The sequence below is a fragment of the Boleophthalmus pectinirostris genome, unplaced genomic scaffold, assembly GCF_026225935.1.
Source record: "Boleophthalmus pectinirostris isolate CB_2022bp ecotype Guang Dong unplaced genomic scaffold, ASM2622593v1 HiC_scaffold_7, whole genome shotgun sequence".
Taxonomy (NCBI): domain Eukaryota; kingdom Metazoa; phylum Chordata; class Actinopteri; order Gobiiformes; family Gobiidae; genus Boleophthalmus; species Boleophthalmus pectinirostris.
Window position 1 is genome coordinate 21,147,746 of NW_026571473.1, and position 230,000 is coordinate 21,377,745.

General features: G+C 38.8%; 20 protein-coding genes across 40 annotated transcripts; 13 read left to right on the top strand and 7 right to left on the bottom strand.

Annotated features, from left to right (window-relative positions):
• Positions 1 to 979: 979 nt before the first annotated feature.
• On the top strand, positions 980 to 15,106 carry tjp3 (tight junction protein 3). Of its 2 annotated transcripts, none has more exons than XM_055164467.1 (30): positions 980 to 1,206; positions 3,162 to 3,218; positions 4,761 to 4,885; positions 4,972 to 5,074; positions 5,151 to 5,439; positions 5,513 to 5,616; positions 5,755 to 5,944; positions 6,056 to 6,128; positions 6,319 to 6,422; positions 6,502 to 6,586; positions 6,679 to 6,858; positions 7,042 to 7,145; positions 7,721 to 7,805; positions 8,362 to 8,438; positions 8,716 to 8,812; positions 9,433 to 9,515; positions 9,609 to 9,681; positions 9,877 to 9,950; positions 10,041 to 10,104; positions 10,187 to 10,343; positions 10,829 to 10,937; positions 11,020 to 11,239; positions 11,605 to 11,813; positions 12,018 to 12,113; positions 12,216 to 12,295; positions 12,435 to 12,645; positions 12,838 to 12,938; positions 13,254 to 13,826; positions 14,475 to 14,533; positions 14,616 to 15,106. In XM_055164467.1, the coding sequence occupies exons 1-30, from the start codon at positions 1,180 to 1,182 to the stop codon at positions 14,749 to 14,751; spliced, it is 3,945 nt and encodes a 1,314-aa protein (XP_055020442.1). In that variant the 5' UTR covers positions 980 to 1,179; the 3' UTR covers positions 14,752 to 15,106. The 2 variants fall into 2 exon arrangements, with proteins under 2 accessions (XP_055020442.1, XP_055020443.1); XM_055164468.1 differs by having other exon boundaries at positions 8,716 to 8,806.
• Positions 15,107 to 15,475: 369 nt separating this feature from the next.
• Positions 15,476 to 26,547, top strand: arhgap45b (Rho GTPase activating protein 45b). Of its 2 annotated transcripts, none has more exons than XM_020940095.2 (24): positions 15,476 to 15,921; positions 17,115 to 17,349; positions 17,632 to 17,814; positions 19,364 to 19,504; positions 19,896 to 19,980; positions 20,929 to 21,001; positions 21,077 to 21,143; positions 21,308 to 21,439; positions 21,573 to 21,634; positions 21,791 to 21,901; positions 21,997 to 22,077; positions 22,315 to 22,482; positions 22,679 to 22,816; positions 22,998 to 23,191; positions 23,270 to 23,373; positions 23,462 to 23,545; positions 23,621 to 23,722; positions 23,854 to 24,017; positions 24,092 to 24,280; positions 24,390 to 24,527; positions 24,810 to 25,066; positions 25,333 to 25,564; positions 25,642 to 25,744; positions 25,875 to 26,547. In XM_020940095.2, exons 1-24 carry the CDS (start codon positions 15,643 to 15,645, stop codon positions 26,300 to 26,302), a joined length of 3,750 nt encoding a protein of 1,249 aa, XP_020795754.2. In that variant the 5' UTR covers positions 15,476 to 15,642; the 3' UTR covers positions 26,303 to 26,547. The 2 variants fall into 2 exon arrangements, with proteins under 2 accessions (XP_020795754.2, XP_020795753.1); XM_020940094.2 differs by lacking the exon at positions 15,476 to 15,921 and adding an exon at positions 15,955 to 16,351.
• Positions 26,548 to 26,781: 234 nt separating this feature from the next.
• On the bottom strand, positions 26,782 to 28,348 carry polr2eb (RNA polymerase II, I and III subunit E, b). 2 transcript variants are annotated; one of them, XM_020940117.2, is made up of 8 exons: positions 28,176 to 28,348; positions 27,819 to 27,993; positions 27,617 to 27,732; positions 27,468 to 27,548; positions 27,306 to 27,364; positions 27,152 to 27,230; positions 26,966 to 27,036; positions 26,782 to 26,889 (listed from the first exon to the last, which is right to left on the bottom strand). In XM_020940117.2, exons 1-7 carry the CDS (start codon positions 28,230 to 28,232, stop codon positions 26,971 to 26,973), a joined length of 633 nt encoding a protein of 210 aa, XP_020795776.1. In that variant the 5' UTR covers positions 28,233 to 28,348; the 3' UTR covers positions 26,782 to 26,889; positions 26,966 to 26,970. The 2 variants fall into 2 exon arrangements, with proteins under 2 accessions (XP_020795776.1, XP_055020477.1); XM_055164502.1 differs by having other exon boundaries at positions 26,966 to 27,032; positions 27,148 to 27,230.
• A 23-nt stretch (positions 28,349 to 28,371) lies between these two features.
• Positions 28,372 to 31,239, top strand: gpx4a (glutathione peroxidase 4a). 3 transcript variants are annotated; one of them, XM_020940038.2, is made up of 7 exons: positions 28,372 to 28,518; positions 29,702 to 29,796; positions 29,879 to 30,023; positions 30,253 to 30,404; positions 30,484 to 30,508; positions 30,718 to 30,777; positions 30,916 to 31,239. In XM_020940038.2, exons 1-7 carry the CDS (start codon positions 28,453 to 28,455, stop codon positions 30,946 to 30,948), a joined length of 576 nt encoding a protein of 191 aa, XP_020795697.1. In that variant the 5' UTR covers positions 28,372 to 28,452; the 3' UTR covers positions 30,949 to 31,239. The 3 variants fall into 3 exon arrangements, with proteins under 3 accessions (XP_020795697.1, XP_020795695.1, XP_020795696.1); XM_020940036.2 differs by having other exon boundaries at positions 28,403 to 28,545; XM_020940037.2 differs by lacking the exon at positions 28,372 to 28,518 and adding an exon at positions 29,307 to 29,529.
• A 301-nt stretch (positions 31,240 to 31,540) lies between these two features.
• pip5k1ca (phosphatidylinositol-4-phosphate 5-kinase, type I, gamma a) lies at positions 31,541 to 74,330 on the top strand. Of its 6 annotated transcripts, none has more exons than XR_008633531.1 (18): positions 31,541 to 31,926; positions 47,530 to 47,558; positions 47,766 to 47,852; positions 47,979 to 48,109; positions 48,743 to 48,860; positions 50,438 to 50,590; positions 53,800 to 54,099; positions 55,409 to 55,611; positions 56,998 to 57,081; positions 57,189 to 57,237; positions 58,622 to 58,706; positions 62,895 to 63,065; positions 63,363 to 63,516; positions 64,021 to 64,053; positions 64,262 to 64,381; positions 66,930 to 67,158; positions 67,741 to 71,562; positions 72,203 to 74,330. XR_008633531.1 is itself a non-coding variant. In XM_055164481.1 (18 exons), exons 1-18 carry the CDS (start codon positions 31,794 to 31,796, stop codon positions 72,203 to 72,205), a joined length of 2,166 nt encoding a protein of 721 aa, XP_055020456.1. In that variant the 5' UTR covers positions 31,541 to 31,793; the 3' UTR covers positions 72,206 to 74,330. The 6 variants fall into 6 exon arrangements, 5 of the variants coding, with proteins under 5 accessions (XP_055020456.1, XP_055020454.1, XP_055020458.1 ...); XM_055164481.1 differs by having other exon boundaries at positions 71,479 to 71,562; XM_055164479.1 differs by having other exon boundaries at positions 71,479 to 74,330.
• A 982-nt stretch (positions 74,331 to 75,312) lies between these two features.
• Positions 75,313 to 77,707, top strand: LOC110174014 (ras-related protein Rab-11B-like). The gene is made up of 5 exons (XM_020940046.2): positions 75,313 to 75,467; positions 76,050 to 76,245; positions 76,322 to 76,515; positions 76,587 to 76,667; positions 76,748 to 77,707. The coding sequence occupies exons 1-5, from the start codon at positions 75,428 to 75,430 to the stop codon at positions 76,891 to 76,893; spliced, it is 657 nt and encodes a 218-aa protein (XP_020795705.1). The 5' UTR covers positions 75,313 to 75,427; the 3' UTR covers positions 76,894 to 77,707.
• A 160-nt stretch (positions 77,708 to 77,867) lies between these two features.
• LOC110174015 (ras-related protein Rab-11B-like) lies at positions 77,868 to 80,223 on the bottom strand. The gene is made up of 5 exons (XM_020940047.2): positions 80,066 to 80,223; positions 79,122 to 79,317; positions 78,855 to 79,048; positions 78,691 to 78,771; positions 77,868 to 78,560 (listed from the first exon to the last, which is right to left on the bottom strand). Exons 1-5 carry the CDS (start codon positions 80,103 to 80,105, stop codon positions 78,415 to 78,417), a joined length of 657 nt encoding a protein of 218 aa, XP_020795706.1. The 5' UTR covers positions 80,106 to 80,223; the 3' UTR covers positions 77,868 to 78,414.
• A 1,075-nt stretch (positions 80,224 to 81,298) lies between these two features.
• On the top strand, positions 81,299 to 88,389 carry LOC110174013 (signal-transducing adaptor protein 1-like). 2 transcript variants are annotated; one of them, XM_020940043.2, is made up of 13 exons: positions 81,299 to 81,447; positions 83,202 to 83,273; positions 83,417 to 83,536; positions 83,607 to 83,663; positions 84,177 to 84,337; positions 84,919 to 85,047; positions 85,484 to 85,553; positions 86,085 to 86,187; positions 86,419 to 86,505; positions 87,069 to 87,137; positions 87,252 to 87,302; positions 87,470 to 87,631; positions 87,895 to 88,388. In XM_020940043.2, exons 1-13 carry the CDS (start codon positions 81,361 to 81,363, stop codon positions 87,945 to 87,947), a joined length of 1,221 nt encoding a protein of 406 aa, XP_020795702.1. In that variant the 5' UTR covers positions 81,299 to 81,360; the 3' UTR covers positions 87,948 to 88,388. The 2 variants fall into 2 exon arrangements, with proteins under 2 accessions (XP_020795702.1, XP_020795703.1); XM_020940044.2 differs by lacking the exon at positions 83,202 to 83,273 and having other exon boundaries at positions 87,895 to 88,389.
• Positions 88,390 to 88,655: 266 nt separating this feature from the next.
• Positions 88,656 to 98,218, bottom strand: fsd1 (fibronectin type III and SPRY domain containing 1). Its single transcript, XM_020940141.2, has 13 exons — positions 98,051 to 98,218; positions 97,220 to 97,315; positions 97,007 to 97,138; positions 96,360 to 96,461; positions 95,788 to 95,810; positions 94,580 to 94,701; positions 93,631 to 93,840; positions 93,265 to 93,363; positions 93,036 to 93,180; positions 92,480 to 92,562; positions 91,959 to 92,210; positions 91,796 to 91,884; positions 88,656 to 91,109 (listed from the first exon to the last, which is right to left on the bottom strand). The coding sequence occupies exons 1-13, from the start codon at positions 98,063 to 98,065 to the stop codon at positions 90,999 to 91,001; spliced, it is 1,479 nt and encodes a 492-aa protein (XP_020795800.1). The 5' UTR covers positions 98,066 to 98,218; the 3' UTR covers positions 88,656 to 90,998.
• A 1,799-nt stretch (positions 98,219 to 100,017) lies between these two features.
• Positions 100,018 to 104,619, top strand: LOC110174092 (uncharacterized). Of its 2 annotated transcripts, XM_020940144.2 has the most exons (5): positions 100,018 to 100,067; positions 100,403 to 100,735; positions 100,849 to 100,896; positions 101,117 to 101,245; positions 104,224 to 104,619. In XM_020940144.2, exons 1-5 carry the CDS (start codon positions 100,043 to 100,045, stop codon positions 104,403 to 104,405), a joined length of 717 nt encoding a protein of 238 aa, XP_020795803.1. In that variant the 5' UTR covers positions 100,018 to 100,042; the 3' UTR covers positions 104,406 to 104,619. The 2 variants fall into 2 exon arrangements, with proteins under 2 accessions (XP_020795803.1, XP_020795804.1); XM_020940145.2 differs by lacking the exon at positions 100,849 to 100,896.
• A 371-nt stretch (positions 104,620 to 104,990) lies between these two features.
• Positions 104,991 to 123,463, top strand: si:ch211-129c21.1 (uncharacterized protein LOC563087 homolog). The gene is made up of 14 exons (XM_055164478.1): positions 104,991 to 105,130; positions 115,228 to 115,625; positions 116,326 to 116,468; positions 116,965 to 117,027; positions 117,877 to 117,975; positions 118,620 to 118,719; positions 119,011 to 119,121; positions 119,375 to 119,526; positions 119,603 to 119,775; positions 119,851 to 120,007; positions 120,511 to 120,733; positions 120,961 to 121,076; positions 121,446 to 121,665; positions 122,093 to 123,463. The coding sequence occupies exons 2-14, from the start codon at positions 115,517 to 115,519 to the stop codon at positions 122,812 to 122,814; spliced, it is 2,388 nt and encodes a 795-aa protein (XP_055020453.1). The 5' UTR covers positions 104,991 to 105,130; positions 115,228 to 115,516; the 3' UTR covers positions 122,815 to 123,463.
• Positions 123,464 to 124,262: 799 nt separating this feature from the next.
• Positions 124,263 to 127,860, bottom strand: scamp4 (secretory carrier membrane protein 4). Its single transcript, XM_020940085.2, has 7 exons — positions 127,766 to 127,860; positions 127,256 to 127,285; positions 127,030 to 127,158; positions 126,781 to 126,937; positions 126,550 to 126,651; positions 126,040 to 126,157; positions 124,263 to 125,510 (listed from the first exon to the last, which is right to left on the bottom strand). Exons 2-7 carry the CDS (start codon positions 127,260 to 127,262, stop codon positions 125,322 to 125,324), a joined length of 702 nt encoding a protein of 233 aa, XP_020795744.1. The 5' UTR covers positions 127,263 to 127,285; positions 127,766 to 127,860; the 3' UTR covers positions 124,263 to 125,321.
• Positions 127,861 to 128,596: 736 nt separating this feature from the next.
• On the top strand, positions 128,597 to 135,076 carry chaf1a (chromatin assembly factor 1, subunit A (p150)). The gene is made up of 16 exons (XM_020940118.2): positions 128,597 to 128,968; positions 129,920 to 129,967; positions 130,136 to 130,743; positions 130,824 to 130,883; positions 130,990 to 131,234; positions 131,311 to 131,392; positions 131,466 to 131,534; positions 131,604 to 131,821; positions 131,923 to 132,091; positions 132,184 to 132,264; positions 132,411 to 132,512; positions 132,581 to 132,830; positions 132,925 to 133,078; positions 133,151 to 133,466; positions 133,774 to 133,861; positions 134,347 to 135,076. The coding sequence occupies exons 1-16, from the start codon at positions 128,905 to 128,907 to the stop codon at positions 134,433 to 134,435; spliced, it is 2,643 nt and encodes an 880-aa protein (XP_020795777.1). The 5' UTR covers positions 128,597 to 128,904; the 3' UTR covers positions 134,436 to 135,076.
• Positions 135,077 to 135,083: 7 nt separating this feature from the next.
• On the bottom strand, positions 135,084 to 139,071 carry ubxn6 (UBX domain protein 6). Its single transcript, XM_020940100.2, has 11 exons — positions 138,886 to 139,071; positions 138,094 to 138,245; positions 137,940 to 138,004; positions 137,747 to 137,869; positions 137,575 to 137,672; positions 137,425 to 137,500; positions 137,258 to 137,342; positions 136,952 to 137,168; positions 136,695 to 136,825; positions 136,473 to 136,621; positions 135,084 to 136,146 (listed from the first exon to the last, which is right to left on the bottom strand). Exons 1-11 carry the CDS (start codon positions 138,966 to 138,968, stop codon positions 136,021 to 136,023), a joined length of 1,305 nt encoding a protein of 434 aa, XP_020795759.2. The 5' UTR covers positions 138,969 to 139,071; the 3' UTR covers positions 135,084 to 136,020.
• Positions 139,072 to 139,437: 366 nt separating this feature from the next.
• Positions 139,438 to 148,770, top strand: uap1 (UDP-N-acetylglucosamine pyrophosphorylase 1). Of its 2 annotated transcripts, XM_055164484.1 has the most exons (11): positions 139,438 to 139,576; positions 140,091 to 140,402; positions 141,175 to 141,379; positions 141,723 to 141,898; positions 141,969 to 142,141; positions 144,638 to 144,831; positions 145,263 to 145,403; positions 146,145 to 146,333; positions 146,863 to 146,904; positions 147,608 to 147,674; positions 148,250 to 148,770. In XM_055164484.1, the coding sequence occupies exons 2-11, from the start codon at positions 140,120 to 140,122 to the stop codon at positions 148,340 to 148,342; spliced, it is 1,563 nt and encodes a 520-aa protein (XP_055020459.1). In that variant the 5' UTR covers positions 139,438 to 139,576; positions 140,091 to 140,119; the 3' UTR covers positions 148,343 to 148,770. The 2 variants fall into 2 exon arrangements, with proteins under 2 accessions (XP_055020459.1, XP_055020460.1); XM_055164485.1 differs by lacking the exon at positions 146,863 to 146,904.
• A 3,238-nt stretch (positions 148,771 to 152,008) lies between these two features.
• On the top strand, positions 152,009 to 181,163 carry ddr2a (discoidin domain receptor tyrosine kinase 2a). Of its 3 annotated transcripts, none has more exons than XM_055164471.1 (17): positions 152,009 to 152,112; positions 164,981 to 165,082; positions 170,593 to 170,695; positions 171,957 to 172,188; positions 172,601 to 172,748; positions 174,718 to 174,820; positions 175,765 to 175,948; positions 176,324 to 176,564; positions 176,742 to 176,807; positions 176,958 to 177,094; positions 177,537 to 177,756; positions 178,032 to 178,264; positions 178,622 to 178,749; positions 178,827 to 179,024; positions 179,359 to 179,593; positions 179,930 to 180,079; positions 180,488 to 181,163. In XM_055164471.1, exons 2-17 carry the CDS (start codon positions 165,007 to 165,009, stop codon positions 180,641 to 180,643), a joined length of 2,610 nt encoding a protein of 869 aa, XP_055020446.1. In that variant the 5' UTR covers positions 152,009 to 152,112; positions 164,981 to 165,006; the 3' UTR covers positions 180,644 to 181,163. The 3 variants fall into 3 exon arrangements, with proteins under 3 accessions (XP_055020446.1, XP_055020447.1, XP_055020448.1); XM_055164472.1 differs by having other exon boundaries at positions 177,588 to 177,756; XM_055164473.1 differs by lacking the exons at positions 152,009 to 152,112; positions 164,981 to 165,082; positions 170,593 to 170,695 and having other exon boundaries at positions 172,051 to 172,188; positions 172,317 to 172,748.
• Positions 181,164 to 181,366: 203 nt separating this feature from the next.
• Positions 181,367 to 185,216, top strand: hsd17b7 (hydroxysteroid (17-beta) dehydrogenase 7). The gene is made up of 9 exons (XM_020940072.2): positions 181,367 to 182,398; positions 183,104 to 183,301; positions 183,401 to 183,493; positions 183,695 to 183,809; positions 184,192 to 184,386; positions 184,455 to 184,568; positions 184,646 to 184,702; positions 184,871 to 184,969; positions 185,041 to 185,216. Exons 1-9 carry the CDS (start codon positions 182,364 to 182,366, stop codon positions 185,167 to 185,169), a joined length of 1,035 nt encoding a protein of 344 aa, XP_020795731.1. The 5' UTR covers positions 181,367 to 182,363; the 3' UTR covers positions 185,170 to 185,216.
• Positions 185,217 to 187,074: 1,858 nt separating this feature from the next.
• Positions 187,075 to 191,243, top strand: serbp1a (SERPINE1 mRNA binding protein 1a). Of its 4 annotated transcripts, none has more exons than XM_020940033.2 (9): positions 187,075 to 187,452; positions 188,555 to 188,738; positions 188,856 to 188,996; positions 189,093 to 189,161; positions 189,236 to 189,310; positions 189,399 to 189,570; positions 189,669 to 189,710; positions 189,790 to 189,963; positions 190,084 to 191,243. In XM_020940033.2, the coding sequence occupies exons 1-9, from the start codon at positions 187,194 to 187,196 to the stop codon at positions 190,138 to 190,140; spliced, it is 1,173 nt and encodes a 390-aa protein (XP_020795692.1). In that variant the 5' UTR covers positions 187,075 to 187,193; the 3' UTR covers positions 190,141 to 191,243. The 4 variants fall into 4 exon arrangements, with proteins under 4 accessions (XP_020795692.1, XP_020795689.1, XP_020795690.1 ...); XM_020940030.2 differs by having other exon boundaries at positions 187,076 to 187,452; positions 189,090 to 189,161; XM_020940031.2 differs by having other exon boundaries at positions 187,076 to 187,452; positions 189,090 to 189,161; positions 189,402 to 189,570.
• A 410-nt stretch (positions 191,244 to 191,653) lies between these two features.
• il12rb2 (interleukin 12 receptor, beta 2a) lies at positions 191,654 to 201,192 on the bottom strand. Its single transcript, XM_020940081.2, has 16 exons — positions 201,036 to 201,192; positions 200,737 to 200,852; positions 199,633 to 199,917; positions 198,864 to 198,984; positions 198,315 to 198,505; positions 197,937 to 198,082; positions 197,031 to 197,166; positions 196,183 to 196,247; positions 195,407 to 195,617; positions 195,161 to 195,337; positions 194,579 to 194,680; positions 194,347 to 194,487; positions 193,710 to 193,841; positions 193,525 to 193,621; positions 193,338 to 193,422; positions 191,654 to 192,735 (listed from the first exon to the last, which is right to left on the bottom strand). The coding sequence occupies exons 2-16, from the start codon at positions 200,801 to 200,803 to the stop codon at positions 192,328 to 192,330; spliced, it is 2,364 nt and encodes a 787-aa protein (XP_020795740.1). The 5' UTR covers positions 200,804 to 200,852; positions 201,036 to 201,192; the 3' UTR covers positions 191,654 to 192,327.
• Positions 201,193 to 202,574: 1,382 nt separating this feature from the next.
• On the bottom strand, positions 202,575 to 216,897 carry il23r (interleukin 23 receptor). Of its 3 annotated transcripts, none has more exons than XM_055164476.1 (20): positions 216,804 to 216,897; positions 215,362 to 216,485; positions 214,483 to 214,580; positions 214,310 to 214,363; positions 214,144 to 214,247; positions 213,325 to 213,457; positions 212,749 to 212,939; positions 212,279 to 212,405; positions 212,019 to 212,185; positions 211,469 to 211,602; positions 211,009 to 211,201; positions 210,661 to 210,743; positions 210,383 to 210,578; positions 207,915 to 208,097; positions 207,345 to 207,443; positions 207,111 to 207,266; positions 205,109 to 205,249; positions 204,487 to 204,574; positions 204,017 to 204,107; positions 202,575 to 203,680 (listed from the first exon to the last, which is right to left on the bottom strand). In XM_055164476.1, the coding sequence occupies exons 5-20, from the start codon at positions 214,193 to 214,195 to the stop codon at positions 203,150 to 203,152; spliced, it is 2,565 nt and encodes an 854-aa protein (XP_055020451.1). In that variant the 5' UTR covers positions 214,196 to 214,247; positions 214,310 to 214,363; positions 214,483 to 214,580; positions 215,362 to 216,485; positions 216,804 to 216,897; the 3' UTR covers positions 202,575 to 203,149. The 3 variants fall into 3 exon arrangements, with proteins under 3 accessions (XP_055020451.1, XP_055020450.1, XP_055020452.1); XM_055164475.1 differs by having other exon boundaries at positions 214,310 to 214,411; XM_055164477.1 differs by lacking the exons at positions 215,362 to 216,485; positions 216,804 to 216,897 and having other exon boundaries at positions 214,310 to 214,411; positions 214,483 to 214,888.
• Positions 216,898 to 230,000: the final 13,103 nt, after the last annotated feature.

The following is a 230,000-nucleotide window of genomic DNA, read 5'->3' on the forward strand; positions in this document are numbered from 1 at the left end:
AACTCATGAAGCATTTTGGCTCAGTCCCACCAGATACTCGACCACCTCTGCTTGTGGTACCTGTAAGTGGATCATTTACTGTAATGTCTAAATTTACTTTTTCTATATTATTATATTATTATAATCCATCATTTTATATAGCCAAATAAAGCCAAAAGTCAAAGTTTCAGGTCAATAAATTGAACAGGAGAAAGATACTATAATCACTATTCTACTTAAATTTGAAAGCAGATTTTACCTTAAATGTAGATGGCAAGTACGGAAGAGTCACACATAAATTTCCAGTGTGGTTTGCATGGCTGTCTTGCTGCGCCTTGTTTTGTTTTGCATACACGTAATTTGGCAAGAGAGTCCAGTAGGCTCTGTATCATTTTGTCATTTTGTGACATAGATTTAATCTTTTTACTTAAACAATAACGATGTGTGTTAGAGTATAAATTTATGGCACTTATTCTATTGGTCTCTTCATGCATTCCACACACTTAGATCATTACCAGCATAGTGAACTATTAACTTTCATTGATCTAGTGTCCATTAGTTAAAAAAATAATTTAATTGATTCGATTTAATCTTTTGAACAGTATGACAATTAAAAACACTGTATGTACAATTGAACCAAACCATACTTGCCTACATACATACCATACTAATCATTGCTTCCTGAAAACAAACAACCCATTTCAGTCACCATCTTGAAATTCCCATGATGCCTCAGTGCCTCCTTTATCAGCCTGCATACCTCTGGGTAATTACCACTCACATTTAAGGACCCGGGTGTTTGTGTCCTTATAACCTCCTATTTTAAGTGAAGGCCGGGGCAGGTCCACCTTAACTGCTGTGTTCATTAAAGTAGCACTGAAGCACAGAGTGGGCAAAGGCTGAAGTGGGCGGAGTTCGTCAGGTGAAATTATCCCCCTGGACTCATAGTTTTTCCTCTCCGCTGGGTTGCTAACACTACAGGCTCAGATTACACCTAATCTTTTACCGAAGATATTGGGTTTCTCCTGGGTGGATATCACATATGCACAGATGAGATGAGAGGAAGGCCCAGTGTTGGATTACTGTGATTGTTTGGGTTTTTTAGATATTTTATGGATTACTATTATTCTCACAAGGCGTTGGTTCAGTAAGGACAGAGGCCACAGGTGTTTTTGTGCTTGGAGATCCCAGAGGAGGAGGATGGAAGTGAGGTTCAAAGATCATGTGGTGAGTGCACCTGTTGTAGAAAAATGTGGGAAAATATAATATCATATTGTATTGTCAAAAGTCTCACAATAATATCATGAGGTGTCATAATATATCAAAATTTAAGTTCCTCTGCTTAAATGCATTGTTTCATAGTAGTACTAGGTAATAAACATCGGAAACTACATATCCCATGATTCATTTCAGAGCAGACAACATAATGAAATATGTTTTTTACTAGAATTCTTTAGATTATGATGGTAATAATTCACACCAAATTCTTGTCAGAGTTTTTTTTTTTTTTTTAAAGCATCCTATCTAAAATTATATCAGCCTTTCCAAAATATTGCAATAAATATCGTACTGTATCAAAAGATTTGGATATTGTTACATCCCTTGTATCAATTATTATCAATCATAAGGGTTATATTGTAAGACTACATTTATTTGTCTCTCTATGTGAGATTTCAAGGATGCAACACAAAGTACAAGAACAGCAGTGTAATTAAAAACTTTCAAAATAAATATACAAAATAGAAGAGGTCAAAAAAGTCCCATTGAGAATCTTCTTGAATCTAAGACAAACTGTAAAATACTATCAGCTCTTTTTTTGTAGAAATATTAGTGAATATAATGAAGTCTTTAAAATAAATTTCCTTTTAAGTAGATCTTGTGCCTGCCTGTAGGTGTAATTTTATGTAAGATTAACTACTTAGAAAGGCAATTGCCTAAGCTAAGCCTAAACTAATGTTTTTACAGTTATCAGTTACAGTTGATGTTTTAACATAAATCTCAGTGTTGTCTCCATATTATTTCGGTCAAAACATGAGCCCTGCAGCTGAAGTCTTGCTTTTATTTGAATAAGCAGGTCAGTCTGTGTTTCCTCTGGTTCATCATTAACTCGGACTCCTTCTGTTCACAAATGTTATAGGTGCTGTAATAAAGTAACTTGATAAAGCAAAACAGTAAATGTATAAATAATATATCAGGCTAAATAAGTATCAGTCTAGTATTTTTGCTAGATTTGGTTCAGTCCCAAATTTGACATTATATGCACTTAAAATTTACTTAAAAACTTAACATAAAATGTTTACACTTACTACACTATTACCTGGACCTGTCCTGCAGCATGTAACAAAGTCCTCCCAGCTAGTATTTTGTCAAATACCTTATACAGTGTGTGTGGGTGTGACAACAAGTTTGAATGTTGGCGGTGACTTCATTTCTGCCTACAGTAATCCATGAGCTAGCACAGACATTACGTGGCCTAAATATTCCAGTTTCTAGTTTAGATAAGCAAAGATTCTTCATCAGCGATTGGCCCAGCGGCTCCACCTGCTTAGACTATGAATTCCTCTTCACTACACTGTCAGCCTGCATTTCTGACATACATTTTAAATACATAGTTGGCTAAGAAGAGGCTACAGTTATAGTTTTGTAGAAATTTGAACAGTTTTACATTTGGCTGTATTGAAGTATGTTTTTCAGTGCACACTGTAATTTGCCAGGCATTATCAGATTATTACTTGTATAAATAAGTCAGACTTTCTTGTCTCTGTGTGTCATTTAATTATTTATTATATTAGTTTTCTTAACCTTTTTTTCTTATTTATGTAACAATAATCCTCCAAACCTATTTTGCCTCATTTGAACAAAGATAAAGTCTTTGCTTATTTTACATTTCTACTTTACCCAGTTGTCTCTGAGGGGCCCTCTCTGTGTGTGACTGTGACTTCCCTCAGGTGCAGTTTTATTATTGCTACCACAGGGATATGGGCCCCTCCCCCAAACATGTAGCCCCTCCCCCCACACCGGTCAGGCAGGACAGGTGAGAGCATGTACTACAGGTTAGGAGTACACATATTTTAAACCTTGCATTAAGAGCCACCATCCTCCTTGTAAGCAGATGTATGCACTATAGTAGTCCGCTTTTTCATTATTTGTGGGATTTTACTAATTTGACTTTCTCTTTTCAGAAACCAGGCATGGAGGAGCTGACGATATGGGAACAACATACAATAACATTATCCAAGGTAAGTCTACACTCAAATATTTCATTGATTTTGCAGTAGGTGTTGCACAGGTGATGGGCTAGACTCGGCATAGACCCGTGCTTAGTCCTGACAAACGATCCTAAGACAAGACCTCTTTCAGTTTTGGTCCAGCTGGTTTGATTTTAGTTTTGATCATTTAGTCCAGCTTTAGTTTGCAAATGAATGTTGATTTTGTAAATAATAATCAGGTTTGGTTGGTAAGTTGCTCTTTCTTTAGTGTTGCACATTTTAGATAACAAAGCTAGACGCTTGCCAAATATACAAATGCCATATTATAAATATACAAATGGAAAATTAATTAAAGCCTCCCACTTAATTTGGCAGTTTCATTCATGTACAAATGCTATTTAATGATTGATTAATTTCATTCCTGATCTGAGGCATAGCTTGATACAATACAGGATTGTTTATTGTTCTCTGGGGCTATTGTCAAAGTCTTGGTGCTTGTTTGGTTCAGGACTTCTCTGTTTCAGTGCAGTTTGTGGGAGGAATGTGCAGGGACACACCCTTCACCTCTCTGCTGTCCTGCCACATACTCTTCTCTATGGAATGTGCTCTATCTATGTCACTGTCACCAATACACTAGTACTGCCAATACTGCTTACTACAGGGATGTAAGATTATAAACATATTAAAATTATACAATTTGGATCAGCAGATAGAAATAATCTGTTCATTACTCATGTGTTCCTATCCAGCATTGCATTATTTGTTTTATTTACTTATATATATATTTTTTTTCCATTAAAGTTTATTGGAGACAAAAGGAACAATATATATCATACATTGACACAGCATTTCAATTATAGTCCTTTCTCCTTTTTTTTAAAGTAAATAAAGTCATTGTATTTACATTAGAGAATTTATCAAGCTTGAACAAAAGGAAAAAAGCTTGATAATATTAAAACTAATTATAACAAAACAAAAAAATAAAATAAAATAAAACCATAACAATAATAATAAACAAAATAATATATCTCTGCATATACATGTACATACACCCAGACACATAAACAAACACATACATATATACATATACATACACACACACACATACATATATATATGTATATATACTTACACATACATGCATACACACATGCACACATATACACATACACGGTCAAAAATAAAAATACAATGGCTTCATAGAGTCATACTCAATTAAAGTCGGATCTAAATGGGGCAACAAACATTCTCCAAGTTTTCCAGTAATTGTCAAATTTGTCAAAGTCAAGTCTCATATTAAATATCAGTTTTTCCATTACATAAATGGTGTGAACAACATTTATCCAATCTTCAATGCTCGGAACTTTATCACTAAGCTATTTACTTATATTTCATTTGTATGGGAAATACTTGATGCTTTATTTCTTAATTGTACACATAAAATCAAATTATGACCTTTATACATTATCACATCTCTATTTCATAACTGTTTATCTCCCTGACTGTTTCTGTTTGGTTCCTTCATTGTTAATTTGATCATATTTTGAATAGTCTTATTGTTACTTGTACTAGGATCCCAAAGTGGGATTTGGTTTCGCCCTGTCAGGAGGGAAGGACAAGCCTCACCCGGACAGCGGCGAAACAGCAGTGGTGATCTCAGATGTGCTGCCAAACGGACCAGCCATGGGACGACTCTTGTAAGTGTTTGCATCTCACAAACAGATGATGGATGAAGATAAAAGTCTGCACATCACTTAAACATATACCCTTGTGTACTTTCCAGCACCAAGGATCAGGTGGTCATGGTCAATGGAGTGTCAATGGAGAACGTCCACTCCAACTACACAATTCAAATTCTCAAGACGTGTGGAAAGACAGCAAACATTGTGAGTACAGACAAACCTATGAGACTACAGCCAGACATTAAATTATGATACATGACATACTTTTCTCCTCCCCCAGACGGTAAAGCGCCCTAGAAAGATCCAGATCCCCGCCACTACCACCAGACCAAGCAGATCTGCATCTCACTCCAACCTGCTGGATAACGACACCGCCCGGAGGCCACGCAGGTACTCTGATGGCAGCGACAACCGCGAGTACGACCGGCAGCGGTCTAGAGCACGCAGCTCCTCCCCTGACCGCAACGGACACACACTACCCCTCATGTCCTCTGGATACAAGAGACTGCCCCATGGAGTCACAGAGAAGCCCATCAGGACAACTCTGGTCAAGAAGAGGATTACAGACGGTGAGGAAATGAACTCAAAGTAAGATGGTGATTTAACCATTTTGTCGAATATAATGTTATGTTGCATCTTTAGAGTATGGACTGAAGTTGGGAAGTCAGATTTTCATCAAGCACATGACAGAAACTGGACTAGCTGCAAAGGAGGGCACTCTGCAGGAGGGAGACCTTATTCTCAAAGTAAATATCGATACTGTTAAAGAGAAAATTGCCATATAACAATGGTCTGAAATATTTAAGTTTATGCAAAGTAGTGCTTGTGTGTGCTTCTTTTAATGGCACGTTTACCACAATGTGTCTGTTTTTATTATTTTTCAGATTAATGGCATGGTGACAGAAAACCTATCGTTACTGGAGACAAAGCACCTGGTGGAGAAGAGCAGAGGTAAACTCACCATGACTGTGCTCAGAGACGACCGCAAGTTCCTGGTCAGTATCCCGGAGGTGGTGGACAGCGCCCCCAACAGCGAAGACGAGCGTAAGCGGGAGAGCAGCTCTGAACTTGAGGGTAAAGGCTGTAATTAAATTATGTACCTAGAATGTGCCTTTTTAGGTACAGAGTTTTTCATATTGCCTATTGAACAAATTTAAGATTGTAATACTCTGTTTTATTTGTCAGACATTTCAGACCTGGATGATGACATACCCACACACAGAACACGTCAGCCCGCGAGAGAGAAACGCACTCGCAGGTAACACTCCTCTTACTGTCTCAGCATTCATTAAAATCAAACCTGAATCACCAGTATCACAGAGGTTTCATTTTCAAGATATGGACATTCCTTTGGCCTTACATTGCAAATGAAGGACACCACAATACTATTGACTGACTTTTTAGGATAAAGCAAAAAATAATTGATTCGATTTTATGCCTTGTCTCAGGATTCGAGCTGAACAACCAGTAGCACTGGCTCGCTCTCGGGACGCCTCACCAGTGCGCTCCACTTTACCCCGACCCCCACTGAAAACCTATGCCCCTCGCAGACGTAAGACTGAAATAATTTTAACAGTTACGCACAATGTTAAAACATGACTGCTATACTTATAATCATTTTTTTTGTCCAGCTCCATCTGAATCTGAGTCAGACCGTAGTGCATCTCCACCGCCAAGAAGACATACCCCAGATTTGAGGGACTCCAATAAATACAAGTAAGAATACACAGCAACAATTTTTATTTTTTATATAGGCATTCACTTTTCTGTTTAATTAATTCTAATGTAATTGTTTTTGTGATTCCCAGGAGCTTATCTGGGTTGTCGACATTGCCCAACCCTAAATCCTCTCCTCTGGCCCCCTCCTGGAGCGTAGACCGCCCCTCCTCCACCTCATCTCGACCCCGTAAACCTGTGTCTGAGTCCGACTCGGACCGCAGCCCCTCCCCTCCTCCCACCAGACTGAGCTCCACACTGGATAAATACAAGTAATCTCACCATGTCAAACTAGTGCAAATTTACACGTAAATGCAATAGTAATTATACCGCCTTGGTTTTCCCCTTTCCTCTGCATCTTCTCACAAATGTATTTTCTATGACTCCTCTGTTCTCTGTTCTTCTTTAGTTACTTTTGTCCTGTTGCCGATTGTCTTCTTTTCTTTTTCTTCCAGACCTCTTCCAGATCTGACCTACGCAGGAATGAAATCATCACCCATCCCTGTCCGAAATGAGACCTATCGGAGGGTCAACTCCCCTGTCAGAGCCCCTCCCCCAGGTTGGTGTTCTCTAAAAACAGCACTGTTCAAATATATCCTGGATTCATTGTCACTGTATTTGCATAGTTTGTTTTAGCTGCTGAACAGGTTAGTAATGTTTAATCAAGTTAGTGTTTTTGTCCAAAAATGTTAGGATAAAATTAGAAAAGAATTACATTTAGCTGTCTGATTTCAGTGAGTAATCATTCTGAAAAAGGAAACTGAAACTGTTGTATTACACAAACTACTACAGCAAGGCCACACACCTAACATGATATTTCTGTAACTGATAATGTGAACCATCTTAATACATATTTTTTGTACTCAAGCTATTTTTTAGATTGTATTGTAAAAGCAGCTCTCAAAGTGACAAAAGGAGACTGCTATATGCTGTTTGTATGTAGTATATATAAATAAAGATCGCTCTGTTCTTAAGTCGTGCATATTAACAGCCTGCAGAAAGGTTTATGAGAGTTACAAGTTAGGTTGTTTTAAATATAGGCTCCTCCTTTCATGGCTTAAAAATCAAGTAATCCAGCTTTAACAGGGAATTTTTATTGTAGATACTAACAGATCTGCTTTGTTTTTCTCGCAGACTCTGGGTCGGACTCTGAAGAAAGCGTCGGCCGTCCTCAAAGGCAGAGCACCACGTACAGCCAGGACTCATACAGCAGATACAGGTACACATGACCGGCCCCACCCCTCCCCAAAACACACCGCATCCTCTGGACTGGAGAGCTTTAGACACAAGTTTAATTTAACATTTTAAGTTTTTCATGTGTATTTTGTGATTTTTATTTTTATTTTTTTATATATTTTTGTTTGATTAATTTGCATCCATTTTGTTTTGCTTGTATTCCGTTTGCGATTATGTTTGCATTTGTTGAGCACTGAATAAAATGACTTCAAATAAACCCTGTCATGTATTTGTGCTGATCAAACTTGTGAATTAGATATTCTAAACCTAAACAGTATTCATAATTGAAAGAAATCTGCATGTGTGATACAGCATGTTTATATATACAATCCATATTACCTTTTATCATGGAGGAAAACTAATCCTAATGACATTTGATCAGTCACAAAGCGGTAACAGCGTAAGAGAGAGCATCCCTGGATGTACTCAGGTGAATATTTATCAATAATCATTATTTTCAGTCACAGGTGACCCGCTTAAACCTGACTCAGATCTGTGTCTTCTCTCCCTCACTCCCACCTCCCGCTCTTCTCTTGCAGAGTGCTGCCCGATGTCTCTGTGGACCCCCCCATTTGGAGCAAAACCGGAGCCACAGCCAGCAACGCACCACCCAATGGTACAAAACAATACAAACTGAACAAGTTATTGTCCTGTGTTTTCAAGTTTCATAGACTGTATACTGTTGATTTATTCCAACATACACAGGACAATTAAATGGGAAATTGCTAAATCTAAATTAGTTCACTTGCTTCAGTCACACATATAAACACACTTAATATAATCAGAATAAAAAATAAATGTGTTTTTATTTGATGCAAAAGAGATAAAGATTTAAATCTTTTAAAAGAATCATGTACATTTTAATTAATAGTGTATTCTATGTTTTATTGCAGCCCCTGAGACGGAGTCAGAGGCAAGTTATGCGTCAGTGCCACGAAAAGAGTCGACCAACAGTGACGTCTCCAACACCAACGCCAACAACCGGTACAGGTGAAACCTTTTTTTCAGTTTGAACACACACACAGACACACACACAGAGTCATGCACTGTGATGAATATTCACTGTTGAGTCTTCAGTTTAATCACCTATTTACCTTCACAATAAAAATTTTACAACTTCCTGTAACACACTACACTGCTGCTATTTAAAAACTTGGTAATTAAAGTTTAACCTGAATTTGGTGGATTATAGAAGCAGTGACCGTTTGATCATTTACTTGTGTATTAATATGTATTTTATTAAATACATTTATAAGAGGTATGATTCATTCACAAGTAAATGGTTTAGTTTAGCACTTTAGCACAGATTGTGTATTTACAGGAAATCTGGTCGTTTTTTTGATATTTGTAAACCAACCTACGTGAATTTACTGTGTTATATGAAACCACTTTGATCATTTTGAAGAAAGCAACCCTCCAGGGCACCTACCTGCACCAGTGTAAATTGACACTGACAAGATTTCTGTGTAACTGCTCTAACACAAACACAGGTGCGAGGTTACTGGTACCAAGTGGTGCATGTGACTGGAAATACAGCAGTAATTGGATCCTTTAGGCTCCACATTACACCTGTCAAATTAGATTATAACAAAGTGTTTTGCTTCTTCCAGAGTCCTTCCTGAGTCCAGTGTAGTCCCTGTGAAACAGGAGGCACCTCAGCGTGCCCGATCTCCCACTAGACCGCCCCCTGATGGTCAGTTTGATCATTACAAATGTACAAGTCAAGTTCTTATCTCTATCTGTATATAGTTGTAAAAATACTTTTTTATTATTATTTTAAATTCAGATTCATCAGAGTCAGACCAGCTTTTCCATCTTCGTCGTTCAGGCAGTTCTGAGCGAGAGGACAGCCACCCCAGGTAAAACTAAATACAAATATTTGTGTAAATAATTTCACTGTTCTATTCCTCAACTGCTTTGTCATTTACAGTAGCACTTTTTATAATTTTATCTTTATTTGTTCACAATTGCCCCTTTTAATCTCCAATTATCATTATTAATTAAAGGAAAATCAGTGTTCCTGCTCATACACGTGTTTTATTAATTTATCACAGTGCTCCTCGCGCTAATAACCGAATGGGCACTGGGACCTCTGGAATTTCAGTGAAGAGCAACCCGCCAATCTACTGTAAGTTCCTGTCAGCTTGTTTTTACACATAAATAATGTGTATTTATTAGAAAATGCAGTCACATAAATGTATATTTCTACTTTCCACAGCCAAGCCTGCAGAGGAGCCTATCTACTTGCTACCTCCAGATTCTTATCCAGCCACGACACCAGGGTAAGCAAAAAACATGAATTATCTCCATACAGCTATTATTATAAGCTGCTAACATGTGTATTTGTGATTCTCTGTTGTTCAGGTACAGCTCGGATGTCCGCACAGTGTCCTTCATCAAAGAGGGCAGTGTTGGGCTGAGGCTGGTCGGAGGAAACGATGTGGGAATTTTTGTGGGTGGAGTTCAACCGAACAGCCCCGCTTACGAACAGGGCATGAAGGAGGGCGACCAGATAATGCAGGTGACAGAATGATACCAATATTTCTCTATAATAACGCTCTGACTAATGACTCAAGAAGGGAACAAAACACAGTCTTATTGGGATTTTTATTTATTGGTAGGGATATTAAGGAAGTAAGCATCTTGTCATCGTTGTTTATGTGATGTAAGTTTAAAATAGTTTAAAGTTTAAGATATGACAAGAGACTACTGGCCTTGTAAAAATAAATAAATAAATACGGATGACATGATTACTTAAATTTTTATTTGATTCTTAGTTGAGTAAGTGTGTTCCTTGTTGACACATTTTCATGACTAAACAGCTGTTATATGAGTGGAGTGTAGACAGGCATGTGTGTGTGAACCAAATAGATAAACAACTATTGTTAATAGTGTTGTATTTGGTTGTATTTGTTAAACTGTATACACTGGTCTGAATGTTATGCCTGATCTCTATATACAGATAAATGATTGTATGCCTTGAATTATTGTTGTGTATACTTTTAGGTGAATAAAGTTGATTTTGGGCATTTCACACGGGAAGAAGCGGCAAACTTCCTTCTCAATATTAAGAGTGGGGAACGTGTGGAGATTGGCACACAGAATAAAATGGACCGTAAGTTTAAAAAAAATAAAAATCTTAATTGAATCATTGTATTTCTATCATTAGACTAAAACATATTAATTTCTATTTACAGTTTATAAGAAGATTATTAAATCTAATTTGGGAGACAACTTCTACGTGCGTACACATTACGACCATGAAGCAGAGGGTCCCATCGGCCTGAGCTTCACCAGAGGAGAAGTGTTCAGGATCGTGGACACAATGTACAAGGGGAAGCTGGGCAACTGGATGGCCATTCGAATGGGCAACGACCTGCACGAGCTGGACAAAGGTACCATCCCCAACCAGGCCAGGTAAGAAATGACTATATTCGTAAGTAACTTAAATAATGACTATCTTTGTTTGCATAAAATAATTACATAAAAATATTCAGGTGTAGTTTAGTAAGCAAGTAATTAAGTAAGTCTGGTTACAAGGATAATACCAAGAATAAATAAAGTCCACCTTGCCAAAAAAAAAAAAAAAAACATTTTTAAAACTAAAAATACATTAAAATGAAATATCCATCGGATTTTTTTTATTTTATTTACTTTTTAATTTACTTTCCTTACATTGTGACAAATAAAGGTTATTTTATTTTCCTCAGGTATATGTATTAATTTATTTTTAGGTATCAAAACAAGCATACAAAAAATTCAAATTATATTACATCTTGCAGGGCTGAGAAGTTGGCCGCCATGGAGCAGGCACAGCGGGCTATTGGAGTCAGAACCAAGACTGACTCTGGACCGAGAGCAGAGTTCTGGAAAATCCGAGGTCTCCGTGGAAACAAAAAGAACGACAAGATGAGGCGGACGCGGGACGACCTGCTGCAGCTCACCATACAGGGCAAATTCCCCGCCTATGAGAGGGTTCTGCTCAGAGAAGGTTTGTGTAGGATTTTATTCAGGTTTCCTGAGGTCCTAAAAGGATGAGGCAGTAAAAGTGTTTTTGTTTTTTTTATTACCAGTAAAAGTGGAAATCTTGGTATTTACAAAGACTCAATTTAATTTCACATAAATCTGTCTTGTGTAATATGTCAATGTTAATTAAATTAGTGCAACCTGGTAAAACTTGTAATTTTTTGTACAGCCAATTTCAAACGGCCAATCGTCATTCTGGGTCCTCTCAATGACATTGCGATGGAGAAGTTGGCTCGGGAAATGCCTGATGAGTATGAAGTGGCAGGTTAGTGCTCTGTCTCCTTAAATCATTACAAATGCAAAGACATAGTATGCCAACCAGGTTTTGTATCTGTGTAAAATGTATCTTTATAATGTATAATCACAGAGATGGTGCCTCGCAGTGGATCTGGAGACAGTTCCTCAACAGTCATTAAACTGGACACTGTGAGGAGGATAGCAGAGAAGGTCAGTATATTAAAGAGGTGTAAGTGACAGAAATGTTCTTGATCCTTTTGCAGTGATTCTGTTAATCATCCAATAAAAAAAACAAAAAACTGAATTTAACTATACTGTATATCAAATGCTCCATTTCACTTGTGTTTAGGACAAGCACCCCCTGCTGGATATCACTCCTACTGCAATAGAGAGACTTAATTACATCCAGTATCATCCAATGGTGTTGTTCTTGGACCCTCATAGCAGAAAAGACGTGAAAGCCATGAGGCATAGGTACAGCCCCAACTCCAACAAGAGCTCCAGACGCCTTTATGCCCAGGCGCTCAAACTTAGGAAGCACTGCAGCCATTTATTCTCTGGTAATTAACATCTGGTTTATAAATGTTCTGTGTTTACTGACATTATTATTATTATTAGTCTGTAGGCATAATTAGATTAGTTTTATTTAGGTATGGCTCTGTACCTGGATGCTTTTGTCACTTTTTCATCTCCTTTAAAAAAAACAAAAAAAAAACAAAAACAAAACAAAACTGTACTCTTTTTGTCTCTAGCTCGTATTGACCTGCAGCCTCACAATCATGTCTGGTATGAGGCTCTGAAAGATAAAATTCGTCATCAACAGTCTAAACCCGTCTGGGTTTCTGAAGTTACGGTAAGAACCATAAGCATTAAATATTCTAATCTATTGTGGTTTAGAATTCAGGACACTGAAGAGTAAAGCGGCTTGGTTTGTTGATGTGGTATAAAGTGGAAACCATAAAATTAAAAAAATTGTTCCAAAGACAACTGAGTAATCATTTTGAGTAGATAAAAATCTCAAATAAATTATGTTATGGATGAATACAAAATGTACAACCAAAAATTTATAAAAAATAGATCATGCTAACCTAATGCCTGAAATTAAATTTCTTGTTTCATTTTAATAAGTGTGGCCTGCCCTAAACTTTTTATCACTCTGTCTTTGCAGTTGGAGGCTGGAGGGGAGCAGGACCTGGATGCCCTGGACCAAACCACATCAGACTATCTGAGTGCAGCCAGTGACCTGGAGGACACAGACGGAGAAGCATTCACTGACGACGCCTACACTGACAACGAGGACCTGGAAGAGGCATACCCCATCCAGGATACGTCCCGAGCTCCACGCGCCTCCAGGGTGGCTGGCTCTGCTTTAGCCCGCTCCTCTGAGCCTGCCTACAGGGACCCTGATCAGCACTCAGACATCGACTCCCAGAGAGATTCTAGAGAAATCCCACCCCTAATGCATGTTCCTGAACCTAGAACCTACAGACAGGAGCAGTATAGTCCCCCACGAAGTCCTGCTGAAGAAGAAACAGTTCACCGCAGTTTTACAGACTCTGACTTCAGTGCTTTGGATGTAATTCAACCCACCACCCCCTCTGATGGACCCCCTGACTTTGTGGCCCCAGATCCCACCCTGAGGTACTCTGTGAATGAGCAGTCAGCAGATGAGGAAGATGACGAAGACAGGGAGGATGCACAGCTTGCAAGTCTGTCTGCAATTGAGGAGAAACTGGAGCAGGTATTTTAATTAAACAATTGAATCTACTTAACAAAGTAAATTACAAGGCTGCAACCATATAGAAGATGGGCAAGACAAAACAAATATGAATGTCAGAAAAAAAATATTAGAATATACATGCACCACAAAATTGACTCTTTAAGTGAGCTTTAAGTCATGTTAGAGTGTTGTTACCACCTCAAAAACATATCTGGTGTTGCGTTATGTTTCATTTGCAAACTTTTGAGTAATCCTGGTCATCCAGCTGTAGTTTTCAAGTTAATAGCTCCCTTTTTATCTTTTGTTCTGTAAAGATTGGTAATTCTAGGGCTGAAATTATCCAAATGATTCTAGTAAAGGTGTATGGATCTTAAAAACACAGTGGAGCACTTCCTTCTTGTATTACCACATGTCATCACAAGGTAGAACAACAAAACAAAACTCCAGGTTTTGATGAGGAAACAGCATTATTACTTAGATCAGAAAATAGCATAATATGGGCCCTTTAATGGTACATGCATAGTGGGATTTATTTTAGATGACTTCTGATGTTTTTGATGAACTGTGTATAAATATATAATGGGTTGTTGAAACTGGCAAATTGAAAGCATGCCTCTCTTTTAATATTTTGTATAGTAAAAAACAATCTCTGTTTCTGCCTCGTTCAAGGCTCGTCAGGCCGAACCACAAGCACAACCGGAGGACAAGAAAGCCCCAACATTCATAGTGTAAGTGAAAGAAAACTGCTGTATAAACTACAACTTCTACCTGAGTATATTTGAGACAAAATATTTACTGTTTCTCCCACAGACTGGCTCACCATCACCAGGCGGTTCAGTTCAGACGCACACAGATCAGAGGCAGTGATAGCTCAGATGACGACGATGATGTGGATGATGATGATGAGACTGACGACATTGAATGGGGCCCAGCCACTGAACTATAGAAACTTTTACAAAAACAAGAAAAAATGACAATTAAAATTATTTCACTCCCTGAACTACTGGATGTTACCAGATAAACAGATGGAGCTCATGCAACATTTTGAGGTTTAGTTTTTTAATGGACAATCTAATATAAATAAATGTAAATCTATAACAGCATTGCAGCATCTTCCAATAAGGTTTCTCATGGGTTCTATTTGCTACTATGGCCCACTTCATTTAACTACAGCCTGTATTAGATAAGTTTGCTCAGTGATGGTCACTTACACAAAAAGTACTTACATATTTGTACAACATTTTAATATTGTGAGAAGATGTATTAAATAAACGTTTCTGTGCTCCTTTTTATATTAAATACCTGAATTGTTTCAATATGTACCATTGCCGTTTTACATGTTAATTATTCCTTAAATGTTTACATCAATAAGAATAATTTCTGAGAGAAGGAATCTGAAAAAGTTTTCTATAATTTGCATAAAGGCATTAAAATTGGTTATTATTCATATACTTTTGTGTTTTATGGCAACATATGCTCCCCTATTTTAGAAATGCACTGATGCACATTTCTAATTTTGGTGCAGAGGATTTTAGTTGCGGTCTACTTTCCTGAGAAGCTGCTGAACTTTGAAGAGCAGGTGCTGTGGCGGAGGAATATCGCTGCCACACGTGTGACAGGGCCCCCTGATTACTGTGACTCGGGTGTTTTGCTGGTCTGCCATAGGACACAGCAACCCCCCCTTAAAGATCAATAAATCTTTTGTCAGGGTTTCTCCGCATTAATCAAAACCAAAACTTTCCCCATGCGACTCTCCGCGCCCTGTTGATCAATCAGCTCTGAGCGGATGCCGGCAGACGGTTTGTGGTGAGCTCTGTCACTGAGCCTGCGCGGCTCAATGTGCGCCGACAGGAGGAAGACAGACGCACGGTTGTCTTGGCTGAAGGTCGGTCCTGGTGGCACCGAGGTCCCGCAGGGCACACACGGTACACAGGCGCACAAGTGGCGACTCGGGGGGTGGGTGGGGGGGCTGTACGTGAAACTCAAAGAAGTCGGTATGGACGGCAAAGGCACGCTGAAGATGTTCACAAGAAAAAAGCGTGAACTCATGAAGACGCCATCCATCACGAAGAGGAGCAGAGCAGGAAGCCCCGGGCCACAGAGCAGCGCCCCATCCGTGAGTACAGCATCACTTCTGTTTTCTGCAGCTCTACGCACTGCCCCTGTCAGATGACCACCTCATGGACACTTGACACGAGCGCATATTGCAGCAGTCTGTGGCAGAGCATTTTCAGTTTGGGTTCTTTGGCAATAGTAAGCTATAGAGTTACTTCCAGTGGTTTTCTGTCAACCAGATTATCTGCACAATCATTAAAGGAAGTATATGGGTGGCACTGAGAAAGACGCAGTCGACGTCTGTTTGCCTTTGAACTGAAGAGTACTTGGGTGTATTATGGGGGCAAAGTAGATCTGAAGGAGTTATGTTGAAGCGAGGGGGCAAAAGCTACAACCCTTACTCTACTGGACAGAGAGTTAAGAAAAGTGAACCTAAAGGCAAAGAAAAATTGGACATACTGCCTAACAAGCACGGCGCATGGCTCAAACAGGTATGTCCACCTCTACTCTTCTCTGTGTTTACTGTAACCAGAAAAGGCCCCTATGTTTGAAATAGACCCTGGTTCGTCAACATTAAAGCAGGCACTATCAAGTGAACAAAATGAGACTATATAGGTATTTATGTATTAATAATTAGGCCTCATTAGTCATTGGCAACATCTGTAATTAACAAAAATCTGTAAATATAACTGAAAGTGCTCTGAAATATTTATAGTATTTTGTGCTTTTTGACACGGGGTTTGGTTCACCCCACCCTTCAGCTGCATGGAGTCAGGAAGTGTTACACAACGAAATACAGGATCTTGTGACAGATCTCCTGTGTTTACCAACATCATCAATGTCTGTGTTTTAGTTCGTCTTACATCAATTTGTATCACTGTGCCAAATCCAACCCCAAAAGATCACAAATGAGTGAATTGTTTGAGAGGTTTGCATCTTGACAGGCATGTGCACGCCAGTATTTGCTATCCAGGAAGGTATTGATCTCCATAGGATATTGACTGGATATTAGGGCGATCAATTAATGACATAGCTTGTCATGTGTAGGTCATCTTTTCATATTTTGTTTAGAGTTTTTGGACTTTTGTATAGTACATTTGAATTTACTGTAAGAAAAAATGGCAATATTGGTGTCATAATTGAAAAAGCTGTGCATCTCTAGGCATGATATAAATAAATGCTATTTGCTATAAGTTTAACAATAGTGACACCAGAAGGAAAAGATTACTTGATTTATTCTTATGTCCTTTCCAGCTATCCATTCTTCAGGAGCAACCTCGTAAAGATGCCGGAGATGCTGCTCTCTCTTCTTCACCCAATGTTCCCCCCTCCACTCTCAGCCCAAACACTGCAGGCCTGTTGGACCCCTCCATGTCCTGTCCCGGGACCCCCAGTGTCCAGCACAGTAAGATGCAGGGGATGAACTGTCCCTCTCCTGTGGGCACACTGCGGAGGCCTACTTCACTCAGTAGGCATGCTAGTGCAGCAGGTTAGCATCAACAATGGGCTAATATCTATTATTATCTGTTATTAAAATCTAATAATATAACATAATGAACGTGAATTTCAAATGCAAGAACTAGATGTACATATATCATTCATTAGCTGCTATTGGAATATGCTTTAAACAATATGTGCATACAAAATATATTTGTATAGCACATATGTAAATGTTGAAACAAATAATGAAAAAATGTTAAAGCCATTTCCCTTATGTATACAGAAACCCTAATTCCACTGTAATATACTATCAAAATACTATGACTTTCAGGTTTTCCCCTACAGTCATGGGTGTTCACTCGGGGGCAGGCGAGGGGTGCTCTGACCCCCACTGCGCAGGTGGACAGTCCTGAGAGCACAGCCCTGGAGGTGGAGGACATCCCGGCTCTGCTCCGGGATGTGGCACGCTTCGCTGATGCGGTGGATAAACTCAAGGATGTGGTAATGGTCGAAGGTAAAGAAATGTCCAGTAATAAATTTATTTTAAAAAATTTAGTGCTTACTCATTGATATGGACTCCATGCTGTTTCTCTTCATAAATGTGAGTCAGTAGATCAGTAGAATAAATTATCACAATCACAAGTCAAATAAGCAGATTGTTTTATTTACCAGTAATTTGACATGCATATTTACTTTTCCTCTGTAGAAATGAAATTGTGGATGGCCCCTTTAGGCCATGACAATGACAAACCATTAGAAACAATAACAAACTCTTCAAAACACTTTCCAATGGGTGCATTTTAAGATTTGTAGTGAAGCAAAAGTTGTTACAGGACACAAGAGAAAGACAGGAAGACATGAGCCTGACTTGAACTCTGATCTCACTTCATCAAATGTGCTTCAATGGGTGAGTCATAGAAGCGCCATCTTGAGTACTTCACTGCATGAACTGTAGTCAACAAAGTTTGCTTTGAAGTTGATGGATGTGTAGAGCAGCATTGCTTGTATTGCTTTGTAGTCTCATTAGTGACTGCATGACACTATTTTTACAGTTATAAATTCCTCTACAAAATACTGCATGTTTGCCAGTTATCAGAACAATAGTGTTTAGCCTCCCTCTTCCCTGTTTGGTTTGACAAGGGCATCTGACACGCGCCTGTCTGTATGTGGGTAATAATAAGAGTCTGCAAAAGTCTTAGAGTGTTTCCGGAGCACCCACACGTGCCGTCTTTTGAAAAAAGAGAAGGCGATATCTGTCTATTAAAGTATAAAAGTGAAGCTGGAAATATTGGGGGGAAAAAACAACAGTGCTAAATTTGAAACTAATCAGGAAAAATGCTTTTAAAAATATTTTTCTGTACCTAATCTGTCTACTGCCTGTATGAGAGCTAAACAGGAAACCGTGATGGATAGCCTTTGACAGAGTGGCTTTGTCCACACTTCCTCCTCCTCTCAGTCTGTCTTAATCAATCTGACGTAACAATGTTTTCCTTTATAATAATGTACTATTTTATGATGACTGTTTCTGCTACTGTTTTTATGATAATATATTTAAAATTATCAAACCTTTTTATATGTTAGACCCACTGACATGTCTCCTAACCACTGATTTGTGTAAAAATGCTGTTGTAGACATGTATGCCAGTTTAAATGCACCATTTCAAATAAATCCATGTTTTCGACCTTAAAAATAGCCACATCCTCCTGTCGCTGTGGTCAGGTCAGTCTGGCCTTTTGAGTTCATGCTGTGTGGACACTTCTGTGATGGAGACAGATTTAAATAAAGAGGGGCGAGCTGACCCCTGTCACATTAGCACTGGTTCTAATTCACATCATGAGGTGGTTCAGTCATGCACCACATCTCTCTAGCTTTTCTAAACACAAGTGTAATGGTGTATCAGAGAAAGCACTTGTTTTTCCACAGTAGTAGTTATTCATTGAAATTAAATGTTTAACTCAAAAAATGTGGTTAATTCCATAAATAGCCTGTAGTGTAGCCTTCAGGTACTTCATTTTGTTTCATAGTAATGGTTGAATATCTTCCCCTGTGTCCATGTACACAGGTAAGGAGAGCCAGCGTCCTGTAGCCCACGAGTGTTTGGGAGAGGTCCTCCGGGTGCTGCGGCAGGTCATTAACACATACCCTCTGCTCAACACTGTGGAGATCCTCACCGCCGCCGGCAAGCTTATATCCAAAGTCAAAGGTCTGTCTAATGTACTATTCTGTTTCTACAAAGCAAGTTTTGTGTTACGTGATCTACATTAAACGCTATTAATGCTGTCTCAATAAATTAGAAATGAACTGCACTGAACCGTGATCTTTCAACGGCAGTTCAAAAAGGGAAACAAAAATACACAGCAAGGCCTATTGAGTCAGTGGCAAATCTGTGCAGGAGATATTATTAAATTACTATTATTACTCAAACTACATATGATATTTACTCTGGACTCGTGTCTAATATAAAACATGTATTGATTTATCTAAACGGGGTGTGTGAGAACTGTTGAATTTTCCCCCTTTGTGTATTTTAGTACATCAGTGAGATTAACAGTCTACTGAATTAAGCTAAATTCAAGCATGGGTCTAATTGTTAGGTTTCCACTATGAGGCACCCAATGAAGCAGACAAAATGGAGTTTGAGAAAGCCATCGAGACCATTGCAGTTGCCTTTAGCAGCAAGTGAGTATAACATTTATTTTCCTTAATATATCTTCAATAGTGTTTTCACCCATATTTTGAAATTCTAATCTGCTGAAAAGGTTACTGATGACCAAATTCATGTTAGGTGCTTTACAACCACAAAAATCAGGTAGTCGGTGCATACAGAGGCCCGTTGTTGGGAACAGCAGAGAGAAGTACAGTGACGATGGTGACACATTTGCATGAGGCAGAGCTGAAAACAGGAAGTGGGTTTCGATCTACACATTGTGACACAAAACCAAAACTGCAACACACTGGAAGCTTTACTAAACTAAATCTAAAAAAGCTTTGGCTAACATAATCAGTTTTTTTTTTTACTATTATAAGCATGGTGACAACCTTAACACTTGTGGTCACTTTGACATTTGTGGTCTTTGCTTATCTCATTGTGTGCCCTGTCTTATTTCTTTGGTAGTAACTAATCTATAAAATGTATGTAAAAATCCCCAACTTAACTGGTACATTGCTGTTTGTAAACATACGTATAACATGTGCCATTTTGGGTGAAGACTTCAGTCAAAGAGTTTAGAGGAAGTGAGTTGGCTGAGACGGTTGAAATCTGCCTGACATGTCTGTTTCCTCATAGTCTCTACTACTCACTTCAGTACATTTACATAATATATTTACATTCATAGCAACATTTATACTTTTTTTTTTTTGAAGATGGGTATGTTCATTATTTACAGGTTTTAGTCTTTTGTCTGTTTTTGTTACATTTGGTTGTTGTATTTTACTTTTTGAAATGTAATACCTCTTTCAGTTTCAGTAGAATGTAAAAAAAATGGAGACGAATGGGGTACACACTTAATCACTACAACATTAAAGAAGACTTAATTGTGTATTTTCTCGGTTATATTTTAATTTTATTTGCTATTATGTCTGTGATTCTCTTAATACTCTTGTTAAACACTAGCATGTCTTTTCCAGTGTGTCTGAACTGCTCATGGGAGAGGTAGACAGCAGCACCCTGCTCTCACTACTGCCCACAGAGAAGAGCAGGGTGAGACTTTCAAAGCAACTCTATGTCCATGTCTAATTAAACAAAAAATATAATTATGATTTTTGTTCTTTTTAGTCAATGGAAAACCTATATGCTGCTGCCGGCGAAGCTGGTCAGTTCAGGGGGGATCTACAAGACATGGGTATGTACACCATTATGCTTGTTACAGACTTTATACACCTAAAATGTACATTTGTTACATGTGTATAGCAGTTTTATTTTCATTAGAAGCACAAAATACTACAATGACATTTGATAAACTGAAAACAAATGTGCATGTGCATTGGATGATTTGAATGCATGTAGGCCGGGTGGAGGAGGTAGATGTGATCCTCCAGCGCAGTGAGGGAGGGGTGGACTCCGCTCTGCTCTATGCCAAAACCATCTCCAAATACATGAAGGATCTGATCAGCTACGTAGAGAAGAGGACCTCGCTTGGTAAGTCAGTGCACACAAAAAAGTTCAGTGTGACTCAATCAAGGCAATTTTTGTATGCCGTAAATTTTGAGTGGAACAAAATAATCCATTTCTTTTAGTCAGCGCTAACTGTTGTTTAACTTTGTTTTCCCAGAGATGGAGTTTGCAAAAGGTCTCCAGAAATTATACCAGTCCTGCAAACACAGCATCACACATGTAAATATTATTTTTATACTTTTTTATAACATATCACACACAGTGAGCCAGCATTAGCGTTATGAGATGAATGCCTTTTCCTACTCTTCACCCCCATTTCACATTGCTTACTGTCCTGTCCCAATAAATCAAATGCATTTTTTCTTCTCCCTGCAGCCACACATGCCTCTGTTCTCCATCTACTCTTTGGCATTGGAGCAGGACCAGGAGCAGAGTGTGGGACTGCAGCAGGCCAACACCACTCTGCATAGCCAGACCTTCATACAGGTGTTTTACCAAATATTGTTTTATGTTATGTTTATTTTGTTAGTGTCCATGTTTTAATATTTGACTAAAGGTATATCTGTTTGTTGTCCACACAGCCCTTGATGCAGCGTAAACAAGAACATGAGAAAAAAAGAAAGGATATCAAGGAGCAGTGGATTCGAGCTAAAAGAAAATTGGTATAAGTCATGTATAGTATTACCTTTTTATCTTTATCCACTTCTTACATCAGAAAATCTGACATTTTTCCTCCACTGTGATCTTGAAGATTATCATATAGGATTACACCGAAAAATTTTTAAAACTATGTTTAAGGGGACATTTAAAAGTTGTTATTGCTTAAATAAGCCCAAACTAAATTAAAGTGCTTCCACTGTTGTTTCATGTTAGGTCTGATTGTGGTATTTTGTGAATAGTTGGAGTGTGAGGTGAACTTAAGGAAGGCAAAGCAGTCCTATGCGGCTCGCTGTGAAGAGTACGAAAAGGCCAAAGCAGCAGCCAGTCGAGCCGAAGAGGAGGGAGCAGGGTCTACCGCCAAAACTGTGGAGAAGAAGAAACGCTTGGAGGAGGAGGCTCGCAACAAGGTCCTTATCAGCTCCAGACACCAGCCATAGTTTGTGGTTGTTTTGATAAATATTTCTAGCAAATTTAATTTGTACTGCTTTGGATTGAGTTGATGGGGCAGACATTGTAGAGTCATCTGAGGGTTAAAGGAAATGTAATGTCTCACATCAGTTGTGAGATGTGCGCTGTAGTTAAAGTTTTATTGCATGTGTTCAGACTGATGAAGCAGAGGCCACGTACCGGACATGTATCGCAGACGCCACAACACAAAGACTGGAACTGGAGCACACCAAAGTCACTGTCCTCCGACAACTGCAGGATGTCATCAAGCAGAGTGACCAGACACTGCGATCGGTCAGAAACACACAGAGCATTACAGTTACCAACTAATTTGATTATTAAACATAATGTTCATGGTTTGGTCTTTTAGACTTCTACAGTTGGTCGGAATATTTTAACCCAATATTAGTTGGTCATGTTTATGTAATGTGAGTGATACAAGAAGTTGAAACGCTTCTAATGTTTTATTTTTCAGGCAACAATCTCGTACTACCAGTTGATGCACATGCAGACAGTGGCTTTGCCAGTGCACTACCAGACTCTGTGTGAGAGCAGTAAACTGTACGACCCGGGACAGCAGTATGCTGCTCACGTCAAAGACTTGCAGCTGCCCGAGCAGCCCCCCGTCCATTACACCTTTGAGACCTACTCCCCCAGCTCCTCCTCACAGTAATATACCTTTAAAACTGTAGGCTTGTCATTTAGTATCTTTTGTGAAATTATTGACACTGTCTTGTTGTATGGCAGCCATGGCCATAGGCCGAGAAATGATAGTTTCAACACGGAGCCTCCAAGTCACTCTGAGAGTCCAGCTACTCAACAGGACAAGGAGACTGAGGCACAGAGAAAGAGTCAGTTCACTAATCTTTAATAGTTCATTATTTGGCTTGATAATGAATAGTTCATTACTCAAGGGCTTGACTTTACACTTTGCTTTAGGACAAGGACACAAATCCTGGGGCTCGACAGTGAGTGACGACAGTGTTGGAGGAGAAGGTCTGGACTCTCCAACAGCTAGCACAGGTTAGCTCAGTCTTTTGTTCTTAAAAAAAAAAAGTGTATAACAAAATAATAATTTAGGATTATTGTATTGTAAAGGTGACATCAGTAAAATCCCCCGAACATCCTCTACTTGCACGGTCTCGTCTAATGAAGATGTGGATGAAAAAGATGGAAATGTTGCTTCATTTGAATCTCCAAGTGAGTTTTTTTTATTTTTTTATTCTTATTTAATTATACTATCTATAGTGTGATAAATACACTATTAATATTATATGTAACGACTAATTAAGGTTTAATTTAATTCCGGATTTTTTTCTGTTTTTTGTCAGATATCAATGGTATGGATCCTGATGTGGTTGTGTCTACCAGACCCTTTCGTAACATTGGTTTATCTAAAGCTGCTCAGACACACAGACTCAGAAAACTCAGGACTCCATCCAAGTGCCGTGAATGTGACAGTTATGTGTATTTCCAGGGGGCCGAGTGTGAGGAGGTTAGTCCATGGAAAGACTGGTTGAATTTTGGTTATAAATATTTATTAAATCACTTTTATATCACTGCTCCCAGTGTTTCTTGGCCTGTCACAAACGCTGTCTGGAGACTCTGGCAATTCAATGTGGCCATAAGAAGCTGCAGGGCCGTCTGCAACTGTTCGGGAGGGAGTTCTCTCAGGTGGCTAGCTGTGCCAGTGACGGCATCCCCTTCATTATCACGAAATGTATCTCAGAGATCGAGAGAAGGGCACTTAAAATGAAGGTGAGTGGACAAGCATATTCTACATCCTGGTATTTAGAATATCTACTCAATGTGTGGTTACTTTATAAACACAACTTTTTCTTTATAAACACAACTTTTATATTTACAGGGCATCTACAGAGTCAATGGAGTCAAGACTCGTGTGGAGAAGCTTTGTCAGGCATTTGAGAACGGCAAAGAGCTGGTGGAGCTGTCCCAGTGCTCTCCTCATGACATCAGCAATGTGTTGAAACTTTACCTTAGGCAGGTGTGTGCTATTAGTGATATTTACTTAACAATTTAACCACATGAAACAGTGTATTGTACATAGATGACTTAGCCAACTTTTACCCATTAAGGACTTTGGCAAATTGGCAATTATTTTGTAATTTTGTATTTTCACTTAGTTTTAAGTATTCATTTAATATACAATCAGTGCCTTTCCTCCTCATCAATATTATATAGGGGGCTGTCATCTTGTTTCCTAACTAACCCAGGGGGCAATTTTGAAGAAATTAGATTAGCCTGATGTGTGCTCTTATGTACCCAGTTGCCAGAGCCCATCATGCCATTCCACCTATATAACCACCTGATGGGGCTGGCAAAGGAGAGCCTGCACAGTGACGAAGCCACAGAGGGGGAAGAGTCTTGTGGTCCCACTGTTGGAAAAGGTCCCGAGCTGGTCGACCTTGGCCCAGATACTGATCCTGAGATCTTAAACCTCATTGAAAAACTGAAAGAACTTCTGAAGGAGCTGCCCAAGGCCAACATCGCGACACTGCGCTACATCATACGACACCTCAGACGGTAAGTACTACATATTATACATTTGTTTATCTCCTCGTGATCCCATTAAAGTAAGTAGGTAGTAATAAGTAAGTTAGTAGATAGGTAATGGGTAGAATCTTTATTTGTCAGAGGGCAATGGTGCATAATACTCTAAACACACACAAATGTTAAGATTCCAATTTATTCATAACATTCATTAGTTTGGCGGAAGAAAGTCAGAGGATGCAGTAAAAATTGGTGTCAGAAGACAACAATACTCTATTTATTATTTGAATTCCATTCAGGATTGCAGAGCTGGAGGAGGATAATAAGATGAGTCCTAGTAACTTGGGTATAGTTTTTGGACCGTCCTTGATGCGCCCACGTCCCACCGGAGCCACAATCTCTCTGTCCTCTTTGGTGGACTATCCACACCAGGCCCGCATTGTGGAGGCCCTCATCGTATTCTATTCAACCATTTTTCAGTCAAAATTGTCAAACAAAAGTGGGCGTTCTGCATCCGTGTCAGTTCAACCAGTAAGTATATTTTGTAATCACACTTGATTGACAAATTGCATTCATGTGCAAAATTGTTTATCATTTTGCTTATTTAGAGCGCCATAATAGATGAGAAGTCTATGAGCTCCCCTGATGAAGAGGACAAGGTGGGAGAGGAGAAAGAGATAGAAGACAAAATTAAAACAGAGGAGGGGTGCAGTAAGTTTATTTGCTTATATTTTACTCTGTACTGATTTCAGTCTGAGTTGACAGGCAACTATTTAGTTTTGATGTTCAGGATGAATAGTTTGTTCCATTTGACACCATCTGACATTTTCTGATTTTCAAGGTAGTTCTTTGGGATCGCTAGGCTCCAATGAGCAGCTCTCGGACTCTGAACTGGAGGAGGAGACTCAGGTGACTCTGAGCCGGACTCTGGTCAAACAGGAGAGTGAGGCCAGTCTGGACGAGGACCAGCTCAGCTATCGGGACAGTTTAGACATGTCCAGTGTCTCTGCCTTTCACACAGATGCTGAACCAGAAGAAGACAGTCCTAAATGTGAAGAGGCACCAACTCCGCCCAACTGTTGTCCCCCTGAAGAAGATACTCCAACTGAGGAGGAAGTTGGTGCGTCTTTGGCCAATCTCAACCTGAATCAAAACAACAACTACCCCTGCTCCCCCGTTCTAAACCTGCCAGGGCTACCTCTGGCACCCCTTGGCGGGAAGAAGTTACCCCTTACAAGGAACAGGGACAGTGAACCTGAGTTTGTCTGAAATTATGAAGAAAATTGTGTGAATGAGCTAAAGGATTTTTTAGAGACTAATGAGTTTTTATATTTTATACATGTGTATCTGTTAGACTGTAAGATCTATGCATTCATGCTGTTGACTTCACATTTGAATGATGGGGAAATGTTTTAATCCACAAAGTTTAATTTTGCAGTACTTAAAATTTAATATTTTTCTAATGCTGAAATGACTTGTTCTTGTTCATTCATTTTAATAAAACCCAAATTATACCCAGTGTTTTTCTTGAAATGGAACAGGGGTTGTCCTATTTTATATTCACCACAAAATGTGTAACCATCCCTCTGTCTATTCAAATAAAGCCAACAGTGCTTCAATGTGCAATTGACATGGCTCCCAGGGAGTAACAGTACCTTTTTCCTTCTAAGTGTTTATATTTTGTCATGTACTATTGGTTTAGTATGTATTCTAATTGTATGCTTTGTTTAGATGCATAAGATGATTGGTGAAGTGTTTATTACTAGTTTTTATTTATAAAATTCTTAAAAAAAAAAGTTTATAAACAAGACAAAATTACTGTTTCAGACACATCACTTTGACGTCCTCTGATCCTCCTAGATGATGGATAATAAAGTTAAAAACAAAAGGAAAATAGATTTGACAACATTCCTGTAATGACTAGTGACATACCTCCTTCACTGTACCAATCTATATGTGATGTACCTTCCAGCCGTCTCACTGGGTCGGATAATCTTTACTACCTGAAATTCAATTACAAAAATCAACGATGTTACACTTTTGACCACGCAGAAAGTGCAGAATTACAATTATGGTTAACGACGGCTACACAATTTGAATTAGGCAAATATTACTTGCCTGTCCTCTTTTTAAACCAAAGTAACGTGCAACAGGGTCCCCAGCCTGAATCCTAGGTAACTGACTTTCCTTTAATTTACTGAAGAAAAAAAATAAGGAAAAACAAACATGGATGTGACTACTTCTGTCCAAAATGATTTTTCATAAAGGATACTATCTCGCTAGGAGTTCAGTCACTTCCTCTTTTGTCATTACAATGTGTTCTGGAACAAGCTGAAACAAATGAAATGTATTACATTTATAAAAGGAATTTCAAATTCAGTATACATGTCATTATTTCTACACAGGTAAGTTTGTACATTGGTGTGTTGCTCACCTCATGCTCTGTGATGTTAATAAGCAGTTCTTGTTGTAAAAACTGCTCAAGTATATATTTAGGGGCCATGTCCACTAAAGACTGATGAAAGAAATGTATGATTACAATGGACAAACGATATTTATAGATCATAGAAGTAAGTCACATACCTGCTTTGCTGATGGTGTCATACCCATCTGAACGACTATAATGGCGCGTGTGATGTTTTCTTCCTGCATCCTCTGGCAATACATCTTTATGGTTTTGATTCCAACTTTAGGTTCCTCTGAAAGTGAATTGGAACAGCATGTTAGATGTATTCTCATTTCTGTATTCCCGATCCCCTCACTGGGTACATCGAGTTTAACCTACCAGGAAAGAACACAAACATTTGGTCTGTGGGGTCGTCGTTGTGCGCCACCAGCACCGTGAGATCTGTCCTCCTCGGGCGACCCTCGCTGGGCTTGTCTCCAAACTGACTCTTGAATTCATCCAAGGTTTGGTCCAACTCGTCTTGTGTCACCAGGTACCCTCTGTCGTGACAGAGCTACACAGAAACAAGGACGAGAAGCGGCGCATGTTACTAAAATTGTAGTTGGCGGAATACATTATGATCTGAACTTAGATGCGTAATAAATCCACAATTCTAAGTACATCACTGAGTAAAATGCTAAGCTAAAATAACAAAGCGAAGCGACATATTACAAAAAAAACTTGTTTGTATATCACCTGCATGATAGTTTTACGAATCTTCCACAGTCTGTAGGTCTCCTCTTCGTCATCCATATTTCCACAAATGTATTATTTATATAATATAGAGTAAATCTTTTATTTTTAGCCTTTGCTCGAACAGAGAGCGACACACGCCGTAGCCAGTGAGTAGTCGCGTAGTGATCACGTCACAATGAAGGTGGGGTTTGTGTTTCACAACAAACCGGAGGTGTGGCTCGTGCGGCTGCAATGCTTTATCTAGATTAGGTCAAAAGGTGGCCTCTTTCTTATAAAAATGAGGCCTTTTTGTGTTATTTTAGCATTTGGCGTGGTGACGGTATGTGGAGCGCTACTGGCCATGGTACTGTACTTTGTATTAACCGCAACGGTAATGTAGAAAAGTACAATTTGTTAATTCGTGCAGCATGTGTTTAGCATGATGTTGTTTTTTTTTTATGTAACTCGTCGCAGTTGCTTTTGAAATCGTATAACCTATGAGGGTTTGAGAGAGCACTGTGTTTGTAAGAAGCAAATGGTACAGAAGTCTGTGCATGAGACTCAGTGCTTGTCATGACAACTGGTGGATGGATGTGCCTTATTTGTTTCCCTGTTGTGACCTCACTGCCAATATTTGCTTATCATCTGAAGGCAGGGACATGATAAGTGCTTAAATAACCGAATGCATGTGAAGAACCTTTTTAATGCTAATTGTCAGTTTAAATAAACGATGCCATATATGACTTATGTGACTTATGTGACTTAAATGTATCGTTGTCATAAATAAGAAGTGGTTAGTCGACATTCCTGGATAAATAGCGGTTAAATAAACTTAATTCAAATTCAAATGAATGTAAAAAAAATAATTTTAAACTGACATTCTTTGACATACGTCTGTGTTATGAGTTGTTGAAAAAATAGAATGTCAAAGCCTATTGTCCAAACACAGCACAAGTGTGGGATTTATTCATCTGTCACGGACTTAAATATATGAATATGTTCGCAACAGCAGAATTCAGATTTACATCTGAGCTCATTGTTTATTGCCTGTGTAACAGTAATCTCTTTTATATAAAGGGATTATGTATTTCTTAAGACTTGTCCTTTGCCCTGGACACAGACTGATCCTATTCTCGTTTGCTCAACAGTAAGAGGTGTTGTGGTGGACTGTGGACTAAGTACATTTGTAGGACTGCCTCTCAGTATTAGAGGCTGAGCTGCTTCAATAACCGCCCCAGTCCTGTACCGGATCAGAACTGGTCAGTTTGTTAGTACGGGAGTTGTGGTTGCTTGCTGCCTTCAGGGGACCTTACTGAAGGCCAGCATGCGTCTACTAGGGTCTGCTGTCCTTTTCTCTGTTTTGCTGCAGACAATGGTAAGAGATTTGAATAGCTTTATTCCTCAGTTGTTGGAAACTGATTTGGTTAAATGCATGTGTGTAATTTAAAGGTTGAAAAAACTGTAGGTAAAACTAATTTGTGTCGAGCTTTGTTTGCCTTTTGAAGTGATTCATTGAATATTTATATTTTTATTGTTTTTTTTTTTAGTCTGTACCAGCAGAGGAATGGCAGACTGCCACATCAATTTACAACTTCACAGCCACAGATATTGATGGAAACTTGGTGTCTCTGGAAAAATATAGGTAAACTTTGACCACACTAACCAAATATTAAATGTCCTCTACTATCTACCTTCTTATCAGATTTGTGTGTTTGTTTTGTCAGGGGTAATGTTGTCATCATCACTAACGTTGCCTCTAAATGAGGAAAAACTCCAGTGAACTACTCTCAGTTTGCGGATTTGTACGCCCGCTATGCTGAGAGGGGTTTGCGCATTCTTGCCTTCCCCTCCAACCAGTTTGGAAACCAGGTACACAGTCCCTCACATTATTAATTGTTTTTGGAGACCATCAGTCATAGAAAGAACTGTTAGCCTCTATTGTTGACTTAAAATTTTTATCTGGTTTGTTAAAGGAATATCACATCAATCACATTTTGAAGTATTTTATGTAATGATGATGCAGGTGCCCTTAACTAGACAATGAAAATGTGAGTGGCTTGTATCCTCTAATGCTGTTTTCTCTGTGATTTGTCCACAGGAGCCAGGCACTGAGGCCCAGATCAAGCAGTTTGCTCAATCGTACAACGCTCAGTTTGACATGTTCAGTAAAATTGATGTAAATGGAGACAGTGCTCACCCTCTGTGGAAGTGGCTCAAGAGCCAACCCAATGGAAGAGGGTTCATGGGAAAGTAAGTTTATGTCAATTCAGCACTTGAATAAATAAAAAGTAATATAAAACTGATTATTCTTATGTTTTTAATCTTACAGTAGCATCAAGTGGAACTTTACAAAGGTAATTGTTTTTGTTCTATGATTGTTAAATTATCATAAAATTGCTATTTATAACACTATAAAATATGACAAGAGTGCCTTTTTAATATGTATTATGAAGTAATATATTACATAACATAACTACATAACTATTATAAGGGGCTATGATTATGGTTATGTAAGTATGTGGACAAAAAAAGTCTTTAAGTACTGTGTGTTTTTTCTTTTCAGTTTTTGATCAATAGAGAGGGCCAGGTGGTAAAGAGATATGGGCCCCTGGATGATCCTAGTGTAAGTATAATTTATGTTTGAAGAAACCATAATTCTAAAGATTGTTACAGTATTAAAATGAACTACTAACAATCATACACTGCCATTGAATGAACATTACATTGAACTAATAATAATGTATTTGTTGTTTATTTTCAGGTGGTGGAAAGGGATCTTCCCCAGTACCTGTAATCTCTGCGTGAATGGATGGCCAACCAATAATGCATTTACTAACTCGCTTATAATTTCTCCTGGTATTGTATTTTTTGTGTTTCTGTGTCTCAGAGAATCAGTCAATATAACATGTGCCTGGCCCAGATAAATGAAGGGATGTTCAAAAATCTAGTTTTCTGGACTGAACAGACCTGATGAAAATTGCGTACAAAACTACTGGGAAGAGCACAATGTTGTCTGAATCTGAGTCTCTGTCAGGCAAAGAAGTACCATACTAAATTTCCAAATAAAAAGCACCAACAAGTTAAATGTGTGTATTATTTAATTTGTTTCTAATGTTGCATGATTTTGTTAGGAATGCATCATTTAATCACATCCATTTGGCCAGTATGCAGTGCAGTTTATAGAATAATAGAATAATATGTCAAATTGGTTCTTTTAGCATTTTTTAATTGTAAATGTGGTTACATATGAAGTATATTTTTTTTTCCATGGGTGTGAAGAGGAAAACCTGCTGCGAAAAAAAAATCATATTAATGAGGCTCTATGCTGCAGTTCTTATTTGTGTCCGCCAGCGGGGTCCACAGAGCGCAGTCCCGGTGTAGTAGTAGTGGTTGGTGATGGTAAATCTGTGGGTAGTACAGTAGCAGCAGTCAGCGCAGTGGAGCTGACAGCAGAGCAGAGAAGACTCGGGACTACCGCACACATGAAGGGACTCTCGTGGATAACTCGCCTATATTTACCCGTCTGACCGGTGCTCCAGAGCCGAGGAGACACGCTCTTCTCCTCGCCATCGGGTTGATCCAACACTACCGTGGGGTCCTTCCTTCGCGGGGCTTGGCTTTTTTCCTGCGGGAGACTGAATGGAGGCAGCAGCCGAGGGAGCGGTCGGGCTGTCGGAGGCCGGGGAAGGGAGTCCTCTGTCCGGGGCCGCAGCATCTGAGGATGGGGACGCGGTGATGGGAGTCGGCTATGGGATGGACCCGGGTGATATGGGTACGTGTTGTTTTTTTTCACCAACTCATCCTATGCGTGACAGATGCTGTTTTATCACGCATGTATCCATTGCACTTGTGATGCTGTGACCAGAAAGTCCCGACTCATCTCTGCTGTTAGCTAGCTACCAGCTAACTAACCTTGGCTGGATGAAAACAGGTAAACAGAAGCTCTGCAGAGACATTATTGTGTAAATTAGCAGTAAACTGTTGGCTACTGTATGTGTAGGATGAGTGATCTGTGTTGTCTTGACTTAATTAAATGAAGGTAATAATGATCTGCTGAAAAGGGGAATCAGGTGTACATTTAGGGTCACCTGGACAAATGTGTCATTTACAGACTGCATGTAGGGGTCACCTTAATGCTAACAATTGAACAAGGCAGTTTCATTATAAAATTGTAATGCTTTATGACTGTTGTATTATTGAACTGGAAGCCTGGACCACATATGTGGAGTAGCCTAGTAGGCAGTTTTTTGACAGCTACTATGATGCTCAGTACATTATTATGCAATAGTATTTTGGGGGGTTATCTGAAATAAGAAAGAGATTCATTAGGTTATGGTTTAAGGTATAATGAACATGCCTAGCTTTCATTATCAAAATATACAGTCAAAAGGAGGAATAATTATTTCCAAACCATAAAAATGGTTTTACACGTTGTTATAATATAATAACTTATTACACTGACTCCATTGTCCCATCCTGTAAATAACATGTTCAGTTTATTCAGTCCTTTGTCCCAGTCACTGATACTGTGTGTGTTTGGGGATTTCTCTCTCTCCTCACATGGTGAAAATTGCTGACTATAGCGAGTTCTGGACCTCCACATTGAGCAGACCTGTGAATCGAAGGTTGTTCACTATGTAGGATTCCTTCTGAAACTCAATGGTAACATGCTGTGGTGGAGGGGAGCCGTTGGCTGCAGATGTCATTTTTTGTATTTTCTGGCTTGCTGCTTGCTGGCGCGTGTCTAGTGCACCCGAGGTAATTTCACAAGTGCGTGCCTGCTCAACTCACCAATCAAACGCAATGGAAAAAAAGGTTTGAAAGACAGAGGGAGCATGTATTGGAGTAGGTTTGCTTTTCCAATTCTGGTTTCAGTACTCTACTGCCATCTTGTTAAATCACCTTAGCTTTGGGCTAAGTTGCTTTTAGAAATTGCAGAGCTGAGCAGACACATTTCAATTATAGCTTATCATCTGTGCAGTCCTGCTCTAATAGGCTCTGCAGTGAGTGCTTAAAGGAAAAAACCTATAACAGTTTTAGAAGAAGGCCATTAAAAGTCCTATTAGAGAAATCTGGTTCACCACAACACTCACACTATTTTTTAACATGGTGCATGTACCTTTATTTGAACCATTACCGTCTGATATATAGGCCTACATAGCACCTTATTCCTGTTCCTTCATTCTAAGTGAACATTATTTAGGAAGGAAGGACTTTGGAATGATGTTGCGTTTACTTTTAACGAAATTAGCAGTCTGTATTTTTAACATTGCAAACTATATGAGGAGCCTACAGCTCTTGCAGCATCTAGTAATTATGTTTGTCTTTCTGTCAACTATTTTTATAATAGCAATATCATTTTTGTGTTTTGCTATTGAGCGGATCTTCAATATCACTCAAAAACTTGTGCTTCCTCTCTAAAGATGAAGTATTGGTTTCTCAGCTTTCACAGCATGGGGGCTTCTTGACGTCACTCATTATGTTGCATCATATCCCTAAATTGCATCATTCACCCCACTGTAAATGAGAGAATATTCGTGTGTGTTTGAGTCACAGCTGGCTCCAAAACGCACACGCTGAGTTTTCACTTTCAATTAGTGTTACACTGCTATACACAAGCAGGTGATGAGTGATATATATAATACAACAATACTTGTATGTCTTAGGGCCGTTATTATCAACTAATTGTTATTACTAATTAAGATTCTGAACATTTATATGCATTTATATGTGTGACCAGACAATTCAGTTTGTCTTGATATGACATGATATTTACTATTACTTATCTGTATATGAATTTTTTGGGCAATATCTTAATAATTCTGAGAACATTAGCAATTGCCATGCTGTGCCCCATTTTAGTCAATTAATTACATGGGGGATGTTTTTAGTCCCCCAAGAATTTCTTTTGTCACATACAGCCCATTCTGTGAGCTTTAATTACTCATAACTTTTTAAAATCTTGTCGTAACCAGACTAGGCCAGATACATCAGCAGGGTTAAGCCCAAACATGAATAAACCACTTTAGAGCTAGCTAGACAGTATACAAAGTTGTAACTGCTCAAGTCTTCTTAATGATGTGGTCACACAACAGAGACAAACTGCAAATGATACTAAAACACATTTTAAAATTCATTATTCTTTTCAGATTTGGATATTGACATTGTTGCTATCATACATTCATCTTGATGCATGTTGCTGTTCATGTTCACTTTGTCTCTGTTTAGTCTTACTTTGACTCAAAATAGCCTTAAGTGGTCCCTATTATTTTGTCTATTTCCTCTGTACCTCTTCCTCTCTTTCTTCGACGTGTCTCCAGGTCCACTCATTTGTCACCATTTATTTCGCTCTTTGTGTAGGTGCTGCTGCCGCTGGGCCACATTTGCTGACTGTGGTACAAAGGCTGTTTACCTCCAGTATAACTCACCGTATTTGCCTCCTGCGTCTAGTTTTTCCACGATGCTTTTGTGGCTGCCTCTCCTCTGGGTGTCTTCTTACCTTGCCCCGCTCCACAGATCTTGAATAGGAGATGAAAAAGGGCCAGGACCGCCCGATGTCATAGTATTGAGCGTGACGCAGAGGCTTACGTCCTACACAGCTGGTTCTTTCTACTTCTTCTTTCTGTTCAAGCAGTTTTCATAAAATGGTTATGAAAAGTACGCCATTAATTTAACTTAAAACATATCAAATGTATACTTTTTAATTTATGCTATTATTAGCTGTAAAACCTGATTATTTTTTTGCATCATCAGGATAACTAATTACTATCCAAATCAAATGAATATGCAAATTCTGGTGATTTGCTGTGACAGTAGTAGATTTTATATTTGTTGTATTTGTAAGTATTAAACTACTAGTTGTAACTTATATTTCTACTATACTAGTAATACTCCTTATCAGTCCCTTTTTGATATTCATCAAGATTAAAATGAACAGTTAGTGTAGTGACTTGGCACTAAAAATCCTAAAACTCACTCTATCTCTGTCTCTCTCTCACAGTGTCCCCGGCGCCCCTCAGAGAACAAAATAACCTGCTGTTTTCAATTAAATGTTTCACACAGGCGGCTGCGGATGCAATTATTACCCCATAAGAACTGCCTGCAGCATGAGCACTGTCTGTCTGACGAAGACAATGACCCTGATTTTTAGGAACATTTAAACAGTATATATATATATATATATATATATATATATATATATATATATATATATATATATAATTTGTAAAATTTTAAGAGGGAGAATTATCTTTTATCGAGAGAAGCTTTAGGGCACCATGTAAAATCCAGAAATGGCACATGGTCAGGGAGTGTAAAACGTGTTGCGATTGTTTAAGAAAATCCTATTATTGTTTATTATACTTCTTTCAAGTTTCATATTGCTTTGTGCTCAGGCTGTATTAGAACTTTGCCACAATTGTGTTGGAGCACTTAAACCCAATGTGCTCTTATTGGATACGTCTTTGGATAGTCTTTGTATGGTTATATAAATGCGTTTCCTCTTATGCACAGAGGAGACTGCCAAATTCAGCAGAATATCATGCCAAGAAACATCTCCTTATAAGAACAAAGCTGCACCCTACATTTAAGGGAATACATTAATCTCAAAAATAGCACAGTGAAAAAATATACAATGTAACAATTCCAGAAGTTAATTTTGAAGAAGGTGTAGACAATAAGCTTAAAATGCAAGGTAAAATAAAAGTATTTGTCTCTACAACATTGTAAAAGTGTGTCGAAAGGGAGAAAAGCCTGTTTTTTATGTTTCATGGTTATTACCTATAATAATATTTTATAAAAATGCAGTGTACAGTGCTTCAACAATTTTTAGTTGATCATTTGTTAAGGCTGCCAGTCAAATTATTTAATAAACTACCAACTTTCATTTGAGCTATTTTTGTTATACAGTATACATTATGTTTACCCTTAGTTGTTCATTTTCAGATAAATATTTGATTCTCTGCTAAGAGAACAGATCTCCTTTGTTTTCACCTTGAGATGAAGTTTCAGTTTCACACTCTCAGTGTTATACCAGCAGCTGCAGACTCTGGCTGTTAAATTCTACTTCACAAAGGCCCCTCCATCTTCCTGTGTTATTCTCTGCCCCTGTTGTTTCTGTGAGAGGACTGTATTTGAAAACCATGAGCTGAGCAGCTCCATACAAGAGACAGTAGAAGGAGAAGGATTTATGAGTGCACCTCCAGAGTGACCATCCATATGCAGGGTGGGTCTGTGGGTGTGTGGTGTATCAGACCAGGATAATGGAACAGTTTGGAGGAAAAAGCATTAACACACACATTAGATTTAATTAAAGCAGTAAACATGGGGCATTTTGCTGTATGGTTACAATACATTGCCTGCCTCCTGGTATGGATGGCCTAGGTCAGTGGCTTTCAAACTGTGGTATGCAGGATCCTTCTGCTGCAGTTCAAAATTTTGAGATTGTACACTTTCTCTCAAATTAGGTTTTAGAGGCAAAATATTTTAAGAACTTTAAAAAAAACTTTAAAAAAAAAACAACAAAAAAAACTCAAGTTTGGCTGTGAAAGTTGTTTACTTGTGTTCAGTTTCTTTTAAATGTTCTTGTATTGCTTAACTGACATCAGCATATGTTATGCTGCTTTTTAGATGTCCTCTTTCATCCAAAATGGCTTTACTTTTGCATGTCTAAAAATCTGCTCACACGTCTAGGCTTAGTTCTGATCCAGCAGCTCTGACGGTGGTGAAAAGCATATATTGCATAAGAGTGTCAGGAGTTGTGTGTTTATGATGATTTAGCCTGGAGTGGACTTAGCTGTTTTTAGCACTGCCCCCAGACCAGAGTACAGTGTCTAGGAGCAGAAAGACCTTCCTCTGGGACTATGAGAAACACCACGGCTGACACAGCATTTCATTCTACAGACTATCAATAGCCTGCTTCTTATGTGTAGTGAAGAGAAAACAAGGCAGTTCAAATTTATGATAAAAATCAGTTCACTGTCTATATTAAATGTCCATTACCCTTCTTCCCATTTCCGGGAAGACTATGCCTACACATGTTTTGTGTGTAAAGATCTTTTGCAGGCTTTCAAATGCAACTTATAAAAGATAGAATATTTTGTTGTTTCAGAGAAATGAAATCATGCAGGTATGCAGCTTTTACAATCTGTGATTTTGATTCAATTGCATTTTATCTCTTTAGTCTAGCTGTTCTTATTGTAACTGCACATGGATGATTTATGCATTTTTAAGTGATCCTGCCTATTTTATCACTAAAGACCTGGCACCACTTTCAGCCTTTCTGTCTGCAGTGTTTTAGTGTTAAGCAATTTGTCCAGTAAAACTGTAATACCAAACTGTCAATCAGTCTACTAAATTCTAACCATGTTATTTACAACTGTGGCTTCACGAACAATCTCTTGATGAAGCAAAACAGAGTTTCTGTTACGCACAACACACTAGACTAGAGAAAGGCACAACAGAAACGTGCTGCTCGTGTCTCTCCTTCCACCTGCCCTTGGTGCCATTTTATCCTAATCCATGGCAAAGTCGGGCATCACAGGAGACAGGATGAGATTAGAGAGAGTAGAGTAACAGTGACTGTGATAGATTACCATGACTGTCCAAGTGACCCAAACACATCCAACATTATTTTTATGTTGAAGCGGTGTTTTCCCCATACTTGGCAATGGTAAAGTAAGTAAATTATATACATAAGCAAGGATCCACCTTAAAATGTGAGATGTACATTAGTTACACGAATTGAACTGGGATCACGGATCAGACAACATACAAACCACCAATAGTTCTCCTTTTAGATTAATGCATATGTTACTTTTACTGACAGTGATTAGACAGCTAACTGTAATGTGAGTCTGCATAATTAGTTTCCACTGAATCACAGTGAAAAAGAGACTGAATTTGGGGCAGCCTATGTACAGTAAGTTCCAACACTGCTACAAGCCACTGTCATGGTGTTACCCAAATGGCCCTTAGGAACTTTTCAAATCAGAGTCAATCAGAGGTGATCATAATATAAATTTGTACTTATTTTCAAATATTAGCTATTTCTGGACAAAGTTTTAATTATAAACAACTATTTTTAGACTCATATTATCATCTGGAGCTGATGTTGCGGTCCGCTGCTTTTCTAAATATGTCCAGACATTTACATGCATGAAGACACAGTTCTAAAAAGGATATTTTTATAACCAGCTGGAGGCAGTGTTTAAGTCCTTTCCTGGCCTGTTGGCATTGGTTATAATGGATGACTTGTGTCATTGAAAAGATGTCCTTTTTAGCCTTTGCTCTTGGAGCTTTTTCTCTCAAATACAGTGCAGTTGTTGTGCAATATGGACTCAGTCTTATTTAAGAAATAATGTGGAATGACTAAAGCTGAGACGGTTATATTTAGCCCAAAGTCCACTGTATTCCCTTGAATTTGCATTACATTTAGACCAATGTTTGCCGTTTACACTGGCAGCAACTCTGTTTACCGTCAGCGCAAAGGTTGAGGTCATTATTTGGTCCTGTAATTGTAAGGAATGCCAAAAGCCTCTTTGAAAAGCTTAGCATTAGGAAGTTGATGACGCCTTAATTGTGAGTGTCAGTGTCTAAAAGCTCTGCCAGCTGGGCATGAGACTTACAAACTGCAGCAGACGTGATATACTGTGATAGACTTTACTGTGAAGGCTCCCAACAGGGTACATTTAAGAGGTTAAATGGTAACATTATGTCCTGAATGCCCCCATAACCACTGATTTAAGAGCTCTGTACCTCGATGTGCCCTGGAGTTATTTAAACTCTTTAACTGTACTATATAGCCTTGGCATACCAAGGATATCCAAAGATGACTAGTCATATATTGGCAGCCCTCATGTCAGGCATGCAAAGTAAACATGGAAAGAATATGCCTCTGTTGACTACAAAACACAAAATTAGTATATAAAGGATATCCTGTTTGCCATTTCGAGAAGACTACATATGACTTGATGTTACGGCTCGCGGCCTGTCTCCGGCTCCGCATCGCCTGGTGCTCCCCGTTTGTATTACCGCTTGTATCTTCCGTATTTGCATGTCCTGTGTGGTGCCTGCTATCTGACTGGTGGGCCATGGTTCCAATGTTGTGGGCAGGCTCCGACACCCCTTGTGCTGTGGTTGGAGGATTGACGTCCCGTTCCTCCGATCCCTTCCTTCCACATCCTTCCACATCCTTCCACATCAATCCCCTCGACCAATAAAAGCTGTGCGCCTGTCCCTCCTGGCGGCTGGATGGCAGTTTCAGTTCGCCCCTCACATCTGTAGACGTTCGCCCTTTGATATTGTAAAATGTGTTTGTTACTATAATTTTTAGTTTTGCCAGTTTGGCTCGGCCCTTGGGCAGTGTTTTTTGTTACTGTTAACTACCTTAGTTTATGAGTGGTTTAGTAACTTTGGGGAATTCCGAATTATCAAATGTGAAACGTTTATTTTTTTTGTTATTGTACTTACCTACACCACTTTATAAAACCTGTTTACATTACATCATATCTGGTTTGTGTTACTTTCCTCTGTCCCTAGCACTGGGTTGTAACACTTGACTCTTGACAACTCACACAATGTGTTGATTACTGCCACAAAAACACAACAAAATGATCTTGAAATGATTGATCTGCCCTATGGATTTTAGTTGTGTTTTGGTCGTGTCAGGTGAACTTTGGCACAATACCCAAATGTCAGTGGCCATGAAAAATTACCACTTGGTCGATATTTGTGAAAGCCATTATTTAGCCTCTGTCAGGATAACAAACAATCATTTTAGAGACGGCCTCTTACTTAGCTTGTCCTCAGGGAATCCTGATATCGATCTCATTTAGTGTAACACGGCTAACGCTGCTGCGCTTTCCTCTGACAGACATTAACATCACATAGTCAATTTATGTGTTGGCTAGTTCATTTATGGAAAAAATGCATACATAAATTCATTTCTACTTTACTTTTTTGTTAAAGGATTAATTATGTTGTATGTAATTATATAACATTGTTCATTGCATCTTTCTGTTAAATAAATTTTAACGCTGTCTCCTCGCTAATCAGCTTGTTCCACATTATTGAGAAGTTCTTCCATATATAGGTGTAGGTTATAAAATTTGCTTTGAGGACCAGTTAATTTTCATCTTCAGTTTTGTTTAGATTTTTGGTTGTATTTTGAGAAATACATTTGATGTGTTATAGTTTAGTGAATGTTTTTTCAGTTTCATTTTTGTTTGTTCATATATATATTTCCTGATGATGTTACCTCCATATTGTATACATTTGGGCTACAATATAAAACTACTGGATTTTTAATATTGTCCAACCATTCTCTATAAAATAGCTGCCATAAGTCTCATGTATTTCCACCATCCAGCACGGTGACTCTTAATTTGTTAGGCTTTTAGCGCTGGTGTGTGCGTGTGGTCCATTAAAACACATAGCAGCCTGTCGTAGGAACACTCATAAGGAGATATTTATTTGTACAGGTCTATTTATTGTTCCACTCCCCAGGCAACACTGAGGATTGTGATGCTCTGACTGCTGCCTCTTTCTGTTAACACAGAGGGTGTCCTTAGAGAGGTAAACAGGACTTGTAAATGGTCATGTTAACTATACAGAAGCCTATTTTGTGTTGGCATGACTATGTTTTGCTCTGATTGTATTATGTTCAAAAGTAAAGCTGTTTTTTTTTTTACAGTGGGAAGCAGACTACAGCACCTGCAAAATTAGGCCTCCAAGTATAGTATGTTTTTAGTTTAGCATTAGAGGCCAAACCACCAAACCAATTTAAGTAAATATTAACATTTTTAGAAACTGCAGGTTTATACTACTTATGTCTAAACATATTGACACATATTGGAAAATCCTGTCTCTGTAATATAGTATAGAGTTCACCAGGGGAAAAAAATGTCCTGCATGATGTTTCCACCGGGTTTTCATTGTTTTGTATATTTTGCAATTCTGTGTATGTGACGGAACATTAGGGGAGTGTATTCTGGTCAGCTGACAACATGCTTTCTGTCTGATAGAGCTTTTTAAAATGATTTTGTACGTTTGATTACTACCATTAATGCATTTATTCTAAAACAGTGCAAATAGAACTTAAAAAAGGACCATTGTCTACTTGGGTATCTATTGCACATACCCTGTATCGTGCCAGTCACATCCATAAATTGCTTACAATAAAATGGCATTATGGTATTTCAAAATGCCTTTTGTTGAAGGGGTCTTGTCTGTGTCAGCTTGAGTACACTACATCAATTCCATCGATTATTCTCGCTTGTAGTGTCTATACTGTATCATGTTATTGCACTGGAGGATTGTAATGTGAGACGGAAACCTCAAATATACAGTAATGTAACCTGATTAAAGCTCATGAAATAAATAGTAACAAATTATAATTGTCATGAAGGGTTTCCTAATAATGTCATAGCTAAAGTAGGGATATTACAATAACTGAAATAACATAATATTGAATCTTCAAAAGTCTATATAGATTGTTATTGTGGGCTGTCACAATCTAATCATGAACTCATTTTGATGCAGCAGCTAAAAGGCAGAGAAAACTACATAGACTATGATCATTTGCTTTGTTTTAATGCAGATAGCGCAAAGAAATAACTGTTGATAAGCACTTAGTTATTTGGATTATGGCAGTAGTGATTCACACCAAAGTAATTTGAAGGCATTTTAAATGGAAAAAAGTAGCATTTTTACAATTCTTTTAAAATCTCCAAAATTTGTTAGGAATATTATACCATGAGATACACATCTTGATAGCATTGGACCGGGACATTTGGATACTGTTACATCCCTAAGCTAAAGAAGAAATAGAGGTAGGGCTGTGCAATTAATCAAATTGGTAATTATAATTTCAATTATGATTACTGGCCATTGAGAATGATATGTGAGATAGTTCTAACCTGGAGCAAAAGCACTTTTCTAATCCACAGTGGCTTTCAAAAGTGTCACAAATATAAAATACTTTAGCCCAGTATTTTCTATTAGGTTAATTTAGGTAAGTAATTGTTTGAAATGATTGTGGTTTCAACAGAGAGAGATCAAAATAAATCATTGTAATTATGATTATGGCCTAGATAAATGTTTATAGTTAGGGGATTGTGCAGGCATCTATCTAGTTCTTTGTCTATAGCTTTGTATGTGCGTCAATTGTCATGGTGGTTGGTTGGTGTGTCTGACATAAGGAGGCCAAGTTGAAGCAGACTTTTTGCCTGGATCTCCACAGTTTTTCTCACACTTGTTTTTTTCTTTGAACACAATCTTTCATCACTTGAATACCTTTAGTGCACAGAACAAGTTTAGACGTGCAAAAAGGAAGAGATGTGTCTGTACAAATGTCACAGTGTACACAAATGAGAGACATGAGCAATCACACAGTTTTAATTGTGCATCATACAATATTGCCTCGTCTTTAATTATCTGAATTCCTGTACTATTTCTGTTTGTTTGATTTACAGATGGGAGAGTGCTACGGGATTGCTTTGGCTCGTCTTGGAGAAAATGTGTGCGACAGAGGGAGAGAGATGGGGTGAATAAGGAGGGGGTTACTGCTCTGCTCAGTCACATGGAGAGGCACGAGCGGCAGGCAGAGCGAAAGAAAGGGAGAGAGAAAGAAAGAGGGAGAGAGGTGAAGGAGAGAGGGATAGAAAGGAAAGGAGAGAGAGACAGGAGTGAGAGGGTATCTATTCAGCTCTGAACACATATGAACCGGTGGGATGTGCTGGACCACCTCTGAGCTGTACAGTCCTAGGTTAGCATTACTCAGTGAGCTACCTTACAATTTGACATTGTTCAGTGGTTTCCAAGGACACACTGGAGCATGTTAAATATGAACCTGCTTTTTTGGTAACTGGGACATTTTTAGACTAAGCAACAAAACCCCTCATTCAGAACAAATTCTCACTGGCAAAAAAAAATATTTGCTTTAAGCTTGTTTGTTTGAATGTGTAGTTTGTTTTTCTTTAGTTTTCTGTGTGGCATTGTACATGAATAAATAAAATGCTGAAGTAGATACTCTTTGACAATACATGTGCTTAGCCACAGTAAAACCAACCCAAACAAGTTACACAACAGTGCGGTTGGCTCCCTTTATCTTTGACTTTCTCTCACTATTTAAACTAAAGAGATTGAGCAAGCAAGTCTGCCAGTGTATCAATAAGTCTGCCAACTGCACACTGTTGGGATAGAGACAGGTATATTTATGGGAGATTATATATGTGTGAAACAAAGTCTGTAAAAAGCATTTCATTAAAAAGTATGTTTATTCTTGGAGGGTCCACCACCTGCTTGTCTCCATGGGGATGATATTGCATTGTCTGGAATGTTCCACAGTATGGCATTAAACTTCTAAATCTTCATGGAGTCAAGTTCAACAAAACCAGGCCAAGCTATAAGTCAGAGCTGAGCCCTCTCACAGTAAGAAAGGATGTTTTTCAGTGTATTTTCAAGCAATAAAAGCAACTGCAATTGATCAACACAAGATAAATATAAAACGTTCATGTCATACTGTGGAACATTCCAGCCACAGCAAAAATATCTCCATGGAGACAATCAGACCCTCCACCAGAAAAGCATACATAGGGCACCAGTTTTTCCCTTAAACATCCTATATTATGCAAAACTGACTCTTGTGAGCTTTAAGTCATGTTGAAATGTTGTTACTTGTGTTTTGTTTCATTCACACGTTTTGAGTAATTCTTTATTATTAGTCTGTCTACATCTCCAAAGCTCAAAATGCTCTGTCCCACCTTGTGATGTCATGAAGCTGTAGTTTTCAAGTTGGCAGCTACATTTTACCTTTAGTTCAGTAGAGATAGGTAATTCCAGGGCTGAAATGTATTACCACATGACATCACAAGGTGGAACAGAGCATTTCTGTGGAGAGAAGAGGTCCTAAATATGTTTGAATATGTTTGTGGTGAGGAAACAACATTAAAACATAGATCACAAAATAGCGTAATATGGGCTCTTTAATAAATTCATCATACAATTGAGACATATGTTTCTTAGTATTTACAAATCTGCCACATCCTCTGAGTCACTGGAATATTCTGTGTTTGAAAGTGCTGCTGCTGTCACGTATCTGTACGAAATACCACCATCTGGACGGATGGATGGTTGGTGTTTTTGCTCCTGGTGATAACACAGTGAATTCATCAGACCGCTCTTGTGTCACTCTCATCCTCCTTTCATCCTCCTCTTCTCCTTTCATTCCTCCGCTGCCCTCACTACCCTCCTTTCATTATTATGCTGAGTGTTATACCTCTGTAATTACGTGTCTATTTCAGGCCTTTTGGTGCAAACAGTTCTCCGATTGCTCTACTCAACAAACTGCATCCTGTTATTACGACATAGATTGTGGGATTGTTAGTTAGTGATGTTAGTTGGCAATTCTTATATGAAGTCTTAGGAAAATTTGGCTTTAATCACAGCTCAATCCAGTGTATTAAGACGCTCTATCACAAACCCACAGCTAGAATCAAGGTGAACGGCAGCCTAACGGATAGGATTGAGCTCCAGAGAGGGACTAGGCAGGGCTGTGTTCTTTCACCGATTCTGTTTGCTCTATACGCTGAGCCCCTAGCACAGGCAGTAAGGCAAAATTCAAACTTGGAGGGTGTTACATTCGCAGGGCAACAGCATCTTATTGGACTTTTCGCAGATGATGTTATTATTTTCCTGCGAAATCCTGAATACTGCCTTCCTAATTTAATGCATCTATTCCGTACATTCGAATACCTATCAGGTTATAAAATAAATATATCTAAGACACAAATTCTAACATTCAATTATTCACCTTCCCAAAACCTTAAAAACCAATATAAATTAAAGTGGGACTCAGAAACTATGAAATATTTGGGTATAACTTTGACAAAGTCGCTTTCCGATATGTCTCAGACTAACTACAGTAAAATAGAAGGAGACATTAGAAAAGATTTAGAGCGCGATGGTCTACTCTGCCTACGAATTTTTACTCTAGAATACAAATTATAAAAATGAATGTCCTCCCTAGACTGTTGTATTTGTTTCAATCCCTCCCACTTCCTGTACCTCAAAACAAATTCAAAACATGGGATAAAATGATCTCAAGGTTTATTTGGAATGGGAAAAAGGCAAGAATAAAGTTCACAACTTTGCAACTTCCTAAACAGAAAGGGGGGATGGCTCTGCCCAATCTAAGGGAGTACTTTCTTGGAGCTCAACTCAGACCTCTAGCATGCTGGTGCAGGCCAGACTATGAAGCACGGTGGAAAGACATTGAAAAAGAAGTTGAGGGTTATAAAATACAAATACTTATATCTGATAAACAATTATCATCATTCCTTAAGGGCAAGATGAACCAAATTGTGAAGTTTACACTAGAAACGTGGTACACTGTAGTAGAAAAATATAAACTGAGAGAAAAATCCTTTCTACTGAGATGGTTTAGGTATGATCAAAAATTTAAACCAGGGCAACTTGACCAATCATTCAAACAATGGGAATTAAAAGGGATAAATGCAGTCTGTACTCTTTTGAAAAATGGAAAGCTAATGAGCTTTCAACAACTAAAGGAGAAATTTGATTTAGAACATAAAGACTTTTATAGATATTTGCAAGTGAGAGATTACTATATAAAACAAAGTAAACCTGACTTATGGGAGGACACACTAGGTGTAATTGGGGTAGTAAAAGATTCATATGAACAAAAAAAATATAAAAGCAATTTCAGCTTTCTACAACTCTCTGGGGGAAAGTAGAGAAGAAACAACTCTTTACCTAAAACAGAAATGGGAAACAGAGTTGTCAATTAATATAACAGATGCAGAATGGTTTCAGATGTGTAAAATACACCATAGTACTACTAATTCACTGTTGTGGAGGGAATATTGTTGGAAGAATTTGACACGTTTTTTCATTACACCTAAAATCAAAAGTAGACAGACTTCTACCCCGCAGGAGTGCTGGAGGTTATGTGGAGAAAGGGACGCTGATCACGCACATGTGTTTTGGAATTGCCTGAAAATTCGGGTATATTGGGACCAATTGAACTTAACCTTAACGACTATTCTGGGATATGGAATTCCGAACACATGTCTGGTGATGTATCTGGGAAATATATCTGATGCAGTAAGGAACGAGGACATGTATTTGGCAAAAAATTATTTTAGCTGCATCTAAAAAGGCAATTACAAAGAATTGGTTACAACCAGATCCACCTGCACAACAAGACTGGATCAGGATCGTGGAGAATATTTCAATGATGGAAAGAATAACATATAATCTGAAACTTAAAGGGTACAAATACAATGAGCAATGGGAAAAATGGAATGTTTTCATCAATGACATCAAAAAAACAATATAGTGCATACAAATGTCAATACCAAATACATGTTTAAATAAGAACCTGTAACTCCAGATTGTTGTTACATTGTTTGTTTATTGTTTTTTTTTTTGTTTTTTTTTTATTTTATACTGTTTTTTTGTGGTTTGAAATGTTACTTAAAACCAATAAAAACAAAGTTATAAAAAAAAAAGATTGTGGGATTCTGAACACTAGTGGTAGCATTACATTTTGAAAACATTTGTGCATAGTAGTATTTCTTCACGATAATATCTGGCTTTGTTGTTTCAAAAGTGTTTTTATGTGTAGCAGATTATTGTTAAATGGCTGAAGGCTACAAAATCCAAAGATTACTGGCTCTAAACACCTCTAAACACTGTGGTAAAACTGCTTGTTCTTTAACAATGCTCCAACCACACTTTAGTGCCATGTTACAAAGAGTGAAGATTTATTAAGTGTTTAACTGCAGTAATTTCGTCATGTTTGTTGCTCTGAAAATGGTGCACAGGGCCATGAGCTATGTATTCTCTACATGATGCATAGTTATTTGTAAGTGATACGTAAGAATATTTTTACCATCATACACGAGAGATGCAAAGTGGAATTGTCTATTATAGGACTTGTATTACTTTAACCGGTTACATTTCAGTCTTCTCGCAAATGATTATGCGCTTTGTTTTGTTTAAATATCAACTTTGAACAGAAACCAACCGTACATACCTGTATTACATAAATCGCAATTTTTCGGAAAAATCAGAATCCAGTATTTTTTCCTTAATTGTTCAGACGATCATACACTTTCTTCTTCTGGTTGTTCTGATATGAGACAATACAAGGCACTGATGCTATGTGTCTGCAGCTCTCCTGGCCCTCTTCAGTCACACATTTGTGTTTGACAGTGTTATTGCATCTTGTTGGATGCCTCTGTCCGTCCTGTGGGATTCGTCTTTGTGTCAGAGCCGTGTGCTAATGGAGCAGAGTGATGGACCTGTCTAAAGGACAAACTAAGACATCTTTTTTCTCTCTTTTCTCTTACAGAAGCAGCCAAGAAAGCCTTCATCACAGAGGTAAGCCCCCATGATTTTTCATAAAGACACTGTTCACTTTTCAGGTTGTTAATATTAGCTCAAAGAGGGTTAAATTGCTCAAATGAACTTTTCATGGTAACATGTTAAAATATATATAGTGTAATGACAGTCACAATTACTTGTATAAGAAAAAAAAAGAAAAACTGGTCAAAATCAGTCTAACAAAACCTTTTCTATCTTCCTCAGATGCCCTCGTCGTCAGGGCAACCAGGCCAGGGCAAGAAGATCGGCCACAGAGGAGTCGATGCATCAGGAGAGACAACTTACAAGAAGGTGAGTTATATAAGGCCAGTAAGTTATCTGAATGTGCAGTATCGACTTTTTTATGTGCTGCTTTATTTCTCACTTATGGTCTTTTCACTCATTACATCCTCATGGGTCCTTTACCCCCTCGTCCAGACCACATCATCAGCTTTGAAAGGTGCTATCCAGCTGGGCATCGGTTACACAGTGGGCAACCTGAGCTCCAAACCAGAGAGAGATGTTTTAATGCAAGACTTCTACGTTGTGGAGAGCATTTTCTTTCCCAGGTGACACTTTTACTCACTTTCAGTTAGTTAATCAAATTAAGATGGGTCAAATGCAGAAAATATGTTTACCTACAGGGACAGTAAAGTATACCTTACCTTATCTTACACATCATTTATCTCCTTGAGGAAACAAATGGAGCAGTTCAATTGACAGCAACAGGTAACAAAGAAAAGACAAATATCTTTATTGCTTTGCCTGGAACGTTCCACAGTATGGCATTGAACTTATGGATTTATTAAATTGTTTATTTTACTAAAAAAACACACCTTGAAAAACATGCTTTCTTACTTTGAGCAAACTCGCCTCAAGATAGATCTGACCTGTAAATTTGCCTGGTGTCTGCACCTGCTTGTCAATAGATGTGTTAAATGCCATTCAGCTGAACATTCCAGGCAAAGCAATAATTGCTCCATGGATTCAAGCAGGTGGCAGAATCCAACCAGAAAATTTACATAGTGCACCTTTAAAAAGGCATGTTTTTAAATGTAAAGTCCAGTGCTTGGTTTATGTGCAGTGTAGTGCAGCTGTATAGTGCATCCTCATTGTTAACTACTGTATATAGGCCACTATTTTCTCATTTGTAATTCAGAAGTCTAATGCATTTAATAATGTCTACTGATGTTTCTTTACAGTGAAGGGAGCAACCTGACTCCAGCTCATCATTTCCCAGATTTCCGTTTCAAAACGTACGCTCCTGTGGCCTTCCGTTACTTCAGAGAGCTCTTTGGCATCAGGCCAGATGACTACCTGGTAAGTCTGCTCACACATAAATACAGTCAATAAGATAAAAACACTATTAAAAGGCATTTTGGATAGACGAAGTGTAGAAGTATATTGGATGCTTTTGCTGTGCTTTTCAATTTTTCGCAGTCAATGTAATAAGAGTCTGGCAGAAAAATGAATTTGTACTAAATTGAAGTTGAGTGTTATCAAGGTATTACAACAAATAATCAATCAAACAATATTTATAGAAAAAAGATAATTCATTATTCAATCTGGTTGCTTTATTATTAATACTTTGCCTTAGGAACGATATAGACCTCAAAAGACCTCAAATATTACAAAATGCTTGCAATATTAGCAGCCAAATCCACAGCACTCCTTTCCCTAATCTTTTTTTACTGCTGTACATCAAGGAAGCAATTTTAAGGTAATTTATGAAACGAGAGCCCATAAAGTCAGAGAGGCTCTTAAGGCTGTATGACTTGTCTCTCTCTATCAGCACTGAGGAGCTGATTCTCTGCACAGATCAGGGCTAGCACCAAACACGCAATCATTACTCAGTGTTTTTGCATATTCACTTGGTCTATAATGGAACTGGCAGCATTTGCCTCTCTACAGTATTTTATTAAACTTTTTAGCTACTATTTGCGCAATTTTTATTTATTTTTTTAAATATCTAAAGTCCATAAATAATATCATAAGTGGTGTTTTGGCTCAAAGGAGAAATCAGTCAGTAATGTTGTTTTGATGTAGCAATATTGGATTTGATTTTTATTTTCCTATTACTTGTATTTTTGTGCCACCGGGTTACTTTAGGCTACACTTTGATTGTAAAAATCTTTGTCAGATCTAGCATTTTCCTTTCTACCCCCTATTAAAAACAGTATGTTGTAAATGTCAAACAGGATACAGAGATGTTTGAAAATAGAGCCATTAGCTGAAGGTGGACTGAGGCCTTCACCTTCTGACAGACACTTGTTATTTTATAAGGCACTGAAACAGTCTTAATGAGCTGTTAAAATCACACAAAGAACATCTAATGGTTTATTAAAATAATGGTAATATAAAGAATTTAACAAAATGTATTTACTATCGAGAATTACTATTACCGCAGTTCTCCCTGACCTTTAACTGCAAACAAACAGCTTTATAATTATATTTGCACTGATAGACAAACAGGCTAGGTAATTATTCAAGACAATATTCCATGTCTCTATACCATCAACAAAATACAGTAATTATAATTTTAAAAGATATTAGAAAGAGCAGCTGATGGGGGGGGGGGCACACAATATGGTGTATGTCTATGTTTATCACACAGTATTGGACATAAATTAATAATGAGAAGAACAGGAGGGGACTGGCACACCCAGACCGTGGAGCTGGGGTCAGGTTGAGTTCATAATTTTGGACAGAAATGTAGAGAGGACTTAGCTAACAACTTACTGTGCCAGATTTTCAAAACTGCAGTCGCACACTCATTATATGTGCACAAACTGGATAAAGGCTATAATGACAGTGTAAGTGCTTTTATGCTAGATGATTGGTGTATTGTGAATGCTACAATGACTGGCCTCTGACTTTCTCTGTTGTGTCTCCCACAGTATTCTTTATGTAACGAGCCCTTGATCGAGCTGTCCAACCCAGGAGCCAGCGGATCAGTTTTCTACCTTACAAAAGACGATGAGTTTATCATAAAAACTGTGATGCACAAAGAGGCTGAGTTTTTACAGAAGCTGCTGCCTGGATATTATATGGTAAGCAAACCTGAATTCTTTTTGTAAACAATCTGTTCTGTGACAGCTCATATCTTAGGTGAATCATTAGGAAATCTGTATTCAAGTTGCATTTGAGATGTGCAAAGATGGCTGACAACAGAAAATCAAACCAGTGTCTACGTAAATGAATTAGTTTTCTGTTTCATAAAGCTCTTTCAGGCTTGTTTGTTATTGATTTGTAGGCGTTTCTAAGCAGATCACGTCACAGCTTACATTAACATGCATCTCCATCTGTGTCTCTTGTACTTGACATGAGATCACACTTTATAATGTATGCAAGTGAACAACCTCTTCCATAGGAGCAGCATTTAACGGATTGCTTCAGCTTCATGTTTTTTCTGTATAATTCTAGTCCAGAGAGTTAGCTTATAATACAATTACTCACTTACAATAAATATACAAACAAATTAGATGAAAAGAACCTGCTTTAAACCATAATTTCTATATTCTCTAAGGTCATCATTCTTAGTAAAAACGTTAAGTATTATTCATCGTTGGCTATTTTGTGTATAATAGTTTGGAAAAAATTTATCGATTTATCAACTTCAAATGCATAATATAAGATATGGTACAATGTGTTGGGTACTACCGTAACTACAAATGTTTTGTTGGAAAATCTATAATACAGTATACCTTTTTCTGTCCATTTTCCAAACAAGATGTGAGAACGTTTGTAGATATTGTATTTTGTCCTGTTGTTATTACATTTATACTGATGCTGTGAAAATGCTCACTTGTAACATAAACGAATCTAACTTGTGTATCTTTAGCTCATGGTGAGACTCGATCAATCTTTGTGTTGTTGTTATGATGTGCCCTTGTTCTTATGAAGGATCGTAAGAGTACTATCTCCACCTGAGGCCATGTGCTTTCATAGCTGACCGGATGTACTGCACTTAAGCCCAGCAGAGCGTAGCCATCTTTGTACAGTCTGAAGGCCTATTCACCCACTCCATCTATGTCCACATCTCTTCACTCTCATCTTAACTTAATTTCATACTTTTTATCCCGGTGTTTATTTAAGTGCCAAAAAACGCATCCAAGGATCACCACAAGAACTGATTTAATAATTTAAGGACACTTTCACTCAGATTTTCCATTGTTTTGGCTGTGCTTTGAGGCTTTTCTCTGGTAATTGGTGCGAGACTGGAGCTGTAATGAGAGGAAAAGTATTCAGCTTCATGCAGGACAGCTGTAGCCGTAGGCCAGGACCAGATTTAGGAAATGAGCAAGACATTACATTATACAGACTGCATTGTTTCAAATACGGACAAATATTGGAATATATACACTTTTAATTAAGTGTACTACAAACAGACAAGCTGGCATAAGTAAGATAATTGGAATGCATAATGTTATCCGGTTTATACATTTAAAACCTGTTCCAGAAACAAGTTGATAATAATGAGAAATACAAGTAATAAACTTAGATTTAGACAAACTTTATTGATCCACAAGGGAAATTATTTGGATGCAGTAGCTCACACACCACAATATATTATAATAACAAAAATAATACAATCAGCTAATAATAATAATAATATACATTCTTTAAACTGAAGAGATAATTTGAATTTATCAGTTTAGTTTTATATTTATTTGTCTTGTTAGGACACAAGAATTGAACAACACATCTACCTGTTTTCTGAACTTAGACCTCATCTCTCCATCACCACAGATGTAGCAATAGAACATGTAATGAATAAATTAAGTACTGTATAATAAAAATCAGTTGAAAAGCTTGTGCCTGGAGACAGCGTTCAGCAGTAGTTGGTGCGGTCCACATGTCTGCTCCAGCTGACTGAGCAGAGGAGCCTGGCTCAGGGCAGCTCTGTGATGTAACCCATTATCTGCTCTATTATCTGACTCTTCCTCCTGCGTCTCCGTCTCATCACTCTATTCTGACACTCCCTACACGCCACCACCGTCATTTTCTTTATAGTTTATTCGACCTCATCATGTGCTAATCCTCCTTCACTGCTCTTTCTCATTGCTCATGTTTCTGTGCCCTCTCACGTGTCTGCTGTGGCTTGTCACTGGGCTGGCCTCTTCACATTGACATAAGGCTGAGGGCAGAAGATGCCCTTTCTCTGTCTCTCAACCTCTCCTCTCTCTGTGGTCTCTCTTTTCTCTCTGTCCATCTCTTCTACGCTTTCTTCCCTTTCTCTTGCCCTATCTCTCTTCTTTTTCCCCCACCTCTCACTCTCTTCCTCACCCATCACCCTTCTATTTTTCTCTGTCTATGCCTTCCTCTTCTTTCTCTATCTCTCCCTCACCCATCTTTTCTCCCTCTCTCCCTCCCTCTCTTTTTCTCCTTCTCTCTCTCTCTCACTCTCCCTCTCTCCCTCCCTCTCTTTCCCTCCCTCCCTGTTTCCCTCCGTCTCTCTTTCTCCCTCTCTCTCTTTCCCCTTTGCTCATTCTCCCTCCCTCTCTTGCTCTCTCTCTCTTCATCTCTCCCTCCCTCTTTCATTCTTCCTCTTACTCTCCCTCTTTCACTCTCTTTCTCTCTCCCTCCCTCTCTTTTCATTCGAAGGTCGTTTGCCCAGAGCCTCTCAGGGCCTGATCCTTTTATCCACACTCCCACATCCTTCATGACTGTTCCCTTTCTGTTCTTTTTGTAGATACATTTTCATGCTGCCCTGTGAAAGTATGGCCATGTTTGTTTGTTTTTCTCTAATGCTTGTGTTGTGTTGCGTTGAGTAAGCATTCAAACAAATTAAGTTGGACTATTTGGTTACCTTGTTTTGGTTAAAAAAAAAAACAGACGCATTTTAATTTCTACATACTTTTCTTTGTAGATGTGAATGAAGCAACTAGGAGAGTGGATTAAAAATTGTGTAGCCAATTTACAGCAGTTGTGATGCTGCAAGAAAATTACAAGACAATATAAAATATAAATTAAATATAAGATCAACTGTGTATCAACTGTGTTTTCCATAATTATTGTTTTTCAGAATTATTTTCATTAGTACAGTGTGGAACAAACTGACACAGGGTTAAAAATTAATGCAACCATAGATTTTGTCACAAACGAGCCAACGATTTCTGACAAAAATCAAATGCAGACCCAAAGACCTTGTCAGTGTTAATGTCTTAATCAATGCCTGAATACTTTTAAGCTTTTCCTGCAATAAGTCTGTTAATTAGTGGTAATCTTTTGGTCAATTATTTCTTTTTGGCTTTTTCAGAACTTGAATCAAAACCCTCGCACTTTGTTGCCCAAGTTTTTTGGCCTCTACTGCGTCCAGTCGGGTGGGAAGAACATTCGAGTGGTGGTCATGAACAACGTGCTGCCGCGGGTGGTCCGTATGCACCTCAAGTACGACCTGAAGGGCTCTACATACAAGAGGCGGGCATCCAAGAAGGAGAGAGAGAAGGCCAAACCCACTTTCAAAGACCTGGACTTTATGCAGGACATCCCAGATGGACTTATATTGGATCAGGATACTTACAATGCAATGGTGAAGACACTACAGCGGGACTGCTTGGTAAGTACTATGACAGCAGACCTAAATGTGTATTCTGTGGTAATGTTTAGAGAAGATGTTTGTGTGTGTCTGGAAGAGCATGCTATGACAGCATGCTATGAGGTGCCTGAAATTTGACAATTTTGTTTTATAATATAGGGTTTTGTTCAGACAGATATAAATCTTACCTTTCCACATGCAGGCATGGCAACATAGTAACATAGGAGTTATTGCTTTTGCCTCACAGCAAGAAGGTCCCAGGTTTGACTCTTCTACTGATGGGGCTGTTTTGTCTGGAGCTTTCATAAGTTTCTTCAAAAAACATGTACATGAGTTGATTCTACATTGAGCAGGATCAGGACTATCAGTCAGATAAATAAAAGTTAAAACGGTCAAAGAAAAAAAAAAACTCTGACTCCATTTTGGTAGATTGTTTATTTGCCAACTCAGTTATTGAAATCACCCTTGTTGCTGTGCTCTAATAGCTGCCTCCTTACACTAGCTGGTCTCTTAGTTAAATGTGTTTCTTTTTGTCAAGATAGAGACAGGTCAAATGTAGGGTTAGTGAAGGTGGTGTATCCATTAAATGCACAGATCAAGATTCTCCGGAGGGAAATGGCTCCTGTGAAAGAGGCACGCAATCATGGTTGTAGAGAGCAATGTGTTGGATTAGAAGGTTGAGTCAATCAATATGTTAAGGAAAAGGAGTAGACACTTAAACAAGGAAGGAGCAGACCAGTAGTAAAGATGCCAGGGTCTATAATCAAAATAGGAGGATGCTGGTTAAACTAAACAAAGGAAGGGAAAGCAGAAAAACACATTGTTTTATGAGAGTGTTTGGCATACGGCAAAACCTTCATTATAAATTAGGGGCTTGGAGTTTTACAAGGTGTCTGGTCTGGTCTGCAGGGCCTTTCTTGTCTTATAAATCACCATCTTCAGTTTACATTTGCTGAGACTGTGAGGTTCAGTGGCCCGGTATAACAATCTAACCAGATCCACACAAATGATGTGTTGTTAGAAGATGTATTGTTAGAAGATGATATTATGAGGATTTGACAAAAAACTAAGGAAGAAAGTTATGTGAACGCATTGCAGGTAATTGGCCTGTTCAAACTGTCATTCGCTTAAAAAGATCAATGACGGTTCTGGAAAATGTTGGACTGTTTGACTGCTTAATCTTATTCAAGTTATATAGTCTTAAATGCTTATTAGCCACATATAAGAAGCAAATGCCATGAGAAGTGTTTGGTTGTCTCATACTGTAACTTTTTACATTATGCCTGTCATGTCACTCATATTTATCTTAACATGACGTGTCTGTGCTCAGGTGCTGGAGAGCTTTAAGATCATGGACTACAGTCTGCTGCTGGGTGTTCACAACATGGACCAGGCAGAGAGGGAGAGGCAGATGGAGGGTTCCCAGGGAGACGAAAAGCGGCCCGTGGCCCAGCAGAAGGCCCTGTACTCCACCGCCATGGAGTCCATCCAGGGGGGAGCAGCGTGTGGCGGGTCTATAGACACTGATGACACGTGAGTACACACACTATGTTCCTTTGTCCTTGGACAGTTAGTACTTTTAGTGCAATGTAGTACTTAATCATAGGGGTTAGCAAATAATATATATATAGATTTTTTGCCTTTGTCATAGTTTATATCAGGATTCATATTCACTTTGTAGTTAAAAAGTTAGTTAAAGGTTCACTATGTAACTTTTTGGTTGGGGGTCTGTCACCTACTTGTTTCTATGGATATGTCACTGCTCTGCTTGGGATGTTCCACAATATGACATTAAACAGCTCTGTCTTTTCATTTATTCAATTTACATATGGTTTTATTACTGTGAACGGGGCCTCTCCACAGATCTTACTTATAACTTGGTCTGGTTTGGTCTCCATGATAATAGAAAGGTTTTAATACCATACTAAGAGTTTTCATTTATCATTGATTAGTTTAAATCTACTTGCCACTCAGGGCATGATGGTGACTAACCTTTTAGAGAAGAAAGTGAAGAACATAGAGCCCCATCCAACAGAACATCTCTGAATAATATTATTAAGATCGCTCAGATCGACTACAGATTACTTTTATATTCATCTCAATGCAAGTCAATCTGGCCTTGTACTCTTGAAGGAAAGTCTTCATTTTGACACATTAATTATCCACATACACTGCAGAGCAAATTATGTTATACTTAATGCAGCTTCCCTTTAGCACCTGCTGCAAAATCATTTCTAATCTCATAACCATCACTGTGTACTGAAACTGAATACCGCACTTCAATGGATGTTACACGTGTGATCTAGTTATTTTCTTTACATTCCCAGCACATATTGCTCTCTATTATGTAGCAGTTTATGCTTGTTTAATCCATACTATGTTTGCATTTTCTTGAAGGCAGTAGCAGTAGCTCATTTGCTTCTAATCTCACTGGCATCAAAATGCTGCTCAGGGGCTTTGACCTCTGACTGCACTGTTGGCCTTATTATCCTCTGGGATCAAGTCCAGTCGAAGATAATCTAAACCACTTTACAAACCACTGGATTGGAGAAAAATCTCCAGTTTGACACTGGGTCACAGGAAGATAAGGCTTGATGTTGCCTTTTAAACCTCTTATAGACTTGCCTCCTTGAGAGTATCTTTAGCCAGCACTTAGACAGTTTCGCTTTCCAGGACGGGTCAGGACATTGTGCCTGAAGCCACATGGAATAAATTAATGTGTTTCAAAATTGCAAAACTGAGTAAAGATTTCAGTTGCTTTAGAATAAATTTGTTATAGCCAAGCAGACTCAGCCTTAGCTCCTCCTTATTGAAACAAAAGAAAAAATCTATATTAAATATTGATTCTGCTTATGCAGAATTTTACTGGAAAGGAAATGCTACAGAGTGCTTTACATGGTGATATACTTGTGATTTCAGGATGGGTGGTATCCCAGCTGTAAATGGCAAAGGGGAGCGTCTTCTTCTGTACATCGGGATTATCGACATCCTACAGTCCTATAGGTAATCGACTTCTGTGATAATGGAGACTGAGATACATGTTTACCACATCACATTGATTTCTTTTGACCGACTGCTGCATTCATTTGTTCTCCTTCTCCTGTGTGCAGACTAATCAAGAAACTGGAGCACACGTGGAAGGCCTTGGTTCATGACGGAGTAAGTTTCCTTTTTCACATAACGCCTGCGTTTCAGTATAGTATAATTTATCTTCTCATCTTATTACTATATTATTAGACATGAGAATTGGGCTTACTCTAGTCAGAGCCAGGCTGTAAAGCACCTAATACAAAGTTACCTTGTTCCTTATCATTATTCCTAACAGGGAACCAGATCTGTTTTATTCAAGGCAAGTTATCATTTATAATTACTGCTAATTGCTATGAAAAAGGAAGACAATAATTCAAGTAAATGAAGTAAATAATCACTAACAAAGATAATCACCATTATATCACTAAATTTACAAAATCGAAAGTGCAATGGACAAAGTACAATTCTGTAACAGTGTTCACAAAGTTTATTTAATAGAAGAAATCATAATTTAATAATTTGCATAATTACTAGTACCACTAGTGAAAATATCATATATCCTCAAATACCCAGAAAACTCTATTATTGTGGGCCAAGCTAAAATTGTACAAATAACACCAAACTTAGTAGCTAATTTAACGCTCAAATTGTTATTATCTAAAAAATCTAATTCACTCCATGTTTTTCATTCAGTGGTAGTTACTGTACTGTACTATGACTGTCTTGAGATTGATTTTGTCTGATGAACCCCCCTCCCCCCCTCCTTCATTACTCATCCTCCTCTCTGTTACCGCTGAACACATGTACAGTAGACTTGTGTAGGAGCAGTCCCCCTAACAACTGTATGTGCGTCATTCTCCTGGTCCCCTATATGTGACATATGGTGCAAATGCATTTAAAGATGTGAATAATTAGGATTTCCATAGCGATGATGCAAAAGGCTAACTATAGCGATTTGCGGAGGAGTTGTTTTTTCTCTTTGGCAAATACCAAGTGTCATCTGTCAGTCTCGTGTCAGTGTTATCGCGGCTCACAGTCACATCATAAATAATGAAAGCTGTGTCTCCGGCCTCTGCTGACTCTGGGCTCCTGTGCTTTCTGTTTTGTCTGGCGGTGGAGTGAACATTTATTTAATTCAAGCTAAAAATATTGTAATTATGTTTGTGTTTTTAGTAATTATAGCCAAGTATGGTAGTTGTGAATAAAAATTACAACCAGTGTTTTTCATTATTCAGTAATTCAGTCAAAATTCTTGTTTCATAAACAACTTGTTCAGCATAAAATTTAGTTTTTTGTGTATTAATTTGCAAAATTGCTAAATGTTATGTTTTCTAACAGGTCTATATATAGTGATTTGGTTGGCTGGTTCTCTATCTTAACTTATAGCAGCATTCTTTTGCACTCTATCATTTTGTTTATAAACTCTAAAATACTGTTCAGACGATGTAATCCAGTCTGCTTTGATCATTTTTCTCATGCACTATTTCTCTCTGATTAATCTGTCTCTCTGCAGGACACCGTGTCCGTGCATCGGCCCGGTTTCTATGCCGACAGGTTTTACAAGTTCATGAGCAACACCGTCTTCAAGAAGAGCTCCTGTGAGTTTGGTCCTAACACTGCCATACATAGTCACACGGGTCGAATCAGAGAGAGAGAGACATACACACAGGCACAGACATGCACACAAACACACACACACAGGCGTCAAATGCCAGGCTTTTGTCTTTTTTACTGCCAAACCGTGACAGAGGGATTAGATACAGGAGCATGCTGCCTTATTAGGAGCTGTTTCATGTCATGGATCATGTGGGAGAAAGCCTAAGTTTGATCCTGATGTTTTCTTTTTGAGTAAACCTCAATTATCTGTGCTTTTTAGAAACAGGATAGTTTATTGATCCTCTAAGGACATTTTTCAGTTGATACTGAATACAAATCTTACCATAAAAAATGTAAAACACAACCAACCTCCCACACAACCTCCCTGGCATGCTATTGTCCATTTCCGATAGCTGTCGAGGCCCACAGATTCTCCATCAGAAAAATTACAGAGTGCACCTATAAATGTGTTTTTTTAGAAGTCTTTGTGCTCCTGCTGGCCAATGTGAAAAATGCCCCATGTCCGTAATATAATTTTTTGCTCGTAGTCAAGCTTTTTGCTTGTAGTCATGCATAGAATTGAATTCCCAAATTTGGTGTAAATCCGATAATGTTGACGTTTCATTTCTATAGTAGGGGGCGCTATAATGAACACTTTATATATGTTTTATAGTATAATATATTCAGGCCGAGATCTTGCTCCCCTGCTGGCCAACTGTGAAAAATGTCCCATATCTGTAATATATAATATAATATTTTTTTTGCTTGTAGTCATGTTTTTTGCTTGTAGTCATGCATAGAATTTAATCCCTAAATTTGGTACAAATCTGATAATGTTGACGTTTTATATCTATGGTAGGGAGTGCTATAGTGTTCAGTTCTATTAGACTTCATAATCTGTGATGATCTAATTCAACTACAATGCAATTGTGATTTGAATTTAAACTCTCTAGACAGGGGTCTCAGACTCGCGGCCCGCGGAAGGATTTTTTGCGGCCCTCCACTTGATTCAAAGAATAATGTCAGTGCGGCCCGTGGTAGATGTACGCACAATCCCACCCCCTACCGCGGGCCGCACTGACAGATGAAGCTGCAATCGGTGCCATGCAGATTCACAACAGATTATTAACGCAGTTTACGTCCCAAAACTCAATTTACAGCAGTTGTGAAGGAACGAGTCTAAGTGGATCTGTTAATACAAGTACACGTGCACATAAGGCATCACCGAAGAACCAAAACAACCACACGTGGTGGTACATGTGTGCGCACTTCACTTTACGCTCCCACAACCACAGCATCAGAGCGCAGAGGAGGCGCTGACGCAATTCCCCTGTTCAGAAGTATGGGACCTTTATTGGAGGGGCTAATAAGAAATAAAAAGACATTGACAGTCTGTTTACCTGTTCAACACTCAGTGCGTAACTTGCTGGCAACTCGATGACCAAGCTCCACCTGTGCGTCGCCGAAATCCACGCGCACTCAGCGGCAAACACAGCTGTCCCATCAATATGCAAGCACCACAAAACTGCACTGATCTATTCCAGAGGCTTGGCGACATGTTAGCAAAAAGTACGAGGCAAAAACAAGCGTCTTCCATCCATGTTTGACATACGAGAAGCAGATACACTCCAGTGTGGTCCGCTTTCACACCGGCAAACGAACCAAACTGGTCCGATTAACGAGCCTCTGTTTAGAACAGCGATACCTCCAGTAACTAATACTGATGTTCCCTGTTAATACCGCGGGCGTCCTCATCTCAAATTATCACCACGAACTCATAAAACAGCAACGTAGAACTTTCTACAAACTCACCGCATCAGTTCTGAGTTCGGGTAACAGCAGCAGCCAACAGCGTTCAGCGTAGCGCGCAGCTCCTCAGGACGGCGCTGGAGTCTGGTCCTTGGTCTTCTGTCGTCCTACAAGCGCGTTGGTCAGATGGTCCGGAGGCTCTGTCCTCCATGTGCTGGTTCCAGACGGTGGCGAACAAGACCAGTGCGCAATGACTGGGTCTGAGCGGGTACGTTCCACCGTCTGCGCGCTGAGGGGAAAGTGAGAATGTTCTGTGCACTATACCTACAGGTCTGTGCTGCTCCTGTCCTTCGTGCTCAAGAACCGCAGCTGGTTCCGAGGTGGTGCAAAGCATCCGGACAGAACGTGAATCCAGTTTAGTTGGTGTCCGCATTTGGTTCTTCCCGGGAAAAGCGCTTTTCACTCCCCGCTCCACGTCATCTGAGCCCGGACAGAACCGGAGCTGCTCCCGCTGGTTCGGGACTCCGGTTTGGATCTAGTCCGACTGTATTTCTCACACTAGGCTAAAAGCAGGACATTTTTAAAGGTGAATCAATTGAATGGGCGATTGCCTATTGCCATAAAATTATTTGATTAATTAAAGCCTAAAATAACAAATGCTGGTTCCTACATGATCACGGGGAACACCGGGACCTCTGTGCAGGTCCTGAACAGAAGTACACACCCCCATTTTTGACTCACTCTGGAGCCACACGTTCGCACGTTCTTGCTCTGATCTTCGTGTATTACATTCTCTGTATTGGCCATTGTTGGTAAAATATTTCGAAAATGAATCGCGGCTGCGTCTGGACAACAATCTGTTACTGCGCTGGAGTCGTACAGCGCGTCATTACAGGCAGGAGACGCGTTTCTCCCATGATGCATCTAGAATAGTTCGTTTAGACCTGCTGTCTGTGGTTTGGACCCGGGTTCGCGTTCACACCAGAAGAACCGCACCAAAGTTGGTCATTTGGTGCGGATTCAAGCGAACCGAGACCACCTCTTTTTTGAAGTCTCGGCCCACTTGAGTTGGTCCTGGTCAGAGTCCGATTGACGCTTTCACACCAACGCAAACGAACCGAACTAACCACTTCTGGTTCGAATGGATCGTTTGGTGTGCACCAAATACTGTCGGTGTGAAAGCACCTAATACAGGTCAAGGCTCACTGATGAGCATCTTCAATCTATCCTGAGGATCTCATATGCTTCCTCCTGCAAGCCAAATATCTCTCAGCTGTACAAGATGAAGCGTAGCCAGGTTTCAACCAGCAAGGAGTAGGTAAAAGAAGAAGAGTAGACGCATTAGTTTAAAACTTACGTTCTGAATACATTTTCATGTTCTGAACTGTTATTAAAGATTAAGAAAGTGTGTTGCGTGTTGTTCTTTCTCTCTCCTCTTTTCCCGTGCAACTGCTATTTATCGAATACTCAATGCGGCCCAGCCTCACTCAGACTTTATCTAATGTGGCCCCCAGGTAATTTGAGTTTGAGACCCCTCTCTAGACCAATGCCTGTGGCCGTGAGAAGTCATCAAAGAAACAGGAAATTAAGCAGTTTTTTGCCAGCATGCTATATGCAAATCGTAAATAATATCCCAAAGAACCTGATCATTTTTATGAACCTGTGTCTCTAGATGTGATGTTCCAAATCTGAATATCTGACCAAAAAACAAGTACTAAATGCATTTTACAAACATACAGTCAAAGTGGTGGCAAATCTGTTATCCAATATGGCTAACTTCCTGTTCATCAAAGAGCCATGCACCAATTCAGCTTTTGCATTGTCTTATTGTTCTCTATCACTGTTCTGAATTTTGTTTGCCTACTTTGCTTGTTCCCACTCACATAAGGATCCACTTCTAGGCGTCGCTGTTGAGTCAGGTCACTTTGAGCATTGTCGCAATGCCTGTTATATCAAATTTTTCACTGGTCCGGTCAATCTCAAACTCAGTTTGGGGACTTTACTTGACGTTTAAGCCCTCAAAATCGCAAGGAAAAATAATAATAGAGAAGAAGAACCTGGCAAAAAAACAATAGCCCTTGCCAATTAATTTGTTACTGCTCCGGCCAACAATACTGAATATTTAAAGGGTATTACATTATACATATACATATAAAGGGATAATAGGGATGTTGAGACTATTCAGTTAATTGGTAATTATGATTATACAAGTCTCAATATAATCTTAAAAACAAAAAAATCATGAGAATTAAAAGAAAGAAAGAAAAAGGTTTTAATTCAAATTATACTCAAAATGTAAACCTCACTGCTTTATTCAGTTTACAGTTTATACCGGGTTTGGGTTATGTATGGTTAAAATGAGTTTTACAAAGTCTGTTTTAGTTTTTGCCCTTTGGTTCTTTCTTGTCAACAAATGTTAGTAATATATTTTGTGTCTACAGCTCTGAAGTCATCCCCCTCAAAGAAAGGCAGAGTGTCTCTCACAGTGCCCAGTAACAAGTGTCTAATAGGACCTGGGGCAGCGTGGTCGGCCAGTCAGCTGACCTCAGAGAGGGACGAGAACATCTACGACCTGAGAGGAGCCCGCAGCTTCCCCACCCTTGAGGATGAAGGTACATACTTACAAAGGACATGGACACTCATAATACAACAATTATAAGTAAATCCATTTTTAAATGTACATTATTTCTGTTTGATAGTCTACTGGTATAGCCCTGCATTTACTCAAAAATATCATCCAAATGCACCTGGTAAACTGATATACTTGTAATCTATACTGTACATCCTACACTTTCGTTAATGGCTCTGCTCCCTTTCACCAGTCCCCGAAAGAAATCATAGTACTGGTCTTTAGAGAATAATGGTTGGGGACCACTGATATAAACCAAAAAATGTTTTGTTGTCTCCAGGGCGACCTGATCTTCTTCCTTGCACTCCTCCCTCATTTGAAGAAGCCACAACAGCTTCCATCGCCACCACTCTGTCGTCCACAACTTCACTGTCCATCCCCGAGAGATCGCCCTCGGACACAGCCGAGCACCCGCGATACAGGTTCAAACTATTGTAAAAAGAAAATTATTATTTAAAAAAAATACACTTTTTAACCTACAAAATCAAATTATTTGGTTCCATGTCTGCAATGTTCCATGTCCTAAAATTCTAGTTAACATTCGAAAGCTGTATTGTATACACCCACAAATACTGTCCAAAATTACATTACATTATAAACTTGGCTTGATCATTTTGATGAGGGTCTTTCACTAGTTCAGAAAAATCTTAATATGCAAAAGAAATAATTGTTAGACTAGTTTGCTAATCCAAAAAATAATTGCTTACTAGTCAACTACTTAAATAATGGGTAGTTGCAGCCCTAGTCATCAGAGGTTATAATATTCCTATAATGGAAACATCAATACAGTACTGACTATAAAGGTCAGACACAAACGAACCAGCAAAAACTTAGTGTAGCCAGTTTAAAAATACAAATATCTTTTGGCAAGTATATTTCTACTAGAGAGTCAATAGTCTCGTTGTGCTCTGCTATTAACACAGTGTTTCTGTGTCCAGGCGGCACACCCAGTCCCTCAGCCACGACGTAAGGTGAGTGTTGGCCCTTACCACAGTTTTTTTACCCTATTAACCATATAAAACTGGATTTATTTGGTGTTTTTTAGTCTTAGCTTCATGTTGTCACTGTGTTTGGGTGTGGTGGGCGGTGGGGAAAAGTCTATTTATGACTGGGCTCTTTCTCCTGCTCCAGTCTGTGCCTCTGCTCATGTTGTTTTTATGTGTTTTCGGGGGTTTTCAGGACACAGGAGGAGCTTCGGGTGCGAGAGGAGGACCAGCAGACCATCACTGTGGAGGTGGAGTTGAAACGGCCTGATAGTGAACCCACTTTCTCTGTCCCGGAGACGCCTCCTAAACTCAGGTAACCCAGCAACAAGAATGATATTGAGTATTATAAGAAAATACTCACTTACACAAGAATCACTCATTTACTACAATCAGTGTGTTATTCTTGTGTGTTACATAGATCAAGAGTAGTGAATAACAAGTGAATAACAAGTGAATAACAGTTTTTAGATACCATCATTAGACAGCTAGTTATTATTATGGCCTTTTATTGACATAACATTGAAATTTGTGCAATATAAGAATAATGAGTATATCCGTTTATAAGAAAAGCTGTGAAAGAAAATTAAAAGCACACAGGTTTGTAAAGTAATTTTTTTTCCTGTTTTGTTGAGTAATTTTTTAATTTTCAGATTGATTTAAGAAAATTTGTCATTGAAATGTATTTACATTTTTTTTCAATATACTAGCATATTGCCATCCCGGTCTCAACAAAGCAGATATGTTAGACCCATATAAAAGGCAATTTTACAAAGAGAGTTTTATACCTGAACCAGAGAGAACCAGAATTCACCAACTCACTAATTTGATTCTCAAAAACGTGACCGTACTCCACTACGTACTAATTACTGCGTGACCTTAATGATTTCAGTGAGTGAGTCAGTACAGTGCAGATTTGTCTATATAAATAACCTGTCTCACCTATGCAAAGGCAGCTGTTGGATTAGCACACACTTTCAGACATTAAAGACAACAGGAGAGCAGCCTGACCTGTTTACCCCTGTGCTGACCTGGGACATATCTGGATTCTGGACCACAGTATTTGGGTTATGAGCAAGCATGTGAACATGCTTGTAAAAATCTGTGCTCTGTCTGTCTCTATGGGGGGGACTAAGGGGACCTAACATGGGGGTTTGAGTCTGTAGAATCAGGGCAGTGGGACAAAATGCCACTGGCTGCACTCATTAATCTGAAATGACCTGATTGGTAGAAAAAATATTTTAATTAAAGCAATTGTCTGTGACAGTTCAAATCCCACTAAATTGTGGTTATTTGTCTTTTTTTATGGTAAATGTGACTATTTTACTGCTAGGAAATACTTTAAACAGTTTTTAAGACTTTCTTCACTATATTAAAAAAGCAAAACATTTAATTAAGAGGAAAGGTGATTCCAGTAGGTTAAAATTGCCCACTCACATCTGTTCTTTTCACCTTTTTTCTTTTCTTTTTTTTTTTTTTTTTTTGTAAGTTAGCCAAAAATATGGTTCATACCTCTGTTTACTTGACCAGTATTAATCTGCTTTGCCCATATCCTGTATAATAATCAAGTGACCAGAGTATGCTATATGTAGAGCAGTTGTTTTCATAATGCAAGGGTACAGGAAAATAGTTGGAGGTGCTTTTTACGTGTTGGCATCTGGGCACCCTCCTCTGCTCCTTCATGTTGCAAGTCTTTTCAGGCGGGTGGAGTGTTGTGCCCTTTGTTCCTTGAAGCTTCAGATCCTCCTTTCCCATTGTTATAAAGCACTCTTCCTCTCTTAGAGAAGGGGGCTCCTCTACCTTCTTGGACAGCTCTTTGTTTTCCTTGTTGATCACATCTCCACCAACTTTAGCGCATGTTGTTTGAGTGCCCATTATTGGTGCTCTCTCCCATTTTTGTTCAGCGTCATGACACTTGTCTTGAAATTGTTATGCAGACACTTACAAGAGATGTTTATTGTTAACAAACTTAATTGTACACCATAGAATTAGTTGCAGTGGCCTTTGATTAAGAGTGCTTATATGATTGAAAGATTTTATATACATTTTACATATAGGGTTAATTTTAGACCTACTTTCACAATCTGTGTTTGAAATGTGCCCATTGTATGTCTTAGGGCTATATTTTGGTAAAAAGAGATGTCAAATAAATTATGGATAGAGCCAAGCCCATTCCAAGAAAATGACACAGAGGGGTAGGTCAGCAGAGGGGCAGATGTGGGGTATCAGGGTGTGGTTGTTGAGGGAAACCATGTGTCTAATTGAGTCTGAGGCAAAGGAGGCCATGACTAGACATATGGCTTGAGGCACTGGAGATGGCACAAAGAGGCGGGATAACAGAGAGCAGCAAGGGCAGTGAAGGCCACTGATTTGGCATTGTGATTCCAATGGCTTATTTAGGCTGTTGAGGGAGGCGGAAATTAGAAATTTGAATAAATAAAGGTATGAATATTTTTTTTTATTAATATAGACTTTTGACATAAAGCTAAAAGTATAGACAAGTGCTCATGATGTTTGTTAAATGCAAAGTGGATGTGTGTCAATCCTCTGTAATAGTTGCTGATCCTGGAAAAACAATACAGGATTGTGAGGCAGCAGATAGACAACTGGCACATCTTTAAGCTTAAAATGCTTAACCACGCACTCACACAGCTGTAGAGTTCAGCGGCCTCGTCTTGTCCAATAAAAACACAGACGTGATGCCAAGTGACCCGATTAATGGTCCATAATGTATGAAACTGCTGTGGTTGCGTCTTCATGGAGATATGTTTTTAAAGCAGTTTTCTACAGTATGGATGTTCAAAAACATGCCTTATCATCACTTATTTTTACATTGTTTGAAAACTCATCCCCCTTTCTTACAGTGATGTCCAGGAGGTAGATGGTGCCGGAGTAGAGGCAGCGGTCCCTTGCAGCTCCATTGACCCTGAAGTCCCCTCCTCCTCAACCCCCATGAGCGCAGACGTGCCCCCCTCCAGTCCAAAAGTTGTGGTGGAGGAGGCAGACCCACCCAGCCAAGTGTCTGGATCAGGGTGTACCAGCCAGGCCTCTGTCGACGACGAGGATGATGTGCCAATCACAGATATTTACCTTGTAAGACCCACAGAGCACATAACTCATCATAAATAGGATGTCATAACCTTAAGGTGCACTATGTAACTTTCATGTATGCATCCCCATGGAGATGTTATTGCTTTGCCTTGAATGTTCCACTATTTGGCATTAAACTCATCCAACTGTGTATTCAGTATTTATTTATTCATTGTAACTGTGACCAAGATATGGCTTGTTACTTGGCCTGGCTTGTCTCAATGGAGATAAATAAGTGTAATGCCATGGAACATTTTAGGCAAAGCAATAACAGCTCCATGGAGACAAGCAGGTCAGTGAGCCCACCAGAAAAGTTATATATTGTGCACCTTCAAGTCATTTCATTATCACATTCATACATATACACATAGCAATACATTTAAATAAGGAAGAAGGGTAAACAAATACTAATTAAACAAATTAAACCTTATATTAATATGCAGTAATCACACTGAAGCTCATTTTGTCAGGCAAAATGTAACAATCTGTACATTTAATAGTTATAATAGAAATACTAAATCCTCAGTATCTCATAGTTTTACCTCATCTGGACTGAGCTGTGTGGTGTTTTCCTAATTCTTACAGAGGCGTTAACAGGAGGACCTCAGAAACCCATTTGAATCCAGCTGGTATGAGAAACATGGTGTGAACTTATTGCTTACAGTTTGCAGTGTTAAATTGGGTTGTGGTGTTGAAGTGACTTATAAAAGCATGCTCAGTTCACTGTTTTTACATAGACACATTGAGTGAGTCAGCTGGCGTGATTTAGGTGCTTTTTTTTTTAGCTTTGGAAAGCTTTTTCTGTGTTGTCAAATGGCAGGTCTATATATCTTGATCAAAAGGCTTTCAGATTTTGTAGTGTAAGAGAAAGTAGCCCTTATGTGTACACAGAGAAACAAGGCTAAACATTTAAAGGAATTTTTTTTAAATATCTAATCTGAAATCAGCAGTCACTTTGGTGAGTGTCAGGTTCTGTGCCAGTGATAGCAGCTACAGATAGGACTGTTCTCATTTAACACAGCGTCTACAAGGTGTCTTCTATCAGCAGTTAGACAATCAGGTATATAATGTCAATGAGTTTGCATGTTCATATATGAATGTAAGAATGCATGTTTTTAAGGTATATTTAACATTTAAACACAATAATAATATAACAATTGCAAGACAGATGAGTTTAGTGCCATTTTGCAGAACGTTCCAGGCAAAGCAATAAAAAACATGTAGTGGATCCCTTCACCAGACAAGTTACATAGGGTACATTTAAATGTATCTTTAAAGGTGCACTGTGTAACTTGTCCCATGGAGGGTCCGTCACCTGCTTGTCTTCATGGAGATTTGCCTAGAATGTTCTGCAGTATAACCACAACCCTGCGAATTTCCATAGAGACTTGCAAGCCAAATTGTAGCATACTGTGTATAATTATTAGTTTAATGCCATACTGTGGACAATTTAAACCAAAGCATTAATATCTCCATGGAGACAAACAGGTTGCAGACCCTCTCCAGAAAAGTTACACAGTGCACCTTTTCATCTACACTAAAACTACAGTCCACTTGCACACAGAGAACATTTCTCTTTGAATAGAACTACAGCCTTTTGCACTGCTAATATCTCAGTTGTTCTGCCTCATGGCTCATTCATGCTTCAGAAACAGATGACACACAGCAGCAGGAGGCTCTAGCGCTGCAGGAGGCAAAGGCAGAAAAATGAAGTTCACTGCAGATACTCTAGGCAATGCAGAAGTCACTCTCTGCTCAAATCAAAAAGGATGGTTGATTCTCATTTTGAACAAGATAACCAAATCAAAAGTTGAAGCTGAGACTACAATATGTCTTTTTCACATAGTAACTGAAGTTTTTTCATATTACCATAGGTTGTCCTACAGATAATTCCTAAACAATTAGACATAACAGTCAAAGGCAACATCATTTCTATCAAATAAAATAAATCATGTTTGATTGTGTCCAAGAATTATAACATGAATTGGATAAAGTAAAAATAATAATACATAACAGTTGTAGTGCTTTTCACAAGACTCAAAGACACTTCACACAGTTCAAAAAAGATAAAACACTAATGAAAGAAACAGATTTTCAGGGCTTTTTTGAAGTTGAAGAGTGTGGATGAGTTTCTGATGTGAAAAGTGTAATAGATTTGATTCACACACTTGACCTGCTGGGTGATGATACGGTGATGTGAGTGGAGCTGGAGTTGAAGACAGGTCGCTCAGTGTGATTAAATAATTTAGCCCTTATGGCCGCTCTTATCACTTACTTTCCACCGTTCCTCTCTTTCACCCTCTTTTCATCTGTTTTAAGTTCTTTCATTCATTTTAGTGTTATTTCTTTCCATTTCTACCAGTTCTTTCTTTATTGTTACATAAATATAATGGTGTGGCAGGATAAAAATACAGTGTGCCAGACTTGAGAATTCGTCTGTCATCACTGACTCACCCACATCCAACACGTTCACAACAACTTTTCTATTTTCACTTCTGTATGCTTTTTTGATTGTGTTATTTCACCTCTGTCATGTCTTCCTCTCTTTTCATAGTTCTGTTTTTATTTTTTATTTGTCCATCTGCTGTGCACCTCTTCTGTCAGTTTCCTGATGGTAGGACATGGGTGGTGTCTCCTTTTCGCCAAAAGAGGAAATGCCAGCCGAGTTGGCCCGTAAGTGTGTCCAGACAGTGCCCCCAGGCCCGGCTGTTGACATATGAGTGAACCCCTCCCTCAATTAGATGCAATAGCAATGTAATAGTGTGTAACAGTCTTCCTGTTTGTAGATTATGTTGCAGAGGGAGTTTTTTAAAATTTATGCAACCATGAGCTATGACAGGTTTTTATGTTTTTTCTATTTGCTTTGGTTGGATAGTATATCAGAAAAGACAGAAAAGACAAGTAACGTATTGATGATATTGTGATCGTACTGTGTGATGGTGTGTAAGCCGTCTATAACTTATATACAAATAATTATACAAATGAACAAGAGGGAATTCATCAGTTGGTTCAGCAGAGTCCCATGGGTTTATAAAGATAGGCCAAGGCACTCTGATTAGTTAAGGACATGGCATGGACAAAGATACATTTAGACCTATATAATCTTCACCAGGGCTTAGAATATATTTTTATGTGCTTCTTTGTCTTTAGTATTCTTGGTCATGTGTTGCAAAAGTAAACTCAACCCATTCATTGTTAACCTATTATTTATTAAATATATTGATATAACATGCATAGTTTGATCATTTTGCTTTTAAATGATTGTGCCTTGAGTAAACAAAAATGTTTCTGCTGCTGGCTGTGTCAAATCTTGCTTTTTCTTTGCTCTAAAGGTGTGTTAGTGTGGTTTGTAGTGTAAAAATGCCTATATACTCCCTGTGGTGAAAAGACGGCATTACTGTAGGCAGAAAAACAAAAGATGAGGAGTTGGTTCTTTATTTGATTTAGTTGTTTACTGACAGCTCGCTTCATCCCTCTAGCATCAGAGTGGATCTTGTGTGCAAGAAAGGCAGTCAGCTTTCTCTCCATAGACCAACCAGACATAACATTGTAACAACTGACGAAAGTGAAGACAAGATTCAAAATGGCTATGCTTGGATAGATTAGTCAAAAAGTAACATTTTTCAACAAAATATATCAAAAGAAAAAAAAATTCAAAAGGAATATACCAGGCTCAAAGAGAATGAATGAAACTTTGGTTGGTCTGATTTCACATAAATTGTCTTTGATTTTTATGCTGATGATTAATGATGATATTAAGTAAACCACGTTTATTGGTGATTACCAAAAATACACAGTCATAAAGTTATGTCTGATTGGTGGTTTGCCATTTTGGTTGCTACCTACAGTTTCTGAAGACATAAGCAAAGCGTTATTAAGGTCTGCTGGATGTAAGTGGCATACTGTGTAGTTGAGGAAGCTGCTTGTGACCCTCCTAGCATCTATCTCCTCCCTCCTTCCTACCCTCTCCCCGCTCCTCATACTCCCTGTTTTGGCTGCAGCACCTCATCTTTCACAAATGGGGCAACTTAGAGATGTCAAAAACACATCTAGACATGTTACTGCATTCCCTTTCTCAGTAATGCATCTTTATGTACTTTTCTAACAGCTAAAAGGATTACTACATCCTTTTTATACATTTTGACGTGATGTTTCAAATCACACTTTTCCAATGTCTCTCAGCATCTCCTAATGCATCCCTAACTTTCATTTCCTGTCTTGTCCTCTCTTCTTGTCTATCTCCCTGCCTGCCCCTGCTGCTTGTCTGTGTGGCCCTTTCCCTCTGTCTCTCTGGCGCCCTCTGCTGTGGTGGGTGTGTAAAAGCCTCCAGAGGACAAGACCTGGGTGTATTCTCCGCTACACTATGAGTCTGAGGCCGTGCCAGATGGGGATTGGGAAAAAGAGACAGTAAGTGATGATAAAAGTAGTTTCTTTGAGGATTCGGATACTAGGTATAAGGTATAAGGAGTATAGGCTACAGTATGAACTACTCATCTGCATCAAGACATTTTCATCAGTATCATTTAGTCCACCATGACCAGTCATCAAAGTCTGTCTAACAACAAACTGCTCAGTATTTTCTACATACATCTATTTACTTGCTTGAGAGGGAGGTGCTATTTTAGCCACATGCTGCTACATGTATCCAATATACTGCAGCCGTTGCAACTTGGGTTATCTACTCTGATTGGAATCTTGTAAAAAAGAACTATAAGAAGTATGCAAACAAATGAATGGGAAGCCACTAAAAGAACAGTGGACCTCATATACCCAAGCTTTGTTAATTAGGCCTTAATTTAGGTCATTTTCTTATTCAAATACAGGTTCAGTTCAGCTTTTCTACCAATTATAATAAAGTCAATAAACAGACAATATACTTATTGTGGAATAAAACAATATGCTAAAATATTATTAACATTTCTATTGCCTTGGTTGTGGTACCTGCACCTCATTTTGAAAACCATTGCTCCAAAATGGTTGTTTTTATAATTCCAATGTCATTTTGGTCACATTCATAACACTAATCTGACTTCCTTTTCCCTCACAGTAAACCCTGACAGAAACATCTTGGCAATGGGAGAAGCCAGTCTGTGATCCAGACTTCAGCAGTAGCCCTGGGATCTCGGTCTGGACATGGATATATGAACTTTAAAGACTGAACCCTCCAGGGATCTAAGGTGACTACAGTCCTGTGATGAAGATCCTGACAGTGAAGACAACATCACAAAAGCTGAATTGCTGAGTGAATATGTGTAATAAGTGTACCATAAAGCTCTAGTCGTAAGTGTCCAACATCAAAATATTTTTCTGTGTTTTTTCATGCACTCTAAATGGTCCAATTATTCAACTAACTCCACAAAGCAATTCATTACTAAACTACAACTCGGCCAATCAGAGCCCTCCACCATACTGAAGATCTAAATGTGGCATTGACTTTTGTAAACTGTGTGCTATCTCTTACCAGCAAAACCAGTGTCCACCCAAGAGATCACTGATTTTATTGTGCCAAGTATCAAGGTGGATTTAAGGAGCTTCATCATAAATACACCAACAATTGGTCTATGTATGTTCAATTGCTATTACTGTTATTTATATTAAATGTTTTTATTTATTATTTTTCACATGTAACTGAACATTTCATTTATTATTTGCACCCAAAGATATTTTAAGACTCTTTTTACTTAGTCTTAACATTACTAGTATTTTTATGTAAATTAAGTGTTATTGACTCTGTCACTATTTTGCTCTTTCTTTCACAAATGCATTTTTTTAGTGGGGGCTGTTACCTTAACATCAACATCGCTGGACTCAAAAAAAATTGTATGGTCATCATGTTTACATTTTTTGAAAAAAAAAAATAATAATAACAATAACAATAACAATAATAATAATTTTGGGACAATTCTCTTTCACCTCATCACTCCAAAACTAGTCCACTGGATAACTCAGAAGTTGTTGTGCTGCAGTCACTTGTGTATAAGTTTTCTGTCTATTGAATGAAGTATGCTATAGTTTATGAATGGGTTGAATGTTGCAAAGGGGACATACGTACAGGCCAAAAACTACATTGCAGATCTAAATTTAGTCTCCTGTGGAAAATGTGGAATTATTTCAGCAGTTACTTTACTTTAAAAAGTAAAACGTATAGATCAATCATTATTTTTGTATGCTCCTTCTGTTACAAGTCACAACCCTTTGCATTTGTATTGTTTTGGTGCTTTAAATATAATTGGGAAAAGTAACATTTTATGCATAAACTTTTGAAATAATTCCACAATTCCATAATATTCTTTTACTGTTGTGCTACTGCATTTTGATCAGAAAGCAAAATATTGTTATTGTTTTCTACTCAAATACCTTTTTAAGTGTAATATCAAAGCTACTGACACAATTGGAGAGTTTATATTGTTTAATTTGTGTACATTTTGTGCATTTGTTTCAATAGCAGGACAGATAAGTATCACCAGAGGTGTAAAATAGTTTAACTCATTAGATGTGCAGTTGTAAACATTTCACTTTTGTTCACCAGACTGAGACAAGAGCAGCAATATTATGTACAATCTTTTCAGTTGATGCCTTATTGAAAAAAAGCCTGTTGTTTCTCACTTGTGCTGGTGTATTTAATTTAATAGTCTTTAGTCGTGCTCCTGAGAATGTGTACATAAAATTATAAATACATATATAAAGATATACAAATATATTTTCCATTTGAATCGGAGAATATTATTTTTATTTGTTTTTATTTTTGCTGCTGGGCAAGAAACAATTGCAATCTAATACATTTTCTGTATCATATTCTTGTGTGTTCAATGAGGAGCAGCTGCTGTATATTTAGGTCTATAATCTGGAGCTGTTTCTTTGTAAAAATGTCCCCAAAAAATAATGGACAGATCAGCGGGATCTACTGTAAAACATGCAAGTCTATAGAGATTCTTCCAACTGTTCTGCTGTGTTTGTTGTGTATGTGTTTTTCGCTGTGTGCCCTCATCCAATAGAGCGAGTCCTTTGCAGAGACATAGCATGATTTCCAATGAATATGCATATCAGAAATGTGTATTTATGTATATCTGTTGTACATTCATCTATTTACGAGTGCAGATAAATAGATGGCTACGTGTGTGCGCGTGTGTCTGGACTCAATCAAAAATGAAAATAAAATAAAAGATGTTCTATAAGATGCTTCCATGTATTATTTCTCTATTTTGGAAAAACATATTTGTAATGTTTCAGTGTTATGTTTTATGTAGGGTGATGTCCCTTTTTACCCAGTTTTGAGCCCTGTGTCCCCTGTACCATTAGATTTATACTAAACCAGTGATTTGTTCCAGTTTTACACAAGAAATGTCCCAGGACTAAAACAGGACTATCACAATATTTACTAATCTGATCCTCACCAACAGTAAAGAGGAGCATAAATTGTCACTTGTTTTGCCAAAATACAGAAGTCTGTGTTTGTGAATGACCGTAAAGCAAAAAAAAAAAAAAAAATGCAGGAACAGAAGTCCCTCAGATTATGACTGATACGAAATTGCACAATCTTACACGCTCTTTTCACAGTTTTATTTATACCAATCATCCCAACCCAGGTGTGTCCCAGTTTAGAATTTTTTTTATCTAGTCACCCTAATTTCCAGAGAAAGATTATTTTCCTATATGGTTTACTCTGAAGAAAAAACACCAAGATACTAAAACTAAAGGAATTAAGATATTCAAAGAAAATATCATCAAAAAGCACCTGTTATACTCAGTATTTACTCAGTATTGTATGAATGTGGAATATCTCAAGTATGTAATGAGGCTACAGTGAGGTCATCACATTACAACACACTACACCTCTGTAGTTGCAGGCCTGCCTCCAGTCTCTACTTATGATCCTTCAGCTTAAATTCATTGGAACTGACCATGACTAAGAGGATAATCGTATCACTTAAGATGAACTGTTGAGTTGTTTTTTTGTCATTAAGTTGATTTTGATTGCAATACAACATACAGGTAGCTATTTTTCAGCTAGAGTAGATAATACTCTGTTGCCCAATTGCCAATTTATGGTAATTTTTTTTTCGGTCGTCACATTTAGAAGAGCAAGAAATCCTCCTTATCTTACTTTTCTCATTGTTGATTGGTAGAATTGGTTGTCGGTCAAAACATGGGCCTCTCTGATTGGCCAAAACGGACGCTGTCAAGCTCACGTGCTCCTTCCCTTCCTGAACAGCTTCTGCGTACACTGTCTTGTTTTTATTTCTCAAACGTCGTTCATAAGGGAGGATTTAAAATGGGAGCTAGGGATGACGAATACGACTACTTATTTAAAGGTATTTTCCAAATGGGTAACTAGTTAGTACGTTGTTGTTTCGTGTTAAAAAAAAAACTTATCAGCGGTAGTGAGGAAGTGTCACTCCCCGATTAGCTAAGCATTCGTTATGCTAATGTTAGCTTCTCCACAAGTAGCAAAAACAACAGACCAGCTGTAACTTAACAATGCAACAAAAACCTTCCTTTTATTTCTACAAAACCTGTGCAACTCTTTACAGGTTATAATTTAGAGTTATTCTCTTCTGTAACGTTTCGTGTAAAGTACATTCTTGGGCTGTTTTACGCAATTCAAATGAGACACAAGTAGCCGCTCTGTCCAGAGCCATTACTCACTTAGCGGGACCAATCATCATCATTTATGCTTTTCAGAGTTTACTTTCTATTGTCAAAGACATATTTGAATACATTATATTGAAGTGTGAGTGCTAGTGTCAGGCTTTGCTCGTTTTTGGAATGTTATTTAATGTTAATTGTACGTGTGTCCTATAAATGTTCTCAGAAGTTATTTGATGACCTGTAATGGTGAAGCCTGCGCAGACCATCATGAAATGTTCACCTTTATTTGTTTGTTCTGATTTTAGTGGTGTTGATTGGTGACTCAGGAGTGGGGAAGAGTAACCTCTTGTCACGATTTACAAGAAATGAGTTTAACCTGGAGAGCAAAAGCACCATCGGAGTGGAGTTTGCCACCAGGAGCATCCAGGTGGATGGCAAGACGATAAAGGCTCAGATTTGGGACACAGCAGGACAGGAACGCTACAGAGCCATCACTTCAGCGTGCGTGGGACCTTCTTTAAATTCTGTACATTTGGTTGCATAGAGGTAATGTTGACCAGTCCCGTTTCTTCTGCAGGTATTACCGAGGGGCAGTGGGGGCTCTTCTGGTGTATGACATCGCCAAGCACCTGACGTATGAAAATGTGGAGCGCTGGCTGAAGGAGCTCAGGGACCATGCTGACAACAATATTGTCATAATGTTAGTAGGAAACAAAAGTGATCTGCGCCACCTCAGAGCTGTGCCCACAGATGAGGCCAGAGCCTTCTCAGGTATCTCCATTTAATTAGGATTAATTATTTTATTATCATATAATCCTGATTATTTTTGCTCTGTCTTTTAGAAAAGAATACACTCTCATTTATTGAAACTTCAGCCTTGGATTCAACAAATGTTGAAGAAGCTTTCAAGAACATTCTCACAGGTATTGACCCAAGGGACTTATAATGAGCCCTTTTCCTTTTCAGGACACAAAAGCCCTAATCTGCTGTTATTGTTTTACAGAGATTTACCGTATAGTGTCTCAGAAACAGATTTCTGACCGATCTGGACATGATGACTCTCCTGGAAATAACGTTGTGGATATAAGTGTTCCTCCCACGACAGACGGGCAGCGAGGCAACAAACTGCCGTGCTGCCAAAGCGCCTGACACCTCTCTGTCCCTCACACACCTTTATTATTACCTCTGCTTTCTGTCAAGCATCCAGCTGCTGTCACAATCAAACACCAGAAACATGTGGCTGTAGTCTCACATTCCTCATGCTGGGTTCCTCTTTGATCAGTCTCTGTCTTCCTCTGATTTTGAATGTGTTTGAATATCTTGGAGCCACACAAGCCTATTTGGAGTAAAACCTGAGGCCGTAGTGAGTTTTTATGTGATGATTCTATTGACCTGCTCTCATTGAAGAGTGGAGAGGGATCACTGAGCTTATTGTGCTCTGAGTAATGTGTCATCAACAGACCTAATCTGCCTTTTGCATCAGGTTTAAAGACTCTAGTGTTATGAATTACATTTGATTTTCTGATTGCCTATTTTTCTCCTGCACTGCGCCTGTTGTGGCGTGACCCAGAGTCTGGGCTGGTAGTGTCTAACTCCAATGGGCAGGTGTACAATGTAAACTTTCTGTGTGCATTGATGTGTGTTTTAATTCTAGTACACCAAAGCAAGTCTCATCAGTGTCGTTTTCAGGTCTGATAAGACAATTTTAACTGTTAAAAGCAATAAATTAAATACTAGTCACTTAGAATAAATGTGTATCAATATTGCTTTTGAAGCCAGTCTATTGCACTTGCGTCCTTTTATTTCAGCAAAACAAATTTGTGCATATTTTTGTCTGCTTTCAAGGGAAACGTGGTTGCACTCTCAAAGATTGGGTTCTGACTGTGGACCATACGAAAGATGTAATCAAAGGGTTTATTTGCAATTTGACACTACAAATAATAAATTCACATTGTCAGCTGAATTGTCTTTGTCATTTTACAATGCATGTGGAAAAATAGTTGTGCTTTTTGCTACCATTTGAACTCTGAGATTTGTACAGCACTGAGCCATTTACTACTCTAAAACAACTAGCAAAGCAAGAATAATTCAAGATTTTGGAGTTTAAAAAGGAGAAAACAGGATTTTATTTTTCAGCTATTTTATTGTAAATGCATGTTGAACTGGGAGTGAAACAAGGGCAAGAAAGCCAGCTATTTTCAATAAATACATGATTAGAAGGTATTTGGCATGAAAACGTAAAAGATGGAGTTACTACAAAGCACTGTAAAGGCTTCTCAAGTTGTTAGTGACCATACTTTTTTAACTTTTTATTTATTTACACAGCACCATCTAGTGGCAACTATTAATAGTGTACCAACTTCATGTAAAAGTTGACGTGAGAGATTTTTCATTTGTCTGCTTACATCAGGGGTCTATCCCAGTGAAATAACTGAATTCAGGACTTTGTAAGACACTTATAGCTGCATCCTACATTGGCGTAAGCGGCTTAAAACCTCAACATATGACAAAGACTTGCTTAATTATGGCAAAATGGAAGAGCACATGTGAAAATGTACAATAAAATAACAAGAGACAAGTAGAAATCCAAAGGTAACAAAGCTTGTGGCCTCGGGAACTGAAAGTGCACAGGTGATGAAGTCAGGTGAGTAGAGGTAAAGTCACTGAGCCTCACAGACTCTGGCAGCACTGCAGTTTGCTCCCCTTCTGACTGTCTGTTGTTGGTGGGACACTGATGTCCACTACATTGTTTCCTGGAGACTCATCATGAGCAGATCTGTCAGCTATCTGCTTCTGTGATACTATACGGTATATTTCTGGGAAGACAAAAGAGAGAAAAAATTTGAAAGAAATATTAAAATAAAAATTCAGTATTTGGAGCATTTCTGAGATAAAGGATAGATTGCATATGTAAAAATCCCAGCTTCTAAATTTAAGCCTTCCTACCTGTTAAAATGTTCTTAAAGGCTTCTTCTACATTTGTGGAATCCAAAGCAGAGGTCTCAATAAATGACAAAGTGTTCTTTTCTGAAATAATAATGTGAAAGATTTGAATCAATATGTATTTTTACCATCACCTTTTCTTTTTTAACTGAATTTTGTGTTTATACCTGCAAAGGCTCTGGCCTCATCTGTGGGCACAGCTCTGAGGTGGCGCAGATCACTTTTGTTTCCTACTAACATTATGACAATGTTGTTGTCAGCATGGTCCCTGAGCTCCTTCAGCCAGCGCTCCACATTTTCATATGTCAGGTGCTTGGCGATGTCATACACTAGAAGCGCCCCCACTGCCCCTCGGTAATACCTGGAGAAGAAACGGGACTGGTCAACATTAACTTTGCACAACCAAATGTACAGAATTTAAAGGTCCCACGCACGCTGAAGTGATGGCTCTGTAGCGTTCCTGTCCTGCTGTGTCCCAAATCTGAGCCTTTATCGTCTTGCCGTCCACCTGGATGCTCCTGGTTGCAAACTCCACTCCGATAGTGCTTTTGCTCTCCAGGTTAAACTCATTTCTTGTAAATCTTGACAAGAGGTTACTCTTCCCCACTCCTGAGTCACCAATCAACACCACTAAAATCAGACAAAGTTTTGTCATTAGCAAGTACTTAAAATCATTCAAAAGTAAATCTGTATGTAACTGTGTGTGTGTAGGCCTGATGAATGTAGGTAGAATGTAGGTGAATCATCAAAATAGATTAAAAAAAATAATAATAATAAATACAATAAAGTCTGTTACAAACCATAACAGTACAATATTTCATAATTTATAGCTAATATTTAACAGTTTGAATTATGTTAGGTAATGCAAATCCTTCCTGTCTTAGATTTCCAGTTCATATCGACTGATGTTGTTACTGTATAAACCACATTACAAAGTTCCACTTTATGGCCATGGTAAAGGGAATCTGAACAGGAATCTATAATTCCTGGCTTGTCTACAACCTGCACATTACTGAAAATAAAGTGTTACAACAGTGAGTCAACTGCACCGTAATAACTTTGCAAACGATGCCGTAAATTGCTCCACCCATAGACACAGAAAAGCCGTGCTAACATAACACTACACACATAAAATATTGTTAAGCCTGTTGTAGAGCTGTTGCCAATATATCATTAAAGACCCAGTTCCCCGAATTAACCAATTTTTAATAAGATATGACGAAACGTTAAAACTCCTTGTTTAGTACAATTGTTTTAGCTAGCTCCCTGCTAACAGATGACATTTACCGGAGCAATGGTGCTAACGGAGTTAGCCCAAAGCTCAGCTGGATGACTCTTTGGTCTTTATTTATTCATATAGTAGCTTTAATCCTCTCACCTTTAAATAAGAAGTCATATTCGTCGTCTCGGTTCCCCATGGTCTATCCCGATCACCCCTCTCCAGACTCCGGCTGCGGTGATATGGTGAGTTTCCTCCGGTCTCCCGCTGCTCCCCGGTCCGGCCCCGTGACAGAGAGCGCGCCCCCTGCCGGAGGAGAGGACACAAGCATGTGAGTCTGCTCTGGGCTAATGTAAAAAGAAAAAAAGGCTTGATTTTTATTTCAAATTCAGTCAGGCTTTTTAAGGAAAATAAGCCGGAATGGAGGGGTTAAAATTGACGCTATCTTCTTAGACAGGTAAGACCTCTATAGGACACATAATTTATGATATTCTGTTTTAAATAGCCAAATAATTTATTTAATGCTGTTCTTTACCCATGTGTGACCTATGTTTAAAACATATCGCCAATTAAGACATATTGTTTTTTTGGTTCAGGGTCAGTGTCAAAGCTTATTCTGACTGTAGCAGCATTGTAATAGAAACTTGGATCATAAGATTAATTAAGTATGGTTTAGTCTACATCTAGGCTTTTTAGGTCTATTTAAATACTAGTCCTTTCACCTATTTAAAGGTACAATATGTAACTTTTCTCTTGAGTCCACCACTTGCACCACCTGCTTGACTTGTTGTTTTACCATGGGATATACAGTGTGACAATAAACCAAGACTGTCTTACAGTATATATTATTGCTCTAGTCTAAAATACCATGAAAAGCATGTATGGCCTCTTCACAGAACTTGGCTTGCCTGTCTCATCTAGTCATCTGCTTGTCTCCTTGAAGACAAACACGTTTAATGCCAGCCTGTGGAACATTATTGGCAAACCAACTGCATCTCCATGGAGACAAGCAGGTGGGGGACCCTTCAAATAAAAGTCTCATGGCGTAGGAAGGTGTTCCTACAATAATAGTAAGGGTAGTAAGTGACTTGTTTGATAGCTCTCTTTGATTGATTGATTGTGTCTACTTTGCCTTAATTCAACTTATGGGAACTTCCTTTGGCTGGTTTGACAGGTAATGTTGCCTATAGCCTATAGTTTCCAGTGGAGTCCCAAAGGTGCTTTCCATCCTTGTGAAAAGCTATGCGTCAGAAAACCTACCTGTAGATATTTTTACAACCTCCGCCCATTTGACAGATGAACCAATCAGAAGCAAGAGCCATGACACATGTCCCTAGCCCAGCCCTCTTTCTTTGTTAAGCCTATATACTTTGCTTTTCAAGAGATGGAAGAAGAGCCAGGTTAAAAGTCAATCTACAACAAAATAATTTTAAGCCTGCATTTTCATACAAGGAATGGCAAAAAGGACAGGACGCCTCAGACACCAACTGCCACACTGCTATTATGAAGGTTACTTGGAGAAAAGGTCTTTCAAAGATAAGGTAAGGTTACATAATATTAAGTAACTTTTTATTGTTTGTATTATTGCATTACATTATAATTATGATGATAAAATATTGTTAGGCCTAATTCCACTATAAGTGTGTTGCAGCACAACTCTTCAAATCAGGGTCATGCCAGTTTAATGAGTAACCAATGTGCTGTGCAGAAAGGTAGTTTTCAGTAAACTAGGTGTGACAGCAACTGGGAAAATGTTACCAGAAGTATTTTTTCTTACTGGAAGTAGAGACCATAACACTATTAAAAGAGGAAGGATTTGTTATAAATTCACTTTATCTGGAATTGGACTCAGCTGAGTACTTCACATTACTGCATTACTCTGTGACTGGTTGGACCGCTTTACGGCTTTAAACATAGGCTTGGTTAACAGGATTGAAGCGGACTGGCATGTCAAGCACTGATAAGAGACAATGAACAGTAAATACAAAGGATCAGCAAATATAATAAAGATTTCAGTGCAGTGGTAGCTTAGAATAGTTGAGAAATTACATCAGTGAAGGAAAATATAACAAAATTCCTTTACGCAAGCAAGTCTCTTGATAATGTTGAAACGCTCCTTTTTACCCTTTTACCAATAAGTGGTATATTAAGTGCCACAGTGACATAATACATTATTAGCCCTAATTAATGTATAGCTAATTGTCTATTGTTCTGAATTACAATATTAATAACAACACAATAGTTTGGATAAGAAGGGTACTCACATCATCCAAGCAATTCAGTGGTGAGGCTTTAAATATATATGCACATGTCTCAGGACTTAACCACATTTTCTCCTCCCAGTACCAATGCTAATATTATCAGTAGTTTCACCATGGAAGTATAGTTCTTATTATAGACTTATTATCCACAAATACCACCCTTGCGATATTTTTATTTCCTTGTGCGATTCTGTCAGTTGCATTACAAGAAAGTAGATGTAGTGCCAACTAAGCCTGTCACGATAAATACTACAACAACTTAACGTTCAATACATGATGGATGGAACAATCACTTTTGGGAGTTAGTATTTATTGTGGAGACTTTTTCTTTGCACTGATTGGACATATTTTGTTATTTTTGTGAATTATAATATGATTTGAACTGTAGAAGCCTGAATTATAAACTTCTAAGACTCATTATCGATACAAACTAACTATAATGTACATTTAGATCACATTTGGTGGGACAATTCAACTTAATGGTTTGGTTTCAATACTACTGTTTATCATCTACTCTACTAGTTTATCTTAACTTCACCGATATAAATTGCACTTCAAAATTTATTATCGTGACAACTATTGCGGGAATAATCTATCAATAAAATTATCTAACAGCAGCTATCAAACAATTTGGTAGGAAGAATGCAGTGAGATTGTATCAGTGTATGTTATATTCTTTATTTGTCTAGTTTGTCTCATTTTTTAATAGCTAGTGTTAGATAACAATTGACAACCACAAAAACAACATGCCAATGACTTTTGAGTGAAGTTGATGATTTACCGTAGCAAACTATTAAAAAGCCCCAGATATAAAATAATTTGTTGGCTATAGCTTAGAATCAAAATCAGTAAGTTTTATTGCTATTGTAAACAAAATTCACATACTAGGAAGCTGCTGCAGCGTTATGGTGCAACATAAAACAATGAATAATGGTATAAACAATGATAATATAAAAATAAGGGAATGCATTAAAATATAGTACACTGTGGGCAGAACAACAACAAAACTAATGCATTCCTGTATTTTGGGGCAGACATCACGGAAGCTGTGGACCTGTTTATGTGGAAACACACTGTTCTTTTTCAATGACAAAAGAGACTCAGATGTAAGTTCAGATTTGTTTTAACTTAAAACACTTTAACTAGTGTATCACATGTAGGAGTCTACTTTCACTCAGTCCATACATCTAAGACTAGTAATTGTTGTAATTATGCATTGTATTCTATATTATTTCATTATTTTAAACAGTACATAGAGAAAGTGGAGCTGAGTGATTTCGTCTCACTGACTGACGACAACAGCCTTGACCGAAACTTAGACGCAGCCAGAATGACCCTCCAACTCAAACAAGAAATCATCAAAATCACTGTGAGTCCAAAGTTGCATAATTCAGCTGCTGTTGTTGGAGAACTTGTTTTAATGTTTTCTGTATTTGCAGGCTCCTAATGCAGAGGCCAGGGAGCTGTGGAAAGGTTTCATCCACTCCATCGCTCACGTAAGAACTAGATCTGTTAAAGATGCACTGTATAGATCTGTTAAAGATGCACTGTATAATTTTTCTGGATGAGGTCTGTTTTCTGCTTGCCTTGCCAGCAAGATGAATTCTCTCGTAGTTTGTTTGCATTGAATTCTTTGCATACGATTGGAAACTGACCAATCACAGGGCAGTACTGTGGTTTGTGTGGAAGCCAGTGCCGAGTGAAGTATATATTTGAACGTTCCTCAATCATTGATTCTGGAAATATTGCTTTCCTTGGAATGTCAGTGTGGCATTACAATGGTGTAATGCAAAGAAGCTGTCTTCGCATTCAATAACATGTCCTTGTACTGCTATAATGTCACCTTGAAAAACATGCTGTGAGCAAGCTAGCCCCTACAGATCTATGCAAAGCAATAACATCTCCACAAAAACACGCAGTTACATAGTGCACCTTCAATTTATGGTACTTAAAAAAAGAATAATGAAGTTAAACATTTTATTGATTTATTTATTTTGCTTCTTGTGCAGTTGTCAGTCCCTTCATCTCTGAACCTACTTCCTGGACAGATCCACATACTCAAAGAGGCACTGGACAAGGAGAAGCTGAGATTAGAAAATAATACATCAGCTACAATTCCTAGTGATGCCAACTCTAGTCCATATATTAACCCATTAGCCGACATGCCTGTGTAAGTATGAGTATAATATTTTAAATAGCTCAGATCACTAAATGCACTGACTAAGATCCTGGTTGGTAGAGAGTGAGAGAAATACTTTACTGATCCCGAGGGAAATTCAAGTTTTGCTGCCGAAACATTTACACTGTGCTTCTCAGTGACCTTTGTGAGAAGCAAACTCAAAGGTCTCATTGCAGTTTAACTGGACACATTTTCTCATGGGGACAATAAAATCTAATCTTTATAGATAAATTCACATCAACCTTATGTGCTAAGGTTCCTCACTTTCCAGTCCTCTTGTGATAAGCCTCTATATGAATCTACATGGACATTTTAAACATCTTAATAACATTATAAATATGAGAAATTACACCCTTCTTCCAACTTTGTTTTGTCAACATTTCTTACAGCTGATTGTCCAGGTTTTGTCAGTATATTGTTTTTATTTTTCTGCATGAGGTTTCCTGTTCTGAGTTGAAGAAATTTTAAGAAAGATTTTTGTTTAGGTGAAATATATCTTGCAACTTCTGAAACCACTAGTGGTCATAATGTTTTCCTTGATTTGTGAATTAACTATTAAAGTCTTATTTTAGCTGTTACCACAAAGTGAACCGCCTGCAGGCTGAGCTGATGCTGGAGAGAGAGTCGATGAATGGAAACCTGCTCCTGAGACCTAGCGGCAATGGAGCCTTTGCTGTCACCACAAGACAAGTCCTGGACAAGTACGACTTTATTCATATAAACTCATTCATTCAACAGGATATTGTCTGCTGTGGTTGTTTGGCCTTTGAGTTTGTGAAAAGTTGAAGTAAATGTATTTCTGCTTTAACGGTCAGAGGTGAAAGAAGAACTTAACATCAGACATTTATTACTACTTTATTACAAGTGCTGTGAGTGCAAGCTTTTGTACAGTAAGGCAAAAAAATAATGCAAGCATATTTTTAAGAAGGTTTAGCAAAATATTTTCAGGTGGCAAATTATCTAAAATCCCTATTTAGTCATATTAACTTTAATAAAATGTATTTTACTACAATTGCAGTAAATGTTTTAGGGTTGCATGTTGATTCTGTAAAATCTCTGTTTAATATCAGTCCTGGAGTAAATTTTTAACTTAGCTTAAATAATTTACAACTTTATCCTCTTGTTTTGTTCCATCAGGCCAGAGTTTAAACACTACCACGTGTCACGAAGGCCTGAAGGCGGCTTTGCAATCGATGTAGAAGATCCAGTGAGTATTAACTGAGCCTGTTTGAGATTAATACAAACACTCAAATGAATGCTTCCTTACCATTTTGTAGTAACCCTTAATTAATAATCTCTTTATTGTATTATGTAATTGGCATGTTTTATTAAAGCTTATAAAAGTTGGGCAAGAAAACAGTGACTCATGTTTTCAATAAAAATATACAGCGGACTTGCATAACCTTTATAGACTCCAGTAAAGTTTAAGCGTGTGTACTGAACAATAGAATCATCAAAACTTGTATCCCTATTACACTGTTATGAAATTAAATAAAATAACATCTGTCAATTCAATACAACACGGCCAAATTCTTTTGTTCTGTACTCTATTATTAGTTTTATTATTGATACTGTCAGTATTAATCATAGTTTGGCTTGGAATTTTGTGATCCATATTTAGCCTAGGTTCCTTGTCTATCTTAAAAATCACAAAAGTGAGTTCATATGTGTTCGAATTTGATTTTCGCTGCATGCAATCATGTAATGTTGTGTGTAACATTTCTGCTCTTTTCTATAGATTCCCTGTGAGACACTGCACGACGTAATCAACTTTTTCATTCACAAAACAGACGGTTTACTGGCTCCACTGGTTCTAGAAGAAACGTACGAGAGGAGTATCAGTAAGTGTTCAAGATTACATAAAAAAATAGACCTTTTTGGGCTTTTTGTTTTGTTTAGTGAGATACACTGTGCTAATCTCCTTTAGGCCCTATCTCATGGCATATGTCTGTATTAGACCTGGTTTAGACCTTATTTACAGTTGTGGTTTAGACTCATTGAAGATCCAGTTAAATTCTGAAATTGTGACTGTACTCTTGCACATAATAACTTGTTTTTTTTCTTCTCTATAGCGTTTATTCAGTCAGATAATGAAAATGGAGAAAAGAGTATCCAGCACCCCTCGTCAAATCCCATCCCAAATGTTCCTCCAAAACCAGGTATTTTAGACTTTTGAAATACAAGTATTTTTTGCTGTGGATAAACATTCAAGAGCCTGAACAAACTATAAACAAAGGTCCTATATTATGCAAAATTGACTAAGGTTTAAGCCAGGTTCTCAATCATACCTGGAGTTGTGTTTTGTTTCATTCACATATGTTTAAATAATCCTTTATTATTAGTCTGTCTACATCTCCAAAGCAAAAAAATGCTCTGTTCCACCTTGTGATGTCATGAAGCAGTAGTTTTTTTTTTAGTTTTTACAACTATCTTTTAACTTTAGTTTAGAAGAGACTGGTCATTCCAAGGCTGAAATGATCTAAATGATTCTAGTGAAGGTGTATGGAGTTTTAAAAGACAGTGGAGAACTTCCTGTATTACCACATGACATCACAAAGTGTAAGTGGAGTGTTTTCTGTTTAAGAGAAGAGCTCATCTTAAAATATTGATGAGGAAACATCATAAATTAAAAAATACCTTTAATGATAGATTTACCTGGTATCACTTTACTCCACATTTCAACAGTAAATATCTGTTAAAAATAGTTGTGTTTTTGTAACAGTACAAGTCCTGACCTCAGTGCCAGAATCAGAGTCTGTAATTGAAGAGTATATCTACCTGAACGATGTTCGTGAGTATCTGACTCTGTTGAACACATCTGTCAATTGTCTCTGTCACAGTTCAAACTAAAACTGGCCAGACCTCATTCTTTCCGTACGTTTTCTAAAACTTGTGTTCTCAATAGCGATTGAAGAAAAGCCTGAAGTCTCCACCACTCCCCCTGCGCAAGTCACAGGTGTGTGGGGAAAATAGATTTTTCTAAATGTAAACCTGTGTATCCAGATACTTTGCTATATTTCAATTGCATTACTTAACTTAACTGATAGTTATTACTAAATTTAGTCTACCTAAAATATGCTAATTTATCATAAAATATTACATTGGAAATTTTTTTTCTCACAGAGGTCACAAAGCCTCCAAAGAAAGCCATAATGCCACCTGTTCCTGCACCTCGCAGAATATCCTCTGCACCTGTATTAAACCAACAGCCAGCTGCAGCCCTCATTGCAACAGCGCCCCCTACAGTCATCCGAGGCAGATGTAACACAAATCCAATGGGAGAAGGTAGGTTCACTTTGAAGGTCACACCACCCCTAATGGCTGATAAGCTTTGAGAAATATTTGAAGATTGATCATCTGATTATTTTATATATGATATGTGGAATTATTAAACTCAGACACTACTGTTTCTATATATTGTACTGCTCAGAATTAGAAATAAAAAAACTTATACATTCAGTTAAACAACAAGCTCAGGTACAGAAAATCTGGGAAAACATCTAAAGTCTCACAGATCATCCTAAATTAATTTCCACTGATGCTTGCAGCTATATCCGAGCTCAAATCAGTACTGGAGAGAAAGTCCAAGTGTCTGGAGTGACCCCTGCTGGTGCCTGTACTACACTACACCACTTTGTAAAAGACCTCTCCTCTGCCACAGCCAGATGAGCCGTGTATGCTTGATGCTACTAAAGACTTTTGGAGAGAGAAGACAGGAGGTTTCCTCTTATGCACAGTGTGCGTGACCTGATGTTAAGTGATAGATAAAGTGTTTAAATCTTCTGTCATACGGAACACTCATTAAGAAATTGAGAGTGTATTACCTGCGCAAGGCATGACACATTATCTGCACCATTTTTGCACAGTTTTCTATACAGCCAATTGAGCCAAATATTATTTCTACTTCTAAGGCTGAAAATAAAATGTAAATGTAAATTTATTCAATAGTTCTGTTCAATCTACACAGAAAACAGTAACTAAAGTATCTAGGTTGATATGGTATTCATACTTGCAGATTCCACTCAAATAAAATATACATTAGCTTGCCCAAATGTCAAGTTCACAAAAGTAGGGATGCATGTATATTGTTTTCCTGTTTTTTGTTTTGTTTTGTTTTTAAGAAATCTTAAATTTTAAGAAAAAGAAATGAAGCTTATAACAATGTACAGTATTTTTTCATATGATGATGCTTTTTTAAATGCTTTTTTTTCACTTGGCTACTTTTTATAAACAACACAATTATGAAGGATATTGAAATCAGTGTTTTACTTTTGTACGTCTTGTTTATGTTTTTTTACCTTATGAATCACACACAGTGCTCTCTTACTTCTTTATTACCTCAATGTCTCATACAATATTGTGGAAAATTAAACTATTTACAATAAACCATAACTTTCTGTTCATGTAAAATAAAGCTAACACAAGTCTTATCTGGATATTTCTTTAAAGCATTACAGGCTACAGGTATTGTATATTAGGACTGAAGAGGTGCATACAGACGGAGCACCACGGTCAAGCAAGATTCACCATGAGTAACATATGACACAGAAGCATTTAGGAAAATTAAATTAAACACAAAAGTAAACATTTCTAGTTTGTTCATTGAGGTGGTCCTGAAGATTTATATTGTTCACATTAGCAGACAATATGTAGTGGAAGAGACGTCAAGTCATTGGAGAAGTCAAAAGGACAAATTAAGTTGGTTTTGGGGTAGGGGCTGAGAATCTAAAAGGTGCAGGTACCATAAAACATAAGAGTTTTCTTTCACCAAAAGTTCTACAGGATCAATATTCACAGATAAATGTGTATATTCTTTTATATTGTACTGGTTTATTACACAAGAATAGGAATAGTTGTTTTAAAGGTGCATTATGTAAATTTTTTGAGGAGGGTCCGCCATCTAGTTGTCTCCATGGACAGCATTGCTTAGCCTTGAATGTTCCACAGTAAGGCATTAAACCACCTGCTTGTCCTCCATGAGGACAAGCAGGTGGCGCCATTAAGCCAAAGCAGGTCTGTGGAGAGGTAAACCCACTCACTGTAACAATGCATGTTTCTCAAGTTATTTTCTTTTATGTAATTGAAAGCTAGACGTCTAATGCCACACAGTGGAACATTCTTGGCGACACAATAACATCTCCATGGAGAAAAACATGTGGAGAACTATTCCAGCAGAAAAGTAAAGTAAAATCCACCTTTAAAAAATAATGTACCGTCTAGACTTTTTACCTTTACAGTTTTTTGTGTCTTTTTGTGTCAGTGTCTTTAACAACTCCAGTTATTGACTTGCCATGATGTTAATTGCTCGGTTCAAAGATATTGTGTTTTTGTTTGTTTTTTGTAAAGTAACTTGCACCTTATAGATTTTTAGCTCTTATTATAGCAAGATGAAAGTAAATAAACTATGGCAAACTTGAGTTGGGTTAAACTTTCACTGATGTCCCTCAAAAATAAGTGGATCATAATAAGTGAACACAATGTTGGTACGTCATGTTGTGTTTTTCTTTCAATTATATAAATCATTATTATAGATTTATTTTTGTAATATACTTGTATAATCGCAGTTGTTTGAGTTACATTTTTACTGCTCATGACAGTAAGCAGAAAATATGTGATATGATTAGGAATAGTGCAACAAGCACAATTATATTAAATAAATGATAAAGATTAGAGCCCACATCTAGCAGTGCAAAATATTTAAACACTTGATTTGGCCTCAGTGTGGAGATGATAAGGAAGGCACAGGGAACAGCATTAGACAGGACTGGGATGACCTTTCACCTTTCAGGACAATATGGCTGCAAACAAATATGGAGGAAGCGGCCAGCGCCAAGTCTCTGCAAAAGCGGCAGAGTTACAGTGACAATGATGTGGAAAATTTAAAACTAATGTGCTCCACGCAAACTGCATCAGTCAGTCATATAAGAAGAACTACAGCATAGAGCGAAATCCTGCTGTTTCAGATATCACTTTAGAATAACTCGCAACAACTATAAAACAGTTATAAAGGGTGAATAAATATGGGGACGGGGTGAAAAGACTCCCAGCCAACAGGTGCAATCAGGTCACTGGCAGAGATTAAAAACAATTGTTCACTGTTAAATGCACTCACTAAGGAATACACTATTAAAAGCTGCCAAATCAAAATGGAAGCTTAAATGATTGAAATTAGCAAATCCCAAAGACATTATTAAGTAGTTAAATTTCCTAAGCAAACAAAACAATCCTGTCTTAATTTAAAACCTGCAAACCCTTTCACACAGAACTCTGCAATTACGATCTGAAAGTAATTACTAGTTCAGCATACTGTGAAATTAATCCTAAATTTAAAAACAACTACTTGTCAGAAAAATCACACTTGATTCAGGCCAACAAAAGTTTTTGGACGGAAGGAAGACATTGGCAAGACACCCAGAGCTCACTCAGACTGGACCAAGGACTGGGATTACGGGACATTAAGTCTGCTGCATTGTAAATAAAACAACTGGATATAAATGATTTTAGTGCGAGTTATTCTAAAATGTTACCCTGTTTTTCTTCCACTCACACAAACGCTGTGCTTGGCTGAACATTCGCGTGTCAGTGACTAACTCTATGATATGGCTCCAGGTGGTCTGCTGTGTTCACGTGAACGGTCAGTTACTGTGGGATCTTATGTGAGGCTGGCGTTGGAGCTGCTTGTGTTACTGTTCTTCCTCTGTCCGCTCTGTACCACCGAGGGCACCTGCAGACCGGTCACCACAGAGAAGCTCCCATTCCACACCTAAAAAAGACAAAGAATGACTTGTTTACATCTCCACAGATCTGACCTGTAACTTGGCCTAAGGGCATCACTGCTCATCTCCATAAAGACACACGCCTTACTATTCCAAACAAGTCACTATAATTTTCATGGGGGCAAGACAAGCAAACACCGTCCACCATAAATGTTATATAGTACAGTTTTAGGTACTCTTAGTTTAAAATTCTAAAATTTACTTTTTAAGTTAATAATGAAAATATTACTGTAATTTACATCAATCTGGAGTAGTAGCCTGAAAAATGATGTACAGAACTTGTAAAACAATTAGTAGCCTACTATTAGTGAGACTTTCTATACCAAGTACCACCAACAAAAATATTCAGCTCTCTGTAGGCCTGTTATGATAAAAAATTTTGAAGAGCGGTATATTTCTACAGAGATATACTACGACAAATAATAATAAATAAATAATACTGAAACTACTTTGTGCGGCTGACACAATAACAATAATGCAAGATAATTCCAGTAAACCATTTAAATAGACAGAATCTTTAAAGGCCTGAGCTGCAACAAATAAATAACATAATGAACCAATAATTTGCATTCAAAAGTACAAGAAATTGTAGTAGGTTTATGTTATTAAAATTAAAGTAAGTACATATTTTAATAATTTAATAGTGTTTGCCATAATGTAAAAGGTTTCTCACCATGAAGGCAGGTATAATAGGCTGTGGAAACTTGGTTTTAAAAGAGTGCATCAGCTGCTTTGTTTTAGCATTGTAGAACGACAGGACACCTAAAAGGCAAAAACAGAAATTTTACCAAGTACAATTTTAAAAGCATGATCTGTGACACTGTGCTTCATCCTACCTTCATCATAGTTACAGTAGACTCCAATGCTGTTGGGGATGACACAGTCCAGAGTGCGGGCCTTGTTGTTGTGCTTCGCGGTCAGACTCTGCTGCAGCCAGTTGTTCAAATGGATGCACCATGACGCTCCTGTTTTACCCAGCTGATCGAACTTCCCCAAACTCCTCAAAGCCACTCCCACCGCAAAGGTTTTACTCTCTTTATCGAAACGCACCTCCCAGTAGTGCTGCCCAGCATCGATTAATGTATCCGCTACAAAACAATACACAAAAAATGTTAACACTGATTTTTTAAATTATGCCAGTTATTCTCAATCCATTTGTGCATTAGGACATATTTAGATTTTTTTGGTACCACATTATATTAGATAAACTCACTCTAAAGCAACTAAACTGGACTATTGACTACATCGACTATACCGGCAGTAAACCAACTGAACTAAACTCAGTCCGACTAAAGGCTATGGACCCATGCCACAGTTTGCTACAGTCTGAGAAGAACTGAAGTTAGAGTTCCTTTACCTAGGACTGTATAGGACTCTGCAGTGAACCTATCCCTTCCAGGCCGGGCCGAGGGGGCTCTCTTTGGTGACATCAAAGCTGACCTGCGCACACAGGAAATCTTATTTTTACTTTCAAAGAAATCTTCTAAAACAGAAAGAGCACAAGATAAAACACTAATTTGGTACAACGCCCTTTGACACTGAATGCCCAAGGGCACAGTGCAATACAAAAAACATTTTCATTTACACTGGAATCTGTAACATCTATAAAATACATGTTTTTCTTGTAATTGTAATGTAATTTAATTTGTCATTTTACAACATTTATCTGTGCTGTACTGTACATAAAGATGACTAATATTTCACACAAACTGCTTCTCAGGAAATGCTCAAAAATACATTCAAAATGATTTGCCTGTGGTCAGTTGTTATTTTTATTGTCTCTGTATATACAAGTACACAAGGAGGTGTATTTAATTTTGTGGGCAATATTGTAATGAAAACACAAGTATCTATGAACAGATTCAGTTTTTGTATACTTGCTGAGCTCAGTTGTAGGGGCACAGATTGCTGACCTGGCTGGAGAGTGCATGGGGGAGTTTTTGTTCTTGTCTTTGCGGATGTCCTGTATCTTTCCTCCACTGCTGTCCCACTCTACACTCAGGTCCTCCACTTTCAGGTTCTGGTGAGATGAGCCCGAGTCCAGTTTGAATGTAAATGCTGCCGACACAAAAAAGGAATTTGATGCACCAAAATGTATATTGATATATAGCAGTAATAGCAATTTATTAAATTAATTCTGACCTGGGGTTTCTAATGTGACTGGCTCTGAGAATTCTCCTGCCACAGCCTTGTTACACGCCTTCACTCTGAATGTCATGAATCGTGTTTCAAAACGAAGACCTAGAAAAATAAATCAAGTTTAAAATAAACAACAGCAGGGAGGAAAGGGTAAAATATAATAACTTTTCATTTCAAGAAAAAAATTATTGAATTGCATTTCATGTATGTCCTGCATTCAAAAGTTTCATGGTTTTTTTTTATCAAGTGCAATGTCTGAATTTTTATTGTAACTAGCAAAAGAAGAAGAATATTTGAACATTCATTCATTTTTAAGCCAGTCTCTAGGCTCTTGTCTATGTACCCACTTCCTACTGTTGGCCCTATTACCTGTGATAGTGTGCTCTGTCTCCTTGATTCCCTCCACCACCATCCAGGGGTAGTCCTCCCTGACCCGGGGCGGGCCCTCGTGGTTCGTGCGTCTGTGCTCCAGAATGTAGTGGTCAATCTTACTGTCTGGCTCAGGCATGCTCCACACCACAGTCACTGTGTTATCACACACCTGGCACTCAGATACCTGGATCTCCGGAGTGGCAGGGACTAAAACCAGAATAATAGAAACTGTGTATTAGTAAATTTATATCTTTTGGTGTAGGATTAACAATATCCTTTGTCTTCCATGTAAAAGTAGTAATTGATAGGAAGCAGGGCAAGATGGTCTCAAAACTTAAGTCTCGTTTTAACAATATGTCATTCATAAATATACAGATTGCTGGGTTACAAACGACGTAAGAGTTGAATTTCTTTGTTAATTTTATATTGTAATTAATACAGAAAAACACTGTCATCTGGGACTGCATTCAGCATTCTGAAAACCTGTTACACTTTTAGGTTCCTGGTTGCCTGGTGTCTTGCATAAACAACAAATTCCATTTCTTGTGTACTTAGAGCTAGTTGTGTTTGAGATGGAAGTGTGTGAGACTTTCTGTGCTGTGCCGCAAGCCCTGAACTCTGTGGTAAACACGTGGGCTGTAAAACTAAACCAGCGACAAAAGAGCGATATAGATCTCTCGGTGGTTCCTTCCTATCAGACAACCTCATTTCATGAGACATTTGCATGAAAACAATACACGTCAAGTCGTGCTTTATCAAACGCATTTTATATCAGATAATTTCTCAAATGTGCAAGCTTTCAATTCTGTTAGTCGAAGTCTTATTTCACAAAGTCAAAAGGGTATTCATATAAATATAAATATTAATAATAATGTTTTTGTAAGCATTCTAACTACAGAAAGATAACATTTCTAATATTTTGTAAATACTATGTCGCATTTCCGACCTGGTAGAAACTTGAGGCCCTGCAGCAACTCTCGTTCCTGGCTGAAATCCACCATCAGGTGACTCATGTTGTCACTGGCCTTTGCCTTGAGGGAGAGGCGAAAGGCTGGGGCCATTGTCACACTGCAACAAAGAGGGACACAGACACTCAAACACAGTGGAAACAAGCACCCTTCATTATTTTACAGAATTTTAGGGTAACACAACCAAGTACTAACCAAGTACTACAACAATGCTCATTATAAATGAGACTATATCTACATACTGTATGTATGTCAGAGGTTCTCAAACTCAAGTAGCACAACAGAAATATTGTCCTAAAATTTCAAATGTGTATATAGTGTGTGTGTGTGTGGGGGGGGGAGTATATATATAACATAAAATTATATATACATATATACATTTATACACATATATATGTATTTTTAAAATATTAATTACCAGAAATATTTTTCACTTATATAGGACACATAACACTCCATACATGTGGGTTTTACTGGAATAATAGTTCTACAGCTCTATCTCCCCCACACCACACTAACCCTGAGCTACACAACAACTAGGATTTATCTAGGATTTTAACTGCAAATGGCAATTCATAGGCTCCAATATTTAGGTAATTTAATTTTATGCTCATGCCTTGAACAATTTAAAATGTGCACTGTGTACTTGACATTTTGATTTTTTTTTTTTATTAATTGTAATCTTTTTTTTAAATCATAAGCAGGACTAAACAAGTGCTTATGTAAATCTTAATAAACCACAACCAAACACTGGCTATGCTCACAGATACACACATCTGATTAATTATTATCTGGTAATAATCAGATTTTGAGCAAACCATGTAACTGTAGCCACTGACTGAAAATAATGCACCAAACAAGAACAGTTAATAAATACTCCACAGTACGACGATAGGAGATATGTACCACAGTTTGAGAACCACTGGACTAGATCACTACCATTCAGCAACACATCCTACATTAAAGCACATACAGGAGAAAGGCATTCAGGGGAACACATAGGGATGTAGCCTACAGTCTAAAGTGGACAGACCAAGAAAATCAAACCCAAGCTTGCCAAAATACATAAAACTGAAATGAATGCAATGACTATTTAACATGCAGGCTACAGCTTCAGACCATGGTTATTAATTAAAGAATAAGCTATAATGACAAAAGACAAGCAATTGATAACTTAGTACTATACCTATCCTTAATCTCTTTGGCCGCCTGCAGAGGAAGCAGAGAGGAAAAAAGAAGAAAAGAGATACGAAGCAGAGAAAATCAGAGTTGTTGTTGGAATAAAACACAGAATAAATAGTTGCAGATGTTAAATTTACTGTGCTGCTAGTACGACAATGAAAGAGAAAGGTTGAAATTTAAGTTATTACAATTATAGTATACAGTAGCGTGCAAGTCGGTCAGAAATATTCATTCCAATTCAATCATTATTATTATTATGCTTTACTATATGTAATGTTACAATGTAATAAAACCCAGGAAAGGCAGTCTAAAGTGTGTCATACATCTTTACTACCACTGGGATTAGCGCTATGAATGTGGTTAGTTTGCACCCTTCCGTTTGTAAATATTTGAAATTTTGTGTTTTTGCACATTTATACACAATTTTTATGTAAGATTTTCTACTGTAAATATGCACTTTGCACAGTACTGTGTATGGTATATTATTAATAATTTCTCAGCTCAATAAATGATCAAACATTACACGATTAGTCAACAGACCAATTCGACAGTACTTTATCAGATTTGTTGAGATACCTGAGTGAAGCCATCGGTCTCAGAGGAGCAGAGCGTCTGATTGGCCAGTTCAAGCAGCTCCTCTGAACTCTCCAGCGCTTTAGAGCAGGCACTGAGCTGACTCTATGGCAGACAGGACAGGAGAGAAGGGGTTAAACCCAAGACTTTATTTTCATATAATAAGTCTACTGTGTGCCACGTTGAAAAAACAGCTGAATCATTTGAGGGTCATGGACTGCACCCTGAGGCTGCTGCAGTTTTCATCTGTGCATCAAAAAAGACAAAATAGATCTTAGGCTATAACTTTGGGACACTGTCTGAAATTAAACTTCAATAAACATGTATTAAACCATATTGGATTACATGTTTACATCTTTTAACATGTAACACATACTGCAGTCATACAAGGACATAGTATTTTTAAGGTTTTGCCTACAGCTACAACCATGTAGCTTAGATAATACAGAAATAACATAGTTAGTATTACTGCTCTGTATATGGTGGCATTTTTACATCAATAGCCACTCAAACTGCATCAAGAAACAATTCACCTCGAACACACACACATTCATACACCAGTGGTCTAAGGTGGGGAAATTGTATTGCCCAAATTATTCATAACCTGATTAACATGAGCAAATTGTAATTAGATGTGGGCATGTGCTTACCTGCAGCTCATATGTGCGACTGGCCCGCTCCTGTTTGATGCGTGTGAGCATATTTTCTTTCATTTCGTCCAGTACTGCATGAAGTGCATTAAACTCTGACTCAAGATCCTCCTGGACACGGTTTGAGTTTGCCTGAAGACACAAGTATATTACAATGGAACTATAAAACAGAATAATGTTCCCATATGTTTAGTTAATAGTGGGTTACTGTACCTCTAGATTTTCAAGGTTTTGCTTGAGAGAGCAGACGAAGTTAGAAATTTCTTCATTTTTCACTGCCAGTGTGTGCGTGATCTTACGGAGAGATTCCTAAAGTAAAAAACAGATGTTGGACAAATATGATCCTTTAAGTAAATGAATGTAACACAACACTCAGAGGACTAACCCTCATCTTGTCTTACAACACCTTTCAAGAGGGGGGTTCTGGTTCATGAAAACAAGAGCCCAGCTGATCTTACTAACTAATGATCCTTTAATGAAATGTAAATGAGTAGGTACATGCATTTGATTGTACACAAACAATGGACACTCTGATGATGTGTTTGGTGAATGAGATCAGATCACAGAGGGGCCGTGAAAGAGGACCAAGCCCCTTAAAGAGGAGGACACTTCACGGGCGGAAGGACGCGCATGTATAATTTAATAATGCCGCTTCACTGGGCTACCGCAGAACAGCTGTCTTCAAATGACAAGGCAGTCTGTAATGCGACTTTCACTAGAGATGAAATTTAGTCTCACTTTAGATTAGCGTGATAATAAGTGAAATGGTCATTCATTCTGGACCTACACAGCCTGGTCGTTGATGCAGCTGCACTAAGGCCTATTTGTTCTCGACATTTTTAGTATTTGCCACAATATAACAATACCTGAAAACAGTTAATAGTATGCCCATTGTCATAGAAACAACACCGTTTGGCACCAGTACGTGTGACAAATTTGCCTCTTTAGCGGCTTCTACCCCTCCTCCTTCCTTTGTACGCTACGCCCTGGCTCAGAAGGCTCTTTGCCCCATCCCAGACACCTGTTCCCCGGGCTTCGGCTCACCTTCTGGTCGCCCATGTCGTCCCTGCGCTTCTCCGGCGACACAAGAGCCGCAAACCCCGCCGCTTCGTCTCCCCGTGTCTTATTTTTGCGGTATTTCCTCCGGCGAGCTGGTAATGATGCTGCCGAAGTGAGTGCAACGCATCTTCGGCCGAATCCCCACCAACGCCTTGGGCCGTAGGTCGCTCTGCGCATGCGCTAAAAGAGGATTATGGGTAATGGTGTTTCTGAAGTGAAAAGGCGCAGATACCCTAAAAATATATATTATTTCGATCGCACACAGTATAATAGTAAAATACATTATTGTCATTACTATACATACTCACTTTATTTATTTTTTTTTTTTCGCAAGAATAAAACTTACTGTTTAGCCCTAGGCTACACCTTCAGTCGCTGCATGGGAATATCAGCACATACTCATTGTACAAATATTGCTTCCTAATTTATAAGTGAATTCTTCTCTAGACTTTATTTTCTGTTTTAAGTGTATTCTTTGTCTGAGCAGAAATTAACCAACACAAGAGGAAAGGGTTCTTTTCCCCAACAGTGCCTAAACCTGCATTCTTAGAAAGAGAATTACTGTAACTTGACTTAACACTTGCTATTTTCCCAGGGTATTGATTTCTAGACAAGAACCAATACAATAAAACATCAATATTGTGACTTTGCTTCACAGGGAAAGGCTAAGGATTAAATAGAGAAGCCTACTTAGGTAGAGTGATTATGTAAGTCAGATGGCCGTACTGTTCAGCTGATATCTCCTTTTAGGGAGAAATCTTGCTGCTAAACTATAGACTGTTTGTTGAGGAACATATCATCCCAAATATACAATGCATTTTTCTCTTGGGTTAATTTTGTGTGGTTAAGTAAAAAAGTTTAATTTGCTTGAATGTTTTCAAATTGCACTTTAAACAGGATTAGAATTTGATCATTAAAGAGTCACAGTACTTTAACGTATGCAGATTTTACTTCAAGTATTTTTGGAGGAGGGCATGCAACTATGCTTACCTGAAAAGTTCATCAGCATAATATTAAACTTAATCTATCTCCATGGAGACAAGCAAGGGATGCCACTATAGGTCAAGTGACAGGTTGGATCTGTTTAGAAGCAGGTCCACTCACAGTAAGAATGCATGTTTTTCAAGGTTTGTGTAAGTAATCAAGCAGATGTAATGTAAAGATGAGTTTAAAGCCATACTCTGAAACATAATGGACAAAGAAATAAATGGGGGCCAGTCCACCACAAAAATTACATGCACATTTACCCAAACATGCATGACTTCAATTCACAAAGCAAATTACCTCTGGGATCTTGTTCTTGTTCTTGCTGCAAGTTTTGTGCAGCACAGATGATTCAGTTCACCTTTCCTGTTCTTTTGTCAGCATTATGAAATCTAGATATGAGAGGGAATTTTCTATTATAAACCCAAATGCAGAACTGCAACACAGGGTAAGACCACTGTTAGAGTGCACACGATACAAAAATCTAAACCATTATTTAAATGTGTCTTGCCACAGAGAAGCATGCCCTCATTTCAGGGTTAAACAGGATGAAGATGAGCGACCCTGTGTTTAACACCTGGGCACCAAAAGCCACAGTGGCACCTATAAGCCTGTCACCTTTAACTGAAAAGATGTAGTTTGAATTTTCACTAGAAAGTGATGCTAACTTGTGGTTGCTTCTTTTTCTTTGCTTTTAAACCTGGTTTAGCCTGAGATTAGTCAAAATATTTAATCTTGGTCAACACCAGTCTTATCAGGCTCTTTTCCTTCTCCTGTTTTTACTCCATTATTTGAGACTAAAGCACCATCGAACTGCTCTAAAACTAAAACTAAACAAATATTATATAAATATATTTTCAGCTTGTTGTGTACTTCTTGTTGTTACAGTAATTATGAGAAAGCCCCTCCTCCCACCTACATAAACCTTTTCATGTACCCTTTTCTGGTCATAGCCACAGTCTGTCTGAGAGGAAGACTGTCACACACGATACAATGGAAATTTGGCTGCTGTTAACAGGTAGATGACTTCCTTTGATTTGAAACATACAGAAATAATTTATTTAAAAAGTGATATTGGTCTAAATTAAAATTACATACACAAAGTATAGAGGTATTGTGTTAATACTATGCCATAACATAACAGTAAAAAGCAGTATGTGTTATTGCCTTAAATTATAATAAAAACAGGTGTATAAAATGTAAGACTAGTGGTTACGTGAATTAGCTATGCCTTGAATTATATTATTTTACATTATATTTACATATTACTAGGCTGATAATTAATTTATAATACATTGTGATTTTAGTCTTATTGCATGACTATTGACACATTTTGTCTTTGTTTATTTTCAGTACTAGGAATGGTTTCCTCCACTTCCACATTGATCTCACTAGTAGAAAATGGAACTGAACCAAAAGACATTCAGGAAGGGTCTTCTGTGTCTCTACTCTGTCACTTGTTCACCAATAGCTCAGGACGTTGCATTGTTACTTGGTTCTTCAACTCTAGTACAACCTTTAAGATCCAAAACCTTTCCACGCAAAGGTTCAGTGACTGCAATGAACAGAAAGTTCACACTGTTCACAATGTTTCCCAAAATCAGAGTGGATTGTACTTCTGCAATTCTACAAAGGACATTCCAATTCTTGAAAATGAACTCAGTGGCAAGACACAGCTAAATGTCGGTAAGTGTTATTCAAAATACCCATCACTTAAAGTAGAGAGGGTCACTAAATTGTAAAAGTGATTTGCCCTATTTATATGTTTTAAGTTAAGATTTATTTTATTTTTGTGACAGAAAATAGTTTATTGGAGATCACATCACTACCTGGTGTTACTGAACAAGGTCTGTCAAATATGCATCCTGTGTACCTATATATCTGTGTATGTATATATATATATATATATATATACACACTGGTAACTGGGTTAACATTGCCCAACCTTAATACAATGTGGCCGTATTTTTAGGGTCAGAGCTTTTTTGTATGCAAAGGATGTTAAATAGTAGTAATAGTAAAGTAAAGTGTATAATTACTAAATGTATTGTTTTGTTTTTTTCCCAGTTCCTAAGAAGCGTCCTTTTATGTGGAGTGACTGGTGGATGTGGATCACACTGGGAGCTGCAGGACTTGTTTTATTGATTTTGGTGTTAGTGTGTTTCGTGCTGAGAAGAAGACAGCTCAAACAAAGAGGTAACGCAATCCACGCAGTTTAGACAAATAACCAGAAATATATATTTTTATACTTTTTATATTAAAAATACCAATATTTATACCACTAACTTACTAATTCCTAAATTCTCAATCATACCTCAAAGATCTGGTTTTAACAGTAAACTGGGGAAAGAGGAATTCAACCAATCTTTAACATACAGGACACAATAAATACAATACAGTCACACATTTTTACAGTACATATATTATTAACAAATACTATGTTCACTTAATATTGCAAGTATACATTTTTTGCCACATTTTGCTTCAACAGTAACCTCATTCTTGGTTGACTAAAGACATGTCCTGCTGATCGATTAGTTGACTATAAAGGGGGTGTAGCGAAAGCTCTCAAAACTATTACATATCTTTATATGTATCTGACCCAAACCAAACTCACAAGACTACACCTGCACTATTTACATTATTGAGGCAGAGAAAGATAATAGGAAAAAATATATTTTTGAAAGACAGATGCAACTTGTGAATCATGCCTTTTTATTTATTTACATACATTATTACATACATTTCAACTCACTGACTTCTTTTTGATGTTCTTTCTAGTGTTCTCATATCCTTATAATCTAAATAAACAGGTAATACTATTTAAATATTTAAATATTTTGATAGATGTAGGACTTCATCAACCAGTCAAATTACTAAAGCCTACAGTCCTAAACCTCATCAGTCAGAAATGTACATTTTCTACAATTCTGATCAAACATCTGATCAAACTGCAGATGTTTTACTTACTTAGTAATTGTTATTACAAAGGGTATCCCAAATTGGGCCTGCCAGCAGAATTACACCACTTGTTTGGAAACCCTGGACTATAATAATAATAATAAAAATAATCTGTACATCAGTTTATAAATTTAAGGCCAATAACCATCGCTTTAAAAAGCATCTTGCCAAATGTGTTTCTTCTCAAAATAAAGTTGACTTTTTTCTCAGAATATAAGCATGTTGTTTTCAGACAATATTTCAAAAATTTACCACTGAAAATATTTCTTTACACCACCAAAGAATCACAAGATCATAACAAATTCCTCATTTAAGGTGAAGTGATTCAAGCCTAGACCTCTATCTGCAAAAGTACTTTTGAAGCCTCAAATAATACATATAGATATTGCATGTGCTGAAAATGCAGCATACAGCAGGTGGACTACAGTCTAGTTGCATATGGACTCTGCCATCATAAAATGGTGGTTTGTGGTAAGACTGCACAGGATGAGAACACTTTAGACAATGTTTCATCTCAAGTGTGGTTTCAATTCTGAACTAGCAATTTTACATCGCTGCAAAGGAAATCAAGACACAGGGTGAATACAGTCCTATGCATGAGAAAAAACAGGGCAAAAATATTGACCAGTAGTTAAAAAAATATCCGGGAGTAACACATGTTGGTGTTTTAACGCCCCCTCAAAGCTTAGTTTGAGTCATCACAAAAAAGAGACTGCTGATGTATCTAGAGCATATGGCAACTAACAATAGTAATACAATAAGATGTTAAGCAATATTTAAGCAAGCAACATGTTTCAACAAAATCTCACAAGGTGCAACAAGACACAAGACTGGGTCACATCACATAATAAACTGTTCTATTCAATGTAGAACAGCTTTTTAAACAATGTGTGTAACCCTTCGGCACCTAACCTTTTTGTGTCTGAGCAAACTGTAAACACAGAAGAAAAATCTCACAAGATAAGTTTTGGGAGCAAGTCGTTGTTTTGCAAGTCTTGCAAGTCTCAAGTTCGAATCAAGTCCCAATTCAAAGACTGGCAAGTCCAAGTCAAGTCTCGAGTCAGTGGCTCACAAGTCCAAGTCGAATTCAAGTCCTGCTCTGAGCTTCAAGTCATTTCAAGTCTTTAAATTGAAGTACCAAATATAGCTTAGGTTTTGCAATTTATGAGATTTTTATTCTAAATTGTAATGCTTAATAACAGTTATTTTGTCATGTAGTCTGCACTAAAATGGAAGGATCATGGTCTATGTAGTTCCTGTTACTGTTACATTCATAGTAACAAATAGAGAAAACATATATATTTTGAGGAGAAGCATCATTGACCATCAAGTCTTACTCCATTATATTAAAATCATGTCTCAAGTCCTCAAAATAGTGACTCAAGTCTGACTCAAGTCCAAGCCGTGACTTGACTGGGTTATACATTTATATATACAATTAACTGTTATTGCAGATAGTAGAAATCAAAATTCACACCAAACTGTACTAGTAAGCAGACATAGTTTTGTTAAGATGCTCAGTGAAAAAAAAAAAAAAAAGATAATTAAAAAAACAAAACAAAACAAACAAACACATAAAAAACAAGCCAGTCAAGAGAAAACTGATACACCAAGAAAAATATGATGTATTTCACAAAAAATGAGTATGGCTACATATTTGGGTTGTATACCTACAGTAATATGTGTGGAAATATTTACACCAGTTTGAATGTAAGTGGTAAAGACAAAGAATAGAACATGATAGAGAGAAAAATTTGATTTGTGCAAGAACTTGGTGATTTTGAGTTTGTCATGTATATCAGACAATAAATAAATAAAATTATTATGATTATGATTATTATTATTATTATTAATCATCATCATCATCATAAATACATAAATAAATAAGTAGCCTGTGTTCAGTGGAAATATGGCTGAAGGTAGACCACAGTATGTAACGTTCTGGAGGTGGCAATGGAAAGTTAAAACCCTCCTGTGGCTTAAGAGATAGAAAACATACCATAACAGACAACTTCACCCACACAGCTAAACAACACAAAAAACTGAAATATGGCCAACTGCATTATTCAGTCATTTGACTTCTTTGAAGACTGAAAATAATGTCATATAAGACTGTAATATGAGGCCAAAATACATTGAATCACAAGACAATAAATTGATAGCCTTAATTCATTGCCCAACTCACCTTTCTGAGCTTGTCTTATGTTTTCCAGATTTAGATTGCCGGATCTACGCCAACATGCACCCGGTGAACTGCAGAAAACAGCCCTCTCCACGAGTCGGACCCCCAGATACGCCTAACACACTGAAAATGGACTCATCCTACCAAAACCTGCGCACTCCAGACGTGGGCATGAGATACGAGCAGAGCAGAAGAGTCTCGCCACGCCAATGACATTACACTGACACTGACATTAAGCACTGTTCTCATGCATGTGGCATATTTTGCAGTTTGTGTTATAATGTTGTTCCTCAATTAGGCACTAGAGGGAAGTCAAGGTGTCAGAACGGCAACATCTGTATTTTTCATGCTAATGTACAGTTGTAATATATATATTTTTTCAGTTAAACATAGACTACGCAATAAATAAAAAATATATTTTATTTCATTACTGCCTGTAGTGCGTCATTAACCTAACCTATTCTAGGAAGAAATTTTGATTGGAAATGTAGCGGATTAGTAGTCTCTCATTCAAAAGGCTGAGGCAGTTGACAAAAACTTGATTGTATCATGCTAATATTCTAGTATAATTGCATGTTTTAATGCAGGTTTCATATTTATGGGCATAGAGACCTCTGCAGTGTAGAACACACCTAACCCTACAAAAACAGGTCACCACCAACGCGCAACCGATAAAGCGTATTATTTTCAACTAACCTAACAGAAAACTAAAGGTAACAAAACAAAGCTTCTTGCTGCCCTCTGATTGGTTCAGGCTGATATTTAAAGAAAGGTGCAGCTTGGGAGTCACGTGACCGGGCGCTGCCTCCTGGGTCCTGTTGTGTTCAGAGAGTCGCTCCCCTCGGCCAGAGTGCACCGCTCACCGCGGCGCAGGTGGAGACAAGATACGGGCTTTGAACTAAACTCTTTCTCTTTTGGATTACTACTATAACTTCTTGGTGAGTACTAAAACTGTACCTAACTGACTTTGAACGTGTCCCATAAAATTAACGGGTCGGTAGCTGTTTTTTCCGCTCGCTTTGTGGGAATTGGGGATATGTGGACCTTGTGCGTAAATGGAGGGCCAGTGGCGCGCGACATACGAGTGCACAGTGAATTCTGTGCATAAGATTATGGGATATCCTCCACTAATAATAGCAGTTCAGAGCAGTGTTAGGACGCCGTTTAGGAGCAACTTAGACTGCAAATCTACTTCTAGACTAGAGTCATTTACGAAGCAATGTCTGCATGCTCTCTGAAATAACATATATCAGCATACTGGGTAAACATGTAAACAAAAGTCTATGTAAAATGAGTTGTATTAGAAAAAACTTAGAGTACTCTTATGTCATGTAGCCTCTCCAGTCAGTCCATTAGTTGTATTGTATAGGTTAATGTTGCCTACGTGCTTGACTTTCATTGATAATCCTTATGATGCCGAAATCCCCTTGATTCTCCAATAAGATGTGATTTAATTAAGTCTACCTATACTACTTATTAACTATATTAACTGTACAGTGTCACTGATTTGACTTTCCTAAAAAAAAACACTAGACATGAGTGTTATTTTATTTTTATATTAATGTTTTGTTGCTGCTAAACTGTTGGAAGCTTCTGTGTCAGGAGGTTACTTTCACTAGGCCTTCCACTAGTTTATTGGTTTGTTAACAAAGCATGGGTTAATTTGTAAACTATGCGCAGATTCAAACATAAAGGCTGTATCATATCACTTCAAACTATTCTTCTAACAGTTAAGATCTCTGTACACCTTTCTCCCATAGCTGATTATAAGTGTCCTATCCTCACAACAAAACAAAACATGGTGTGCACCAGTGTATTTTAAGCCCACGGAGAGCTTCACTTGTACCATGGGGTTAAACGTGATACTTGTGAATTCAAGTGCAGTGAATGGTGAGAATTCTGCTCATGACAGGACCCTGGTGCAGAGCAGGAGCAGCAGCAGCAGTTGAAGCACAGGAGCAGCAGAGGTGTGTGCTAGTACCAAGGGATTGCCCAATTTTAACTGTCACTGTTCACACGAGGGTCACACTACTGGGACATGCCTCACATACTCAGGGGTTATGGGGTGAGAGGTGGTGGAGACAGATAGTATGCACACCATCATTTCTTAACTCTTTAATGACACTTGGAGCATTAGTGGCTTTAAGGACTTTTTAAAAAAACTGAATGTTGTTAACAGTGATTTGTAAATGTGTTTAGCTGCTTGTCTTATATTATAATGTGCCTTAATTCACTTTGTCAAACAATGTATTTTAATTGACTGCCAATCCACCCACATTTGCCATACTACTATTTGTGCTATTCCCTAGGCTACATAAGTCGGTTAAATAAAGAGATTGAGATGCGTAAATCAATGTAGGCCATACCTAAAAAAAAACAACAGTGTTTGTCAAGAGGTGTGGCCTACTTTTTGTGTTGGCCCCATCTGGCATAAACCCTATGCCAAATTAAATATGTAAATGACTGTGCACTAGAAGGCAGATGATTTGTTACCAGGACCTCAGGTGGATGCAACTAAAATATACCATTATTACCTCCGCCAAGGAGGTTATGTTTTTGCTGGCGTTTGTCTGTTTGTTTGTTTGTTTGTTTGACTGTTAGCAACATAACTCAAAAAGTTATGGACCAATTTTGATGAAATTTTCAGGATTTGTTGGAAATATGAAAAGGAAGAACTGATTTCATTTTGGGGGTGATCCGGAAGAAATCCTGGATTCTGGATCACTTTGAAATTTTAGTTAACATTGTGGTAAATGGGGCCAAAAATTTTGTTTCTCAATATCTCTGTTAATTATTGACCAAACCCCATGAGATTTGACTCAGGGATGGACAATGGGATCCTCTTTCATATTCCAAAGGCTGATCCGGATCTGATCCAGAAGACTGATTTTATTGCAATTTATATAAAAAATGGGGGTAGTCCTTGGCAGAGGTCTGTGCTCTCTGAGTGCTTTTCTAGTTATTATTATATTCCTTCATTCAGTAAAATACATTATATCAGTTGTCTTCTGTTGGAAGTCCATGGAAAGGGTCTAGCAGGCATGTCAAACTCAGGCCCATGGGCCAAATTTGGCTCACGATATAATTATATTTGGCCCACGAGAAGCAAAACTATTATTAAACCATTTATTTTAATAAGAAAACTTTTAATGTTAAAGAAAGAACAGAAAAACATGCAGATGTTGTTGGAATTTTTCAATAAATATTTAGTTTGGCCCACAAATTAGTCCCAGTTTTTAATTTTGGCCCTCTGTGAATTTGAGTTTGACACCCCTGGTCTATAGATTTCATTTGACCAAAAAAAGGTCACATTTCACCAAAATCTGATCATGATTAAAATGAACCAGGTAAATTGCCAAATTTTGATCTTAATTTTAAAAATGACTGATTGAACTGCTCCTATATCACAATTAAGGAAGCACCAGTTTGATACTGGTGTCCGATATCGGTGCTGAAAAAATAGCTGGATTAGATATAAATTGATGTAATCAAACTATTTACTAATTGTAATTGGCCCAGAAAGTCTCAGTGTTTTAACTTTTATTAATACAAAGCTGTTCTGTAGTTACTTGAGAGGTAAATAACAATTGCATAACAAAAAAACCCAAAAACGACAACCAAAAAAAAGTCTTTCAAAGGAGTGCAAAAATCCTGTTTAATTTTTCCATTAAGGGTTGACAAAGATATTCCTGCACTCTAAAGTTTAGTATAATTTATGTTTTGTGGGACACTTGAACTTCAACATTTACAAGCTTGTTTTTAGTACATTTCTGATAAATAGTCATAATATTGCATGAATATTTTCACCAGAATAATCCAGAAATTTAGATAATCATATCTCATTATCTCCCACCCACAAACAGACAGACCGTTTGAACAGACTTAGAATAGTAAACTTTACCAATTCATCTTAGAATATTGCCTCTGTGAGAAAACGTGTCAGGTGTTCAGGCTGATCTTTTACTATATTTTATTGAAGTTGCTGCTTGGACTTGCCTATGCGTGTGTCACCAAGTACTGGGTTTGTCCAAGTTTACTCTATACATGTGTCATCAATTACATGTAAGATGACAAGCAATGAAGTGGTCCTATTAATCAAAGTTGTGAGTTGTCAGACGAGTTGGGCAATGAAACAGTTTTGCAGTCCTTTGTATGTATCATAGGCAAAGGCCAGTAGATCTGAGTTTATTTGTGTTATTTTTGGCAGAGAGAATTAATGATGAACATAGACCTCAAAATACTGTAGCTAAGTAAAATACAGATGTGGACAAAATGGTTGGTACCCCTCTGATAATGCAATAAAAATCAACAATGATCACGGAAATAACTTGAAACTGACAAAAAATAAATAAATATAAATTTACTGAAAACTATCTTATGAAAATCAAACAATGCTTTTCAACTATGGTTTAACAGAATCATTTGAAAAAAAACAAAATAATAACTGGCCTGGACAAAAATGATGGTACCTTTTAACTTAATATTTTGTTGCACAACCTTTTGAGGCAATCACTGTAATCAAACGATTTCTGTAACTGTCAATGAGACTTCTGCACTGGTCAACAGGTATGTTGGCCCACTCATCGTGGGCAAACTGCTCTAGTTTTTCAGGTTTGAAGGATGCCTTCTCCAGATCACATATTTCAGCTCCTTCCACAGATATTCAATAGGACTGAGATGAGGGCTTATAGAAGGCAACTTCAGAAGAGTCCAATGTTTTGTTCTTAGCCATTGGTTTTAGGTGTATATTTTGGGTCATTATCCTGTTGGAAGACCCAAGACTTGCAACTAAGACCAAGCTTTCTGACACTATGCAACACATTTTGTTCCAGAATGCCTTGATAGTCTAGAGATTTCATTGTGCCATGCACAGATTCAAGACACCCTGTGCTGGATGCAGTAAAACAGCCCCAGAACATAACCAAGCCTCCACCATGCTTCACAGTAGGGACAGTGTTCTTTTCTTGGTCTGTTTCATTTTTGTGTCTATGAACACAGAGCTGATGTGTCTTGCCAAAGAGTTCCAGTTTTGTCTCATCTGTCCACAGGACATTCTCCCACAAGCTTTGTGGCTTGTCAATATGCAGTCTGGCAAATTCCAGTCTAATTTTTTATTTTTTTTTATGATTTGCTTTCAGTAGTGGTGTCCTCCATGGAAGTCCATTTTGGCTCAAACAGCGACAAATGGTGTGATCTGACACTGATGTACCTTGCCCTTCGAGTTCACCTTTAATTTTTTTGGAGGTTGTGCAACTGTAGTCACCGGAAAATCAAGCTGCTTGGAGATGGTCTTATAGCCTTTACCTTTAACATGCTTGTCTATATAGATATAGATATAGATATAGATATAGATATAGATATAGATATAGATATAGATTTTTTTTTTGTCTCCTGACACAGTTCTCTTGTTTTCTTTCTCTGGGCCATGTACAGTGTTGTATCCATCATGTCACCAAATGGCACAATGACACATGTCCCCCTTTAAACAGACAGACTGACTGAGGACAAGTTTGAAGACACCTGTGATGCTAGTTAAAGGACACACCTAAGTTTCACATGCCAATGTTGTACAATTACTTTCACTCTTTTCTAGGGCTACCATGATTTTTGTCCAGGTCAGTTTCTTTCAGTTTTTTTGTAATGATTCTGATGATTAATTTTCAGTAATTTTTTATTTATTATTTCTTTTATCAGTTTCAAGTTATTTCATTGACCATTGTTGATTTTTCTTTTATTATCTGAGGGGTAATTTTGTCCACGTCTGTAGCTACTTCTACACATACAATTACTACGATTAATACAACTGTCACCACTACGATACCCCTACTGTTAAAATATTGGCTATAGTGAAAGCAGACATATTTTATTCATAATTTTCCTCAAAAATCATAATTGTCTTCATTGAGTCTCTTAAGTTTTCATTTTTAGTAATTCAGGGCTAGTAATTTAGTAATTTAAATGGTGCGTAACATCATTTTACATTTAATTTAATTTAACAGATTGTATCAAATAGTACATTCAATACACATATACATATACAACATAGAAAAATGTGTTTTTTTTTCATATTATACAGCCTAAATTGTAGTGCAAATTGGTATGAGAGAAAAGGATCCAGAGCACAGGGAGGGCAGATGTGGCAATCCTGATTGGACCAAAGTAAAAAAGTATCAAAGTATATCTGATTTATAGTACCCTTGGCTCTAAAACTGCACGGTTTGCACTTTTAAAGTATTATTTTCAGGTAATTGCACTGGATGTCATAATGAAAATGACAGGCCTCAACAACTATCCCTAATGGTGATTTGCAGTAGCTCACATTTTTAGCACAAAGTCAGTCTAACCTGGTGCTGAACTGGACTTTGTTTTCCACTGACAACAACAGGAGTGTCAGAGGTGAGCTCCCTCCCACAGCCTGCACTTTCCTGTTTGGGCCTGAATGATGGAGCAATAGATCAGAACTCCAGTGCCAATGAACTACTCAGATTTCAGACAATGCACAAAATTTAACTGAACAATTTAGAGCAAATATTGCAATTGTGATGATTTTGTAAAAGTATAGAGAGAGCACAGACATAATAAGAATCATGTGCATTTCAGATTGTGTTTGTGGAGGTCTAAACTACAGGGTTAACAGTGTGTACACAGTAATGATCCAAAGGAAAATGTGTTATTTTGAGCTCTGCAAAGGACACATAAATAATTGCTGAAAGGTTTGAGAAATATTTGCATATTTTACCTTTTTTTTTCTCTCTCATTTTAATTTTTTCACATATTTGCAAATGATTTATGATGTTTCATGTTTCAAAACCAAGGTTCAGTTCATAGTTTATATTTTAAATGCATTTCACTGAAATATGAACCACTGAATTATTACAAGGTTCACCTGAATTTCAGAGTAGATGTTTAGACTATATAACAGTATTGCCTTTTCTAATTACAACTATTCAAATTGCAATCCATTTTCTATTTATCTTTGAGACCTCTACTATACTCAAACGATGGCGCAATGTGTCAGAGATGTAGTGGTGCCAACGGCCTCCTCAGTTTACAGACCGCAGACAAATACTGACAGCACAGAGCCAGTTATTCCACCTGTTTTATAAGTTTACAACAGTCAAACAGGCCTCAGGGTTAATCAGTTACAGCGAAAAAAGAGAAAAATACAACCACGCCCATATTACTTCTAACTGTTCGTTTACACACATCTACACGCATATGATGGGTTTCCATGCACTTGGGGACATTGCATTAATTTATCTTCATGGAGACTGATCCGAACCTTAATCATAGTGACTATTCTCCTAATCTTAACTTAAGTCCTACCTCAACTTTACTTTAACTCTTATCTGAACTTCAAACCATGTTGTAGATGTAATAAAAAGATTTACTTTATGGGGACTGGATTTTTGTCGTCATAAGGGAGACAGGTGTTCATAAAATGAGAGTCTGCAGATTTCAGTCCTCAAAGTGTTACTAATACTGACACACAAAAAGTGATCCTACGCACTCTCAGCTGACTGACTCACACACCTTTTGGATGCGGTTAGCTCTGACTCAGAGAGGACAATGGAGCCTGCATGAACCAGCTTGTATCAGGTGCTGTTTTGCAGTGGATTTAAAAACAAACCAAAACTGGTATATTTGAGCTTAAGTTTGTAGGAAAACTCTGAACTTCCTCTTATTGGTCACACTTGACACTCAGTGAGCTGCTAGTAAAATATAAAATATGTAGTTATGTTATATCATTAAGTTAAAAAATACATATTACTATTGACAAGGCTTGGATTCAGTTTTTTCCTTCTCACTTATTTTTAAACTCTAAGCAAATCACAAAGTATACAATTTTCTTAAAGTGTATTGGATACATGCATACTTACTTTCCTCTTTTGTTTATTGACATGCTAGAAATAATAAATACATAAACTAATGAAAAGAAGTATCTCTTATTATAGCTTCTCTAATACCGCAGGAAGGCATAAGGAAAATGGTTTTTACTAGTAATCGAAGTCCATAGTAAAAATAACAGCCAAGTTCAAGATGTCTAAAAATAGTGATGTGCTTGAAGTAGTTGAGATAGTGCCACAGGGCTGCTCCAGTGTGTTGTTGTATTAGAGCATGTGCCAACCTCTGAACTCACACATAAAAACATACATGCAACCTACACATAAATTATCAGACCAACAAATTATGGGGATAGTTTAGGCAGTCTACAGACGGCTGTGTTCTGTATTTTTAAGTCTAAAACCTTTAAAAAATTAATATACATATACATATGAATATATGTTGACCAAAAGCTGTTGATTTCATGTCGATTTGGTTCCAAACAAAGTCAACAAATGAATTATCCTATCCTGAAACCATGATAAGATGTTTTCACCTGCCAGTGGTCATATACATTCAGTAGTGCACACTCACATAGCACATGTCAAATTTATTAACTTATGCCCTTATTACCTTCATCACTGACTATAGCTTTAATTGTGTCCAAAACCCTTTTCTTCAGTGTTGCCAATTTTTCCATCATCATGAAAACAATGCGGGGCAGTATCAGATTTACATGACGTAATCTTTTATAGTGCTTCTCTGTAATTTCTCACAAAGGCAGTATTTCCTGTATGGTGTGTGTAATAGATTATCCTTGAGCAGGTTTTGCTTGCTTTGCTGGTAACAGCATTGATCCCCTTTTCACAAACAACACAACTGGGTTAAACGCCACTGTTCATAACTACACACGCCCTTTTAAACAGACAGCTTTGTTATCAACACGGCCACTGTGTGAGGTGCCAAAGAAACAAAGATACAGCCAAGGACAGAACAAAGTAACACAGTCAGCTCCCTATAGGAAAGACGTACTTGGAAACTGCTGTCCTTTAAGCTTTATTGATGAGTTATGTCCTGATTTAAGATGTTATTAATGTTCATCAATGCATTTGACACCAGTTTGTTGTTTTGTGAGAGAAGAGGTCAGGCAGTCCATGGGAGGGTCTTTCCTGATAAATCAATTAGACAAAGGAACCAGGAAAGATGGAGGATATATGGCGTAGAAACCAAAACAGAAATACAACTCCAGTTCTTAAGAAGTTGTGACGGTGCTATGACAAATGAAAGCTATTTAATGATGAGCAATATATTCTGTAGCTCAACCCATTTTGACAAGGTGCCATTAAATATTATTTTAGTTTTCTCTGATGATTAAATGCATTAGTGTGCTCACCTACTTCTATTGTAAATAAATGTTTAGCTTTTCTTTACGAACTTCTGCATTTTTCCCTGTCTTTAAGAGGACCTAGTAACTTGCAAGATCTATTGAAAACACCAGACCTTCTTTCTTTTTATTTCTTTTAATTGAATCCATGTCTTTTTTTAATCTTCTTTTTTAATCTGGCAATTAATTTATCACTGAAGCTTCGAACAGAAATGTATATCTTAACATCAGTATCCACAGAACACAATGGGTCCATTCAGTGTGTATATATGTAAAGTTGTACTGTTAACCACTGAACAAACAGCTCTGCCTTGCCTATACTCCACATGTGTCAGTGAGCTTCACTCTATGTAAATAAAGACAATGGCTGTGTGACTTCTATTATTGTAGTCATACCTTTCTGTCTGCAGCATTCATGGCATCTGTCACACTGTGGAAAAAAAAAAAAACAAGTCTAAGTGCAGTGTGGAGCCGTAGTGGTCCCTCCCTTTCTGTCACTGCCATTGGGAAAAGACTGCACGACTTGGTGTTTTTTGACAACACACATGCTGTCCCTATACGTGCTGGAACTCGCCCTCCTGCGTCAAGTAACTACAAGGTGTGAGCAGGTAGTTTGATGTAAAAAGACAACATAGAAGCGCTAGAGTCTCCTGAGGAAATTTGGAGTCTGTCATTTTCAGTCGAAAAGTGTAGACTTTGTAGTGTGTTTCAAACAGAATACCTGTTTTGAGCAAGCCTAGAAAAGTCTCAGTATTTGAAGAAAAACACAATGTTGTGGAAGTGCGTACAAAGAATAGGAGCTTATCATTGTTGTTTATTCTGAGGAAAAAAGCCTTGATGAATTTTGAATGAGGCCTTGCTGTTCGGTTAGTCAACAAACTTGCCAAACAAGTAGGTAGGTCTGTATTTAGAGGGGATCCCAAAGGTTTAGCTCTACAGCTGTGAAGTGGTGTTGTGATTTTCATGCATGCCCAAACCTGAGCTGTCCCAGTATAGCGTGAACCCTGCTGTGTACAGAGGAAACAGGCGATATCAGGGAGGAGGACAGGAAGGAGCTGGAGAGGAAGAGAGAGTGGGGTGCACAAATTCACTTATATCAGTTTCCTGTAAATGAAGCACTGCAGTCTTAGACTACACTATTGTTCTGTTACAATGAGGCTGGATGAGACTTGTTTTGAAGGTAATAAAATGTGACTGGTGATTATTTAGTAATAATTGATTCAAATTTCTTTAATTAACCAACTAATATATTGTATAAATGTACCCTGATCTGATCAAAATGCTACTGGTAAATGCATGCAGAATATTTCTAAGAGTGATTAGGTTTCATGCATATTCAACAACCACAACACAAATAACCTGGCCTATACATATATGAATGGTAAGGACTGTTCAACATTTAGCAATGACAAACACATTTTGAATGAGAGGAGACCAACCTGACTGATATGAAATTGTGAATGGCTTTTGCTAGCTATACCATCTACTTATAAAATTAAAAATTAAACCTTGAGCTGTATTAAACCCAAAATATAATTAATTGCCTATCTATATTGTATTTTATATTGTTGCTTGTTAACCTGCCTGGGGACTGCAGATGGAAACTAGCTTTAGCTAAATGTTGTGTAAAGCATCGCTTCTTTTATGAGATCAATGTGTTTGCACATGGTCTGTTAAAATAAACCCATAAACTAAACTATTAGCATTTTACCATGATCATCTGTTATAAAGTTTTAAGACCGCTCGATCTAAATTTGATGACAGAAATGCTATCTTTTTATAATGTCTACGATGTCTTGATTGCTAATCTTCTGTCTTTCATTTCAGAGAAGTGGGCCACCATGAAGACTACATCCTCCCTCACCTCTCCCCTTTAGCTGAAAGATGGCTTCTTTACCTGCAGCAGCAGACACCAGTTGCCCTATAGCATTGCACTGGCGATTAACGCCAACATAACTCCTTCTGGATATATTTTTCTTTTATAACCAATGATGAAACGTGATGCCACAGCACATGTCCAGGGCAGTATTACAGTGTTTGGACCTTGGACTATGAACGGATTCTGAGTGTGTCCCATTGTGGAGGAGCTGGAGTGAAGGCTCTCTGGACTCTGAACATGTCTCTGCTCCCAGCTCTGATCACTGTCTGTGGATTATTGCTCCATCTGTCCTTGTGTTCACCCAACGCTCAGTACTGCATCCCACGAAAGACAGTCCCCTACAGCAGTAAGTCACAAGCACGTCTGTTGTATTACACCTTGTAATTTACAACTATTTCCTTTGTTCAAGTTGAGTGTGTTATGGCTCACCTCACTATGACCTTGGTACAAAGCAGATTCAGACACATTCAGGCACACTGAAACTTAAATTAAAAGCAACTTTGTGGAGAGTGCTGCTTGTTTTCATAGATACGTTATTGCTTTGCCTAGAATGTTCCACAGTTGGACATTAAACTAGTATATCTTGCATTTATTCAATTATAGATGTTTTTACTGATATACCCTGAAGACGGAGAAAAGTCCCACACACCGTCTCACTTGCAAACTGTGAGATTTAGTAGGACAATCTGTACAACACCTCGGCACTAGGCCCTCGTCAGGCAACTGATATACCTTGAAAAAACATGCATTCCTACTCGCCTTTCCACAGATCTGGCCTAGTGGCGTCACCTGCTTTGGAGTAAGTTATATTTTGGAACACTGTTGGAAAAGAAATAACATCTCAGTGGAAATAAGCAGGTGGTGCATCCTCCACCATAAAAGTTACATAGTGCACTTTTAAAATACTGACACCGAAATGATAAATTTGACATAATAGTACTTTGTTAGTTATTCATCTTACACTGATTTCCCATGTGGGTCACCAGTGACTTCAACCCATACATTTAAATTATTATTTTGACTGAAAAAATGACTCTCCCCTTCAGATGACCTCAAACTGTTCAAAGAGGATGGTGTTTTCAACTATTCCACGATGCTGATCCAGGAGGACTTGGGCGTGATTCTGCTGGGAGCCAGAGAGGCCATTTATGCACTGGACTTGAGTGACATCTCTGTCAAAAAGTCAGCGGTACGTGAAGACAGTAAAATATATGTCATAGGCAAAATAGACTAAATATTTTCATTTTCTCCACGGTAATTTGAATATGTTGCAAGATATCTTATGTCAGAGCTGGACAGTTACAAATGGATGAGTGTTGGTTGACATATTTATATTTTTAGGCCATTATTTACACTTTTACCTGTACAGTAGATATTTCAGATTACGTGACTTAAAAGTGTGTTTAATTAAGTGTGTTTTGTTTTTGTAACTTTGAATATTCAAAATGAAAATTTCCCCCCAAAATAATCAATAATACAAGTTGTACAAAACTTGAAATGTGTTACTGCCATTAAGTTAACCAGAAAGCAATTTTTTTAATCTTGTAGTTTTAAAGCTGTCTGCCTCATTAACCTTGTATTCCTTTTGTCACATACAGTGCTAACACGCTAGTGTATGTTGGCGTCACGCTGGTTGCGACACTGCCCCTGCGTGCTTTGACATGACTGTGCTGATGTTGTTGCAGGTGTATTGGCGAGTGACAGAAGAGAAGCAGAGGCAGTGCACTTACAAGGGAAAACAAGCTGAGGTTTGTTTTCAGAGTCCTAAGCCTATCACACGCTTTACTTTTACTTGGGGATAGGATAACTTAATGAGGCTCACTCTCCCATGTAATCAGATCTCCGCTGTTCAGGAGCCAAAGGTTAGAAGACGTTAAGATATATACATGTTCAGATCTGTCTAAAATAGGACAAAATATTGTAGTTGGCATTCAATTTCCAGTTTTAAATTTAATAAAGTTCAAAGTACAAAATTTTTATTGTGTTTGTACAAGTCTACTAGGCCGAAAAGTCCCATTTATTTGAAATTCTCATTAATTTGTTCATACGAAACCATATAATCAAAATGAAAATGACACTGATGAAAGGAGACCAGTCCTAACTCACATTTACATTTATAAAGGAATAGGCAGAGCCAAAAGAGTACTCAAATAATACAATTAATATTACATAGAAAAAATAAGTGGCCATCTCATGTACGTCTCATTTGAGGAAAATTATGAAAATCCTGTCATCAGATAATGTTAGAATTAATTTTGTTAGCCAGAATTGTTCAAGTACAAGAAAATAATATTTCAAAAAACTATCACAGGCTATGCGATTCATTTAAAAACTTAAGTGTACCTCTCCACCAGTCTGCTTCAATCCACACAGTTCTGCATCATTTATATCATGCTGTTTTTGATTCTCTTTGAAGTGCCTCACTCACAGCTCTGTATAAACCCAAATAAAGACATGAGAAGCTGCCCTCAAAACTGACCCTCAGAGCTCTGGTCCTCAGCCATACCAGGACATGTATCTGTATTTTTGTTTGAGTTTTCGTGGCTGAACTAACATAGCATTGACCTTGGCATACTTGGGGCTGGGTTTTGTTGCAGGTGGAATGTCGAAACTACATTCGTACACTTCACCGAATGAATGACACAACAATGTACGTGTGTGGTACCAATGCATTCAGCCCCATCTGTGATTTTATGGTGAGTAAAAAATAATACTAACAAAATGGTTTAATGGCTGTAAAATCTATATTTACTCTATAAGTTACACTCTACAATCAGCTTCATGATTTTAGAAAGGCATACATAGCCATTAGACTATAGAACAATGTATTTACTAGTCAAAAGTAACTGTGACAATAAATGAAATCACAAAGAAAACCAAAGCAAGGTTATATCATAAATTAAAGGTGCATTGTGTAACAAGCATGGGATCCTGCTTGTCCTCATGGAAATGTGTTTACTTTGCCTAGAGTGTTAAAGTGATATATCTTGCATTATTCAATTGCTGGCACTTTCATTCTCAAAGATATACCTTAAAAATCTGTTGCTTATTTAATGTTTCTTTGTACTTCATGTTAGTTTGATTGCATAAAGTATTAAACTGTGAAAGTTTCAAATACATTCCCATTATAAAATCTTTTTCTTGGGGAGAAGAAATGCTGACATCACATTAATTTTGCATAATGCTTCCCAACACAAAACCTGCACAGCCTCCTTACATTTGAAGTGATCTGGCTGAAACTCTGAGAACAGGCCTTGGCTTTGACTCAGTTAAAGTCCACATCTCCTGCCCGGCTCAGTTTTCTGTTTTTTAAAGCCTTTGTTTCCTGTGTTTCCGACAGTCGTTTGAGCGCGGACAGCTGAGGCTGCAGGGGATGCAGGAGGAGGGGAAGGGGAAGTGTCCTTTTGATCCCTTTCAGAGATACTCCTCCCTCATGGTCGGTGAGTGTCTGAGCCAGGTTTGTGCTGACACTGTAGTGAGCACTGTGTGAAGAAATCCGTGAAGACAACCGCCACATATCACTCAGTTGGACTTTTATAGCCCTCAGTTTCAAAGCTTAATCGAAAATAAATGTATTACATAAAAGCTTTCTCTGTTGTTCAGTGGCACTAAAAACTAATCACACACAAACTGTTTATAAGAAGCAAGCATATTCTTCTGATATTTCTCCAAGACAATATGAAAAATGCATTTCCAGGAATTTACCCTCATCCTTTGTTCCTTTTTAACAGGAAATGATCTGTATTCTGCCACATCCATCAATTTTTTGGGCTCGGAACCGGTGGTTTTACGCAGCTCAAACTTGGCTCTCCGCACTGAGTTCAAGAGCTCCTGGCTCAGTGGTGAGTGTGTTACAAGATGCACAAACTACAGTGCAGTTTTCTATTAGAACTGAGCAGAGTTTTACCTTGCATGTTTACCTGTCACCTACTGTCTCAGCGACTGGCAGGTGCAGTTCTGAAGGGACAAATCTTTGTGGTTAGAATTTTATGCCTGATTAGTGTAGTTGAACTAAAAGATAATTTAACTGTCTGGCTATATAGGCTCAAAGTCCTTTTAATATACTTCTCATATATTGATTTCTTGTCTTTTCAGAACCGAACTTTGTTTACATGGACTTTGTGGAGGAGAGTGTGGACAGTCCTGATGGAGATGATGATAAAGTGTATTTGTTCTTCAGTGAAAATGCCATGGAGTACGATTTCTACAGCAAAGTGACAGTGTCCCGAGTTGCCCGTGTCTGCAAAGTAACCCCAAGTTTAGACTGAAGTTTACCATAATGAGTACATACAAGATTAAGTAATGTTTAAATGGTCTTTTTAGGGTGATATGGGAGGCCAAAGAACGTTGCAAAGGAAGTGGACATCGTTTCTGAAAGCTCGCCTAGACTGTCCCCTCCCTGAACCCAGTCTGCCCCCTATAGTCCAGGATGTGTTTTTTCTCAAACACAAAGACTGGAGAGAGAGCCTTTTTTACACAGTCTTCACTCCACAGTCGTAAGTCAAAGAAAATGAAGATGAATTATACCTAAATGTCAAGCCAAAAGTAATCATGCAATTTTGTTTCCCCAGAGGCTTGTCGCAGGTGTCAGCTGTGTGTGCATACAAGGTTTCTGACATCAAACACATTTTCACTGAGGGAAAGTTCAAGACACCTGTTGCTGTGGAGACATCCCATGTGAAATGGGTGATGTACACTGGGGAGGTACCTGTCCCCAGGCCAGGAGGGGTGAGTCAATTACTGTTTACGCTATTGTGTATCAGAAAAAATATGCAAAGATGAAAAATTAGGACTGAACAAAGTATGGTTCCAAGTATTTGATATGCAATTGCTGTACTATTACTGTATAGATGTTGCATATTTCTACAAACTACAATATTGTGTGCGCTCCTAATTACTATAGTGTACTTGGGTCAGTGATGTTTTGCAGTTTTCAGATGCTCAAAAAATGACAATATAATGGCATGTAAAATGTGTAGTTTTTCTGGTATATGAAAGCGTATATTTTATCATTTCGTATATGCCCCTTTGATTAAAAATAAAAAATAAAAATTCTGAATTTAAAGCCAGAGACATCTAAAAATGTCATTCAGTGCAACTAACATTTAGTTAAAATTTAATTATTAATTAATTAATTAATTATTATTAAATTAACTTTATATTAATGAAAATAACTGACCCAGTTACACCACTCAATATATTAACTATATAAAAATGTCTGTGTGTTCAAGTGCATCAATAATGTGGCCCGTAAATTGGGCTTGAACCGCTCCCTGGACCTTCCTGATAAAACTCTTCAGTTCATTAGAGATCGCCCCTTAATGGACGATGCTGTCAGGCCCATCAGTGGAGAGCCTCTGCTGGTGAAGAGAGGAGCCCTGCTCAGTCGGATCGCTGTGGACCGAGTTCAGGCCCTGAATGGACAAACCTATGATGTCATGTTTATTGGCACTGGTGAGTATTACTCTTACAAATAATAATATGTCTATATAAACTAGAAAACAATGGTTCTGGTTTTACTGTAATATTCTAAATGGGCTAAATTTTGACAAGCTCCTCAGTTAAGTGTTATAGTTCCAATATATTGATGTCAGAGTGAGTCTATATATGTTACAGCAAGCTCATTCATTTACTGACAAAAGCACATTTTTTGCTGATGCATCTCTTACTTTTCTTCACAGAAAATGGTTTCATCCAGAAGGCAGTAAACTATGGTGGGGAGATGTTCATTATTGAAGAGCTTCAAGTCTTTGAAAACCATGATGCCATCAGCAGCCTGCGCATCTCATCCAGCTCCGTAAGGACTGCGTTTGGCATTTTCTTTAAAAGCAACTGATAATCAGCCTAAATACTATGACCTGAGACAGAAGAAGTTAATTAGAAGTAAGGGTGTGAGCAAGTATCACAAAGCCAAATTGTGATTGCTCTAGTATATATGTAGTTTGTAATTAGTATGTGGCTGCATTTCATTTAGATAACTCATTTTAATTTTGCTCTGGTCTTAGCCTTTTCACTTGTTTAGGTTTTAGTAAAGAGAGTCATGTAACTGTAGCTTTGAATGTCGGTATATGCCGGCTTTATATAGTTTTATAGTTTATATAGTTTCATTCCAGTTTAGTTTCATTCAGATTTTAATCATCATATATATTTTTAAACGTTTTTTTAGGGCCAGCTATATGCAGGCTCACAGTTTAGCGCTGTGCAGATGCCGCTCTGTAACTGCAGCCGATACGAGTCATGTGTGGACTGTATCCTGGCACGGGACCCTTACTGCGCCTGGGACTTCTCCACTGAGCAGTGCTTCTCTGTCAGCAGACCCTCCTCTGTATCAAACACTGTGATACAAAGTCTGAAGGAGGGCGATGTCTCTCAGTGCCCTAAGCTAGGTAAGTTATGAAGTATTGAGTTGCTTTTCTTCTTATCAGTACAGCATTCTTAAATAGAATAAAATATGTTTCCTAATTGAAAAATATTCATGTCATTGAACAATTTAACTAGATGTAGGAAATGTGTGTTTTTAGAACTTAAAATGTACACGTTCTATCATAATCAGAGGTTCAGATGCTTATATTAATTTGAGCTTTAGAACTACATTATGTCTCTCTGGCTTGCTTTAATTGGCAAAAGGTTGAAAAACAGGCCTAGTAGATACAGGATATAGTTGAGTATTGCACTATATGTTGCGTGGCATGGTGAAAGTTTTATAGTAATAAAGTACCCTGACATCTATACATTGTCTCTGGTAATATCTCAGCTCTTCTGATAAAAAAAAAAAAAAAAAAATCATACTCATACTATCTTTTATTTTTTTAGATCCTGTTGCAGTCACAGATGTTGCTCTAACACCAGGAAACAATGTACAACTGCCTTGTGAGCTTCATTCTAATTTGGCAGAAGTCAATTGGCAATTTAACAATCAACCTCTTCACTCCAATGGGAAACACTACATTTACAGCGGAGGCTTGCTCATTTTGGACACCTCCGAATCAGATACTGGTCTTTACATTTGTGACTCTATGGAGTTTATCAACGGCAGGACGTACAACCGGACAATGGCGGTTTATAATTTGCAAAAAAGCATAGACATTGGACAGGCTACTACTCCTGCTAATAAGAAGACTACTAATTTTGATCAATTTTTTAGTACTTCTACACCAGAATTTGGGATTGTTGAACCACTAACTCCTGGAAATCAAAAAGAAAAGGGAAAGATGACCAGCTTAGAGGTGGCCGTGACAGTGCTGTCTTTGCTATGTCTTTCCCTGATAGGTGTTATCTTGTATATTTGGGTGCGAGGACATTTGAAGTGCCTGAAAATTGCACAGGCGTCTACTCAAAACGAAGCGAAGAGGCAGCCTGTGGAGTACGTGCCCGTCCAAAACAGGGATTCAGAGGCAAAGCTGCTGGGGCCAGTGCCGGGAACACCATGCATTTCCAATAATAATCACTGCACCGTGGACTTCAAACAGAACGGGGTGCACCTGCATCACTTCCCTCGCCAACATTTCAAATCTGAACGGTCTGGGATACATTAATGATGAGTCAGAAATTTGACAGTCAAGGTAGTATATAATTCAGACCAAGGTTAGACGAATGTGCACTAATTACAGGGTACCTCCACAGTTTTCTAGTTGAAATCTAAAACTTATTCAGACCTTCAGTGTATGCATGATGACCAGTTTAGAATTAGACAAACATTACTGATCCACAAGGGAATTTATTTGGACTGAAAAGCTCACATATCACAATGGCAAATTCAGATGAAGAAGAACGAAGTAACTTTACAGCATTTTTAATAGTTAATAGTTAGTTTAAAAGTTAATATCTGGATGGCTGGAGTGGCTTGAGCATAAAATTCGTAACTTGTCAAGCGCTGACTATGTAAAACTCTTTTTCTGTGGTACCATCAAATTAAATCTCTTCTTTATAATTTTAGAGCGGCAGGTTACTCTACTTACAAAACTGACATTAATTATCAATCCAGTTTGCAGTGCAAGGACCCTACATATAAACATTCAAATATGCTCTCAGTCTTAGCAGCTGGGGCTCAATTTACTGATAACTGATTTTATAAGCATATTATGTATACATTTCTTGTATATAGTATGTACAGTTTAATACATTTTTAACTATTTATTTTTGCAATGAAGTTTTTTAACAAAGGCCTCATTAGTAACACTTTGACCTCTGTGCATTTCATTTTGTGCATTTCACAGTTTATGTTAATGATTTGCAGAGAACCTACGGGGACGTAAGCTATGTAATGGTGCACTCAGAAAACCCTGAAAAACCCTGAATATGGGAAGGTTATGATCATTGGAAAAAAACAACAGCTCTTATTTACAAACCAATGAAACAGCATTATCTGGGAGGAGTTGTTTATGGGTGTGGCATTGGTAAATTCAGAAATCAAGTTTTAATTTTAAGTAAGTTTACCCACATTACGGAATTTACCAGCCCTCATGATATGGATAATAGAAATTTGAGATGTCATCTGGAACCCAGCAATATCAAGTATAAATTCTATATGCACTTTCTGGTAGCCAGCACTAAAGACTGTATATTAAATTTTTTATTTTTTTTATTAAAATGGGGTCAAATTAAACCAGTTTAATGAGCATTAGGGCTGCAACAGTTGACTTATTAGGACTAGTAGAGTGGTATTATTAAATCAAAATTTAAAAGGGAATTTTCGTCAGTAATATACTTCATTCGTAAATATTCTCCATTAACAAGCCTTCAGTCACCACAATACAGTCGATGTATTTAGAAAGTCTCAGTATACATTAGAAATAAAGCTACTAAAATAAGCATTAGTTGCAGCCCCAATGAACATATTTAGTTCAAGAATGTTTTATCAACATGACAAACTTCTACTGTAAAAAATGCCATGAGTACGTCTCAATTACTACTGTTGTAGGAATATCTTTAGATTTTATTTTTGTACATTTTTCAATTTGTAAAAAAATACAATAAACAACAATCATGAAATAAATTCAGAATATTTATTGAAATGTTGACTTAATGTAACATTGTTATTTTCACAAAGGTGTATTAAATCCAGGCAGTTTGCCAAAATGGCATTCAGCAATGGTTTTAGTGCAGGCACATTTCTAGAAACTTTCACATTTTTATTGGCATAGTGGTTAACTCTTACGAAAAAAGAAATGTTGTCTTGTTATTCCAAGAACAAGAAATGTTACTTCAAGAATCAAATTTAGTCATGGGGTCTTTATCAATGAGTGGATTCGTTATCCTTCAAAAATTCAGTTGTTTGTGTGTCTAGTGTTGACAGAAGGCTGGGAATTGAATTGTTCAGCCCCACGCCCACAGACGCATGCAGCTCAGTGTGGAAAGAGGCTGCAGCCCTGATAAAAGTGTTCACTACAAGGCCCCCACTAAACAAACAGTGCCACAACAAACCACACAAGCACAGGCATGAAAAATACTGAGGCAGGGGTTACTCCCCACTCACCTACAGCAGGCAGGGAAAACAAATGTTATGGCACCAAAATGCATGAGCACTTAAATGCTCCATTGAAGCATGTAGTTAGCTTTTTTGTTGAATTTAGCTAAAGTCAAACAATATTTATCTCATGCAAAAGTTGCAATATTAAGGCCTTTAAGCAAAGCTATATTAAGTGTGGTATCAAAAATAAACTGTCTTGGCAAAGTACACATAAAAACAAGATCATTGTCGTGCAGTTTTAAGTCAAACCCTGTACTTGTACTACAGTGTCCAGCATGCAGGTCTGCCAGATTATTATTTTCTATTATAAAATGTTCATAAGGCACAAGCCCCCCAAAACTCCCTTAACTCAAACCATTCTGTTAGATGTCTTCCTTTTAAATATTTTCGTAAGTACATTATTGTCAATGTAGTCACTCCAATTCACAACACAAACTTTTATGTAAACAAATAAGATATGGAATGGCATATATCTGGTAACCTTTTCAGAAATTCATTTGGCATTTTACGCTCATTAAATGCTGTTTGGCACACCCCGACAGTCTGTCTCCCTCTAGAGGATACCCAGGGCTATCACCACTGGCTGTTATCAGGGTAGCTGGGCACAGCAGCAGGGTACTGGGGCAGAGTGGGGCCCTGTGCTGTTTGGGCCACAACATTAAAGCCAGCTTCTCTCACTGGGGCACTCTTCCACATCCCTGTGGCCCACTCCTCCTGGGCACGCTGCATGCTCCCACCCCCGCCACGGTACAGCCTGTGAACCTGACCATTCAGAGGAAATAAGTAATCAGTTTAAATGAATACATGGGCCTGCTGAAGGGCATGTGCTATAGGCTCAGGATATGTGACACTATAATGGAAGATGGACTTTATGAAACTTTTCTGATGGAGGGTATGTTCCACATAATGGCATAAAACCTCTCTATTGTCATGGATACAATAATGTCAGATAGGCTCATAGTAAAAATCCTTTCCTAAAAAGTTTATTTTTTTCCGTCAATATAAACACCTGCAACTGAATAAATGCATGATAATTATGCTTAATATCAAACAAAGGACCATTCCAGGAGAAGCAATAAAGTATGGCCAGTAAACAAACATGTGATGGAGCCTCCACTAGAAAAGATCCATACTGCACCTTCATATTTTAGGGAATATTATCAACAGTGAATAGTATTTTTTAATTTCATAAAAGCCACATCAGCAAGACAATAAGATGTTAAAATTATAGTATTGTTGCAGAGTCACTAGAATAGCCTGTAGCATATTTGTGCACGAGTTGCTCACTCACCTTGATAAGCACGAGTGCCATTAAAGCAGTCACCAGTGTGAAGAGCAGTGTGGTGATGAGCATCACAATAGCAGAGCCCACATTGGAGCTGAAAAACATCACTGTTGCAATCCAGCCGCTTTATTTCAGGTGGAATCAGATGAAATGAAGTGAACAGGTTAGTTAAAGTGAAACACAGCACCAAAACCAAGGTTATAATACGCAGCAGCAGCTACAACAGCAGAATGCAGTTAAGTGCATAAAAGACAAACAACTGTAAAAGAGCATGACAGTGCTCAGTTAATGTTCTTAATAAACAGCATTCCCATGTGAATGAATGCAAGCAAAGCCTAGCCCAGTTGTGGGCCATCATTACGTGAAGTTCAAATTCAGATGAATTATTTACATTAGCTTTGCACAAGTGGATGCAAATTAAAGGATTATTCACATTAAAAAACAAAAGGTAATATACAGTGACATAGTAACTGTCAGATTTGTCTATTGCAATTGGGTACATGTCCTAAAACTCACCATGTTCCCCAGCCTGAGATACCTAATGTCTGAATAAGAGCCAACACACACTGAAGGAAGAAGATGAAAAAGAAGGCCATGAAGTTGAAAGAGCTATCGGCCCTGAAAATAAAACAAGAAAGCATTTGTCTTTGAAGATACATATAGATGTTTTCTGTGTTTTGTTTAGCAAGCATAAAAGGAACCTGTATTTTGTAAACATTACATGGCATTTGTGTTGTACATACTAACCTGAAGGCTTTGTACAGTGGTCTGAACCAACAAGTATAACTGCACGGGCTGAAAAGAAGGAGCCAAAGTAAAGAGAAGCCAAAGTTCGTGGCACTTCCACCACCAGCCCACCAAGCAATACAAGAAATGACATTGATGCAAAGAGTGGCTGAATACACTGCAAAGGAAACAATATATTAGTATACATGTTTGTGCTTTAGAAACTGTATCAAAAATTAAAACAATAAAAGCATACAGTGTACAACATACTCATCCAAAGTGTGTAGACTCTGCGCACAAGTTGCTGATGAGGTGAAGGAATTTCCTCATCAATATTCTGGTAAAAGCACGGCTTAATTTTCATGAATTTAGGCAGGGGAGGAAAGTTATTCACGCGCTCTAGGACAAAAGAGGAAATAGTTCAATCATTTCAACTTACACTGTGCTCAGTGTTTGTGATAATGAATTTATCATTAAAAACGGTTAAATAACAAACCTCCCATTTTTTTTAATTAAATGAAGTTATCTGAAACATAAAAGAGAGGAAAACTCACAATTAGACTAACACAAGAACAGTGAAACAAAGTTGGTACTGGTGATTTTGAATCTTCTGTTGAACTGAACTTAATAAACTCGCACTTATAGGTTATAGTTCACCTTGCGTTAACTGGCATAAACTTTATCATGATAAAAGCAATGACTGTAAAACTTAGGTTTTTAAAGGGGGCATAAAGAGTATATTTTTATTTCAACTAATCTAACTAAAGCTACCGCTTAATACACACTGATTAAGTAATGTAGCGGATGCAATGACATAAGCAGATGTATAATGTTTTTAGTTTTAGCATTTAGTAGCAGCTAGGGCCGAGTTCTTAAACGTCGCGTAGATAAATATATACATTTGTTTTTTATTTGCAAATTTACATGGAACAAGGTTTTAGCGGAGTTTTCGGTTCATTCAAAGCGTATAAAACCACAAAAGTCCAGTTAGAACATGAAGCGTTACCGTTTCTTCACGTTTCCGGCAAAATCCAATGCCAAATCTGCACTTCTGCAGGGGTCCGGGAATCCTGCAGGATGCGCGTTTGTCATAGCAAGCAGTGCGCATGTGCAGAGTAGGAGCGGTTGTAGTTTTTGAAAGTATTGTTCCGTTCATCGTTATGGAGATATAAACTGAGCGAACTACATTTCCCAGAATGTAACGCGCGTTAAACGGGAAACGCGTGACAACAACATGACACACAATATATTAATTACACACCCTTCTAATCTAAAATGTTTCATTCATATTAACCGAAATTAGCATGAACAAATAATGGTACGACAAAGTTAGGTTAGGCGGGGAAATATCAGCTGATTTCATGGTCAACTCAGTCTTTGATTCTTTAAAGATGCAACGACTTCCAAAACAAAAATACTTAAAAGAATCCCTAGCACGTTGTATGTACAGCAACTTTTATTTACTTCTTTATCCTCAACAAGTTATAACAACTTTTCAATCTTAATGGGACTTGTTGTGACGAGATTGGACGTTTGTTTTGTTTTTTTCTTAAGTACGAAATGCGCGAAGAATTGTGAGGCACTGCAGGCTCGCAATGTGATTAATCGCTTCATAATAAGAGAAATATGCATAGCATAATAATTGTTCACATGTAGAGGAATAATCTCAGCATTCTTTTAATTATCACATTTTCTTAATTGTCACTCGCTGTCACAGCATGTCAAAGCCAACCCAGTCTATGAGCCAACTATGTACCTTAGCCATATACAGTTATAACATAGATCCATGAGTTATATACACAGTGAAGAGCAGCCCCACAGCACTGAGCAGGGGCAGATATCAAACGCACCCTGTACTCTGTGTTAGATTTTGGACCAATGAGCGGCGGACCCTGATGGAAGTGACACACTCCCGCCAATTCCGAGTGCGGAGCGCGGAGCTGCACTGGGGCTGAACGCGGGGAGACCGTGGAGTACACCAAACAAAAATGTGCAATATTTAGTGTCTAACAAATCAAGAATAAGGGATTTTTATCGACAGCACAGACCCACGGTGCTTTGTTGTGTCCAGCTCTGCAGCTGACACGGCCTGTTGGTGGAATAAAAGTGAGTTTTGTACAGAGGGTTCCCGGTAGAGGCTCAACGATGTTAGCGGCAGAAAACCCAGCTGTGGACGGCGGACATTTAGCCTCAACCCCCCGGAGAAAAGGTACCATTTAGCCATTTTGGAAACTATTTTTAGCTCTAAATCCTACTAATGTCAGCTGTTTCTTTATAACACCGCACATACTGCCTTACAAGATATATCATTACATTAAAACCTTCGCGGATTTAAAAAAACAAAACTGCAAAGAAGCTTTATGCTTGCTCTTTCTAGTTGGATTGTGATCTTAGGCCCAATAATGGTGTCTGCAACTGGAGCTTTATTATAAGTTTACAACCAGCTAGATTTTAGTTAGGCAGTTTCTGAACTATTTCAATGCTAATGTCTCATCATTTCTTTCTCTTTGACATTTGAGTCAAGTGAAGAATTATGGTTTAGTTAGTTGTTAGCACAATAAAGCACCGCGGCTCAACATTGACGTGTTTTCTTGGGCTAATCTAAATGCTAATCATACAACCAAATGGAAAAACTCATGTACTTTTTCTCAGCGTCCATATGTAATTAAAAAACACTCAAGTCTGAACTGTCGTTCATTTCCTTGTTTTCAATAATTAGTTAAAGTTGTAACTTTTGAGGAATACTACATACACATCGTTGGTTCAGCTCTGTTTGAGGGCAGCCTAGCAGAGCCTGTCTGCGGGCGACAGGGCCCGCTGTGGGGACCACTACACTAACTCTGGTTGGCGGGAGAGAGCTAACCAAACACTGCACACTGCAGCCGTGATGATAGTGAGCTAACGTGCTAGCACAGGTCATTGTAGTCCTCATGTCATTCTGCGCCTATGGAAAGTCTCATAGGCCTTCTTACTCGAGATGGACTCTGTGAGGTGCACATTCAGCTATTATAATCTGAAAAGTAAACAAATGAGTTATCGTGAAACTGTTGAAGTAATAGCTTTAGATGAGTAATCATAACTGGTGCATTTAACAAAAGTGTATCTTTTCCTGTTGAAAATTATGGTCTCAATGAGTAACCCATCGTGTTTTTGTCTCTAGGAATGGATTGCAAACCAAGTAACAATGCAAATAAAAAACTTGTTCAAGGTAAGCATTTAAACTTGAATCTTATCAAATTTTATTATGATTTGTGTAAGACATATTTTGTGAATTTGCATAATCAATCACTATGGATTTGCCCTTGTTTGCTTTTAAGATAATGTCTGTTTTTATTTTGTTTTCTAAATTCTTTACCTCTAATTATTGTGTTTGCAGCACGTCTACCATTCAAGCGCCTGAACCCTGAGCCAAAAGAGAACCACCCACCCAAACGTCCTTGTGCCCATGCTTGTCCAGATCCGGAGTTATCTGAAAGGGAGAATGAGAATGAGTCCTCTCCTCTTCCTCTGTGCACTGGACCACCACTGGTCAATGGCCGTGGTCCATTGGATGGTTTTCTCACTTGCAAACGTTCAGTGCCTGCTGATGAAAATATGGTCATAGATCTAACTGAAGAGAAAGAGTCTCCTATAAAATGTCGACTTCTTCCATTAAATGACAAGAAACAGAAACAAGATAGAAGAGTATCCTCTGGAAAATTAAACAGAAGCATTAACTCTTCTTCCGTCACTGACTCTCCCAAAAAACAAACTGTGGACGAGGATGTTATGGCTCAAGATGAGAAACTAGATCAGAGTGCCTCCACATCATTTCTTGACACAACAAAAGAATCTGTGAGTGAGGAAGAATCCCAGAATGAATCTCAAGATGCTTCTAGTTTGGTAAACCAGTCTCTGCTCTCCAATTCCCTGGACAGCTCCATATCTGAGAGCTCCCCAGAGAAGCCCAGTAATGAGAATGTCACTCCCACTTCCACTCACACAGTAAGAATTTAACCATACTTTTCATGTAAAAACGGCCTACTTCTTTTAACCTGTCTATATTTTCATCTTGTCATTTCCAGGAGCCAAAGACCACACCCAAGATTCCTGCAGAGAAAAAGTTAAAAAGGCGCTCCCTGAAGGTAAATGTTTTACACTATAAACACATACCATTTATTTGCCCAGCATTAAAAAAGAGGCCTTGTGTCACTTTTTTCTAAAGCAATGTTGTTTTATTTCCTAATTAAGAATGTGCAAGAGCAGGAAGAGAAGCTCCGTCTACGTCAGGAAAAAGACAGGCTAAAAGAAGAGGCTAAAGCAGCAAAAGAGAAAAAGAAAGAAGATGCTCGTAAACAAAAAGAGGAGCGTGATAAAGAGAAACGTGAAAAGAAGGAGCGAGAGGAGCGTGAACGGAAAGAGAAAAAAGAGAAGGAGGAGAAAGAGAAGGCTGAGAGGTTAAAGGCCAAAGAGGAGCAGCGGAAGTCAAAGCTTGAGTAAGTGTTCACTGTCCCTTTTTCTACGCAAAAGATTAGCGGACATTTAGGGTTAAACTTTGCTATTATGTTTTAGGGCTAAGCTTGAAGAGAAACGTAAGAAGGATGAAGAAAAACGCATTAAGGAAGAAGAAAAACGGTTAAAAGAAGAGAAAGATGTGAGTTTAATATCTTGTTTTCAAATAATAATGAAAAGGTGATGATTATAAACAGCCTGACCTGTGATTGCAGCGCCTCAAAGCTGAAAAAGCAGAAATCACACGGTTTCTACAGAAGCCTAAGACCCAACAGGCACCAAAGGTTGGTCTTCTGTCTTTAAATGTGATACAGGTTATGACAGATGAGTTGATCATTTTATTTTGCTTTTAGACTCTTTCTGCTGCTTGTGGAAAGTTTGCTCCATTTGAAATTAAAGAGAACATGTTTTTGGCCCCACTGACCCGGGTTCAGTGTGAAGATTTGGTTCTGGAGAAACTGGATGAATATTTATTGAAGCCTTCTCAAAACGGTAATGGACTCAAAGACTGGATTGAGCAAAAGCCACGGTGCTCAGGCCCCACCAAAACCAGGAGAACAAATTCACTTAGGTTAGTCTGTTTTCTTACCCATAAGAGCTGTGTTTGGATTATTTTGAATAAAAACACATTTTCAGTCTTTTTTTTTTTTTTTTTTTTTTTTTCCTCCTCAGCGAGTGTACAGCAGCAGAAAATCCTAAAACTGAAGGTGTCCCAGACCGTTCTCGTCATGGACCAATGAAACTGCTACAGTTCCATGAAAACTACCGTCCAGCTTATTGGGGCACCTGGAGCAAGAAGAGCTCACACATTTCAGCTCGCTGCCCTTTGAGACAAGACAAGGTAAAGCATTTTATTCTGTTCTATAGGAATGTGAGATTAGCATCCTAGCCTTATGCATATACAGTGTAGTTAAGTATCATTTTGCTTGATAGGATCTGTTGGACTATGAAGTGGACAGTGATGAAGAGTGGGAGGAGGAAGAACCAGGAGAGTCTCTGTCACACAGTGAAGGCGTGAGTAATCTAAACTGTACATATGTTGTCTGTGATGTGGGCCACTGTCTGACATGGATTTGTGTGCAACGTGTGTCCCCATCCATTTGTGGATGAGGACACGTGTTGCTGTTTTATGAAACTAAAACATAATTATCCTCCCACAGGAAGATGAGGAAGAAGGAGGTGAAGAGGATGATGACGACGATGATGGTTTCTTTGTGCCTCACGGATACCTCTCTGATGATGAAGGGGCTCTGGAAGAAGAGGTAATGTACTCAGTACTGTGATACAGGGCATTTAGTCTCTTTGCAGACGTTAACATGCGTTTTCATAGGATGGTGGTGATTTGGAGAAACAGAAACTTCAACAGAAACTTAAAGCAAAGGAATGGGATGAGTTGATGTCCACCAAAAAGAAGATGAAGTTCCTGGAGCCTGTGGTGAAGGGCTGTGTATGGGAGGGGGAGGGGCTTGGCTCAGAGATGTTCCAGATCTACGCTCTGTGTCTGATCGAGCCTTTGGCCAAAACAGACAACAGCCCCAGCCCAGAGGAGCAGAGTCTGAAAAAGCAGCAAGAGACTGAGTGTGAGTGTTCTTACTAAACTTTATATGATGTATTTATATGACTAAATGCACTTTCTTTGTCTATGTATACCCTGACTTATAACTATTTCTGCAGTACTTGGACAGATGCTTCCACTGCTCCACGGAAACTCAAACAGCAGCAAAATGATCATTACTGAGTTCCAGGAGTTTTGTCGACAGCAGTCATCACCATCTTCTCCTCCTCAACTGTCCAGTCCTCAAAACGCTACAGATAATATTCCATCCAGGTAGAGAAATTATGCTTTTACCAGATCTTCCCTGATTTTAGTAGATTCCTTAATTGAATAATTTTTCTTCAGGATAAAGCTAAGGCGGCTCATCAAAAATAATGCCGTATATGAGAAGCGCTCGACCTATAAGAGGTGTTGCTGGTATGTCCACAAAGAGGTTCTGTCTCAGTTTGGTCAGGAGGCGCTCCCTGTGCCCTGTCAGTGGACATACCTCACCACGGGACTCAGAGAGGAGCCCCGTGAAGAGTCACAGGCTGCAACAGGGTCTGTGGGCAACTCTCCCACCACTCCACAGACCTCCTCCAGCTCTGCTGCCCACAAGAGGAGGAGCACAGGCAGCATGTCCATCACCAAGTTCATGAAGAGGTGTAAGGAGACAGAAACGGTACAGTGCTTTAGTTTATTTTTAATTATTATTTTTAATTATTATTTTCAACTTACAAGAGATTTCAAATTGATTGTCCTTTTGGTTGCAGCACCTCCATTTATATTTGTAGCAAGGAGTGATACAGGAAAATAACTTATGTATTGTTTGTAAAAAAAAAAAAAAAAAAAAAAAACTGCATTAAAGGTTATCTTTTTCTACTTTTTTGTTAACCTGAAGAAGGAAGAGTTGGAGAATAAACATTTTAGTTATTACCTGGAATTTCAGGACTTGAATCTGTTTCTTAACATGTGGTTTGATTTTCCAGTCTGAGGCCACAGAGGCAGATGGGTTTCAGGCAGATACAGAAGAGGATGACGATGATGACTGTATCATTGTCTCAACAACTAAAGATGGTAAGTTCTTAGGATTTTCAAGTGTTCAGTGTCAACTGCTATACATAAAGAGAAAATCTATTGCCCCAGACCTTTATATACCTTTATATATATATATATATATATATATATATATATGATATGATATGTGTGTATACATATACATATATACACACACACACACACACACATACACACACACACACACACACACACACACACACACACACACACACACACACACACACACACACACACACACACACACACACACACACACACACACACACACACACACACACACACACACACACACACACACACACACACACACACACACACACACACACACACACACACACACACACACACACACACACACACACACACACACACACACACACACACACACACACACACACACACACACACACACACACACACACACACACACACACACACACACACACACACACACACACACTAATGATCAATCAACTGTCCAGGCTTAACCAGAGAGAATTCTGAGGACCAACCGATGGATGTCACTCCCTCTGACCCAGTGTCCAGCGCTTCAACCCTCGCCTCTGTCTGACCACAGCACTGTTCAAACACATGGGGACCTCACTGCTGCTCGGGGCCAGACATCACCTGTCTCAGTCTTGGTGTTTTTGATGAGTCTGAACTCCTCAAATGATCAGCACAAATGACTCTTCAACAAGGGACCCACGGGTGACACTGGCATCTTGAATCTCTTTATCCAGTCAAACTGACCGGGTCAAGGTATTTTGTTTTTGTGCATAAAATCAGTGTGACTATTAAACTAAGGTATGTTTGCATGTTGAAGTTTGGCATTGCCTTATTCTAGAGGCTATAACTGATCTGATGAAAGTGCTGCTCAGATATGCTAGATTAAAACAAGGCAGACTCATTACATAAAGAACAGGATTATCTGTTAAATGCTAGATGTGGCATTATGAGGTTACCTTGATTATAATTTCTTACGGCATACAGTTAATCAGAGGGGATGTGAGACTCGGTTGATCAGTACCTTAGTTGTTTTAATAGGTGCATTTATACGACTTGTTCTACTTGTAATTCTCTTGAGTCGTTACTCAATCTGAGCGTGTACAGATATCCTGTGTCACATTTTATAAATATGTATTTTCTTTGTTTTTCAAGAATACTTGAACAAGAAATTCATTAAACATTAAACTGCACTTTTATAAGAAAACACATTCAGTGGTTGTCAGCAAGCAACTTTGTTGTCATGTTTATTGACTTAATGTTAACGGTCTTGGTTACAGGCAGAATAAAAGGAAATGCACAAAACAGCATCTTAAACAGTCACATGGTGCAAGCCTCACAAAAGTCCAAACGACTGGACAAGGCTCTGTCCAAATTAACATCTCACAGGTGTTTAACATTAACTGTATTCCTCTTTAACTGCCTGTTAAGGTTTACATGCAATGGATGCATTTAAACATTAGAGGTAGATGTTAACCAAATTAAAACCAAATTAACCTTTTGATCTTATGCATATTAATGTGGAATTTGTAGATTATTGAAATCAATTAAATACTTAATATGAACAAACATGAATTACGCAATACGGTTGCAACAATAAACGATGATGAAATGAACATTGAAGCATTTAATATTTTCCTGACTTGTTAACGTGCTGTGAGGTTTGAAATTCACACAGCCAAGTTCAGTAGTGCAAAGTTAACAGCTTAAGTGAAGCAGGACACAGCAGTCCAGAGTTGTGCAGCTGAGCCAGATTCACATCAGAAGGTCAATGACAGGAAACAGTTTATCAAATGGACACTGGATAACCCTGTCATTGATACACCCATCTTGCCTTCAGCATGACTCATTAATCTTACTGAACTTTACCCATCCATAAACCTTCTATCATGTGTTAAACTGTCATGTATCCAAACCACAAACATGGACTTCACTTAACACAACTATACTTGTCTTTCATCTTTTAAAGCACACTCTAGATGTTAAAGTATGTACAGTAGAATTCTGCCCACAGAATGGGACAGGGCTGGACTCAAAAATATTGTAATTGCATCAGCGATGCCCCTGGTGTTTGACTGCCTGCTACTGTCTTCAGTTGTAAAGTACATGTCACAAGTCATTAGGTAATTCTAAAGTATGAAAGCAGTGTTGACTCAGCTCAGGGTCTGAATTTTTTCAAGAAGCTCTGGTTTCAGCAGAGCAGGACTTTTTCCTCCTGCGGCTGCGATATCGGCCTGCACAGCTGCGTCCCAGGCAAAGGTGAGCAAGGCAGCGGGCACCTGCCAAAGGAAAGTGTTAGAAGTTAGTATGTATGGATCGCAACAAAAAGATAGCATTGTGACAATTTGCTTATTTAAAATCATAATCAAATGTATAACTACATCAAGTCTTATGTGCACCTCTACACTGCATTCTGACACCTTTTTACAGTAACTAACTCTTGTGAACACTAACCAGGCCTCACTCAGCATCCATCAGGACACAACACATCAGCTTTGAGGACATGAGAATATGATCCATACCACAAACAGTAGCCCATATTAATTAATTTATGTTATAGTTGGCTAATGCTGATTGCAGATGGAAGAATGTGCAATGAACTTACCAAATTGCACTCTGCAAGAGCCACATCCTCTGACTCCTGTAGTTTTTGGCCTCCAGGAGCGATCAGTTCAAATGGCTGCCAGCCATCCACCAGAGACTCTCTCACAAAACTGTACAATGTAGTGAGACGGTCCCAGGCATAAAAGGTCCCTGACATTCAACAGTAATATATTTATGTAAACATGAACATAATTCACAATTTATGCAATGCATAACATGATACCTTGTAGCAGGTTTCCATCAGGCAACCTGATTCTCAGCAAAGTGTAGTTGTATTTTCGTCTCTCTCTCTGTTCATCTTTCTCTCTCATTACCTTAGTCCGCAACATTGAATTCTTTTCGACTAAATCACTCCTGAAACATGCATTCAGTGTGTTTTTAGTCTACTTTAAACTTTATGGACCCAAGAAAAAAAACATTAAAACCCAATGATATGGGTTAAATTGTTGCTTGATTCGATACAATGGGAACATTCCTCACCGCTGCTGCTGCTCCTTCTTGAGCTCCTCGGCTGAGAGGTTATAGAACTCTGGAGGAAGCTCAAAGCGCTGAGCGTTGGGCGACGGTCTGAGGGCCTGAGGTTGCCTGTCCAGCACAGCTCTGACCGGCTCTCCTCTCTGCAGGCGGTCCCTCCTCTCTTTCATTAGCTCCAGATCATCAGAGCTCTGCTCTGGCAGCACCAAGAACTCCTCTTCCTCTGGATGAGAAAATTGTTTTTAATAACAGCAAGGTAAAAGAAACTGGTATCTTTAGATGAGTAGCAGTGAGTGAGATGAGTGCAGTTACCTTGACCTTCTACAGGAAGTGAAGTGCTTATAAAACCGAGTGCCTCAAGAAACTCTCTGCTGCCCTCAACACATCGCACTTTCTCCTGAGGGAAAAAGAGCATATTTTTGTGTATATAATACAAAAATAAAAGTCATAAAAATCAGTTGAACTAACTCAATACAAACCTGAAAAACCTTGTTGGAGAGTTTAATTTTTCTGTATTTTTCTTCTGATGGATTTTTACAAATGTTGTCAACATACCTGTAAATAAATTAAACATTGTGTAGTTATACAGGTGATGATACTGACTGCAAGGTCATTTAACTAAGTCTTACTTGCTTATGATGTCAACAGCAGCTTTCACTTTATCTCTGTCTTTGTTGAACGTGTGCATCATCATAACAGAGGCCTCCACTGCATCTTCCTCAAAACGCTTTAAACAAAAAGATGGTGTCAGTATTAAGCTAAAATATTCTGTCTGTATGATTTGAATTTTAATTTATATACCATAAAAATTGCTTCTTTTATGTGGACCTCCCTTTCACTCTTGGTTAAAGTGGCTCCTGTCAAAGGGCAAGTGAAATACACACCAGACACTGACAAACTGGAAGGGTCTTTTACTTGAGAGCCCTAGAGGAAAAAATATGAATGTTAAGTAATACACACTAATTCTGTTTATGCCATTTTTAAAACACCATACCTCCGCAGTATCCGGCTTTTCTTTTTCAGCCAGTGCCGCTGCCTCAGCCTCCAATTCTCTTTTTACTAAAAAGGTATGTAACAGTACAATTGGTACACACAACAACCAGCCATAAAGAAGGCAATGTAGGGACAGATTGGTTTCTCTGACCCACCTTGGTTCCTAATGGTATCGTGAGAAGTGTGCACTTTGGGCTTGTGCTGCTGCTCTATACGTGCCAGAGCAGCTGCCCCTGCTCTCTGGGCTCCTTCACTAGGTGCATGATAAGGTCTGGCGGTGCTGCTGTGGACAGGCTCAGGTCTGGCACTGGTATGAAGGAAATTCAAAGAAGGTATTTATTCAATGTGTGTGTAATATGATTCTGCATAGTACTTATTTATAAATAAATTATATAATTATTTAGTGGTTCATAATAGTATGTGTTTATTTTTGCCATAATCTTGTTTGATTTGGTTCAATACTGTTAATATATAGTATTTATATTGTTATTGTTGTTTTCTCCTTTGCCCACATCGAGAAGGCTTGTGGATGCTATGTGATTGTGCCTATGGGATCCTTGCTGCAGTAGTTTAGACGTTTGTATAGACGTTTGTCAAAAAATCTCCAGCGCTAGTCAGTGCACGAATGCACTGTCTGCATCTGCTGGAGTCACAGCGCTAATAAGATTTTACAAAGATTAACTCAAGCACGTCTACTACAGTGGACACCTCCCTGTCCCTCCTCTCCCCCTCTCTCCACAAAGAGTTACATAATACGCTGATAGATGGTCTAAACGGGCTAATCCACAAAAAAAGGTCAACCATTTTACCTGAATCGTAAACATGCGTATTTGTTATAAAATATAATGTTATTTATATTTTAGTAAGTTCACTTGAGTGGAGTTAGCCCCTGTATGGCTGGTTCTAGCTGCATTAGCTACAACCAAAGAAATAGAGCTTCAAAGTACCTGGTATCCTCTGTCAGCTTTTTACCAGGCCCGGCTGACTTGAACTTTATGTCCTTTTTAATGTCTTCAAAAAATTTCTTCATCGTCCTGTGACTTCAGTGAGGATATAAACAGCTCTTAGAGAAGATGTGGATACAGCCGCGTACACCAAAACAAAAAAGTGTCAGCTGTGAACCAACTGCTTCCGCCCCATCGTCTCCGCTTTAGCGCCCCCTGGCGGGCAGCAGCCAGAACGACAGCAATAATTTATAATATATATATAAAAAATAAATTCTAATGTTTGTGACATTTATCTATTTTACAGCTATTAAATTGGAACATAATTGGCAGACTGTCTTTGCATCACGCCAATGATCAAGCCCCATCTTATAAAGCTCAATGGGTTCAATAAAATTTGTATTTGGACATGGATTATTATGATTTTGTAATGAAGGATGTATATAAAACATACACATAAATACCATGTCAACAAACCTAAGCACCTTTATGGGTGCATTGCTCTTTATGCGCGTGGTTTAACGACGATAAGGATTTTATTTTACCGAAGGCCGCTGAACGCCTCACGCAGCGCCACAACTGCCACGTCAAAGGTGACGTACGGGAGGTGTTGTGCGGATCAGAGGCGGCGTAACCAGCCCAACAGATCACTGGCATATATGTTCTTTAAAGCCCTGACGAACTGCTCCGAAAGGTCAGTTAGAATAATCATACGCATTTATTTATTATGCCAATAGTTAGCATTTTGGCCGATGTTTTAGCTCGATTTCTGTTGGTGCCACTGATACCCACCCGGTAGTAGACAGACCGGGGGCATGCTATTCGTATCTGTGGTGCCGATGTGCAATTGTTGTCTAGTTGTAAGACTGGGGTTTATTTACTGGGTGTGTAGTTTAATCTGTATTCTAAGTATTCGTAGTAGTACGTTTTCGGTTTTATCGGTTTCATTTAAAACCAGTCTCAGATCCATACGATCATAACTTAATAACTTTGAACCATTCATTAAATGGTCCAAATACATCTTCAGTCAATGAATGATTAGAAAATCTGAATCGGAAACATGTACCCAATGTAGCTTAATTCAGGTTTTTTATGTGTGTTTATGCTGTGGAATGAAAGCAGGTGTAATTTGCTCCTCTGCCAGTCCTTGTTTAGATGTATTGTATTTCATTATTTTAGTTGTCACTAAATCGTGTACTCTGTCTCAGGTTGGACACATCCCAAAGTTCAGTAGATCATGGACCCAAACAGCAGTGGTGTCTCTCAGAGGTTGGCTGAGGCAGGCCAGTCTCACCTCCTGCAGTTCTGGGATGTGCTGAGCCCCGATGAGAAGGCTGAGTTAAGTCTTGACCTACAGGGAATGGATTTTAAAGAGATCAATGGCTTCTTTAGAAGTGCCATGAAGATGTCCAGCAATAGCAAGGACGAGAAGATGGACGCACGGATGGAGCCTGTTCCACGAGATATTCTGGGCAGTGTGACCAGAGACCGAAACAGCCTTCGAGATTGGGAGGCGGCAGGTGCACAGCTTTATATGTTACTCTGAAACACTTTTTCAAAGGATTTTTAACATTTCTTACAGTGTCTTAAGACAATGCTGTGTGCAGGCAACTCCTAAGTGCCACTAGCTTGCAAAGACAAACATTTTCAACAGTAAAGTATCTTTTAACAAAACCAGATGCTTTGCTCTATTGCTAACTTTGTTTTGCGCAATATTTCTCAGTGTGGGTCTAGCTCATTTAGCCAGATTTGGATTTTGTCCCAGGACTGAGTGTCAGAAGAGGAAACATCTGGTTTTGGTTTGAGCTTGACGTAAAAGAGAATAGCTTATTGACCCTCACTTATGAGGTCACTCGGTACTCAGTTGTTTACGGGTGTGGCTTGTGTCTGGATGTGTTGGTAACTTTGGGATGGGATAAAGTTTATGGGCCCACCCAGTCCACTGGTTCAGACCTTGATGGCACTTTATTAAGTCACGTAGCTGTGTACCAAGGACGTTATAAACATTTTAACAGATTTATCAGGTGATATTGTAAAAACATGTCATAAATGCTTATGATGCCATCATAAAATGTATTAATCCACAATTAAACAGTTTGGAGAAGTATTAATCAGACATGTTCTTATGAAGAAACCTCGACAATTATCAAAATAGACAAGATATTGCACCTATCCAAACAATGCACAACTGAGGTCAGTTAATGTCACTGTTAGCACTTTTATTTAATTCAACTAATTAAACTAATTCTTCAGCTAAAATGTCAAATTACTAACCACTGTTTGTCTGTTCAGGTTTGCTGTGCATCTCTCAGAACAAAGTTGCTGCGTTGCTGCTGGCGGGAGGCCAGGGGACCCGGCTGGGGGTCTCTTACCCCAAAGGCATGTACGATGTGGGGTTGCCATCCCACAAAACACTCTTTCAGATCCAAGCCGAGCGCATTTTAAAGTTGCAGGAGCTGGCTGAGAAAAAGCACAAGACAAAGTGCAGTATACCATGGTAATTAAGTATTTATATTTAAACAAATAACATTTTGCACAAACTGAACAAATTGTGTGATAAATGGCCATCTACTCTCTGTTTTGCATCAATTATGTTGTAAACTCAGAATGTTTTTATCAAGATGTAAAAATATAAATTCCTGAAAGCTCCTTAGGGTAACAGGGCAGTAGCATGACTGAAGAACTGAACTGTTTTCAATAAGGAAGTAATAAAACTTCCTTTTACTGTCTGTTATCTATTAAACTACATTTAAGTAAAAATGGACTTGACCAGGAACTCTTTTATAGGTATTGTATATAAAATGTACATTATTATAAAACAAATAATGTGTTGTTGTCAGGTATATCATGACCAGCGGCAGGACAATGGAGTCTACGAGAGACTTCTTCTCACGTCATAATTACTTTGGCTTGGACCAGAAAAATGTCGTCTTCTTTCAACAGGGCATGTTACCTGCCATGGACTATAATGGCAAAATCATCCTTGAAAACAAAGGCAAACTCTCCATGGCCCCTGGTAAACTCGCATACCGTAATTGTAGATATATTGTAATGGGTAGTTGTGTGTAATCTTTTCTCTTCTTTAGATGGGAATGGAGGTCTATACCGAGCTCTGGGGGGACAGGGCATTCTTCAGGACATGCAGCAGAGGGGCATTGAGTGCATCCATGTCTACTGTGTGGACAATATACTCGTTAAAGTGGCAGACCCCGCTTTTATTGGTTTCTGTGTGCAGAAGGGAGCAGACTGTGGAGCAAAGGTAACTGCATATTATTACTGTTTTACTGCCAAGGCCTGTTGTGGTACTATTGTCACAATACAAATATTTCTTGAGAAAAAAAAATGTACTTGATATTTATTTCAATACAACAATAATATACATATTTGAATGTGTATAATGTTTTCATACACAATGTTTCCTATTGCCTAAACCCCTCTAACCCTATATTTTCTTATAATAAGTCAGAATGCATAGCAAGAACAACAATGAGTATCCATGAGATACTGCCATACAACAAAGCAATATTTCACAATTTTGTGATCTCCCCTAAAATCTTATTTTTAAAGGTCTGATATTACGCAAAATTGACTCTTGTGAGCTTTAAGTCATGGTGAAAGGTTGTTACCTCATCAAAAACATACCCAGAATTGTGTTTTGTTTCATTCACACATGTTTGAGTACTCTTTTATAATTAGCCTGTCTATATCTCCAAAGCTCAAAGTGCTTTGTTTCACCATGTGATGTCGTGAAGCAGTAGTTTTCAAGTTAACAGCTCCTTCCAACTTTTGTTCAGTAGAGATTGGAAATTCTAGGGCTAAAATTATCCAAACGATTCTAGTGAAAGTTTACTGAGTTTAAAAACACAGTGGAGTACTTCCTGTATTACCACATGGCATCACAAGATGGAATAGAGAGTTTTCTTTTTGAGAGAAAAACTAATCTAAATATGCAGAATCTGTGGTTTAAACATGCTTGATGAGGAAACAACAGTATAACATCAGAAAATAACATAATATGGGCCTTTTTAATAGATTTTATATATACTATGTCTAAAATCAATGTTAATGAATTATTTAGTTTCTGCTGTGGGAAGTCTGTTCCAGGAAGTCTTAATGCTAATTCCCAGAGATTATTATCCTTTGGGTGTGTGTTTATTGTGGCTTGAATGTTGCCAGGGCAGTTATCATTATCAAGGTTTTTGTCCTCTTTGTTTAAATGTTTGTGTAATCCGTCAGTGGTCCAGATATGATCCATAGCAAAAGATAAATTTAATTCTGTCAACTGGAAAAAACTTTAGAGTTTGTCCGCTAATCCAAACTGCTTCTTCAGATCTTCAGTTCTGTGCAGTAATTTAAATAAAACACAAGGGGGAGCTATAGGGTCATATGAATTTCCCTCCACTAAGACAATAAATTTATGATAATGTTGGGAGAACTGGCGATTCCTACATGGTAAAATATAATATCAGTTAGCACAATTTTTAATATTAAAATCTGACTTTTTTGGTCTTGTAGATTACATCGTTTACCAAATTTTCCTTATTTTGTTGATTAACTTGGTACATTGATTTAAGCAAATGGAATGCTGTAAAACTGATCCTGGCTGTTGGGTTAGATGTTTAGATAACCTTATCTTTAAATACTTTCCTTGTCTAAACAAAGATAATTGGTTGATAACTACTAAAAAAAAAAAAAAAATGGAACGTAAGGCCTAGTAAAAGACAAAATAAAACAAAATAGGTATCAACATGATCCATGATTTGTATGTACAAATTTACAAAATCAAAGACTGAACTATGAGTACTAATAATAAAATAAAAAACAAGAAATAATACATACATCATGCAAAATACATAATTAATATTAGCTGTTTTCTAGTTAGCTCTATAGGGATGGATTTTTAAAAGATGACACTCACAGTACTTTTTAAATTATTGTCCAAAAAAATAATCAGTACAAATAATCAGTACTTTTCCTCAGCATAAAACATTTCATGACAATTTAATAAATACTTCCATTAAAAAAAGTCTTCCTTTCAGCTTCTCATCTTTTATCACGGTCTTTCTGATCTCTTCAAGGTACATATTATTTATCTCAGTCCATTACTCAAACGGGTTTGTTGAAAACTGCCTGTGTCACGTTCCATGCAAAGGTTTCATGGTGATGCACATTTGATCAGACTCAGATCTGTGTGGAACTGGAGATGCTTTGGGGCCCTTCTGTTTGACATTTTGAGATTTTGTGGTGAAGCAGAGTTGGATGAGAGCAGAGACCCACCCTCTGACATAAATTACAAACTGTACTGAAGTTTTGGTTCATGTGGCTTTTGTCCCACCCCCGATCCATGTCCCCCACCCCTCCTCCTCTCATCACTGCACTGCTCTGTCATTAGGAGCCAACACACAGGGAGAGGGCTTTTACAGCACTTTTTTGTTACTAAATCTAGTTGTTAAACTCATTACCATATGAATATATACTGAAAAAGTCCAGAAATCTATGTAGGTGGACAGAATAATGTTTGAAATGTACAAATATGTGTACAAACTGTGATGGCCACCTACTTTGGTAAATATTCTAAACTCAAATTCGGAATTTAGTTAAACTATATTCTTATTAACTATTATTTAAATATATATTGTTATTGGATGCTTTCTTCTGAAACCATGATTTTATACTGGAGTCATTCCATAAACTTCTGTGTTATATAGTTTCCTTTGCTTTGTAGTAAACGTGCAGTTCTTATTTTGTTTTCCAGGTGGTGGAGAAGACCAACCCCACAGAGGCAGTGGGAGTGGTGTGTAAAGTGGATGGGCATTATCAGGTGGTGGAGTACAGCGAGATCACTTTGGCCACAGCAGAAAAACGCAGCTCTGATGGACGACTAATGTTCCATGCTGGAAACGTGGCCAACCATTTTTTCAGCTTCTCCTTCCTTAAAGACATTGTTGAGTAAGAGCTTAACTTACTAGTGGCAGAAGTACTAAAAGCTATTAATAAGTAGAAGTACAATTGTCAAAATAACCACATAGTTCAAGTTCTGTACTAGCTGCTGCTACTACTATTATTGATAACTTCAATTAATACTTTTTTAATGCTTCTATATTCCTACTTCTTTCACAGTGTAAATAGATATTACACATTACAGTAGATAAAAAATTTAGTAAATAACAAAAATGCAATTTTCAATTCAATCAGGATTCACCAAGTGTACTTAGTAAAAGTCTAAGATGTTAATTATAATATTACTAAATACAACTACCACTACCACACTACATTTACTTGTACATAAGTAGTGTCTTTCAATTCTACACAAGTCTGGTGATACTGCAACTATTGGGGCTGATAAAAGTGATTTGCGTTTTCCTTTTTTTAATAACCAGGAAGTATGAACCAAAGTTGCAGCACCATGTAGCACAGAAGAAGATCCCATATGTGGATGAGAAGGGTCAAATGATCAAACCAGACAAGCCAAATGGGATCAAAATGGAGAAGTTTGTCTTTGATATCTTCCAGTTTGCCAAGTAAGTGTATCCACCATAAAGAAACTACACATTTAAGCCTCATTTGGATGTACCGACTGTGTCTGTGTGTTCATTTGGCAAGTATTTGATCCACTAGAGCCAAAATCCCTCTGGACTTATGAGCTGCTGGTCCCATTAAGTTCCTCCAGTGTGACTCCAGCTCTGAGTCATGCTATTACTAATACAAGTTCACATCTTATGAAAGTATTCCTGTAATGACTGACCAATGGAAAATACTAGACACAGCCAGCTTCTTTTGAGGCATACTCAATTATTTTTTAAATTGAGAAATCTGAGAGAAATTGTGTCATAGTGTAAAGTTTGGAATTTAGAGCACTGTAGGCCTGACGCACATAACATTTACTGCTGTATTTGTTTCTAACCAGCCCGTCACCACAATTGAATTAATAGGTTGGGTTGTACTGTGGCAGAATGACTAACCTTTGCTTTTGAGTAAAGAAGATGTGCGTTTGATCAAGCCAAAAAAAATCTGGATTCATATACTAAATTGGTAAATTAACAAAACAAAATTGCTCCATGTAATTATTATGAATACTGACTTTTTTATGGGGCTGGGTATTCTCCAAGTCCAGCTGATTCGGAGGCAAACTCAGAGATGTCAGCTAAATTTTACAATAAAATTTAAATTGTGGTTGTGCATTGTGGATGATCTCTGTGGCTTTTACATACATGTTTGTTTGTTTTATATGTTTTCTCACATAACTCTTTCTCTTTCCTCAGCACATTTGTTGTATATGAGGTGCTAAGAGAGGACGAGTTCTCCCCCCTGAAGAATGCAGACAGTCAGGACGGTAAAGACACACCCACCACAGCTCGGCATGCCCTCATGTCCCTGCACCACCGCTGGGTCCTCAACGCAGGGGGACATTTTATCGACGAGAACGGCAGACGTGTTCCAGCCATCCCCAGGTAACAACACATGAATCAATGAAGAAGAGTGTTATGTATTTTATGTTTGCCATTATCAGCCACCCCCTCATGGTTCGTTATTTATAATGAAATAATGACTCTAAATCATGACAGGTATGAAATACGACTTTGAACCAAGAGAGATAACAAGTGCAAAAGTACTCAACACAAAGAAAGTGTAATCTCTTGAAGAGCATAGACATTACATAGGCTCTGGCAGCAGTAAAATTACGGTAGTTCATAATTTTAACATTTAACATTTAAAATTACATTGCGTATAGAAGATAACAAAAATACATCTGATAAAGTAGATGTGGGCATTAAATGTTTTAAAATATCTTATCCCTGGCCATTTAACATAATTTTTCTAACTCAACTGTTTAGTAATTAGTGAACGAAAACAAGATATGGCAAAAGTTTTGGAAAAAGTTCAAAATTACTGGAAAATATATGTATAAATATGAAAATATATTTCTTTAGCCCTCCTCTCTCACTTCCCTCATGCTTGTGTCCCATAAAATGTTTTCAGAGACGGCGAAGCAGGCAGTGACCCTATCGCTGTCAACAGAAAGTAATTATCTACAGTGGTTCTAAGTGCATGGTGATGGGGCTGGCCTACTCTCTGCTACTCAACCAACTTCTGATTCTTCATGTCCTCTCAACAAGAAAACACTTATTCTTATTTTCAGTCAGTTATAATGAAGGAAATAAAATGGTTTAGATGAAATACTTCTCCTGGAGTACAGCTATAATGACCTGTTGAACGCTCCTTCTCTTTCAGACGATGATGGTGCATGCTGGTAGTGCAGACATCTACTTTTATAATATAGTAGTGAAGTTGCAAACATTTCAGCGGTTGATTGCACTTAAATGCATAAAACTATTTTACTTGCAAAACTGCTGGATTTTGTCAACTTCTCTGCTATATTTTGATTCATTCAAATAAAACCTGTCTGTATATCTTCTATGCTTGCTAGCTTGCTTTAAGATCTATGCCAATAATTCAAACCCTTATTCATTACACTATGCAGATTCAGAAGCTGACACACTTAGCATTTGTGATTTTCTATCATTTGTATCTAGAAATGAACAAATCGAGTGACCTGAATCTGGTCATTCATCTTTTCTTCTAGTGAACGGGACTAATCACAGTTGGAGTCTCTTTAATCAGAAGCGGCTGTGGCTTTACAGCTATTTTTCTTAACTCCATTTCCATCCAACAGTAATATCAAATATGTTTTCTGACCCACTCTGGTTTTGTCTCTTTAAAACAGCCTGAAGGATGGCACTGACCTGCCAATCAAATGTGAGGTCTCCCCTCTGGTGTCCTATGGAGGAGAGGTAAGGGCACTTGAATTGTGATGAGGTTAAAAGTACAGACACAAAAGGGGATTTAGATTTTACAAATTTTATACAAGGAATGCAGTATAAAAGTCATGTATGTTGATTGCTATGTTCTTTTAAATATGAGATTATTTTCTTTTGTTAAACTGTAGAACACAAAACCACACACAGACACATAATTGGCCCGCAGGATTTTCTGTCCATAAAATCATATGCTGCAGTTAAAATAACTCTGTCATAGCTGCCAATATGCATAATTACATTACCATTCTGTACTTTTCTGTGAAATACAGCTCTATACTCAGGATCTGCCCCCATGCTCCCTCTTCCACACCAGTCATAGTGAAGGATTAACTATCAGAAGAAACCAATGGCTTTTATCACCATTAAGGCATTATAAAGCCACCTCTAAATGATATGAAGTATACGAGTATGACAAAAAATTAAATTGTGACCTAGACTCAGATCTAGTCAGTATGCATTTTTACATCTACTAATTACATCCAAATGTAGTTTCTTTCTTTTGTTTTTGTCCCATCTCTGACAGTTAAACTTTGATTTTCTGTTTGAAGGGTCTTGAAGATTTGGTGAAGGGGAAAGAGTTTCACCCCACCCTCATGATTGACGAGAGTGGCGTACATGAGCTGGTGAAGAATGGAGTTTAAAAATGCATAAATGCATTAGGACAAACTGTGATCTCAATTGTGCAATAACACTGTCGAATGCATGTGTTTTGAACAAATCTGAATGAGCAAAATGAAATTCGCCGAAGTTTGTCAGCTTTTTATGTTCATACTTCCAGTTGTATGGGGCACTTCCTCAGGTGCATCTATTTATTTTGCCTACAAAGTTATTTTTGTACTGCTAGTTGCTTTATAGGTGGGCAGCGCCATCTAGTGATTTTATCTTTTATAGCCATTAGACTGAAATGTGAATTTGAAGGGTGGTTTATGGCATGTAGAGTTGATACATGGTACTCTGGGGGGTATTTATAATAACGGCTTCTTTAATGGTTATAATGAAGGACACACATGACTCAGCTTTAAAATGTAATGATTTATATAAACTTAAAAATAAAACATTTGATCCTCAATGCAGTTGTTTTTGTAAATTATGTACTTTTTATCAGACCTGTTTTTGATGGTTATAATATGTGTTTTGACCAAGTGAAAGGTCGTCCAGGGAGACAGATTTTTTTGCTGTGCCTAGAATGTTCCACAGTGTGGCATTAATCTTATATAACATGCTTTTATTCAATTACATGTTTCTATATCCATATGTACCCTAATCTATAACATCATTAACCGGTACTATGTATGATGAACAGTCTGTATCCACTTTCATCAGTGAGTGATCGTGATATTTTTCTTGATTTCCGTCTCTTTTGTGTCTGCTTTTCGGAGCGCTGCAGTAGAAGAATGTCTGTTTTTGGCTCGTGTCTCTGTTGTGCTTTTTACATTAAAACCCCGGTGTGTCCTGAATCAGATTTTCCAGCACATGGTTTATGTTTAAGATGGGCCAGAGCATGCAGCAGACGCACGGCCAGGCAGGAAATATCAGGAAATGCTCTTTGTGTCTTCTTTAACTTTTGCTTTTAGCGACAGCATCACGCATGACACAACCAGAATAATACTTTCCATGCAGTATGTATTAGAGAGAGATACTTTATTGATCCCGAGGGAAATTCAGGTTTTGCTGTAGCAACATTTACACTGCGCTTCTCAGTGGCATTTGTGTCTCAGTTAAAGAGTTAAAGGTCTCAGTGCAATTTAATGGGAGGACTGGTCAGGTAGGGTCAGCAGATCCTGTGGGGAGAGGAAGAACCAAAGTGTCCCTCCTCTGTGTCCTGCAGCCTGGACATCACAGCAGTGTCCAGGAAGAACCAGGTGAACACAACAGGAAAGGCCTCCTTATGGCGCTCTGGGATTTCGGTCAGTGATGAAATGGTTCATTCTCTCAGAGTATTTCCTCTGAAGGTCTTCTGCCACATTTGCTAGCCTTTTGCACAGTCTCCATTATTTACAGTTTTCGTCCAGAACAAAGGAAGAAAAGCGCACATCTTAAAGCTACCATCTGTAATTAGATTTGCAGGCCTGCCGCTGTTGTATTCTCTCATCTGCAGTCTGATAATGTGCCAGCTTTGGCCTGAAAAAAGAAGAAAAAAGAACACCGGTGAGCCTGAACAAATACCAGGTAAGGGGAGAAAATGTATCACATCTGCCATCTATGGTAGAGTGACCAGACGTCCCTATTTACCGGGGACAATCCCAGTTTTGAGCCCTGTGTCACCTGTCCCAGCAGATTTCTCCAAAATCTCTGATTTGTCCCAGTTTTATATAAGAAATGCCTCAGTTGTCCCTATTTTTGACCAATTTATTACCCACCAGCAGTAAAGAGGGAGATAGATTATGATTTGTTAAGTTAAAACGCAAAAAATTTTAATTGAAAATGGTACCGACAGAAGTCCCTCAGATTATGAATGACCCACAAATGAGTTGAGAATGGACAATGTTACATACTCTTTTCACAGTTTTATTTCAACCATCAGCCATCCAAACCTGAGTGTGTCTCAGTTTTGAATTTTGAAAATCTGGTCACCCTAATCTATGGAGAAGAAAAATGTATAAACTTGCAGATGGTACCTTTAACTGAAAAGGTGCAATGCATCTTGTAAAAACTATAAATATAATAACTATGGGAACTTTTTGCTGTTAAAAATCCTTCAATGTACTTTATTTATAATCTTTAAGGGTCTATTATATACATTTCTGGTAGTAAATCTGCCACTTGTCTTTCCATTCCATTCCATTTTCTTCCGCTTATCCGGAGCCGGGTCGCGGAGGCAGCAGTCTAAGCAGGGACTCCCAGACCTCCCTCTCCACACACACGTCCTCCAGCTCTTCTGGGGGGACCCCAAGGCGTTCCCAGGCCAGCCGAGAAACATAGTCCCTCCAGCGTGTCCTGGGTCTTCCCCGGGGTCTCCTCCCAGTGGGACATGCCCAGAACACCTCCCGAGGGAGGCGTCCAGGAGGCATCCGGAAAAGATGCCCGAGCCACCTCAACTGGCTCCTCTCAACGTGAAGGAGCAGCGGCTCTACTCCGAGCTCCTCCCGTGTGACTGAGCTCCTCACCCTATCTCTAAGGGAGCGCCCAGCCACCCTGCGGAGGAAACTCATTTCGGCCGCTTGTATCCGCGATCTTGTCCTTTCGGTCATTACCCAGAGCTCATGACCATAGGTGAGAGTAGGAACGAAGACTGACCTGGTAAATCGAGAGCTTTGCCTTTCGGCTCAGCTCCCTCTTCACCACAACGGTCCGATACAGCGACCGCATCACTGCTGAAGCTGCACCGATCCGCCTGTCAATCTCACGCTCCATCCTCCCCTCACTCGTGAACAAGACCCCGAGATACTTGAACTCCTCCACTTGGGGCAGGGCCTCTCCACCCACCCGGAGAGGGCAAGCCACCTTTTTCCGGTCGAGAACCATGGCCTCAGATTTGGAGGAGCTGATCTTCATCCCAGCCGCTTCACACTCGGCTCTGCCTGAAATGCATTATCTTGCATTTAATTACAGGTGGTTTTATTGCCAAAAATACCCTGAAAATCATTATCTGAACTGTAATGTAGCATTGTGGCACTAGTTGCTTGTCTCCATGATAGAAGTTTCATGCCATACTGTGGAACATCAAGGGTAAAGGGATACCCTTTTCATGAAGACCAGTAGTTGGCGAAGCCTCCACAATAAAAGTTTTATAGATGGTGCACCTTTTAACTTAACATTTACTTTCATCTACTTATTCAGTAAAGTAAGTGGGCTATGTATTCAGAGTATATCTGATTGTAAATTACTTGCAAGTATGTAGTCACTTCCCCCCACCATGTATGTAAGTATGTAGATGTGTATCTCTCCATCCAGTGTTTCCAGAATGGTAACTCTAAACTCCATCTTAGTCCATCTTGCCAACTTTGTAGTTTAACTTCAGATCCCGAGGTTTTTGAAAAGATAATAGCACAGTGTTAGTCAGATCTGCAGTTGCCTCAGTGAAAGACTCTTTTGAGGAGGAAAAAGATTTGGTGATGGAGAGGGCTGTATTCGGCTCTAATTGAAACCGTATGTGTGGCATGTGGAACTCTTTGGCACAAGTCCAAGAATCCTCAGAATGTGCAGGTTTCTCTCTCTCCTTCTCTTGCTCTTCACCTCTTTCTCTCCCTCTGACTCCCCCTTTTCCCTCCCTCTCTTTCTCTCTCTCTTCTTTCTGTGTGCAGGGGCGTGTTACATCAGCCCACAGAGTTCTGGAGAAAGCAGCTGACGGACCGTTGGACTCAAAGGAAAAAGGCTTGGATCGGGACGTCCTGCTTCTACGCTCCCACTGGATATATCTGAACTAACTGCTATCTTTGGACAAATGGTCTAAAAGGGAAAAGTCATATAAGTAAGTCAGTCTTTTTTTCATACTACTTTCAATCTAGAACAGTGTAGTAGTTTAAGTTCAACATCGTGGGTATTTAAACCAAGCTCATTGCGCAATTGTCTAAATTGTTTGTCCTTTTGTCCTTTTTCATAATTTATTTGCACATTGCAGACCTATATATTCAAACTCTATGCACTAAAAGAGGTAAAACAGATGATGTGGTAATATATACAAATATACAATGTACTCCTCAACTTCCCAACAAGTATGCCAATTCTAAAAGTTAGTCACAGAGTTCAGCTTCTTTGATAGAGTTCTTAAATATTTTTAATGACTTTGACAAACTTTTTAATGACATATCAGAACATTTGTATGGTATTTTCAATTTTGTTCATGGGCTTCTAATTATTTTATAGGTTATCTGTGTTTGTTGCAGTTTCTTGTGTAGTGTGGGTTAACAGTCAAACCAAACATCACACTTTGTAGAGACGGGGTCATTCTAAAAAATACTTTTCTTCTTTCTTAAATCTACAAAAAGAAAAACACTTTTTCCATGGCATTTGGCCCACACAGTTTGCACCAGCTTTGTTGTGGCACTGGTGCTCTATGTCTGTTTGGAAAAAAGGTTAAACTGTGGAAATATACTCTTTTGTGGTTGGTATTTTCCATTTTGAAACATCTTTGTCTGTAGCTGTGCGGTGTTATTGGTCAGTGATGAAGTCTTATGGAGGTGTTACGCAGGTGTCCTTGTGTGGTATGTGGGGGAGACATGGCTACACAACGTCCTCTTTTAAGACTAAACTCTAGCTATTTGACTTAGTGTCTCCAGTGGCATCTATTTTAGGAGTTAATCATCTATTTAAATGAGCTCTGAGTCAAGCTTCAACTGAAAGGGTCCAATGCCATATTTGTTTCAACTATGTGTTCATGAGGTTGGTAGTTCAAATCCCTCTATAGGTGTAGATTCATCAAAATATTAATGAGTGAAAGTGAATAATTGGTAGTGGTCTGAAGTTATTTTTTTGTACAGGATCACTTCTCTGTTATTCAGCCCTAGGGCAAATGTGGCTACAAGCACTTGGCTTGCTTACCACCACCCGATGTGGAAAGTAAGTAAGTACATTTTCTAATAATAATAAAATATAATACACCATTAAATAACAAAGCCAGCTACTATCAAAATATTTTTTAATAATACTGTCACCACATCAAGAAAGTCTGTGGCAATTTTCTTAATGAGAATGATTTAACGTTCCTTCATACACAATTAAACCCCAAACAACCGATCACACTTTGAAGTTAGCATTATGGTCCAAGATACTGAATATTTTCCTTTTTGTCCAATGGCAGAGCACTTATTGCTTGTGACAGAGACATATGTGAAATAATAATGGTCTATCTCAGGGCACTTAATGTAATCACATCTATCATTATAAAATTAGTTAAATGGATGGAAAATAAAAATGGAAAAAAGTTGAGATTTTACTGTTATTTTTTCCACACTTTCTAAGCATCTTCTAATTTTGTAAATCCATACACCTTTCTCTGTTCATAACATTGACAACAATTCGCCCTAGACTCAAGCAGTCCCAGTGGTGAATGGCTCTTCAAGTGCAGCCACATTAGCAGCTGTTGTCATCTCCTCAACATGTCGTTTCAATTAGCGGTCTTTAGCCCAGAGGCTCAGAGATGAATGACATACTCACATACACGGGGTAATCATATAGAGAGGCCTATAATTTCACTCCATTGAAAACACAGTCAAGGCTTTACTTACTCGTGCGATGATTGGTGAAGTTTGCAAATCAATGCTTCGAGCAACAGTAAAACCAGCAGGGCATGAAGCAACTCGAGGTGCATGCTGTAATTTGGTATAAATAGTGCCATTTCAGAGAATATCAGGTTTTAAATACCGCTGTGTTGACTTTGCATCCCACACATGCTTGACCTCCGACCTTGCCCAAACCAGCCTCTCATCACTCGCTCTTTAGAAGAGATTTAGTTACATGTCGCTACATACAGACTGCATTTAGTATAGCACACTTTTAATTATTTTGCTGTATTTAGTTGGATAGCCCCATCTGATTGCAATGGAAAACTCATTTGAAAAAGGTAGGAAAATATGCATCCATCAATCAGAATAGAGGGTTGAAGTTTGATGTAATGTAAAGGTGCATTGTGTAACTTTTCTGGTGGAGGGCCTTGTAAAATGCTTTTGTCCATGGAGATGTTTCTTTGACTGGAATGTTTCACAAATATGGCATTAAACCTTTCCATCTTCACGAAGACCAAACCAAACCAGTTTACAGGTCAGATCTGTGGAGAGGTGATGCCACCATCAGATTGCCTGTTTTTCTAGGTATTTCAGGGCTATAAAACCACCTGTAACTGAATAAATGTAAAGTAAAGCTGTTTAATGTCATACTGTGGAACATTCCAGGCAGCGCAATGAGATCTCCATAGAAACAAGCAGGTAACAAACACCCAACCAAAAACTTACACAGTGTACCTTTAACAAATGATATAAAATAGTAAAAATCTTTCAGTTGGAACTATGTTGAAACAAGAAAGAAGGCTTGGTCAAATCGGAGCAGAGTGTGTCAGCCAGAGTTCATAAAGTGTCATTGTGTCCTTGAGCAAGTTATGTCAAGACAAAGCAAGCTAAAGAGTTGTGAGTAATTAGTGATTGTTAGCACATAATCAATGTCACATCTCTGTCTTTAAATAATAAATGTAAATTAATGTGTGCGTTTAACACGAGACACTGTCTTAAAAGAAACAGAATTGTTCAAAGGTCTTCTAATCCAAAGGAATTTATTCAAAAGAGGCATCTGAGTCATTTTATGAACAACTGTTGCTTTAGGGTTTGGTTCAATTCCCAGTCATTTTTGTCATTTTACAACATCCCAATTCTGCAAAAATGTTAAAACTAAACAAAAAAATCACATAAACATAGATACACAAAGTCTCAGACCGTCTGTGTTTGCACATGTGGCGTGTGCCTCTCTGGTAGCCTGCAGCCGTTTACATGTGGCTGTTTCTCTCCTCTCATTCATTTCTTTCATTATCTCCTTCTGCAATGCGCCTCCATGCAATGTTTTTAAATTACAGGGACAAACTGAGCATCAAACAGCCCACATGACGTAGACGAGGGTACAGCCTTCGCAATGAGTGAGTTGTCAGAGCTGATATATTACTCTGTGGACAACATCTGGACCATTGGGTGCTTTTCATGAAACTAGAAGAAGAAATCATTCAGTCTGGCCTAACTTTAGAACTTTAGTGTAGTATTTAGCATCATGTTGACCAATAAGCCTAGTAGGATAATTATTCACTTATAAGTTTAAGCCAACTACCAACCACTAATACAATTTGTGATATATAAATGCACAGCAAGTTAAAACTTCAACTTTTTGCAATCTTCCACTTTCACTACTTAGTATACTAGTTACTATTTCTAAATTATTTACAAAGTTTAGAAAGTATTACTAAACACATTATTCCTCCTTCAAAGTTGAACTTATCCTGTGCTCTCCAGAAAAAAGCTTTATATGTTTTGCTCTCCTCAAAGAGTTTAAAGGAATAACTGATTTCTTAGTTTCAGCTTTTATTATTAAGAACATATTAGATTCCATTTTTCAGTATAGCGTGCGTCGTTAATCCCCCATATGCTTTTGTGATAAGTTCATATGACCGATTTGGTTGAAAGAAAGCTCCCCTCTTTTCTGTGCTGTGGATGGACCTCAGCTTTAACAGGGGAAGTAGAAAGAAAAGAGAGCAAGTATTTTGGCCGTAGATGCTGTTTTTCCGTCCTGACAGTGTAGCTGTGCACTTCAGCGCCTGCAAATTCAATCAAAATGGATTTCCAGTAAAGATTTGGGCCTTCTCTCCTTACATAACTAACACTGCCTTGTCATTGCACCTTATTCTAAAAAATATTTTGGTGAAAGATTGAAATCAGTCAGGTGAGTATTTACAGGTGTGCATAATCCCACTGGGTCACACCTTTTGTCCTGTGGGGCGTTGGGTCAGAGCTGGCAGCTTTATGAGTCCCTGTTAAACTAATGCTCTCCAGATGGATCCTGGCTAATTGTTACCTTTGCATTACTTTGTGATTCACTGGCAATTTACTGATAACATCGAGAGTACCACACCCAAGCAGCCATTGCCACTTTTCTGAAATTTCCATCAAAATACTTTCAGAGCATTCCATGAGTGAACTTTTTCTCCTGGCTTCTACATTATGCGAAATTGACTCTTGTGAGCTTTAAGCCATGTTAAAATGTTGTTGCTTCATTCACACTTTGAATAACCCTTTATTATTAGTCTGTAAAGATCTCCAAAGCTCAAAATGCTCTGTGATGTCATGGAGCTGTAGTTTTCAAGTTAACAACTACCTTTTACCTTTTGTTCAGAAGAGAGTGGCAGTTTCAGAGTGGAAATCATCCAAATGATTCAAGTGAAGGTGTGCAATGTAAGGTGTTTAAAAACACACTGGAGCACTTTCTGTATTACCAAATGATGCTTGAAGGTGGAACAGAGTGTTTTCTTTTTGGGAGAAGAACTTAGCCTAAATATGCAGGGTTACTTTAAACATATGTGAATGAAACACAACTCCAGGTATGTTTGTGATGAGGAAACAACATTATAACATAGATCAGAAAATAGCATAATATGGGCCTTTTAAACTTGAAATAGGAGTAAACTGGAAAATGAGATTTGAACTAGTTTAACGAGGGTCAAATTTTGATGATTGGACTATTGCTAAACTGTGGAGTGTTCTGCTGTGGTCAAAATATATAAAAATTGGTCAACTGGTCAGAAGGGCATCAGTCATTTACTCCCCAAACTTGGTAATATTAGTTTTAATAAAAGGATATCTGAAATTGCAAACCCTTCTTCAAAATAGTACAGTGGTTATGATGTTATGGCCGATCTTTTTCAATGAGAAATTCTGTATAACGTGCCAAAAAGCAAGCCATGATTTAAAGTCCACACCTTTTGATAAATGTCTTTACCATAGTTTGTACACACTTATACTGTTCAAACAATATAACTTCATTTGTCTCGTAAAACCGCTCCTTAAAGTTTCATGTTGCACTCAAATCAATCTTTCTGAGTCCTATAGAGCAGCCCTGTATCATTACATGTACTCTGTGGTCTACAGTGTCTTACAATTACACATGTGCTGTCAGACATGTCTCTCTAGGTGTCCTTCTGTCTTTCCTGCACAATAGAGCATTTTGTTGACTTGTGCTTGGGCCAAGAACATTGTAATAACACACTGTACTGTTTTGAATGTTTACTATATGTTCCCACCTGGCTCTTATTGTGAAAATGTGATTTAAATTTCACACATCCCATAAAAATGAGAAAAAATATTTAATGCTTTGTTACTGTCCAGAGGGAGAAACAGGAGGACATAATAGGAAGCACATGCAGTGTTATGGAGTGTAACGTGTGGAGGTGGTGCAGTAATCATGTAGCAGTGCTGTGGCTGCTCTCAAAAACTCAAACAGGCTCAAGTACTAGTTTGGCCTTGGCATGTCTGGGCTTACTATACATACAAATATATAGGCAAAAGTAATGAGCCATGCTGGACACTGAATTTAGGGTAAATTATAAAGAGCTTTACTTGTTTTGCTGAAGACAAAGTTAAGCCAATAAGCCAAAATTCATTTTTCCCATGGATACAAGCAGTGAGAAGGAGAAGCTCAGAGTAGAGATGCTGCGCCCCCACTCTTAGAGAAGCCTGAATAGTATGTTTTTGGTATATAATGTGGAAATGTTGGCTGCTTACTTTGTCTTTACATTCCAACAACAAATCCTCATCATTATGCATGAAAGTGTTATGTATGAGTTTTAAGGGGTTAGTTCTTTTGCCAAAGAGTTAAAAAGCCAAACCTCATAACATAATTTCTCATAAAAACAAACTTGGCTGGAAACAGACCTGGCCAAACCTGTGTTGATTTAACTAATGTTTTCCTCTGCACCCTCTGGAAAAAACACTCAAGTCAAGCTAAAGAAATGCAGTTTCATTTAGACAAGTGTAAGATGCAGGCCTGTACTGCAGGTTTTTAAAAATCAAAAGCAAACTGGTTGATTTTGGTAATCATTGCACAGTGCATTTATTAGCCTAATGCTGCTGTCAGATCGAGAAGGTGTAGCTTAGGTTTTCTGTTTTGATTCTGAGAGGAGTGTGTCCTTCACCACTTCCTGTACTTCATGTGATTTTTAGGAGAACAGACAACCCCAGAGTCCATAGATACAGTCCCCCATCCACTCAGGGCTAATACAATAAACACAACTTTCTGCTTGTCAAAAGAGAATAGTATATTATTGTGGGGACTGGCACAACTTTTAGACACAGTGAGTTGGATATTTTTGCATTTTTTGCAAACTATGGTCATGTAATGCAGTCAGCCTCATAGATTTACTACTTTAACATAGTTTGGTGAATTAATTCATGTTTCCTTTGGAGTTTACATTTGCTTACATTAGCAACTACAAATAATATGGTGGCAGGTGGAGTGTTTATCACGTGTCTAGCAAAAAACAGTAGTAATTTGCTATGATTAGAGGGAATACAACTTATAATAACAGTACGAATCGAAGTGCCTCTAAGCTTATTCTCAAAATTTCCCCCTGTGTGCAGTGTATCTTAAAGTCTGGAACAGAGCAGAGGACCAGTGGAAACTCAAACACCTTTATTATGTCTCTTGTCATTTACTGAAGCATTCTGTTCCTGTTTGATGCTTCTCCTCTCCATTTTGTCCTCTAGATGTCCTACCTAGAGCATAAAGAGTATTTCAGTTTCTTTGTACATTTAAAGTGTGTTTGTTTTTGGTTCATGTTTGTACATTTTTTATAAGTGTCACTGGACCCGGGACTGGTTTATTTTCATGAATGTTGGACTGGAATATCTTGTGTTTTGATATGAACAGTTGGGGAGATCAGAGTATGTTTTGACAACATACGAACACGCATGGATATCTGGTATGATAATCTGAAATCACTGGCCTGTAGTGGAAATGGACCCCAGCAGAACCTCTGAATGGGAATGTTTGTCTTTTGCACTTGTTATCTTTTCTCATTGTTTGGATATCAGTAAAGAAAAATAATGTATTAAAGGTGCACTATGTAACTTTTTGGTTCACGGTTCATCACCTGCTTTTTTCTATGGATATGGTCATTGGTCTGCCTGGAATGTTCCACAGTATGACATTAAACAGCTCAACCTTACATTTATTCAATTACAGGTCGTTTTATAGCTCAAAAGGCCAAAAAAAATTCCAGGCATTAAACTGAAAGGGGTTGCCTCTCTATTGAGCCTACCTGTAAATTGTTCTGGTTTGGACTCCATGAAGATACAAAGATTTAATGCCATACTGTGAAACATTCCAGTCAAAGCAATAACATCTCCATAGAGACAAGCATTTGATGGATCCTCCACCAGAAAAGTTACATAATGCACTAGAGGTGTAACAATATCCAAGTTTCATGTTACGATATCGTCAAGGTATGAACCTCACGGTACGATATTTATTGCAATATTGTGGGAAAGCTCTCGATACGGTGGGGAGGCTCATGATTAGGAATGTAACAATATTCAAATCTCTTAGTATGATCTTTTCACGATATGCATCTCACAGTACGATATTTATTGCGATATTTTGTGGAGGCTAAACAGTTAAAACTGTTAATATGCTACTTTTTCCTCTTAAAATGCCTAGACAAGACTTAATCCAAAGAACTAAGATTTAAAGGTGCTTAGAACTGCAATAGAACTGCACCATAACTCTTAATTTAAGCAAAGAGACTTGTAATTAGATATAATGTGATGGGCCACGATATTATTGTGAGATTTTTGACAATACGATATCACGATATTTTGGTTGTTACATCCTTATAATGCGCCTTTAAAATTGGCACAAAGAAATGCTTTATAAAGATAACACTGAAGTTGGTGACTGACCAGACACATGTGGGCACTTTTCTGAATTCAAAGTCCATATAATATTCAAATATATAAATTCACTTTTGTCCTATTTTTAAAACAGTAAAACATTAAAACAGTGTAACATTTATGCTTTTCAACCTGACACTGATATATTCATAGTGAATTCATTTAATGTAAATGTAACTTTCCACCTCTGCTTATTCGGAAAAGGTGCAGTGGTTTGTTTGGTTTATGGTATAATTCTTTCAAAAGAGTGAATGTAACTGATGAGTGTCTAACAATGGAGACATTTTCACCTGGTCAAACACTCTATACTTCATCTTAAGTATTCTCTGCATGTGGACCTACAGCAGCAGTGACATTTTGACCCAGTTAATGCAGTGAATGTGATGGTGTTATTTTTCCCATCTTCTTCAGAACGAGGTAAAGTGTATTTGTGTGGTTGCCGTGGTAACAGGAGGACAGACCTGACATCAGAGGAGCTGAAGTTCAAACCAAACATGGCTCATTTCTGCATAATTTGGTTAATTAACTGAAAAGAAATGTCATGGACGCGCAAGGGGAAAGCTCTGCCAATACCCTGACTTTAGCTAACTTTAGAAATACTGGACAGTTAATAACCTACCAAGAAATGTATACTTTGGATGTAAATGGTCTCTTTATTTTGGGGAAAATCTTTGTTGTGCATGAGCAAAACATCAATAGTTAGATTAGCCAAAAACAATATGGAAAACTAAATGAAACAGCAATGAAACAATGCTATAGTGCATAATTATTACAGGTTAAGACATTGTATTGACCTAAGAATTCAGTTAAATGGTTGGTTTTACTGTCGGGTAAATTGGGATACTGAGACTGACAACACAATCTTGGCAACCTCTATCAAAAGTATATGGACCACAGTAATGATTAGGTCCTTTACTGACTTCTTAGGGCTGTGGGTCTTTCATCTTATCCTAACAAACAACATAGACTATTTTAAGAGGTATTTAATTGGTTTCACAAGTAAAAATTTAAGTTTATTGGTCTAATTATTTAGACTGGGAAGTCCACAATGATTAAATTAATTTGCTTTCTGGCCAATCATTATGTTAACACAACAACAACATAACACCCTGAAATTCCTTAACTCCATAAGGTGCTATATTAAAAACAAGAAGGGTTAAAACATGTAGGTTCCCTGCCCTGTAAGAGTCTTTTGAAGCCAATTTATCAGTCTGATTGTACACAAATACACTTTAGTCTATGGTAAACACATTTGTGCCTTATAAATAAACATGCGCTGTTACGTGTTTGTGTTTCATTAGCCTCAAAGGAGCTCAATGATTTATTAAAGGGGTCTAAGAGGGAAGTGGCTGCAACTTGAATCAACAGGAAAAGAGTACAATTATGGGCCAAAAAAGAAGCTTTCAGACTGGAGTCAAAGTTCAAAAGGTCAGGGTCTGGCCAGGGAAAGTAATGTTCTTGCTCTTGAAAGTGAAGGATTTATAACTGTAACGAATCCTTGAGTTTTGTGATATATATTTCATACTTATATATCTCACAAGCATTTCCAAAACAAGATGTAAAACATAATTCTGACAATCATCCCGGGGTCACCCATACATGCTACCACACCAGACAACAAAACAAAATACAATTTAAGTTTACTGATACTATCAAATTAAATATAATGTAATACTACCACTTTGGCTACTACATAAAAGTGCTACTCCCGCCTTTTACTTTGACAGTGTGCACTACTACACTTGAACGCTTTGTCACAACAATTACAAACGTAATATATTTCTTCTATACAAATACTTGGGTAAAATTTTCTTCCCTGTTACAGATGTGACTCTTTTCATTTTTGAAGGGGATTTTTACATTTTCATTTCTCATAAAAGCATGAAACATGAATAATCACATCAATGCTATTTTACTTTGGCGCTGAGATGAACCGACTTTGGGCAAAGACTCAAAAACAACAGTGTAGGCTTATTATTCATACAGAACATATGTGCATAATGGAAGCCTGAACTTTGTAACTGTCGAGTAAAAATGATTGCGCTGGTTTGGGTTGTATGTTATATGTGGTACTTGGAGAGCTAGAAGTTGGAAAATACCTAGAAACAATTGCTTATGTACTTTCTTACCACATTTGACCAAACTTTATCTTTTTAAATTAGATAACAATTCACGCTGGTTTCTGTATGTCTGTAATTTTAGTTGTGCTTGTTTTATTTTGTATTTATTTTTAAATTTTTATGTAAAATTAACTTAAATGGTACTACTTTTACTCCTTCACCAAAACCCAGTATAATTTGTGTTTCTTTACTGACAGTTACTTGTAATCAGTGAGGATAGCAGATCTATGTTATACAGTATTTATCAAGTATAAGTATAGGCATGATCCCAGTCCTCCTCTGGTGCTTTTATTTTGCCAGTGCTCAAATGTCTGTGTTGCTTTTGGCTATTGATGAAGAGCAGGAAATGTCTGATGGTCCACACAAACCCATGGAGTCTCAGTGAAATTCCCACAATGCTTTGGTGCAGTTTAGATTTACATTGTGATCCTGTGAGTATGTTTAACCCTGCGTTTGGCAAGAGCTTTTGGAAGAGCAGCAGTAACAGAAGAAGTACTACACATTTGAGGGATTTTAGAGATGCATAATAATGAGACATTGAATTATTACTTTAAAACTCTTTGACCTCAAGTAAAAATATGTCAGAATACTCCATTATTATTACTGTAAGCATTTCCATTATTCCATCATCACACGATACTTTCCTGAAAGTTACTTGAACTGTCTTTACTATCACTAATTACTCATCCATCACATTCATACATAGACAAGGCGGGTGAAGTGTCTTGCTCAAGGACAGAACAATCATCAGTGTGAAGAAACAAATCCTTAGATACCAAGGTCCAAAACTAGAAGTCTAGAATGGTGAGGTTTGACATAATAGTGTTAGTTTGAAGTGGGTAAAATTAAATAAAGACAACAGGACTCATGAAACATGCATGTACAATTACATATTAAAGGTGCATTGTATAACTTTTCTGGTGTAGGGTCTGTCATCAGATTTTTTCCTTTGGGATGTTATCGCTTTGCCCGAAATGTTCCACAGTATGACTTAAACTATCTAGCATTTATTCTATTACAGGTGTTTTTTCTTCACTGCTCCACAGATCTGATATGTAACTTGGTTTGGTGGTGTTACTTTTTTTGTCTCCATGGAGAGAGATACATTTAATGCAATACAGTGGAGCATTCTGGACAAAGTAACAACATCTCTATGGAAACGAAAAGGTAACAGACCCTCCACCAGAAAAGTTACACAGTGCACTTTTAAAAATAGAATGCCATTACTTACTGTAGCACACCAAATAACTAAGGGCACTTTAGACATTTTATATTATCTGAATGGGTGTGGTTGTGTTACTTAAGCATTAACATTATCCTGCTGCCTAGTTATGTAACAAATTGCTGTCCTGCTGTGGAGAACCCTGTGGTTTTATACAAAGATTTCAGTCCCACTCACTGGAGAAACACAAAGAGCCCAAGCCAGGACGTGTGAATGGACAGATCTTTATTGTTGAGGCCTAATTACATGCCACATTGAATTGGTCAGCCTGCCCATGCCTGTCAGTCTGTATTTAATGTTTCATATTAAAATCAAATGCCTTTTCTGTTGATGTTGGTCTCTGTGGTCCGTTTGAGATGGTTTGTAGTTGCCATGCGAGTCCAACTGAAGTCATTTCTTTGTGGTTTTATATCTCAGATCATTTATGTATTTGTTCCTATAATCTGAGCTGAAAGAACTCCAAATGTGTACATAAACAAATGTTACTCCAACAAATACTTATAGATACCCCATTACGTCCTATTGTATGTGCCACTACTATATGACGCTAAACTATAAACTATATGTCACTACTATGTGCTGCAACTACATGTATACTACTACTACAATATTACTATATGTATATGTATATGTATCAGTATATGTATATGTATATGCATACCTATGTTCCTACCTCCACTTTGTTACAAAAGTGTGATAAATTTTTTTTTTTTTTACTTGTCAAATTGCTCCATGCGTTATTCAAAAAGGCTATTTCCAACTGAACCATAAATCAGTGGAAATTCCATTGTTGGATGTAATTATTTCCTTTTATTGAGAGAAGTAAAAGTGTGGTTTTAATTAAGACCCATTTATTTGTTCTACAAGTGTTTGGTTCCCATGAATACCAGTGGGTAAACAATAAGACACAGAGCTAGGACATTTCTCTGTGGTTGTGGAGTGGACTCAGTTCCCCACAATGCATTAGTGGATGGTCAGGTCACAGTGAATGTGAACCATGTACAGTCTATGTCTATGATGTGAACATAAACCTTAGAAAGACATTTGGAAAAGTCAAGCTAGGTTAGGGTCATAGACTATATAAATATGGTTAGGATATGCGCAATCACCCAAACACAACCCTCAAAGTAAGCCCACCATCCAAAACCCTGTGTACATTTTGTATGGAGGAATTACTGCAAACTGTACAGGCCTAAACTGACATGGTTTGGGAAACTGACAACATAAATGTGCTGTGCACAGCCCCAATGGGCCATTTATGTCATGCTAGTTGGCATCAGCTAATTGAGCTAAAGGTAAGTAACCCCTTTCTGAATGTTTGTGGGGTTTTTGGACAAGTACACTTGTGCAAGTTTGACAAATGTGACAACAATAATACTACTGCTTTGCCTTACTTGTAGATTTCATACTCCCTTTGAATTTTACATTAAAAATACACATAGGTTAGGTTAATGGTCTGCTTTACATGGAACCATAAGAATTGTATAGAGTTTCAGCCTTCAGGTGCGCAGTGGCTGTGATATGTGTTTTGAACCCTGTCTCTGTGTGTTTGCACTGACCTGCTGTGTCTCAATGTTGCAGGTCAGAAGCAGGTCCATGTTTTGGGGATGAAGCTCCAGCGGGACATGCACTTCCTCCTCCTGCTGAGCCTGCTGGGACCAGCCTCATCCCAGGTTAACCCAGGTCCGTGCCCTCTTCTTAACCCGTCTGTACTGCTGTGTATATTATGAAAGCTGTAAAATGCCCTGCAGTCTTGGGCCATGTTGTGTTGGTATTGGTGCAGTTGTATAGTCCAGACTGGGTTAGGTCTTGGATAAGTGCCCCTCTGTGGTCTGCTCTCTTTGGTCTGGTCTTTGATCCCAGCATGGACCTCCAGTGTACATGTGGGTTGAGTGATGTCAATGAAAAACTCACACAGTTTTCACAAAGTAAATAACATTTCAACAAAGTAAAGTAAAATTTAAGTAAATACAGATACAAAGTTTGTGGGTATGGTAGTATGCATTTAGACAATCATTGAAAGGACTTACGTCTCTTACTGGATAACCTGAGCCTGACAAGGAATTTGTCCATGAGCTATGATTGCTACTACCATCCATTTTTGCAGCATTTTTTTCTTAATGGTTCTATTCCTGTTTTGTGTTTTGTTTTGCCCATTTGTGTATTTGACCACTTATATGCATACGCCCTCATACTGATGCAGAGGATCCAGCTATCCCACTGGAGTCTGTGGCTAAAGCATACCAGACATTCTGACAGCAGGAAAGTCCATTCAGAATAACTGTGTCTCTCCTGTGCACTAGCGTATATCTCTAAGAGTGTGAGTGCTAGTCCCCTCTCCACTCATAAGTCATGGAAAGAACAGTGTTTGTGCATCTGATAATGGTGAAAGTGCAACTGGTTCAGCTGAAGGTTTTATTTGAATTACGCAAGGATTTACTAGTTGTTTTGCTCTACACAATCACCTCTACTTTGACTGTGAATCTAAATCTAAACCTGTTGTCGGCTTTATAAACAGACGTGTAAGGGACCCCTCCATTATTGTGCATGACGCTTCTGCAGCATCTGAGATTTTTTTTTCCCACCAACTGGAAATATTCATGACTGAATTTAAGAGAGGGACGATTCCAACTTTCCTCTGTTTAAAATTCCCAAGCAATGAAGTTATCCCATCCCTGTCTATCCCATTTTACTCCTGAGTGGGCGAGTTTTATTTCTCTGTGGAGAGGGAAGGAAGCACCGCGGACACTCATTATTCTGTTATTATTGTACAGTTTGTCTTTTTTCACTGGGAATTTTCTGAGGTCTCCAAATGGTCTTACTTTAAACTTTTTGCGCTTTAAAGGCTTTTCTTTTTTTAAACCCAGACTGTATTCGACGGGAACAGTAAGCACCGTGAAAAGGGTGAAGAGTAAATAGAGACATGTGCTTCAGCCTAACCCCTTGAGAATAGTTCTTCACATTTACCTCTGAATTTATAAAATTAAATGAAATTTATCAACAGAATTCTCAAACCATGTATGTCTTACTCATTTTAAAATTCTGACTGCTTCCAAAACTAGCTTGAAATCTAAAAAAGTTGCCATTAAGTAGGCCTGGTGTGTAAAGAATCCAGTGGCAGTTTGTGACATACACAAACTTGGCATGAGTGAATCTGTGTGGACCCAGATGCACAGCAATCATCTGAACAAGTCGCTCTTTCAGAAAACTCTGTCTCTCCCTGCCACACAAGGCTGGTATTTTTCCACGTTTTTGTAGTGATATTTTTAGCCTTGGCTGTGGCCCGATGCAGACCCTGGTGAGTGGGGGTGTTGCGGGATAGGGCCAGGGGGTCACCTCTGAGTGGGTCGGGTAGATAAATAAACACGGCAAAAACCAACATTTGAAGGAGCGGTGTGTATCCGGTGCTGCACAGAGTAACTAGTCTCTCCCTCTCCTTTAGGATGTGGTTAAACTCTGATAATGACTCTTATTTTCTTTCATTACGACCCAGGCCCTGCTCTGTGCTTTTCCCAGTGGGGATGATGTACTGTCTGTGGTCTTTATTACTGTATCTATTTGGCTCCACTTGATACAAAACTCAACAACCCCAAATGACTCCCTTATAGCATTACTGTCTGCTGAATGTAGCATTTGTGGGTTTGGAAAGAAATGCTGACGCTGATTTTTGCTTATTTATCTGTTTACATGTGGAGCACTTTAGGTTGATAACGTTTTGGCACAAGGCTGTCTGTAAATAGTGGTTTTGTAACTATTTTACACCATGACTTTACAGACTTTTGACCCGGGCCTACTTAGAGGTCCTATATTACACAAAATTGTCTCTTATGAGCATTAAACCATGCTATAATGCTGTTACCTCATCGAAACATACCTGGAGTTGTGTTTTGTTTCATTCACATATATTTGAGTAACCCTTTATTATTGTATATTTGACCTCTTTTTTAGAGACTGGCAGTTCCATGGCTGAAATCATACAAATGATTATAGTGAAGGTGTACTGAGTTTAAAACACAGTGGAGCAGTTCCCGTATTACCACATGACATCACGAGGTGAAAAAAGTGTTTTCCATTTGAACTCAGTCTAATTGTGCAGGGTTTGTATGTTAAACATGTTAGAACAAAACAAAACACAACTCCAGATGTGTTTGTAATGAGGAAACAACAATATCACAGAGATAAACAAATATTATGAGCCCTTTTAAGTCGTGATTTTTATGCAATAGCAGAAGATAATGTTTTATTGTTTAAAATAGTGTATGCATTTCTCTATAAATCACATACTGTGGATAGGATGGCTTTGCACAAAATTACCTTGCTAAGAAAAGTGAGATTTTTGTGAAAGAATTCATCGCATTTTAAAGTGTTTAGATTGTCAGTGACATTTACCTGCATTTCAGCTGAATATAAGTTATAGGTTCATCAGTGCACCACACACCCTGTTAGCCAGTTACAGTTTGGTTATACAGTCAGATGACAGCTAATGAGAAGTATGGAGTAGAGAGAGAGTAATGCGGTGGATGTGGTTTTTAAACACACTTGAGGAAGATGGATTTGCACAGGAGAAAATAACGCTCATCAACCAACTATTCAGATATAAACACAAACCAGCGCCCTTCTTCTGAAACTCTTTGGAGCAATTTTGTCACAGGTCCCTGCTCAGGCCTTTTGGGATTTCCTCATCCAGAAAGTTTGACAAATATTTGGAGGAGATGCAGAAATAGGTAGAGGGGATCAGAGCAGGAGAGAGACAGGACAGAGTGGCCCTATAACCTGAGCGGTGCTGAGGCTGGCAGGGTCTCAAAGAGTTTTCTGTCAGACAAGAGTACAGTGTATGTATAATGCCTTTCATCTGAAGGTCTTTCATCAATTAAAAGCTAATGCTGAGATAATGTTAATTTCCTGTTCATATAGGATTCTCTGAGCTAAATACACTGACACACCCGTCTCATACTGACGCATTCAGTTCTGTGTAAAACTAATTTGTCATGGTTTTTAATCTACTCAAACATTTTTTTAGTAATGAATGGGTAACATTCAAACTATTGGACAGACATGCTTTTGTTATAAACAGTTCCATACAGGATAGTGCTTTTATTAGGGCTAACATACAGAAACAGAGAGGTTATTAGACTCAACTTAAATTCTTAACAGCAGACGATGTTTCATTACTATATTTTTGTCTTGCCAGTTATACCAAGGAAATGACTGACCAAAATTGTTTTCATATTAACTGCTACTACAGGATGGCACTCAAGTCAGGCTGGAGTCAGACTGGAGTTACAATTTTTAGGACTTGAGCCTTGACTTGATAAAATAGACTAAGACTTGGGACTCAACTCGGACTTGAAGGTCAATGACCCTGGACTTGACTCAGACTTGAGGCCTGTGACTTGAGAAGACTTGATGCTTCTGCTACAAAATATATATTTTCAGAAAATACTTTTCTCTCTACAGTTGATAAATGCACACTGAATTTTACAGGAGCAAACTGGAACATGTCCCTCCCACTTCTGTTACTTTGGATGGAACTGAAGTACTGTGATACTCAAATGTACTACAGCAATATACAGTACAATACAGTAATATACAATACAATACAGTAAAACAGATGGAACTACAGAGAGAACATGATCTTTTATGACCAAATAAAGTTATTTAGCACTTTTAAATCTGAATGCTTTCTATTCTGCCTGTAATGATTCACACTAAGATCTTGACAAGACATTTAAAAAGGAAAAATTTGCATTTCTTATATAAACACTCTTATATAAATACTTATATAAATAAGTACAATTTAGTTTAAGTTATATAAATAGCAAAAATCTGGTTTAAAGACTTGAAATGACTTGAGGCTCAAAGCAGATGACTTGGACTTGACTTGGTCTTATGGGCCAGTGACTTGAGACTTGACTTGGACTTGCCTGTATTGGACTTGAGACTTGACTCAGACTTGAGGCCAAAGGCTTGAGACTTACTTGAGACTCGCAAAACAACAACTTAGTCCCACCTCTGGTTATTATTACGCCTAGGGTAATTCTAATTTACCAACTATTTCTTTAATCCCTTAGTACAACAGGCCACATATGCACAGAAAGCTAAATTTAGGAGCATTGACAGGAAATAGACGGAATATTTTTTCTATTCTCCACAATCTGAGGCGAAGATTTGAAATCTTCTACAATTTTACCACATAGACCCACCATGACCATCTTCTGTTGACATAAATGTACCCATGTATTTCAATACTTCAACCACAATTCAGTTTTGAAAGCACAGTTACTGGGATCTGCGTGCCATCACACCAGACCATATGTGCAGTCCTATCCATCATGGTCGACCAGCGCTTTGACAGGAACCCCTCTGTCTGTGTTAGAAGCGTTTGGCAAATATTTTAGTTTTGGCTTTAAGAAGTTGATTTTGGAGCAAGGAAGAAGAGGTGAGGCTGCATGGTGGGATAATCCAGGTAAATACTAAATGGTAGAAAAATACGAGAATCCCCTGGACTAAAAATAAACAGCCAGATTGAAAATAATTTGGAGAGCAGATGCGTTGGTAAGAGCTGGGAAGGAGTGGTCTGAAAAAATATTTTATACTTCTGTCAAAGGGCCACAGTGGGATGTTTAGGGCAGTATGTACAGGACTATCCTAACCAGAACCACAAACTAAAGACCATGTTTCCATGTGGGAAGGATCATCAAGAAAGCTTTCTCTACTGATAGAAAATGGGGAATAGAAAATGGTAAATACTGTGTCAAGATGATAATGTCAAGATGACTAAATGTGTAAGAGTGATTTTTGTGTCTGCTCTACACTCATCATGGTTTCTGTACTTGTTTTTAAAAGATATTTTCTTGCACAAACAGAGTCAATTCAAGTTAATGCCATGTTTGCATATTCAGTTAAAGATTTTTTTCATTAATATATCTCAGAAATCTTTATTTTGTTCATATTCAGTGTAGACTATATAATTCATAGTCAGACGGCTGTATTGAATGTCTAAGTTCCATGCAGCTGCCTTCCGAATTATCTTTTTTAATGTATGCATTTCCATCAATTTACCCAAAATAGTGTTAGTGTTTGCATTTAAATTATATATAGAGAGAGTTTTTAGTATGGCATCATTGACATGCATGATTGTTCTCACAACCATTGGCCTCATGTATTAAGTGTGTTTGTGTTGCTCCCAGCAGGAGTGTGTAGGTATCCTCTAGGGATGTCAGGAGGACAGATCCAGGATGAGGACATCTCTGCCTCCAGTCAGTGGTCCGAGTCCACAGCCGCACGATACGGACGGTAAAGACACATTCAGAAATACATCTAACTTTTATTCCTTTTTTTCCTTTTTTTGGATTGTTGCTTTTTTGGCTAAGGGTTTACCATCAGCTTCTCTCCATGGAGAAGTTATTTGTCTTGGAGTGTTTCACAGTATGGCATTAAACTTATTTATCTACATGGAGACAAACAGGTGACGCCACAAGGCCAAGTTATTGGTCAGATCTGTAAAGAGGCGAGCCTGCTCACATTAAGATGCATGTTTTATTTTTGGGCTTAAACTTATAACTGAAAATTGAATAAAGAGAGATTTTATGCTATATTGTGGAACATTGAAGGTGAAGCAAAAACATTTCCATGGAGGCAAGCAGTGCATCTTTAATACTTGTTTAATCTGCTTATAGAAGGTTGTGATGCACAGTAATAATACATACTGTACATGTTAGATGTTTTAATTTTCTTGACATGAAGTAGTCGTCTTGCTCCCCCTCTGGAGTGTGCCCTGATGGTGTTTGTGGCCGGGTGGTGCAGGTGCCTGTTTATTTGCAGTAAACCGCAGTTGGAGTATCAGTTCTGGTGTGATTAGAGAGGTATGTGTGGAGCCTGGGTGGCCCTCACTAAAGACCAGGCAATGATGTAATATACGATCCCTGTACTTTGAGCCCGACCAACCTCCTCTCTGCCCTCTGCCAAAACTCAAACCCAAATTAACACTTTCAGATGAATTTACGACACAGGTTTTTACAAGTGTTTTCATTACGGTCTGAAAGTCTACCACACTCCCTCCTTTTGCGATTCTCTTAGGTGGAACGCAACTAGATACTTTCACCCTTTTAAATCCACATGGTTTTCTTTAAGTCATTTTGATATTGCCATAACACATAAAAAGTATTGGTATATTAGAATTCTTACTGTGGCGTCAAATTCAGTAACATGCTTCATTTGCAACCAGAAGGTCACAAGTAGAATCAAGTTGTATTTTCTGTAGCAGTTATACCTCCAGGTCAAGTTACAGGTCTGATCTGTGGAAAGGTGACCTTGCCCACAGTAACTAATTAATTGTTAACAAATGAATAAGATTAATACCATACTGTGGATCATTCCAGACAAAGTGATGACATTTCCATGGTAACAAGCAAGTGGTAGACCCTCTCCCAGAAAAGTTACAAATTGAAATTTTGAACAGTATGCCAGTAATAAAATTAGACCATAGTTTCCATAGTGCTATTTAGTATTGCTCATCCACACATTATAAACCCATGTGTTTTTCTGTCTTTCCCAGGCTAGACTTTGAGGAGGGGGATGGGGCGTGGTGTCCCGAGATCACCGTAGAGCCAGATCATCTGAAAGAGTTTCTTCAGATTGACCTAAGATCTCTGCACTTCATCACTCTGGTGGGTACCCAAGGGCGACACGCGGGTGGCATCGGCAATGAGTTCGCCCAAATGTACAAGATCAAGTACAGCCGCGACGGGAGCAGGTGGATCTCCTGGAGGAACAGACAGGGCAAGCAGGTGTGTAATTCTGTTACACCCATAGACTGTATAAAGAAGTGGACTAAGGGGGTTAGTTATGTCCATTTATATACACAGTCTATTGTTATACCTAAATATTCAGTGAGGTATTTTTATTTGACTTTTAGACTATATTTTGCAAAGTAAATGATGAATAATCTACAACCACAAACTTGGGCAAGACACTTCACTTCTGTTTCTGGTGAAGTCATAATATGTGGCCAGTTGCAACAGGAAGGACATCCTCCATTGGAATCTGCTCAGTCACTGTGTGCTGTGGTAACACTGCATAGAAACGGAGAAAAAACAGGGTCAACAGTAAAAAGACTGTTACTGGAAAATATATTGGCTTTTATTTGTTATTTAATGTTTTGACTTTATTACAGTCATTCCTTTTACCTTTTTCTTGTAGGTGATTGAAGGAAACAGAAATGCCTATGACATCGTCCTGAAGGACCTGGAGCCTCCGATAGTTGCCCGGTTTGTGCGTTTTATGCCTGTGACGGACCACTCCATGAACGTATGCATGAGGGTGGAGCTGTACGGCTGCGAATGGCTTGGTGAGAGGAAAGAGAGAAGTGTTAAAGCTTTAGCATTGGTTGACGAGATAGTTGTAAGAGTGTGTTCCAATTTGACTATACGTACACTGTGTCCATAATTATTAAGCAAGTTGTATTTATGAGGATAAATTTTATAATTGAACAAACACAGCGCTGTCGGTCAATCCAAAATGCTAATAAACCTCAAACCTGAATATTTAAGAAAGTAAAAGTGAAGTTTCTTGATCTGTTGATCATCAACTTTTTGTGCAGCAGCAACCATAGCCTCCCAGATGCTGTTCAGAGAGGTGGACTGTTTTCCTTCACCGTAAATCTCCCATTTAAGAAGGGCACAAGTTCTCAATAGGGTTTAGGTCAGGTTTTTCTTTACTGGCTAGCCACGCAGTGATACTTCAATACATTGAATGGAGCATTGTCCTGCATAAAAATCATGAGCCCCTTGAAAGAGGCAGACTTTTTCCTGTGCCACTGTTTGAAGAAAGTGCCTAACAACTGGCAGTAGTTTTGGACTTCATTTTGAGTCCATCTTCAACCTGAAAAGGTCCAACAAGTTAATCTTTAATAATACCAGCCCATAACAATACCCCACCTCTAACTGATTCTGAAAAGTCAAAAGTACATCTAAAAGTAAAAAGTCTTTCAGAGGGATTCATCTGTCTTGAAATTGCAAAGATATTGGAGTGTGATCACAGAACCATCAAACATTCTGTTGCAAATAGTCAACAGTGTCTTAAGAAACATGTTGAAAAAAAAAAGATGCAAATTAACTGCAAGAGATTGAGAAGAATCAAACATGAATCTGCCATGAAGCCAATATCCAATGTCAAGACTCGGCCAAGAAATATCTGGAGACAGATTTTCAAATGTTTTATGGACTGATGAGATGAGAGTAACTCTTGACGGACCAGATGGATGGGCCTGTGGCTGGATCAGTAATGGGCACAGGGCTCCACTTTGACTCAGATGCCAGCAAGGTGAAGGTGGGGTACTGGCATGGGCTGATATTATTAAAGATGAGCGTGTTAGAGATTGTAGGTGGACTCAGAATCAACTCCAAAACCTACTGCCAGTTTTTAGAGGACACTTTCTTCAAGCAGTGGCACAGGAAAAAGTCTGCATTTTTCAAGAGGATCATGATGTTTATGCAGGACAATGCTCCATTGCATGTATCAAAGTATTCCACTGCATGACTATCCAGTAAAAGCTTTAAAGATGAAAAAATAATGCCCCCCTTCCTGAGCTGACCTAAACCCTTTTGAAAACTTGTGTGCTCTTCTTAAACAGGAGATTTAAGGAAAACAGTACAGCTCTTTGAACAGTGCCTGGGAGGCTGCACACAAAGTTGATCGTCAACAGATCGAGAAGTTTACAGACTCCATGAATGGAAGACTTATGACCGTTATTGAGAAGAAGGGCGGCTATATTGGTCACAGATTTTTATTTTTTTTTGAAATGTCAGAAATGTGTATTTGTACATTTTTAGTTGTTTATTATTCTGACAGATTAAAATGTTGTTGTGTAATAATTCTGCACATTAATAGTTGCTCAATAATTGTGCACACATAGATTTTCTAAGAAAACCAAAACTTCACTTTTACTTTCTTAAATATTCAGGTTTGAGGTTTACAACTTTCTGGGTTGACCGCAAGCACTGTAGTGGTTCAATTGTAAAAATTAATCCTCATAAATACAGCTTGCCTAATAATTACGAACACAGTATATAGATTTGTTGTGTTATACTTAATGGGGCAACACAACACTGATATTGTACTCTGCATTATTTATATTTCAGTATGAATATTTTTATATATTTATATTAATGTATTTATATGTATTTAATATATTTTCTTTAGCTTAACTGTGGCAGTCATTATTTCTGTAACTTAGAATTTTAAAATAACAACTGTGCATCTGGTGGTTTTGTCTTTCACCTTATATGTATTATGTTTCACCTTATGTTTTCTTCCAGATGGTCTGGTCTCATATAATGCTCCCACTGGAGAACACATGACTTTGGCTGGCTCCTCTGTTTATCTGAACGATTCTGTCTATGACGGAGCACTCGTTCACAGGTCAGTGCATTTTTGAAGAATTTCACTCAAATCATTGAGGGAAAGATTTTTTTGTTTGGTAAATGTGTGGATGATAAGTGTACCAAAAGAAGATATAATTGTAGTCCAGTTGCTTGAGTAGTGATTATAGTCTTAGTTTAGCTACACCTTTAAAATATCTGTAATTCTAACTTTTACTTATACTTAAATGCTGTAATAATCAGTATAAAGCCCAGAGCAGTTCTGTAGTGTATGTTGACAACAGTGTTTTGGATGATGATATTGTGGTGAATAATGTCCTTCATGACTCTGCCTCAAGAACAGGGAAAGAGTGGAGACGGAAAATAAAATGGAGAAAATTGGAATATCATCCAAATTCCTCAGGTGACAATTGGCTTTGTAATGCCGCCACCTAGTGTTGATAAGAGGTATTATACATTGATTCTTGTTTGAAGAGAGGAAATGGTAAATTCTTCAGATATTGCTATTACCCTTCACCCTATTTCCCCCTTAATGTTGTCTGTAGATATTTGTTAATTTGAAGGTTTACAGCTGTTGTTTTTCTCATGCAAAGGAAAACTAATATTATGTAATTTTTATACATTATTATTATTTTGAATATAGTATAATGATTGTTGCCTCTGGGATATTTGTTGACTACAAAAGTGCATTGCGTGATTAAATGTACGGTAAGTAAATGAGTTAAAACCGTTTGCAGCTAAATGATGTAGATGAGTACACAGATAAAAGGAAAACAAAACAGTCTTTAGCTTACATGGTCATTTTAACACTTTAGCAATATGAACAATTTTTTTTTTCTCTCTCAACAAGATGCCAACATTAGAAACTAAATAAAATGTATCATGGTTTAATTTATGGCACTGTTCTTTGAAGAGAGTGGTATATTCTAGCTGGCCTCATGTTTGACAGATTTCTTTCTTTTGTTTTTTTTTTGTTTTTTTTAGTATGACAGAGGGCCTGGGCCAGCTCACTGATGGAGTGTGTGGTTTGGATGATTTCACAGTCAGTCGTGTCTACAATGTGTGGCCTGGTTATGACTATGTGGGCTGGAACAACGAGAGCTTTCCAAATGGATATGTTGAAATCATGTTTGAGTTCGACCGCACACGCAATTTTACCTCCATGAAGGTGAGGTCAATGCAGTACATGCCCAAACCAATCAAGCAAAACATTACAACCACCTGAATTATTTTTCATTTAACCACCTATTTTTAATTGGCATGGTATTTTTTGAATATTTGTATTTTGCCATAGCAGCTTGTCTAAAAGAGTGTTTTGAGCCTTAGAGATGTACAGCCTGCCTAAAAGCTCGCAAGAGTCAATTTGGCATATTATAGGACCACTAGCAACTAGAGGTTCACTTGCTGCCTTATATAGCCAATTCTTCCTGATTACATGAGATTGTTTTTCTTTTTCTTGGCCAGTAGCCATATAGTTCTGTTTTAGCTTTATCATTTACCATTTCTCCTGTAATTAAAAAAGATCCATATTTCTTGTCTGCAGGTTCACTGTAACAACATGTTTTCAAAGCATGTTAAAGTCTTCAGACAGGTGGTGTGCTACTTCAGGTCGGACTTGGACTGGGAGGTTTCGCCCCTGAGCTTTAGTCCAGTGGAGGACCCGAAAAACCCCAGTGCACGGTTTGTGACTGTGAACCTGGCCCATCACATGGCCTCTGCTATCAAGTGCCAGTTCTACTTCTCAGAGGCCTGGATGCTCTTCAGCGAGATCACCTTCCAGTCAGGTACACTACTGGAGGTTAAGTGGGACTTTCATTTGTGCCTTGAACTTGTTTATTTGTTATGCATTATGGCATGTTGTCAAACTGTTGAGTACTTCCATCAGGTAAAAAGATCAAATATAACATAAAAAAAGTAAAAAGTGCTGTTTCATAGTTTTACCCAGTTTATTTTATTTACAGACACTGCAATGTACAACACTACACTGGCGCCACCAAAGACTAATTTACCAACAAATACACAACCAGGTAATGATCCACATAAAAAGTTTAAAACAGTTTAAAAGGAAATTTAAGCCAAATCAATGCATATTAATTAATTTTGCAAATACAAGTCTAAGCATTTCAGGTGAGTAACCTAGAATAACTAATCTTTTCCGTCTCTCTGTCTCCCTCTAGAGGACGACCCCACTCACAAAGTGGACGACAGTAACACTCGCATTTTGATTGGCTGTTTGGTGGCTATTATCTTCATCCTTGTGGCTATCATCGTCATCATTTTGTGGCGACAGGTGTGGCAGAAAATGCTGGAAAAGGTGAGTTTATTTGAACTCAAATGCAAAACCATTCTCTGGGGAGCACAGCAATTTTCTGCATTTGTGTTTTAGTTGTCATGTTATTAAACCAAATTCACATTTTATGTTTTATTTACTGGAATAACATGATTCATATTATTATTATGCAGACCATAAAGTTGTTACTGTCATTGCATTTTTTAGCAATTTCCCTACATTTCCTTTATAGTGTTTTTTTTTATTATTTTTTTTTTATTATCTTTTTTATCTTTGCAAACATTTCCCTGCAAAATATTGTTTATTTATGCTTATCATGGCTATTATGTGGGAATTTATATTGCTTTTATGTATGGTGGCAGAATAATGCATAATATTCACAAAATGAATACAAATAAAATGTAATTGTTGTTCAGCGATTCTCCAGTGTATAGTGTATTCCCTCATCCTAACTCACTCATTCTAGGCCACTCGGCGGATGCTGGATGATGAACTAACTGCTAGTTTGTCAATACAGAGCGAGACGTTCACCTACAGCCACAACAACAACCCTCAGTCCAGTTCAGTCAGTGAGCAAGAGTCCAGCTCCACCTACGAGAGGATCTTCCCCTTGGGCCCAGACTACCAGGAACCCTCCCGACTCATATCCAAACTGCCTGAGTTTGCACAGACCTCAGAGGAGCCAGGTACAGGAAGTAGTTATTCTGTAAAGTAAAGGTGCTTCATATTATGCATTATTGACTGTTTTTATAATGGTATCAAAAGTTCCCTAATGACATATAGACCATGCTGTAATCTATACGCTTATTAGAGTAGTTTTACCAAAGTTTATATTGATACATATTTATTTATTTTTTATTACCCTGACAGAAAAAAATGCCCATTTAAGTACAAAAAAAAACAAAACAAAAAAAAACAGTTAAACCCATATTTCAATAATCAATCTACTTATTTTTTGCAGCATCTTCCAGCACAGCTGCTTCTAAGTCCACCACATCTACTGTGGTCCAAGATAGCGTCCCTCACTACGCAGAGGCGGACATTGTAAATCTACAAGGAGTAACTGGGGGCAACACATATGCTATCCCCGCTGTTACCATGGACCTGCTCTCAGGGAAAGATGTGGCCGTGGAAGAGTTTCCACGAAAATTACTGACATTCAAAGAAAAACTTGGAGAAGGACAGTTTGGAGAGGTTAGTTTCCTTTAACTGATGTTATTATACTGTATTATAAAATACTTCCAATGAAATGGATGAAAAGTAAAGAATATGATGCAGTGCACTTCTTGGGTACCAATGTGGTTCAAACTAAGCTTCAGTTGGTTTTATCTTATAAGTTATCACCTTTCCTTGGTCAGTTGTGATTAGTTATATGCCTGTGTGAATGGTAACAGAAACAGAAATGAAAGATACTTTGATGATGATGATGATGATGATGATGATGATGATTATTATTATTATTATTATTATTATTATCATTATTATTATTATTATTATTATTGTATCTTCCCTGTCCTCATTGTAATTCTGCCACATCTCATCTTTTTTCAGGTGCACTTGTGTGAAGCAGAGGGGATGCAAGAGTTTATGAATAAAGACTTTAAATTTGACTACCCTGAGGAGGAGCCTGTTTTAGTGGCTGTAAAGATGCTTCGCTCAGATGCTAATAAAAATGCAAGGTAATGCTTATGACAGGATGATTTTTGAAATGTAAATATGTAAATATTTTGTACTAATCTGGAGTTATTACTTTCAGAAATGACTTCCTAAAAGAAATAAAGATCATGTCTCGTCTGAAGGACCCAAACATTGTGCGTCTTTTGGCTGTGTGCATATACAGTGACCCCCTATGTATGATCACAGAGTACATGGAGAACGGAGATCTCAACCAGTTTCTATCAAAGCATGAGCCTGAGGGACAACTGGCTCTGCTCAGCAATGCACCCACCGTCAGGTACTGCAAAAGACTAGGCAAATGTTGACTTTTTAAAATCATAATATCATTAAATGTATAATGGGGGTGCCATATCACCATATAAAGGTCGTGTGTGAGAGACTTTTTAACAGCACAAACAAGTTTGGTTCAGTCAGTACTTTCTGGTCAGATTGTGGTAAAATAAAGCTCAGACTAAAGTCTTTACAAAGCCTCAGACAGAGCAAAGCCTACATTTAGCATCACATCCCCAAGGAATGTTGATGAAATCAGCTGCAAAGTATCAATACAATTTAAATATAATGTAATGTGGGACAGTATGTTCTTATATTTGTGTCTCTTATTTGCTCCACAGTTTTGAGAACCTGTGCTACATGGCTACTCAGATTGCATCAGGGATGAAGTATCTGTCCTCCTTGAATTTTGTCCATCGCGACCTGGCCACCAGAAACTGTTTGGTGGGAAAGAACTACACCATAAAAATAGCCGATTTTGGCATGAGCCGAAACTTGTACAGCGGGGACTACTACCGCATCCAGGGAAGAGCAGTGCTGCCCATTCGCTGGATGTCCTGGGAGAGCATCCTGCTGGTATTATTACCATTATATTTGTTCTACTATTTTATCACAAAACTCTCAAGACTAAACCTTGACTGATACCAGTGCCTAGCATTGGACTGAATGAGGACAACACTAAGGAAACCACAACTAAATGTGGATTTTATTTAGATTTTTCACTGGAGTTCTCTTTCAAAGTAATCTTGAATTAGTTTATTCAATGTAATTTATTTGTGCTGCAATTATCTTTTAGGCTGCTGCACTAGTCTGTGTACTTTTTGTGCTCACTTTTATCTTGTCCAATAAAACCAACTGGTTCTAAAATGCACCCTTACAGGCCCCTAAACCTTTACCTTTTGTCTTGTGTAGGGAAAGTTCACTACTGCGAGTGATGTGTGGGCATTTGGTGTGACTCTGTGGGAGATTCTGAACTTCTGTAAAGAGCAGCCGTACTCTCAGCTCACAGATGAGCAGGTGATCGAGAACACAGGAGAGTTCTTCAGGGACCAGAAACGACAGGTCAGTGCTACTGTATAGCTGATATGCTGATTTCTTAAACTAATGCCACAGTTTTAACATACATCTATATTTGACAAATATTACCACAATTAATACATTTCTGGGGTGATTAATTAGTGACTAGTACTACAGTACATAATACAGTACATGATAATGTATTTCAAACCCAAGGGTTTCAGCTCCCTGTTATATGCAATCTTTTCAGGACCACTCAAGAGATACTGTATAAATATTTATTATATTCATTATCACTATGACAACTGTTCTGATTTGTCATCATTCTAAAATTTATGAAATGTGTGTATGTTTTATTATCTCTGTTATGCATTTGTTTACACACATTTCATATATATTGTATTTTTGCAATGTAGGAAGCAGTGTTTGAAGTTGTGTTTTGTCTGTGTGTAGATCTACCTGCCCCAGCCGGTCCTGTGTCCAGACGCTCTGTACAGGGTCATGCTCACCTGTTGGAGGAGGAACACCAAAGATCGGCCCTCCTTCCAGGAAATACACCGAGCCCTTTTAGACAAATCATGTTTAACTGAAGAGGATGACAGCGTTTAGGACAGTATTGCCTGTGGATGATCCAGGTTTAAGCTAATAGTTTTCAGTAAAAAGACTCCATTTACAACTTTGAACTGAACATTAAGCTATATGCGTGAATTCAACCAGGAAGACTGTATTTCCTTTTTCTTCTTCCTACCACCTATCACCTGACCTGTTGCTGCCAATCACAACCTCTCATCTGTAAGTCTTTCTCCCTCCACCGCAGCAGCAAAACCATCAGCCTCTTCAGACTACCCTGAATGACTTGCGTATAGTCAATTACACCACAATGAGCAAATGTACAGGACAAAATAAACTTTAAATAGATCTAAAATGTTGAGGAAGCTAAATTAAAATGTAGCAATGACTATACTGCACTTTTTGATTTAATTGTGTGTTTCTGATGTTATATTTTGGAAGACTGCTTGAATGTAGAAAGAGTGCAGAATTTCATCTCAACTTCTCACAAACGGCGCACATCGGCAAACAACATCTGTGACATCGTCTTGCAGTGATTTTATTTTGTATGTGACTGTATTTTTACTAGTAGTAAACTTGTTTATATATATATATATATATATATATATATATATATATATATATATATATATATATGTATATATGTATATGTATATGTGTGTGTATATATATATATATATATATATATATATATATATATAATATATATATATATATATATATATATATATATATGTATATGTATATATATATATTTATAACTGTTCATGTTTGTCTACATCTGCTCTTATAGAAGCAGTTCATGTTTTAATAGTATACTCTTGACCAACTGGCAACATACACATTTGATTGTGTGTGAGTTTAAATAGAAAGATTGTTTTTCTGGTGTATCGTATTTATGTTGCATTTTAAAGGTCTCAAAATGAGTTGAGAGTGATGTCATCATCTAAAGAAAAATACTTTTGGTTTTATATTGTGTGATTTTTTTTTTCATATAGGTAATGTTTTTGACCAATACAGTTTTATATGATTTTTGAGCCATTGCTCTAAAGTGGTTACATGTTTAGTGTTTGTTAGGGATGCACCGATTATGATACTGGATATCGGCACCAAAATAAAAAAGTAGCTGGATCAACTATTGGCTTAAAAATATAAACTGATGTAGGAAGAATATTTTACTGGTCGTAGTTGGCCTGTAAAACTAACAGTGTTTGAATTTTTATTTATCCGAAGTTGTTCTGTGGTTACTTGAGGGATAAATAACAGCTCCATAACACATTTGGATCAGTTTTCTCATTTTACTTTTGTTTAAAGGAATAAATTTAGCTTTTAGTCACTGCACTGGTATTGATTGATATTGGGTATCAGCAGATACTCAAATTCATAATATCGGAATCAGTATTGGAAATGAAAAACTGGATCAGTGCATCCCTAGTGTTTGTAAAAGTGTGAGTGGATTTACAAAGCCAAGGTATTGTGTGAAATGGATGTGTACACATTGTTTATTTGCTTGTACGTTGTCAGGACCAAAATTAAACCTGAGCTGAACTAAGAGTGTATATTTATTTATTTAGAAGGCAGTTTCTGAATATTTTATTAGGCTGACTAAAGCTATGCATTGATTGGTTGGAAACTACACTGTACCGACCAATCATGCTTCAGGGGAGGAGCCAAACATTTCTTCACGACATGATGCCAGTCCATCCATAAACTGGAGATACCTGTTGCTCCTAATCGTGAATAAAAAAATTGAAAAGGGATGGCTAAAGTGGTTTTGGTTACAGGTGCAAATAGGTAATGTTTTTTTTTTTTTCAGTTCATTTTAAGTATATGATTTACTGCCTATACATTTCTACAACCTTTGCATTATTATTGATGAATTGTTGTCTTTACTGTGAGCTTTACTGTGTGTTGGGGAACAGTCTTTATAAAATGTGCTCTATATTGGGTCCATGGATAAAGTCACTATCAACATTATGTCAGCATTAGACTTCTTCTAACATTTAAACATTTTGACTGAGTGTGCTGTAGATGTACTGTTCAGATGTAAATGAATTGTGTTTAACCAGTGAATTTGTCTTTATGGTAATGTTGTTGATGGATTGTATTTTAGAGGACAATAATAATGATGAATTTGATAACTGTACATTTTAGAGGATATTCATAGTAATGAATTGGAGATTAATTGGAGAACTGGATAATGATGAATTTGAAACATTGCATTTATTAGTCTTAATGATTTTTGACTATTTTAAATGTATAATGATGAATTGGATTATGGTTATTTTAAAGAGGCTATTGATGAAATTGCTTTATATAAATAGCCCTTTAATGTCTTTGTACCTGCCCAAGGACTGCAGATGGAAAGTATCGTGTAGCTTAATCTGGTGCAGAGCATCTTTTCTTTCTGAGATTGATGTTTTCTGTGCACTTTCCTTTTTTTAAATAAATAAATACAATAAATCATGTTATTACATAGTGCAGTTGTTGTTCCCACAGTGGTGTTGGCCTGGCCCTGTGTGAGAGATTGCTGGATGAGGGCGTCCACTTATGTTTGGGCTGCAGGAACATGCAGCGAGCCGAGACAGCACGTCTTGCCCTGCTCCGCTCCCACCCATCCGCCGAGGTGGATGTGCTACAGGTGGACACCAGCAGCACCGCTTCTGTGCTTAAGGCAGCACAGGAGTTCAAACTCAGGTGGGACATGAGGAGACACTATCAAGTATCTAAGATGAAGCACTCTAACATGTGCAGCTTGGACATATGTTAATGAATATAACGTTAATTATTGTGCAGGTATAACCGGCTGGACTACCTCTACCTGAATGCAGGAATTATGCCAAACCCACAGTTTGATGTTAAAGCATTTTTTCGAGGTGTACTCACTGGGTATGTTTGTTTTCCTTTTTTCAGTTTTATACAGCCTCACATGCCTGTTTTTGTTGTTTAGATTGTTAAATTTTCATGGATAAATAACATTCAAATCATGAGTCACCTACAAATCATCACTCAGAATAGGAGTTCCAGAAGGTACTATCTCTGATCAGTAAACAATTTATTGGATCATATGAAAATGTTGTTATATTGCAGCCAAGTCATAGGAATGCTGGCTACAGGAGTGGGAATCCTTACACAGAAGGACAGTGTTACTCCTGATGGGTTTCAAGAAGTGTTTGCGACAAACCTCTTTGGTCACTTTCTTTTGGTGAGTCTCAGATTCTCTTCTGTTTTTGCTATTGAGGCAGCGTTTCAAATTTAAAACTTGAAAAAAAAATCAATGATTACTGCCCTTGAAACAGACACAGGATCTGCCCATTGCTTAGCAACATTGGCTCATTAAATATGAATGTGTCAGAGGCTCCTGTCCTGCAGGTCACGTTGCCTCTGAGTGATCTGTGATGGAACCTGATGTTAAATGCTTAAACAACTATAAAATCAGGAACAGTTCCAAGTGGAATAAATTCCTTTGATGACTGATAACATGACTGATATAAAGTATATTGCAACAGAGAAATAACACATTTTAGAAACTCTACTTACTGTTCTATTATGAGCTTTAATGAAAGCTATGTATCTTGTGTGAATAGTTCAGGGAGCTGGAGTCACTGCTCTGTAGTGGTGGGCAGACATCACAGCTGATCTGGACCTCATCGAGTAACGCCCAGCGCTCAGCCTTGTCTCTGGAAGATATCCAGCACAGAGGAGGCTCCCAGCCCTACAGTTCCTCCAAATACGCCTCTGACCTGCTCAGCCTGGCTCTCAACACTCACTACAACCAACAGGTCACAGGCTCTCTAGTCATCTTCTTATCTTCCATTTTATTTGACTAATGTTTATAATGTAATTTTAGGGTCTGTATTCATCTGTGACATGTCCAGGCTTCGTTATGACAAACCTCACTTATAGAGTCTTCCCATCATTCCCAGCTTTTCTCTGGACACTACTGATGCCTGTCTTTTGGCTTGTGAGATGTTATGAGATTTAAACTATATGTTTTTGTGCTGGAATTCAACAACTGACATCATTAACACATTATTGCAGATAAGGCTGTTCACCAACACCTTCACCCTGACACCTCACAATGGAGCTGAGGCTTTGGTAAGCCCTTTTCTAATTTTAGAGAAATTAACAAAGGAAAATTCAAGCCCTTTCAAACTGTATAAAAACATGGCACACCCAATCCCAAATACTGTTACTATAATAGTGTGTTTTATTATATCACAGTATTTAAAACAAAAACTGAAGTAGCCTGCTTTCTCATTTCAGTTTTGGCTGTTTAAACAAAAACCTGAAGCACTGGACCCTTACAGCAAGTACCACAGTTTAACATCGGGGCTTGGGTACACATACACAGAAGCACGGAAAGTAAGAAAGGCAAGATAAAGCAATAAGCAATAAAGGAAAAACACTAATAATGTAAATTTGTCTATTTACAGATGGATATTGACCTGAAAACATCAGAAGCCCTCTATGAAAAATTACTTCAGCTAGAAAGTGAAGTAAAGAGGAAACTTCAGGATCAACAAAGGACATTTAAGGGTCCTGAATTTTCTTTACTAAAATAAAAATGTTATATTAAGTCTGCATGAATAAAACTGATCCAAGAAAGTAACAGTGCTGACTGAGTGGTAATTGGACCGCAAAGGACAATAGTTGCTTGTGCATCTCAGTTATTAAATATGTTTTTATAAAGCATGCATTATGGTCAGCAATTGATATGATAAATGATATATGATAAATATAATAAAAAATTGCTTCCCAGAAGTTTGAGTCTTTTATACTTCCATCAGTCCCTTCAGTTATCTTCAGTCTATGTTATGAGTACCTATTATCATATTGTTTATTCCGTGCTCCTCACAGTAAAATCCACTGCAGGTTGTGATCAGGTTGTCCGTGTCATCCCAAAAGTTTATGTACGTTTCCCTGTATGGAGGCGCTGGCCGATGGGGTGCACATCTGTGAGACTGGTCCCCGAGCTCTGCTTCATCACAGTCCTCTTCTCCATCGCTCAGTTTTGGGTTACAAAAAGCCCAGACCATCCCACAAAAATAGACAAAAAATGTGCCCATTACCATTACCATGAGTGCATAGGACTCTATCATAGCATTAGTGACTGGAGAAGGCATCTGTACTATTTCCCAGTCAGAAGAGGCGAACTCGTCTTACGTATGAAAGGTCCTGAACTGCTGAGTCTGCATTTGTCGAAATTAAATAAGAATTATTAAGATCACAATTGTTATTAGGCTAATATAATACAGTGTATAATATATATATATATATATATATATATATATATATATATATATATATATATATATATGATGATATGATGAATAATAATGAATGAAAATTTTTAAATGTAATAAAAAAAACACACATAAATGAATGGAAATTAAGCTGTCATACTTTTTGTTATATTTGTTAAAGCTGAGGCACCTCATTTTTAAAACAACAAAAGTAGCTCTTACTTTGGCACACACTGCACATACTTTTTTAACCACTAGCTTCAGAGCAGCTTTTTCAAACAGATAAGTTAAACAGGGTGGACCACCCTAGCACAGCCAATCAGCCCTCGTCCCAAAGTATGTAGTGACTCTTTCTACAAGTTTGCACCAGATAAATCCTATAGCCTAAAAATTACATTAGCACAGTGTTTTTTGTTTTGTTTTTTGTTTTTGTATGTTTTCACAAAGTAATGCTTTTGCAATATACTTTTAGGGGAAAAAGTAAAGTGATTTACTTATCATGGGGCTCCAAGTCCCAGTCAAGTCTCGAGTCACTAGTAGGCCTATAGTCAGTTAGTCAGATCAACTCAAGTCTGAAGTCATCAATGCCTTGTCCGACATAGGAAGATTAAGCCCTGATCATAACTTGAGCATTTATTTTTTTAAACACACACATAGTAACTCTAATACTGTGCCTACCACATATATCTTTATACAGTCTATGATACATACTCATTAATGTTGGAATTTGTATGATAATGGATTTTATTGTTTTCAACAAAGTAAACTTAGTTTTTGTTTGGCTAAAATGACCTGGGTGATTCTCTCTGAAATTCTCTTTTCAGCCTGTCAGCTGTTGTGTCAAACTGGCCTTTTAAGGGCACAACGTGTTGTTTAACAACTAAAACAACCATTCACTTAGGCATGCACCTGCTGTTTATCTTAAAGTTGTTATTATTTTTCTCTGGGCTTCCTCACAAAATTCAGTTTGACTTATTACAGAGTTTTTATTAGACTAAAATATACTGACAATATAATTCTACTATTTCAGCCTGAGGGTGATTGGTATGAAAAGTTCAACTTGCAGTGTAGACATTTCCCATGCTGTTCTCTACAACAAACAGTCGACAGTATAGTCTTATGGGTAATGTAGTTTGACACTCGTGTGCCAGCAGTTGTATCCTACTGGGTTTGGCCTCGTAAAGAACTACACGCCCCGCCCGCGCCACAGCCAATGTCCCGGATGTCTATCGCACCGGAAGAGAAGTCAGTCCTTTTCCCAGCCATCTTGTGGCTTCATCTAGCGAAGTGTTCGCACCAAGCCTCGTAGAATCGGAGGAAAATCCTGCTGAAGGGGCGCCATCATGCCCGGACAAATGCAAGAAGGTTTTGGCTGTGCCATAACCAATCGGTACGACCAATTATTTGACGATGAGTCGGATCCATACGAGACGTTGCTGCAGGCCGAGGTCAAGAAGAAGAAGGAGGCTGCTGCTGCTCCTGCCGCCAAGACCGCAGCTCAAGCAGCCAAGCAGCCCAAAAAGGAGTCCCAGAAAGACAGAAAGGCCCCTCTGGCTGACAAGAAGGAAGACACACAAGCCCCCGTCCCACTCAAGAAAGATGGTAACTATGCATTTTACATAAACGCGGTTTAGTCCGTCTGTGGCTGATAGCTTGACAGTGGCTAATGTCTCCACTGCCGCTGGTTTATGCCCCATGACATGAGGACCGCATGGTCTCTTTTGTGCTCAGATCGTTCTCTGGAACAGTCTTTTTACACGGTGTTGTCTTGGCTCTGCAGGACGTACGGCATTTGGTGTTGAGCTTTTTTCAGCCAAACACGTTTTAGCTCGTGCTCCTGCAGGCCTGAGGCGCCTGTCCACAAACCAGTCGGCCTGGTCATTATTTGACTTGTCCTAAGTTCGGATTTCATCTGTCAAGGGATGAATACAAACTAGACCATTTCTAAAACCAATTTGTCCAACTTTTGTGACTTAAGCCGTTTTGCCTCCACACATTAGCCAAAACAAAGGCGTAATCGGTAAATGATTAAATGAATTGTGTGTGTAACAATACGTAAATAGTAAAATGCGTGGATGATTATAAGCCGGTTCAGACCATCACGCAGGTGCGTTTGTCAGCGGGCGCAGCTCGTTGTCTCGTGGAAACGGACCTCGTGGTTTCTACGGGGCGTGTTGTGCACTACCTCATCTCTGCCACTTCCTATTGGCTCACTAGTGTCGTTTTACCACACGTGATTAGTGGGTGCAACGTTGAGTGCTTATTTTGTGTATTTCAATAATTTTCGTAGTTTGTTCGTATGCATAAGATCCGGTTAATTGTCCTGTTGCAGTGTCTGTTGGCTAGTGGGTCATCTCTGCAGAGTGAGAGGAGAGGGGACAGGTGGACAGTCTATAGCAGCGGCAGCTGCTGTTGGGACGGAGTCTATTTTTGTATCTTAGTTGGGCAATGGGTGGAAGCAGTAGTGTCACTCTCGGCCACTGAAATCTCACTAGAGGTCAAAAGTGTAAACAGAATGTTGTGAGCCATAATATTAATGCATTTGATTTTACAAATAGCTTTTTTGGACTTTCAAAAACTCTTGAAGGTTTTTTCCACATTGTCATAATCAACATGCCTCATACAGACACTAAAATCATCTGTTCATTATACTGATACTTAGTTTATCAGATTTTGACTTATCTTGTTTATGTGTCACTTGCAGGAGCTGGCATGAGGAGAATGGGCCGTAAGCCTGAAGGCGAAGGCTCCAGGCCTCAGGGCCAAAATGAGGGCCGTCCTCCCACAGACAGAAGGCCGCCGACCGAGAGGCGACCACCACGCCGCTTTGAGAAACCTGCCGGAGAGGGAGGAGAGAAGCCTGAGGGAGGTGATTTCTCTGTGGAAAAGTGAGTTTACTGAGTGTTCCAAACTACTGCTATGTTATGTATAGGCCTTTCCAAAAGGGGGCTTTTATTATTCATATGTCAGAATTGTGTTATTGATCTCAGTGTTGCTTTGTCTAGACCTGCGGGTGACCGGCCAATGAGAGGACGTGGAGGTGGCAGAGGCGGACGTGGGGGAAGAGGGCGTGGCATGGGCCGTGGTGATGGCTTTGATTCTCGAGGAAAACGTGAATTTGATCGTCACAGTGGCAGCGACCGATCGTAAGTCTTCCTGCTATATTTGATTGACTTAATACTTGATATATTGGTAAGCGTTTCTGTGCTATGCCTTGACTAAAGCAAATGTTGTTTCAGTAGTCTGAAAGGTGAGGAAAAGCGTGGGGGAAGTGGCTCTCACAACTGGGGCACTGTCAAGGATGAACTAAAGTAAGTTTCTTCTCTACAAAAGAGTGCTGTGTATGTATATGTGTAGTTTAAAGACTGACTCCTCCTTTCTGCAGTGAGCTCGACCAATCAAACCTGACCGAGGAAAACCCTGAGGGAGAGGAGCACCCACCTGCCGACTCTGAGAACAAGTAAATCTATGACATGTCTCCAAGTGAAAAGCACCTGATGGAACGATATGTGGTGTTGACGCACAGCTTGTTTTCCTTGCATTTATTGAAGGGAGAATGAGGCAGAGGAGGTGAAGGAGGAAGGCCCTAAGGAGATGACTCTGGACGAATGGAAAGCAATGCAGGACAAAGACCGCGCCAAAGTGGACTTCAACATCCGCAAGGCTAACGAAGGAGCCGACTGGAACAAGGGCTTTGTGCTGCACAAGTCCAAAGCTGATGTGAGTCCAGCATGAGTCCACACAACAGACAAATTTGCCTTTTCATATCAAATCCATGGTTCAGTGTTTTTTTCTTTTTTTTTTTTTTTCTTTTACAGAACAAGAAGGAAGATCTGATTGAGCATGAAGGTGATGATAAGGTATGTTTTGTGACCAGTTTTAGTATTACACATAATATATTTTTGTATGGTTTAACTTACTACTTAATTATAATCTTAGATTGAGGATGAACACCACTTTAGAAAACCAGCCAATGACATCACGTCCAAGCTGGAGATTAACTTTGGAGACCTGGGACGTCCTGGTCGCGGCCGTGGAGGACCTCGTGGAGGCAGAGGCGGGAGGGGCCGTGGGGAAGCAACCAGGCCGGTCCGTGGAGGAAGGCCTGACAGGGTAAATTCTTTGTGGAATGTCTTTTTTTTTATTATCATATGACCAGAGCTTTTCTGGTTATTTGTTTTTACTTTATTAAAAAACAAAAAAATGTTAATATATTTTTTTTTTTCCACCCAGTCGTCTACTTCTGTGCCCAACGTGGACGACCCTGAGGCCTTCCCAGCCCTGGGTTAGGCCTCCCACAGGAGCCTGAGCACCTCCACTACGAGGCTTGCATGATCCTGGATCCTTCAGCAGAGTGAAATGATGGATAAGACTGTCATTAACTGTGGCACTCAATGTGAGAACTGAGTTTTACGTAATAAAAACAAAACGAAGATGGAAAAAACAGAAATTACAAAAAAAGTCAAAAAAGAAAAGGACTTCTTGCTACTCGGGAGCAGCTTTATTGGTAGAGGTTTTGTACTTGGAAACAAAGTAGCAGGGATGTTTTCATACAGTGTTCTTTTCAGAGGTTATGCATTGTCCATTGATGAATTTTTGTAATTGCTGCTTGAAAATATGCATTTGAAATGTAAGAGTATTTTAAGCTGGGTGTGTGCCATTGCTTTCTTGCTTTACAGTAGGCTCAGCCACACCAGGTGTTTCACTCAATGAGATTTATGGATTTTCTTTCTTTAGCACTGGGAATATTGTTTTATATTTTGTACAGGAGGTCTATTCTTCTATGATCTTCGTCCTGTAAATTGAACTATTTTCATAAATTTAGACTATTTCACATGGTGCAAAATGGGACTAACTTTGGTCTCTGACCAGATGTTGCCTCCTTCTCGATATACTGCTGAAATGGCTCTGTATTTTGGGGATTTTCTATGGAAGTGTTCATTGAGAACTTTAGGTCATTTTTCAGGATTATGAGGTCATAACTAAATTTGTATTGATCCTGAGCACTGTCTGATGGATCATCTCAATGTTTGGGCTCCCATGTCCTCTTTCGGTGACATTGCGGGTGATAATTTGCCCAGCTCCTCATGAGTGTAAGCCAAGTGCAGGCAACTGCCTTGTCTTTTCCTAAATGAAAATTGCTGGTGATGTCATTTCATTGGCTCTTTCCAGACTTGTACACACTCCACTCTGTATTTGGGCTCAGCTCCTTTGTGCTGCTGCGGTCTTTTTGCTGGCGTTTTCTCATTACTTTTACATAGCCCTGTGGCCCTCTGCATAATCACTCTGAAAGAAGTGCAGTTCATTGTGTGAAACAGCTCAAGACTTGACATTTGTGTGAATCTAACCCTGCTATTGGAGACCTCTGTCGGTAAATAAAGGTGGTCGATATATTTTTTGCACTGTGACTTTTCTGTATTGTCCAAGTGTTTTATTTTCACAAAAAGTATTCTTAACTCTAGAGCAGACCTGGGCCAGTTGCTTATAATCTGGCCCCCACAAGTCTGATAATTATAATTTAGTAATAACAGTAGCCAACAACTCTCCACCACTGATCTAGAATCACTAGGTTGAATCATATCTTTGTTTGCTTTAAAGGACCTCAAACAATCGAGAGTATGCTTTTGTTTCAATCACCAGTAAGTGTTATAGCAATTAAATCCTCAAGGCTAAAATTTTCATTTTACATGAAAGAAAATTGGTCTTAGTTTTGGCGCACAGAATATTTTCACTTCATATTTTCAGATGCTAAACAAATCTGCATGTGGCTTTTCTCAATGAAACCAAAACATTTGACATACAGTATTCTTAATTGTTAGATTTATTAAAATGGAGACCAAAATGGCAAGTACTGTCACATTGCAAATGTATTTAAAGTGTTAAAAGCAATACTTATTAACTGAGTTTTCTGTAGAAACTGCACTCAACGCTTAACAAAATGGCAGAAGCAGTCCTTATTCATGGAAACTTTGAGGTAGTTAGTTAATTAACAAAGATACAGCCCCAGAATATGTTAATACTAAATAAAATCACAGATAATCGCCTGCTTACTATGTGGTCCTATAATTAACAAAGCATGCGTTCTTGCACCTTTCTAATGGAAATGGAAAAAGCAGGAATTTAAGCGATGGTAGATTGTTGGGCCACCACGCTAACCTAATCTTTGTTCCAGATCCAGTCTACTTTCTTCACTTGTTGTCAACAGTGCGTTTTTTTTTGTTTCCTTGGACCACTTTGGAGTAGATGACTGACATGTAGAACTGAAATGATTGGCAACACTCCACAAATGCTGTAGATTGAGATATGTTCGGACCAAGTTGTCTAACAATTCACAGCTTTCTGCTAAAATCTTTGCTCTGTATAATTAATATCGCCACAATCGCCCCAACATAAGCAAGAGCTAATAATTATTAATTTACTTGACTGTGAATGACAAGCTAAGCATTGCTCTTAACAGTCTGGTCATTTAACATTACATTATTGGAGAAAGAAATCACTTCCATCAATCTTCACAGCATCAAGAGTCAACTTTGGTCCAAGATCAAGTTGTTCTGGGAAGAAACTGTGACTTGGAAAGAAGGTGGGTAAATCCTCCTCCTCCTCCTCAGACATGCCTGCTGTGTCGTGAGGGGAGATGTAGTCCACTGTCTCATTTGTGCCCAGGGAGGACGTGTGAGTTTGTCCCGAACTGTCCGAATCGTGGGAGAAGCACTTGATATAGGTAATGTGAGGGTACGGCTGCGTAGCAGTCTCTGAATCTGAGCTCAAACTGATCTGGGGCAACAGCGGTGGACGGGGCAGCTCCTGGATGTCCACCAAAACAAGGTCCTCCTCCGTCTCGCTCACTGTGGAGATGCTGATTTGATGATGGAGATTCACTTTGGCCTGTACAGACAAAAGCAAGGTAACAGTATTGTCCACTTCTTTTAAATAAATAGTATAAATTTGGATCTTTCCTGAATTAACCACATATTGTTTTATTTTGACAATTGCATTAGGCCTATACAATGTGGTATTGAAAATTCTGCCTTTTCCATTTTTTGTGTTGCAACAAGGCAATTTAGTGTGAATAACTTAATAATGTAAAATAGCATTTTCATCTGTTCAGGAGATGACCTCATGTAATTATTATTTTTTTATTACTTAAGGTAGAATTAAACAAGTATCAAGGCACAATTTAGCATAACAATTTCGAGCTTTAACTTACACACTTTAGTAGACAGTGTGTAATAATGTAATGAGTAAATGTATTATGCATTTTGGATCTGCACCACTGTACCGTGTTATATTACTTAGCAAACGTTTGATATTGGACACCCTGACTCCATATTTTTGAGGTTTTGAAGTCAGCTGTAACTAACTAATGAACAAACAACAAACCAAGAAAAATACTATATTTTAGTTTCAAGAATTAGTATCAAATGTTTAAGTTTATGATTATGTTTATGTCTAAATATATTAATGTGTATATATTGTCATTTTGATACCTTTTCTTTTAAACAATCTTTTGCCCATTTACTGTTTGCAGGGTCAGGAATATCAGGCATGCAATACTGAAAATACACCCAAATCCTGAAAGAGAAATTTCAAAAATATCTGATTAGGACACGTTTGTTTATATTATGTTTTTGGTTATTTTCTCTTGTTTATAAGTGTTTAAGGATTCATTTATACCTTTCCTTTACAGCTGAAAATTGGTACACACAGATTAAAACCCCCACCAAAGTAATCAGGACACTAAATGTGATGATAAGAGCCAAGGGTGGATCTTCTGTAAAAGTAGAACACAGGTACGTGACATTGTACAGTATTGACATATGGTATTTACAGATCATAGTTAATCATATTTAACTCCTTACGTTGGATGAAAAAGTTGACTTTTTGACCTGGTGGTCCTTCTCCTTTCGCAGTGGAAATGCTCATCCAAATCCTGTAGTCCGCTGGAGTCAGATCTCTTAAAACCCAAAATCTCTGTGATGGTGATACATTATCTAAAACAAGAAAATGTGCAATATCTTGTAATTTATAACATTAAAAACAATTACAACCACTAAAAATGTATTTTCCTGATAGTTCACTGTCTGACTTAATGCCATAACTTCTAACATCAGCTGTTCCTCTCTCTCTCCATGGTCCATTCAATGTCTACAGACCAAAGTTGACGGTTAGATCCCCATTTCCAACCATTGTTGTTGTTGTGCTATAAGACGATTTTTGCCTCCAGTGTCAGTATGTACTAGTATATGGTTATGGAGTGAATGGGTGTGTATGTTCATTCTTGTAAAAGTGCTCTGAACCCTGTAGACTTGACCTTTTACTATGTTATATTGTCGATACTGACAAGTGTGGCTCAAATAATGATAAACACCTTTAATACCCTTAATATTTTGGCTAAGCGTCACTGCTATGCTAAGATTGTTAATTCTACCACTGTCTTGCACATAATCTATTAATATTCCCCATTAAAATCCTATTAATTGTAAAATGTTGTCTTACAGGAGGCAAAAAATCTGTTGTTTTTCTCTAAGTAAATTATGTATTTGATGATGCAGCCTCCGGGTTCTTCCATAGAAAGCCAGGTCACATTGACTGTAGTTCCCACCACCTTTTCAATAACAACAGGCCCAGATGTGGGGACTGAAAATAACATTAAAAATTAAGAATTTGTGAATAATCTTAAAGAACCAAAACATTTATATAATTTCAGTATAACCAGTACTGCCCTTACCTGAAACGTCTGTGTTGATATCAGTAAACTCCAGTCGATCCACTGAGTTGTCACTATAAAAAACATACACTGCTCCTTCATAGCACACGAATGGCTCCATATCTGCAAAAAAATATGTTATTTAGTTTTACATCTTGCTATTCAAACAACTAAAACCATTACACGAGGGGCCGCAAGAGATCAGTAAATAATCAGTTTGTTTCATTATAAACATATTTATCCTGCCTATCATCACCCTAACCTCTCCATCACTATATAGTAACAATGACAAAATTTCGGACACAGCCACTGAAACAAAGCTTCTGTGAGCAACCTAATTATTGAGCCAGGACTTTAAGAGAGCAATTAAACCCAGTAATGTCAAATTATTTGTACATAGTGCCACCAGTTCACTTTTTGTTCAGCTATGTGTGGACTAACTAAAAAAAGGGGTAAATCTGGTCCAAAATAGGACTAAACCAAGTCTTAAACACAACTGCTGAGGACCACTAACACAAACAAGGTCAAATTGGGAGTACATTATTTGACATACAGGATATAAAATAGAACACATTTATTTATTTATTATATTTTACATCTCACCTGTGATAACAACATGGCTGCTGTTCTGGCCCATCCTGAGCCATCGGAGTGCCTTCGGTTTCTGGTATTTGGCAAACCATTCTACCACATATTCGAGGGGAAGGGGTGCAGTTACATGTTGGGTCCAGGAGATGGCGACATTTTTATTGTTTATTACAGGCACAAGAGTGGCCTTGGCTGAACAGAGGATTAGTACATTAGTACATGGAACATAGAACCACAGATTTTTAAAAATTGAATATTTACCTTTGACAGTGTGGATGGTGATATTACCAGGAGGAGAGCGCCCCCTGGAGTTGCGGGCACTCACTGTTACATGACAATTTAAACATAACTGCACTAGATGACTTTGGTTATTTGAGTTGGCTGTTTGGGTTGATATTATATTATAGTTTCGGTCGTAGACTGTGATAATGTAATCCAAGATCTTTCCTTGAGCAACAGAGGTGTCTAGTTTCTGTAAAAAAAAAAATAAAACAATTAACCAAAGCTATAGTTACCTGAGTGTATTTAACATATGTTATTTTTTGTTGACCTAGTACCATAATAGTAGCAGAAGCAATTTCAGGAGCTGGCAACAGAATAATATTGGTAGCCTATTAGTACAATATGACCTATATTTGAAGTAGCTGCATCTTGGTGTACTACAGCATTCTGTACTTTTACACCCACAACTTATAGAATGAATATTATATAGTAGATACATTTGTCTTTATCTCTGCTCTGTGCATGTATTTTCTATGCAGCCCAGCTTTTCTTATAAAGTGAAACCTGTGTTGGGTTTCAGTTACTCCTAAGAACTCGAGTTTAAAGCAGTGTGCATATGTGTGAATGTGGTCAGATGTGCAAAAGTGGTGTGTGTGCTTCACTCGCACGCCTCAGAAGTGGTCAAACCGATGACCTTTACTTTAAAGCGAATGCAGACTGAGTAAATAAAGAAGTGAAAGTGCTACTGCAAAAAAACATATAGAGCTCATATAAGTTACCAGTGACGCATGATTGAATAAATGTATATAACATACCTTCCAGTAGACTCTTATCTTGTTGTGATCTACAGCATACCACACATCCAGGGCACATCCAGGAGCTAAAGACATACATCTTTGTAAGTTTATATAAGCAGAAAAATACAAACACCCCCGGCCCCTGCTAAGTGTTTCCTTTGCTACAGTTTGGACACAGAACAGCAACACGTAAAACTACTTACGATAGTTGCACAAATTATTTCTCTCTAATCTGACAATAAATCAAACTTTCTTGTAACTTAGGCAAGCATTTTACTCCTTCGGAATGAATGGAATGCATGAGAAACATCAAATAGAAAAGCCTCAACTTCCACATATTGGTTTATGGCTTAATGTTTTTTATCACATGTTAGATTTCACTTCTTGCTGTGAAGGTTATTTGAGGCCACTTCCTTATTGATGAGTATTATATAAAACAACAAAATGCTTGTTTATCTATTTGACTGAAGTTAGGTACCTTCTAGAGGGTTTTTGCACAGTAGACTTATCTTCACACTATCAGATAAAGAATGCTGTGTTGTTTTTTTCCTTTTTTGCACTCATACACTAAGAAATTGTTTGACTAATTTCATTACATTAATTTACGTAACTTTTATTTTACTAAAATCAACCCACAGTGCCCATTGACTGTTTCAGTGGCCAGTAATATACAATTGATAGGAAAAAGATTGTAAACATACTGTCCCACATCCCGTCATCACGTCACTGTGCGCACAACAACAATATCAGGAAGCTCAACAGAGTAATATGGCAGTTAGCCATATGTGTCACATCCTATTTCTGTTAAACCTCTTCAAGCCTAAAAGATGTTATGGTGTCTCTTGTTTACTACTATAATACTTTACCTTCTTCTTGAGTCCATTTAGAGACAGTTCTGCTCCAGTCACTCCACAGTCCCGTGGTGAGCCTAGACCTGGCTCTGAAGCTGTACCATCTGTAGGGCTGCAGCGACTGGACAAGGACTGAACCGTTGGTCAGAACCTGAAAATAATAACATAAAATAAGACTTTTATCAGCCTCATAGCATACTGCCTAAATCATTTTTGGCCAAATTGTCTCATTCTACTCTCCAGACCCTGCTGCATCTTTAGATTCATTGGCTTTATTTGGCCAATAAGAAAAAAAAATGTACAGCCAAAAACACTAGCTGTCTAATCTCGTTCATTGAATTGATGAGGATGAGACCTATCACAGATCTGACCTGTAACTTGCACTGATGGTATCATTTGCTTGCCTCCATGGAGATTGATAATGTAGTACTATGTAACATTAGGGAGGTAAGGTGATAGCACCTCTAAATAGACAAGCAGGTGGAAAACTCTTCATCACAATGTGCACCTTTAAAAAATCTGAAAGGAAAACAACATTTACAAAACTCTACTGTACTAATCTTCACATGTTGGAATGGTAGGATGGCATCTACATACATACATCTCACTCCCTTTCCAGGAACCAGTGTCATTTTGTGTATAAGTAATAGTATGTGTTTTAATACATATACGCTGTATAAAGTGAAACATGTAGACATTTCTTTTTATTCTGCATAAACTCAAAATAAAAATAATGCATTAGTCAAAAAACTTAACTTCACTTTTACTTAAAATTTCAAACAATTCACTTTTACACAGCAGTGGGTCTAGTCATTTCTGCCTTTGGATTTGATTCAGTGAGTCCACAGTGTGTTTATGAGTAAGCAGCAGGTAAATGTCAAACTAATTATGCATGAACTTTTCCTGAACTTAGGTACTTACCGATTTTGGATGAGGTGTCCACTGCTCTTTATTTTCTTCTTTGTAATTAATGTCCAGGTGATGGGTAGGGACAGACTGCTTAATTTTGATGGAACAGTTTCTAGAAAAACAGTCAACTTCATGCAGCTCTGGGGCAGGGGGCATCACTGGTCACATGAATAAATAAAACAGGAGTGAAAATATATTACACAAAACATTATTAGCCCCCAAAACAATCATATTAAGAATGCCTATACTCTCAAAGGATTGCTGAGGTAATGGTACAGTAGAAGTTTCATTTTTAATTACAGAAGTATAAGGTTCTGAGTTGATGATTCATTCATGCATGCAGAAGTTTCTTCAAGGCTTACAAATGAGAGGTGCATTATGGGTACTTACTTATGTCCCTCAAAATGTATTTGACTTCAGGGGTTTCTGCAGACCCCAGCTTGTTTGTAACATTGGCCCGAACTGAGATGACCTGGACTGAACCATCCACAGTAAAGTTTGCCCTCACAGTAGGACTTCCCTTCGCAGGGAAAACGAAAGACCCCAATTCTCCTGTTGCATTATGGGTAAAAGTCCTTACCCTGTAACATAGATTAGATTATGTTCTTGAGTCAGACCGTTACCAGTTATACTAATGGCCTTGCAATTCTATTTTAATTTTTGCTTTGAGATGGGGTAAAAACTTTGACATTAAACATATAACATATAAACATGTAATTTAAAATAGATTCCTGGCCCACAGGCTTTACTTGACTGGACAACACAGTGCAATACAATGAAGAGTGGGAAGAAACATTCACCAAACTGTTGGAGTTAGAACCTGCAAAGCCCCCATATCTGTAACACCCCCCACCCCACTCAGGCTTACATATGTGCACAACAACAAAAAATCTATAAAAAACTTAAACATATGCTAGAAATACTAAAGTAATACCATACCGTAATTTTGTGTCGTTAATTATGAATGTATTCCTTCCACTGGCCCAAGAGCAGACGACAGCAGAGGATGTTTCAGAAATGTGGTAAACGCATGACACATTGGTGGGCCGATCTGGTGGAACTGTGATAACACAAAAGTGGTAAAAAGTGGTTACTGCCTGGTTATGTGTCAAATGAAAGTGCAAGTCCAAGCATCTATTTTTGCATGCACAGCGTTTGGGAAAGGGTGTATATGACAAGTTTATTTTAGAGTGCAGATAGGACATGTTACAATGGACTGTTTAGTAAAATAGAAAGAGAAAGCAGAACTACTAATATACTACTAAATGTCCTTATGTGGTTATACCAATAGTTAGAAACAGAAGCAAGCTGTTTTATTAGAATGGCAGCTTCATTCATTCATTAGTCAATTCTGCAGTTGGGTGGAGCTATTACAGTAACTTTGACCATCTGAAACTTATACACTTGTTTATTCTCACATGTAATACTAATAAAACTAATAATTCTTTATTTAGTGGGTTGGTAGAAATATTTGTGGCATATATTATTATTATTATTTTTAATTATTATTATTATTTTTTTATTATTATTATTATACTTGGCACTAACACATTTACAAAGAACTAATAAGACCCCTCTTCAGTACATCCTAGTCACTTTACACTTGAAACACACCTCCCCCTTTCCTTAGCATATCTGAAGTGGAAACCTGCAGCAGTCCCATCAAATAAGGTGTGTTTAGACCTTGTGTTGTGTGTTTGCTACTCACATCCTGCAAAAATGTCCAGCCCACAGGAATCTAGCTTATTCCCAGTGTTTCTGTTGCTGCCTTTACAGTCACAGCTGAAGGTGCAGTCCTCTGTCACATTGACCACATCCAGGTAAATGGTGGTGGAGTTATGTTTTTGGTGGGTCTGAGGTCTTGGGGCAGAGTGCCCACTGGCGCTGTACATAGAAGGTGTGCACTCCAAGTTAAAGGCACAATAAACCCGAAATGTGGAGGTTATTTGCACCTCATTGCCAGCGGTGGACCAGATATGACAGGATTTGGCACCTAAATGAGAAAACAACTGTATATGTTAAAGGTCCTCTATTATGCAAAACTGACTTCTGTGAGTTTTATGCCATGTTAGAATGCAGTTACATCCTCAATAATATAACTGAAGTTGTGTTTTGCTTCATTCACACATATTTGAGTAATCCTTTATTATGAGTCTGTCTGCATCTCCAAAGCTCAAAATGCTCTACTACACTTTGTGATGTAATGAAGCAGTAGTTTTCAAGTTAACAGTTATCTTTTATCTTTTGTTCAGTAAAAATAAGCATTTCCAGGGTTGAAATGATCCAAATGATTCTAGTGAAGGTGTATGGAGCTTAAAATCACAATAGAGTGTGCACCATTTGTGTGAGAATTTTGTATGTGAGAATGAAACAAAACTCCAGGTATGTTTCTGACATACATAGATCACCTTTAGAAACCTTTAGTAACGCTGTAACTGAGAGCTCTGGGGTACAGATCTTAATTATTGTACTTGTATTGTTGTTCTATGATTATGTCAGTCCCAACAACAAAAATGTTGAAAAGTTACTAGTCTAGGAAGGGCATCTAGTATAAAGTAATGCCAAATCCATATGCAAAACGTTCACTGATGTTTTTGAAACCACTGATGTAGAAGACAACTTTTTGATTGTTATAAATAAAGGACAGACACACATCCAGCACTAAGAAACCACCAACCAAACTTTGATGAAGTAGTGAGCCAAAATTACAATGTTACAAATAAAAGACAATTAGTAATCATAAAACAATTATTAAAACACGGTTAACAAAGAATATTCAACCAAAGGCAAAAAAGATGAAGTAAACTCCTACCTTTGCATGTTTGAAGTAACAACAGAAGCGCGGTGAGGACGAACCATGGGAACTTCATTGTCCTCATCCCTCGCCAACAACTGTCTCCTTATGCTCTGTTCACATGGCCACTTGAGCTGCATGTAAATTACACAAAGTTATCAAATGTTGCATACTATGGGGCGTCGCTATGTAGACACATCATCAGTGGGTCAAATAAATTCTACTTAAACGCAATGGTGTCAAGACGCACGAAATGTTAGTTAGTTCACGTGGTTGTGAGAATGAGATTAAGTCGAAATTAAATGTAAAATACTCACGAGCCATCCCCAGAACATGTTTAAGTTGTCCTTAAGATATGAATAAACTGCTGTCCGTCATCGTATTAGCCACAGTTCATGCTAAAAACGAACTGTTTGTCCATTACTGGAGTCAGTGACGGTAGTGCCGCCTCCGCACTTTGACACGCGCTTTAACATAAGAGGCAGGCTCAAGGAGGAAAACCACAGCAGCCAATGTGAGCCCATCTACTGTAGATCAGACCTGATATCTGATCAGAAGAAGTGATGAGAGGTTTAGGCGCCGTAGCTGATTCATAAACACAAATATAGGTCATTTAATAGCTAGGTTAAGTCTAGACAGCAGAGGCGAGATCATAACTACATACATTTCTGAAGCTGTAGTCCTGTAAAAAGTAAGTAATACATAAAAGTAATTTCAAGAATGTTTAGTTCTTATGCTATAAAGGTGCACAAGGCAACTTGCTTTTCTCCATGGAGATGCTATGTTCCACATTAGGGCATTAAACATATTGCCCATAAGAGGTAACTGTAGACCAAGATACAGGCCAGCTCTGTGGAGAGGCAGAGCTACGCTCACATGCACACCCTGAGAATTTTGTTTTGTTTCCCAAGGTATTTTTGAACAATAAAACACCTGTATACAGAATAACGTCTCCATGGAGATGACTGCAGGTGAAAGCAGCAGAAAAGTTATATAGAGCATAGTTTTAGCTCATTTTTGAAGTTTGGTTTAATTTCATCATTTTATTCAAACATGTATCAACAGGGGCACAGGTGGTTAAATCATTTGAAACATTTCTCATCAGTTCAAACAGTTCTCAGAGATCTATTTTTAAATTAAATTTTTACAAAATACAGTGCAGCTTTCCCAGCCCCAAATTCATATATGTAAAATCTGAACCCAAAGGCAGACGACATAAACCAGTGATTTGAGGTTACTGAGAGAAGGACTTCTAAGATGCAATGCCAAATGAATGAAAGAGCAGAAAGAAAGAACAGAAAACACATGAGCAAAGTTTGAGAGCTTTGATGGTAAAACTTACTTTTGGGAAATGACTGTAAAACTGTATTTTGCTGAGATTACATTTTGTTCTGAATAACAAAAATTCTGTTTAGGATTTAGTGTGAGCTGCTTTGCAAATGTAAATGTTATATAGAGAAGTGTGTCAAAGTGACTGAACAGGAGCGAGGAGACAAGTTGGAGGCCAGGAGGAGGGGATAGACAGTGAGTTGGGACACCACTGCTGGCCCACTGCCAGGAGGGTACTGCAGTTCAGGGTCGAAACACCCAGTGATCAGTGGGTACCGCCTGACCACATCATCTCTAAAAGGCTACTGTCACTGCAGGTGAAAGGAATATATAAACATTACCTGATGTACTCATATTCAAGGATTGGTGTATTTTAGGGTTTCACATTGACTACTGTATAGTCCATTAGCCCATTTGCCCCACTCCACATATATTTCAGTGTACTCCCCATACTACTAGCTAATGAAAAAGGAAGTGAGACATTTTTTCTCACAAGCTGTTGAGCAGGAGCCAAAATAACATTCACACTTGGCATCAGCACTGAAGGGTTTTTGAGGGACTTCCCCTTAGTTTGATCTGGGTGTGACCTTACTTTTATTTGCTTCAGTTCATTCTGAAAAGATACTGAGGGAGGTACTGTCTTAATTTGAATACAGGTTCAGGTCAATAAAGCAAAATGGTAAAATCTGGTTTAATGCAATAATAGGCAGCAGTCAACCATTAGTACAGAAACATTCAGGCGTTAATTATCATAATTTATTCATAAAATGTGATAGGTCAAAGAAAATACCACTGCAGATTAAAGACCCAAAAGAAAAGTTATTTTACAGTTTAAGTTAAGGTTTGTTGTCTACATTATCAAAGTGACTTCTGCATTACTGTCAAATGGTCAGAAGCATTGGGGTGATACCCAGGGGTGGTCCTAGGCATGGGCGAACAGGGCAGTCGCTCGGGGCAGCATCTCTCAATACAGTTACAGTTGCAGTTAGTTACAGTTAATAGTCTCAACATACTAAAATGAAAGTAATGCTTTTACTTTGCATGTATTCCCCACAGTAGTGCAATAATGATTCTGTTGATTCCATTGTGTGATATGCAGGTCTTATATAGGACAGGTTATTTGGGGGAAATAGCCACTAGCCAGTGCTCCATCAGTGTTATCAAAAAAATCAACTAGTGGTATATCTGAGCTCTCTTTACTCAGTTCTATGAGCAGCGAGTCTGGTTTGGAGTCCGTTTTGTCTGTGATTTTTTCCATTGTAACAACAGTCATGTCATCAGTTTTAAACCATGAGGGACAGTGCACAGTATCCAGAAATTGTGAGGCATTCAAGTCCACTTGTACATGGGACAATAATCCTTCAAAATGATGTAAAGATGTGCTTTGTTCTTCATTATCCTTAACCTCCTCAACCTCCTCCTCTTTTGGAGGAAAGGGGACAGCAGGTCTTTGTGGTTTATAGATGCCAGGATCCAGAATAATGCTTGGATTATAATTTGGAGATTCTGTTGGTTCCGTCTCCACATGGACAAAAGGGTACAGTTCCTCCCTCTCATCCTGAGACAGAAAACTAATAGGGGACATGGGTGGGTCGCTGAATGACGAAAATAAGGACGGCTCACTCCTGTCCAACTGCAAAGAGAAAAACAAGCATGTATTAATTGATTATTGTTTGATACATTGAAAAAAAAAGTGATGTGCCTTAAAAAAAACTCCAGTACTGTTTCTGGAGATTTTACATGCTGTAGAACTCCTTAATATCTATTATTTTCTTATTCCAAAAGTGACCTAGTGAAAACTACTCATAATCCAGATCACTGAAATTCAAATAAAATATATATTCAAGTTATTTTAATCCATGCAGACAAATGTTTTTTGCAGTGAAACAAACTAGGAACAATTTGAGGCTGATGTAGTGAAATAAAATAAATAAAATGATTTGGAAAGCCTCCAATAAAGAAGTTTCACCCCTAAGAGTTTGATAGCTTTGCTGTTTTCCACATTTGGCAGGTTGTCCCCAAGACACTCTGGGCCCCATGCAATGCACTTCTGTTTAATCCTAGAAAGAAGAAAGCATAAGATCAGAGCTTGGTTAGATTTAATATGCAAATACAGACCTACATGTTATTGATGGATATTTATTTATTATGATTTAAATATAATAATAACTGTTCACTGTGAATATACTGTACATAAGCAATAAGATTAATATTCTTCTTCTATTCTGTTCTGTTATTCTATTCTCTTTTTCCCTGTATCCATACATAGACATGAATGGCAGTTAGAGTTACTTCAATAGAGGCTTCACTTCTCATTAATTGTGTGGTTTTTGGTTTGGTGGTGGCTCGACCTTTTATGCTCACCACAGTGCATCCTCGTGCTGTTACGAGTAAATCAAAACCCATCCACATTCAGAATTATCACTCATATTTAGTTACCTTTTCCGCACACATTTCCAGCACATCAGGTTAATTAATATGGCAATGAAGAAGATGATGATAAAGACAATGACAATCACAAAGCCAACTAGAAAAAACAAAAAAGAGGAGGGATTGGTTAATGAAAACTAAAAAAAGCATATTTTGAGAATGGTTATTTAAAAATGAGACTGAAAACAGTAATGAGTCTGCGGCCTCAGTGGTACTTCCACACTTAGTTATGCTTTTTTGTTATTTTGAGCATGTGAAGTTCAAGTAAACTGTTGGATTGTGAGAAATAAACTGTTTTTCCTGTATCCATGGAGAGGGCTAGCTACAGAGCTAGATATGAACATTTGAGATGCTGCATGCTTTTTACATCATATGTGGCAAATGTGGCAGAAGACCTTCAGAAATACTCTGAGGGAATGAACAACTTAATCACCAACAGAAACACAGAAGAGGGACATTATTGACTCTTCTTTTCCTCAAACTGCCCTGATATAGGATCGGCAGACCCTAACTGACCAGTCCTTATTCACATACACACATATATACATATTCAAATATTTATTATTCTTATTCCCTTGTTTTATTTTATGTTTTTAATCAAGAAAAAAATATAAAATGTGATAGTAGTAACCTGAGGGAGCAGGGGGATGGGAGGTGATGAAGTTGCCCTGTGGCCCCTCTCCAGCTGCAGTGGAAGCAGACATCTGCAGAGCCAGGGTCCCCTCGGGACAGGCCAACCAGCACTGTCTGGGTCCTGAGGCTGGTACAGACACTGTGAAAAACAAAGGGCAAAACTATAGGGAATATACCACACAATATACAGAACTGTGAGTGTACTTTTTCACACCCACACAAACACCTGTGTGGTGTTTTTGGGGAATGGTGACTAGAACGAGGTGTGAGAAAATGTGCAGCAATATTGAAGTTCATTGAGGTTGGCATGAATTTACCAGTCTGTCTGTTTTGAAGTTACTGGTCAGGTCTGATAACTGTGTGTGTGAGTTTAGAGAATTTACATATATTAAAAAAAATGCCACGGAAAAGATATTAAGATTGAAGTTAAAGGGGGAATCTACACAGATTCAGTAGTTATGCCAATTGAAACTCTGTTTGAAGAAAAAACAACAACATTGTTTCATCAAACAAATTAATAAAAGAGTCCTGTCCTCTTTGTGAAAACTGTTTTTGGAAAGAAAAACGTATATGAAGTGAAGTTATGTCCAGTAGTGTGAAGATTGCCTCTTTTACAGCTGTGGCATCATACTGTGGCACACACTGTTTCCCTCTTGAGCCTCTGCTGCATGTTGCATGTGTGCACTAAGCCACGCTTCCTGTTCACAGTTTGGGTACAGCCACTTCTCAAATACTTTATGATTCACTCCAAAGAAACATCATCCATCTGCTATATGTTCAAGCTAACTATTTTGATGCATGGTGATGTTATATTTTAGTTTGGTTGTACAGGCTCCTCCTGAAAGTACACAGTGCGTATACAATCTGTTAACTTAAAATGGACACAATAATTTATAATATTTACACTTAACTTCTATTTTTAATGTCCTATATTAGGACAAAATTAGGGCAAAAGTGTTTCTTGGGAGTTTTAAATCATGTTATGATGTTGTTACCTCATCAAAAACCCACTTGCAGTTGTGTTTCATTCACACATGTTTGAGTAATCCTGTATTGTCTCCAAATCGATCTGATCTGTATCTTCAAAACACAAAATGCACTGTTCCACCTTGTGATGTCATGAAGCAGTAGTTTTAGCAGTAGAGATAGGCAATTCCAAGATGGAAATTACCCCAATGATTCTAGCAAAGGTGTATGGGCACATTGGAGCACTTACTGTATTAACACATGACATCATAAGGTGGAACAGTGTTTTCCTGCCTAAAGAAGAACCCTGCCTAAATATATACAGGGTTTGTGTGTTTAACATGATTGAATGAAACAAAACGTAACAAGAATGTTATTGTTTATTTTAATCCCATTAGCATTTGGAGCATACTGCATCAGCTACTCTTCCTGTGGTCACTTTAACCATGTTTTTGGTAAGGAAACAAGATTATAAATATATAATACAGACAGAAAATAGTATGATACGAGCCCTTTAAAGTTGGGGTTTAGTCTTGTTTTATGTCCATTTCTGTCCTTTTTTTTTTTTTTTAGACCTATGTGCCCTAATGGTTCTTGGTTTCAGAATACCTGATGTATCTAGAGGCATATTTTGGCATTATTGACTAGTAAAGCAGTGGTTTGATTGAATCACTTGACTGGAATAAAGTAAAAAACCCTGCAGACAAACTGAATCTTTGTGGGAGGGGAGACAGACGGCAGGTTGCACACTTTCCATGATGTAAATTGTGACGCCGTATGGTATAGGTGATTGCATTTTCTCACACACGAGCGCACGAGGAAGTGATTAGAGTGGTGGTTCAGTGTACACAAAATCAACATAATACAGCAGTGTGCAACATTTTGGCCAAAAGAAAAGATCATGTTTGCCAAACCATGAAAACATATCATATAACTGTATAGGATTTTATGATATTCAACAATGGGCAAATGGAAGATAGACTGATTATATATTTTGCTGTTGGAGTTGTGTACAAGTATAGAACTACACTCACCACTGAGCTGAGAGCGTCCGGATTCTAACACGTGATAGTAAATAGTGTAATATGTGATAAAGCCTCTCCTCTGCTCCACTGGCAGCTCGTCCCACTGCACTAAGACTTTGTTGGATTCATGGACCAAAACTGACATACTTGGTCCAAACAGTGGTTCTGGGCAAACACAAAGAAGTCAAAAAGAATTGTGAAAGATAAAGGCGATTTGGTAAAATCAAAGTAGTCAAAACTCACTTAGCTGTTTGGAGTAAACAACAGAGGATGATGGAGCACTGACGCCCCTTGTGGTCACAGCATAAACAGAAATATTGTACCGTACACCTGGTATCAGACCTGCGTAAAAACAACAGACATTCTTTCTTTAAAGATTTTAAAGAATTATGACCACTTAGTAATTGCTTACTAGTTATTAGTCAATAGTAAAATATATTGACCTATAGAAGTGTTTAGACCTACATCTTTATATTATTATATTATGGATATATTATTACATATATTATAGATATTTTATTCCATTCCATTTTACATTTGACATTTAACATTAAGATTATAGATTTGAGCATAGCTATGTCTCTCGGCTGGCCTGGGAACGCCTCGGGGTCCCCCCGGAGGAGCTGGAGGACGTGTCTGGGGTGAAGGAAGTCTGGGAGTCCCTGCTTAGGCTGCTCCCCCCGCGACCCGGCCCCGGATAAGTGGACGAAAATGGATGGATGGATGGATGGATTTGAGCATAGCAAAAACCAAGAAGTCTCTTATGCTGTTGTTGGCCACTAGAGGTCAGTGTTAAACGTCAGTTGACTCTACCTGTTATAGTTGCATGTTCGTGATCTTTGGACACATTTTCCCAGCGCAATTCTTTAGGAGGAAGGGTGGTCCACTCTGTTACATAATTCATCAGTCCCTCGTTTTGTTCAGGACGGGTCCAGGAGACAGCCACAGCACTGCTGTTTACTGAAGTCACCTCTCTCAAAACTGCTCCTGGTGCATCTAGAAAGACCCAAAAAACAAAACAAAACAATATGTAGGCCTGTTGAAAGTTTCAGTATGGTAGAGTAGCCAACAATTTACTTAAGGTAAATTTTATAGAGAAATACTTGCTGGTGATTTTGAATTTAAAATGCTGTTAAATTTTTCACTTTGAATTTTTAAAATTTTGTTTGAATAATTTTTAATCTGACTTAAAGTTGGTGAAATTTTATGTATACATCTTCAGTGTTTAAATAATAAATAAATAAACAATAAAAACATCACCTTTTAAATATTCAGCATATATATTTTCAAGCTCTCAAATTCAGAGTGCAAAATTTCCAGTGAAAAAAATCACATCAAAGATCCAAGATGCCAAGACAAAAGCAATCGATCCTAAGTGGGTCAGTCTAACCTGGTAACAAGCAGAAAATGCAGTAGGGAACCTACATTGATTAGTCTGAATTAGCCTCATCAAAACTTCATCTCTTTGATTTCTTAACAGTAAACTCCCCCCACAGATGAAAAGGGCCAATAGAAAACAGCTACCTATGTCCTCCCTGTCCTGTGAATTTTTTCACAGCAAATTTCACTCTCCGAATTTTGACTGTTGAATTTGGGGGTCTATATTGATATCTGTGTACTCTGTAAATGTATAATTTTTCAGGAAAACTGTAACAAGTCATTCAAATGGTAATATTTTGCATTTAGAATTGTATATCGCAGACTAGGGTTAGTAGGAGCTGGATTAGCCAGCATGCGAACTTCCTATTTGGACAGCGACATCTAGCGCGTTAGCTTTGTCCATTTATATATACAGTCTATGGTAAGACTGAACAAGTGTTGACTCTTCTGCAGTGGGTTGCTCTCTAGGTGCACAGGAGCTCTCGCTTGTGCCCTCAGCTTGTGTAGACATCTTTACAGAATAACTATCGAGAGCTCACCAAGTTAGCAAGACACACGTGCCAGTAGACATGTTTAACTTTTTAGCTGGTAGCCGCAATGCCGCTCTGACTTGCAGAAGTGACAGGAGGCTCCTCCTTGATTACATTATAACAGCCCATAACCTTGTGCACAATAATAGAGTTCTCCACACAATGATCACACTCTAACACTAAGCACTTTGGGAAACTGAAGGAAACATGGGTGGACATCAGATAGGAGAGGAGGAGACCAAGAGAAGAGAGAGATGTGGACCTCCAAAGCCCCATGCATCAGGTGTAAGGGTGCAGACTGACATCAACTTGGCTGTGCAAATCTTCCATGAATCTATTAAAATAACTTCCAAAAATCCTACAGACATCCCTGTTGTGATCATGCCCCCTTACAGACAGGACGTCCACCATCTTGGACATTAAAAATGTTTAGAAAAATTAAAGGATTGAGTTAGGGGGTTAGGGATTAGGGTATGATTAGGGTTATATTAGGGGCTAGGGGAATAGGGTAAGGTTAGGGTCAATGTCAGGGGCACGTTTAGGGGTTACGGTAGGGTTAGTTTCAGGGTTAGGGGTAGAGTTAGGGTTAAGGTCAGGGTTACAGCTTAGACTTAAATTTAGGCTAGGGTTAGGACACGAAATGCGGCAACGGCCGATCATTGCCACTTGCGGCTATATTTATTATTTTTCTTTGAGACCACCCCCTTCCTTTTTACCCAGTGAACAATGGTGAAAACTCACGAAACTTTGCCAACTATTAAAATTCGTGCTTCTCTACATTCTGGCTAATTCCGTTTTTCGAAAATAAATGAAATGAAATGCATTAGGGTATAAGAACGATGGCAAAAAAAATGTAAAATCACTACAGTCATGAAATATGACACAGAAGTAGATAATTACAAGAAGAGTACAAAATATTACTATTAATAGAATTATTGTTCCACTCCCGCTGTCATCAGCTTGTTGGATAAAAATTTGCTAAGCATGACTCAGCATTTTTGTAAACTTCATACTTTTGCAAATTTCTCCTAGGGTGTTCACTCAAACTGGCTCAAAATTGGTAGGCACGAGCGAGCGTCGATCATTGCCACTTGTGGCTTATATTTTGGTATTATTCTTGATAGACAGTCATCTAAAACAGAGGTAATTACAATATAACTACTTTGTTATATAATGATGATGTAATCAGATGAAACACTAATAAAATTTGTAATTCCTTAACAATAATCCCAAATCTTGCAGAAAATAAATACTGCCATAGCTTTTCATTTTTATCAAAACATCATATCTAGATCTCAAGCAGGTGAGCAAGTTACTCAGGCCTTGGTAATGCCCTAATTATTTTGTCTGGTGTTTCTACGTGGTTTGTACCTGATTGTGTGAGTGGGACAGTAGCAGGAGGGGACGTCCCATACGGGGTGACAGCAGTGACACTGATTGGCGGTAACAAAGGCACTCTTGCAGAACACTGGGACATGGGAGTACAACGGTGATCCTGTTTTTGACCATCACCGGAGAGGATGGCATAATGATAGACCTCACCACTGTATTCATTTGATGGAGGGGGCTGAAAGAAAAGACATTCAACAATTATAATTTGTCACATTTGTTTTAATAGTGTTGATTTAATTATTTGGCATCAATAGTACCTTCCAGAACACAGTTGCCTCTTGTTGGTCGTTTCTCATGGGAAATACTGAATCCCTCCAAACGTGTAATGGTTGAGAAGGTCCTGTGCAAAAGGACATATGTTTTATATTAGTGAATGACTATAGATATCTATAGATATAAATAGACAGCACAGAAAGCTTGACAAATGTCTTATTATTTTCAAATTTCACTTCAGCAAGTTGTCTATGAATAATTTCCTCTTCTAGATTTTCTTTTGCTACATGCACAAATCTGTTTAGTGTTTCTCAATAAGGCCTCAACCTTTCTGCTAGTTTAATCACAATCATCTCTTTGTACATTACAGGTGTAAAACAAACAAACAGTACCTTTGCCAGGAGTTTTCTTCCACACAGACGAACTCCACTTGCTACAAACCATTTTCTTTGCAGTGTGAAGATTTGTATCTGTTTGTTCAAGTGATTTGGTGCATGTTTTAACCTGAAAACCATAGTCTGTAAGAGGGCGTAATCCGGCCACTTGAACCAGACCACTACCAATTTCTGAAACCTCTGCTTCTTCCTGCAAAGCATTAAGACCATTACAAAATAACACAATTTACTGTATATTTTTTTTATTTTTAAGAATAGAATTATAGTTCAGTGCAATAACATTTATAAAATACACTTTAAGGAAACGACAGGAGACAGATCTGAATACAGTCAAGCTCTCTTTTGTCAGTGATTTGAATAGAATTAAGACTTAGCATCACAGTTCAAAGGAGGCACAGTAAAAAAGACCAACCAAAGATGAGATTTCAAATGTAGTGAAGAAAAAGGCAATACTTACCCAGTGACCATTAGTTGTGTGCACTCTTATGATTGGCTTTAGACTTTCAAATGATTCAGTGGTTTTCCAATGCAATACAGCAACCAAAGATTCATTAATAACTATTTGCATAATCTGAGGCATTTCAGGGACAACTGCAAAGAAAAGCATTACTCAGTGGCAGTTCACAACAAATAATCAGGTTCAAAAAACAAAATAAACAAATCTGGCAAAACATTATGGCCACTGACAGTAAATTTTGGTTCAAGAGATATCAAAAGTGCATGGATTTGAACAAATCTGACAACAATCAAATGTCTAAGATAAATTCTTTTGCTTTCAATACTCAATTTAAACAGATCTTTTTACTTCCTCATAGATCCCTGTCTGTGCAGACATTAGGTAAAACAGGAGAAGCGTCTCCTGTTGTAAGGCACAACAACAGTTTTACAAATAGTGTCTTTGTAGATAATATTTATCATATTTTGGTGTAATTTTTAAGGTCAAATGGAGTGGTCATAATTTTCTATGAGACCAATTGAATATACTCATTCCAACGGGGAGGTATTACCAATATCATCCAAAGTGAAGGTCAGAGGATCAGAATGAGACTTTCCAAAGTGGTTGTCAGCAAAAACCGTCAGCTGATATGTGGAATTATCATCAAATATATTTTGTGGTATTGTACAGTTTTCTTTATCTTCCACTGTATGAGAATATTCCCATGAACCATTTCCACTATAACAAAAAAACAACATACATTTAAATATCTAAAATGTAAAACTGTAATATTGTATTGTCAGTTCTTCAATGCAGAAAAAGACATCTTACATGTTTTTGATTGAAATATTGTAGGTAGTGAACTTATAGGCCTCTCTTCCTTTTTCCCATTTGCAGCTTATAGAGTCAGCATTTCTTGTAGTTTCACATCTGATATTTAGAGGTTTATCTGGTGGCACTTCACAAAGAAATATATGTTTTAACAAAATCTTACTAGAGGTGGAAGAGTGCTGAGGATTTAAATCCAGTAAAAGTATAGATATATGTCTGTGTAGTGAATTACAAATACAAATACTCCAGGTAAATTTGTACGTAATTAAAATTCTACTCAACATACTAGTTAACTTATGTAATGAAGTACAAATACATGCTAGAATTGAATACAAAATCTTCTAAAACAGTACAATTATGGTGTAATTAATTACTTTCCACCCCTGGCTTTTACTACTACAACTGATACTTGGCCTACATTACATTAATGCATCTTTATCTCTATAGTACAGTACAGAACTGGTACATACGGCCACTGCGTAGAGTTATCCCGGTGACATAGTACCGGTAATCTGCCCCAGGGTCCTGTTTCTTGCAGTACACATTGGTCTCTGGCTCTCTAACATTGGTCAAAGAGAATATTGCCGTGCAGCCAATGAATTCTGATGGCATTACTCTTTCTTTTCTCCTTTTTTTTTCAATCTCTAAATAAATATTTGATCTGGAAGACACAAAGCAAAACAGATAAATTAAAGATTGATGGATAAATGAATAGAAGGATAATTCATTTTGAACCCTCAACAATGTATGTAGTTTTATATTGTGTTATTCATTCACTCCACATCTGCGAAAGTATTATTGCAGCCACACCTACCAGTTTGCCCCATTGATTCCTCCTTCAACCACCAATTACTCACTCATGTACTCATCACATTCATATAAAAGCAATGTGGGTTGAACTGTCTTGCCCAAGGACACAACAACAGTATACAGAGATTGGAGATTGGTTCAAACTGCCAAACCTCATGTTGCTGGGATATGGCTGTAATTGCTGACTGAGCCTCTGCCATATAATAGTATAATAGTTGACATATACGGTAACTTACTGGTGTGGACATTCAAAGATGTGGCAGGACAGAGTCAGGTTGGAGCCCATGAGGAAGGGAACAGGTGGTTCTACTGTAAGATTTCCAAGGCTTTCAAACTTGGTGCAGAAAAATGAGGGAAACAAAATCCAATCTGTAACAAGGGAACAGGGCTGAGTAAATGCAGTAGTGTTTGTTTTTATGAATTTACTATATAGGTTATTGTGAGCTGTGAGTGTGTTGTTAAATGGTAAAAATAAATAGAGAAGCAGTTTTCCCTTTCCTGTACTAAGACATGCAGAAATAAGGTCACAAGCACCAGCAGAAACCACAACTACCGACTGCACCACTGTTTTCACATGACTTTGACCGTATTCACACCAGCACACTTGTACCTGCATCAAATCACCAATCTGGGACTAAACATGGAACTAAATCAGACCAGAACAGAACCAAACCAAGTCTACATGAGAACTTAACGAGTTTCAGACTTTTTCAACTTTATTTCAGTTTTTTTTTTTTTCTTAAGGGCTGTCTTGTCCCTGATATCATCATTGGTTTAATCTTGCATTGGTACAAGATCAGAATCATGGATTGATATCTGGTTTGAACCTGGTATAGTATTATTAGCAAGGTAATAAGGACTGTTTTTATTTATTTATTTTTGGGTAAATATATTAGTTCTGTTTTAATTGTGGTTCATCTAAAATAAGTCCTATAGTCCCACTTACAGAAATTTTGTCTGTATTTAGAACCCAAGAACAGTGAACATTACACAAACAGTACAAAGTATAAACCTGTAGCTTGAAGTATTTAAACAAGATACAACACAGTACTCACAGATACAGAAAAAGAGGAGTAAGACTTGTCTACTCCAAATGACTGGAGGCATCTCAGATCACATAATCCTTTAAGTCCAAACAGCCACTCTTCATGATCAGGTCCTTGTAAAACAAAGACCGTCTTGATTCAAAATCAACATATGGTTATTTTGAGCAGTTCCTACCTCAGCCATGTATTCTTGTATGACATTTAGAGATCATATCTTCCCCTACACGTGCTGCAGCAGATAAAAGCATTTCTGTTTCTTTGCAAAAACATGACTTCACTATTGAAAATGAATGTACATTTAGTATATTCCTGAAAACTTTAAACCAACGTTTTAAAATTATAGCTTACCTTAGTTTAGCCAGTTCAAGCAGCAAGTGTACTTTATGAGAATCTGTCTTCTTATGAGGTTTTTTGTCAATGTGAAACATTTTAAGGAGGTCACTGACCTAGTTGGGGGTGCAGATGAAAACATGCGACTTCAGTGGTGTGCCTTTCATCTCCACATTGAGGCTAAACATTAAGATTGTGCTCATAAAACATGCTGCACATGCAAAACCCCATGACAAATCTTCAAAAACATGCTGACCAAACCTTTATCACATCTCCTTTGATCTCCTTTTTATGGTCAATATTTAACTGATGTACACATGTAAAAAAGTGAACAAAAGTACTAAATGCTGCTATTGGTGTCAAAAAAATTACTTCCAAAATCTATTTTTAAGTAAAAAAACAAACAAACAACACGACAGTGATTTCCTTTACTAGTTTACTGTATTTTCCATTTCATACTTCAAAGGCATTCAAGGGAAAACCCAGTTTGTATCAAAGATAAAATATGCAGTTTTTCAGATTTAGTCATATTTTACATATGTTACGTGTGACTTGACTAATGATGTCAATTTTAATAACATCAAAAATTATTAATTTAGCCTTATAGTATCAATAGAAGTTGAATAGAATTAGGGACATTGCTTATCATTTGGTAGTTTTATGTCTCTAGCATCATTAGTTTCTGAGATATGGCAAAAGTGTAATTTCTTTGGTGCTTCAAGGACTTTGAATAAGCAATAGGTTGTGAATTGTAACAAATGTAGGGCCTACAACACATTATGTAACTTGAAATTAAAAATTTAGAACTGAAACTTGAAATTGTGAAAAGTTAAATGTTTAATACAGGTATTATTATATTATGACTGTCCGTTATCAGACGTGTACGCTGTAACCTACTTGTCAAAGCATCAATAAGAAACTCCATTCATCCATGTATTTTCTTCTGCTTATCTGGGGCTGGGTTGCAGGTGCAGCAGTCTAAGCAATGACTCCCAGACTTCCATCACCCCAGACACTTCCTACAGCTCCTCCAGAGGGACCTGAAGGCATTCCCAGGCCAGCCGAGAGACATAGTCCCATCAGCGTGTCCTGGGTCTTCCCTGGGGCCTCCTTCAGGTGGGACATGTCCAGAACACCTTCTGAGAGAGGTGCCCAGGACAGATGCCAGAGCCTCAGTGGCTCCTCTTGACGTGGAGGAGCAGCGGCTCTACTCCGAGCCTCTCCTGTGTGATTGAGCTCCTCACCCTATCTCTAAGGGACCGCCCAGCCACCCTGTAGAGGAAACTTATTTCGACCACTTGTATCCACGATCTTGTTCTTTCAGTCATTACCCAAAGCTCAAGACCACAGGTGAGGGGAAGAATGTAGATTGACCAGTAAATTAATTTGATTTGCTTTTCGGCTCAGCTCCCTCTTCACCACAACAGTTCGATGCAGTGATAGCATCACTGCAGAAGCTGCAAGAAAGAAACTATTTAACAATTCTTAATAGATGCGCTTTAATCACACTGTCTACATCTTTCTCTTTCTCAGGTTTGGTGTTTCCTTTCCATATGCTTCAACCACCTGCAGAACATTCTGATAATGTTCTTCTCCTCTAGCAGAGCCAGTGAAGTCTATGCTGAGCTTTAGATTACGCTCTGCGCTGTCATTTATAACATTCATGCATTCCAAGGTGCAAGGTCCCAGGGCTTCCTGGTAGACTGGTAGGTGAAGCCAGGTTGAAACTAGCCTGATTCTTTAGCTGGTTTCACTTTGTGGAAACCCTCTGAACTCGCAGCATTAGGATTTGTTCCATCGGTGGTAGGTGGGTACATTTTTATTTAACCAATTGCTGCTATTTGGTCGTGACGTATGTGAAATATTGGATATATGATGTATGCTGGCCTACGGGAGTCTGGCCTAACTCTTCGGTCAGAAAGACTGCAGCGGGATCCAGAGGTTTGAATAGGAAGGTTTACTGATGATTGTTATGGATAAGAATAAAGACTGGGATTGTGACTGTAATTGTGTGTGGTTATCTAGAACAGAAAAAGAGAGAAATATATACAAATAATTAGAACTGTACACACATACCAATAATAACAAATATACAAAAAGAATACAAATAAACATATTAATTATACTATATTGGCATTTACAATGTAAGTCCAACAGATGGCGCCAGAGACCACCTCATGACGTTATGTAGTTAGCGGAACGCATGTTTAATGGGGGATCAGGTGGTAAATGACAAAGTTATAAAGAAGTAATTAAGATGGATATAGCGAAAATATTTGAAACAACAGATAAAAATTGCACACCAAACTGTACAGAACAATACATAATACAATACTCACTTCTCATTTACGCACGAACATGAACATTAGCAGGAGAAAGACAAACGTGTGCCTTTCTCCTTGGCACTTCCTCTGTGTACTGGCTACCTGCGCTGCAATGCACATGCGAAGGAGAGGCAGTAATGACGTCCTCTTAAAGGGACGGCAGCATTACAGCAGGGAAATTTGTACAGTCGCCCCCAAATTCAATAATGTATTTGTAATACACAAATATCCCTGCTGTGCTCAGTCCTCAGGCATCTCTGACAGTGGGATGAGCTTGGCTACTGGCCGAGTGTAAATAGTCCCTTTAATGTCCACCTCCATGGCTCGGATCCTGCCGTCGTCGCTGGGGATCACCTTGGTGACACGTCCTATGGGCCATCGTGCCCGTGGTTAACTGTGGATCAATGACCATGACCACTTGATCCGTACTCAAGTTTGGAGAGTCGGTGTGCCATTTCCTCCTCTGGTGAAGGTTAGGTAGGTAGTTCTTGGTGAACTGGACCCAGAAGTGGTCTGCCAGGACTTGGCTCTGTTTCCACCGGCGACGTCCAATCAGGTCACTGCTGCCGTAGATAGCTTGAGGTAGTGATGCATCCCGTCGCCCCATCAGCAGGAGGTTAGGAGTAATGGGGTCAGGGTCAGCAATGTCTGAGGTGGCATAGCCCAGAGGTTTTGAGTTAAGGATACCCTCCACCTCTATAAGTACAGTGAGCAGCACTTCTTCGGGGAGGACTCTGTCTTTAAGTACAACCTGGAGAGCTGTTTTGACTGATTTTATCTCCCTCTCCCAAATACCTCCAAAATGAGGTGCGTAAGGTGTGTTGTATTTGAAGGTGATGCTCTGTTCGGCTAGCTGCTCTTTCAGTGCTGGCTCCAATGCTTCAAATGCTCTCTGCAGTTCCCCATCTCCACCCCTGAAGTTAGTGGCTCTGTCACAGAGGATCTCGAAGGGCTTACCTCGTCTAGCAACAAAGCATCGCAGGGCAAGTAAGAATGAGTCCGTATCCATACTGCAGAGAAGGTCGAGATGCACACATCTTGTAATCAAGCATTTGAAGATAATGCCCCATCTTTTCTCCTGTCTGCGGCCTATCTTGACAGTATAGGGCCCAAAACAGTCAATCCCTGTGGACCAATAGGGAGGCTTCTGAAGGCGGAGCCGTGCAGCAGGTAGGTCTGCCATACGTGGAACGCTAGGTTTGTTGCGCCACCTCTGGTAGTCTGCACAGGTATGTTGATGCTTCTTTACAGCTTGGCGGCCACGGATGATCCAATATGTCCGCCTCATCTCAGCAAACACACGGTCAGGACCTGGGTGGAGCAGTTGGTTGTCATAGTGTTGTATCAGCAGCCTAGTGACAGGGTGGTCAGGTGCCAGGAAAATAGGGTGGATGGTGTCCTGTATCCCATCCGCCTTCCTCAGCCGACCACCAACCCGCACCAGGCCCATGGCACCATCATACTCTGGACAGAGAGGAAGCAAACGGCTGTTAGTGTTTAGTGGCTTACCTGTCTGCAGAGCAGCGAGCGCTGCAGGGAAGCTCTCCTCCTGCGCTCGCTTGAGAACGGTGACTTCTGTCTCAAGCTGATCAGAGGCAGTCATCGGAGGCGCGGCCGCTCCATGTAGGGCTAGGTACGTGGCTTGTAGCAAGTCAGACCAGGACTTGCACTGAGCTGGGTCTAAAGCTGCAGGCGTGACAGTCGAAATGCTGCCACAGAAGGTTGTATCACGGACCTCCTCTGGCTGAGTGGATGTAGCAGTAGGTTTGACTGGCCATTCACTCTGTGGCTGATAGAGGAACCCAGGCCCACAGATCCAGCGGCTAGGCTTAGACAAGTCACTGAGAGGTTTGCCACGAGTAATGTCATCTGCAGCATTCTCACTGGATGGGACATAGCGCCAGTTATCTGGCCCCACCAGCTCTTGAATCTCCGCGATGTGAGTCCCCACAAATACTTTATACTGCTATGACTCCGACTGGATCCAGTGGAGGACAGTAGTTGAATCAGTCCACAGTGTTGTAGCTCTCAGGGGCAGTGTTAACTCTGTTTGGAGAACCTTTGCTAACTGTGCACCAGACAGAGCAGCACAAAGCTCTAGGCGGGGGATAGAGAGCTGTTTCTTTGGTGCCACACGGGACCGGGCCAACACAAAGGATACCTGTACTGCTGCTGTGTCATTCGTGCTCTGCCCTAATGTAAGCAACTGCACCATAAGCTCTCTCTGAGGCATCTGTGAAGATGTGGAGTTCCACAGGTGTACTGGCTGGGATGTCCAAAGTGTAGCATCTGGGATATTGAAACCTGCTGCAGTTGTGATAGTTCACTCTCCCACGCCTGCCATAGAGGGAGGAGCTCATCTGTGATCGGCTCATCCCAGTCCCAGCCTTTCTTCCACAGGGCTTGGACCAGCACCTTAGCACGCGTTGTGTATGGAATGAGGAAGCCAAGTGGATCATATTGGCTTGCAAGCACTTGATACACGTACCTCAGTGTGGGCTGGGCAGGTGGGATGTCTCGGTGTCGATAGCTCAGTGTGTCAGTGCTGCAGTTCCACAGCAGTCCCAGAGTGGACTCTAGGGGATCTTCTTTGTGTGCAGACAGCCATGACTCACAGCTTGCTGACTTTGCTTCAGCAGGCAGGTGACAGATAATCCGGTATGTTCAGGACCACTGGCGCATGTCAAAGCCTCCACTAGCGAGGAGTGCTCTAAGTCTGTCAATGAGCTGTTTTGCCTGCTCTGCTGTGGGGAGTGACTGGAGACAGTTGTCCACGTAGAACGCTTGCAGCACAGAGTTGACTACATCTTCCTTGCCTTCACTATGGTCCTGGACATGGACGCTGCACTGCATATATTGCACAACATGGGCTGCAGGTCGTGCCGAATGGCAACACACGCCACTCATAGACATCTGGGCTGCGCTCTCTCTCACCATCCCTCCACAGGAAACGGAGCAAGTGGTTGGTCTTCAGGGAGGAGACGCACCTGATGAAACATACCTCGGATGTCACCACTGATAGCTACAGCATGTTCTCTGAATCTTAGGAGCACAGCAAGAAGTGAGGACCCTAGAGTAGGGCCAGGCAGTAGATTAGTGTTGAGGCAGCCCTTCTGGTAAACAAATGAGCAGTTGAAGACAACTCTGGGTTTGTTGTTGTGAAAGACAAGATGGTGTGGCAGGAACCATGATTCCTTTGAGCTGCTCACTTGTTCTGCAATTGATTTTAACTGCATAACCTGCTTTGATTAGTTTGTTGATTTCCTCATTGTAGATTAACAGTTGTTCGGGATTGTGGGTGAGGCAACGCTCAGTGGCTCTGAGGACAGGCATTACTGCGTTAGGTGAGGCCAGTAGGGGAGGTGCATGTTTCTTACGCAGGAGAGGAACAGCATACCTGCTCACACCATCCACTGTGACTCTAACGCTTCTTTGCTCTAGTTGTTCTAGGGCAGCTCTGTCTTCTCCAGAGCGAGTGGCCTCTTTTGTGGAACGAAATGGCAGCGTATCTAGTTGCCAGAGTCTCTCTACATGTAGATGTAGCTCTTCTGCAGGGGACAGAACTGACAGGTGGAGACAGCTGCTGACGTTAGAAGACTGTTGGAGGAAGCTGGCTGGTCCCTGCACTGCCCATCCCAGTGCGGTGCATACTGCAACAGGACCACCAATGGGGCCAATTCTCACTGGCAACGTTGGGGTGATTAGATGTGGATTGTCTGACCCAATGAGGATCATGGGCTTGATCTTCTCAAAGGCAGGCAAGGAAATGCCTCTCAAGTGTTTGTAGCTTCTCTGAAGACTTTCTGCGGAACAGGACTGCTCAGCTAGGTTTAACTCTGCTGCTGTGAATGCATGGTTTATCTTATATTTCAGTCCTTTCTTTGTGGGAATTGACACCTGAAATGAAACTGTAGCTCCTTTAATCTGTACTATCTCTTGTCTAATGGTGCGCAGAGACAGGACCTCCTGTTGTTCTGGAAGGCCTAGCTGACGAACTGCAGAAGGTAAGATGATAGTACGCTCAGAGCCATCGTCCAGCACTGCATACGTGTTCATGTATTTCCTCCCATTGTGTAGACGGACTGGAACCACCTTTAACATCACCCTGCCTGAATGACTTGCTTGGTCCAGGAAAAACATACCGGAGGATGTACTGACTGCAAGTATGTTCTCTGTTTGGGCCACCTCGTGAAGGACAGGGAGGTGCTGTTCTCCACAGGTGGAGCAGGGCTTCTTCAGGGTGCAGTTGGTAGGCAAGTGTCCCCTGCCACATCTCCAGCACTTCCTCTTCTCCTTAATCCAGTCTGCTTTGGCCTGGTGAGTGAGTTTAGAGAACTCCGTGCATCCATTTAAGTAGTGCTCTTGATTATTGCAATATGGACAGTATGGTTTGAATTTGTCCCGCTTCTTTATTTGTAGTGGAGCAGTGGAGACTGGGTGTGCAGTAGGAGGCTCCTGGTTGCTGCCAAGTAAAACTGCGGTGGACTTGGGTTTCTGCGGTTTAGGTGCTCTTCTCTCCCTACTGTCTGCACTACTAGAGTCTGTGGTATTGGCAGTGATCCTACGGGAGACCTGCAGTGTCTGCACCTTCTTCTCGAGCCACTCTGCTAAGTCTGATAGGGTGTATGTTCTATCACTGCCACTCTGTATAATACCCCTGTTAAAACAGTGCTCAGCAAAGGAGTCTCTGAAGTGTGGAGGCAATTTGGTGAGCAGAGTGTCAACATGAGACCCACTGAGGATGAGGGCCCCGGCATGGAGCTGAGCATTCCCACCAGAGTGCCGACTGCAGCTGCAAAGTCCTCAATGCCCTGGTAGTCACCTGTTCTGACTGGCGGAGTATTCAGGATGGCCTTGAGTTCTCCCTGTACCAGCTGTCTGGGTTGGCCGTATCTCTGCTGAAGAGCTGCCATAGCACTGGTGTATGGAGTGGTGCTGTTAATGTACCGTTTGACTAGTTGTATGGCTGCAGGGAATTTCACATGATCGAGTAGAACCTGATATTTGTAGTCCTCAGTGAGATGGCTATGGGGGGCAAGCACACTGTCCAAACCTTTCTTTAGCAGGAGAAAATCACTCTCCTTACCAGAGCTGAAGATGAAGAGCTTTGGTTTGGGGATACCAAATGAAGAAGCAATGGCCATCTCAACCATACTGGGCACATGGGCAGGTGGCTGGGCTGTATATGGCTGGCTTACAGGCGCTGCAGAATGATGTGCAGAGTAGGAGGTGTATGCTGCTGGGAGTACACCCTGTGGCACAGGCTGTGCGTAGTAGACAGGTGCAGTGTATGACTGAGTGTACGTAGGGGCACTATATGCAGTTACAGGCTGTATAGGTGCACCTGTAGGTGTAGAGTCATACAAAGGAGGCAACAGAGCAGCTGTGGCAGGAGCAACTGGAGGAGGAGGCGGTGGCCAAAACTCCTGAGGCCCTGCGTTGGCTGTGGCTGCTGTAGGGTGGGAGCTGGGGGCACTGCTGCAGGAACAGGAGCCGTCCCTGGTGCTGAAGATGGTTCCACTGTGGGGGAAGGGTACAGCAGCTGTGGAGGCTGGAACTGAGGATTCTGTCCTGGAGGGTACGAAGGAGCTCCTACCTCCGGCGTTGGGCTCGGATATTGTGAAGGGATTCTCTCCAGCTGTGGTAGACTGCTATACTGAGGCTGTGCATACCTGCGAGGATAAGGGGGGCGAGCAAAGGCACTGTGTGACTGTGAGCTCCATCTGACCTCACTCATCTCTGCTTGCAGCTCCCTCATCTGCACACTGATGGCCTGCCAGCGAGCTTCTAGGTGCTGCATCTTGTCCTCAGTATTCTCTACAGTCCGTTGAGTACATACAGAGGAAGTGGACAATCCACCAGGACTTTGTGGCACGACGTATGTTGGCTGAGGTGGTGATGTTGGCCTTATTGTAGATGGCTGATGGTGTGATAATGGGTAGCTGAGCTCAAAATCCTCCAGATGTCCGGGAATGCGATGCACTCTGTGGGGACGGGGACTGAGCGGTGGCTGCCCATCTAAGAAATCTCTGGATGTGGCCATGGCGCAGCTCCAGTACATCCGGCTCGAAGGACCACTTGTGAAATATTGGATATATGATGTATGCTGGCCTACGGGAGTCTGGCCTAAGTCTTCTGTCAGAAAGACTGCAGCAGGATCCAGAGGTTTGAATAGGAAGGTTTATTGATGATTGTTATGGATAAGAATAAAGACTGGGATTGTGACTGTAATTGTGTGTGGTTATCTAGAACAGAAAAAGAGAGAAATATATACAAATAATTAGAACTGTACACACATACCAATAATAAAAATATACAAAAAGAATACAAATAAACATATTATTATACTATATTGGCATTTACAATGTAAGTCCAACAGATGGCGCCAGAGACCACCTCATGACGTTATGTAGTTAGCGGAACGCGTGTTTAATGGCGGATCAGGTGGTAAATGACAAAGTTATAAAGAAGTAATTAAGCTGGATATAGCGAAAATATTTGAAACAAGAGATAAAAAATTACACACCAAACTGTATAGAACAATACATAATACAATACTCACTTCTCATTGAACATTAGCAGGAGAAAGACGAACGTGCCTTTCTCCTTGGCACTTCCTCTGCGTACTGACTACCTGCGCTGCAATGCGCATGCGAAGGAGAGGCAGTAATCCTCTTAAAGGGACAGCAGCATTACAGCAGGGAAATTTGTACAACGTATGTAATGTGTCACCTATGATCATGAGCTCTGGGTAGTGACCGAAAGGACGACATCGCGGATACAAGCGCTCGAAATGAGTTTCCTCCGCAGGGTGGCTGGGCGCTCCCTTAGAGATAGGGTGAGGAGCTCAGTCACACGGGAGGAGCTCGGAGTAGAGCCGCTGCTCCTCCACGTCGAGAGGAGCCAGTTGAGGTGGCTCGGGCATCTGTTCCGGATGACTCCTGGTCGCCTCCCTTGGGAGGTGTTCCGGGAATGTCCCACCGGGAGGAGGCCCCGGGGAAGACCCAGGACACGCTGGAGGGACTATGTCTCTCGGCTGGCCTGGGAACGCCTCAGGGTCCCCCCGGAGGAGCTGGAGGATGTGTCTGGGGTGAAGGAAGTCTGGGAGTCCCTGCTTAAGCTGCTGCCCCCGTGACCCGGCTTCGGATAAGCGGACGAAAATGGATGGATGGATGGATGTAATGTGTTGCTAACAGGGCTAACTGGTATATAAAGCTTTTCTCAAAGCCCGTAGGAAGAAGGGCAATAACGTCTTCCCCTTGATAAAATTCACCAAACATTCTCTTTGTTCCGACTTTAAAACCTCGATCTCGGGAATCGTTGCCGACACAGAATGTATGGCTCTTTACTGACTGGCTGGTGCATGGTCTACAACTTCCGGGGTTCTTGCAAACCGTCTAGTGTATTCTGATTCTTGACCTAGTCACTGGAGAGAAATGAAATTGATCGGAGGCACTAGGTTGTGCCAGCCTGGCTAGGTTGAAACACCAGCTAAGAGGAAAGCAGCTGTAGAAGATGAAAGATGTACCATGAAACAGGTCCCAACAGGTCTGCCCGTCTCCTGAGATATCCTTTCTGGAAACTTGAGTTTACCAAACCCTGAGCCGTACCTGTCATTGGAATGCTCTGGGTGACGTCACACTCACTTACTCCACTTTTTTTTTATACAGTAAGAAAGAACAAACTTTATATCTCTCATTTCATCTTGGTCTTGGTGGATATTAGATAATTATGAAAAAAAACACTTAAATTCTTGATAAAATGTTCATATCTTAGAAGGTTATGAAGACAGAGATATAAAATTGGTACCAAAAGATGTGGAATAGCTAAATTTATATTCAACGTTCATTGACACCCTAGCCCTAAATGCATTATTTTTAAAGTTATTTGAGAAAAAGATTTTTTTTTTTGAGATTTTTTAGGCAGAGCCGTACGAACACCGATAAGATGGAGCTTGAGAGGCTTGATGGACCCAGTAGATATTTTTCAATTGAGCTAATATTCCAATTTAAATTTAATCCAATAGTTTGATTGAGTAAAATGCCTGTGCATGGTGGTGATTTTGAAACAGATTATCTCAGTTTGGCACACAGGCGGTAGGGCTTTGGAGCACGCATAAGGCTCATGTCTGCCTCCATAGTGAGGGGCTCTCGCTTAGGTGCAGAGAAGGTGAAGCGCTGCAGTAGCCCCGAGAAGAAAAGGAACAACTCCATCCGAGCCAACTGTTCACCCAGACACACACGCTTACCTGAAACAGACGTGTTCAGACTCACTTTTAAAAACTTTTTTTTTATACTCTAAAAGACAAATTGTTTGACTAATTAAAAAGTGGATAGTAAAGGAGTCTCTTTACTATCAATTACTTCCATCCATCCATCCATTTTCTTCCGCTTATCCGGGGCCAGGTCGCGGGGGCAGCAGTCTAAGCAGGGACTCCCAGACTTCCTTTACCCCAGACACGTCCTCCAGCTCCTCCGGGGGAACCCCGAGGCATTCCCAGGCCAGCCGAGAGACATAGTCCCTCCAGCGTGTCCTGGGTCTTCCCCGGGGCCTCCTCCCGGTGGGACATCCCCGGAACACCTCCCGAGGGAGGCGCCCAGGAGGCATCCGGAACAGATGCCCGAGCCACCTCAACTGGCTCCTCTCGACGTGGAGGAGCAGCGGCTCTACTCCGAGCTCCTCCCGTGTGACTGAGCTCCTCACCCTATCTCTAAGGGAGCGCCCAGCCACCCTGCGAAGGAAACTTATTTCGAGTGCTTGTATCCGCGATGTCGTCCTTTCGGTCATTACCCAAAGCTCATGACCATAAGTGAGAGTAGGAACGAAGACTGACCGGTAAATCGAGAGCTTCGCCTTTCAGCTCAGCTCCCTCTTCACCACAATGGTCCGATACAGCGACCGCATCACTGCAGACGCTGCACCGATCCGCCTGTCAATCTCACTTTCCGTCCTTACCTCACTCGTGAACAAGACCCCGAGATACTTGAACTCCTCCACTTGAGGCAAAGACTCCCACCCACCCGGAGAGGGCAAGCCACCTTTTTCCGGTCGAGAACCATGGCCTCGGACTTGGAAGAGCTGATCTTCATCCCAGCAGCTTCACACTCAGCTGCAAACCGCCCCAGTGCACATTATAGGTCATGGTTCGATGGAGCCAACAAGACAACATCATCTGCGAACAACAGAGATGAGATCCTGTGGTCCCCAAACCGGACCCCCTGACTGCGCCTAGAAATTCTGTCCATAAATACAACAGAACCGGTGACAAAGGGCAGCCCTGGTGGATTCCAACATGCACCAGGAACAGGTCTGACTTACTGCCGGCAATGCGAACACAGCTCCTGCTCCGGTCATACATGGCCCGGACAGCCCTTAGCAAAGGGCCCCGAACCCCATACTCCCAGAGCACCCCCCACAGGACACCACGAGGGACACGGTCGAATGCCTTCTCCAAGTCCACAAAGCACATGTGGACTGGTTGGGCAAACTCCCATGAACCCTCGAGAGTGTAGAGCTGGTCCAGTGTTCCACGGCCAGGACGAAAACCACATTGCTCCTCCTGGATCCGAGGTTCGTCTATCGGCCAGATTCTCCTCTCCAGTACCTTGGCATAGACCTTACCGGGAAGGCTGAGGAGTGTGATTCCCCTGTAGTTGGAACACACCCTCCGGTCCCCCTTCTTATACAGAGGGACCACCACCCCGGTTTGCCAGTCCAGAGGTACTGTCCCCGACCGCCACGCGATGTTGAAGAGGCGTGTCAGCCAAGACAGCCCTGCAATATCCACAGACTTAAGGTACTCAGGACGGATCTCGTCCACCCCTGGAGCCTTGCCACCAAGGAGCTTTCCAACCACCTCAGTGACTTCAGCCAGGGTGCTGGACGAGTCCGCCTCCAAGTCCCCAGTCTCGGATTCCTCCTTGGAAGACATGACGGTGGGATTGAGGAGATCCTCAAAGTATTCCTTCCACCGCCGGACAACGTCCCCAGTCGAGGTCAACAGCTCTCCCCCCGCACTGTAAACAGTGTTGGTGAAGGACTGCTTCCCCCTCCTGAGGTGCAGGACAGTTTGCCAGAATCTCTTTGAAGCCGTCCGATAGTCCTCCTCCATGGCCTCCCCGAACTCCTCCCAGCTCAGCTGCCTCAGGAGTCCCCCGAGCCAGCAAGGCCCGATAGGACTCCTTCTTCAGCTTGACGGCAACCCTTACTTCCGGTGTCCACCACCGGATTCGGGGATTGCCGCCACGACAGGCACCACAGACCTTACGCCCACAGCTACAAGCGGCCGCATCGACAATAGAGGCCAAGAATGAAGCCCACTCGGACTCCATATCTCCAGCCTCCCCCGGAATCTGGGAGAAGTCCTCCCGGAGGTGCGAGTTGAAAGTTCCTCTGACCGAGGGCTCTGCCAGACGTTCCCAGCAGACCCTCACTACACGCTTGGGCCTGCCAGGTCTTTCCGGCCTCCTCCTCCACCAGCGAACCCAACTCACAACCAGGTGGTGATCAGTTGACAACTCAGCCCCTCTCTTCACCCGAGTGTCCAAGACACGCGGCCGGAGGTCAGATGACACGACTACAAAGTCGATCATCGACCTCCGGTCTAGGGTGTCCTGTTGCCACGTGCACTTATGGACACCCTTGTGCTCGAACATGGTGTTCGTTATGGACAAACTGTGACTAGCACAGAAGTCCAATAACAAAACACCGGCTCGGGTTCAGATCGGGGAGGCCGTTCCTCCCAATCACCCCTCTCCATGTGTCATCGTCGTTGCCCACGTGGGCGTTGAAGTCCCCCAGTAGAACAACGGAGTCCCCGGTCGGTGCACTGTCTAGTACCCCTCCCAGGGACTCCACGAAGGCCGGGTACTCTGCACTGCTGTTCGGCCCGTAGGCCGACACCACAGTGAGAGACCTGTCCCCGACCCGAAGGCGCAGGGACGCGACCCTCTCGTTCACCGGGGTGAACTCCAACACACAGCGGCTGAGCTGTGGGGCAATAAGCAGGCCCACACCAGCCCGCCGCCGCTCCCCGCAGCCAACGCCAGAGAAATGGAGAGTCCAGCCCCTCTCAAGGATTTGGGTTCCAGAGCCCAAACTGTGCGTGGAGGTGAGGCCGACTGTATCTAGTCGGTAACGCTCAAACTCCCGCACAAGCTCAGGCTCCTTCCCCCCCAGCGAGGTGACATTCCATGTCCCCAGAGCTAGTCTCCATGTCCGGAGATCCGGTCACCAAGGCCCCCGCCTTCGACTGCCGCCCAGATCTCTTTGCACCGGCCCAATATGGCTCCTCTCGCAGGTGGTGGGCCCACGGAAGGGCGGCCCCACGTCGCTCGTTCGGGCTGTGCCCGGCCGTGCCCCGTGGGGGAAGACCCGGCCACCAGACGCTCGCTGACGAGCACCCACCCCAGGCCTGGCTCCAGGGTGGGGCCCCGGTGACGCCATTCCGGGCGACGTAACTGGCCTCTGATTAGAACTCATCATGTGGGGCTTCTGAACCGTTCTTCGTCTGACCCGTCCCCCAGGACCTGTTTGCCTTGGGTGACCCTACCAGGGGCATGAAGCCCCTGACAACATAGCTCCCAGGATCATTCGGGCACTCAAACCCCTCCACCACGATAAGGTGACGGTTCAAGGAGGGGATCAATTACTTCAATAATGTTATTTTATTTAACATTATTGAAGCTTTGAAGAACAAAACAAATGTTAATGTTGCTGTCAAGTAGGCTAGGTTTAAGTAGCCTAAACACTATCCTTTAATTTTAGAGAACACAGGTGAAAAAGAGGATACAGATGTATTTTTGCCAATGCATCATTATTCAAATGTTGTCTATTACACAGCTGTGCAGTTTCTCCAGAATTGAAGAAGCTGCGAAATGGCTTCATTCAAAAAACTTTTGCCTAACTGAGAGAATAGAATCCTTCATGGAGGAATTACACAGCCGCTACTGCAGAGATTATTTCTAAATGATGACGCCATAATCCCAGATGGGGGCAAGAGCCACATTTTCTTATTTACAATATACAATAAAATAAAAGCACAAATATTGAACCTAATAAGGTGCAGTATGTTACTTTGCGGTTGCCCCTTGCTGTTCGCCTATGTCATTAAATGTTTTTATATCAGTGGAGACTAATTTAACAAATTACACGTCAGATTGTAGAAGAAACACACGTTATAAAACCTATTACGATGCTGCGTCACGTTTCAGGGTTAGAAAGTGTTTGGAGTCTGGGATGTGCCTATGCACCCTTTGGCTGTACCTGTGCGAAATCCAGGTGAATCGTTGAAAGTCTAATGCGAGCTATGTCGCCAGTATTTGACAATATCCGCAAAAGGGCAAAAAGAAACAGAAATATCAAAATGCTCCTATAATCTAACCACTCCAGCCCGAGCACCTGGTACAATGCCTCCATCTCTGAGTGTCGTTTGAATTCCGTGGACGACCGCTTCCCAAACAGACCAAACACAGATTACACAGATGTATTTAACTGCACTCACCTACTCCCTCACGGCAGCAGGACTTTGACATCATCTTTTGTCCTGGAGAGAATAAATGGTGTTTTCTTCAACCTAAAAAAAAAAAAAAAAAAGAAAAAAGCAAAGTCATCATAGGCAACTACAACATTAACCTTTGTAGTTTATCTTGTTTTAGTGTTGTGCCCTGTAGCAGGTAATGTTAAAGAGATAGCTACCCCACTAATATAGGTTAGAGGTTTCAGCCATACACTGTGTGGTTGCAGCAGTAGGAGCTTAGTAATTAAGGTATGTACTAGTATGAGGTCTACTATAGTAATGATTTTATTTATTTGGTTTATTTAGCAGGGACAGTGTACATTAATCAACATTTCTGTAAATGTACTAGAACTAGGCAGAGAGGCTGCTTCTGCAGTTCCTGGACAGATGAAGTAAACATAATCAACCTAAAAACAACAAAAATAACGGAATTATGCAAAACAGAGCATAATTTTATTTCACCTTTGATAATTTCTCTAGATCAGGTATTCCTAGAACTGTTCTGTAAGACTGAATCTGTGTCCTTATTCAACCCCCACCACGCCTGCAGTGAATCAGGAAACAACCCTCAATCTCCCCTTATTTTCTCTCTCAACCAGAGGTCCCAAATGGTTAACAACACTAACAGTCTTATGTAACAATTCCGGTTATTGCCCCAGCCTCTGCTCCTTTACTTTTGCAGAAGCAGAGGAGCA

Excerpts from the sequence above, each read along its gene's own strand:
- si:ch211-129c21.1 (XM_055164478.1), top strand. The coding sequence starts at position 115,517 with ATGTCTCTGCTCCCAGCTCTGATCACTGTCTGTGGATTATTGCTCCAT. Across the intron at positions 120,008-120,510 it reads CTGTCCCCAGGCCAGGAGGG|TGCATCAATAATGTGGCCCG; the intron begins GTGAGTCAATTA and ends TGTGTGTTCAAG. Across the intron at positions 121,077-121,445 it reads TGCGCATCTCATCCAGCTCC|GGCCAGCTATATGCAGGCTC; the intron begins GTAAGGACTGCG and ends ACGTTTTTTTAG.
- serbp1a (XM_020940030.2), top strand. The coding sequence starts at position 187,194 with ATGCCCGGACAAATGCAAGAAGGTTTTGGCTGTGCCATAACCAATCGG. Across the intron at positions 188,997-189,089 it reads CACAGTGGCAGCGACCGATC|TAGTCTGAAAGGTGAGGAAA; the intron begins GTAAGTCTTCCT and ends ATGTTGTTTCAG. Across the intron at positions 189,162-189,235 it reads ACTGTCAAGGATGAACTAAA|TGAGCTCGACCAATCAAACC; the intron begins GTAAGTTTCTTC and ends TCCTTTCTGCAG.
- tjp3 (XM_055164467.1), top strand. The coding sequence starts at position 1,180 with ATGGAAGTGAGGTTCAAAGATCATGTG. Across the intron at positions 6,129-6,318 it reads AGAGAGAAACGCACTCGCAG|GATTCGAGCTGAACAACCAG; the intron begins GTAACACTCCTC and ends GCCTTGTCTCAG. Across the intron at positions 12,114-12,215 it reads TGATGAGTATGAAGTGGCAG|AGATGGTGCCTCGCAGTGGA; the intron begins GTTAGTGCTCTG and ends GTATAATCACAG.
- il12rb2 (XM_020940081.2), bottom strand. The coding sequence starts at position 200,803 with ATGAGGACAATGAAGTTCCCATGGTTCGTCCTCACCGCGCTTCTGTTG. Across the intron at positions 198,985-199,632 it reads GCTGGACATTTTTGCAGGAT|TTCCACCAGATCGGCCCACC; the intron begins GTGAGTAGCAAA and ends GTGTTATCACAG. Across the intron at positions 193,842-194,346 it reads CAACAGATTTTTTGCCTCCT|ATAATGTATCACCATCACAG; the intron begins GTAAGACAACAT and ends TTCTTGTTTTAG.
- ubxn6 (XM_020940100.2), bottom strand. The coding sequence starts at position 138,968 with ATGAAGAAATTTTTTGAAGACATTAAAAAGGACATAAAGTTCAAGTCA. Across the intron at positions 137,673-137,746 it reads TAAAAGAAGCAATTTTTATG|CGTTTTGAGGAAGATGCAGT; the intron begins GTATATAAATTA and ends TTTTGTTTAAAG. Across the intron at positions 136,622-136,694 it reads TGATGGAAACCTGCTACAAG|GGACCTTTTATGCCTGGGAC; the intron begins GTATCATGTTAT and ends GTTGAATGTCAG.
- LOC110174092 (XM_020940144.2), top strand. The coding sequence starts at position 100,043 with ATGGAAATTTGGCTGCTGTTAACAG. Across the intron at positions 100,068-100,402 it reads AATTTGGCTGCTGTTAACAG|TACTAGGAATGGTTTCCTCC; the intron begins GTAGATGACTTC and ends GTTTATTTTCAG. Across the intron at positions 101,246-104,223 it reads AAGACAGCTCAAACAAAGAG|ATTTAGATTGCCGGATCTAC; the intron begins GTAACGCAATCC and ends TATGTTTTCCAG.
- pip5k1ca (XM_055164479.1), top strand. The coding sequence starts at position 31,794 with ATGGAGGCAGCAGCCGAGGGAGCGGTCGGGCTGTCGGAGGCCGGGGAA. Across the intron at positions 47,853-47,978 it reads GAGAGACAACTTACAAGAAG|ACCACATCATCAGCTTTGAA; the intron begins GTGAGTTATATA and ends CCCCTCGTCCAG. Across the intron at positions 57,082-57,188 it reads GACATCCTACAGTCCTATAG|ACTAATCAAGAAACTGGAGC; the intron begins GTAATCGACTTC and ends TCCTGTGTGCAG.
- il23r (XM_055164476.1), bottom strand. The coding sequence starts at position 214,195 with ATGCCTCCAGTCATTTGGAGTAGACAAGTCTTACTCCTCTTTTTCTGT. Across the intron at positions 212,940-213,324 it reads ATCTTTGAATGTCCACACCA|ATCAAATATTTATTTAGAGA; the intron begins GTAAGTTACCGT and ends TGTGTCTTCCAG. Across the intron at positions 212,406-212,748 it reads GATAACTCTACGCAGTGGCC|TGCCACCAGATAAACCTCTA; the intron begins GTATGTACCAGT and ends TTCTTTGTGAAG.
- ddr2a (XM_055164471.1), top strand. The coding sequence starts at position 165,007 with ATGAAGCTCCAGCGGGACATGCACTTCCTCCTCCTGCTGAGCCTGCTG. Across the intron at positions 165,083-170,592 it reads CTCATCCCAGGTTAACCCAG|GAGTGTGTAGGTATCCTCTA; the intron begins GTCCGTGCCCTC and ends TGCTCCCAGCAG. Across the intron at positions 175,949-176,323 it reads GCAATTTTACCTCCATGAAG|GTTCACTGTAACAACATGTT; the intron begins GTGAGGTCAATG and ends TCTTGTCTGCAG.
- polr2eb (XM_020940117.2), bottom strand. The coding sequence starts at position 28,232 with ATGGATGACGAAGAGGAGACCTACAGACTGTGGAAGATTCGTAAAACT. Across the intron at positions 27,549-27,616 it reads TGACACCATCAGCAAAGCAG|TCTTTAGTGGACATGGCCCC; the intron begins GTATGTGACTTA and ends TTCTTTCATCAG. Across the intron at positions 27,365-27,467 it reads TTAACATCACAGAGCATGAG|CTTGTTCCAGAACACATTGT; the intron begins GTGAGCAACACA and ends CATTTGTTTCAG.
- LOC110174015 (XM_020940047.2), bottom strand. The coding sequence starts at position 80,105 with ATGGGGAACCGAGACGACGAATATGACTTCTTATTTAAAG. Across the intron at positions 79,049-79,121 it reads TACAGAGCCATCACTTCAGC|GTATTACCGAGGGGCAGTGG; the intron begins GTGCGTGGGACC and ends TTTCTTCTCCAG. Across the intron at positions 78,561-78,690 it reads CTTTAAGAACATTTTAACAG|AAATATACCGTATAGTATCA; the intron begins GTAGGAAGGCTT and ends TTGTCTTCCCAG.
- uap1 (XM_055164484.1), top strand. The coding sequence starts at position 140,120 with ATGGACCCAAACAGCAGTGGTGTCTCTCAGAGGTTGGCTGAGGCAGGC. Across the intron at positions 144,832-145,262 it reads TTCCTTAAAGACATTGTTGA|GAAGTATGAACCAAAGTTGC; the intron begins GTAAGAGCTTAA and ends TTTAATAACCAG. Across the intron at positions 146,905-147,607 it reads CCTATCGCTGTCAACAGAAA|CCTGAAGGATGGCACTGACC; the intron begins GTAATTATCTAC and ends TCTTTAAAACAG.
- hsd17b7 (XM_020940072.2), top strand. The coding sequence starts at position 182,364 with ATGGCTAAAGTGGTTTTGGTTACAGGTGCAAATAG. Across the intron at positions 183,810-184,191 it reads TCTTTGGTCACTTTCTTTTG|TTCAGGGAGCTGGAGTCACT; the intron begins GTGAGTCTCAGA and ends TTGTGTGAATAG. Across the intron at positions 184,970-185,040 it reads CATACACAGAAGCACGGAAA|ATGGATATTGACCTGAAAAC; the intron begins GTAAGAAAGGCA and ends GTCTATTTACAG.
- chaf1a (XM_020940118.2), top strand. The coding sequence starts at position 128,905 with ATGTTAGCGGCAGAAAACCCAGCTGTGGACGGCGGACATTTAGCCTCA. Across the intron at positions 131,822-131,922 it reads AGGAGAACAAATTCACTTAG|CGAGTGTACAGCAGCAGAAA; the intron begins GTTAGTCTGTTT and ends TTTCCTCCTCAG. Across the intron at positions 133,862-134,346 it reads TGTCTCAACAACTAAAGATG|GCTTAACCAGAGAGAATTCT; the intron begins GTAAGTTCTTAG and ends TCAACTGTCCAG.
- scamp4 (XM_020940085.2), bottom strand. Across the intron at positions 126,938-127,029 it reads AGTCTACACACTTTGGATGA|TGTATTCAGCCACTCTTTGC; the intron begins GTATGTTGTACA and ends TTTCCTTTGCAG. Across the intron at positions 126,158-126,549 it reads ATCTCAGGCTGGGGAACATG|CGGCTGGATTGCAACAGTGA; the intron begins GTGAGTTTTAGG and ends CCTGAAATAAAG.
- LOC110174013 (XM_020940043.2), top strand. The coding sequence starts at position 81,361 with ATGGCAAAAAGGACAGGACGCCTCAGACACCAACTGCCACACTGCTAT. Across the intron at positions 86,506-87,068 it reads AAATGTTCCTCCAAAACCAG|TACAAGTCCTGACCTCAGTG; the intron begins GTATTTTAGACT and ends TTTTTGTAACAG. Across the intron at positions 87,632-87,894 it reads CACAAATCCAATGGGAGAAG|CTATATCCGAGCTCAAATCA; the intron begins GTAGGTTCACTT and ends TGATGCTTGCAG.
- arhgap45b (XM_020940095.2), top strand. The coding sequence starts at position 15,643 with ATGTGCGCCGACAGGAGGAAGACAGACGCACGGTTGTCTTGGCTGAAG. Across the intron at positions 21,902-21,996 it reads ATAGCCAGACCTTCATACAG|CCCTTGATGCAGCGTAAACA; the intron begins GTGTTTTACCAA and ends TTGTCCACACAG. Across the intron at positions 23,192-23,269 it reads TCCCCCAGCTCCTCCTCACA|CCATGGCCATAGGCCGAGAA; the intron begins GTAATATACCTT and ends GTTGTATGGCAG.
- LOC110174014 (XM_020940046.2), top strand. The coding sequence starts at position 75,428 with ATGGGAGCTAGGGATGACGAATACGACTACTTATTTAAAG. Across the intron at positions 75,468-76,049 it reads ATACGACTACTTATTTAAAG|TGGTGTTGATTGGTGACTCA; the intron begins GTATTTTCCAAA and ends TTCTGATTTTAG. Across the intron at positions 76,668-76,747 it reads TTTCAAGAACATTCTCACAG|AGATTTACCGTATAGTGTCT; the intron begins GTATTGACCCAA and ends ATTGTTTTACAG.
- fsd1 (XM_020940141.2), bottom strand. Across the intron at positions 93,841-94,579 it reads GGGCCTCAAGTTTCTACCAG|TCCCTGCCACTCCGGAGATC; the intron begins GTCGGAAATGCG and ends TTCTGGTTTTAG. Across the intron at positions 91,110-91,795 it reads CTATTATACCTGCCTTCATG|GTGTGGAATGGGAGCTTCTC; the intron begins GTGAGAAACCTT and ends TGTCTTTTTTAG.